Here is a 240,773-nt window from a genome sequence, read left to right on the forward strand (position 1 = left end):
CAGCCTGGGCAATATAGTGAGACCTCGTGTTTACAAAAAACAAACAAAAGTTAGCCGGGCATGGCAGTACATGCCTGTAGTCCTAGCTACTTGAGAGGATGAGGAGGGAGTATCACTTGAGCCCAGGAGGTTGAGGCTGCAGTGAGCCATGATCACACCACTGCACTCCAGCCTGGGCAACAGGGCCAAACCCTGTCTTGAAAAAAAGAAAAAGAGTCGGGCACAGTGGCTTCTGCCTGTAATCCCAGCACTTGGGAGGCCAAGGTGGGTGGATAACCTGAAGTCAGGAGTTCGAGACCAGCCTGGCCAACATGTGGTGAAACCTCGTTTCTACTAAAAATACAAAAATTAGCTGGGTGTGGTGGCAGGCACCTGTAATCTCAGCTACTAGGGAGGCTGAGGCAGGAGAATCACTTGAACCCGGGAGGCGGAGATTGCAGCGAACCGAGATTGCACCATTGCACTCCAGCCTGGGCAACAAGAGTGAAACGCTTCACAAAAAAAAAAAAAAAAAAAAAAAAAAAGAAAGAAAGAAAATAAGAATGTTGGAGTAAGATTGCTAGGTTAGATATAAAACTGATTTATGTCCTATAGGGAAATCAAATAATAATCTTAGAGCAATCTTTTGTACTAGACAAATCCTTTGCATCTCTACCCAATGAAAACCCACAAGTTAACATGTAACTTCACAGCGTAGGTTCTAATCAATAGTAAATACTATATCAAACAAAGGGGCATTCTCCCACAGAGTTAAACTACCTTTAAGTGGACCTGTTAGACAAAGCTCCCATATGATACTGAAAGGACACATGATCCTTTTTGCTTCATTTCCAATGTGTGAGTAATTTTTCATAACAATGTTTAAAGTTGAGATTCTTGATAAACATGAGAGTTCCTATGTCTTCAACTAATCCAAATAATAAAACTTAATTAGATGTTTATCTGTGACAAAATTAATATTATTTTTCAAAAGTTCATATTTAAGCTAAAATTCAGTTGTTGTCAGATACCAACATGAAATTCCTTAAAATCCTGGAGGTCGAGGATAAATTTGATCATAAGATTAGAGAGGGATCAAATTGATATGAGTAGTATTGGGCTTCAGGGGGCAGAGAGCATTCTAAAAATCAATACTAAAAGACATTTTTTTCCCCACATGGTAATGTAGGGCATAATTTGAGTCTAAATGAACTCAGGAATGCCCAGACATGTCTGAAGAACTAATTAGGTAGACCACAGGAGTTGACTCCTGAGCTCTAGGGTAGAAGGAATTTTGAACAGAAGCTGAAGGAGTTTGAGAAATACAAGGATTAACAGCCCGTTGGTGTAGCACACAGCCTGACCTCAGGATACTGAAGACTCCAGGAATGGGCACCTCCCTAGTATCTTCAGGACTTACAGCTGTGAGAGCACCAGTGATAAGCTTCTGTAACCCAGAGAGATGTGTGCTTATGGTGCAACCCTGCAGCAATAGTAGTGAAGAGCTCTTGCCCTAAGTAACTGAGAGTGAATAGAACCCAGTAACATAAGAAGAATATCCATGAGCTCAAATTAAGCAATTTTACCTTTAATCCCAAGATCTCCAGGAAAAATATGAGAAATACAAATCCTTGTTATATTGTGAGAAATACAAATCCTTGTATTTCTCAACACTTGAGTAGCTACAGCCACTGCATTAGCAAAGAAGGACATGAGTCCACAAAATATGGATTTTCAACACTACATAACCGTTTGTACCCAAAGGTAGAGAGTCTAATGAAAGAGGCAGCTATTGAGAGAAAAAAATTGGTTGAACGATTTCTGATATTTTAGAAGAAAAAGCAAACTTACTGGTGTGCATTTAGAAATCTAAGCTTTTTCTTTTAATTTATGACCTATGCAGAACTATTAGCACATTGATAGATTTTTGTGTTTTGTTTTTGGAGAGTATTTATTAAATGTTTTAAACAAATAAACAATAGTAGCTTATAGGGGGCATTTAATTATATCTCCTTTTCCTCACCTTTGGTCAGAACATTTAATAAAAGGGAATAGGAACCAAAAAATGATGTTTGGAGTTGCCCAGGTGATAAAACAGGTTAGAGTGTTATTATTGTTTTTTTTTCTGGGTTCATAATTAGGTGAGTGGATGGAAGGGACATTCCTCAAAACGGGGTGAAAGCATTCTGTGAACATGCTCCAATTCAGAGGATTGTTCAAATGTTTCATGTTCTTAATTTGGAAAGTAATTTTTGGGAGATGATTGTTCTCAGGTATTGGGCCTGCCATGAAGGATGAGGATCCTCTCCTAACCATCCCTCCTTACCGCCTCACCACAATATTCTCTGTGCTCTGGGTTATGAGGTTGATGTGGTTTGGTTCTGTGTCCCCATCCAAATCTCCCATCCAAGTACTAACCAGGTCTGCCCCTGCTTAGGTTCTGAGATCAGATGAGAACAGTCACTTTCAGTGTGGTATGGCCCTAGACACAACCCTCATCTAGAATTGTAATCCCCATGTATCAGGGGAGGGACCTGATGGGAGGTGATTGGATCATGGGGGTGGATTTTCCCCATGCTCTTCTCATGACAGGGAGTGAGTTTTCATGAGATATGATGGTTTAAAAGTGTGGCATGTCCCCATTTGCTCCCTCTGTCTCCTGCGGCCACGTAAGACTTGCCTTGCTTCCCATTCAGCTTCTGCCATGATTGTAATTTTCCTGAGGTATCCCCAAGCCATGCAGAACTGTGAGTCGATTAAACCTCTTTTCTTTATAAATTACCCAGTCTCAGGTAGTTCTTTATAGTACTGTGAAAACAGACTAATACAGTGGTTTTACAGTTATCTTATTACTATCATTTCCTCTGGCCACCAATTCAACCCCTAACACACATGCACATATACAACATATGCATACAAATATCTGTTACAAATAAATTACATCTTCATAATTTTACACTCAACACTCCTTATCCATAAATGACATTTTCAGAGCTGTTGAATTCATTAAAACATTAGTGTGGAAGATTCCCAATGTTTCATATTTTCCTCAAACCTCTCTCAACCACAAAGAAGTTGTTGGGTTTGAACACCAACCAACCCCTTTCCCAGTCCAGCCTCCCTGATTCAACCTTGCTTCTGCTACTCCCACGAAAAATTTTAAGAGAGAAAAAACAATTAAATGTTTAGCTACACTCCATTTTCTTTTTCTTTAGTTATTGCTGTACCAGTCACAACATATCATTGATTTCTTTTGTAAAACCAACCAGGTAATAACAATTTCTGCTCTGGAATAGCTTCTTTGTTAAAAGAAAAAGGTGTTGCCCCTCTGCATTTCCTATTTTGTCATAAATTTGAGCTGCATTTTACTCATCTTTAAAATAAAAATAAAGGTCAGGTCCACTGGCTCACACTTGTAATCCCAGCAGCTTAGGAGGCCAACATGGGAAGATTGCTTGAGCCCAGGATTTGGAAACCAGTCTGGGCAATATAGTGAGATCTCCCTCTCTACAGTAAAATACAAAAATTAGCCAGTCGAGGTTGTTCACACCTGTAGTCCCAGCTTCTCGGGAGGCTGAGGAGGGATAATTCCCTGAGTCCAAGGAGGTTGAGGCTGCAGTGAGCTGTGATTGCACCACTACACTCCAGCATGAGCAATAGAGTGAGACCCTGTCTCAAAAAATAAATAAATAAAATAAAAATAACTATGCTTCCTTGTTGTCTTGTAACATGTAACAAGAATTAACTGCAACCTTTAAATATATAGCACTCCTTAGTACCTTATAAGTAAATATAATAAATACCAAACATTACTATAACATTGGTAAGAGATTTTTCTCTTTATGGCTTGCTAGAAGGCACTATGTATTGTAGTTTGCACTGTTAATAAAACTTCTTTTATAGAATTTTAAGACTTTTATTTCATATTTTTAGGAGTACTTTCATATGAAAATATTATAATTTGAAATTAGCTACAACTACTGCTTTTGCTAAATAACACAACTTTCAAAAACAGACTTAAATTTAAGAGGTGTCTATTGTTCCAACTTCCTACTCAGGGCAGGCCTCATCTCTATAACCAATCTGATAAATTGTCTTCTAAATCCTACTTGATTTTTCCCTGGGGACTACTGGAAGAGCAATGCATTGCATTTTTAAAATTAAAAATAAACATGCAGTGGACATGAAAAGCCAAAAGTTGGTAATGAAAAAGGTCTTATAAAATTGACATACATCTGGCAAGACTATTAAGAATTTAAAAAAGAAGATAGAAATAAAATGGATTTGGAATAAAAAAAATGCAACATAATTACAGCTTTTTAGGCTAAAACAAAGGATGTTTAAAACTTCAACTAATTAATTTAAAACTTCAACTTTAGATCAGAATAAAAGATATAAGATTCTTCTACATGGTTCTAATGTATACTTTTTTCTCAGCTAAGATTTTTCTACTCTTAAAATGACTTTAATTGTTTACTAGGAGCATAGGTATACTGTATACTTTTTTTTTTAGATGGAGTCTTGCTTTGCCATTAAGGTTGGAATGCAGTGGCGCAATCTCGGCTCACTGCAACCTCTGCTTCCTGGGTTCAAGTGATTCTCCTGTCTCAGTCTCCTGAGTAGCTGGGATTACAGGCACATGCCACCATGCCTGGCTAATTTTTGTATTTTTAGTAGAGACGGAGTTTCACTATGTTGGCCAGGCTGGTCTTGAACTCCTGACCTCAGGTGACCTGCCTGTCTCGGCCTCCCAAAGTTCTGGGATTACAGGCGTGAACCGTGACGCCTGGCCCATACCTCATTTATTCTGTTTCCCTTTATCATGCTTCACAAATACTGCATTTTTACAACTTGAAGGTTTCTGGCAACCCTAATCAGGCAAGTCTATTGGCATCATTTTTCCAACAATGTACTCATTTTATGTGTCTATGTCACATTTTGGTAATTATTCCAATATTTCAAACTTTTTCATTATTATTATATTTATTATGGTGATCTATGATCAGTAATCATTGATGTTAATTACTACTGCAATTGTTTGGGGGCACCACAAATTGCACTTATATAAGATGGCAAGCTTAATCAATCAATGTTGTGTGTGTTCTAACTGCTCCAATGACCAACCATTCCTGGTCACTGATTGATTAAGTTTGCCATCTTATTGGTTAAGTTTGCACATCTCTCCCCCTCCTTTTGAGCCTCCCTATTTTTTGAGACACAACAGTATTGAAATTAGGCCAATTAATAACCCTACAATGGCCTTTACGTTTTCCAATAAAACGAAGAGTCACAGGATGCTCACTTTAAATCAAAAGCTAGAAACGATTAAGCTTAGTAGGGAAGGTATGTCAAAAGCTGAAAAAGGCTAAAAGTTAGGCTACATGCATCAGTTAGCCAAGTTGTGAATGCAAAGGAAAGATCTTAAAGGAAGTTAAAAGTGCTACTCTAGTGAATATACAAATTATTTTAAAAATTCAAAACGATCATAATGCTGATAGAAATTTTAGTGGTCTGGATAGAAGATCAAACCAGCCACAACATTTCTGTAAGGCAAAGCCTAAGCCTGAGCAAGGTCCTAACTCTCTTTAATTATATGAAGGCTGAGAGAAGTGAGCAAGCTGCAGAAGAAAAGTTGAAAGCTAACAGAGTTCAGAGGAAAGAAGCCATCTTTCTAACATAAAACTGCAAGGTAAAGCAGCAAGTGCTGATGCAGAAGCTGTGGCAAGGTATCAAATCTAGCTGAAATCATTGATGAAGGTGGCTGCACTAGGGAATAAATATTCAAGGTAGATGAAATAGCTTTATACCGGAAGAAGATGCCATCTAGGACTTTCATAGCCAGAGAGAAGTAAATGCATGGCTTCAAAGCTTCAAAGGACAGGCTGACTCTCTTGATAGGGGCTAATGCAGCTGGTGACTTTAAGTTGAAGCCAACAATCACTCACCATTCCAAAAACCCTAGGGCCCTTAAGAATTATGCCAAATCTACTCTGTCTATGCTTTATGAATGGAACAACAAAGCCTGGATGATAGTGTATCTGTTTACAGTATGGTATACTGAATATTTTAAGTCTACTGTTAAGAGCTACTACTCAGAAAAAATATTCCTTTCAAAGTACTACTGCTCATTGACAGTGCACCACATCACTCAAGAGCTCTGGTGGAGATGTACAGAAAAATTAATGTTGTTTTCATGCCTATTAGCAGATCCATTTTACAGTCCGTGAATCAGGGAGTACTTTTGACTTTCAAGTCTTATTTAAGAAGTAGATTTCATAAGGCTATTCCTGACATATATAGTGATTCCTCTGATGGCTCTGCACAAAGTAAATTTAATGCCTTCTGGAAAAATTCACCATTCTAGAGGCCATTAAGAACATTTGTGGTTCACAGGAGGAGGTCGAAATATTAACATTAATAGGAATTTGGGAAAAGTTGATTACGATTCTTATGGATGACTCTGAGGCATTCGGTAGATAAAATAACTACAGTAGATAAAATTCAATACATAAAATAATGACAGATATGGTAAAAATAATCAGAGATGGAGAGATAGAAGTGAAGCTTGATGATATGACTAAATTGCTGCAATTTCATAATCAAACTTGAACCAGTAAGAAGTTACTTCTTATGGATAAGCAAAGGAAGTGGTGTCTTAAGATGGGATCTTTCCTGGTAAAGTTGCCATGAACATTTTTGAAATGACAACAAATGATTTAGAATATATGTATATATTCTTTTTTTTTTTTTTTTTTTTTGAGACAGAGTTTCACTCTTTTTGCCCAGACCGGAGTGCAATGGCACGATCTCGGCTCACCGCAACCTCTGCTTCTGGGTTCAAGTGATTCTCCTGCCTCAGCCTCCCAAGTAGCTGGGATTACAGGCATGTGCCACCATGCCCAGCTATTTTTGTACTTTTAGTAGAAATGGGGTTTCTCCATGTTGGTCAGGATGGTCTTGAACTCCCGACCTCAGTTGTTCCACCACCTTGGCCTACCAAAGTTACAGGCGTGAGCCCCCGTGACCTGCCATGATTTAGAATGTTATAAAACTTATAAAAACTTGGTTGATTAAGTAGCAGTAGGGTTTGAGAAGATTGACTCCAATTTTGAAAGAAATTCTACTGTGGGTAAAATGTTGCCAAACAGAATCACATACCACAGAGAAATCTTTCACGAAAGGAAAAGTCAATTGACACAGCAAACTTCATTGTTGTCTTATTTTAAGAAATTACCACAGCCACCCAACCTTTAGCAACCATCACCCTGATTAGTCAGCAACTATCAACATCAAGGTTAGCACCCTCCACCAGCAAAAAGATTACAACTCACTGAAGACTCAGATGATAATTAGTGTTTCTTAGCAATGAAATACTTTTAAATTAAGATATGTACCTTGTTTTTAGACATAATACCATTGCACACTTAATAAACTACAATATAATGTAAACATAACTTTCATATGAAATGGGAAACCAAAAAAAAATATGACTCGTTTTATTTCAATATTCGCTCCATTACAGTGGTTTGGAATGGAACCTGCAATATTTCCAAGGTATGCCTGTATTCAGAAAACATGCCTTAAGGAAGAACTGCTATTCAGTTCTGGTTAACAATGGTTGCCAACTGAGGAGCTACAAAAAGGCTTCAAAAGTTTTCATCTTAAATTATTAGATGTTTTTCAGTTTTTGTGAAACTGTGGTTATAAAATATGGTTATTTTCTTTTACTAAAACATGCTACTATATAACTTTATCAACTATAGGAGTGATCTGTAAACTCTGTAACTGTTCAGTTTCTATTCCTGTACTAGCATATAATTATGTGTATGCCCTCTGAAAAGAATGATCATATCCCATGAGACATGAAACTGTAAAACTCCTAGAGGAAAACAGAAGAAAGTCTCCTTGACATTCATCTTGGCAATGATTTTTTTGATTCGCATGCCAAAAGCACAGGCAACAAAAGCAAAAATAAACAAGTGTGGCTACATAAAACTAATAAGCTTCCGCATAGCAAATGAAACAATCAACAAAATGAGAAGGCAGCTTACAATTGAGAGAAAGGAGCTGCAAACCATATAGCTGATAAGGGGTTAATATTCAAAATATATGAGTACTTTACACAGCTCAATAGCAAAAAAGATGAATAACCTGATTGAAAAATGAGAAAAGGACCTGAACAGACATTTCTCCAAAGAAGAAATAAAAAATTGCCAACAAGTATATAAAAAGGTGTTCAATATCATTAATCATCAGGGAAATGCAAATCAAAGCTATAGTAAAATATCATTTCACACCTGTTAGATTATCAAGAAGTTATTACCAAGAACAACAAGCGGCCGGGTGTGGTGGCTCATGTCTATAATCCCAACCTGGGTAATATGGATCTTTACCAAAAACAACAACAACAGTAACAACAAGCAAAAAATTAGCAGGGCACAGTGATTCATGCCTGTAACTCTAGCACTTTGGGAGGCTGAGGCAGAAGGATGGCTTAAGCTCAGAAGTGTGAGACCAGCTTGGCCAACATGGCGAAACCCTGTTTCTACAAAAAATACAAAAATTAGCCGGATGTGGTGGTATGTGCCTGTGGTCCCAGCTTCTTGGGAGGCTGAAGTGGGAGGATTGCTTGAGCCCAGAAGTTCGAGGCTGCAGTGAGCCATGATTGTGCCACTATACTCCAGCCTGGGCAACAGAGTGAGAGACCCTGTCTCAAAAAAAAAAAAAAAAAATTAAGGAAAAATAAGAAATAACAAGCATTGGTCAGGGTGAGGAGAAAGGGAACCCTTGTACACTCTGTTGGGAATGTAGATGGATGTAGACACTGTGGAAAATAGTATGGTGGTTCCTAAACAAATCAGAAATAGAACAACCATATGATCCAGTAATCCCTACTCTGGGTTTATACCCAAAGGATATGAAATCGCCATCTTATAAAGCTATCTGCACATCTATGTTTATTGCAGCATTAGTCACAGTAGCCAAGATATGGAAATAACCAAAGTGTGCATTGATGGATAAATGGATAAAGGAAACACTGTGTGTGTGTGTGTGTGTGTGTGTGTGTGTGTAAATGGACTGTTATTCAGCCTCCAAAAAGAAGATCCTACTTGAGGTGAGAGGTTTGAGACCAGCCTGGCCAACATGACGAAATACCATTTCTACTAAGAATACAAAAATTAGCCAGGCGTGGTGGCGCGTGCCTGTAGTCCCAGCTACTCAGGAGGCTGAGGGAGGAGAATCACTTGAAGCTGCCAGGCGGAGGCTGCAGTGAGCCGAGATCTCACCACTGCACTTCAGCTTGGGTGACAGAGCGAGACTCTGTCTCAAAAAAAAAAAAAAAAAAAAAGAAAGACGAAGAGAAGAAAAAAAAAGATCCTGCCATTTGCAACACTGTGGGTGAACCCAGAGCACATTATGCTAAGTGAAATAAGCATGACACACAAAGAGAATTGTTGCATGCTCTCTTATATGTGAGATCTTTTTTTAAAAAATTGAATACATTTTGAATAAAAAATTGAATACAGAGTAGAATGATAGTTACCAGAGTTGGGGGATGTGGGTTTGGGGTTGGGGGTGGAAAATGGGCAAAAGGCTCCAAAGTTACAGTTATATAGGATGAATAAGTCTAGAGATTTAATGTACAAAATATGGTCAAAGAAACGAACAAAAGGAATTGTGATACCTCTACAGGTAGGGTCGGCAGGTAAAATGCAAGATATTCAGTTAAATTTGAATTTCAGATAGACAGCAAATAACTATTTATAACAGGCAAATATTGCAGGTGACATACTTATGCCAAAAAATTATTCATTGTTTATCTGAAATTCAAATTTAACTGGTTATCCTGTATTTTTATTTACTAAGTCTGGTTATCTTACTTATAAACTTCAGTTTTCTAATATACGTAATGAATAGTTTGAGCACATGTTATCTAAAGTCTTTTTCAGGTTTAATGTTGTATGATTTCTGTTACAATCAGATATTTTTAATAGAGCACAGTCATTTGCCATACTTATTCATAATTCATACCCTGCAACACAGATGATGATACTGTTGTATTACCATTTTATTGATAAAGAAACTAAAAATTACAAAATTATTTTTTAAAATATTTTTCAGATATGGGATTTTGAATTTCCACTAATGAAATTATGATAATTGCAGAATGCCTAGCCTCAGTGAATTGACTTGATTTTGATATTTAAAATATATATTAATCCTGAAATAACTTAGGTAATTCATCGGTTTTGCTAGACTGCTATGACTGATGTCAACTGAAGCACAGAACTCACAAACAAAAAGACTGTATTCTAAAACCACCACTAGCATGCTCCACCAATTTCTTACAATCTTCAACTTCCTTAAACTTTTTTTCTTTAAGTGGCATATCTCAGAAAGAACTGGAAGAAAGTTCTTGGATGTTGAAATAGTGTTAACCATAGCTCAGCTTGTTCTGTGGTATTGACAGATTGCAAAATTTATAACATACATAAGAATTACACCTGGAGTAATGAGGCAATACTTCATTTAAATCAAAATATGTAGAGAAGAAAGGAGTCTTATATTTGCCAGACATAAAACTATATTTTAGTAGCATTCCATGTAAAAGGTCACTGATTATCACAAATAGTCCCCATGTAGCAGGAGATTGAGAAGTTAAAACTGATATGATAATTTTGAAGTCTGGATATTTAAAAAAATAAAAAAGAAAAAGAAAAAATGACATGGTTTCCTTTAACACGGTCAGAAAAAAAAGTCTTAATCCCAGTTTTGTTTTTAATTCCAAAACTAATTATTTATTTACTTAGTACATTCCTAGGTCTCTGAATGAAAATATTTGTTCTTTGTTGATCAAAATTATGCACTCTATTTATTACAACAGAAAATTATTAAGATCTAGAAAATATATATCACTATCCCTGAAATATACACTGTAGCCCTTGTAAATATGCAATCATATAAAAATACGTCAAACAGGAAAATCACCTTATTTAAGTAAGCTTATCCTGCTACTTACTTGTATTGTGGCAGCTGATAAATACTGTAAGCCCAGGAGAAAATACTTCAGTCAGAGATCTGCATCACTCTTTCCATTACCTTGTTAATTGCAGACTCATACCTGTATGCCAGGGATGCCGGAGTGCCCTCTATGCTAGACATTGAGCTAAGTCTGTTAACTGTGTTCTCTCATTTAATTTTCTCAACAATCTTATGGAATTGCTATTATTTTCCCAAGTTACTAGATGAGCTAAACAATAAAACCCAAAGTTCACACACTTACATATATCTAATAAGTTATATCATCATTTTCTGCCTTTCTATCATTTTTCCATTTCTACTGCAGTTACCAAGGAAAAATAATTAAAGTAGCCAATAATGAATGTTTAAAACATTAAAAAATTGTACCTTATATGTGCTAGGAGCAGTAATTTCCAACATACTAGGTGGACTTTTGGCAGTGTGCTCTTCCCATCATACTATTTGTAATCCAAATATTCATTTTGTGTAATTTTCCATGTAGGGTTGCTTTTGATTTTCCTAGATTGTTGTTGTTATTGTTGTTAGTAGAGGAAAATGCACAGTGTCATTAATTCTGCTGCAAATCTCTCATGGGGTGGACCTAGTTAGGAGTACAGAATGATCTGATTCAACTTCATCCTGTTCTGTACAGTTTTCAATGTCTTGGGTGGATCCCACAGCAGAACATGGACTAATAATAACAACAGTTCACATTTTTATAGAGTCTTTGTTCTTGGTCTGGTCAAGGGTGCTCATTCCAGAATGTATCTGAGTTTCTGACCATCTCTTAATTTTTCCTCTCTCTATTTTGCCTCCCTGATCTTCATATTCCTTAAACGAAAATGGATATGTCTACAATCTTAAACTCTCCCCAGACTGAAGTGTGTCCTTTGGGACTAGGCGGGTTCAGGTAGGCAGTACCTTTGAAGCTGGCCTAGGAGATAGAAGATCTTCAGCATGCTGCTTACACAATAATATTTATTTGCTCTGGGATAACTTTTAAGTCTGCTATGATTGCAACAAGGTAACTGTAATGCTACTGCAAAATAAAGTAAAAACCAGAAGAAATAACTTTGGATTCTAGTTTTGCTACTTTACTAGTATCAAGGCTTTGGGCAAGTCTTTGCTTCAGTTTCCAGAACAGTGAAATAAGGATATGAGTGTCAATCTATGCAAGCCCTTAAGTGGCTCAAACTAGATTCAATAAGTGAGAGTGCATTGCAAGGGGCTGTATGTGACATCTTGTTATTAATAGTCCATATATATGAATTCAATAATTTTAACACAATCAGCTTGATTACTCAACATAGATAGTGAGAAAACTCAGAGATCACAGAATATCTATAGATTCATTATAGAGATAAGGAAATTGAAGATCCCGCAGTAAAGTGATTTACTCAAGGTCATTACAGAGCAAGAAGCCAGAGCTCTCAGCTTGGAGGAGGAAATTCTCTGCTTCACAGATGGCAGCTTACAGAGACACAGCTGGCTCCCATTTGTAACATTTGTTTAATAAGGGCTTCCATTACCCTCACTGGACACTTACTCTTTGCCAGAAACAGTAAATTTCCTAATGTCACCCAGATAGTAAGAGTCAAATCCAGGGATGTAAACTCAAATCTGTCTGGCTCCAGAGCCTGAGCTCTTAACCACTGTGGTACTTAGTTAACCGCACACACACTCAGCCTCCCAGGAGAAAAGGCACAGGAGGGGGCAAGGAGCCCTGCCAGGATGAAATATGCTGAGACTTGTTAGGTTTTATGCCTGGAAAGCCAAATCAGTGGCTACCTGGCTCAAAGTCGAACATTTTGAAATACATGGAAACTGACAAGCAGTTAAGGCTTTAGGAAGCTCTTTAAAACAGAAAGGGAGAGATGCAGCTTCCAGTTACAGTTAGAATTGAATAGACAATGTAAATTCTAAATACCAAGATTTAGTTAATTGTATCACACGAAATAGAAAAAAGTTGACTGTTTTGTCCTTATCATTTTTTTTTTTAAAGGAACACCCGCATTTGAATGGTATTTGAATTTTAAATTACCAGGGTACTTTTAACAAAACTGATACTTTAATAGAAGGGCTTATTTACTTCCAATGAGTAAGAAAATTACTGCCAACAGAATTACGGAATCCAGAAATAGAAATTTATTTGACAAAAGGATATCTTAAAGAGGGAAATGAGAAAGTAGATTTTAGTTAACTTTGTGTTGATGGAGGAGAATCTGAGCTTGACATTTGAATGGGCACTGAAAACCCTGCCCTCTTTAAAGCTCATAGCACTAAATTACATGTCTGCATGCCCGTGCACGTTTCTCCAGGCCTCACCTCTATTCTGGAATGTGTGCATATTAATAAAGAGTTTCTTTTTAGCACTGAATATGATAATATAGAAATATAGCACTATTTTAAGAGATAGCATACCAAACTCAGGCATTTCTTCTTCTGATACTTAGAACTGAAAAATTATTTATATTTTGGGAGAGCAGTAAAAGGCCCTACACTGATTATTGACCAACTTCCTTAAGATTTTAAGTTGATTGACAGTCACAAAAATAGTACTGATGAGCCCAGTGGTCTGTGAGCCCCTCAAGGACAAAGGCAGTATCTTTGTGATCTTTGTTTTCCTAGCCCAATTCTTGGTATAGCAGATATCCGATAAAATGCTCCTTTGATTGAAATAAAATTTAATTCATGAATATATAATCCTCTCGGAAGTTCTATTCTAAAAAATGTTCAGTGATTTTTCATGTTTCAAAATATAAAATCTGATGAGTTAAAAACTGATTAAAATTGAGAACAAAGCACATCTATTTTGGTTCTTTCAATCTCTAGAAGGCTTGTTTGTAAATGACCCTCCAGGAGAGAAAAGGTATTAAAAAAAAAAAAAACCTCTGTAATTCCAAATATAGGACCATGAAGAGTGTAATTCATATTTTCCCTTTAAAAATAGTATTGCCGGGTGCGGTGCCTCACGCCTGTAATCCCAGCACTTTGGGAGACTGAGGCGGGTGGATCATGAGGTCAGGAGATCGAGACCATCCTGGCTAATACCAAAAATACAAAAAAAAATAGCCCGGCGTGGCAGTGGGCGCCTGTAGTACCAGCTACTCGGGAGGCTGAGGCAGGAGAAGGGTGTGAACCCGGAAGGCGGAGCTTGCAGGGAGATTGCGCCACTGCACTCCAGCCTGGGCAACAGAGCGAGACTCCATCTCAAAAAAATAAAAATAAAAAAGTATTGTATTTATTTTCTTCAAGCTTTGATATGAAAGTGAATACTGAACTTCATACAAGAAAAACAGGGATTTATTCATACTTTAGGAATAAATTAGTCAAATATGACTTTTATTTCTTCTGTTAATATAAAATAACTGGATAAAAATATCTCCCACACTCAGTTACTCTACAAAACATATTTGTTATCTCTGGTACTTAAAGAAGGGGCATGCATTAAACTTGAAAGTATGAATAAATGTATTACCACTTCATTTGGGTAGGTCATTTAACTCACATATTAAAATAGATATGATGAGAGTTAAAATGGCTACAATTATTATGGTTATTAAAAACTACATAAACAATACAGCATTTAGCCATTATATTTGACTTTGAAATGTTTAACAATTGGCTTTAATTTCAATGGAAAAACTAATTCTGTCAGTTTTTATTATAATTGCATACATTGGACATCAAAGTAAACATTTAATCATTTAAGAGTTGTTAAGTTTTCATATTTTCCTTTGTATATTTCTAACTTCAGTGCAAAGAAGAAAACAGTTCTCAATGAAACAAAATCAAAATTTTTTTTCATGAATAGACATTTCTGTGTTAAGGAAACTATACTATTTCAACAAACATATCTGCTGAGTTTATTTATTCTTACCTATTAATTGTTGGTCAGTTTGGAAAAAGGCATTAAAATAAGATTTTGAATTGGAATAGGAGGAAAGGGAAAGGGAGATATACCAATGATAAAGATAAATACAATTACAAAACCTGGCTAATTACAAAACCTGGCCCAGGATTTCTGACAGCCAAAGAAAATATTTTTGTTATTTTGGGATAAAGTTCTCATGCAGCATTTATATAGGGAACATCAAATTCTAACAACACTTTCTATGTGTTAATACATGTAGGAATACTCTGTAAATTATGAAAGCACTACACAGAGATGAAAAGATAATTAACTATTATGCATATATTACTGGATTGAGACTAAAGCTACAATTCTGACTTTCAGCTCCCTGTTTTCATCAACGAAGTCTTATGCATAAATAACATAACATATTTGTCTGAGATTGGGCAGCTTCTCTGAAATACAAAGTCTGAAATAAGACTTTCATTAAAATTGAAATGCAACAGCCCTGATCTCGTTGTATAAAACCACAAACACATACAGTCTAAGAAGACAGAAAATAAACACTTCCTTTAGGTTGTAATGTGCAAAGGTGAAATGCATAGAAAGATATTAATGACCTTTGAAGTGTAATTTTTCAGTTTTGAATAAAGCTTCAAGTGGTACTTATAGTATGAATATAATGGTACTTTTCAAATGGTACTTATAGTATGAATAAAAACATACGTAAAATAAGCATTTATAAATGTTTTCATTGTTCCAAATAGTTCACAAAAATTTTAGACAAAACCACCATTATGGCCCACTTTAACATGCCTGTCTGCTTTTTATATAAGCACACAGGTATTTATTAAGCATGTAAACCTCCTTTCCATTTATTACTATCCAGCAGGATTCCAAAACCTAGATTATTATTCAGAGAGATATATAGCTAAGTGAGCCTTCCTTTAGCATCATTCTACCCATTGATTTTGGTACTAACCCCATCAGGTAACCATGTGAAGAATAAGTCTTCTTTCCCTAGTAGGACAAACTCACCTTCCATCTGTTCCATTTAAAATGGCCTACCAGCCCCTTTGAGTTGATGTCTTTCCCCGACTCAAGTTCCTTTTAGGATTCTCCTGAGGAGGGAAGGCCTGAAGGTTTCCTTCACTCTTTTATTCAGTGCACACATATTGGTGGAGAGTCTCCTGTGTTCTCGGCTATGCTTTCAGGAGACAAAGGGTAAGACGTCGTCCTTTAAGGGCACGGTGGCTCACACCTATAATCCCAGCACTTTGGGAGGCCAAGGCAGGCGGATCACAAGGTCAGGAGTTCAAGACCAGCCTGGCCAACATGGTGAAACCCCCGTCTCTACTAAAAATATAAAAAATTAGCCAGGCATGGTGGTACACACCTGTAGTCCCAGCTATTCAGGAGGCTGAGGCAGGAGAATCACTTGAACCCGGTGGTGGAGGTGGCAGTGAGCCAAGATCGTGCCACTGCAGTCCAGCTTGGGTGACAGAGCGAGACTCTGTCTCATAAAAAAAAAAAAAAAAAAAAAAAAAAAAAGAATAAACCCCCCTAACTCTGCATTGTGTAAACGAATAACTGAAACAAAATGTCATGGGGCCTTGCCCTACCTAACAGAACCTACTGGGGGCCAAGAAAGGGAAGGGCTACTTCTATCTCTGCAATGAGAGAAGTCTTCCTGAGGGGATAATACCTATGCTTAGGCACTTAAAATGATCGGCAGGGTGGTGAAGAGAGGGGGAGATTCCCAAACGGGGAAATTGAGCACAATCTTGGAAACATGGGCAATTTTGAAACAGCTCTGCATAACCAGAAGATTGGAAAACAGCAGTTTTCTCCTGTTATGTAAAAAGATTTATAGCAGCCAGGCACGAGTGGCTCACGCTTGTAATTCCAGCACTTTGGGAGGCCGAGGTGGGCGGATCACCTGAGGTCAGGAGTTTGAGACCAGCCTGGCCAACATGGGGAAACCTTGTCTCTACTAAAAATACAAAAATTAGCCGGGAGTGGTGGCGGGCACCTGTAATCCCAGCTACTCGGGAGGCTGAGGCAGGAGAATCGCTTGAACCCTAGAGATGGAGGTTGCAGTGAGCTAAGATCGCATCACTACACTCCAGCCTGGGCGACAAGAGCAAGACCCCTTCTCCAAGAAAAAAAGAAAAAAGAAAGAAAGATTTATAGCAACTGTGATTATTATTTTGCTAATCATTGGCTACAGTGAGGATAGCTTAGTACCATATGTGAAGACCACCAAGCTTGGTGGTGCTCTTAAGTGGTTTTGCCCAACATGAGCTTATTTCTTGGTTATGTGGATTCTGTTGTAGGTCCTTGGACTCTCCAGGGCAGCTGTGCTCTGGGTGATAGTTTAGCATTCCAAGAACCTTCAGTCTTGTGTCACCTTCATTTTAATACATGCTTTCATGATTGTAGCAGCAAAGGAAGGGAACATAGAGACTCAAACACTGGCTTAAGTAATTTCACCAGGAAACAAAGCATTTCATGTCTGTTCACATTTCCACTTATCAAAGTCACAGGGTCATACCTAATTTCCATGGGGTGGAGCATATATTTCTCCCTAGGACCAGAAGGAGGAGAGCAAAAAGTGGTGAGCACTGAAAATGCCTTCAGCGGTTATGAAATGTTATGAAAATGTTTTATGACTAAGATAAGGCCTAATCTTACTAGTATTAGGGTCCATAATATTACTAGTATGTCGTACATTAAGGCTGAAACTAATTAAAGATTTAATCTTGTCTTGTGATTGAAAGTTATGGACTTTCAAGTAGTTTCACTGTTACTCAATATTTGCATCATTGTCTGTGCAAGCAACTGTAAAAGCTTGCACAGCTCCGTGTTCAGAAGCATAAATGATTCATGAAATTGTTTAACTAGAGTTATTGTTTAAAGACTAAAACCCAGAGGTATTTACATAAATTGCTTTACTCTTAGTTAAAATCTCTAAAAGCAACTTTTTCTAATATGGTTCCAGTATTGCAATCCAAATGAGTCATGTGTTTTTCTTTTCATATTTAAGATGCACTGAAAGGACTACATTATGCAGTGAAAGAAAGAAATACCAATGCCTGCGTATGATAGACAAATGGCACACTGCTAGGTATTTAGTTCAGCAATCTTTTTTGTTGCTGAAATGGATAAACAACTAAAGGAGCATTAAAATCAATTTAATTTTAATACCTGCCAAATGTTATTCTATCAGTGGCTAACACAGGTTTATTACTTGATGTTAGTACTACAACAGAAGTCCCCTGCAGGATGTTCCTTCATGTAAGATCTCTCCATCAGTTTAATCCAAATATGTTTTAAAACTGTCATTTTAAGTTGATTTCTTAATGTCATATGGTTTTCTGAAAACACATTTTTGGACCCATCAGAATGGCTCGCATCTTAAAACAATTGGCACTTATGAAAAATATAAAATATGTAAATAATTAGGGTGGTGCAAAAGTAATTGCGGTTTTACGATTACTTTTAAAAATGGCAAAAACCGCAGTTACTTTTGCACCAACCTAGTACCTGTCAGGTGTAAAGAATCATGTAAAAGGCATGCACGTGGATACTAAAACGTTCAAACAAGCACACATCTGTGTCTAATTCCTTTACCCTTGTAAAACTTCCAATAAGTGAATACAATCTATCAGTTAATTCTTAGTTTATAGACTGTCATCAGACATTCTGTTGTCCAGTTCTCATGTCAGAGCTCTTATAGGCTTTTACAAAAAATGCCTCTGAAGACAGGGCAAGCTTAAACCTGCCATCAATTAGAAAGATCTGTGTCACAGGTGCACTTTTAAAAGAATGGCAATCTTAGAGGTCAAGTTAAAAACACAAATTAAAAAAAAAAAAAAAACAATCCTGGACGTCGAGGGTCAGACTCCAGGGAGGGCAAGCTGCAGGTCCCACTCTGCGAGTTTCTGTCCTCATTCCGCGGAGGCCCTAATCCTCCCCGCGGATCCTGGCAAGGCAGGTAACCTCCCTTCCCCCACACCTGTCCGGCTCGGGCGCACCAGCCTTCCCCAAGCGCAGCCCTAGCGGTGGGAATGGGAACACCTCGTCTGGGAGCTTCCTTTCGGTTCAGCTTCCCCAGCCGGACCCCAAAGACCCGAAGCCCTGGGGGAAGGAAATTCCAACTCGCTCCCGGCCCACCCCCGCCCCGTTCCTTTCTCCGGCTCGCTGCTTCCCTCGCTCCGATGCCGCCGAGCTCTTCCCCACTTCTGGGCGGCAGTGCTGCACAGGCGGCGGCGAGCTCCCGGACTCCGGGCAGGGAAATGGGGCAGGGTGAGTGAGAGAGCGGGCTCCAGCGAGGCCCCCAGCGCCCAGCGAACGCCCGCACCCCGCCCGCGGGACAGGGGAGGCGCTGAGTCGGCCCTGCCCGCGCTGGGCTGAGCCTCGCAGGGGTTGCCGCTTCTCCATTCAAGTCCTGGCTTGAGAGCCGAGCGGCAAGAGCGCGGGCCGGGGGAGGGAAGAGTAGGAGAGGAAGCCGCGAGGGAGAACAGGCGAGCTACTGTCTCCTTTGGGAAAGAACGTAGGAGCCTTGGGTGGGAAAAGAGAGATCAGCCCTTCCAACTTCTCTTAGGGAAAAGTTTTCCCAGGGCGTTTTGTTTGTGCAAACTCGGCCGGTGGAGCCTGGGAGTGCGCTGCCGGCGTGGCGGCGGTGCCCGTGCGCCCGGCCCCGCTCCTCTCCCTCCCCGAGAGGCGCCAAATGGCTACCCAGTAAACCCCACGGGGCGGGGGCTGCAGCGCCGCCGCCTCCTCTGCGGTGCTCTGGGCGCCCGCTAGACCTTGCAGCGACGGCGGCGGCGCCCGCGGGCTGGGAGCCGGGGCCCGCAGGTGGAAGCGCACCCGGGAGGCGGGCCGGCCCGGGCTGGGGCAGCGCGGGCGGGCTCTTGACGCTCAGCCAGCTTCGCTCCGGCCTCGGGAAGGCGTGCGTCCCGCCCTGACCCGCCGGTCTCTCCCACCCCAGCAGTGACGCGCCGCCTGGGAGCTGGAGCCCGCGCAGCGCCCCGCAGGGCGATGGACGGCCGAACCCCGCGCCCGCAGGACGCCCCAGTCGGGTAAGCCCAAAGCGCCGCGCCGCCCCTCACTGGGGAGGGCGAGGACGGCGAGGATAGCGAGGCCTCGGCCGTTTCACCTGGCTGGCAACTCGCTGCCCTGCCAGCGGCCTGACTCACTGGCTGTCCTCCACGCGGCCGGGGAGGCTGCTTCCTCCCGGCCTTCTCGGAGGCCGCCCGGGAGGAGGGCTCGGGTCGTTTCTGGTTGCCTTCCTACCGGGGCTGCCCTGGGTTGCTGAAGGCCAGCTGAATGCCAGGAATTGGGTGAGGAGTCCGAGAGCAAAAATTGTAACAAAGGGGCCCTTGTTTGGGCTCTGGGGGAGCGGTGGACGATACCTGTAAGTGAGCTCCTGGGGAGGGAGGGCAAAAGTTTCCTTGGCCATGGGCTGAGACCCAGGCAGGTGAGCAATGCCAAGGTGACTGTAAGGAGTGGGCTTTCTGCAGGCGGTTGGAGGGGGACAGGAGGGTGTGCCAGCTGTCAGCCCGCATGACAGTTCCGGGAGCGAGCGGGGTGCGCGCCTCTGACTGGGGGTGTGTGTGCCTGTGGCCAATTGCTGGTGCCAAAACCCAGGGCAAATCAGATTGCAAACAACTCTACTTTTCTTTTTATCCTCACATGTTTGAGAAGAGAGGAAGGGGCTGTCACATGGTGAGTTAATGTTAAATGAGGCATGTCTTCCTGCCAGATATGCTAATAGTCACCTTGCTAAGCGTTTGAGTAAACAGCAATGAGAACAGGTAGTTCTGCAAGAGATGAAGAAAACCCGAAATTAACCTTGGTCTTGGTAAATAGTTTAGGAGTAAGCTGGATGCTAGTTGAGCTTCTGAAGTGGGAAACTCATTTGATGTAGTACAACTTTTTTTCCCCCCAGTGTTAAGTGTTCCTCCAACAGTTTATTTTCTTAGTTAATCTGAACGCAGAAATGCCCAATTGAGAATATGAGCATTCCAGAAATAGAAACGTTAGGGAAAAATCGACGTTGTCACTAATGAATGAGACTTGTACAATTTTCCTGATTTAAGAGTGTAGAAGTCATTTTTCCCTGGAACATGACAGGCGTTTCCTTAGAAGCAAGTCACAGCATGTTTATTCATCAGAGACCATGCGAACATTGGCAGTTGTCTAGAGGAAACATGGAAAAGTCTCAAAGCAACATGACTAATCTAAAAGATATTTAGTATAATTTTTACATAGAGGAAACGTAGTATGTGAATTAATTATTTCATTTTGTTCCAATTAACTTTCTCCTCTCTGCAAATATTCCTCTCGCTGTTGACTTTCATTTCTTTCCCCAGGTTTTTCATTGTTTAAATATTATCATATCTCCTTACATATATTCTCACATTAGGATGAGTAAAGAAATATATTGGTAGAAAGATATTGAGCATACAAGCAAGATTCCTAAGTGGAGCTGCAGAATTATGTGAATTGACGAGACAGCTGTCAGGATACTGAAATGTATTCAGGGATTGCAAAATAAAATAGAATTAAATCGGGTTTGGAAATGGATTAGGTTAAGGTACTTTCAAAAACAAGAAAGAAAAACATACCTGCTTTCACAAAATACACCCATGGGTGTTCAGAAGTCACTGGGGACTTTAAGTAAATAGGTGAGGTCAGGTGGCTCTGTGTTGAAGAAACAGAAAAACACTTTTTGCTGGCAAGCATAACTATAGTAAGAACCTTCAGACTTTACTCTTGGTATTTTATTTTAATGTAGAGACGAGGTCTTGCTATGTTGCCTAGGCTGATCTCAAACCCCTGGCTTCAAGCAATCCTCTAACCTTGGCTTCCCAAAATGTTAGGATTACCAGTGTGAGCCAGTGCGCCCAGCCACTTTTGAGAATTTAAAGGTTAAACTGATAAGTTATTTGCTTAAAAAGGAAGTACAAAAGAGCTTTATCTAATTTGTCAAACATCTTTAAAGGACTTTTGCCCTCCCCTTTTCAAATTTAAGTAGGGAAAATGTGTCAACACCTTATCTAAAATAACACAGTAGTTCTATCATTTTACCTGACATTATTCAGAGAAGTGATCATTACCTGAAAAATATCAACATTAAAAAATTACCTCTCTACTTCATTTGTCTTCTTTCACTTGTCTAACTTGTCCTTTGGCATATGCCTGTCATATAAGATTTGTTGAATATTTAATATTCAGTATTGCCTCTGTTCTTTCTCAAAAACCCAGAATATAAAAGGTTTAAATTGGGGGAGAAATATCTAGACAAGGATATTTTGGAGGTGGCAGGCAGCAATCTTAATATGTTATAATTGTTAGGTTTTGGAGGAAAATTTCTTGCTATAAAACTGACTAATTATATCATAACTCATTACTTTAATAGACAATGAAGCCTAGTTTAGTCTTTATCCTTGGATATTACTGTTGGAAAGAATTCCTCTGTAATTTTCCAAGTTTTACATTGTTGTAACATGTCATTTTAACATAGCACCAAGTTTTGTTCTCCACATTTTATAAATGAGACTCTGAAGCTCAGAAACACTGAGTGAGTGTGTTGAAGTCCCAGCAAATTAGTAGTAAAACCAGAAGAAAAACTCTAAGTGCCTAGTTCATTTTGTTAATTGCTTTTAATCTTTTCTTGACCATGGTATGATATAACAATCTACATTTTAACAGATAACTTATATTTAACCATTAACTCTGTAATATTTTAATACATTTCAGGAAAAATGTAGTTAATATCCTTATCCTCACTTTTATTAATTCTATGATAAATTAGCCCATTTGGGGAATGATTGATTATTTTAGGAAAATAAAATAGTATTATGGCCTCTCCGCTGCTGCTTTTTCTTTGAAACATTCTAAATAATAATTGTAACATCAAAAGGGATAGTTTGAAGGTTTTTTGGTGCCTTCCCGCATTTAACTCGCATTTAGCGTTCTACGACATTGTGAGTTATGTGGGTTGGGTGTCATTTTCTTTTCAGTGGAAGCGACGGTGCAAAGAAATAGTGGCTGCCTTAGGGTGTGTGCTGGTGAAATCCCTGCCTTGAAAGGGTCTGATACTGTGGTCATCTTGAATGGCTTTCATTTTGGCCTCCATTGTACTGCTTTAATCCCTTACCATTCTAGATTAGATCCCTTTCTTTTGAGACAGGGTGGAGTCTTGCTATGTTGCCCAGGCTGACCTTGACCTCTTGGGCCCAAGTAATCCTCCCACCTCAGCCTCCTGAGTAGCTGAGACTACAGTCACAAGCCACTGTGCCTGGCTTTAGATCCCTTTCTTAATATCATGCAGAAGTATCCACTTTATATTTGTTGTTCTGTATCTTATGGGCTTCTTTTTGGCATTTGTTTTGAGGCTAAGAGTTCAGATGTCAAAAGACATTGAGTCACAACAGTTTCGGTTTTCCTTTGAGCAAAAAGTTTGCATGCAACTTTATATATATTCAAATGTAATATGTACATTCTTATATATTTACATATTTTATGTATACTATACATATACATACAAAGATACTCCTATCTAATTCATGTGTGTGTTTTCATATGTATGTGAAAGTTGACTGGCTTAACTTGCATACTGATCTAGATGAAAAATGATAAATCATTTTTATATTTGTTTCTACGAAGTGGAAATCCTAGGTTGGTTTGCGTTTTTTTGTAGAGAGCAACACTGTTGGAGACCCTTGTTGGAAAATTGAAATGCTGCATTGGAAAAGAGAGTGATAGCCAAAAGTGATTTCCTTCTCTAACGTGGATATCCAATTAGTAAAGTTATTTAAGTTTCCTATATTAGTACTTAGTAAAGTGACATTAATCTCTTAGAAAAAGCAACATGATTGCTGACATCAACTTGGGTGCTTATCTTTGGAACTAGTGCTTACGTTCTTTACTTACCCAGATATGCTTTACAAAAAAAAATCCTTCGAAATTTAAATGTCAAAAGCTTAATTGACCTTGCTCCTGAGGATCTTAATATTTTGATTCTGAAGTACATTTTCAGGAATGTACAAGGGGGACAAAAGCTCTCTATCATTTTGCAGCTTTGGAGCTATGGGGTTAATTGAAGGCATATGAAAAATTAAAGAATGATGTAACAGCTGCTTTCTTAAGCTTTCGTAGGGGAGTGTTATTTGTTCTAAAGTTTCCCTGTGTGAACTGAGTTCTTGAATACTTAGAAGTTAAGTGACTTTTCTGAAGTTTCAACATGAGAGTCATCTGGGGTGCTTTCACACTAATTCTTGGGCTCTCACACCCCCGCCCATTCTGATTTTAATTCTCCTGGTCTGGGACCAGGGGATGGCTAGTTTTAAAATGCTGCTCAGGTGATTGTAGTGTGTGACCAGATTTGAGAATCATTGATTAAGTAGATATCAACAGCTAACATGGAGCTGATGCCAAAAAGAGAATAGAGGCTGTTACTAATAATTTGTAAGGAACTCAAGATTGTAACTTTAGCATTATTTTGCCTTTTGAAAGATTCCATGTAGGTGCTTTACAGTATTATTTTTAAAGCTTTTGCTACTTCTTTTTGAATAAGTATATTAACTTCATTTTACAGTGAATGAAACTGAGGATCAGAGAGCTTAATTAACACATTGAAGGTCATACAACTCTAAGGAATGGAAGATTATTAGAAACAAGCTCTGATTCCAAACCTATGCTTTTCATAGGGCTATGTTTTCTACCATGGATTATACTGAATGGCTAAAAATGATTTTTATTTAAAGTGGCCTTATAAAAGCATTATCTTGATTCTTTTTAAAATCATGTTTATATTTTATATTTAAAAACTACAAATTTCAATGCATATAAAATGTCTAGCATTTAAAAGGAGATTAAATATTGGATTATGTCTTCAAAGTAATGTGTAACATATTCCTGTGTTTGGTATGATGTTATTTAACTCATAGTAAACTGGCATTTTTTTTCATCATATGACAAAGTCTGTACTTATTTTTTGATATTAGGCAGCTATTAAATGTGTAATAATATTTCAAAAGTAGGATTTTTGATTACTGAATAAGAAAAATGAAATTCTTTGTTAAAACAGTGCAATACTTGTCCTTCAAAATCAGATTATCTCTACATGAATTAGAGGATATTGAATAACAATATTATGACCTTATATTTTTGGTTTATATTTAACCATTAACTCTGTAATATTTTAATACATTTCAGGAAAAACGTAGTTGATATCCTTATCCTCACTTTTATTAATTCTATGATAAATTAGCCCATTCGGGGAATGATTGATTGTTTTAGGAAAATAAAATAGTTTTATAGCCTCTCAGCTGCTGCTTTTTCTTTGAAACATTCTAAATAATAATTGTAACATCAAAAGGGATAGTTTGAAGTTTTTTTGGTGCCTTCACACATTTAACTCCTATTTAGTGTTCTACAACATTGTGAGTTATATGGGTTGGGTGTCATTGAAATGCCAGATGTGTTAATATAATAATAAATGCCAAACTTCATGTTATTAAGACAACTACTTTTAATTAATCAGTCAAAAACTCCTGAACCCTTACTTTATATAAAACACATTTTTCTAGGCACTGGGAAATAGGCTTCTAATCTTAAGAGCTTCACTACAGAAATTATATGTATCTGTAGGAATAAAAGGAACATGATATTAGTGTATAAATGATACTTTGTTACTGGCTTAAAACATTATGTCTATGCTTATAATTTAAAATGCAACAGCCTAACTTATGGGTCAGCAAACTATGGTCTAGCCAACTATGTCCTGAAAGTCAAAACAGCCCTCTACCTGCTTTTTTCCCCCTTTTTTCTCCTTTTTTTTTTTTTTTTTAAATTGTGGTAAAATATGCATAGCATAAAATTTACCATCTTAACCATTTTTAACTGCATGGTCATTGGTGTTAACGCACATTCATATTGTTGAACCATCACCACCATCCATCATTATAACTCCTTCATCTGGCAAAACTGAAACTCTAAACCCATTAAACAGTAATGTCCCCATTCAACTTTCTCCAGCCCCCCAACAACCACCATTATTCTTTGTCTCTATGATTTTGACTACTCTAGGTACCTCTTACAAGTGAGATCAAAGTCTGTCTTTTTTTGACTGGCTTATTTCACGTAATGTCATACGTGTTGTAGTATGTATCAGTACTTTATTTCTTTTTATAGCTGAATAATATTCCATTGTATGTATAGACCACATTTTGCTTATCTATTCATCCGTAAGTGGATATTTGGGTTGCGTTCACATTTTAGTTATTGTGAATAGTGCTGTTGCTATGAATAAGGGTATACAAATACCTCTTGAAGACCCTGCTTTCAGTTCTTTTGGGTATGTTGTTAGAAAGGCTGGATCATATAGCAGTTTTATTTATTTATTTTGAAGAACTGCCGTACTGTTTGTTTGTTTGTTTGTTTACAGTGGTTGTATCATTTTATATTCTCACCAAAAGTACACGAGGTTCCAATTTCTCTTCACCAATTTTTATGTTATGGAGCTCCCCCCCACTTCCCTGTAGCTGCTATCCTAATGGGTATGTGGTAGTATCTCATTGCATGTTTGATTCCTGTTTCCCTAACGTGTAGTTATTTGGAATACCTTTTCGTTGGCCATTTGTAAATCATCTTTGGAGAAATGTCTGTTCAAGTCCTTTGTTTTTCAATCTGTTTGTTTTAATTCTGTCTATATTCTGGATGTTAATCTGCTATCCTCCACCTGTATTTATAGAGTTTTACTGGCAAACAGCCACCCATGCTCATTTGCATATTATTCTCCAACTGCTTTCACATTATAGTTGAATAGTCCAGATAAAGACCATATGGCCTGCAAAGCTAAAAATATTTGCCCTCTGGCTCTATACAGACAAAGTTTGCTGACCCACTGGCCTAATTTATAAGATCAGTAAATTAACTAGTCATTGTTTAATTAAAAATTTATTGTATACAGGAGACTTCTAAGTATGAACTGAAATGTCGGTTAAAACAAAATTATTTATTATCTGTATGGAGTGAAATATATCTAATACTAGAGGATTTTGCAGAATGGAGATTGGTGATTGATTCCTTTTTCAAGTAAAGACTAGACTTGGCTGTTGGCAAACATTTTAGACTTTTAACATTTATAAGATATTAGAATATATTTTAAAGAGAATTCCAGACTTCTGTGCCAGAGAAACTTTAGAAAAAATGACTGATATAATTAAGAAGATATTTAGAAACAAATGTGCATAGGAGGAAATGGACCGAAGGTGGAAGGAGTTCCTATCTAGTTTTTTGAGTCTAAAAGTCAAAATGTCTTTATAATTTCCAGCAAGTATTTTTATTGTTGTTCAAGATACTTCATGTACTCAAGCTTTTGGTGTTCTAACATTAGTATGATAGTTGTTATGAGATTTTTTTTATGACTTTGCTTTGCTAAAATTTTCCCCCCATCTGCTACAGTAAAAACAAACTAAAAGTATGAGAGAAAGAAGTTTCCCATGACTATTTATAAAAGGCCAAACGTCTTCAGTTTTGCATACAAACTTCATATCTGAGGAATGAATCCTTTGGAAAAGATTCTCAAAGATTGGCTAGTCTTTAGAAAAATGGTAGAGTGAGCATGGGTAATTTATTTCATATAATTTAAGTTCACTGTGCTGTTTATAAATTTAAATATTTTAAAACTGTTGACTTTAGATGTAAGAAATCTGTGGAGTTGAATTTTGGAGCATTTTGGCAAAGTGCTTTAATTGGAATTGTCATCTCAGTATGAAGGCAGCAAAGAATGTAAAGGCAGGAGATATGGCCTATTAAGCTCAACTCATAGAAAGTTGAAAACTTAGTTCTATTTGTAGCTTGTAGCTATTTATTTATTTATTTATTTTTGAGACAGGGTCTTGCTCTGTGGCCCAGGCTGGAGTGCAGTGGCACAATCTCAGCTTATTGCAGCCTCTGCCTTCTGGGCTGCAGTGATCCCCTCACCTCAGCCTCCCGAGTAGCTGGGATTATAGGCATGTGCCACCATGCCCAGCTAATTTTTGTACTTTTTGGAGAGATGTTGTCCAGGCTGGTCTCAACCTCCTGGCCTCAAGAGATCCTCTCACCTCAGCCTCCTAAAGTGCTGAGATTACAGACATGATCCACAGTGCCGGGCTTGTAGTGTGTGTGTGTGTGTCTTTTTTTTTTTTTTGAGATGGAGTTTCACTCTCGTTGCCCAGGCTGGAGTGCAACGGCGAGATCTCGGCTCACCGCAACCTCCATCTCCCAGTTTCAAGCAATTCTCCTATCTCAGCCTCCCGAGTAGCTGGGATTACAAGCACGCACCACCATGCCTGGCTAATTTTGTAGTTTTAGTAGTGACGAGGTTTCTCCTTGTTGGTCAGGCTGGTCTGAAACTCCTGTCCTCAGGTGATCTGCCCGCCTCGGCAAAAGTGCTGGAATTACAGGTGTGAGCCACCGTGCCTGGCCATTTGTTGGGCCATTTGTAGTTTTTAATTCCTCAATTGAAATCAGAGCTATATAAACAATTATTATTTGTAATATAAACAATTATTTTTTAAAAGTATGGTTTAATAGGACAGAGGTTTTCTTTTGTAATGACTTCAGGCTTGTAGAAAATTCCTTTGGACATAAAGGTGTAAAAATACCATATATTTGAGAATAGTCAAAGTGTTTCAGAAGCAAACCTCTGAAATGTGGTTGAATAAAAGCTGAGTTATAGTAGTTTGGGTTCAAAATATGGTTGTACTTATAAAATCTGATGTTTTAAAATATGGTGTGTAGGTTGACTTTAAATAGGATTGAATGCTAAGGCATCGGAATATATCTTTAAAATAATATTAATCATTAGAAAAATTACATTGATTCTCAGTGTGATTAATTTGAGGGATTAACACCAAGTAGTTGGTAGGCATTCTGGTGTATTTTTAAAAATTAAATATACCTTTTTACCTTATAGCCTAAAGTAAAGCTTTACATCATAGCCTCTGTAATTACAACAACATGTGTTTGTAAGGAAGTAGAGTTAAGATGCTCAAATCTAGGTGAGACATTTATCTACAGTCCTTGAGGATTCCAGCTCTCAAATCTGCCTTCATGCACATGCACACATAGTATTTCTGGAGAAATGGAATCGAGGAAGTATTAGATGATCCCAAGGGGAGTAGCGGGGGCTGAAGCCAAAGTTTTAATAGCTACCACAGTTGTGTATTGATTGAGATGTGCTGGAAAAACAGGAAATTGAGCTGCTAAACGGGAAAATGACTACTATCCTACCATTCCCAGACCTGATTGGATGTGCCACAGTTTCTAGGCCAGTTAGCCATAATCAAGATAATTACAGGAGTCATTGAATTCATTTTCTCCTTTGTGCTAAGATGAATGCAAGTTACACACAAAATGGAAGCCTCCGAGGGTAGAGCAACTCTTTCTCTTTTTTTATGCCTGATAGTCACTTGCTGTATCACTGCTTTAATAGAATTAGGAGAGAGACAGGGTCACTATCTTATAGGACAGTATCTGTATTTCCTGGTCTATGGCAGCTCCTATAATTCTCAGGTATCCGTGATTCAGTTATTGGTGGCAAACTCCTGAGCAAACTGTCGTACCACACTGTGGGGGTGAGTTCTTCCTGTCTCTTGCTCCTACATAAGATGTGGTGTTCCCCATTTCCAGATAGCAGCTAGGTGCTTTAACTTAAAGCAAAAAAAAAAATACTGTTTCTGTGCTTCAGGAGAGCAAAGCTGAAAGTGGTAGAAAAAAACATCAGCAGGTGAAAAGAATGTTTAAATTTTATTTATTTCTGCTAGATAACGTAAGTAAAATTTAAATGATCCCTACTAGGTAATTTAAATAAAATTTAATAACATTTTAAATGTTAAAATAAAAATTATTTTTATTTTTTAAATTATTTTTTGAGACAGAGTCTCACTCTGTTGCCCAGGCTGGAGTGCAGCGGCTTGCTCTCAGTTCACTGTAACCTCTGCCTCCCAGGTTCAAGTGATTCTCCTGTCTCAGCCTCCCGAGTAGCTGAGACTACAGGCATGCACCACCATGCCTGGCTAATTTTTGTATTTTTAATAGAGACGGTGTTTCATCTGGTGGCCAGGCTGATCTCGAACTCCTGACCTTGGGTGATCCCCCTGCCTTGGCCTCCCAAAATGCTGGGATTACAGGCATGAGCCACTGTGCCCTGCCAAAAATAAAATAAAATTTTCAATGTTCGTGATCCTATGATATCAGTCTTTTCAGTTTCCTCTTTCTCTGAAAGTAGGTAAACTTTATTGTGATTATTATCTATGAACTTTGTTCCTCCCTTTAGGAAAGTGAGATTTGACTTTGATTGAACGAAAAATATTTAATGCTAGTAATCTGAAAAGAGGAAATATACTCATTTTTCCTCTCACATTTGAATTGGGATGAGTTTTATATCTAGAATCTATTCCACTTTCTAGTTCACTTCACTTTACCATACATCATTTTGAAATACAATCTGATCTGAAACAAACAATATTCAAGAGTAATTCACACCATAGGTTTGTGATTCTATGTAGAAATATGTAGGAAATTCACTCTTAGATGACGCTAGGAAAATATAGTACTGAAGTTTGTGCTGGTATCCTTGTGAAACCTAGAAACATATTTCCAACACTAATTTAGTTACACGGTTATAAGTTATATAATCTTAAATTTATTTAGGAGAATTTTTACAGCTTTCTAATCAAATTCAAGATTCATATATATATGTGGGGTGCAACACTTTGAGATTTGAGATTTTCATTTTTTGTGTATCATTTAGGACACTAAGGTTATGCATGTTTGAATTAGTGGCAGTTCTAAAAATTATCTGAGGATTTTGAATATTTACTATACTTTTTGATAACCCAAATCCATTCTTTTTTGTTGACAGCAGTGGGGTGTTTTAATGTCTTGGATTTGGGACATTCACAGTTTCCGTATATTACTATAAAGCGTAGGTAAGGTAGAGACCAAGTTTCTGGCATCCCATGGATATTTGGAAGGGTTTGAACACAAAGGTACCACAAATACCAGTGGTATTAAAGGAATAGCCTTGCGGCACCAAGAAATACAGTTTAGGATGCAGGGAGTGAGTAGTACAGTGAAATGATTTAATTCCATGGTCAGCATCTTTTACTTCTACTTTTACAGAGGAACTCATCTCAGCTTAGTTGCCACTCGGTGGCTGAACCATTGTGGATGGTTTTGTACTTGTCATCGCCGTGGCCCTAGGACTCTCTTTTTTCAGAATGTGGATCTATGTCACACCAGTATGGACCTATGTCAAACATTCTTATGGAAGTGGAAGGAGTGCAAGAAAAGGAGGAGACACTTTAGGATTTGAGAAGGGAGATGTTTTTATTCCTAAATCTTAGAGAACCAGCCAGCTTCTTAAATTTGACACTTCTAATTAAATAGTTTTCATTGTTATATGCAGCTGAAGCTCTATAATTGGTTATCTCAAGAAAAATATTTTAAAGTATTTATATTCAAAATAAAATGGAAAAATCTGGGAGATTTGGGGTAATACCCCAATCATATACAATTTTATTTTTCATTTATATTTAAATATATTATTTTTCAGTTGTGTATATGATATATATTTCTTTCTTTTCCCTTTGCCCTGTGTGATCTGCTTATGTATTTACACTACTGCTTCATGGAAAAAAATTAAATTTCATGGAGTTCTCTTCAAGGAGAGAATTTTATTTTTTATTTTTTGCTTTGGTTAGCTAAGTAGATGCATGCTTTGCTAAATGGAAATGGAAGAATAATTGTGTTTTTATTTGGGGATGTGGATGAAGATGAAAGAAGAAAACAAGCAAAATATATTCAGTGGGTGGGAAAATAAAAGCAGAGCAGTTTCTGATGGTAGAAGAAGAGGCAGCTGTGCTAATGCTGGGCTGTATTGCCACTAAACAAGCAGTTTGAAGGCTTTGATCACTTGTATTCACTTTGTAACTCGGGTACTGTTTGTGGAACACTTCTGTGATCTTAGGTTATTATGAAGTGTTTTCTGCCAAAGACTATATATAACCCCTTCAAAAGTACCCTATCTGATTGTGGGGGAAAATATTCCGTCCAAAATTAAATGGATGGTTGTGCCAACGACAGTTCTTTACAATGGGATTTATGGGCCATGTTATTTATTCGTTATTTTTCTAATAGGCAACATATTCAAATGTCACAAAAAGCAAAAGAGCAAAATGACAAAACGGTGAGACATCTCCTTCTAGCATCTTGGTTCCTGTCACCCATTTCTTTCCCAGAGGCAATCAGTGTTATGAGTTCTTTTGAATCCTGGTAGCATTCTAAACTAGCACTGTCCAATGGAAATATAAGCCACAAATGCAATTTTAAATATTTTAGGAGCCACATTAAAAAATTAATGTAAATAACATATTACATGACACATGGTTATATGATTCGAAGTCTTTCAAAACAATAAAGTTGTCTTTAGCAAAAAAAATTTTATACCAAGTCAGATTTGAAATGTAAATTAATTCCATTAAAATGTCAGTTTCTTAGTCACACTAGCCACATCTCAGTTGCTCAAGAGCCTCATGTGCGTAGTGGCTACTGTACGGTTAGTGCATCTCCTTATATTCATGAGCCAGTGTGTGTACGTATATAGTTTCTCCCTTTTTTATACACATTGAGTGCTGCTTCATACATTTCTTTTTTACTTAACAATCTACTTTGTAATTACTCCATTTTATTACATAAAGAGCTTTATTTTTTTCCTAGCTATGTATTATATCTTTGTAGGGATGAATTTTAATTTATATAACCAGTCTCCTATTGATAGATATTTAGGTTTATTCCCCTCACTCACCCTTTGCTACTGAGTTGTCATTTTAATAACCTTTATGCAGTTTACAATTTGTTGTGAAACCCTAAAAGGAAAAGGCCATATTCTTTATTGCTTCTTTTGTGTAATTTGCAGGGTTTAATATCATTTCCACAGATACCTAGAAACAATGATCAGTTATTGTATAGGTGGTATTTGAGTTTGTGTGCACTCAAGCAAAAAGTCAGTGTTGAAGATGGAGACAAATTACTTGTCCATTGGAACGATAGGAGCTCAGTTATGCAAAGTATTGAACTGATTATTTAATATTCATTTTTATAGCCATTAAGCAATGAATTATTATTAAGACACCATTAAATGCCACACCGTTAACATTACTGTTTTATACCTCTCAGCACTCTATTATAAAATTCCATTCTTGGTTTGAGCTTCTCATTTAGGATTATTCCCTGCCATAGTATTTTTGAAAGAAATATGCATTTCATTAACAGTACTATATAAGTGAAAATTCTGAATAACATGTTCATTTTATATCTAGAAAAAACAAAAACTTTGTCCATCATGGGTAAGGTTGTTTAACAAGACAGAAAGGGTATATTATTTTTTACAACCTAAATATCCCCATTTGAGTAATTACAGCAGAGTGCTATTTTATTTATAGAACAGGTTGTATGTTTGAGAGTGAAATAGTCGTTAATTGTGTGACTAATTAGTACCTAAGAATTCATACTCATTTGTGTCAACACCTTGAAATCTAAATTGTCAATTTCCTTGCTATTTTGATTCCAGACTTCAATTGGTAGAGGACATTAGTCTTTTGATGTGAACAATAATGGGCTGAAGAGTAAGACCGAATAATGAAGGGTGTTTTCTTCTAGCTCATGAAAGAAAAGATGAGAATTTAGAGGTCTCATAAATGCAAGGAATCCAATTGTCATGTGGGCAGATAGGAAAGAAAAACAAGTATGAGTATTCTTTTATTCTTTCTTCCCAGTGTTTTTTGAATGTTACTCTTCAAAATGGCTACAAAACTGCAAATATTGTGGTAGAAATCAGATTTGTGCTTTTTAAAAAAATAAATGTTTTTTGGCAACAAATCAGCATTTTACATTATTCCCAAATAAGATGAAATTCTAAGCCAGAATTTACCATGAAAGAAAACCTTAAAGAAATGGGCCAGGCATGATGGCTTATGCCTGCAATCCCAGCACTTTGGGAGGCCAAGGTGGGTGGATCACTTGAGGTCAGGAGTTCGAGACCAGCCTGGCCAACATGGGGAATCCCTGTTTCTATTAAAATTACAAAATAGGCAGGCGTGGTAGTGCATGCCTATAATCTCAGCTACTCTGGAGGCTGTGGAGTGAGAATCTCTTGAACCCAGGAAGTGGAGGCTGCAGCGAGTCCAAATCACGCTACTGCACTCTAGCCTGGGTGACAGAGCGAGACTCTGTCTCAAACAAAGAAACAAGCAAAAAACAAAACCCACACAAAAAGAGAAACAAAACAAAACAAAACAAAAACCAAAAAACTTTAAAGAAACGATCATTTAATAGGATCAAGTATTCCATAAAACATTTTAAGTAAGCCTAATACTCTACATTTAACTCTGCTGGCTGCCTCACAGTTGTCTGATGCAATGAAACAGTGCACTTGGCACTCTAGCATTTAACAGCATTAGTTTTGGTTTCAAATAAAACTGGTCCAGCAAGAAGTCAGATAGCACTTGGCAGGCGGCTACTGGGTAGCGAGCTTGGAGACAGAACCTAGACCTCAATCTGTGCTCTGCCACTTGCTGGCTTTAGGCACTTTGTTTCCCCTCTCTCAGCCACAATTTCTTCCATTGTGGAAGAAGACAGTAATACAGAATGAAAGCGTGACAATAATACAGTATATGCCAGCCATTTGGTTTATGTTTGTGAAATCTTAATTACATTGCTAGAAAACAGCTGATTGTGATGTGGGCATCATTATTGTACTATTTTGAAACCAGTGAAGGACAGTACACTCCCTGTTCTCATTTGCCTCTCCCAGGAAGTGGAGGATGAAGTTGGTTAGAAAGTTCATAAGTCCACTGTGAAACTTCTTGTGCCAGGGAACTTGTTCTTGGCACATTGAATGCAAAATGTGTACTAATCTTAATGAAAATCACATTTCCTTTTGGAGGAGAAAAATGCCCCCACTGAGATTAGGAATATGCTACCAAGGTGATTGTAATTCTGATTCTTTCCTTGCTTCACCATTCTGAGAATTGCCTTACCTCTTAATATTTCACTTTTCTCTTATGTAAGATGAAAGTAACTCTAACTGCATTTCTTTGATTTTGTTAAGACTGATATGCAGTGACTGAAAATTTTCTATGGTAAAGTCGTATACAAGCATCATTACTCAGAGAGGAGGTAGAAACTTGACATCCATTCTAATCATAGGTTATCATATATTGAATATACTTTCTTTACACATGGATTAAAATCAGATTTCCTACCTCCTATAAACAAGAAATTGAGGTATTATACTTTACCACAAATGGCTGTAAAACTGTCAAGAAGCTGACTTCAGTTATTAAAAAGAGCAAGAGAAGTCTATAACTTCTGACTCCTCCATCTCTCAGGATGACCGCGACCCATGACTTAGTACAGGGGATAAGAGTGGGTGGCATTTGTTTCAGGTTGTTTAAAGCTGTAACTCTTTCAGGTGTGGTGGCAGCACAATGTCATAGTCTGAAAATTTGCCTCACCCTCGACTAAAAGCTTTTAATAGCACAAATACAGCCAAATAGACTTATTGATTTGTATTTTTTACTGGATTTGCTTCTTGTTGTAATATAGAAATTTAAAAAAAATTTTCTTTCAGGTTAAGTTTTGATGTAAAAAGAAAGTGATTTTATTCTATAATTTCCATGTACTGTACAGCAATATTTTCAATGCAATTGGCTGCTATCAAAATCTCAACATAATTAAGATCTATTTTTTTCCTAAGTAAACTTAATGGAAATTTTCAGGTAGAATACAGTATAATCATGCATAAACTCTGCACTTGGAAAGTTTCTTAAGCATCAGGGTACTCCTGGTAAGTTTACCTTATAATAAATGTGTTTCACAAGTAGTATATAAAATAATATGGTGCCTTAATTGCTTCAGAGATTGAATGAATATTTGTAAATGTATTCAAATTTCCACTAATTAAAAGTGTCAGGGTCACAGTAATTTAAGAACAGTGACCAGTGGCTTGCATGACTCTGGTTATGCAAGTAATGAACATTTATGATTCACTAGGTACTGTGCTAAATGCATGACATGTTGCTATATTTAATGGTCGCATCGAGCCCATATCCAGTAGATGTAGATGTTATCCAGATTGTACAGAAGAGGAAACTGCAGCTTAAGGTATAACTTGTCTGAGATCATGTGGCCAGGCAGTGGCAGATATGAGCCTGGAATCCAGATGTCATTTGGAACCTATTTGCTTGACCACTTTGCTTTTTGACAACTTATAGACAACTTGTAGACTGGCTTTACTGACAAAGCCAGTAGGATAAGTAATAGCAAGAGTGATCTTAAATGGGAATGAACACTATTTTTTTGCATTTTTAATATTTTTTTCAATTACAAAATAAACATGCTTGTCACAGAATGTTTGAGCAATAGCAATAGGTAAAGAAAAATAATTTTGCAAGCCACCTAGAGATAAATAACACAACTGACTTGCATTCCAACCTTTCTCAAGGTGTATTCTGATTTATAATTTAAAATGCTTTCTGTAAAAACAACTCCCATGGTCACATAACTTTGGGAAAGTGTAGGTTTTAAAAAGTTAAAAAGTTAAAATTGTTAAACTGTTTTCTTCTCTCCAGGCTTTCCCAGAGATACCTTGAAATCACTGTTTTTTTCAGCTATATTTTAGATAATGCTATGGATAGACTGCATCCTTCTAGACTTTTTTTTTTTTTTTTTTTAATTGAGACGGACTCTCACTCTGTTGCCCAGGCTGGAGTGATCTCAGCTCACTGCAACCTCCAGCTCCCAGGTTCAAGCAATTCTCCTGTCTCAGCCTCCCAAGTTGCTGGGATTACAGGCATGCACCACCATGCCCAGCTAATTTTGTATTTTTAATAAAGACGGGGTTTCTCCATGTTGATCAGGCTGGTCTCAAACTCCTGACCTCAGGTGATCCACCTGCCTCGGCCTCCCAAAGTGCTAGGATTACAGGCATGGACCACTGTGCCCGGCCCTAGACTTTTTAATAAGCATTTAGGCTTTTAACTGTGTATACTATTTATATATTCCTTTTTCTTCAGGGTTATATTATAGGCTATTTCAATTATTTAAAACTCATTTAAAAATATGTTTTGAAGTATTTGCATAGCAAACCCTGTGTGTATGTGTGTTCTGCATTTTTTTCAACCTTTCATCTGTTGAACATTTCTGCAGTTTCCAATGAAATCATTAGATGTGAAAGTTTTCCATTTGGGTGAAGGTGATTCCAGAACTGAAAGGTTACAGTTCCTGCAGCAGTGAGGAAACCAACCCCAGGGATTGTTACACAGCTAGAAACTGCAAAACCCATCACAAATTTTATCCTGTGATTGGCCATCGTGGGAGAGACATGCCAGAGAAGGGACATTCTCAGGGGAATAAATGAGAAGTCATCTATGAGAATGAGTTGGTAAGTTAGGTGTCTGCATATGTAATTACACATTTGGTTCAGAGATATGGAATTATTCAAGCATAGCCTGTGTGTTCCCCAGGTTGTACTGGAGAAGCTTGGACACATGAGGAGTTCTGGTTATTAATCTTTGCTGTGGTGAAGGAGGGTAGGAGGTTTGGAAGTTTTCAGTCTCCTTGAAGGGTGAAGAAACTGGGCCTGTGGACAGGGATCGATTTAACAGGGAGATTTAGATTTGTTGTAGAGGATTGGGTTTGAAGCCATTTAATCAATAACCCATTCTAAGAAGAACAAGAAGTCTTGAATCAACAGTTTGTTGATTTTCAATAAGTATTTGTTAAGTAAACAAACAATGTCTCAGACACTGTGCTGGGCACTAGCAGCTAATTGTATTGAAACTATTACTATACAGTACATGGAAATTATACTTATGGAGTAATGTAACTGCTTGTAATGAAAACATGATTGAATCTTATTAAAAACACACATCTTTGAGCAACCTCCAGGGCAGTGTAAACAATACTCTGTTTTAAAATAAGGAAAGTCCAAATCTCTGAATTGCCACTTACTATGCAGTTTCAAATACTTTTTTTGGTTGTTGTTCCTTGGATGAATTTATGTTTGGTTCATAAGATCTCTTAAAACTTTTCACCAGCCTGGCCAACATGGCAAAATTCTGCCTCTCCTAAAAATACAAAAATTAGCCAGGTATGTGGTGGTGCATGCCTGTAATCCCAGTACTTGGGAGGCTGAGGCACGAGAATCGCTTGAAATCCGGGAGGTGGAGGTTGCAATAAGCCGAGATTGCGCCACTGCACTCCAGCCTGGGCAATAGGGTGAGACTCTGTCTCTAAAATAATAATAATCATCATCTTTTCAGAGAGCTTACATGACTATGGAGCATGTAAATGTGTATATACCTTCTCTCTACTCATATTGAAATTTTCCCTGAGATTAGTTCATCTCATTAGACTTTGGGAAGTTAATATCGACTTCTCTTGACCAGAGCCAAGTTTGAAACCTGACCTTCCCAGTTTGAGATAATTAATGGCAACACTTGGAGAATATTACCTTCGTCAGGGGCAGTGGATTGCAAGGGCCATTGAGATGTCAAAGGGAAAATTCCCAAAGGGAATAGCCAACAACCCAGAAGGCATATGAGGACCATTGTTGAGGCAGCTAGAGGTGGTTGGCTTTGGTGATCCCTTCCCTGCCTGGGGCTTCCAGGGCCCCCAGCTCAGCAGACACAGGGGCAGAGCTGCCAGTTTGACATCAGACAACAATAGAGGTTATTCTTCATCTGACCAGACTCTACCAGTCACCTTTGTTCCCTTAAACGTGTGACTAATTATGAGAAGTGACAATTAGGACACACTGGAAATAGTCCAAGGGACACTGGTGTGTCATTTTAGGGAGACCTATGGTTGAATCTTGGCTCAGAAATTGAACAGTTATGAGATTTTTGGACAAATAAATGTCTTTGACTCTGTGTTTTTGTTTTCCATCTGAAATTGAGGATTACTTGTCTATTTCACAGGCTCATGGGTATTAATTGGAAGCATTTATATGTAAAGCCATGAAATATTAACAAAGTGATAAACCTCATGGACCATGATTTTCATTTAGTGATTAAATATCTGTAGCTAAGTTATTAATGTTTTTGAACATCAGCCATATGAAAAGTTAACAAGATTGGTTTAAGCTCACCACTCTCAGTTTCTATTCAGTAAGTTGGTAGTTGATACTTGGTTTAGGATCATTGTTTTCCAAATATAAATAAGGTAGTTTTGTAACTCATGAATTCATGGAATGTGATTCTTGATAAGCAGGTTTTCCAGCCCTTAATCATTAGAAAAGGTTCTACTAGGTAAGATGCAGAGATAGTGAGCACACAATATGTATATTATAATAATTCCCTTTTCCTGTAGGAAATAAAATAACCAAGTAGCCAAATATGTTCTTTCCCTAAACTTTATTGTTGGCAGTGGTTCCTAACAAAAAGGCTTTGTCTCTGAGCCCGTAAGACAGTCCTCTTGTGTAAGAAGATAGTTTTAATTTTGTTCTTCCCATGAGGTCTATGGCTTGGGTTTTATCTCTTGTACACAGATTGGGAACATTCACTATGCTGTCTCCCAGTAATTGCATAATTTCCACATCTCCACGTCTGTAAACTAGAAATAGTACCTTTACATTATAAACAATGTGTAAGATTGTTGACAATATGTGTCTTGAATAGGTTATGCATTTCCTTTCTGTGTTTTTGACGAGGTTAGTTCTCTTGACAGCACAAATTCCCTTGGGTGTGGAGAGTCGGATGGCATTTGTGTGAAAGTGTTCTTTCTCAAAAGTTCTTTGAGCTTTGTGGTGCCATCTTCATGTCAGATCACATTCATTTTGACATGGATACTCATCTAATTAAAAATTGTCCATGGCTGGGCACGGTGGCCCACACCTGTAATCCCAGCACTTTGGGAGGCAAGTGGATCACGAGGTCAGTAGACTGAGACCATCCTGGCCAACATGGTGAAACCCATCTCTACTCAAAATAAAAAAATTAGCTGGGCGTGGTGATGTATGCCTGTAATCCCAGCTACTCAGGAGGCTGAGGCAGGAGAATTGCTTCAGCCTGGGAGGCGGAGGTTGCATTGAGCCAAGATCACGCCACTGCACTCCAGTCTGGGCGACAGAGCAAGACTTCATCTCAGAAACTAAATAAATAAATAAATAAAATTGTCCATGTCATTTCTGAAGGAAGGCAGATTATTATTTTAAAATATTTAATCATATTATTATTTTAATCATAAAGCACACAGTTGCACTTTTTCTTATTTAAGGAATCCTAACCAGGTTACCACTGCTCATAAACTGCTGAAAATTGGTGAGAACCTCAAAGTCATGGAGGAAGAAGGTGTGATCATGCAAGAGGGTAGCCCACTAAAGTGTGCTCACGTTTTGAACTTGATGTTTTCTGATAAATGCAGGTATTCTTACTGAAGCTAGCTGGACAGTGTGAATACATTACTATTTTGTTATTTCAGATAACTAGATAATTTTAAAGATTTGTAAAGTATTATTGTTTCCTGGCAGTACTTGTATATTTTATGAAAATAACAGCAGGCCTGGCGTGGTGGCTTATGCCTGTAATCCCAGCACTTTGGGAGGCCAAGGTGGGCAGATCACCTAAGCCTAGGATTTCAAGACCACCCTGGGCGACATGGCAAAACCCCAACTCTATAACAAACAGAAAATTAGCCAGGTGTGGTGACATTTTCTTGTAGTCCCAGCTACTCAGGAGGCTGAGGTGGAAGGATCAATTTAGCCTGAGAGGTAAAGGCTGAAGTGAGACGTGATTCTTCTACTGCATACTAGCCTGGGCAACAGAGTGAGACCTTGTCTCAAAAAAAAAAAGTGGGAGTAAGGAAATGACAGCATTTTGCTCACTCCAATAAACCGTTCTGAATAGATTAACATTTGGGAGTCTATGAAGTTAAAAAATCCAGTGGTGGCTGGGCACGGTGGCCCACACCTGTAATCCCAGCACTTTGGGAGGTCAAGGTGAGCAGATCACCTGAGGTCAGGAGTTCAAGGCCAGCCTGGCCAACATGGCGAACCCAATCTCTACTAAAAATTTTTTTAATAAAGGACAAAAAAAAAAAAAAAAAAAAAAAAAAAAAAAAGCCGGGTATGGTGGCAGGTGCCTGTAATTCCAGCTACTTGGGAGGCTGAGGCAGGAGAATAGCTTGAACCCAGGGGGCGGAGGTTGAAGTGAGCCAAGGTGGCACCATTGCACTCCAGCCTGGGCAACAGAGTGAGACTCTGTCTTAAAAACAAACAAACAAAAAAACAAAAAACAAAACAGTGGCAAAAAAACTAGATGTTCTTTTTTACCCTGTGGAAATAACTAAACGAAAAATATTTTAAAATCTCCCAGCTTTTAAAGCTAAGGGCATATTTTAAATGAAAGTCAGTGAAAACCTGGACCCAAGATTATAAACAGTAGAAACACAAGTTTCTGAACAATTGTTTCTTTCTCTACCTCAAATTCACTTTGTGTTTGACACTTTGCCACATTCCCTGACATCTCTGAGCTTTCATTGCATTTTCTCATTTTTCAGTTTGATTAAAAAACTTTTTTTTTTACATTGTCAAACCTTGGTGGTTTCCAATATGATCAGAGTAAATAGAAGATTATTTTAAGGTTGTATATTTTAGATATTTGACAAACTCTTAAAATATTCATAACATTTCAGAAACTCTTAAAATATTTAATTTTAATTTTTCCATTATAAATTCACTTCCTATGCTTTATCTCTTTTATGTTTGTGTATCCATTTTTCTCTTGTTGACTTTATAAAAGCTCTTAGTATGTAAAAGCTATTGATGCTTTAAGACCTGTGTTCTAAATATTTTGCTAGTTTTATCATTTACTATGCAACTTGGTTTATGGAAACATTTTTAGCATTTTAATTTCATTATTATTTTAGAGACAATTCTGTTTATTTTCGCTTTTCTTGGAAGGAAATGCTTACACTTTGTAAGTCTTTATTACTTTAAGTTATGATAGATTAAATATTTGACAGAAACAGGCCAGGCACAGTGGTCGACACCTGTAATCCCAGCACTTTGAGAGGCTGAGGCAGGAGGATCCCTTGAGGCCATGAGTTCAAGATCAGTCTGGATAACATGATGAAACACTGTCTCTACCAAAAAAAAAACAAAAACAAAAACAAAAACTGCGCTTGGTGGCATGCACCTGTAGTCTCAGCTCCTTAGTAGGCTTAGGTTGGGAGGATCCTTTGAGCCTGGGCGGTCAAGGCTGCAGTGAACTATGATTGTACCACTCACTGCACTGAGTGACAGAGCAAGACCCTATCTCAAAAAAAAGAAAAAAAATGTATATATACATGTATGTATATATGTATATTGTATATACATATACATATGTACATGTGCATATATACATATATATTTGGCAGAAATTAAGAAGTATATATTCTTTTTTGTTATGAGATAGCATCTAAATTAAAAAGTAATTATTTCAACATTACCTGCTGGACAATGAATCTTTTCCTACTGACTCAAATAACACCTTTATAATATTTGATATCTTTTTTTTTTTTTTGAGACAGAGTCTTGCTCTGTCGCCCAGGTTGGAGTGCAGTGGTACAATCTCAGGTCACTGCACCCCTCGCCTCTTGTGTCAAGCAATTCTCGTGCCTCAGCCTCCTTAGTAGCTGTAACTACAGGTGTGCGCCACCATGCCTGGCTAATTTTTGTATTTTTTGTAGAGATAGGGTCTTAACCATGTTGCCTAGGCTGGTCTTGAACTCCTGAGCTCACGCAACCCTCCCACTTCAGCCTCCAAAAGTGCTAGGAGTACAGGTGTGAGCAACTATGCCTGGCCTTGAAATCTATTTTTATTCATGTGTTTGGTATCAGGCTTTCCATTCTGCTCCATTGATTTTTCTGCATTTCTATAAGTGTTTTACTTGAGGTGTGTTTATAGTATGTTTTAATGCTCTGGTAGAGTAAGTCATATGGTTACTATTCTTTTGCAAAATTCTCTTGTCTCTTTTCAGGCATTGTTTTTCCAAGTGGCATTTAGAATTGGGAATGAGAATTGATTAGGTTGCATACAATTTCCATTTATATTTGTATTGCATTTTCCCATTCAGGAACTTCTCCCCAGCACTATTGTCTTCCCCTGATGTCTTATCTCCCTGTTATAGGACATATTTTATCACTGGGAAAGTGTTTCTTCATGAGTTCCTTCTGTTAGGAGCAAGTTGTCTTGAGGGCTACTGTATTAACCAGATGCCTTCAACTAAGTAACTTATGGTATCATAATGTAACATAATGTAATTAAATCATATTATGGCATTGTGACGTGGTTCTTAAAGTGTGGTCCCTGATCCGTAGCATCAGTATCAACTGGAAACGTGATAGAAACAGATTCTCAGGCCGGGCGCAGTAGCTTACCCCTGTAATCTCAGCACTTTAGGTGGGCAAGGTTGGCAGATCCCTTGAGGTCTGGAGTTCGAGACCAGCCTGACCAGCATGGTGAAACCCCATCTCTACTCAAAATACAAAAATTAGTTGGGTATGGTGGTGCACGCCTGTAGTCCCAGCTACTAGGGAGGTTGAGGCAGGAGAATAGCTTGAACCTGGGAGGCGGAGGTTGCAGTGAGCCGTGATGGTGCCACTGCACTCCAGCCTGGGCAGCAGAGTGAGACAGAGTCTAAACAACAACAACAAAAAACAAAAACAAAAACAGACTATCAGACCCACTCTGGATGTATTTAATCAGAAAATCTGAGGGTGGATTCCAGCCATCTCTATAAGCCCCCTAGATGGTTCTGACCATGGGAAAGGTTGAGAACCACTGGTGTAGTAGAGAGAACATAGGCTTTGGAGTAATATAAAATAAAATCCCACTTTACCCCTTTATAGCATTGCAATTTGGATTAAGTTTTTATATGCCTAAGTCTTGGTATGCTCTTTTTTAATATGGGCTGTAACAGGAGTAATCTGTATTATAAGCAAAGGGTATAGATACGTAGTAGCTATTAGTGCTATCAGAGTGCTTCTTAATAAGTGAGAGCTGAAGTAGTGTACAATATGAGTATTAGAAAGAGTGATGGTGCCTAGGCAAATAGAAGGAAAGGTCTAGAAAGTAATGGGTGTTGCAGGTTTTGATGGGCTCTATATAGTTGGTAATGGCCAGAAGTACATAAGGATTCTTGTTATGGGAAGGTGAAGATAAACACTTTTAGTCTTGTTCACAGTTGGCACCTTTTAAGTGGGCAGACACTCGAAGGTGTGCTATCATTGAAAACTAAGAATTTGTGTTAAGGATATATGTAGGATTAAGTTATTCGAGCTCTGCTGTTATATTGCCCAAAATAAAACACTTCTCTCCTACATCTCTAGTTTTAAACAAAAATCTGTCATAATTAGAATATGCCAGTGGAATAAGGATTGACGTCTTCATTTGGTAAAGATTAATATGAAAAAGTAAATACACAAAGCCTTGTTTGTGATTGAGAAACTGGAAAAATTAAATGATGTAATTTATTGATAAATTGCTTTATGCCAGAAACTGGGTTAAGTGGACTTAAAAGGATGATCAGCATTTAGATGTGGCTCATGGGCAGTTTATAATTGGGAGGGAAAAATAGCCTAGTGATGTGATATTACCTATGACAATGCCTACTGATAAAAGTAGCCTACTGATATGATATTACCAGTAATAAAGGAAAAACAAGCATGGTTATGGAAGCCGCAAGGTGGCTTCCCTTCCTAGAAGAGGGAACTGTTGCACTAATCTTGAAGAATAGGTAGATCCTATCCCAGGAGAGGTGTGTAGAATATACTGTAGGAACTCATTCAGTGATTAGTTCTGCCTGAGGCCACTGGGGTCTTACAGTGATGGTGAAGGATATAATGGGAGTTGCCAAGCCAGACAACGAAGAGCTATTCTAAATGATGCATAACTGTTGGAGATTGAGGAGTAACCTAGCGTGAGAACGTACAGGCTTGGCAGGGCAGGTGAGGCTACAGGTGAAACTGCGCAAGTTCTTCAGATGTTGTGGTTGACTGAAGAGACTCTTTGTTTTGTTTAATATTTGTCTTATTTTTAGATAAACAGTATTTTTATCTCCATTGTTGTAAGTCTTTCTTTTTTTTTATTTTTTTTAAATATATACCATTACACTCAGATAAGGGAATTTAGGTTAGAAGTTCAGGAGAACTTTTATGTTACAAGTTCACATTTATACATCCCAATTTTAGTTTGGGTTCTATTCAGTTTTTCTCAGCCTTGAAGGCTTTCAGCTGTGGGCTTAAAAGTTGGTTGGTTAATCCGACAAAGCCTCTTCCACCAGCGGCTGTGGCTATGAGTTATTCTTGCTACCTGCAATGCTGTTGCTCAGTGAGTTCTCATCATTCATGTTCCAGATTCTACAGTGTTCCCCCCTGAGCCTATGGATGTTTGTGTATACCTCGCTGGAGTCCTGACTTAACTTCAGTTCACGTAGCTGGGTTCTGACTCCCTGGCTAGCTTTTGCTAACCTTTTCCTCTTGGGGCCTGGATCCTAAGTTCTGTGGCCTCCATAATCAGCTGTAAACCTGCTATGAATCAGAGAGATCAACTGGGAACCTTGGCTAGATTCCATCCTGACTTCTATACATGGTACAAAGTGCCTTGAGATCTTGGCTGTTGTGTTTCATCCACCAGATGATACCTGTTTAGTAGAGTGTAGATAACCCCCCATAACTAATATTGAACCTCTACTTAGCAACTCTTGGGGTTCTTTTGACTATTGGTCGCACATGTTGATAAGCTCCTCTTGTCTTAGTCCCACATAGCCAAACACTGACTTTTATCCTGAATGAAAGATATGTATTTTTATATTGTAAGGATTATAAATTGCTAAATTCTGTGGATTCTTACAATATAATATCCTTTAAAATAAAATTTCTAATTTAGTCCTGGGCTATTTTGATAACCTCTTCTTGCCCTCAGCTTTTAAAAACTTAATACACTACAGTGTTATTTCCAAACTACGTGTCAATTCCTGTCAAGCTTTCCTTCTCTTCCCAAAAGTCTTTGCTGTCTGTACGGTAAAGGCCAGATTCTGTAGAAGGCATTGAGAATGCAGGGTGTCTGGTTCTAACTTTCCTTTGTGGCCTTATCTCTCACACTGTCTTTTCATCCATATTCTTTTCAGACTTGGAGGGCTGCTGGTAGCTTCTGAAGACTGGGGAGTTTCACACCTCCTTGCCTTTGCCTGCTGTTTCTTCAGTGTGGAATTCTAATGTCTCAATTCACTTCCCAGAGGAATCCACACATTTTTCAAGACCCACTTCCAAATTCCGCCTTGTCTTTGAAGCTTTCACAGATCCTCAAACCAAATGCATTTCTTCCCTTTTTCTTTCATGATACTTTTAACTCTATCAGAGTATATATTACCTTCTATTTTCTATGTTTTTATGTACAAGCTTGCTTTTACACAAAATTATAAACTTCTTAGGCAAGATTTCTCTTTATATCTACATTAGCACTTGCTCACATTGTTTTGTACCTACTGGGTTTTCAAAAATTGTTTTTTCCATGATTAGGATTTTGATGGTCTAAGAAATTTTACTTTTTGCAAAGAAGGGTACAGTGGAGGAATTTAAGTCTTTCAAATGGTTGTCTGTTTTTTCTAACCCCTTCCCTTTCTCTTGTACGTGTCAGGTAGAGGAATCTGGGTGAGTGCTTGAGGCTGTGTTAGAATGAATAATATGGTTTGGGGAGGAACAATTCCCATGGATCTTTAACCAATTAGGATAATGGTAATACTTTGTTTGAAAATTGTTTAAAAATAGATCATAATCCTAATGATTTATTGATATTCCTAATACCAAGTACTGGGATAGCACTTTTACATCCTCCTGCAACAACCCCATACGGTTCATGTTTTATCCCTTTTTATACAGGAGGAAACTAGGCTTATACAGTTTTCTTAACTGAGATTAAGTGAGAGATGGAGTCAGGTTTTCATGTCAGATCTGTCTGATTTCAAAGCCTGCGTTCTTCATCACTGTGCTCTCTTGCCTTAAGCGTTTGGAAAGTATGCATTTCTGTGAATCTTTTTTTTTTTTTTTTTCTTTTTTCAGACAGGGAATCACTTTGTGCCCCAGACTGGAGTGCAGTAGCATGATCTCAGCTCACTGCAACCTCCGCCTCCCGGGTTCAAGGTATTCTCATGCCTTAGCCACCCAAGGAGGTGGGATTCCAGGTGTGCACCACCACACCCAGCTAATTTTTATATTTTTAGTAGACGTGAGTTTCACCACATTGGCCAGGCTGGTCTCAAACTCCTGACCTCAAGTGATCTGCCCACCTCAGCCTCCCAGAATGCTGGGATTACAGGCATGAGCCACTGTGTCTGGCCTGGAAAGTATGCATTTCTGACCTCACTTTCCTGCTATGGAGATCAAATCAAGTTCACCAGCTCACAGTAGAAACTAGTGATTTCAGTGTCTGCCCTTCTCCAAATTAGCTCATTAGCTTGTAGGTGCTCAAGAGGTCAACACGGTAAGTTACCTTATCAAACTGGATAATAGATAAGAGAAAGAGGCTAAAATGCTGAGACACTTATGTCAAATATAGTTACTTTTTGTTGCATATAATTAGATGCCAGGTAATTAAGAGAACTTGTTGGAGGGTGGAGGAAGGTTTAGAGGATAGTGAGAATTTATACATTTTTCTAAAGTTGAGGTATAGTTTACTTTTAATGGAGAAAAGACTAAATTGAGGTATTTTGTATGTACATGTCTACCTGTTTTTCTTTATATGATATATGCAAATTCTGTCTTTTTCCCCTCTTTCTCTTTAACCAAGTATGACTTCCTATGGAGATATGGTGTCCTCAGAAACTTTTGAATCAATGAATTATTGTGGGGAAAAAAGAAAGATTAGTAGAAGGAATACCTTATTGTTTTACTCTCCATCAGTGTACATACATTGAGATAAACATATATGGAAACTTTTAGTTGATTTATTTATTCAATCACTATTTATTAAACATCTATGTGTCAAACTCCATCAGGATGAGAGATAAGACACACCCAATGTCTTCCTCAGAGATTGCTTAATTGATCACCCAGAAGAAAGTAAAGACTCTTTCATTTTATATATAAGAAAAAGAGTAATAATACAAAAATCAGTTGTTTATTAAGACCTTATTAGATGCTAGGTCATTGAATATATTAATGTTATAGCATTTTATCCTTATAATGACTGTGTGTGAGAGATACTACTATCTTTGTCCCAATTTATCAGATGGGGAAGGGTAGGGGGGAACCAAAGAGACAATGGGAAATGAAGCAGCTTCTATAAAGTATTTCATTCTCGCTACCTTACTACTCTGATTCATCTATTTAAATTATATATTATTTTGGTGTATACTGTGTGAAGGATTTTCTTTAGACATTACTTGTCCAAAACTTTATAGAAGTAGCATTCCTTGTGCCTGTTCTGACCTTGTTACACAGACATGGGTCTGAATCAAGGATGTGCCATTTTCTTATTGGGTAACCTTCAGAAAGTTACTTAATTCTCACAGCCTCTGTCCCCTAGCTTATAAAATGTAGATTAAACCCCATTTTGCATAGCTCTGAAAGCACATGTTGGTAAGACCTTAAAAGTTTATTTCTCAGTCATTTTCCTCTTATGCATTTCCATAAAATAGCTCAAAATAATCGTGTGATCATATAAAAAAGATTTTGCTGAAATTTTCAGCTTGACTGAAAACGGTTTTCTTGTAAATTCCTTGAGGTGTTCCAGCAGCCCAATAAGTTCAGTTGTGATGTTGGAGAGTAAACATTGGAGTTGAAATTGGAAGCCCTGTATTTATTTTGCTACTTTGTTGTTCATTTCTTATTTTAAGAGACATGGAGTTGCTTTCATTTAATAATTAGCTTATAAGTTTTTACTACTTGTTGATGCTTGAAAGGGCCACCAACTCAGCAGTCAGATGGAGAAATAACCAACACCCCTGATGTTCCATTTGGATAATGGTAGCTGGTTACATAATGAAAATAATGCTGTTTCTATCTGTTTAGCTAAAAAAGCAACCATGACTCAAGATAAAAAATCTCTCCTGAGAAGCTTCTTGAATGCCCAGTTTGACGTTATACATTTTGTACCATTGGTTACCCCTGTGAGGTCTTTCAAGGGGTACATGGTTGTTCATGTAGTGGTTACAATAAGTGCATTACTAAGAGATCTTTGTTGATTAAACCAAAATTTCATATGACAATGTAGATTCACATTAGCATATTGTTCTGTTGTGATTTAAAAATCTTGACTTAAAGTGGTATCTGAATATAGTGAAGATGTGTTTATTCAATATTTTCGCATATGTCCATCCATTTGATGATATAGGCCTGTGATATTAGAAGTGTGTGTCACTTTCTAAAATCTAATTTTAGAAACGTTGCTTAGAAATCAGTTATTTTTTTTTATTTAAATCAGAAATTTAATTTTTGGTCTTATATGTACTGAAAAAGTTGTTATTTCAAAGAATCAATGGTAAAATATTTGAGGTGAATAATCAAGACCTAATTTATTTGAGTGTGCATAAATGAATTTGGTTATGCCATACTTATGGAGAAAGTGCAAAACTAAAGTATTTCTATTTTAGTGTACAGTAGGGTGCAACTGCATAATGCTTATTTAAACAATGACTTTTTTTACAGAGTCTTTTTAAAACTAAAATCAGGGTTATAATTTTTAATACAAGGATCAACTAACAATTATCAAATGCTTACTCTAATATATGCTAGGCATTGTGCCAAGTTTTAGCTTATATTTTATTTTTATGACAACTCAGAGATGGGTGCTAAGATACTTGTTTTATATCTGGAGAAATCTGGGCAGGGAAGGGTGAACTCTTGCCAGAGTTACAGGAGGTTTGGAAGGTCGTGGGAGGAACAGTGTGAAACCATTCACATTCACTTAACCATTAGTCTGTTGTTGCCTCTATAGTGTCACAAAAATGCTATTTGCTTACCTTTTTATGAGGATTTTTTTCTAGAAATTTAATGTTTCTAGAATATAAACTGATATATAACAGACAGGAACTAAGTAGTTCATAAAAATCTTAGGAGGACAGGGACAATGCATGCCTTATTTACTTCACTATGTACCTAGCACATGGTAGGCCAGTTAATTCATTTTAGTAAAATGAATCAATTAAAATGTCATCGTAGAATAGTGGTATTAAAAAATCCTATGTACATCCTGATTTTAATTTTGTGTGTAAAGCCAACATTCGAGTGTTCTTGACTGGCTGACCTAGTTTCGTACATAATACAGTGTCAGAAATTAAAATGGTTTTGTTCTTTTATTTGTGTTTCTAGATGTTGGTGAAAATAGTATAAGTCTTAAAATATCTTCAACTAATTGTGAGGTCAGAAAAAAATGGTTTTGTTTGTTTGTTTGTTTTTTCGGAGCCTTAGTTTGAAATGGGTTGTCATGGTTACTACAAATTGGAATCTAATCAAGAAGAGTCTCATGAGGAATCAAGACCATGCTGCAGGTATTTTAGTTTTAGAATGAAAGGAAAAAGGTCTTGACATCTCAATCTATGTGAACTGTTGAACCTCAGCAAAAACTCTACCACAGAGGATTATGAATTTAGGTTGATAGTTGCAAGTGTAGATGCTTCTAGCATTCAATTTGGATAATATAAAAGCTTTTTTTTTTTCTTTTTTGGTGAACTTTTGCAGACCGTTGCTCAGGTTCTTCATGTATTTCTAGTCTTGATGACAGAAACCTGGATAAACTTTTTTGGGTGTTCCATTTTTTCAGTTATGTCTTGTTGATTCTATCATTAAATGTCTTTCAGATAGGGGTTTGAAAAATGTAACTTCAACTTTTCTGGAAGTCAGAATACCATTTTAAAATAAGTAATCTTAGAGCAAAGAAATTGAGAAACTGGAACCCAATATAGAATGCTGGTCACAGATGATGGAATTCTAGCTCTTTAACTAGAGTCAATGTTTAGATACATGGTATTCCATTCAATCTAGGATGACATAAAATCTTAGATTCACCATTATGTATATTTCACTGAAAGAAAATCACGGCCAATTAAACTGATACAGTGCTTTACACCAGTTTTGATAAACACATGCAGTCATAATGCCACTATCACAATTGAGATCTACAATTCCAAACACGATGCATTATTGTTTAGTTTAATATTTAATGATACTGAAAGATTTTAAATTTTTCCTGTTTTCATCATATCCTGTGCAATCATGGGAAGAAACATGTAAACAAAATAAATAGTTTTAAGGTGTTTCTTAAACTTCTTCAGATTCAGATCTGACTCTTCTTTTGAACTCCCAGTTGTCAATGACTGTTATTTCGCTTATCTTGTTCTTTATGCAGTGAATTGCATCACTAGTTCAATACTTCCGTAATCAGAAATGCTCTACTGTTGTCCCTGGGGTTTTCTTTCAAGTGGATTAAATCTATTATGCAAGTTTTGGCCATCATTTTCTTATTTGACTAACTCTAGCTTTTGTTTATTTCTCAGTTGAGTAATATGTCACTTGAAGTTAAGCAATTTCTGTTCAAAGTCAATAAGAATGTTCTGACAGATTAATGCTTGAAGCATGCTTCATGTATTTATTTTCGTATATTTCAACATGCTTTTCATATATTTTGTTATTTTTCTTTATACTTCTTTTCAAATAACTTTTGTTTTGGATAGTTTTTTTAAAAGTTTCCACTGTGAACCATATCTCTGATATCTGAATTCCCTTTAGAGAACTTGAATAAAATTCAGTATTAAGAATTTTGAGCTTTAGTGATTTAGAGAATTATAAATTATTAAAATATGTTCATGACATATATAACAATTAACTTCAATGTTACCATACCTAAAGAATCAACTCTTTTGATTTTAGGATATTTCCTTTGTTTTAAAAATTTGGATCCTATGATTTTATGACAATTATGAATACTTCTATATTGCTATAACAATCAACATTTTCATATCTATATTATATTAAATTTCATTGCTATGTCATTCATTTAGTTTTTATATGGCATGTGCTTATATAATTACTTTTGGATTATTTTATAATAACTTGGATTTTTACAATAAAAATTTTAAAAAGAAATTTTCCAATAAATATAAAATCTGTATATGAGACAGATTTATATTTCTAGAACATACCTCTCCAACCCCAAATCCAATTTTCAAATCTCTTCTTTTAGGAAAAAAAAAAAATTCTTAAATATATTCCAAATACCAGAAAGGAAAATCATCTATAGTCAAGAATCAAAAGATGTTTCTTTATACTAGAATTATAGGTAATGAAAATATCATATGATTATAAGATGGTATTTATTTGGGTTGAGAGCTAGAGAAGTGGATGATTTTTTGTGTTAAATCCTTTTTCTCTCATACATGTGCCAATATATCTGATCTTTGTTTTATTTTTTCTAAAGTAAAATTTTCTAAGCATCTCAAAGTAAAATAAGATAGATGATTTTTTAAAGAACTTTTTGGGCATTTATTTAAAAGAGGGCTTTTTTGTTAAAATTGTTACCAAACAGTTTAAATAATTACTAGAATTGTGTGGCTCTTCATATATAAAATTCTAGTTCTATTATATGATGTTAATGTCATGTGAATATCTTGCATAAAATTTTGAGCTTAAATGCATACAGTATTTGTATTTGAGAAATTATATATCATGATCAGGGCAACTCAAATTATTAAAAGATGCTGACTCCAGGTGTTTCAAAAGAAATTATTTTATAGTCTGTTTAATGGAAATGACTATTAATAGTCTAATTCAACAGCTTATTTAGATACTTTAAAAATAATTTTTATAAAGTCAGTTCTTTAGAGGTTAAATATTTTCTTGTCATTGTTGTCTTTGGATTGTCCTTAATACCCTGAGACTTGGCTGTTTGTTCTTGAAAGACCAATTCTGTAATTTTGAGCTGTTTGTCATTTAGCTTAGGCAATGAATCATACAAAATTTTAGACCCCCAAAATATTTTTTGTGTTAATATCCTGATTTTATGGATGATTAATAGCAATTCCCAGGATGTCCTCAAAAACAGGGATTTTGCTGGCGAGGGAAATTTTGTTACATGTAGGAATAAGAGTTCATTATACTTAATAATGAATATTTCCTTTGTAGTTGGACATTTTAAAAATGGCTTTTATGGATGCTATCAAGCATACCTACCAGAATATTAAAATATATAAACTGCACATATCTTTCAACTCTGTGATTTCTATTGAAGGGCAAGAACAGATTGCTGAAGGTTCTTTAAATTCAAATATAAATCTTATTTATTCCTAATTTAAATGATAGAATTTATCCTCTAAGTCAACAAAACACTATTGTAGTCAAGAATGGGAATATTTTGGCTACTTCATATATTGACATTTTTTTGAGGATGACAGTCTGGTGATTAATGAATTCCAAGTGTTGCTCTAGTGCTGCTCTCCAATGTACTCTGAGAGTATTTAGTGAATGCTGTAGAAAGTACCACATTGTTTGGCTATAAAAAGAAACATTGTTCTTACTTGTTAAGAATATGTGAGGGGGGCAACAAACCAGCTATTTCTGGTTGAAACAACTTCACTTAGTGATAGTTTCTTTCAAATACAGTGATATATGAAAGAGTATAAAACACTGTGGACTTTTATTTACTTAAAATTTTCAAGTTTTTAGAAAAGTAATAGTGTTGTGTTTTTTTTAAATGGGCTTAAATGCTTTAAAAATCTGGTTAAACTTATACTCTTCCTTGGAAAGCTAAACTAAAAACAAAGAAGTAAGGAAATAATGTCAGACTAGCTAAAGGAAGTACCATAAAATTCAAACATGTTTCTTAAAAGACACTAACAGATTTTTGTTCATGCCTTATCAATTTTTATTTAACATTTAATCCTAACATGTAGCTAGTTGGTTTGAAAACCAAAGGCAGATGGTAGAAATGGTGATTTAGAATGGTGAAAGATAGACTGCTACAAATGTGTTGGACTAACAGTAAGCACTGATGACGAAAACAAGAGGAGACAGAAAAACTATTAGAACTAGACTCAAAAACTGTAAACCTTATCATGAGGGCCTATACATATCAGTAAATCCCTAAGCTATTGTATAATCCAGCAAAGACATAGTATTAAACATTATTTACCAAGTCAAAAGACCATAAAGCATCAAACTGAGGTAAAATGTGCTTATTAAGGAAGGTTGTAAAACTAATTACAGATTGGGCCCGAAGGAAAATCTAGTCCATTTACACAAATATGAATTGTACAGAGACATTCTTTGACCCAAAGATATTATTTAAAGTAAAGCCGAGGCCAGGCACGGTGGATCATGGCCGTAATCCCAGCACTTTGGGAGGCTGAGGTGTGCAGATCACTTGAGATCAGGAGTTTAAGACCAGCCTGTTGAACATGGTGAAACCCCAGCTCTATTAAAAGTACAAAAATTAGCCGGGCGTGGTGGTGCATTCCTGAAGTCCCAACTACTCAGGAGGATGAGGCACAAGAATTGCTTGAACCTGGGAGGCAGAGGTTGCAGTGAGCCGAGATCCTGCCACTGCACTCCAGCCTAGGACACAGCAAGACTGTCACAAAATAAAATGAAATAAAATAAAATAGAGCTCAAACAAAAACAAACGACTTGGAAGTAATAATCAAATTATCCTAAATGCTTAGAGGAGAAACTAATAGGAGAATAAATTATCCTAAATGCAAAGGAGAAATCAAAACAAAACAAGTATAAACAGTAAAAACAATGCTAGTACTATTAATAGACTATACTCAGATGCAAATAAGTATCTGCACTGTATTTACATTATTAAAGTGAAAAATGAGAACATGAATAAGAAATTCAACTCCTGATACTAAAACAACAAAACAAATATATGGAGAGGATGTAAATAATGCGTACATAAGTAGTAATTAATGATTTGACAAATATAGAATTGAAAACTGTGTAGCTTTTTTTTTTTTTTTTTTTTTTTTTGAGACGAAGTCTGACTCTGTCGCTCGTACAGTGGCACAATCTTGGCTCACTGCAGCCTCTGCCTCTCGGGTTAAAGCGATTCTCCTGCCTCAGCCTCCTGAGTAGTTGGGATTACAGGCGCTCACTGCCGCACCTGGCTAATTTTTCTTTTTTTTTTTTTTTTTAATTTTTAGTAGAGATGGGGCTTCACCATGTTGGTCAGGCTGGTCTTGAACTCCTGACCTCAGGTGATCCACCCACCTCGGCCTCCCAAAGTGCTGGGATTACAGGCATGAGCCACCATGACTGGCCCTATGTAGCCATTTTTTAGGAGAAGGGCAAAATAGACTTCTTGAAAATTTAATGAAAAGGAGAACAATAATGTTGTAATGGCTTTCCAGAGTTAGACATAACTTGTGGTAATGGGTTAGAAATTGCAGATGAAATGGATGAGTTTCTAGAAAAAATATAGGCCGGCCATGGTGGCTCACGCTATAATCCCAGCACTTTGGAAGGCTAAGGCAGGAGGATAGCCTGAGCCCAGGAATTTGGAGACCAGCCTAGGCAACTAGTGAGACACTGTTTCTGTTTCTACAAAAAAATAGAAAAATTAGCCGAGTATGGCAGCACATGCCTGTAGACCCTGCTTCTTAGGAGGCTGGGGTGGGAGGATGGCTTGAGCTTGAGAGGTAGAGGCTACAATTAGCTGTGATGGTGCCACTGTACCACAGCCTGGGCGACAGAGTGGGACCCGGTCTCAAAAGAAAAGAAAAATAAATAAATTGAATCGAGAATTAGAGCTGTTGGATCTAACAATGATAGAATGAAAATTATGAAGAAAGTTATCAAAGGTCTACCCTCCAAAGGCTCTGGGGTCATTCATAGAAACAAACTTATTAAGTCTTCTAAGGAAGGCATTACACACTCTTTATAGCTTTACAGAGCATAAAAGAAGCCAGGAAGCTTGAGTTTATTTCACATAGTGGATACATTTCTACTAACATTTACAATGAAATTGCACAAAATGAAAAAGAAGCCATCCTCTCTTATGAGTATGGTTGTAAAATCCTAAATTAAATTATTGTTACTAAGTGGGATTATTGCAGGAGTTCAAGAATGGCTTAGTTAGTAGAAAATTATTCATATATTAATTAAAGAAAAATCATGCTTATAGTTATATAGATTATACGTGGCAGAACTAGGTATCAAACTCAGTTTTGTGGTACACCGATAGTCACTGTATATTCCTTGGGAAGTCACTGTTGGAGAAGAAATGGCAGCACAAATTTCAAAGGAGTTTCTTTGGAGTTTCCTACCCACCCCCCCTTTTTCTTCCTTTTATTTTTTGTAAACAAGACCGCTAACAGTAAGAGAAGCAAAGGAAATCTTTCATTTAAAACCAATAAAAACATTTAGGAAATTGTCTGGATAAAAAATATGTAACCACCTATTAAAATGGCTAAAATGTAAGACATGGACAGCATCAAATGCTGGAGAGAATGTAGAGCAACAGGAACTCTCATTCATTGCTGATGAGAATGGTACAGCCACTTGGGAAGACAGTTTGGTAGTTTCTTACAAAACTAAATATGTTCTTACTATATGATCCAGCAATCATGCTCCTTAGTAGTTAGCCGAATGAACTGAAAACTTAAGTCCACACAGAAACCTGCAGACAGATGTTTATGGCAGCTTTATTCATAATTGCCAAAACTTGGAAGCAAACAGGATGTCCTTCAGTAGGTAAATGGATACACAAACTGTGGTATACTCGTACAATGAAATATTCATGATAAAAGAATGAGCTATCAAGCCATGAACAGACATGGAGGAACCTTAAATGCACATTACTCAGTGAAAGAAGCCTAACTGAAAAGGCTACATAACTATATTATTCCAACTATATAACGTAAACTATGGAGACAGCAAAAAGATGAATTGCTAGGGATTTGATATGGGGAAGGAGGAACAAATAAATAGATCATGGGATTTTTAGGGCAGTAAAACCATGACGTATGATATAGTAATGAGGGGCACTTTATACATTTTTTCAAAACCAATAAAAAGCATGAACCCTAATGTAAACTGTGAGCTTTAGTCAATAATAATGTATCAGTATTGGGTCATTAGTTGTAACAAAATTACCACACTGATACAAATTGTGTATAATAGAGACAACTGTATGTGTGTGCTGAGGAGGAGATGAAAGGAGTATGTTTGTACTTTTTGATAAATTCTTTGTAAAGTTAAAATTACTCCAAAAATTTATGAATCAAAAATTAATATGGAAAAATCTGCATCTTTTGCCTTAGCCACTTGAGGCCATCGTCATCTGTCTTCTAGATCAGTTGAATTTTCCGAGAAAGGAGACATATAAAATGACTTGCCGGCGTGAGAAAGAAAGCACTAGAACTTGTATTAATATGTAATTTTACAATCAGAAATTAAGCTTCACTAATAAAACATAAGTAGGCACTAGAATGTTACTCAGTTTGTGGGTCAGAGAGTCCACGTGTGGTGTTGGAGTTGGGCTGTGGGAAGAGAGGTTGATTTGAGCTGCACTAGGAGTTGCCTTGTTGCCCTCGTGTCGTTAGCACCTTTCAGTATAATGCAGGTTACATAAACCAGGTAAGTGTTTTACACATTGTATTATTTATTAACTAATCTTCATGATGGATAGGTGAATATGTTTGCAAAGAAACTGTACATTGAATACAGTGAAAATGAAAGCACCAGTGACCCACAAGAAAATAGCAGAGTTGATGGTTATCCTTTGTATCAACGTTTTGTCAGCCACGTTATAAGAAACAATCAGATCTAATAAGAATTGAACCCTCAAAAGCAGTTATCAGACTATCTGAAATAAAGATTTATATTCACCTTTACTAAAAATATACCATTAATAAAACATTTTATATAATATGAAACAGACATTTCATATTATAGACTTTTGATTTCATAAGTAAACTTTTATTATTCTTTTCATTTTCATTTTTTAAAAAAGCACCCATGAATACAGCAGCACATGTTATTTATAAGTTGTGTCAATTCTTTTTCTTTTACTCATAGAGTTGTGTGATCCAATACGTCTGGAGATTGCTGGTCTGAATGACTCCAACAGTTTCCCAGCTGGTTTTCCTGTCTCTGGTCTTACTTTCCTCCAAACCATTTTTCATATTGCCACCAAGAAAAGCACCCCAAAATGCAACTTGGATTCTGTCATTTTCTTGCTTAAAACATGTACTTTCTATTTTTTTAGGCTAAGGCCTAACACTGGTCATGTAAGACACTGATAGGGGCCTGGTCCTCCTCCCTAGCCTTATCTTCTACTATCCCTGTTCCTGAAAGATCTTTCTCTCTGTCTCTCATGAGTATCTAGAGGAATTTCATCTCCCCCTTCATTAGCCTGTGTCTGTCTCATTATTCGAGTATGTTGAGCCCTCACTGCCTTCAAGAAGATGTTTTCTGCCTCGAACTTGGGTGTGATGTGTCCTTAAATAGCTACCTGCCTAGTCCACTGGGCCTGGACTATTGGTATTTGCTTGTCATCACTGTGACAAACTTCAAGTACCTCTAGGGCTTACTGTTTTGGCTGTCTTCGTGTGTATAATATATGTTTGTGATTAGACAAATTGATTAAAGCCGTATTTTAGAAGGACAGTGATATTTTGTACAATGTTAGTTGACACAAGATGTATTATTATAAGCCTACTTATCCAAAAATAGATCAAGGATTATAACCAATGGTAGTTTTATTTGTCAAACTTTGTTTTTTAAATCTTGTATGATTAACACTTTTTAAAGATATCACATATTACTAATACATTTATTGAGAGGCAGAGAAATATGTAAAAACTTAAACTAACATACATAAAATAGTTAAAGCAAAAGTTACTTTCTAACATTCTCCAAAAATTTTGGTTCTTATCCTTTGACCAAGTTTACATTCCAGAAGATCACTAAGGCTTTATAATAGTGGAAAATTTCTTCTTTTATTTGAGGAAATACTTGTCATAAAAACTGAATTAAAAATCTGTATATTGTAATCTATAATCTTTGAAGTGGCAATTTCTGTTCTTCAGAAAGTGAAAGACTACTTAGCACTGACTATATCACCTGATTATTTAGTTTTGGAAAACTTCTATTCATGTCTTCCTTTAATTATTCATTTTTCAGTTTGCTTCCCTCCCCTTCCTTCCTCCCTCTCTTTCCCTCCATTAAGCATGAGTTTTAGTTTAAAATGTTATTTCCTACTTGTAAGTCTAATGGGATGTTATTTAGGGAATTTTATAGACTTTCAAAAATAGTTATGTATCAAAATAGTAATACTTCAAAGACTAAAAACTCTTAGTATTAAAGTAAACTATGTCAGACTTTTAATTTGTTACAGACTTTCTGTATCTAAATACCTGAACATATGTATGTTCTAACTTTATCAGATCACCCAATGGACCTTATTTGGAAAGTCAACACTGTCTAGTGAGTGAGGCAGTGGAAGCTGTGCACACAATCTTCTCTTGATTTCAGTAAAATCCCTCTCTGCCTTCAATCCTGTGCTTTTTCCTGCTGTATTGGGCCAAGTAAACTCAGTTTTTCCACATTTCCATCATCTCTTTCCTTCACATATATTACTGGCAAATACACATGCACATTTGGATGTATGAATTGTTCAATCTTAGCCTACATTATAGAGGTGCAGGTTTGAACTGTTTAAAACTGTTATCAGAGGACCCATTATGAAATTATGATCGATGCTTACCATGTGCCAGGTATTGTGCCAAATATTGTGAGGTTTACGAGAGTAGAAGCATTTTACTTTTTCTTTCAGTTTCTTAACAATTTTACTTTCCCTACAAATACTTTTTTTGTCACTAGAAATTATTTATGAATCTTAATATACTATGTAATTTGATAGTTGACTGTAAATAACAAATATAAAACATGCTAAGTATTTTACAACTTTTTTGCTTAAATTTTGTTTTAATTTTTAAACTCTAGGTTCTAAGCTAAAATGGAATTTCATATTTATTTCAAATGCAGCTACAAAGAATCAGAAAATACATTTTTTTCCAAAAATACATTTTTGAACGTTCAGGAAATAGGACATGCGATTCAAATGACTGGTTCTGTCTGTAGGAGCTTGCACTGTAGCCCAGTCTTCTTTCAGCTTCTGGATGCCATTATTCTGCTAGAAATATACAGCATGTTCACAGATAATAGAAATAAATGTACTATTTACTTGTGTGATTTCTTTTTCCTGTCATGGATACTTTTACTTTAAAATGGAGGTGGGACAGGATCAAATAGAAAACTGTGTGGCAGCCTGGATATCAATTCTGGCTATTAAAACTTTGGACAAATAAACATGCAGTAAAATTGACTTTCATTGGATGTATACTTCTAGGAATTTATTAAATTAAAAAAAATTGAGATAGGGTCTTGCTCTCTCTCTCAGGCTGGTGTGCAGTGGTGTGATCATAGCTCAGTGTAACCTCAGATTCCCGGGCTCAAGCAATCCACTTCAGCCTCCCAAGAAGCTAGGACTACAGATGTGTTGCCACCACACTTAGCTAAGCTTTTTAGTTTTTTTTGTAGTGATGAGATCTCACTATGTTCCCCAGGTTGGTCTTGAACTCCTGGCCTCAAGCAATCCTCCCTCCTTATTCTCTCAGAGTTGGGATTCCAGATGTAAGCCACTGCACCCAGCTTCAGTGCTAGGAATTTTAACCCATGCACATGTTTATAAAATTTCCACCACTGTCAGGACATAGACTGGTTCCATCCCTCCAGAAAAATCCCTTTTGCTGTTACTTTGTAATGAGACCCTCCCTATCAATAACACCTGGCGACCACTGATCTATTCTCTGTCAATGTAGTTTGAATTTTTATGAATGTCTTAAAAATAGAACCATACAGTATGCAACCTTTTGAGACTTTTTTTTTTCCCACTTGGTATAATGCCTTTGAGATTCATCTAACTTTTATGGGTGTCAGTGGTTCCTCTTTATAGCTAACTGTAGTATTTTGTAGTATGGATGTACTGCAGTTTCTTTATCCATTCACCCATTGAATACCATTTAGATTGTTTCCAGTTTGGGGTCATTATGAATAGAACATTCAAGTACAGTATTTTCATTTCAAGTACAAAATTTTCATTTCTTTTGTGTGCTGCCTAGGAGAGAGATAGCTGGGTCATGGTAAGTGTATATTTAATAAGAAACTTCTAGACCATTGTCTAGAGTAGTTGTACCATTTTGCATTCCACCAAGAGTGCAAGAGAATTTTATTTGATCTGCATTCTTACCAACATAGTTTTGCTGGTATTTATGTTAGCCATTCTAATACATGTGTCATGAGATCTCATTTTGTTCTTAATCTACATTTTCATAAAGGCACTTGATGTTGAAAAGCTTTTCATGTGCTTATTTGCCGTTCGTATATCCTTTTTTGAGAGAACTGTTTAAGTCCCTGGCCATTTTAAATTTGGGCTGTTTTCTTACTGCAGAATATTCTAAGTTCTTTATATATTCTGGATACAAGTTATTTGTCTGATATGTGATTTGCAAATATTTTCTCCTAGACTGTTGCTTGTCTTTTTTATTCTCTTAATTGTGTATTTATAGAGCAAAAGTTTTCAATTTTGATAAAATCCAATTTACCATTTCTTAAAAATGTACTATGCTTTGGCGTCTTAAGAACTTGTTGCCTAAATCCAGATCATGAATGTATTTTTGTTTTTTAAAATTTTACAGTTTTTCATTTTGTATTTAGATGTATTCATCATTTTGAGTTAATTTTTGTTAAAGGTATAAGCTTTAGGTCTGGATTCATTTTTTTAGCATACAGTCCAATTATTCCAATATTATTTGTTGAAAAGACTATCCTTTCTCTAATGAATTGCCTTTGAACCTTTGTCAAAAACAAGTTGTTCATGTTTGTGTGGCTCTATTTCTAGATTCTCTATTTTGTTCCATTGATCTATGTGTTTGTCAATATCACATTGTTTTGATTACTGTAGCTTTCTTTATAATAAGTCTTGAAATTGAAGTTTATCAATTCTCCAGCTTGCTATTCTTTTTTGAGCTTTTTTAAAATTCTAGTTCCTTTATCATGCTGTATATTTTAATATCCGCTTGTCTGTACCTACAGAAATCCCACTGGAGTTTTGACTGGAATTGTGTTACAAATACAGATCAATTTGAAAATAATCTTCACTGTACTGAGTCTTCTAATCCATGAACAGGATATGCCTCTGAATTTAGTTAGGTCATCTTTGATTTCCTTCATCTATGTTATGTAGTTTTCAAAATACAGATCCTCTACACATTTTGATGGAGTTACAGTCAAGTATTTTCATTTTGGGATCTTAAAAATTATTTATTGCTATTATATGGAAATATTTGTGGTTTTCAATCAATAAAAAAAGGGCAGCTCCCTCTGTGCATTAGGAAACCCCTTCCCTTTCCTTGGCCTTGAGCTATAGAGCATCTCCTTGTATTCCTTCTAATCCTCTGCTTCTGAGTTTAGGCTGCATTGAGTCCAAGCTGGGGTATACTGGAGGGGAAAAGTAGTTATTCAGCTGCTTTTCAATTTACTTTTCAGATTCTTTGAATTGTTGCTTTATGGATTCTCTCTGGGTTTTATAGCTGCGTTCTGTTAAGGTAGAGTAAGCAACCACTTGCTTACTCCCTCTTAACTGAAATTTGAAGCAATACCAGTTTCTTCTGCTGTGAATAGAACTAAATAATTTGAAAAACATTGTAAATATGTTTTGTTAGCAGATAGTCCTCCTGAGTATTGAGATCTTGCAGCATTCTTCCCTTGTCTGCTCCCTCTCAAGAAAATGACAGTACAACTCCTTTCCCAGCCCTGAATACCCAGCTCTTATTTATGGTCTTATTTAAGTATTGATTAGGGAAAAAAACCTTTTTTGGCTTGAGTAGTTGTAATTGAGTATGTGATGTCAGAGTAATCTGTTTGTGAAAATTCTTCTTAAAGAAGAGAAGTCATAGTGTTCTATCTACATAACTAGGTTTGAGTTATTTAAGACTGCGTCTGCTGGCAGCCTTGGCAATCTCTAGGGAGAAGTGGAGGACTGATATTTAGAAAATTGTATGAGAAATGTATGAGAAAAATGTATGAGAAATTTGATATTTCACAATTAAAACTTTTATGTAGCAAAGTAAATGCTGAGATGTGAAGGCAAATATTTTAAAGAAGGAATGAACTCCCTTAATTTACATAAGAGCCTTAGATTTTTTTTTTAAATTCACTGCTTTAAAAGCTGATTTATCTAGCTAGAATTCTGCAGTGAGAGTATTAAAAGCTTTTGGATTGTAACTGGTGCAAGTACATTTTCTTTTACATTTGTTGGCCACTTTGTTTCAGGTTTGTTTTAGGTATGCCAAGCGCAAACCAGTATAACCATGAATTTCTGAACCCATCTCCTGTAATAATTGATCCTTTCAATGTAAGTTTTAATTATGTTCTGGCTTAGTATAATCATATAGAGATAGTGTTATATAGTTTCAGTTCCAATCTGGTTTTCCCTAAAACGGAAGATATTTAGCAACATTTGTATCTGCTATTACTTGTTCTTGTATAAGAGAAAGGAAGTAAAGAAATGGTTAGTTTTGTGTTTGCAATGGAGGAAGAAAGTGTTCACTTGCTTTTTCAAAAGTGGGAGAAAAGTGCTCTACATTCCCTTTTGCTTTGCTTGGAAGAAATATGTACTGTAGTTAAAAAAAAAACAAAAACAAAACAAAACAAAAAAAAAACACAAAAAAAAACATAATTAGAACTTCTTGAAAAAACTAGCTGGTATTTCAGTTATACCTCATTTTGATGAAGGATGGGTATCTGGAAGCAGGGTTGGGTACATGGTCATGAGGAATTGAAAAAGCATAGACTTTAAGGTCAGAGAGATATGAGTTTGGATCTAAGCTCTGTCATTAAAATGGTGGATATATTGTTTAATAACCCTAAGGTTTTTGTTTTTCTGTCTTATGTACAGTTGATTTACCTACTTAATTCAGAGACTTGCTTAGTGAATTTAACAAGAACATTTGTAAAGGGGCCCAAAACTATGCCTGTCATATAGTGGCATAAGAAATAGTGCTGTCATTATACAATAGAGCAAAAAAGTAAGTAGTTTAATAGCTTAGAACTCTCTGAAAAAAATCACAGGATGAGTAGCAAGGAAACTGATTAGCTTATTTAATATGGGCAGATTCCAGCCATCAGGGAGGCCCAACATTGCCTAGTGTGGTAATGCCGGCACATGAGAGGACTTTGAGTTACATTGGCATTCTACCTGTAACTTACGACATCAACAAAGGTCCCAGAAATAGTACTTCATTTTTCTTCTAGCCTTGTGAATAGCATTGACTTTTAGAAACTTTATAGGCAATACCAAATGTGAAATTGTTTCAATTAATATTTTTTGTTAGATAATTTTATTGACGTTAAATCTCTTTCTCTTCTCTTTAAAACATTTTTTAGAGTCAGAGTCTCATTCTGTTGTCCAGGCTGAAGTGCAGTGGTGCAATTACAGCTCACAGTAACCTTGAACTCCTGGGCTCAGGCAATCCTCGTGCCCCAGCCTCCCGAGTAGCTAGGACTACAGCTTTGCTCTACCACATCTTGCTGATTTTTAAATATTTTGTAGAGATGAGAGTCTTACTGTATTGCCCAGGCTGATCTCAAACTCCTGGCCTCAGCAATCCTTCTCCCTTGACCTTCCCTCTCCTTTTTTTTTTTTTTGGAAGGCCAACTACTTCATCTGTCATCACCCACCATAAAATTTTATAGGAGCTTGGTTGCCTGAACAGGTTTTTAAAGTTTTTATTAATTATAGTAAATTTATATTAAAAATACTTTATTATAAACAATATTCCTTGTAGAAAGTTCGAAGATATTAATATGCATAGGTAAAATAAAGCAAACTTCTCCAGAGTTTATTCCTATTTTCTTCAATGTATAGAATTCTATATTATTTATTTCTGTATGCATTTGTTTATACCAAAATGAAATGCTGTTTTGGTTATCCTCATTTGTCAACTGATTTTTCTCTGCTAATGCTCTTTACTTTTTCATGTTAATTCATTTTCATCTTAGTTATGTCCATTCTCACATCCTCATATGTACCCAGTTCATCCTCACGTTGACTCAAATGCCCCTACTAATTAGGGTCTAATCTGGGACTTTGCTTGGCATTTGGTTATGTCCTGTAACCTTCAAGTAGTGTCCACTATGACTCTTTTTTTGAGGGGATCAAGATAGTTGCTCTACAAAATATTGTGCCATCTGGATCTTTCCGGTTTCTTCTTTGTGGTGGTGTTAACTTGTTCTTAAATCCTTGTATATGGAAAAGCAAGATCTAGGCAACATCGATTTAAGTTAAATAGGTTTCAAGTAGAACATATGTATGTGGGGTCCTGGATGCCACCACGCATCCCACCAGGAGACACAGCGTCCAGTGGGGCCGCTGTTCAGGGAGTACTCTTCAGACCACAGTCTCAGTGCTGCTTTCTGAGTCTGACGTGCTTCTACTTCTTATGTTTGATATCACTGTATATCAAAGAATCATAATTTTTTTAGTCTAATAAAAAGTTTGTACATTTTAAAAAAGTTAATTTCAAGTGTAACTTTGAAAAAACTCAGTTTTTACAGAAAATGTATATTTTAAGATTGTTGATCACACTATTTATTATCAGGGCTTTCTCTAAGACTAGGGATGTATTATTTGAGGTTTCCTAATGTGGCGCCTTTAGTCTCAAGAAAACAGTAAAACACCTTAGATATTGTAGATGTATGTTCTGTATGATTAAAAAAAATACATATAGACTTTTAAAGCCTGTAAGAAGTTGTGATGAAGACATAGCTTATGATCCTGGAGAGAAATAATTTAACTGGGAGCTGGTCATTGGTCAGTCTAGCTACTCTGGGAGTAAGAAAGATTAGAAGATATTTGCAATGGTTAATTTAATAAAATATAATGAATTAATAGAAACGATTAACAATAATGCCATGAAACATGTTTTTAATTGACATTTACTTCATTTTAATTTACTAAACTTTGAGGAAATTCCATATTTTTATCAAAAGTGAAAAAGTTGCCATGTAATATATCTCCTCTCTCACTCTCCTCATATATATGCATAATATTCTTCTGTCAAATAATTTTCAGTTTATACCCCTTTAGCCTTGTGAGTGCTTCAGAATATTCTATTGCTTCTTAAAAAACATTATTTCTAAAAGTTCTCCTGTAGAACATTATTATAAAGGAGTACCTTTAAAGAGACATTTAGGGTTCCCTTTCAAAATAAGCATATTTGATTACTTGATATGTGGAACCAACTTTCCCTAGAGAAGAAGATGAAAAGAGTCCTCGAAGGAAGTGGGCTTAGTGAAGACTGGTCATTGTGATAAGTATCTCTCACAATTCACTTTTGTTTTTATTGGCTCTTGCTCTTGGCATTGATTTAGAAGGTTTAAAAATTCATTTTCTTTGCTTTTCTTAATATGAAGTATTAAATATTAGTACTTGTTGTGTGGGGCAAAGATATGTGAATCCAACAATGTCTTTTGCTCTTACATGTAAATGGTGTTAACTTAATAGAAGAACACAAGGGCATTCTGGGGCAAGAGGGTCTGTGTCTGTGAACCATCAATCTTCATGTGGGGGACGTGAAATTGCCTTGTAATTCCTGGGGAATTCAAGTACTCATGTTCCATATGTACCGAGCCCCAGTAAGTCTTGTTCTTTCTCTTTCCTTTTCCTGTCACTGCCTTGTTCAGGAGTATGCACTTGACTGAACAAGTGGAATAAAATTTGCTAGGCCATCCCTGTGCCTAGTAAAGGGTCACCAAAATGTCAGAATTCTAAATACGGTCTTGTATGACTCTTCAGAGGTGTGTCTGCATTTTCCCTAATCTGATTTTTTTTTTTCAGATTACTCCATCCTGCTGCCCTTCGCCTCTGCAATAACCTGAAATGAACTTTTATCTGTATACTTCTGAAAATTTTTACCAGGACCTTCCCTAGGTGTAACATGCCTCCCAAAGTCAAGGACATTCTTTTTATACTTAACACGGAGCATTTAGACAAATGCAGTTTTCTTTTACCTTGCATGTATGGAATGATTTATGGTATGCATAATTTAAGCCTTACAATAACACTGTAAGAATAGGTACTGCTATCACCAGGATACAGATCAGAAGGCTGTGGTTCAACTTCCACCCCTTCAGTTTTGAGGTCTGGATTTTTCTTTTCAAAGGAATTGGCACCTTAAATGGGTAGACAATTCTTTCTCTTAACAAAGAGAGCTTGACTGTGAACTTCCTTCAAATTTACTCTGCCATTTCTAAGTAAGTATTACCTTCTGTTTGTATTAATAAATAGGAGACCATATGGAGGGGGTACTAATTATGATTAATAATTTATGTAAAAAGCCATTTTTACCATCTGGTAGAACTTTCTATAATGTTACTTTTACAATTTAAAAACACATACACATTCCTAATCTGTAATTGAAAATTACTTTTCTAATAGATGATGCTAATGATTTCCATACTCTGTTACAGTTTACAAAGGAATATACTTATGGTCTTATCAGTCTGCTATAAAGCAGGCTTGGTTTTGAATTGTTAAATGGTTCCTCATGCAAATGTCTTTTATATTCCATGACATACTAGGATGATTTTTCTTTTCTTTACATTTTTTTTCCTTGTCCTATGTGGACCTGTTAATATTGGAAAGGAATTTCACAAGGAACTTAACATGGAAGCTATAACAACAAAAGTCTCTGAAAGTAGAACATATTTTCAGATCACTAGTGATTTTAGTCATTTAGTTTTTTGAAGATAGCAAAAAGGATCTAACATAAGAATATAGATAAATTGGGTCACAGTATTATCATAATCTCTCATTTGTTTTCCTTTAGTATTTTTCAGCATAATAAAATGTATGTCAAAATAACATGAAAATACCTGAAATGAGGTTTTGTTAAAGAATTAAATCTATGAGATTTATGTAAAAGGTTCAGTTTTGGTAGTGCTGTAAATATAAGATGGTACAAACTCCCCTTTAAAAAAACTGTTTTTTAAAGAAAAGCTTGAAACCTTCCTTTAAAAAGGTTTACAAGACACTATCATGTTTTGTTCTAGCTAAACAAATTTCTGTTTGACAACTTAAATAGTACAGAAGTCACTCCAGAAGGAATAAATTGGATGTTTCACAGGTTTGAATTACATTCTACTGCGGGGTCAGGCCCATAGCATGAATTTAAGAGTTTCTGCCTTTTGGTAGGATTCCAAAGGCTGATTATCTTGGACCTGTTTTTCAAAAGTAAGAAGCAGAAGATAAGCTTGTGGCTCTTTTTTCTCAGACTGGGTGGTGATCCTTCATTGGGAGTTGAATGGAGTTTTGGGGTAGGAATTTTTATGGGGAGGAACTGTAGGGTGTGTCTGCCAGTGGAATGTTCATTCCAAGGAAAGATTCCAGGATAGAGTGGGCCTAGGAATGGAATTAATCCTGAGGTGGAGCAGAGTACATCACTTAATCTTCCTGCATACTGGTCGCAGGACAGGCATGTTTGAGGAGTAACATCTCCGGGGAAAGAGTATATGCTCAAAAGTGTTCTCTCTAGATGTAAAGCATACATACAAAATTGATATTATAAATACTTGAAAAGGGAAAATTAGTCTTTTTCATCTGAAGACATTTAATGCTTACTGCATGTTACATGTGTAATTTAATCTGAACGCTATTTGATTGGTACTATTCAATTTGAAAGTTGAGGAAATTAAGGCTTGGATGTTAAGTAATTTACTTAAGGTTATATAATGAATAATGGAGTCTAAATTTGGCCTTACGTCTTTTGAACTTGAGTTGTTTCTTAGTCATGATCCTATTGTGAAAAGCAGGCTGTTTCTAATTATGTGATGGCTGAACCCCAAGGAGAGCCAAGAGCCAAGGAGGTCCAGTGCAGTTGGACCTCCTATAATCCCAGCACTTTGGGAGGCCGAGGCAGGTGGATGGCTTGAGCCCAGAAGTTTGAGACCAGCCTGAGCAACATAGTGAGACCCCATCTATACAAAAAATAAAAATTAAAAAAATTAGCCAGGTGCGGCGGTGCACACCTGTAGTCCCAGCTACCAGGGAGGCTGAGGTGGGAGGACTGCTTGAGCTCAGGAGGCGGAGGTTGCAGTGAGCTGAGTTTGTACCTCTGTACTCCCACCTGGGCCACAGAGTAGTCTCAAAAAATAATAAATAAATAAATAAATAAATAAATAAGAATAGAAAGAAAGGAAAAGAGCCAATGGGAATTGGTTCGGAAAGTGTATCTACTCTCTACCTAAAGCAGCATCTCTTATGTTTTATCAAAAGAGACTGTGGATTTACTTTTTTTTTTTTTTTTTTTTGAGACGGAGTCTCGCTCTGTCGCCCAGGCTGGAGTGCAGTGGCGCGATCTCGGCTCACTGCAAGCTCCACCTCCCGGGTTCACGCCATTCTCCTGCCTCAGCCTCCCGAGTAGCTGGGACTACAGGCGCCCACAACCGCGCCCGGCTAATTTTTTTTTTTGTATTTTTAGTAGAGACGGGGTTTCACCGTGGTCTCGATCTCCTGACCTTGTGATCCGCCCGCCTCGGCCTCCCAAAGTGCTGGGATTACAGGCGTGAGCCACCGCGCCCGGCGAGACTGTGGATTTAAACAATTAAAATAATTGAGCACTTATCTGACCCACTTTTCAGTCAGTTTTTAGTTTCAGAAAACAAGAAAAGCCAGCTGTTTTAAACAGAAAAAAAAAAAAAAAAAAAACAGGGAATTTGATACTTGTAAAAAAGTTGGCAGTTTGGAGCAGCAGAACCTCACCTGTGCTTTCAGGTCTGGTGACACCATTTGTCTGGCCTACCAGAGGTGCTGCTACCTCTGCTACCATCAGGAACGTGGAGAAGTTGCTCCTAAAGTTTAGTTGTGATCCGGGAATCACAAAGACAGCACTATACCTGGTGGCATATCTAATTAACAGATGCCTGGAGGTAAGGGAGCCTGGGAAGAGAAGTATTTAGGATTTTGGCCTCTGCAATTCAGGCAGGCATGCAGGAAGACACTTGGTATGGAGGTTACCCACCATATTTTAAAAAAATTTATCTTTCTATCTATCTGATAGCAATGGGATAAGACCCTGCTTTGCCTCCATGTCCACATTTCCTGACCTCCCTCACTCCCAGCTGTCATTAAAATGTGACTTTTGTCTTTCTGGTCGTGTGTTTTTGTTTTGTTTTGTTTAGTTTAACCACGTCACTAAAGGCTTTCTCAGTGAATAAATAATTTAAAAATAAATATTTGATTAATATAGGTAGGTAACTTTTTAAAAAGTAGTTTGAGAAGTTGTTTTGGCAAGTAAGACAAGGGGTGCTAGAGCTAAACTCTAGCTCTCAATTCCAAATAACCAGCAAAAAATAATTAGCAGATATAACACTAGGAGAGTGTTCTGAGTCTATTGTAACTCTGGCAGCACTAGATAGGCTGCAGAGAATCAAGTATTTGTATAGAATACACTGCTATATGTATGTATTTATATACATAATTTTTCTGAATGGAAAGTAATTTAGATGTGGACTTTACTGGACACTTCTGATAGGAGTTATCTTTTGGAGAGCACATTATGATATCATATTTCAAGTTATGCAGAAGTGTGCAAAGGATTGTTCTTAGCTCAGGTGCCTAAAACTCTCAAAAGTTTAATTAGTTTCTAGGGAGAGGTGGAGAGTCTTCCAAAGCATTTTTCCCCTCAGTGATCAATGATGTATTATGTAAACCATGTTTTCTTTTCTGGAGTTCCTTGTGGAGTCTTACAACTTTCTTTCTTTACTTCTTAAACCTTTTATATGTAGCAGGCAAGTGTGAGATACCAGTGTATAAATTAAGAGAAACAATTCAGTAGGGAGACTCTTTGTTGCTGTTTAATTTCAGACATCTGTCTCTCAGATTTTTTCTTTATACAGTTAAGTCCTCAATTTATGTTGTCACTGGGTTCGTGGAAACTGCAACTTTAAGTAAAATGATGTATAAGGAAACCAGTTTGACTATAGATTAATTGATGTAAACAAGACTTCCTATGACATTTCTGGTCACAAAAGCATCAACAAACTTTTAAGTAAAAACCCAAACTGTGAAATTATTAAACATTAAAATAAATCAGAGCTATACATACATTTAAGAAAGGTTAACAAACCAGGTGGGATAATGATTTACCTATTTATTCCAGTTTAGGGTCATGGGTGGCCAGAGCATATCCCAACAGCTCAGGGTGCAAGGCAGGAACCCATCCTAAATAGGATGCCATCCCATGGCAGTGTGTAGTCACACACACCCACACTCACATACACTGGGACAATGTAGACACACCAGTGAACCTGACGTGTACATCTTTGGGAAGTGAGAGGAAGCCAGCCATTCTGGAGAAAACCCATGCAGACGTGAGGAGTAAGTGAAAACTCCACACAGATGGTGGCCCCACCCAGCGTGAATTGATTTCTATTCTCATTAACATTATAATGAAACAACATTGAATGAAACAACATTATTCAAGAATCTGAAGTTATGTATTTTTCCCCTTCCTCTGTTTTCCCTTGATGTATTTAACTACAGGGAGGAAAAAACAAGTGGTAAGCTTTAAAAACAAACCAAAATCAGCTGGCTGTTTTGGAAGTATTCACGTTTTTGTAACCAGTCCAGTGTGTGTAAAATATCTATTAACTTAAAGGCAAAACAATAAGCAGTAGCCTTAGCTGAGAATTACCCAGTTGCTCAATTACTTCATTTTCAAAATGTCCTTTAAAGGGGGTAACTGCAGAGAGAATGTCTGCAATTACGATCTAAGTTTTGATACGAGAAATAGGCTTGCTGATGATTGGGTTTCAAGTAGAGAGTTAAGTAGTCTTAAATTTCATATTCTCACCTATTGTAAATCTGAATACAAATAATACAAAAGCTAAAAATATAGACTTTTGATGGAATAGCTAAGTATTCTAATATACCCTCTGAGCTCCCCCTTTATGCCAAACAACTTCAATTTCACACTTCCCTCTCCTTCCCCACATATTCTTATTCCTCAAAAGCACTGCTGTTCCTTTGGAAGGTATTCATTCTCCTTAGCACAGAGGTGATATTGGCTTTTCTCATGCCCCATTTTTGCTTCATATTCTATCAACCTTATAAGACAGGATATGTACAACAAAAATTCTGACTACTTTGGATACCATCTGGCTAAACATACGTGACCACTCTCTTGTCCTCCATCTACCAGCCAGGTCATTTCTTCCCCATTTCTATCATCTCACTCCCTTCTAACCTTCTATCATCATGATCTCTGTTAAAATACGGTGTATGACCAATCTAATACCCTATCTTAATGTGTTTTTGTTTTGTTTTGAGACAAGATCTTGCTTGTTTTTTTGAGGCCAGGTCTTGTCTAGGCTGGATTTGAATTCCTGTACTTAAGTGATCCTCCTACTTCAGCCTCCCAAGTAGCTGGGACTACAGGCGTGCACCACTGCATCCGTGTGTGTGTGTGTGTGTTTAAACCTCTACTCCTACAGGTAATTTCCTTTGTTACTAACTGGAATGACCATACCTCTGAAATTCAGAAATTCCACTCACTTTACAAATCCTTTCCAACTAAACCTTTTCTAGTACTCTGTACATCTCTTGAACTTTTTATTCTAGTTATCTGGCTTTTTTTGGTTAAACATAGAGATGGGGTCTCACTATGTTGACCAGGCTGATCTTTGTCTTACTCTTGGCCTCAAGTGATCTTCCCACCTTGGCCTGCCAGAGTGCTGGGATTGCAGGTGTGAGCCACTGTGCCTGGCCAGTTATCTGACTTTTCATGCATTTATTTCTGTATTCTGTGTAAATTCCAGCATCAGTCATTTTAACTACTTTCAAAGTTGACTCAATTTCAGGTTTTTCCTTCTTCCTAGACAAACTTTTACCAAACATGTCACTAACCATAAAATGGAATCATCCTAAACTGTAGTATCTCCTATTTCTGTTTTCTAGCTGATAGATGTTTCTAGAGGGAGAAAGTGGGCCTTGATAACCCAGTGGAAGACTCTTTGCATGCATCTCATGTAATTTTCATAACCTCCATGAAAGCTATTTTTATCAGCAACTTGCAGACTTTTTTTTTTTTTTTTTTTAAGGTGCAGTGTTGTGTTTGAACCTAGGCCTTATGATGTGTGGAGGACAATGGATGTGGCAGCTCCAAATGTCATATCTGCACATGAGTCTTTCTTAGAGAATAAAATCTCTTTCTCTGATTGTCAAACAAGACTTGTGGTCTCACTCTGAACTAGCTTTAACTGAGTGGCCAAAGCAGTCGCCATGGCCGGAGTAATGTCAACATCTAGCTGGCCTGGGCTAGGGTTCTGGTCAATCATAGTAGTAAGTTTGGGAGATCTTTCTACTTGGTTTAGGCCAATCAGTGCCCACTTACGTGGGTAGGTTATGGGAATCAATCCCATCTAGTCACCAGCACTGCTAATCTGTGCAAAAAGTATAAAATGGAGGCCAGGGAAGCATCTGACAAGTGTCTGTTACAGTAATTGATATTTTTATTAAATAAAAAGGCTTCTCACATTTTCGAATTCTAATAGTTTATTTCAGGTTTGGTTGTAGAAATTTAGAAAGCCAAGTCCTAAAAGAAGGCACTATGAAATCAACAATGAATAATTTTTCAGGGTTTATGTTTTTCAGAAGCTCCTATGGGAGTAGGGAAGGTATTATTATAGTAAATACAAGTTGGGATGTTATGAGCCATATAAGCTGGAAGACCAAGGATGCAAAGTAATTGAGGTTGCAGGTGAAAGTGTAGCCCTGGTGATTCTTCAAGTACTCAATGATGGATGGCATGTAAATGAGGTTAGGGTATTTATTTGAGGGCTCAAGGTCACAGGCAAGGGATGCAGGAGTGGAAAGTTATAAGAAGCTATATTCAGAGGATGAATACTTCTTTTTTGCCCCAGCCTTACTGAGGTATAGTTGCCAAATAAAAATTGTATATATTTAAGATACAGAATATGTTTTGATATATGTTTACATTGTAAAATGATTACCACTGTTAAGTTAATTAACATATTCATCGTCTCATATAGTTACCATTTTCTGTGTCTGTGATGAGGACATTTAAGTTCTACTCTATTAGCAAATTTCAGTTTTATCAGTCACCATGCCATACATTAGATCTGCAGAACTTGTATTTGATACATTATAATCGTTATATTTGATACGTTTGATTTTTCAGATGTGGAGATGTTTCAGGTAATGACAAGTTCCTAGTGGTAATGGAGGACAAGTTTGGAAAGACCAGTGAGCTAGGTAGGATGTTGAATGGACTATCAATATGGGCACTGAAATTTAGAGAGTAGTGACAGCACCACGGAAGTATAAGCTTACTATTAGCCAGATGTCAAATTCCTCAGTGTTTGTTGAAGGTGACTCAAAGTTAAGTGATTAACATGGTTAAAGTGGTAATAGACATGGATGATGAGACCCTTGGGGGTGAAGGAAGGATTGTTAATGAACTAGAGTCATACATTAGCGCAGAAGGGATTCAGGAAAATGCTGACTGTTCCCTTTCCCTGGTCTGTGGAGGCAAGCAGAGAATGAACAGAGTCCATTTGACAAGTGTGTGATGGAGATGGCATAATCAAGAAAAAGACAAGATACCTTAAGGCAAGGAAGTAGAGGATGCTGTCATAGAAAATGTTAAGAATGGTGTACCAAGCTTTTTGGGAATTAGCAGTTCAAGAAGTACAATGGAAATCATTAGAACGGTGTGGGTAAGGGTTAGTGAAAAAGGATCTGGGAAGGTGACACTGAAGCCATTCTGGGAAGTAATTCTGGATCTCTGTCTCCTGAGGGAGACAGGGCTGCGAGATGAAGACCCTGCATACAGGTTCTCTATGCTGTGATTCTAGACTTTTAAAATTTTTCATTCTTTTAGTGTTATCACTGACTGTTGCTTGAGCTTCTTCTCTTGGATCACCCAAGAAACTGAGCTTCTTGCTGTTTTCCAAGCCATTCCCTATTCCTCCTGCTTCTGTTCATACATCTAGTTTTGCAGAAATGTCTCAGTTCTACTTCAACATCTCAAGTTAGTATCCCATAAGACCATGTCAACCCTTACCTCCTCCAGCATGTGACTCACTATCCCTCTGCCCAGTTATATTCTCTGTTTTATTTGGCATGACTTTTAGGACACTTTGTATTCATGTTATTTTGTGTGTATTTGTGGCAGGACTCCATATCTTAGTATATTTCCTATGCTCTCTAGTAAGGTGCCTTGCACTTTACATGTATCAAAGTACTGTGTGGAATATGAGCAGTCAGAAAAGACTCCAAAAGGAAAAGCCTTCTGAGTTTGTGAAGTTTTGATCCATGTATGAAAATATGCTTAATTCATTTCTGTATGCAGTAAATTCAACTTTGTTAACTAGAATTAATTTTATATAGTACATAGAAACACTGGAAATTGAATTTAAGACATTATTCATCTGAAAAATTAGATTTACCATCTTTTTTAATGTGACTGCTTCATTTTAATTCCTTAATCATCTTAGCTGCCTGTTTTATACCTGTCTGGTATTTAAAAAAAAAAAAATCCACCTTTTATTGCGGAGGAGGATTTCCTCTAGCTATTTATTTTGAATCAAAGGAGACATCAGCTGTAGCCTATGTCCCTGAATCAGCTTCCTATTTTCTTCTTTGAGAATAAGCCTCAGATGTCTTTTTTTTTTTTTTTTTTCTTTCTTTCTTTCCTTTCTTGGACTCAAATACCACTGAAAACTCCCAGCAAGCAGAAAGAATAGTTATATGATGACTGGAATATTGGTATAAAGTTTATTTTTGTTGCCATAGCAACTACTCAGCTACATTGTCTCTCACTTGTGAAACTTCTAGCTCCTATGAAAATATTTTGTGTAACTTCCTGTATTAACCCCTGCTTGAAGTTATGTGTCTGTTCCTGGCTCATCGTGAAGGGCTTTGCCTATTGTTTTTCTTGCTTTGAAGAAACCAAAACCAAACAGAACTCTTTAAATCTTTGACTACTTCTGTTCATTTATGGGGTTGGCTGGAAGTTTCTTGTGAATGTCCAGAGTACCCTTCTGGTATAGTCCGTTTGTGTGGCTATCTGGGACCATCACAGACCAGTCTCACTCTGTCGCTCAGGCTGGGGTCCAGTAGAGCAATCTCTGCTCACTGCAACCTCCACCTCCTGGATTCAAGTGATTCTTGTGCCTCGACCTCGGCCTCCCCCAGTAGCCAGAACTACAGGTGAATGCTACCACACCCAGCTAATTTTTGTATTTTTAGTAAAGATGGGATTTCCCCATGTTGTTCAGGCTGGTCTCAGACTCCAACCCAAATTACCAGACTAGGTAACTTCTAAAGACTAGAAATGTACTTTCTCACAGTTCTGGAGGCTGGGAAGTTCAAGCTCAAGGCCTGGACATCTGGCAAGGGCCTTCTTGCTTCATCCTCACATGGCAGAAGGCAGAAGAGCAAGAGAGCCCACTTGCAGCCTCAAGCCCTTTTTACAATAGCATTAATCCATTCATTAGGAGGGAGCCCTTGTGACCTAAACATCTCTCATTAGGCCCCCCTCCCAACACAGTCACATTAGAAATTATGTTTCTAACACAGAAAGGAAGGACCATAGCATAGCAGGTATGGACAGTCATACCATAGCACCTTCATTTTATATGTATATTAATTGTTTAAAAAAAAAAAACATGTATTGACTCTAGTAGCAGTGCAATCCAAAAACGAAAATAGCAAATTTCCTTCTCTAAGGGAATCTACAGTGTAAAGGGAAACAGATAAATGCATAAGTATCATATAGCACTTTTGCACCCTGATTACCCATGAATGGCCTCCTCTAAGTGCTTAGGGAACAGAAGACAGGGAAGCAAAGTATGCAAACAGAAGGAAGGGAGGAGAGATTAGGATGCCTTCTTCAGGAAATTCACATTAGAGCTGGCCCTTCCAGAGAGAATACAGTACGGTGGACAATGGGTGGATATGCTCACATCACTCTGGAATTCATCGCAGCAGCCGCGTGAAATAATTACATATGTGGATCCAGCACTTTCTGTATGCTTTCGCAGTGTGTAAGGAACTTGGAGGACTAAAGAAATATCTACAAATTATGCCTTAAAGAAATGAACTTAACATTTAGAGATATAAAATGCAGATACAAAAATAGAACAATAAAACGACGTAGGATTATATACAAAAGCAAGTGTTTATTGAGGGACTTCTGTGTGTTGCGCAGTATGGTGATACTCCTTTTGTGGATCTTAAAGTCTGTAAAATATAAAACATATAAAACATGCATAAATGAAAACTTAATGTGAATGAAGTTAGAGCTAAATGCTGTGAACACTTTGAAATGACAGAATGTACCATGAGATGAGAGAGAAAGGAAGCCTGAGAAGATGACAGTGGTCCACTTGGATCTGCTGCTTCTCCTGCCTGGACTCTGGTCTTGTCACCTCCTTCTCATGGCCTGGCTCCACACATCTAGAAAGAATGTGAAAATACCCACTTTTATCAGAAGCGTTTGATGGTTAATTGATTGATTGAGACAGGGTAGCTCTCTGTTGCCCATGCTGGAGTGCAGTGGCATAATCATGGCTTACTGAAGGCTGTATCTCCCAGGCTCAAGCAGTCTTCCTGCTTCAGCCTCCTAAACAGCTGGGACCATGCACACGCACCACCATGCCTGGCTAATTTTTTATATTTTGTAGAGATTGAATCTTGCTATGTTGCCCAGGCTGGTCTCAAACTCCTGGCTCATGCGATCCTCCCTCCTTGGCCTCCTAAAGTGCTGGGATTATAGACATGAACCACCATGCCTGGCCAGTGTGATGGTTTTAACTTCATTTCGATCTCTTGCTTATAATATTAAAGTGTCTGAAGCCACTACTGCTAAATCTGTAATTGAATGTCTGGGATGCAGGAGGAGTTTTTAATGTTTGGGTCTGACCAGCCCAGCGAGGACATGCACTTCTGACCACACTGATTCCCTGAACTGCTTTCTTCAGAGCCACAGGCCACAGCTTGAGAGGCTCTCTTCTCTCCTCTCTGCTCTCCTCTCTGCTCTCTTTTCTCTTCTTCTCAATGGGGTCTTACTCTATTGCTCACGCTAGAATACATGCAGTGGCACGATCACGGCTCACTGCAGCTTCGACCTCCCAGGCTCAAATGATCCTCCTGCCTCAGCTTCCTGAGTAGCTGGGACCACAATCACGTGTCACCACATCTGGTTAACTTTTTTTTCTAATTTTTATTTTTAGTAGAGATGAGGTCTCATTATGTTGCCCAGGCTGGTCCGGAATTCCTGGGCTCAATGGATTCTCTCACCTCAGCTTCTCAAAGTGATGCGATTACAGGTGTGATCCACCATGCATGTCCTTCATCTTGCCTTTCTGAAAGACCTGTGGAATTTGGGCATTTATTCTTGGAATATTTCTGTAGAAGTCCAAAAAATACATAGTTGTGATAATTGCATACTGAAGGCTTAATCTCCCTTTTATGTAACATATGAAAAAAAATGTGAAAGCAAGGCAAACTACTGAACTATTAAAGTTATAACATTTTAAGTATAACCATTTAAAATGTATCTTGGGGAAGTTCTGATTTTATAGGTGATAAACTTATACTTGCAGTGCGTTTTCTTGTTATTTTGAACATTAAACTTTTATCAAACATTTAATGTGATATATTTATAGAACATTATTTTTGTATTTCAATTGCTTTATGAAGTCTAAATCTTTGACCAGAAATCTACTTGTTATATTAATAACAGTCTTAAAATATCTGGCTGTTTTTATTAAAATTGTGGTAAAATACACAAGATAGAATTTACCATTTTAATCATTTTAATGTGTAAGATATAGTAACAGTTAGTACATGTACAGTGTTGTGCAACCATCGCCACTATCCTAGCTCAGAACATTTCCGTCATCCCAAAAGGAAACCTGTACTCATAAAGCAGTCCCTCCCCATTCCCTTTCTTCCTCAGCCCCTGGCATCTACTAATCTGCCTTTTTTTTTTTTAAATGTGAATAATATAATGTCACAGATTGCAAAATAATGGAAAGAAACTGGTTTGATCTTTCTTGCTCAGTTGATATAAAAAATAATACTTTTCTATTCAGTTTGTTAGACTAATTTTTTAGTTAGGTGATTTAAAAAACATAATTAACAGTTAATTTAGGGATGAGGAGCTCTACTGTAGAAATTTTTATTAAAACATTAGTAATTTTATTAAAGTAGCAAATGAAACTCACAAAATTAAGAAGTAGTAGTAATAAAGGCCAGGCATTTTCTTAAACTTTCATAATACTGAGAATGAACTGTAAGAATGAAGCTAGCCATCAAGATTTTTCACACTTTAGTAATTTCTGGGAATATAAAATTGCAAACATGAAAGTAAAAGATAATTCAAAGTAACAAGGATTAGAAGTGTTGGCTGAATAAAAAGTGTCCTAAGTTTTAAGGATAAAAGTTCTCCTTTTTTTTTTTTTTTAACTGGATAGCCTTCTCTGAGGCTAAAGAAAAAACACCATTAAAAGAAAGGAATCGCTTTATTCCATTTTTAAAAATTCAACAACACATTGATAAGTTTTTAGGGAAGCATGTTTACAATTTCTCTAAAAAGCAGTAATGAGGTTTGAATACTTTGTTATATTTTTGAGATTTGTTGAAAATAGATCTACTTTATTGGTTTTCTCTGTGTATGTGGTTTCTTTATGCTTTGTTTTGTCTTGAGCACCTTCACAGATAAAGCCTTTGAAATAAAGTCAGGGTCAATGTTTCATTTGGGGCACAATTTCGAATTAACTTTGACTTTTAGTCCAGTGGAAAAGAGTGTAGCTCTGGAGTCAGACTGCCTAGGTTCAAGTCCTGCCTCCAAGGTGTACTACTGCCTTGACTAATTTGCTAAATAGTTCTTACCCTTATCAGTGAAGTATCTTGTAAAGTATCCATAAAGAGATGTGTCTGTGGGGTTGTGAGAAAGGGGAAGAGCACCTCAGCAGCACTTCACAAATTGTCTGTTCTGTAGTAAGTGTACAGTGAACATGAAAGCTTCTGATTTGACCGTGATGATACCAAAGCATTCTTTTATCTAAAAATTAAATGTTAGCCCAATGCTTCTCTAACTTGTTAGTAGCAATTTTATTTTTATCAGCCTTTCTCAAAACTGTTCCAACCTCTCTCCACAAGTATTCACATACTGTTATCACAGGCATGGGCCATTATTGTGCTATTTTTGTCATATGGATATGAGGTACCTAAAAAATAAAAGGTTTTGGGTTAAAAAAAGAAAGTCTAGTAAGTTAAATCAATTTAAACAAGAGAAGTGTTTGTTTTCTCTGTGTAGTGTTAATTGTGATGTATGTAAAAGTATTTAATCTTATTTTTTGTGTTTTTGATTTTGAAGCAGTAAACTTCTTTTATAATTAAAGTGCAACATTATGAAACTCAGACTATTACAGAGGGAAATGCGTTACTGCTGTTTTATATTGGAGGGATATTTGTGTATTTAAAATTCTCCTAAGTATAAGGAAACGCCCAGGGGAAAATATGCACATCACAGGCAAGGGATTCTTAAAGGGTGTCTGTTCGAAAGTTGACTTAGTGGAGGAGCAAATTATTGACTGAGAATTACATTTACTCCTTGCCCAGAGACCTCACAAGGCGACAGCAGTCTCCATGAAAACACAGCATTTACACTGTAATGTTGCCTACCTTGCCTTGTGGATTTCCACTTTGCCTGTTAGATACTCTGGCAGTACTGCCCAGGGCAAACATTATTTGGTTTCTAAATAAGGCATAAAGCTGAAAATACACAAAAGTGGAATGGTTGTGGAATAAATAGGAGCGCTGCAGCTCTTGTCCCTTCTCTGTGGTGATAATATCATCTATGTCTTTGAGCTCATATCCCATTATCCTGAGATCCAAGGAAAATAATAATTAGATCTTCAATTAATATTTAATTATTCATTATTGTCAAAGAGGAAACCATGCTAAAAAGATTGCTCTCGGAAAAAGCCATGAAAATCTCAAAACTTTTCCATGTGACTGACTCAGAAGCCTTAAAAAAAAAATGAACATATGTCTTTAAGTTGGCCAATAACTTTTATAAATTTAAACGTTTATAAAAGGGAGGAATTACATGGAATTCCTTTCATTCTCAGAAAATGTTTACTACAAAGGCCTCTTATGTTCTCATTTGTGGCATTAGAACCCTCAGTGTCAGCCATTTCTACACTGTAGGCACTGTGCTGAGAACTTTGGTTACAGCAGTCCCCTAAGTGGCTGTTATTACTACCCCATTTTACAGATGTGGATTTAGGAGAATGAGGATAAGTTAATTTGCTCTAGGTCACACAGACAACTAATGGGAATACCGGGAATAGGGTCCAGGTAGTCAGCTCTGTGTTGCTAGACTACCTCACATTTAAGCAAAAGTAACACTTTGCTTGAATTGTAGGACAGCAGAGTGACATCATTATTTAAGCTATAAAAGAAATAAAAGTAAATCATATCATACTTTAAAAATATTTTAAAATTCATGAGGCAAACCTTTTTCTCATTAGGCCTCATCTCGGCTCTGAGTGCAATATGCAAACATTCCCGCAGATGGAGGCCTGACCCGTGTCTCATACCTGCACGTTCCCTACCCTCCCTTTAATGTTTGGTCTAAACGTGTGGAGTGCTGTCATCTTAAGTCTTCCCTTTCCCTCTAGACTCAGTTACTGAGACAGAGGCTGATGAAAAAAGACCTGAAGGAAGGCCCTAGTCTCTGTGGTCTCTGTTTGGAGGAGCTAAAAGGGGACTTTTTGGTCAAGAGACTCAGAGAGAATGTCCCTGCTGTAAGGTGACTGTCCTGCCTGGGCCTGAGAGTCTGTGGGAGGCTGGGAAGTGTCCTGTGGAAATAGGCTCTGTGTTCTGGGAAATGGCGTGGGTGGGGCAGGGCAGGGCAGGACAGGACAGGTCATTAAGAGCAAGGAGGAAGAACCCTGCATCTCCTGAAGTTTACATGGAATTCTCCGAGGGATTCAAGACCTCATCAGTGTTGGTGAAGGCTCTTTAATATTGTTCTCAAGGCTGAAGGGAGCAAGGAACTTCCCTGGCTTTTCCTGTTGGGAAAATAGAAGGCAGGGATAGCCCAGATTCTTTCAACTTATCAAGAGATGGCAGGACAGTTTTGCTGAAAATTTCCCAGGCAAAGATGGTGACTTTGTCATGATTTGTACTGTTTATCCTTTCTCATTAGAGAACCTGTGATCTAGGGTAATATTTATATGTTTGGATCACTTTTCCACTTAGAATGTAAGAAAAGACCAAATTTCCCTACCCCTACTTAGGAATAGGAAAGTAATTTGGATAGAAAAACAAAAGAAAAAAAAAACAAAAAAAACCCACAAGCAATTGATCTCATTTGGAGACTGCAAAATTTAAAGACCATGTTTCCAATATGACTCTCAAATTCAAAAATCCTGAATGACTCATTTCCTGTGAAGTTTTGTCTTCCTCCTGTAATTTCTATCCTAGTTGTGGTTGGTCTCATCATTTACTGAATTATCGTAGTCATACACTGGGATTTCTCCTGGTCTTCCTCCTCCCCTTTTGTTAACCTGTGACTCGGTCACTAAATTTTGCTGATCCTATCACTTAAATGTCTCCTCAACTCATTTCCTTACCTCTCTTCCCAGTGCTACCAGGTCTTGGCAATTTTTACCTGGATTATAGATCATTTAATTGGTCTGCTTGTCCCTGGTCTTAACCCTTTAATCAATCCCTTCCATTTTCATTATAATGATATCTCCATATGCAAATAAGATCATATGACTCCCTGTTTTACTGATTTTAGATAACCCAAATTCAGTATGGCCTACAAGGCCTTGCTTGGAAAGTTGTCTTTTGTGTCTCACTCACTCTGTTGCCCAGGCTAGAGTGCAGTGGCATGATCTCAGCTCACTGCAACCTCTGCCTCCTGGGTTCAAGCAACTCTTATGCCTCAGCCTCTTGAGTAGCTGGGATTACAGGCACACGCCACCACCCTCACTAAATTTTGTATTTTTAGTAGAGACATGGTTTTGCTATGTTGGCCAGGCTGGTCTCGAACTCCTGACCTCAAGTGATCTGCCCGCCCCCGCCTCCCAAAGTGTTGGGATTACAGGCATGAGCCATTGTGCTGGGCTGACAAGTTATTTTCTTTGGAGCATTAAGACCTCTTTTCTCCCCTTGCATTTGCTATTCCTCCCAAGTATAACCATTTCTGACACACCCACTCTCTGAGCTGGCATTTTATTCCTTCAGTGCCTTGCAATCCTCCATGTCATAAAGGCTTAGTCAATGTTGAGTAAGCTTCTCCTGATCAGTCTCTGCTTTTCTCATGTATCTGAGGCTATTCCTATTAGAACCATCCTGTTAGAAGCACCAGAATTATCTTTTTGTGGCTGTTGTTGGCAGCTCTTGGCCACTATGCATAGGAATAGACAACGGTGAGATCTAGCCATGTACTTTGTTTTCAGTGCCATTCTCCCAAGGCCACATAGAATGCTGTGTTTAGCAGGGCAAATTATTTGACAACATAGAAAATTTTACATAAAAATTCAGAGTTCTTATGTCTTCTGAAAAACTGGAAAACTTCCTAACACAAATTCTCTTTTCCCAGAGTATTAATTAGCTAGATCTGAATAGCCTGTACTATTGCTAGCCTTTTCTCCAGCTCGCTGCAGGTACCCCTATGCCAGTTTCTTTTACACTTGACCCATTTCATTTCTATTGTGCCTCAGTGATGCCTGTCTTAAGGAAGTTGTTTTACACTCTTTAAAAGTTGCTTTCGGAAATCAAGCTAATATTAAGCTTATTATTCATGAATTTCATTTATCTTGGTTTAGAAGATTGTGTTCTTATTTTTCCTAAGAAGGATCATTGTGAGCATTCTTGCTGTTATCTGCATTTAGGTATAGAGCAGCATTCCTGTGTCGCTCTCCCTTAGTGCTGCCTGAAATCACCGCATAGGTGCATATACAAAACATTTCAGGAGAAGCTTAGGGCAGCATCCTTAGGAAGGTATGCAAAGAAAATCTAAAAAAGAATCTTGGATTATACTGTAGTAGTCATTCTGTCTTTAACAGTTGTGTGTGTGTGTGTGTGTGTAACTCATGATTTAGTGAATTTTTGTTTTTCCTGGCATATTATTTCTTTTATATTGGGTCAAATTACTTCTTTTTAAATAAGACCAATAGTAAGGTTTGTATATGCCAGATACAGAACTGAAAAGACATTTTGAAAAAAAAAAAAAATCAAGCTACAATTCAAAATTAAACTTGTACTAAATGACATATGGTATTCTGGATTAGATCATGGAACATGTAAAAGACATTAGTGGATAAACTCTTGAAATCCAAATATAGTCTGGAGTTGAGTTAATAATCACTAATTTTAGTATTAGTTTTGCCAAAGGTACATTGTTATATAAGATGTTAACATTAAAGGAAACTTGGTAAAGTATATATGGGAACTGTCTTTAGTTTACTAATTTTCTGTAAATCTAAAATTATTCCAAAACAATAAGTTTATTTTTAAACATTAAATATCGATCGTAATTATTTTTGTGTTTTTTCCCCAAGGGCTAATAGTGTTACCCTTTTTATATATGTTAATCATAATGTTGTTCCAAGGACACTTAATCACAATTTATATAAATAGTTGTTGAATTAAAAAGAAAAGTGTTCCTCATAACTGATTCACTTATTTGATAGCAGAGACTTAATGATTGCTTGTCAAGTGCCAGCCCCTGTTATAGGCATCAGGAGAAGACTGACAAGGTGTCTCTTCTCAGAGTTTAGATTCTGAGGGAGAACCAGGTTGGTGGGGGGCGGGGGGGGGGGCAGCCAGACAAAATAAATAAAAAAAAAAGTGATAAATGTTTTGAAGATAATTAAAATAGGGTGATGGTATAGCAATTGGTATGCTACCATAGACTTGACTAAGAATCTTTATGAGAAGGAAGCATTTAAACAGGGATATGAGTGAGGAAAAGCATTCTAGGTCCAGGGAACAGTAGTGGCAAAGCCTCTAAGACTGGGGGTGCTTGTATATACCAGACCTAGAAAAAGCCAGTGTTGCTGGAACGCAGTGGGCTGATGAAGGGGCCATGAGAACTAGATAGCGCTGCAGTTTGGGGCTTCCTTTACCAGGATGAGGAGTTTGAAATTTATTCTAAGGGCCATGGGAAGCGTTTGGAAGATTTAAAACAGAATGAATTGATAGTTTACATTTTAAGATGGTGACATGGAAGTTTTGTGGAAGAGATTGGAATGCCTCCTGAGAGCAGAGGCAGGGAGACTGTCAGGGTAGAGTGGGAGAGGATGGGGGGTTGAACTGGACTGGGGGAGGGTTGTTGTAGTGTAGATGAAGTACATGAATTCAGCATCTTTTTCGGATTGAAAATGGAAGTGAGGGAAAGAGAGGAATGAACCAAGATGAATTCTTAGATTTTGGACTATATTGGGGCTGTTATTGAGGTGGGGGAGACTAAGGGAGGAGGGGTGAAAAGTTCACTTTTGACATTATCAAGTTTGAGATGAAAAATAGGCACCCCAGAGATTTTAAAATATGGGTAGTAAGACCCCCAAGTAAGGTGATCCCATATAATTGATTATGCAACTTGGGGTATCTTTGAGGGCATACGAGGAGGAAGTATTTGGACACTAACGACTACCACCAGGGGCCAGGTGCCATGGCTCACGGCTGTAATCTCAGCACTTTGGGAGGCCAAGGCTAGGGGATCACTTGAGGTCAGGAGTTTGAGGCCAACATGGTGAAACCCTGTCTCTACTAAAAATACAGAAATTAGCTGGGCATGGTGGCACATAGCTGTAATCCCAGCTACTCAGGAAGCTGAGGCAGGAGAATTGCTTGAACCTGGGAGGCGGAGGTTACAGTGAGCCGAAGTCACACCACTGCACTCCAACCTGGGTGACAGAATGAGACTCCGTTTTAAAAAACACAAAACAAAACAAGACAAACTACCAGCAGGACAACAGAGACAAAAACAGAATGTATTGCATGTAGGAAAGATTTCAGGATTGGCAACATGAAACGTTTAGAGTGCCATGAAGAAATCAAGCAAGATAAGATTCCAGTAAGAATCCTGTTCTTCAATATCTGGAGCAGCATGAGGGGCATTGGTGTTAATGAAGATATGAGACAGTCTGGGTGGGGTTGGGGATGGTTGCCAGATGGAATTGGACTCATGAGAGGCTATGAGGTAAAGAAGTAGAAACTATGAATGCATTTTTTTTTTTAAGAGGCAGAGTTTCTTCCTGTTACCGAGGCTGGAGTATAGTGGCACAGTCACAGCTCACTGCAACCTCAAACTGCTGGGCTTAAGCAATTTTCCTACCTCAGCCTCCCTAGTAGCTAGAACTACAGCATGTACTGCCGTGCTAACCTGAACATCTTGTTTTTTGAAGTTATTATTGTATATATATTTAAGGTGTACAACATGATGTTATGATAAACATATACATATTGAGATAATTATTGCAGTCAAGCAGATTAAAATATGTATCTCCTCGCACAGTTACCTTTTTTTTTTTTTTTTTTTGAAAAAATGGTACAGGCACTTGAAAACTAGTCTTAGCAAATTTCCAGTTTCCAGTATACAGTACAATATTATTAGCCACAGTCCTCATGCTGTGCATTAAAGCTTACTCTTCTGAACACCTTCTTAAAAATGTTTTGTTGTGGAAAGAGATGTAGGTACAAAGTACGCAGAGCTGTATAAGAGACAGTCAAGGCTAGAAAGCAAATGCCAGTGACAGTTCTTGTGATATTCTGAGCTATAACCTTATCAGTCAGTATTGCACACATGGAGGAAGAAATAATGCTTCTGTCAGTGAAAGTAATGGGACATGTAATTTTGTATCAAAGTTTCTGTCACTCAGAATAGTCTGTGTTTGATTTTGAACATTCTGGAAATATCGGAATTGTTGCAAAGATGCACTTTGATTTAGAAGAAGACTGACTATAAAATCTAGGTGTTTAAAGTCTTCTCTTTTCACATCAGGGCCCTCACAGTAGAACGTTAGTAGAAGTGAAGCCATGAGACTGAAATGCCAGCTTCTACTGGCTGAATTGAGGTTTCCATGGTAGAAAATGATGTTTGCTCTGGACCCATTGGGAGAAATTTTAGGGCATCTGCCAGGAAGTTTACCTGGTTCTTTTTACAAAATTAAATGCCTGCTTTTTTATCCGAATTTTATTTTTATATACTCAGCTTTCTTCAAACTATCATCCTACAAGTAATTTTAAGGTTTTAAAAAATATTATACAGATGTGCTTCTTAGCCATAAGATCAAATGATGAATTAAAATATTTTGTATATATTGAGAATCTGCATTTATAACTTTATAAAGGAAACAAAAAATTGGATTCTCCAGTTTTAAAATTGCTTGATAAGGAGCTGCTTTTTATTTTTGTAATTTTTATTGTGTAAAACACGTTCTCTTCAGAAAAAGACCCTATGAAAATGTTAGCATGATTATTCCCAGAATGATTTGATAAGACCAGTGAATTCCTTCTTTTACATATTTGCCAGAGGTAAGAAGTGCCTGGCGCTTACGCATACATGATAAACAGTTGAGTTAGTAAGAGAGCAGGGCAGTTGGTTCAGCATCCTCTAAAAGTAAAGCGCTAAAGGAACTACTGTTTTATAGAGACTTTCTGGAACAGTTGTAAGTAAATATGTTGTGTAAAACTTTCAAAATAATTTAACCTTTCCTAATCTTTTGCTTTAAAAATATCTAATATTTTCTCTCAAACTACTATTACCCTTACACATTTTAATATGTCTGAGGACTCTTTTTCTCTGTCAGCATTTTTGTAGAAAAAACTGAAGTAGTTATGTTTTTGTGAATTGATGTTTTGGAGAGTAAATTATGTAATTTTTTTTCTTAACGCATTAAATGTATATGCAATGATTAAATGTACATGCATATTAGGGAAAAATGTTTTTAAATGTAATGCTTAATCCATTAAACTCTGTGTGTATACATTATTAACTACTGCTGTTCATTATGTTCTTACTGGAAACACTTCCTTAAGACATGGTGAAGTTCCTTTCAAATTATGGTAAATACTTCAGTAAACAATATGATAAATTACACTAATCTAAGGCTTTAGCTTTTACAAGGAATAATCTCTATCATTTAAAATATGAGAACCCTATGAAGCTAACTTTAGGTATTTTCTTCGGGTACTGGACAGAAATTCAAACTAGAATGAAGCATTTTGATCTCTAGATTGGCACTCTTTCCCCTGTACTCTTTCCCCTGGCATAGGCATCTCTGTGTTAACAACCCTCTTGCTAGTAACAATTGCAGTTAGTCAATTTACCTGCATTAAATTAAAAAAATAAAGAATCCTTTAGTACATGACCCTTAGAGCACACCTTGAGTGTAATATTAACTGTGTCAGCATGAACCTTGAATAAGAAGGTTGCTCGTGGACATTCTAAGTTGGCTGGTACACGATTATATATAACTTTGCTAAACTAACTGAATAATGCAACTTGACTCATCTCCTTGCTTACAGTACTGTACTTTCTGTGTGTGCTAAAACATTATTCTTTTATTAAGGACTGCATTAACTTCATCCCTTAAATAGATGTCTGGTATTATGTAATATTAGATGAATGTGAGAATTAGTCTTTTTATGTAAGATAAAATTGTGGTATAGAATATCTGTGGATAGCCAAATGCATCCTTTAATTGAAACTCCAAATGGTTTGTGTTGAAAGTTTGGTGGCCTAAAAGAAAAAATTGAGTTAACATTGTCTTGTGGTATAAAGTATTGCTTCTAACAGAGCTAATTAGTATTTAAAGAAGTCTTCTTAGAAGAAATGATAAGATTAATTAAAAATCTTTACAGAATGAAGGAGAAATAATACATATACTTAGGAGAGATTCTAAATGTTCAAATTATAAATCTACTTGCTATTATAAAATGTATATAAAATGCGAAAAATAGTCAATAGAATCATTGGTTGTATTTTTTTTTTTAAAACAAGGGCTGTGTTTCTAAATACCTTGTAGAAATCTAACTTATATAATTCAAATGTAAATTTCCCTTAGAAATAAATACATGAGATTTACATTTTCCAAATTTTGCCGATAAAGAAACTTGATCATATTTAAGGTTGACATAAACCAGACCAGCACAAACTGCAATCTCGCCATGTTTTATTTTAAAAATAAAAAAGATAGTATCAAGTTACTATCTGTCACTGGTTTATGGCTGCTAACCACACACTGTGAGGATTAACAGCTAAACAAATCCCCTTATTCATGTAGGGCATGAGGTCAGATGATTGAGACTATACATAGGCAAACTTAATGATGTCATTAATAAGGAAGAGGGGAAGGTACCTTTCGGTGTCTTGTTTACTCCCTATGTTCTTTAGAAAGCAAATTACTGAACAATATGGAAAAGGAAAAAACTAAGGTGAGTAACAGAATTGTTTAACACAAACTCATTATACATTCAATATTAAGAGTATAATTATATTCCATTTTCATGTTTGAAATAATTATGCAATGATCTTTAGAACTGGATGACTCTTCTGTAGAATTTTGAAGTTATATAGCTATAACTTGGAATGTTTAGATGCCTTATCACAATTTATTCTTGTCAAAGGAAAGTAGATAGTAATTTACAAAGACACATGCAGTAGTTGGCACATAAACCATATATGTGGTGATGTACAATTAGTAACTAGTGCTTTCTAAACCTGTCTCCATCTATTCAAAATAGTGTGTCTTGTACTGACGCATTTTTTTTTTTTAACTTCAGCCTGTTGTCAATTATGTCATGAAACTCCCAAGTCATGTGGAGAAGCCCATTTATAATTCTAGTTGAGGTCACTTGTTTGTTAAAGATTTTCACGTTTTGCAAAATATACTTAAGTTTGAGTTTATGTTTTGTCTAATAGGAATACTCCAATCATGCTGTAGTGCCTGAACTGAAACTGTACACAATTTTTTTTTTCTAATAAGAAACTCTAGAAAATAATGATACCCTGTTGTTTAAACAACAAAATATTTGGATGGAATATCAAATTGATTACACGTTACATGTGTGTTTTTTGTTTTGTTTAGAATTATTAAAGATGATTTTCAAAGTGTCATACTGTTGACGTAAAAAACTTAGGTGGTTGGTCAACGTCATCTGTGGTTTCTTAAAGTGCACATACATTATAGGTATCTCATCAAATTCATAAATATAAGCAATGATCTCAGTGATATAAAATTAGTTTTGCTTTTGAGATAAAATTTTTATATTTTCTAACTTTTTATAAGAAAAGTGGTAGAACGCAATTAAGAAAATATTGTAAGAGTAACATAAGTGGTGCTTATGAAATTGAGGACAAAATATAGAACATAATGATCTTTTTGTGAGATCAGTACAATAAAAATATCTTATTTTTATTTTAGGATCAAAAAGTAAATGTATAAATTAGGATTTTAGCTTCTGTATCTTGACATTCATAATAACTGGACCACACCTATAATACCAAAATTCTTGTGCTATAAAAATTGTTTTAATGGCTTTAATATTCAATGGCTATTTTTGAACAAAGTCTTTGCTAAGACATTGCTAAGTACTGACCGCCACCATTACTTGGCGTGTTATATACGCCTTTGTTTCTAGGTCCACCTATTTCCTCAGGGAAAGTTTGTATAAATGAGACTACTGTATATTTCTTTCTCATTTCCTTTTCTTGTTTCTGGGAGGAAGAATTGCAATGGATTTTACAGTGTTTATACATTAAATCAGATACCTTTCTGTGGTACTGAATGTGATGGTAGTTGGGAGGGCCAGGAGTAGTATTTTTGTTTGTTTAAACGAGGCAGATGAAAACATTGTTTACTTTTCAGAATATGGGTATTTTTCCTTTGTTTTAAAAGATTTAATATAGTTTTACAGATCATGAAGGCATAATTATAATGAATTAGTCTTTAGTATGCATATAGCTAATGCTTTTCTTTTAATAAGTTAGTGTTTCTTTTAGTAGATGCCATTTCAGAGGAACTATTTATTAGATAGGTTCGCATAATGTATTGTGTGTGTGGGTTTTGTTTGTTTGTTTGTTTCAATCTGTTACTCTAAATAGAATTTTAAGATCTTAGATTGGTGTTTCAGTGGTGCTGGGCACACAGATAGGGCATACAGTAACAGAATGGCAGAGGAGAAAGAAATGGGTCTTTGAAATGAACTTCTCTGGGTTTTAAACCTAGGTCTGCAGTTTACTGACTGAGGACAAGTTAACTCCCTTCTCAGGAATTTATGCCTCGTCCTGTAAATTATACACAAAACAACAACTCACAGTGTTGTGGTAATAATTAGTTTAATTCATATATAGTCTCCTGCACATTATACCTTAGTAAATTCTATTATTTATGTTTTTATGGGTATTTCAAAAGTGCTCATTTGTTTACCAAAGACACCTAAAGAGAAAGAGAGAACAAGGTAACATTTGAGACTTTTTTATGTGTATGTGTAGTTGATTAATATTGTCAAATAATAAACTGTTGGTTCTTTAAATACAGGAATTGTACTTATTTCTTTACCCATAGCCAGCATAGGTGCTTAATAAATGCTTGCTCTAGGGGGGGTGCATGTGGCAAAACTAAAGTTTCTTCACTTCCTGGTTTAGAGTTATTTCCCGTGCATTGCTTCTTTTAACTCCGTGCAATTACTATTTTTGAAATTGAGGGAGGATCTAACTATGTTGCTCAGGCTGGTCTCGAACTCCTGAGCTTAAGTGATCTGCCTCCCTTGGCCGCCCAAAGTGTTGGGGTTACAGGCATGAGCCACCGTGTCTGTCCCAATTACTCTTAAATGAGCTCATTTTAATTAATCTGTAATTTGACCTTTTTCACAAACAGGAATATAAAATATATTCTTATTTACTGATGGGGGAGAATATATATAAAATGACTTATTTGGTAGAGTTGTCAAACCACCAGTCTGAAAGTAAAAGGCAAATGTCTCTACGATAGATGGGAAGAAGAAAATGATTTTCGTGGAATATAGATGTTTAGCAACCCTACAGCTTGGTTATTTTTATATATTGCTGGAAGACAGCCTGGTTGTTGAATGGCTGAGGATAATTTATTCTTTGTGCAGGTTCTTGTTTTCTATGAATCAGGGTCAAATGCTGAAAGGAACTGTTATTTCACACTAAATACATTAAAAATTCTAACCCAGCATGCTTTTAAGAAATGAGATTTTTTTTTTTTCAAAATTAGGAAAACATTTGAACACATAATACAGTATGTGTGTATCTGAAAGAGAAATCATTCAACCATGTTTTATTGAGCATCTTCTTTGTTCCAGTAAATATTCTAGATGCTTCAAGACACAGCTTTAAACCAGAGAGTTAAGGTACCTGGACTCAGTCAGCTTCCATTCACTAATATGAACTTGCTAATCTGAATTAATAACTGAGAATTGTGAACATTTACAATAAGCCATTTGCATATTGTTGCTTATATGGAAACATTTAGTGTGTAAACAGATTTCTTTGCTTAGTGTGCCATTGTGTGCTTGCAATAAAAATATGCCTAAAAATAGTTAAGGAAATAGGAAGGCCAGTGCTTTCTCAGAGATTTTTAGAAATGTCATTTGTCAATACATATTACTTGTCTTTAAATTTAATTGTGATTTTTCAATTCTGATGACACTAGTAAGATTTGCAGATTTTTAAAATTTCTTTTTATCAAATTATTTACTAAGGGATAGATGATAGGAGGCATTTAACTAGTAGACATAAGATGGTTCTGGATCATTTCTTCCCCAGATAAGAGGGATTATTTCTGTAGATGAGTAAAAATGGTTTCTGGAAAGCTGTGCTTTCTGTATTTATATCTTAACTCAAAGGTGTCCAATCTTTTGGCTTTCGTGGGCCACACTGGAAGAAGAATTGTCTCGGGCCACACATAAAATATACGAACGCTAACAATAGCTGATAAGCTAAAAAAAAAAAAAAAAAAAAAAAAAAAAAAAAAAACTCATGTTTTAAGAAAGTTTACGAATTTGTGTTGGGCCACATTCAAAGTCATCCTGGGCTGCATGTGGCCCTCAGGCCACAGGTTGAACAAGCTTGGCTTAGATTATTATTTTATTGAGAGAATCATTTGTATTGTTTCTGGTGCATGTGATCTATCCACAGTCTTCTCATTTTCTACTGCCTTTCTTCCAAATTGTGTAATAAATTAAGGAGTAACAGGTGGTTGCTTTTGCTTGGCCTGCACGTGTTTGGATAAACTAAAAAAAAAAAAAAAAAAAAAAAAAAAAAAAAAAAAAAATCAAGTTTCAGGTCATGATTTCTTAAAGGTTTGTCAGTGTATGTATCAAAGTTCCCCATCATTCCTGTATCTAGTAATCTGTAGAAGTTCTTAAACTTCAGTCACAAACTTGTTCAAATAAGATCTCCAATCCCTCAGTCATACATGCTGAATGTCTGTTCTTTGCACTGTTTGGGGCTAGGACCAGTAGGGTAATTTCTAGTTCACCTGCTCATGCCAGTTATATTTCTTCAAAATTTTGTTTTACTTAACCTGTTGAGGCCTGTTTTTATAATTGCTTATTTTAATAATGTAATTTTGAAAATATTATATACATACAATGCAAAAACAGGAAGAGCTATTTCCATAAAAGCAAAATTAAATACTTCAGAAAGAATCTTTGGTGAGCTGCCTACCCTAACCAAAAAATTATGCTATTGAATTATAATCGAATGAGACTACTAAAATAATGAAATAAAAATATGAAATGAATTTACATATAAATTATTTTGCAGATGTATTGAAATATTTGGTCTACGTAGAAAAGGAAAACATCAAAGGCAAGCCTTTGTATGCTGTGTATGCAAGAAGGACAGGATGAAAATCCCATCAGTGGGTGCATTTGCAAAAAAAAGCTTTCACTCTACATCAAAGAGCAGTAAATGAATTTGCATCTGTGCATTTTAAGTTAGAATGTTTGAGGTTATGTGAACTTTTGATTTCCCACTTTACCTGACCTTTTTGTAACCTACTGACTAGAAATATTACAGAATTTTGTTATACTTGCCTCCCTTTTCGATCATTTTTCTAAATCATTAATCCCAAACTATTTTCCATAAGATAATGCTAGTATATCTTCTATCTATATGTTTTAAAACTCTAGTGATTTTTCCAAAAAATGAACTTATCTAATTATGTGAGAAAAAAATTAAAAATCATTCATGCAGTTTTATGTTTGAATTTGAAAGTACACTTTTGAACGGCCTATTGTTGCATAAGCAACACTTGGAGCAGAATTCCATCCCTCTCTGGTTTTCGGTAGTGAAACCAGTACGTGAGTTAAACACAGTTATGCTGTCTTCATTGTACCAACTACATCTTTCTTTATTGAATATGTTAGTTAATTCATTATCCTTATGATATACTCAACATTTATACTAACCCATTGATCTGTAGTTGAAGGAAGAATGGCTTAATGAAAAAGCAGAGGCTTATGGTTCTTCAACTGTTTTAATCATAATCAAAATATTTCTTGGATAATTAATTTTGTGTCCGAGGCTGTGTTTTGTGTAATATAGGTGTGGCTTATAGTTCTTGAATATCTGTTGATCTTCCATGAGTAACTTATAATTTTAAATGCCAGTGGCTTTAAACTATTTCTACGTGCATGGAGGAAAGCAGGAGGAATCAGAGAGTACTAGGAACATGTTATGTATCTGTGCTGTGAAGTCTTAACAACAATGACATACTGTATTAGTTCGTTCTCTCACTGCTATAAAGAAATACCTGAGACTGGGTAATTTATAAAGAAAAGAGGTTTAATTGGCTCATGACTCTGTAGGCTATACAGGAAGCATGATGCTGGGATTTGCTCAGATTCTAGGGAAGTCTGAGGAAACTTAGAATCATGGCAGAAGGCAAAGGGGAACCAGCACTTCACATTGCTGGAGCAGGAGGAAGAGCAAAAGGGAGGAGGTGCCACATACTTTTAAATGACCAGATCTCACAAGAACTCACTATTGCAAGAATGGCACTGAGGGGAAATCCACTCCCATGATTCAATCACCTCTCACCTGGCTCCATCTCCAACAACGGGGATTACAATTCAACATGAGATTGGAGCAGGGACAGGGAACCAACCCATATCACATGCAAAAAAAGGTATATGCAAAGAGTTGTATGTGAGTGTTCATAGCAGCGTTATTCATAATAGCCAAATAGTGGAAGCAACTTGATCATATATTAATTGGTGAATGGGTAAATAAAATGTAGTCTATTCATACAATGGCATTCTATTAGGGAATAAAAAGTAACAAAGTATGGATATTTGCTACAACAGCGGAAGAAGCCATTCAGGAGAACACATATTGCATGATTCCTTGTATATGAAATCTCCAAAAAGCAAATATATAGAGACAGAAAACACTCTACTGGGTGCTTGAGGCTGGGGTCCATTAGGGTTAGAACAGATATATTAGAAAAAATTATGATCTTGGCTTATTTAAAGGACAAATAAGAAATAGTAGAATGAAAAGAACTTCAGAGATCTTCCAGACAGCCCTTCATTTTACAGATGAAAAGGCAAAAGTGACCTTCATTTAAGTCACTGTTCCTAAATGTATTTTTGATTAGCTTTAGTAATTGCTTTTGTTTCTATGTTTCAATTATTGTTTTGTTCATGTATATCGTAGAGCATAGGATTTTTTATTGTTTTACATTAGTAATTTTCAAACACAAAAGGAATATTCATTACTCACTTTTCACCCAGCTTTAAAAGTCACAAACGCTTTGCCAATTTTGCTTTAGCTATCTCCATTTTTTCCCCTTTATTCATCTCAAGAAAATCCACACATAGCCATCTTACTCATAAATATTTTATAATATATCTGTAACTGATAAGGAAATTTAAAAAATACTTTTTGTGACATTAGTGTATCTAACATTTGGTGATTATGTCACTTAAATCTCTTATTCTATATGGGTTCTTTCCCACTCCCTTCTCTTTGTTCCTACATTTTGATTTGTTAGTTAAATTGGATTATTGATCTTGTAGACTATCACAAATTCAGGATCTTGCTAATTACATTCTTGTGATTGTGTTTATATTGTTTTTCAATCTACTTAATTTTTTGGTTAGAGTCATATTAAATGTTTTAGGTAAGAGTACTTCATATGTGGTATTGTGTGTGTTCCGTTGCAACATGTCATGAAGCACATAATGTCTGTCCAGTATTTAGTGATGCTAAATTTGAAAAGTGGATTCAGGTGGTGTCCATCTCATCCATTTATTATATTCCCAGTTAAATTCTCACCTCATGGCTTAGAGTTCATTGATGAATGGTTGCTTAATACTGTTTTTGAGCAAACATTGAAACCAATAGTTTTCTAATTATTTTATTCCTTCTGTATTTTACTAGCTAGAATTCTTTAAAGGAAACCCTTGTTCATCAAATGTTTTATTTCTGTATGAACTGTATTTCAGGCAGTATAAATGCTTGATTGATTCTTTCCCTACATTTTCAGGGTGCTAAGAGATGTCCTACCCTAGCGTCCTTCGTAGTGACTATTTAGTTTATTATTAATAACTTATGGATTTTTAAAATAAATGTTATGTTTCTATACAATGTAGTCATTCTTTTAGTGTTCAAATTATCCCATCTTAGGCCAGAAAGAGGCCCTTCCAGTTGCCTGCTGAGTCATTTTGCCATGACCTCCATAGTCTGTGATAACCTCTCTGATCCTAGAACATTCTGTTTGCCAGAAAGGTCTCATATGCTTTTTTGGCCCACACCTGGACTCAGCCATTTTTTCAAGGAACCCTGGTTCCTTTGGTGGAAAATATATTTTCAGACCATAGGTACATGCTCTTTGCTACTGGGTGATGACTGTCAAGTGGACAGCTGGATAATATGCACTTTCGAAAGAAGAAAATCATGTTCATACTAATATATTCAATCAAATTTAAAGTTACAGCATTTTTATTTAACTCCAATTTTATGTTTATCTCTTCTCATTCAGAAAATATTGACTCCTAATAGTATACATTTAGGTATTTATTTTATAATTATATGAACAACATAGTTTCAAAATACTATGTTAAATAACTACTAATAGACAACTGGTTACAGTTTTAAAATTTTTAGTGTTTTTGTCTTTAGAATATATCATATTAGGAGCATATAAAAAAGAAAAGCTAGCTGGGTGTGGTGGCTCACACCTGGTAATCCCAACACTTTGGAAGGCCAAGGCAGGAGGATTGCTTGAGGCCAACAGTTCAAGACCACCCTGATAAACATAGTGAGACCCCATCTCTACTACAAAAAACAAAAAAAATAGCCAGATGTGGTGGCACTTGCCTGTAGTATCAGCTACTCTGGAGGCTGAGGCAGGAGGATCTCTTGAGCCAATAGCTTGAGGCTCCAACAATTACGCTCCTGCACTCCAGCCTGGATGACGGAGCGAGACCCTGTCTCAAACAAAAAGAAAAAGAAAAGCTGTTATTTAAAAACATTTAATGTTTAAAGGCAAAATTTTAAGATACATTTGTAGAAATCTAACTTTCATTCCTATTCCTTTTCTCCCACATAGATAATCATTTTTATTTTTATCTTGACATTGTTTCTATTATATTCCATATAGAACCCCATCTACTTCTTATCAAAAGATATTATACTAAAAGCACTTATTTTCTTCATTTCATTTGCCAATATATGCCAGTCATGAATGTATACGATCTTTTTCATTCCTTTTCATGATTGCATAATACTTTATCAAGTGAATGTACCATAATTTGATGTAGTCTAATATTCATGGATATTTGGTTTGTTTCTTGTCTTTTGTTTTCAAAAATGCTGCAAGAACTAACCTTTTGCATAAGCCATAAGCGAGTGTGTCTTTGGGATAACTTCCTGGTAGTAGGATTATTGGGCCAAAGGGTAACTACGTATTTGATTGTGTTAGTTATTGCTAAATATTTCTCTATAGGGAAAAATTCCTCCATTTTGGTCTCCCACCAGAAAGGTATGAGAGTGCTTGTTTTCCCAGCCATACCTATAGTGCGTAGTCAAATTTTTTACATTTTTTTCTCAAACAAAAAGAAAAAAGACATTTTTTTCATACCTGATACGTACGAAGTATATTTTTGCATAAAACTAAGGATTTTAAAATTGTATAGTTATTGGAAACGCGACCCTTTATGCCAGGAATCAGTGAGCTTTTCCTGTAAGTGGCCAGACAGTAAACATTTTAGACTTTTAGGCTCTAAGGTCTCTGTTACAACTACTCAACTCTGTTATTGTGTGAAAGCACTCATAGATTATATGTAAACAAATGAGCATGTTCGTGTTCCAGCAAAACTTTTTTTTTTAAAAAAAAGGATGATAGGCGGCCAGGCACAGTGGCTCATGCCTGTAATCCCAGCACTTTGGGAAGCCGAGGCGGGCGGATCACGAGGTCAGGAGATCTAGACCAACCTGACTAACACGGCGAAACCCTGTCTCTACTAAAAATACAAAAAATTAGTCGGGCGTGGTGGCGGGTGCCTGTAGTCCCAGCTACTCGGGAGGCTGAGGCAGGAGAATGGCGTGAACCCAGGAAGCGGAGCTTGCAGTGAGCCAAGATCGCACCACTGCACTCCAGCCTGGGTGACAGAGCGAGACTCCGTCTCAAACGGAAAAGGATGATAGGCTTAACTTGGCCTGTAGGTCATAGTTTGTTCACCCTTGCCTTATACTGTTTTTAATAATGCAAACTTTTTAAGATGATCAGATACTTTTACCAGGCTAGCTAGTTTGTTCTCGTATAATACACTATACATTTAATATATTGATTAAATGAGACAGCTGAGACTCAGCTCAGTATATGTTGATTGATACTAGAACTGAAGTATACTGTCTTGTAATGCAGCACTCTTTCCAATTCTCCACTACCTCTCCTGGTTGGTGCAGGACACTGTATATTGGATTGTTTCATCTATGGTACAGTAGATGCTACTACTGGCCAAACTTACAGTGAAAGTACTTTGAGTTGTCGTAGACTTGTCCTCCTTCAAACACACATGCTCAGTTGACTTTTATTTTGCCCAGTGACACTCACTTTTTTTCTGGCTCAGTGGTTGGCACTGTCACCTGTGGCAAAAGAGCATGGTCAGGTTAAACAGCCCTATAAGGAAGGATTAAGCCTATAATTATGGATTCACTTGAGGCCAGTATTAATCAGCTGAACTATTTGAGCATAATCACATAATGACTATAATTTTTCATCCAAAAGAACTTATTTTTCCACAGAGCGAAGAGCAAGTGAGCTAGCATTTCAGAGGTTACAGCAACTGTTTAATTTAGAGATTAGCAACCTTTCAGAAATGATGTTGTAAGACTTGATTTATTCTCTAGTTGCGTTGCTACTTCTCTTATAATGAGATGGCTGGGAGATAGTGGGAAAACTGTGATTCAATCTTTGCTGAGAAAAGGTAAAAGGGGCCTGGTAGGTACTTGGCACAGAGCTGCCTAATATAAATGTGAAAATTGTACACCTGGATGTTCCTGTGGATATCCTGTGAGGAGAGAATTTGAGTGAAGATTTGGAAACTTATTGGGTTTTAACTTACTATGTTGTATATGGAGTAATATTTAGGTTGATCTTTTCATGAGTTATGTCGAACAAAGGAAACTTTTAAATCAAATAACTTGATGCTTATTTTTGTCTATGATTTGTCAACAATAATTATTTCATATAAAAGCATAGATAAAGGCCTCTAATAGACATTTAAATATGTGACACCAGTGTCTTATTGAGGATGTATTTTCCCTGCACACCGTTGTTTTCATAGCATGGGTTTTTTCCTTAGGTCAGTGTTTTCACTTCTGTATTGATATATCAAGTGTGTTATGACTAACAGTATTAGTTGTTTTTTTGGGGGGGGGGATGGAGTTTCGTTCTTGTTACCCAGGCTCTAGTGCAATGACGCGAGCGTGGCTCACCGCAACCTCTGTCTCCTAGGTTCAAGTGATTCTCCTGCCTCAGCCTAGCGAGTAACTAGTATTACAGGTATGTGCGCCACCTCGCCCAGCTAATTTTGTATTTTTAGTAGAGACAGGGTTTCTCCATGTGGGTCAGGCTGGTTTCAAACTCCCGACCTCAGGTGATCTGCCCGCCTTGGCCTCCCAAAGTGCTGGGATTACAGCCATGAGCCACCGTGTCTGGCCAGTATTTGCATTATTAAATACATCCATATCGTCATTGCATTTCTTTTGCTGTATCTGTGGCAGCCTCTTGACTCAGTTATATAGTCTGTGAAGGAGGTCTTGTGTGCGTAGGACTTCTTTAGTAATTAGCTGTTAAATAGAACAAGAGTTATTGATGGGGATCATCATTTTTTCTAATATCTTTGCCTTTATTTTAGTTCAGTGGTTTCAACCTGTAATGTGCTAGATTATCAACATATATTACCTGGACCCCATATGCAGGTTTACTTTAAATAGGCACAAAGTAGGGCCACCCAAGCAAACCTTTTTATAAACAAGTTCCATAGGTGATTCTAATATCTACCAAATTTTGAGAATCACTACCTTAGATATAGTTTTATTGTAACTTTTATTTTTTTTACTAGTTTGCTTTGAAAGAAATTACAGAAATAGTGCAGAAAGTTTCTCTGTGCCCTTCTCCTAGCTTTCCCCCAATTAATAATATCATATATAATGGTAGTATGTTGTCAAAACCAAGAAAGTGACATCCATACTAATGCTATTAACACAGGTACAGACCTTATTCTGATTTCATCAGCTTTTTACATGCATTCTGTAATCATTATGTTTGTTGATTCAGGTTTGTAGTTCTATGAAATTTTGCCACATGTGTAGATTTATGTAACTGCACCATTCATTATCAGAGTACAGAACTCTTCACCACCACAAAGAAACTCTCTTATGTTAACTTTAATAGTCTCATCATGCCTCCAAATTTGGCTGCCATTGATCTATTTTCTGTGACCTGAAGTTTGTCCCTTTGAGACTCTTACATAAGCAGGACCATACAGTATGTAACTCCTTGAGACTTTCTTTTCTCAGTCAGCATAATGCCTTTGAGATCCATCTGAGTTGAATGTATCAAAACTTGGCTGCTTTTTATTGCTGAGTAGTTTTCTGTTGTATGGATGCATCATAGTTTTTTATTTTTTCTCCCATGGGAGCACATTTGGGTTGTTTCCAGTTTGGGTCTATGAAGAAAGCAGCCATAAACATTCATGTAGAGGTTTTTGGGAATATAAATTTTCACTACTCTTGTGCAAATACCTAGGAGTAGATTACTGGGTCATACATTATGTGTATGTTTAGTTCTATATGGCAGTGCCAAATTGTTTCCCAGGGTGGCATTCACCATTTTGCATTCACATTATACAAGCCACATATGAGACAGCCAGTTTCTCCACATTTTTGTCTGTACTTGGTATTTACAAGTATTTTAAAATTTAGGTGTGTAGTGGTAGCTCATCATAGCTTTAATTTGCATTTTCCTAATAGATAATGTTGTTGAACATTTTTTTGTGTGTCTATTTGCCATTCGTGTACCATCTTTGGTAATGAGTTTAAAACTTTTTTCCATCTCATGACTGGATTGTTTCTTACTATTGAGTTTAGAGGGTTCTTTGTATATGCTAGATATGTCTTTTTGCTGAATATGTGACTTGCAAATATTTTCTCCCAGTCTGTGGCTTGCGTTTTCATCCCCTTAATAGGGTCTTTCACAGAGCAAAAGTTTTTAATTTTTGATGAAGTCAAATTTTTTGATATACATATATGTATACTAAATCTATGGATTGTGCCTTTGATGTCATATCTAATCCTATGGCCTAACTTTTGTTCCCAAAGATTTTTTTTTCTTATGTTTTTGTCTATAAATTTTTTAAGTTTATGTTTTAAGTTTAGATCCAATTTAAGATAATTTTTAAATAATATGCTACATTTGATTTTAATATTTCTAAACTCTGTTTGAGATACTATGTCCAAATAGTTTTTTTAGCTAGTATTTGTCAAAACCCATAGCTAAGAAAATTATTTTGGCAAATTTATTTCAGGGAATTTTCTTTATCAGTATATGGTGATTGATAGGTTTACCCCAACATAAATTTAAAATTTTGACAGAGTCGATGATGTTTAATATTTACCCAAGTTCATATTTGAGAGTAGGTTATTCGGATTGTGACTTGAAAGCAACTTTTGGTTTTATTGTTTGGTTGGCTAATCTACCAGTAGGCTTGCTTGGCTGACATATGCATTCCCACTCTTTAATATGTATATGTGCATATATTTTAATAATTATAACTCTTACATTTAATGTTTTAAATGCTAGGTTAGAAATTTTGGAAGTTTTTTTAAAAAATCAACTAAAATTTTTTAACTTCCTTTGGTGGAGAACTTTTTTTTCTACATTTATTGTTTTAGAGAACAAGTATAGTAAAATTTTTAAAAATCCAAGATAATTTTGTTTTTAATGAGTAACTTTTTCTTCAAATTTTTATGAATAATAATTTAACCTTTTTAAAGTAGAAATACATATTTGTAATAAGGCCTTTTATATTTAATTTCTATGTGCCAAAGAAAAAAGAGTTCAGAATTTCAAATAGTTCTCTCTTCTCATGTTTTTGTTAATCATTAAAAAAAATTTAATTGTAGTGTCAATCACATTTTTATGACCTTTTTTGGACTAATTTTTCTAAACCACAGTGATTCTCCCATATATGTTGCCTGCAAGGCAACAAACAAAAGTGCGAAGGAAGCTTTCAGTAGATGATGTTGAGTCCAGTTGCTGCTGACACTTGTACCGGCGGAAAGCTGTGCAGGAACACAAGTGAGCATTGGGACATGGTTTTGTGGTTTGGGTTTGTTATTGAGTGAAGTTATTTGGTCATTTCTATAAATGTTTATGAATTATTTTAGGGTTCTATTCAAAAAAGGATAGTATTTGTTAGGGGATTATATACATAAAACATTTGGCATAATTTCTGCAACTAGATAAGCATTCAGTTAATGTAGAGTTTTTTTTCCTAGAGTGCATTTAGGGCATCTTTGCTGTTGTTTAGTTGGACTTATTTCATTTTTAAGTTATTGGTGTCTGAGGACCTCATATGGTATTTCTTTAATCTGCTCACCATTTCTTTATATAGCACTGAGTACACAGGGGGTGCCCAGTAAGTGTTGTTGACTGTCTTGTGACTCATTGTAGATATTTCTTTTAAGTCTGTTTTCTCAAATTGCTCATTTGTTTATATTAATTTTATATCTCCTCCTTTGATATAACTATTTCTGCTGAAGGTTTTTCTCATCTTTTTTCTCATCTTGTTCCCTTTTCTTGTTAAGAAAGTTTGACTGTCTTAACTGTGCAAAAGTAAACATCCCCTGTAAGATATTTAGGAAAACCCAGAGATAAACTGAAATTACAGGAACATTTATGGGACATATATAAGACATTTAATATTTAATTATTATTATTATTTTTTGAGACAGAGTCTCACTGTCACCCAGGCTGGAATGCAGTAGCATGATCGTGGCTCACTCCAGCCTTGACCTCCCAGGATCAGGTGATCCTATCACCTCAGGCTCCCAAGTAGCTGAAACTATAGACATGAACCACCATGTCTGGTCTAATATTTAATTTTTCCTTTGTAGTTATATTTTCCTATCCTATATCTTAGTCTGTGTTGATGGCTCCTTGAGAGAGAAACCCAGACAGACAGAGGTGTGTGTGTATATATGTAAAATTCTATTCACTTCTATTTGTGCATTTTCTTATGTAAATTGTATCTCAGTAAAAAATATAAAGTAAAAGATAATTTTTATTTCTTTCATGAGGAATTTTCCTCTTTGATAAAAGAAAGCAAAAATATAACAGGGATTTGAATTTGAAACACTTATTGCTAAACTTATAGACTGCTTTTAAGATATGTTATATATTCACTGATCCTGAGACCTTGAGTTTACATAAATGTGATTGACCTAGGTAGCAGCTTTTAGGTGTATATTAGAGTTTATAAAGTTCCAGTGAAGGTATATCATTAAGTCTAACTGAATACTTACGGTGTGCTAGGCATTATATGAGACCGGTCGTTCTCAAAATTGACTGTACTTTAGAATCTCTTGGGGAGATTTTTAAAAATCCTCACAAACCAATTAAATCAGAAACTCTGAAAGTGACAACTAGGCCTCAGTATTTTCTTAAATGTAGGTGGGTCCATTGTGCAGCCAAGTTTGAGAACCACTGTGCTAGAAAATGAAGGTACCTTACCCATTTAACCCTCTCAGCAACCTTGAGAGGCTGGAAGTGTTATTCCAGTTTTGCAATTCAAGTTCCGGTGAGATCAAATGACCTAATAACTAATTTGTGCAGACCCAGACACAAATCAAGATCTCTGGCTCTGAATCTTGATTTTTATCCAATAACTCTTGGTGATTAGTATGTAGATTTTTTTTCCTTTTTAAATGCAAGTGTTATCTTTTTTTATTACCCCGTGCCTTTCTGGAATGCATTAATGTTGTCACTGGGAGATTATACTGTATGTATTTAGTGAGCAAGATATTTTTGTTTTCTCCCTCTCATATCGCCCACATGTCCCCACCAGAAACAGTGAAGGCCAAATTATACAACGATTATCTAAAGCACTTATTTTAAATTTATAGACATTAGAATAAGTTTATTGACTTAGAGATGCTGCTTAGGAGTAAACTAGTTCTCTATCAACTTTTATAAAAATATATTTTTGCCATTTTTTTAACTCAGATATTATAAGCAAAATGAAAAATAGAAACCAGGGTTTTGGAATTGAAAATATTATTAGGATATTACTAAATGTTGAAGAAATTTCCCTAGAAATTACCTGGTGATGACAAGTAGACGGGGAATGGAGAGAGAGAATTATGTTACTTAGCATCTCAGTAACTGGCTATCATAGTGAATATTAAATTTTCCTCACCAGAATTATTTTTAGGAGTTACATGTTTTCTACTGGAATACATATCTGCTTAAAATAGGAGAATAAGAGTTGCTTCAGGAAAAGTTACTTGGCAAGTGAATTTGGAATAGACCTCTAGTGAAAGCCAAAGGAAAATAAGTGCTCATGGTGCTCACTAGCGCATTCTCTCGCGCGCGCGCTCTCTCTCTCTCATGGTGTCAAATACACACGTATGTATACTCACACATTTGTATATGTCTATATATGTACTACATGCATAGAATATATTTAGAGTAAGGTGAACAAAGGCTGGCCGTATGTCTATTAAAGGTCTGAAATGATAACTAAGCATGAGTCAGAACAACTTCTAAGATGTATTTGGGAACCACTTTTGCACAGCATAGTGATGTTTTTATGTATACATGAAAAGTATGGCAGGATGATAAATGCTGTCCATTTGTTTATATGAATTTAAAAGGGCATTTAGAAGCAAATGAACTATCTAATTTCATTTAAGAAAAAACAGCTTTTGAGTTGAGACCTAAATTAAATTTAAAGAATCCTGTCATTACCTACATGACCCTTTTATTACATGAGTTAGAACACAGAGCAGGTTATCTCTTTCTGGGTATATGACAACTAAATTACAATAAAGCTTCATCTACTCATGCTAACCTTATTCTCAAAGGTCTAATGATACAAAGCGGTTCTATTGTGTTCCTGTGGCCCACTTTACATAATTGCTATGTTCCTTAAAAGTAGTAAAAGGGAAAGATTTGAGAGAGATATAACAACAAAAAAATGAATCAACCTAATGAAGCTATATTTAAGTAGATTCATTCTTTAAGAATTAATTGAACATACTCTGCAGAAGGTAATGTACTAATAAAAAATGCCAAAATTATGTTAATGGTTTTTGCCTCAAAAAATGTTTCTGGCGGATAAGGTGATGTACTTTGGAAACTATGCACAAGGTACCCTGGGGTATTTCCTGCATTGTGCTAGTCGCTTGGCTACATCTTTACTCTTTCTGCCATACTCTACATGCTAGAGGGAAACCTGTGTCTTTAAAAGCAAAAATTTTTTAAATTTTCCTATATTTATTTCAGACAGGGTCTTGTTCTGTCACCTAGGCTGGAGTGCAGTGGCACAATCATAGCTCACTGCAGCGTTGACCTCCCAGGCTTAAGTGATCCTCCTACCAAGTAGCTGAGACTAGAGGTGCATACCAGCATGCCAGGCTAATTTTTTAATTTGTTTGGTAGAGATGAAGTATTGTTATGTCATCCAGGCTCTAGGGTTCAAGTGATTCTCCTGCCATGGGCTCCAAAAAATGCTGGGATTACAGGTGTGAGGCACTGCGCCCAGCCGGAAAGCTGGGTCTTGTCTTTGGATTTGCTCCACTTCATCATCACGCAGAGATGGGTGTGATAGATCATCATAGCTAATTATTGAACAAAAGGATTTACATGTTTCCTTTAAATACAGACAAGATCCTAAAAGAATTTAAAATAGACTTCTATGTGTAAAACAAGAAAGTTTCTTGGATTATAAAGAGGATGTGTTCTAAATGTAGGTCACGCCAGGAGCAGTGCTTTAGAGCACAGCGAGTATGTCAAATCACCTGAAACTGAAAGTCAGGTACAGGGTGTATGTAGAACTGTCATTCTAGTTTGTTTTTGAGTGGTGAGATTGCAATCAAGGTGTACACTGGGGCTGAAGTCTCTATTGGGGAGAGATTTGCTTCCAAGCTCACTCTTGTGACTATTGGCCTGATATGTCAGTTGCCACATGGGACTCCCCATAGGGCAGCTGGATTCTCTCAGAGCAGGAGGGTACCTAAAACAACACCATGGTCTTTTTGTAACCTAATCTCAGAAATGACAGCCCATCACTGTTGCTGCATTCTGTTTACTGGAAGTGAGTCACTAAGTCCAGCCCACATTCAAAGGGAGGACATTGCACAAGGAAGCAAAGTCATTGGAGATCATCTTAGAGGTGGTCCACTGTGGTAAGTGTATTTCCTTAAACTGAGTATATAAAAATATTATTTTAACATGTAGTCAACATACAATAATTACCAATAGATGTTTAATACCTTTTACTAAGTCTATGGAATATAGTGTGTATTTTACACTTATAGCACTTCTCAACTCAGATGATATATTTTCATTGGAAATACCTGATCTGTATTTAGATGTCATGAAATTTATACTTGAAAAAATAGATTCTGGGCCAGCACGGTGGCTCACACCTGTAACACCAGCACTTTGGGAAGCTGAGGCGAGTGGATTATTTGAGGATAGGAGTTCACGACCAGCCTGGCCAACATGGTGCGACCCTGTCTCTACAAAATTTAGCTGGGCATGGTGATGCATGCCTATAATTCCAGCTACTCAGGAGACTGAGGCATGAGAATTGCTTGAACTCAGGAGGCGGAGGTTGCAGTGACCTAAGATCGCACCACTGCCCTCCAGCCTGGGTGATGGAGTGAGACTCTTAAAAAAAAAAAAAAAGTTCCTATACGCAAGTTGTCACAAATATACTTAAACATTTTCCAATAACTGAATCAAGTATCAGTTTTAAAATTCAAATAAAACTAAATAAAACTGTAGTCCCTCAGTCACACTAATTATGCTTCAAGTGCTCAGTAGCTACATGGCCGCCATGTTGGACAGCAGAGTCCTGGAAGTTTTGCTGCAAAAAAGGGAGGGTAATGACAAGGTACTTGGAAGAAGCAGACAAGTAGTATTTAAGATAATAGAAACCTCTGCTTTTTTGTGTGTGTGCGCGCACCTTGGAGAGAGAGATTTAAAGTGGCAGAAACATGGGATGAAATTGATGTGGCTATGGTCAGACTTGAGTGGAGGTGCCATGGAGGCAGAAAGCCTGAAGGGATGAATGGCTTGTGGTAGGGACTTGTTATTCCAGGTGTTGAAATGTAAAATAATTGAGTGTGGGGGACTGAAGCAAGAGCTTTTCAAAATTTTCCTTTGTGTTTGCCATTCCCTTCATCATTTTTTCCTAGTGTGAATGCCAAGAGAGAGAAGAGCACTTGGAAATGGATCCCATTTTCCAGGCTTCCATTTCCTATGAGCCTCAGAGGAGACCCTTTCCTGACCAGGAGCAGAAGTGTTCTCAGCATAGGAAGAGCTACCTGGGAATGGGCGTCCTGTCCATGTGACTCTCAACCAAATGCTGCTTGTAAATTAGTGCAACCACTGTGCCCTGCCCTGACTCTAGTCCTAACTATCTTGTTTCCATTTCCAGTCTCTAAACAAAATTGTGCATAAATATTTGTATGTTTGAGGTAAAGGGGCATGGGATCATCTTGTTCAATACCTGTATTTTGTAAATGAGAAAATGGAAGACCAGAGAAATTAAGTAATTTACTTATGGTAACGCAAGTGGCCATTTAGGGTACTCCCAGGCCTTTTGATGTCCAGTATATTGTTTCTCCAACCTCACCTGGGGAAGTGGCTGACTCAGTGGTAGGGCTGGGGTATGGGTACATCTGGCATCTGCCTTCCTGTTTAAATGTTGAGGCTTATGGCCCTTGCTAGGGTTACTGGGGCAGGGGGTGGATTTGGTGGGTTTTCATTTGTAGTTGTCCCATGTTCTCTGTGCTTTTGGGCAAATTTCTTAAACTTCTGTAAACCCCAGCTAAATGGCAGTGGCAACTGCCTCATAAGATTAAATGTAGACAAAAAGCACCTGTACAGGACTTAGAAGAAGATATTCAATAACCACATTTTTTTTTCTCCTTCACTACCTGGCTTTTGCTCATTCACTTGTTGTTGTTGTTTTTGTTTATTTTGATGAATGTTTAAGCTCTCAAAGAAATGATGTATGTGATGGTAAGGAGCGCCGACTTTAGAATCAGACACCTTGGGTTTAAATTTCAGCCCCACCACTTACTGGCTAAGGAACCTTAGGCAAGTTCCTTAATCTCTCTGCGTGTCACCCTCGTCTGGAATGTGGAGGTGGCAGCACTTGCTTCATACAGTGTAGTAAGGACATGAGTTAGTGCAGGTAAAAAACATTTTCTAACACACAGTCAACACTCAAGGATTAGCTGCTGTTGATACCGGATAAAAACTATTTTTTCTTGTGTTCTTTCTGGCTCTTACTGTTGGGACATGACACTAGCATTCCATATGTGCTGCTTTGATGTGAAGAATACTTACTGCCTTTGCTTGATATATTATACCAAGTATAACTGAAAGATGAGTCCCATTCTTAAAAATGAAAAATTAGATTATTATTTTCTGATAATAATCATGATTCTCATTGGTTAAAGGAAGCTACAGATGAAACATTTGAGTCCTGTCCCACAGATTATATGGCTTCAGCAAATTACTGAGCATCTGGGCAAAATGAGGGAGTCTTCATACAATCTAAAATTTTGTCAGTCCCAATTTAATCCCGTCCCCAAATAGGAAAACCATTTAGAAAATTCCTGAGGATTGAGCTCTTTTATCCATGTGGATGTCTTTGGGGCTTATTTAAACATTGGGACTTATTTGGGTGGCCTTTTCTAGGGCCATTGGCGGGGAGATTTGGTGGGTTTTCATTTGTAATTGTCCATATTCTCTGCGCTTTGGGGCAAATTTCTTAAACCTCTCTAAACCCCAACTAAATGGCAGTGGCAGTGGCCTCATAAGATTCAATGTAGACCAAAAGCACCTTTATAGGACTTAGCAGTAGATATTCATGAATGACTTGAATGACTTCTCATACCTCTGGCTACAGAATAGGTTGACTCTCAGCAACCCACCAAGTTTTTGCTTTTCTATGAACTCATGAAACTAATATGACCTTCCCTCCCTTCCTTCCTCAGTTAAATTAAAAAAAAAAATGCTCATAGAGAACCCCATCTTGTGCCAGTGATAGCTCTAGGTGCCAGCAGAGAATGAGAGAGGCCAGGTCCCAGCCCTCCAGGAATTTTTATTCTGGGGTCAAATAATAAACAAGGAAATAAGTAAATAAGCAGGATGATTTCAGATAATGATAAATGTGATGGGGACCAAGCAGGGCTATGTGAAGGGTGGGCCACAGTGGGTGGGGTGCACCTTGGTACCTTTTTTGAGTGGTTAGAGAATACCTCTAAGAGGGGGAAATATTTTAGCTGAATTCTGAATGACCTCAAGGAGCAGGCAATTTGAAGTTTTCTGGTTAAAAGCATTTTGGACCGAGGGCAAAGCTGTGGAAGGCCCTTGGATGTGAAAAGACTGGGTCTATTTCAGGAAAGAATGCCGGTGTGAATTACATGGGGCATTGAAACTGGGAGTAACAAAAAGGGAGCTGAGGTTGGCTCATTGGTTCTCAGATGTTAGCATACATCAGAATCACTCGGAGGGTTGTCAAATGTGGCTTCTAAGTCCCTGCCCTTAGTGTTTTCTGATTATGTATGTCTCAGGGCTATGGTGGTCAAGTACTACGGCTGCTGCTCTGAAACCATATTTAGCTCATCTGGGGCCTGCAAGCCAAGGAAAAGATTTTGGGTTCACCAATGCATTGGAAGGCCAGTGAAGGATCAGAGAGATGTGATCTGATTTATGTATTTTTTCTTGTTTTTCTCCCCCACTGACCTAATGGCATACATATTTAAAAGATCACTCTGACTACTGCAGGGGAGAATAGATTTTAAGGGACAAGAGGAGAAACAGGAGAGACCAATGAAAGGGCTTTTGAAGCAGTTTGGGCAAGAAAAGATGATGCCTTAATTACCAGGGTGGTAGCAGGGAGCTGGTGAAAAGTATAGAAGTTCAGGATATGTTTTAGTGTTTAGATCCCAGGGGAATTGTTAAAGGATTGGAAGTAGGAGATAAAGGACAGAGAGGAATTAAAGTATGCCTGCTGGAGTTCTTTTTGCTTGAGTTAACTGAGTGGTTAGTAGAGCCATTTGTTGAGATGGGGAATAATATACAGTAGGTTTGTGTGAGAATGAGGATTAGAGATGAAGAGGAGAATCAAGTTTTGATTATATACCATTTGAGATACCTATGGGACATCCAAATGGCGATAACCATGAGATGATTGGGAATAAAAGTCAGAGCTCAATAAACAAGTCAGGGTTGGAGATGTGAATTTGGCAGCCACTGACATATAGTGATATTTGAAGCCATGGGGTTTTATGAAGTCCCTTGGAGGTAGAGGTTGTAGAAAGAAGAGAAAAAGGCAGAGAATGGACTCTGGGTTGCCCCAGCATTTAGAAATCGGAGGAGGTGAGGATGGGGAGACTGAGGAGTGGCAGTGAAGAAGGAAGAAAACAGTAGATTATGTGCCCACACAAAGAAGCCAAGGGAAGACAATCCCTCACAGAGGAATTGAGTGACTGTGAAATAGCGCTCAGTGTGACCAAGATGAGACAGATAATTGTCTATGATTTGGACCCTCATAGGTTTTTGGCTACCTTGAAGAAAAAAAAAATGTAATATAAGAGTCATATAATGTCTTGGGTTCTCGTCGATTTTCATTTTTGCATATCATTTCAAGCCGTTTTGACATATTCAGTCTTTGAAATTAGGCTCATCAAGAAAAGAGGGCTTTTATTGTTTTTAATTGTATTCCCTTGAGAACATATTACAATGTTATGCCCACTTCTAAACAAATCTTATTTAATAAATTCTTCTGTTGTTTCATTAAACCCAGACAAACTGAGAAATTGTGTTGAGAAATTGGTCTCCAATTTATAATTGAAATACATAATTTAGTGGCCATCAAAACACTGCCAGTTATTTTGAGGGACTGCCTTATCAACACTTACCACAATAAATCCTGTTTTTGATCACCCTCTGTGTTGAGAGAAGGTTACTGTTAAATTTATTTTTGGTCTTTAGACTGCAATACTTAGAAACCCTATTGTTTTAACACTGAGAATTCACTCTTATATTTTTGTCTTTAATGTTGAAGCCATATTTTTATGTAGCACTTTTCTGAATGAAACTGTAAGAATACTTTATAAATATAATAAATATAACAAACTGATGAGATCCCATTGGAGTTGAGTAGCTTATTAAGGATGTAACTATATCTCGTATAGTATTTTATACCTTTGCTTTTTCAAATCAAGACTAGAATTATGTTTCGCTGAGCTCTTTTATTCCCTCTTTTTAGCTTTTTTAAGGACATTATATTGACAGTAATGGAGTAATGATTACAGTGGGCACATGATTTTGGAGTGCCCTGTAAATCAAAATGATAAAAAGACCAATCAGCAGTAATAGTAGAACACTAATTAAATTCTGTGTTAAAATGAGGTTATGATATTTTCAAAATATATTATTGAGTAATGCAAATTTTGCCTTAATTGGCCTTATTAAAATTGAGTATAATGAGATAATTTTAATAAAGCAATGATTTGCATAAGCAATAATTTACTGTAGCTTGTTATTTTTAAGCTTCAACTAAATTATTTTTGCCCTGATGTGGGAGGAGTTTTCTTATTATACATATCTTTCCAATATAACCTCCTCTCCACCCACCCTTATGTGAAATTTGCTCTTGTTTACTGTTAAGGGGAAAAAACCTCTGAAGAGTAGACTGATAGTCAAACAAGGCCACCGGAGAAGAAAAGCATATGTGAAAATCTATTTGATAAGAAAACTGGCTCAAACATTCCTGTTTAAAAGGGGTGAGGAGGCTTCAGTGGCAGTTACTATGATTTTTAAATATTTAAATATTTTAAAAACTTAGTATTCTTAACTATAGTTGTTATTGAATGTTAATGTTACATTTTTCTCTTTAGTTTGTATTATCAGAATTTCCTATATTTAGGTGATAATACGCGTTTGATTATTTTCACTGTACTTTTAACTTTGGGTGACAATTTTGTTATTACTTCAGAGCCTCTGACCAAAAAATTAATGTTAGGAGAGTTGTGAGTAGGTAAAAGATATTTTCAAAATTTTGCTGGTGACTAAAAGGTCAAATAAGTTAAAGGCTTAAAGCTACTTAGGATTCAGGCCAAATCCAGGCTTCCATCTGGTATTCTTTTCACTAGACTGGACTATGTAGTAAGCAAACTAGATAAACACATTCCTAAATTTAGTGCGTATGGATCACAATTGGGAACTAACATATAATTGATCGTACAGACTCTGCTTATCAAAATTCTACTTTTCTTGCAAAACCTGAGTCTCTTGTCTTTTCTCTTTGAAGCATGAACATGCCTTGGTGCTGCTCCCCAGCCCACACAGCTGGGCTCAGCTGGCTTTCATTGACCTAAATTTTCAAAGTTGCCATCTGTTTGATGACCCTTCTTTTTTGTTTTGTATTATTTAATTACGCGTTGCATCTTCTCAGTTGTACTGCGCATTCATTGTGGAAGGATCTTGGTCTTATTCAATGCTTTCCATTTTTCAGGAACAAAGGTAACAAATACATTATTAAATTGAAATAACAACTGGGAACATTAGGATGTTTTCCTAGAAGTCTTGTGTAAATGTCCCAGTGTGGTGGCTGCTGCCTGTAATCCAGCACTTTGGGAGGCTAAGGTGGGAGGATTGCTTGAGTCCAGGAGTTCAAGACCAGCCTGGACAACATGGCAAAACCCGGTGTCTAGTAAAAATATAAAAATGAGCTGGGCGTGTGCCTGTAGTCCCAGCTACCCAGGAGGCTAAGGCACGAGAGTCGCTTGAACCTAGGAGATAAAGGCCGCAGCAAGCTGAGATTGTTCCACCGCACTCCAACCTAGGTGACAGAGCCAGACCCTGCCTCAAAAAAACGTTCTGTGTGAATGGTTTTTCAACTAGTGCTTTGTCCTACTTTCCCTGTCTTAAAAGAAATTGGCTTATGTATAGTGGTTAGAGATGGATTTTCATCACAGACTCAAACTACCTGAGGAAGTAAAACTGTCACACACCGACATCAAAACTGTGAGTGAGAGGAGTTCACTGCAGTGTGCAGTAGACAGGGAACACTTCCCCGTAATTACGAAGTTCTCAGTTATCCCTTGCTAATAAAGCCAATGTGTATTTTTCATTCATCTTGTAAAAAATAAAACATAATCAGTTAATTTTTAAAAAAAATCCCAGATAAGTATGAAAGCTCATTTTATCTTTTGGTGGTAAGGACTCTTTTCCTTCCCAATTTTAGGCGTAGGTAGTGCATCTTCTGTGGAAAGTAGTCATTGAATTCACTCTTTCAGCAAATATCAGTGCCTGCTATGTGGCAGGCATGGTCCCAGAGATTCTGTGTATTTGCAAATGTGTGGACAAGGTGATGGAAACAAGTCCCTAGTCTCATGGAATTAATTACCCTTTAACGGAAGGAGACATAAGTATGTTGCTCATTAACCCTGTGGCCAAAAGTAAAGTAGAGAGAAAGAGATGGGGGTGTTAAAGTCAGGAACAGACACTGTAGACGGCCTGGTATTGTGGATGTGTTCAAGAAAAAGGCAAGAGTCCTGAGATTGGAATGCAGTGAGCCTAGGGAGAAAGTGTTAGATAGGGGACTGGAGAGGCCGGAGGTAGGGAGGAAGGAAGGACCTATTACAGATGGTCCCCTGCTTGCAATGGTTTGACGTATGATTTTTCAACTTTATTGTGGATTTGTCAGAATGTAACCTCGTCATAAATTGAGGGACATCTGAATTTATGACGCTTTGAATTAGGATTTTCTGATTCTATGATGGGTTTATTGGGGATATTTGGTACATTTTGATTTTATATTTTCAATTTAGGGTGGATTTATCAGGTTGTAATCCCATCATAAGTAGAGGAACATTTGTATAACACTCTGGTTGAGGCAAGAAACCACTCGAGAATGTGAGAAGTGAGGCAGTGATCTGACTTGTATTTTATTTTATTATTTTATTTACTTATTTTTCCACACATTCAGAGAAACTTCTCTAGTAATGAACTACAGAAATGACCCCTGAAAGTTTAGTCATCTAACTTGTATTTTAAAAAGATCACGCTGGTTGGTACGTTGATACTAGATTACAAAGTGACAAGGTTGGGAGTGGGGACACCAGTTGGCAGCTTGAGCAGAGGTGTTTGGTGATCCAGGTGGTTGGTGGATTCTGGGTCTATTTATGAAATAGAGCTGGTGGAATTTGTAGATGGATTAGATATATGTTTATATGAACAAGGATTTTTGGCCTGGACAAATGAAAGAAATGTGATTGACTGAGATGGGAATACTTGGAGAATCTTTTTAAATTTCATTTTTGTTGCTATTACCAAAGTTACTTTTTCTTTCATTGTACTTTATGACTAGTTTTTGCTGATATTTATGTAGACTATTGACACTTCCATATATGACCTTTGTACCAACCCACCTTACTGAATTCTCTTATAAAATGTTTCAGTCGATTCACTGATTTCTCATCTCTTCTGATTTCTCTGTGCAATTTTACCAAACCATTTAATTCTAAAAAGTACCGTTTTCTTTTATGGCTCTATTCACTTTCCTCTGCCTGAAATATCATTTATTTCTTGCCTTTTCCTGTGTTTTCTCTTCATTCTTCAAAACCCAGCTCATGTTTACCGTCTGTAAGACATTTCTGGATTCCTAGGAAAGTTCCGTTTTCTTCCTGTGACCTGCGGCTGCACCATCTGCATACCTGTGTTAGGGCAGTCATCAAACTTAATGGTAATTTTGCCTGCCTGTCAATCCTTTGGGGCTATGAACCCTTCAGGAATAGGAACTGAGTCTTACTCATCTTCACTTTTCCTGTGTTTAGCTGAATCTGCTCTGATAATTGTCTGTTATAAAATAAATATTTGTTATACACGAGTGGTCAATTTCTGCAGATTTAAAAACTGGAATTTGAAATTGGGGGCATTCTTCTTTACAGGGATTTTTATAAGCTTTTATTCATTGTAACAGTTTATAAAAATGTAGTTTTGCTACTTTAAAGTTCATATGGGACCAAAAAGCCCGCATTGCCAAGACAATCCTAAGCCAAAAGAACAAAGCTGGAGGCATCACGCTACCTGACTTCAAACTATACTACAAGGCTACAGTAACCAAAACAGCATGGTACTGGTACCAAAACAGAGATATAGACCAATGGAACAGAACAGAGCCCTCAGAAATAATACCACACATCTACAGCCATCTGATCTTTGACAAACCTGACATAAAACAAGAAATGGGAAAGGATTCCCTATTTAATAAATGATGCTGGGAAAACTGCCTAGCCATAAGTAGAAAGCTGAAACTGGATCCCTTCCTTACACCTTATACAAAAATTAATTCAAGATGAATTAAAGACTTAAATGTTAGACCTAAAACTACAAAAACCCTAGAAGACAACCTAGGCAATACCGTTCAGGACATAGGCATGGGCAAGGACTTCATGTCTAAAACACCAAAAGCAATGGCAACAAAAGCCAAAGTTGACAAATGGGATCTAATTCAACTAAAGAGCTTCTGCACAGCAAAAGAAACTACCATCAGAGTGAACAGGCAACCTACAGAATGGGAGAAAATTTTTGCAGTCTACTCATCTGACAAAAGGCTACTATACAGAGCTACAAAGAACTCAAACAAATTTACAAGAAAAAAACAACCCCATGAAAAAGTGGGCAAAGGATTTGAACAGACACTTCTCAAAAGAAGACATTTATGCAGCCAACAGACACATGAAAAAATTCTCGTCATCACTAGCCATCAGAGAAATGCAAATCAAAATCACAATGAGATACCATCTCACAGCAGTTAGAATGATGATCATTAAAAAGTCAGGAAACAACAGGGGCTGGAGAGGTTGTGGAGAAATAGGAACAGTTTTACACTGTTGGTGGGACTGTAAACTAGTTCAACCATTATGGAAGACAGTGTGGCGATTCCTCAAGTATCTAGAACTAGAAATACCATTTGACCCAGCCATCCCATTACTGGGTATATTCCCAAAGGATTATAAATCATGCTGCTATAAAGACACATGCACACATATGTTTATTGCAGCACTATTCACAATAGCAAAGACTTGGAACCAACCCAAATGTCCATCAATGACAGACTGGATTTAAAAAATGTGGCACATATACACCATGGAATACTATGCAGCCATAACAAAGGATGAGTTGATGTCCTTTGTAGGGACATGGATGCAGCTGGAAACCATCATTCTCAGCAAACTATCACAAGAACAGAAAACCAAACACTGCATGTTCTCATAGGTGGGAATTTAACAATGAGAACACTTGGACACAGGAAGGGGAACATCACACACCAGGGCCTATTGTGGGATGGGGGGATGGGGGAGGGATAGCATTCGGAGATATACCTAATGTAAATGACAAGTTAATGGGTGCAGCACACCAACACGACACATGTATACATATGTAACAAACCTTCACGTTGTGCACATGTACCCTAGAACATAAAGTATAATGAAAAAAATGTAGTTTTGTTGCTCTTGTAAAATAAGTCTTTTCTGAAGTATAATATGTTCTATTATTATACCACTAAGAGTTAAGGGCTTGTAATGTACAATGTAGGAACCTCGCTTCAATCTTTTCATGATGAGTCATATGTTAAAGGAGTTGGAGTCATGAGACCTTAAATTTTGAAAATTCCGAATAGGTAGATGTTATATATTTACTTACGAAGAAGCCTTTTGATCTTGTTTGGTTCTAATGTTTGCCTAGCAAGTAAGGATGGGAAGAATTGAAATCTATATTTTTCTGAGTGGAAAGGAGTAGTATTCATTCTTCTAAAACCAATTAGCCTTTTATAAAGGTAATATTTTCAAAAACTTTAATTCACAGTGTTTCAAATAAAACCATAAATATGTCATTACTTATAGTTTATTTTCACATTTTACTTTTTCAACCCATCAGATCTTTGGATTGGCCTATGTAAGTTCAGAATGTCTACTATTCCTGTTATAAGTTAAGAGGTTGTCTTAGTGACACAAAAATATTTGTTAGAAAATTATTAGTAATGTTTTTCATTGAAGCAGATATACTATTTATCAAACAAGCCATCATAGTTCATTGCTAGGTACAGTGGGAAATATAGCCATCTATGTGCAGTGGGAAATGCAGCCATCTTTCTTGCTTTTGTTCTTTGAGTTAGGGTCTCACCATGTTGCCCAGGCTGGACTCAAACCCCTAGACTCAATGCATCCCTCAACCTCAGTCTGCTGAGTAGCTGGAATCTCTGCTGTGTGCCACCACATCTGGCTAGCATGCTTCATGCTTCTTCTTTTGCAGGGAGTGATAAGTGTAGATAGAGAGTTGAAACTGGTACCCAGAAAAAAATACTTAAAAAGTTACATCTATGGAATTGGTATGTGCTATATTAATTCAAAGAAGGAAGAAATTCTGTGGAAGGGGTAGTTTGGGGCAAGCAGGGTGGATTTAGCTAGTCTTTGAAGGATAAGGTAGGGTTTGTCTGAATGGAGAAGCAGAACATACTACATCGGAAACAAATAGGATGAAAGGCCCAAAGGTAAGAGTTACTGTGAAATGAGAGAGTGAGATACTGATCTTTATCCTGAAACATTAAGGATTTTTGTAATTTATCTCATCAAAGAAAATAAATTTTCCTCTTGACTTGCTAGAGTGAATACACAGTAACTGAATGTAATAGAGGCCAGTGTAAAATCTCTTTATCATGTTTCTTTTTACGTCCAAGTAATATAGGCATAGTACTCAAACCAAAACAAAATGCTAACTGGAAAAGGAAAAAAAAAAATCCTAATTTGACCATCTGACACTAACAGTTAACATTTTAGAACATTTTTTCTAGATGTGAAAAACAGCTATATATATATATAAACTCATATATATATGAGTTTATAAAATTGGATCATATTAAAAAGTTACCTTAAAAATAAAATATTTTGTATTTTTTGTGTTTTATTTATATTTTAGGAGAAAACCAAAAGCCAAGGCACCACTTCCTCCAGCTGAGACCAAATATGCTGATGTCTCTTCAGCTGCTGATTCTGTAGAATCCACTGCTTTCATCATGGAACAGAAAGAAAACATGATAGATAAAGACATTGAACTCTCAGTGGTCCTACCTGGGGATATTATCAAATCTACTACTGTTCATGGCAGGTACGCTGGAGTGAATGAAATATCAAGACCTCCCCTTCTTATTCCACCATTGAAAGCCTCTGTGATATATGTCTTGATGTTTGTTCTTTGAGAAAACGCTTCATTTATCACTCAGTTTAGTTACCTGTTAAAAAAAGAGTGCTAAAATGGTGTTAAAATTTTTCTATCAATGTTTTAATATCAGTGCTGTGAATTCCACAAGCCCAATTAAATGTCTTGAAATCTGGAACCCTTTCATATCTCGTTAGTTATCTAACAAGTTTTAAAAAATAAGCCTTTCCTGGAGGAATGGCCATCAGTTATACTGATTTTGTAAACCGAACTTACAAAACAAGCCCAGTGACCCAAAGGAAAATCCTATCCTTTTCTTCTCAAATTTTTCTTCCCTCTTTAAGCTGCTTCTTTAAGTTTGCAAAACTCTTAATTTTAAGAGTTTTATTACTCTTTATTAAATACTTTTGTATTTATCAAAACAGTTAAATCTGTCTGTAAATTAATTGGCAGTTTTTTTATTTCATTGAATGATTTAATTAATTTATTTTAAATGTGGGTGAGTTAAGTAGAAAAGTAAAATCAAACTTTATCCCAGCAAAAAGGAAAGATGTGATTTAGAAGACTGATATTTTTAAATACCTTTGTGAAAATTGGAAAAATGGAACAAAGCCAAGTGTAATTTTCCATTTCACTTTGAAATGGAAAATTACATGAACTATAGACTTGGCCTTGTTCTTTCACCTTCAACTGCCTATTTGTTATCAGGAATCCTGTTTTAGAAATTTAAGCTGTTTTGACCTGAGCGCTCTCTGTGTGTGTGTGTGTGTGTTTGTGTGTGTGTGTGTGTGTTGTGTATAAGGAAAAGAATATGTTGGGTATTGCATTCTTACAGTCTGGTTTTGTCTAGAAAACCTCATTTAAGGTACCCTTAATTTTAAGATGTATCATTAAAATCATGTGTAACTTTACAGATTATTTAAAGTACATGAAAACAAAATAGTTCAGCTTTAGCAAATCATATAGTGTTATTTAGCTCTGATTACATTTGAGGAAGTTGCATTTTGCCATTTATTTTGTATTGAAAGTCATTTTGGAGATCACACATTGAACCCTGTTTATGAGATTGAGAAAACTGTGTCTCTGGTAGGCTCCCATCTGCAACTGTGGATGGCCTCGTACGTGTGAGAGGGGCATCTTGAAAGTTAGAGACAACGACCATTATCATCAATTCTTGAAATAATATTACTCTGGTTTTAAAAGGATAATGGATCTGGCTGGGGGTAACAAAGGCAATTCCTTTTTTTATTTTTATTTTATTTTATTTTTCCTGAATTCAAAGTAAGTAAAAAAAAAAAAAAGTCACCCTTTTTTTCTAGTTCTTCAGGGTTACAGGTGATGCTGGTTTCATCACAAATACTCTTCAGAATTTCTTCTTGGGGATGTACCAGTCATCTATTTATATTGCCTTATTCTCTGCTTGCTATAAGTGAATCTCTGGGTTCTTCAGATTTTTTTTTAAACCTTAGTGACTTTAATATAAGGAGCATGTTTTTTCTCTCTGTCCTGTCACCCGTCATATTTATTTTAGACTTTTCCATATGCCACCCCAAGTTAACTTTTCTTCTCTTTCCTCAACTCTGGAAACCGAGATCCATGGTCAGCTTCCCTATTTCCACCAGAGAATGGTGGAATCTCATCATTTTAAAACTGTTCCAGTTCTTAGATCTTAGGGTTCCTTATTTGAATACTACCTTTTAAAACATCTAGCTTATCCACTTTCTCTTTAACTGAATTAGTTCTTCATCCTCCTCAAGTCTAATTTATGACTGTTCTGTAGGATGCTGCATTTTTCTTCATGTCTAAATTTTCATCATATCTATTTTTTCTTTATACCTGATAGATTCTGCATCAGACATTTCTCCTACATTTGTACTTACAAGCACCCTAGATTTTTCCTACCCTCCTTCCAGCATGTTTGCCTCCTCAGGTCCCTAAATCTGAGTAATTTTTCATCAATCAGCTTTGTGTTTCTGGGCCACCAACTATTTTGAATTGCTGTAGTTTTTTTTTTTATCTATGAAAATGGATTGTAGCTGAATTGATAGGATTAAATATGATTAAATGAAATACTATCAGGGCTTGGCACCTATTGATTGGCTTCCTTGTTTTTTGTTTGTTTGTTTGTTTGTTTTGTTTTGTTTTGTTTTTAATTGGGAACTGCTTTTCTTAACCCTGGCTCTCTTCATTTACCTTGCACCCTCAGATTAATCTAAAATGCCTCTCTGTTTGTGGTACTACCTTTGATAAAAGACTGCAGGACAGCAATTCAATATCAGATTAAAGAAGTCCAAACTACCTAGCCTGGAGATTGGGATACCTTATTTTCTCCTCCAAAATTAAGTAGGCTTTTCCTTCACCACCACTCTCCTTTCTTTCTTTCTTTCTTTTTTTTTTTTTTTTGAGACAGAGTCTTGCTCTGTCGCCCAGGCTGGAGTGCATTAGTGGGATCTCAGCTCACTGCAACCTCCACCTCCCAGGTTCAAGCAATTCTCCTGCCCCAGTATCCCAAGTAGCTGGGATTACAGGTGAATGCCACCATGCCCAGCTAATTTTTGTATTTTTAGTAGAGACGGGGTTTCACCATGTTGGCCAGGCTGGTCTCGAACTCCTGACCTTAGGTGATCCACCACCCCCAGCCTCCCAAAGTGCTGGAATTACAGGCGTGAACCACTGTGCCCCGCCCTCCTTTGTGTATCTTAAGCTTCACCACATGACTCTTTGCTCTTCCTTTGTTCTTCTACAAATACTCTATTTCTTTCACCTCCATACTTTTATGAACTTTTTTTCCCCCCTGGTGTAACTCACTACCCTCATTTTCTCCAGTTAGTTTATATAGCTCAGGTGAGATATTTTATATAAAGGCTCCCTGATCTCCCCGGAATCAAGGATTAACTCTGGCTTCCAAACTCTTCTGACACTTTATATCATATTTATTACATACTGTTTTTTGCTGCAATGTATGTGTAGGTCTTAGCTTTCGAAGAAACTACAGAGCCATGAGAATATCATTACTTTTCTTTATAGTGCCTAGCACAGTTTCTTGCAATGTAGTAGGCATTTCATAAATTTATCAAAATGAATATTGTCTTCCTAAACACTTATGTGTAGATGGAGGTAGCAACATAAATGGTGTGAAGAAGCACTTGGAATGAGTCCTAGTTGTTTACCCAGAATCTTTTAAGTAAAGATATTTTCTCCAGGCAGGGAGCAAGGTAGGAATGCCCCAGATTTCGATTGCTTTTTAAATTTTGTTTAGGGCTGAAGAGTTTTTCTGAGAGTAGAATTTATATCAGTGTGTTTGTTTGTTTGTTTGTTTGTTTAGACAGGGTTTCAGTCACCCAGGTTGGAGTGCAGTGGTAAGATCTGGGCTCCCTGCAGCTTCTGCCTCCCAGGCTCAAGCAGTCTTCCCACCCCAGCCTCCCAAGTAGCTAGGACCACAGGCGTGTGCTACCACGCCTAGCTAATTCTTGTATTTTTTGTAGAGATGGGATTTCCCCCACATTGCCCAGCCTGTATATCAGTGTTTTTACTATGGGGTTACATTTAGGGACTTTGTTTGCAGTCATTTTATAATTCAGACATGACTCATTGATGCTATGACTAATTTTCTATTTTAAGTGTTTGTGATTTAAAGTAGTTGTGTGATTCTGAATATCTTGGAAGTGTGATTCTGGGATATCTTAATGCAATCCAAGATGTTTAAGAGTCTGACTTGGTATATCTTAAAAGTGTGACTTGGGATATCTTTATAGTGTGATTAGGGATGTCTTGAGTGTCACAGCTGCTGCTGACCTATTGTTTCACAAAACTGTTTAATAATAACAACAAAAAGAAATGTTCAAATAGAAAATTATGTACTACTACTGATAAATGTTAACTGCCTAATGGGAAGACTCAATGATAAAAATAAATTTTCTTCATGGCTTTGTTACTACCATATAAAAGAAATATGAAAAATCTCAACAGAATAATACAAGAATTTGGTGGGGGACTAAGGAAAGTAATTTTAAGTGTGTGAGGGTTTCTTAGATAAACAGAGTTCTATATGTAACTCTGAAAAGATTTTAATGCAGTTTTTTCACGTCATATTTATGTTTGAGAAGTGTCTAGTGATGACAAATGTATGATAAATATAAGCACAGTGTTATCTTCAGAAGAATGCACTTGTTTGTGCATTGATTTTCACAAAAGAGCTTGTTCAGTTTAGGGAACACAGTAGGGTTGGAGGTGCTCATAGACTTTATGCTCAGGGAGAAACTGACTATCCTGAATTAGGTTGGCAGCCATCTGCCAGCTTAACTATTTTTGGTACCAGGACTTAGTGATGCCATCTCTTTAATCTCTTAGTGATGTCATCTCTTTAATAACCAAAAGTCACCATGTCTCCACTATCTTGCCTTTGTGAGCCCCTGCTTACATTAAGGGGGCTTGCCATGCTAACCTGAAAACTCTTGGGCGTTTCTAAGTATCCTGATACCATGGATGGTTGGACTGAAAGAAGGAGGAATTAAAATATTTTATTTATATATAAGATACAGTGTAGTACAGATGTATGTGTACGTATGTCTATGTGTATGTATATATGTTTGCACACATATATAAATGTGTGCATCTATGTATATGTAGACTGTGTATACCAAATCCAAAATCTCAAATGCTTCAAATTCCAGAACTTTTTGGTGCGAATATGATGCTCAAAGGAAATGTTTATTGGAGCATTTCAGATTTTGGATTTCCAGATTAGGAATGCTCAACTCGTGTAATGCAAATATTTCAAAATCTGAAAAAAATATGAAATCTGAAACACTTCCTGCCTCAAGCACGTTGGATAAGGGATACTCAACCTGTTTCTGTGTGTATGTGTATCATGTATATAATCGATAAACATCTTTTTCACCAGACAAAGCAATTCTTTGCCTTTCTAGAAATGAACATTAAAGGATACTACTGTTACAGAACTGGTGGCTCTTCTTCTCAGAAGATGCTATGTACTTCACAACAGCATAAGCAATGGTGTCTGCTAGTACTTGGGAAAAGTTAATTTTTAATGAAAGTGAGCTTATAGACTAAACAGATATAGAAACCACATAGAGGCCGGGCGCGGTGGCTCAAGCCTGTAATCCCAGCACTTTGGGAGGCCAAGACGGGCGGATCACGAGGTCAGGAGATCGAGACCATCCTGGCTAACCCGGTGAAACCCCATCTTTACTAAAAAATACAAAAAACTAGCCGGGCGAGGTGGCGGGCGCCTGTAGTCACAGCTACTCGGGAGGCTGAGGCAGGAGAATGGCGGGAACCCGGGAGGCGGAGCTTGCAGTGAGCTGAGATCCGGCCACTTCACTCCAGCCCGGGCGACAGAGCAAGACTTCGTCTCAAAAAAAAAAAAAAAAAAAGAAACCACATAGATTAAGGAAATATGTGGGTACATTTGTATATTATTCTAGGTCTTCATCTTATAGTCGGGTATCTGCTTCATAGGTAATTATTCCTCATTGAATAGGTATTAGTTCCTTTTTCTTCTCTTCCCTTTTTCCAGGCTAAACTTTTAAAGCAAAATGTTCAATTTGGGAAATCTGATAAGATTAACACGAATCCTTCTTAGCCTGTAGAGAGAGCATTCTATGGCCATGCCATCACACTTTCTTTCCTACAAGAGGGAGAAAGAAATAAGCACCATTTATAACAGAGGAGGATATTTCTTTTACGCACCTACTACAAATAGGAATTTGTTTTGATTCGAGCACACGTGAGATGTCATAATTGAAAACACAAAGAAAGCACAGAACTCCAAGCTAGAAGTCCCAACTAGAAGTTACAGTTTGTTCTAGACTTGCTGTGTGATCTTAAGCAAATCACCTCACCTCTCTGGGCTTTTCCCATAAAATAACCCAGAGACATGTCGCACATGCTTTTCGGCCTGATTTGCCTGTCCCATAACACCGGTTTACAGCAGAGTTGAGCCTGAGCTTTGACTGGCACAGGGTGGGTCCGCTAAGGAGCTTGGGAGCATTTTACATGGATTACAGCGCCACCTATTGGGAAAAAGTAGACTATGAAAAAAAGTGACAAAATCTTTTTTTCATGGTTGGATCAGTGTGGGGTTTTTGCTAAAAAAAGAAAAGAGTAACAGAACAGAATGGATCTAGAAAAATTTCTGAAGCTCACGTCATATTTATGTTTGAGAAGTGTCTAGTGATGACAAATGTATGATAAATATATGTATATAATAGGGTACTTTTTAAAAAACTGCCCAACATCTATAGGGTGGTACAAACCATGTTTAACTCTACAAGATGCTTAAATTTTGGTGTAGATCCTTATTCTGCTGTAACTGCTTAAAACAAAAGTTGGCATTTAACTGTGCAAGTACCTCAACATAACAGTACTACTTGAGTTTTTAATCGGTACTATTTGAGTTTTTAATCATCCTGTCATCTAGGTTCTGTCACTGCCCTCCCATATCCCCCATGGCTCTGAGCCCAGGAGAATGTCAGCCTCTGTCACCTGCCTGCTCCCCTGGTTGGGAAAGGGGTGACAAAGTATTCATAAATGTCCTCAGAACATTGTTCCTGGCAGGGCCACCCTCTTCCCTTTGCTGTCCTGGCATCTACGCTTTATAATAATGACTCTCTTTAATTTCAGATTTTTAACTTAATTTAATTTTTTAATTTTTCTAGCGACAGGGTCACACTCCATTGCCCAGGCAGGAGTGCAGTGGTGTGATTGTAGCTCACTGCAGCCTCAAACTCCGGGCTCAAGTGATGTCCTGCCTTGGCCTCCCAAGGTGCTGGGATTACAGATGTGAGCTACCGTGCTCAGCCCTAATTTTAGTTTTTAAATTTTTGTGATTACAGTTGCAATAGTTAGATGTTTTAGAAAGTTGGAAAATACAGATAAGCCAAAAAATTGTAAATGCAATTTCATTAAGCAGGCCGATTGCAACTTCTAACGTTGTAGTGTCTAGCCTTTTATTCTTAGGCATGCACATCTATGTATACACGTATGTATGTACACACATCTGTATGTGCACTCTTCTTTTTTACAACAATATGGTATTATATTGTACATGTTATTTGTAACCTCCTTTTTTCAGTTAATGATTTCCATCTTTCATGTCAATAAAATTTTATCCTTTGTCTATTTTCAAATTGCCCCAGTTATAGTGAGATGTATTTGTGGTATTTTTGTTTTTATAAGTGGCATGTATGTGTGTTTAGTAGGTGTGTTCTTAAATCACCATTTTTATGACGGTAATTATTTATAATCAGCTGTGAGTATAACACCCAAGATAAACGACCAGATAGAGTCCAAAGTGGTTACTTTCTAAAAATTGTGGGGTTTTTTACATTTAGTAATATCTATTTTTAGTATGTTAAGAACTTATCAGCTTAGTAATCTGACCTATTACTAATTATCTTCAAATCTTAATTTCATGTATTTTCTTCAAAATGTTTCTTATAGCATAATAAGCATTCTCAATTTTGAGATTAGGTCTAGTTGTTTTGTGTACCTGGTACATTTCATTTCTTGCACACACAGACAGAGCACTGCTTCATTCCTGAACTCATTAATGAACTACATGGGTTAGCATAAGATTGATAAACTCAGCAATAGAGAATGTTTTAAGATTTCTGTACGATTACTGGTATGTATAATTGGGTTGTTGGTGTGCACTTACAAGGTACAGATACGAAACTAATACAGGGAATTGTTATCTATTTCTGAAAGAAGTGGGAAATCTCATAGGGATTTCTTCATTTCAAAGAAGAGCTTTTAGAGTCTTAAAAAAAAATTCAGCCCTCCAGAAAATTATTATATTATCTTACAAGAGAAAAAATTCTGTAAATACTGTTAATGCAAAGCAGACTCCGCTGAGTAATAAAATAACCCAAAATTCAATGTGGTGTAATAATATAGAGGAGTGATTATAATGTTCATTCAATCCTTTTCCACTTTTAATAATTTGCCTCCAGTTTTAGATGGACTGCTCACGTGTGCTCCCGCCTTAGGGAGCAGGAAGACAGGCATCTTTTCTGTGGTGATCCCGTGGTCAAACTCATTAGCCAACTGCCTTCAGGTGCATCGGCTGGGGGATGATTATCCAACCAGAGTTGTTATCTTTGGCAGAAGTAGTTTGGCATCCAGGTATATTCAAGAGATGATTTTATTTCCTGTGGGTGCACTTTGTGACTAGTTAACCCCAGTGGCGTCTCTGTTGGATGCAGGAACTGCTTAAAAGTTAATGTCCGACTTTTATAGCATTATGACTCCTTTATGGTAAAGCTAGACAGTCAGTAATTCCCAACCTCAAAATCTTGTGGTCAGGGTCAGCTTTCCTGTGTTACAGTGCTGAATGCTGAGGCTTCAATTAAATATTTAAAGCATTCAAACTAGTCTGAGGCTGTTTTTGGAAAAGATCTTAACCCTATTTAATGTTTATGTTTCACCTTTGTGTAAAGATATGGCTTAGGCAAAACAAGCTTACTAATTATAAAAAGCAACAGAGCTTTCACCATGTTATTTTTTTCTAAAGCATATGAATCTCCTTTCAACAAGTATGCTTTCTCATGTGTCAGTTGTATTAGTCTACTATGCATTTGAGCCCATTGACTTTCAAACAGAATTAATCACTGTTTTCTCTAAATTCCTCATTCGACAACAGCGACCTGGCCAAGTACCTACAGATTACTAAGATGTGGTCCTGCTAGAGGGGAGCTCACATCCGTGTACACACAGAACCCAAATAACTTGTCGAGGTCACTCTGCTGCTTAAGATCTAAGTAAGATTGGCCTGAACCCCTGTTCCACTTCTGGAAGGTTCAATCCCCTTTATAATCTTATCGTAAACTCCCAAGAGTTTTACGTTCTTGGGGCCACCTCTGGCTCTGACTTTATGTCTCACCACCTCTGGATTCATATTTTTCAGTTTCTACTTCTGAAATTCCATCTGAAATTATTTGACACCTCCCAAGGCTACCCAAAATTCATTGTGATGTAATAATATAGAATGATGCTTTGTAGAGTTACAGTAAGCACATCACATAGCAGACCATTGAAATTTGCATTTTAGATCTCCTGTTGGGTACTTTCAGCAACCCCGCCACTTTGTTATGTCCCTCCAATCCTGGCCCCTTTCCACTGGCTAGCTCCTCTTTCTGTCTCTGTCTCCTTTCTGCATTAGCTTCAATCCTATCAGCTCCCTACAAAATGTATCTGGAATCTGAGTAGTCTAGGCCACCACCATCTTCCACCTAAATTTTTGCAATAACCTTGTAGCTGCTGCCCCAGGCTATTTTGAATACAAAAACCAGAATGTAATCCTTTTAAAAAGTAGAGTGGATCACATCACTCCTCAGAACTGTTTGGAGGCTTTCTGTCTCACTCAGTAAAATCTCAAGTCTTCACTTGAAAGGCCTTTAAACACTACAAGATTATCACTGATTTTGTGCCTATTGTTTTCACCTTAGCTGACTAGTTTCTGTTTTTCTTTAAACACTTAGAGCACATTCCTGCCTCAGGGTTTTTGTACTTGTCAAAGCTATCTTTCCCCAGATATCCCAGGCCCTTCAAGTTCTCTATTCTGGTGTCATTTTTCAATCAGGACATTCCTAACTTCTTTCTTTGTTTTTTTAATTTAAATTTTATTTTTTTATCAGAGCATGTATCACCACCTGATATTTTATATATTTTACTTTTTTCTTTTTTTCTCTTCTCTCTAGATCAGAGTTCCATAAACTTCATAAACTACAGTATGATCAGAATAGGCTGGAGTGCCTGTCAAAGCACAAATTGCTGTTCCTTGTTCCCAGAGGAATTAATGATCTGGGCTGGGGCTTGACAATTTGCATTTCTAACAAGTTCTCAGCAGATACTGATGCTGCTGGTCTATGTATCACACCTTGAGAACCAGCATGTTAGAATTACTCTATCCATTATGGCAGCCATTCACCACATGTGCCTACTTACGTTGAATTTAAATTAAGTTGAATAAATTAAAAATTTGGTTTGGGAGTCCACTAGCTCAGTAACCACTGTGTTGGACAGTGCAGATATAGAACATTTCCAGTGGTGCAGAAAATTCCATTGGGCTTATTACTGTAAAACACAAACCACATAAAGATCCACATGGAGCTTACTATGGTGTAAGGAATCAGGTTAGATACACAACTTTTCTTTTTCATCCGATAGTTTTCCCAGTACCACTTATTGAAAATTCAGTTGTTTCCCCAGAGACAATTCATATGCAGTATTAAATTCACATATGTAATTATGTATATTGCAGAACTTTCTGGATTGCTGCATTTATCTGTCTGGGAATAGGAATACTTTCAAGACAAATTTGGCTTCTGAAATTATTGAATAAAGAATTGGACCTGGAATTATAAAATGAGAGAATAAAGTCATAAAGAAGTTCTGTGGTTTTCAGTTGCCTCTAAAAGAGGCATTTTTAGTAGAAAACATGTAGGCAGTGTTGAGTTCAAAGGTCATGATATAGTCGGCAATTTTTTTCTTATGAAATCTGATATAGTGTGTAAAGTTTCTAGATAAATAAAGTGACTGAGGGAATAGGCCATTATATTAATATTCTTGACCAATTGTCCACCCCATTTATTAGATTAGAAAATTAATTTGTCACAGAAATACCAATATTTCTACACAAAGTATCAAATTGTTCTAACTTTTTTAAAAAATCAAAAATGTATTTTTTTAACATTTATATGTTTATACATAAAGGATGATAATTATGGCACAAAAATAGGGATAAAAACGAAACAAAACTTTAATAATTTTTTGTATTTTTGTTTTGTTTTGTTTTTTGAGACGGAGTCTTGCTCTGTCACCCAGGCTGGAGTGCAGTGGTGTGATCTCAGCTCACTACAAGCTCCGCCTCCTGGGTTCACGCCATTCTCCTGCCTCAGCCTCCCAAGTAGCTGGGACTACAGGCGCCCGCCACCACGCCCGGCTAATTTTTGTATTTTTAGTAGAGACGGGGTTTCACCGTGTTAGCCAGGATGGCTTTGATCTCGTGACCTCGTAATCCGCCCGCCTCAGCCTCCTAAAGTGCTGGGATTATAGGCGTGAGCCACCGCACCCAGCCATTTGTCTTGTTAACTTATGTATTTCTGGCAGAGATTCAAGAAAACTGTGTATTTAAGAAGTAAAAGATGTTGGAAGAATAAGTGTCAATGTTTTTACATTTATTACTTGACACATTTATATATAAAGAGAAAGAAATACAGTCTGCATGTATCATCATTTACTCATAGACAACAGCAGACAGTTACCCAGTCAGTTGGCAATGAAAGTTCTCTCCTCCTCCAGCTAAACTGTATTTATAATTGTATTTAACTAGACATTACCTAATCCTTCTTAACTTTATTTACTATCAAAGAAAGTACTATTTCCAAGTCTAGAATTGGTATGTGCCATCCAATTGCTCTTGTAGAGTACCATATTACCAAAAAATCAACTTCCACAAGACCGTTTTGCTAGTCTCTCTCTGGATGAAATTAAAAATGTACTGTTTAAAGCCAAAACATGGGCAATATAGATACATTTATGGGCATAGCCTGTGGCTCAAAAGAAGGATGTAAAACTCTTAAATAATATGCAACCATCTAATAAAGACACAGGGAATGTATTTTGAGAATTGAAATGTATTCCTGAGAATTGTTTTTGAATTGAGGGACTTAGAGCCTTTTATTTATTTATTTTTCTTTATATATATACAAGTAATAGGGTGCTACTTGTATGTGGGGGAGGAGAAGGGAGGTGTGAGAGACCATTGAGAAACATACTCCTTATCTTATAAAGACTGGACTGGCCCAGGAGTAGGCAGCGACCACAGAAAGTAGAAATGGGGGCTGAACACGGGATGATCTGAAATCTATGTAATGTAATGTTTGACTTCAAGACCACACAGTATCCAAGAGTGAATCCTTCCCCATCTCTGCAGGAGACTCCTTGTCTGGAAGAACTGCATCAGAGGGACTGCAGGCCTGGGAGCTTGCTGAGGGTGACATGCCATATGAAAACAGAGGCACTAAAATAAAAGTGGCATACCGAATGGCGAGATTTCTAGCCCCATTTCCCTGTCAAGTTCCCAAAAGCCAGTAACCAGGTTTATATCTCTAGTCAAGAAATTGGAGAATAACTTTTTACTAATACGTGCATTTCCCTTTTGAGGTGGGATGCAGATGTCTGGCTCCCCAATTACCCTAAAGTGAATCCCATGAACCTACACCTCCAGCCATAAAAATAGGATTTTCACACTGCAGTTCAGTGCCTTATTCTTAAGTATGAACTAACAGCTTAGAATCACCTGACATTTGGGGAAAGCACATGATACCAAAGATTTTTTAGTGTGCTTTCCTTAAGGGCTGACAGTATTAAGAAAGACTCAGAGACTATGTTGTTCTGTTGATGATATGAATGAAAATATAAGTCTGTGTCAACAATGAGAGTCTATGGAAAGCGAAGCAAAAAATTGGTAAGTATCCCTGAATTCCAAGTTGGGTATGAAAGTTTCTATAGAAATAAGTCCTGTATTACCAATGCTATTAAACATTCATTCATTATTTGAAATTATCTCATGCATTTACTTTATTTCTATTTTATGTTCTAGTACATGAGCTGATAAACTTTTTCTGTCATGGGCCAGGAAGTAAAAATAGTAGGCTTTGTGGGCTATTCCTATATAGTAGGTGTGGTCACGCTACTCCATTCTGCTGTTGTAACTAACACAAAAGTAGCCTGAGACGTTATATAAACAAATGGGCATGGCTATTTTATAATACAACTTTATTTACAAAAACAGACTGTGGGCCCATTTTGACCTGCACATTGTGGTTTGCTGACACTTGGTTTAGTACATCCAGTAGAGTGTTAGATCTATGAGAACAGATATACTATAATACTTGTACTGTGATTCCAGTGTCTAGAGAATATTCATAACCTTTGAATGATTAAAGAATTTGTACTATGCCCTTTAGGATTTTGTGGACTTCCTATGTAGATATTTACAGTCTGTTTTCTAAAGCCAAAAAGGTGGTGGTGCTTGTTCCAAATACTTCATTCTTATGAGAACTTTGTAATCAATTCATAAGCTAAAGACTGCCAATATTGTATTACAAATAATGTGTTGTGAAGGACTGCTCTTGGGTAAGGAAAGGACTTCTCCTGAAACTTATAATTTGGAAACAATTTGGTAAAACATAAAAGTAGTTGTTGAACTAACACTAGGATCCATGCTGTCTTGACTATCCCAACACTTTTTAACTATTACAATTTTGTCTGTTTAAGTATCTTGTAGTTCAATTTTTTGCAGTTATATTATTTTTGTTATGATGATGATGATGATGATGATAATGACAGGATCTGGCTCTGTTGCCCAGGCTGGAGTGCAGTGGCGTGATCTCATCTCACTGCAACCTCATCTTCCAGGGCTCATGTTGTTCTCTGGCCTCCACCTCCTGCGTAGGTGGGACCATAGGCACGTACCACCACAGCAGGTTATTTTTAAAAATTTTTTGTAGAGACAGGGTCTTGCCATGTTGCCTAGGCTGGTCTCCAACTCCTGGGCTCAAGCGGTCCTCCTGCCTTGGCCTGTAGCTTGGCCTATAGCTCAAATTTTAAGCTGCTTTTCCAAATACGATTTTGTAGCCTTGTTTATCTATTGAAGACAAGCATTCTAAGAAAATCCTCAAAATAATAACAGGTAATGAAATACTCTTGTTTTACAGTAAACCTATGATGGACTTGTTGATATTCCTTTGTGCACAGTATCACTTAAATCCATCAAGTTACACAATCGATCTGTTGTCAGCTGAACAGAACCACATTAAATTTAAACCAAACACACCAATAGGAATGTTGGAGGTAGAGAAGGTAATTTTAAAGCCAAAAATGTTGGATAAGAAAAAACCTACACCTATAATACCAGAGGTAAGAATTCCATTATATCTTTTGGTATCTTATGGCTAAAATATTAAGTTGATTTTTCAGTCATTAGCAGCTCATTGTAAGTGAAATGAAAATGGACTTTCCTGATCAAATTTGATGTGAACATAGGTATTATGTTTTTCCAGGCCACTGTGTTTAGGATTCAGTTGGTTATTGATCCTTGGATTCAATAGAATTTGGGCAAAACTTTAGATTTAAGTGCTCTAAAATGATATCTAATATGATTGCCTAAGAATGTAACAATTATGAATGATTTGTATTTTAAGCTCCTTTTTAAAAAAGTATTTTATATGTAAAGGAAGGTTTTAGAATCTTTTCATGCAAATTCATCTAAGAATTTCTTAAAGTAATATTTTAGCTTCTGCGTACTTGGTAAGCAGCAGTCGTAACTTACATCTATTTGTGTGTGTGTGTTTTTGTTTTTTTTCTCACTCTTCATTGTGTTTGAATTAATAACTTCTAAACTATTAATGTGTGCTGCACATTAACTCCATTTTCTTTAATGTACAAATTCCATGCAAAAATTTTTAACCACATCATTCTAATATCATCAGTCCTTATTAAAATTGTTTTATTGCTGCACGCAATAGGGTAGAATTTTATGGGTTTCAACAAATACTCTTTCATTATGAACATCAACCATTTTCATTTTATAATATATATAAAAGTTTGAATATTAAATTGCTACATGTGACTTAAATATACATATTCTTGCATTTTCTTCATGTTGTTATGAAGCTTTTTTCAAAGAAGTTGAGTTTTTGAAAATATTAAAACATACTTGCTTTCTGCAATATATGATTTAATATTATTAATATGTGTTAGGATATTGGACTGCCTTCTGTCTAGGCATTTGTTTCTGTTTAGGTGTTTATTACCTATCCCTGCTGTTTTTCTAGGTGGAAATGGTTATATTTATGCTATTGCATGGGATTATACAAAGGGTTTTAGTTTTGTGAATGAATGTCTTTAAGGACCTGCAAAATGTACATTTCACTTAGTATAGTCTCATGTAGCTAAGTTCCATACAGGATTTAATTCAATTACATGATGAGATGCTTAAAATCTTCCCAGTAATTTTAAATTATCAGTACTAGATATCTAATGAAGACATTTTAATATTCTTTACTAAAATATTAAAATTAGCCAAAGTAGTAAGAGTAACAACAACAAAAGCTAATCACAATAGTCAATGTTCTCTTATTGATCAATGACTATGTGCCAGAAAGTCTGCTAAGCTTTTCATATGGTTTATCTCATTTATAATGTTTCAAACAGAAACAAAATTTTAGTGACTTAACCAAAATACCCCTTTTTTTTATTGAGGCAATAGAGAAATTATTTGAAAGATAAATATTCCTCAAAGGGTAGGATAAAATATACATAATTTTGTACTATGTACATCTGCTAATTTTAAAGTAAATATTTTAAGGAACAAAGTGAAAACATGAGTGGTACTAGATATGAGGCTAGTTTGTTCTTTTTTAGTTTAAAATCTAATTAAAATCTTACTATAGAATGGTTGGATTATTTAATAAATAAACTAATGTGTTTGCTTCTAAGAACTTGCTTTGGATTTAGGAAGTAACATTAATCAAAAAGAGAATTTCACACCAAAATAGGAAAGTACTGTTTGGTGGCTCACGCCTATAATCCCAGCACTTTGGGAGGCCGAGGCAGGTAGATCACCTGAGGTCGGGAGTTCAAGACCAGTCTGACCAACATGGAGAAACCCTGTCTCTACTAAAAATACAAAAAAAATTAGCCGGGGTGGTGGCGCATGCCTATAATCCCAGCTACTCGGGAGGCTGAGGCAGGAGAATCGCTTGAACCCGGGAGGCGGAGGTTGTGGTGAGCCGATATTGCGCCGTTGCACTCCAGCCTGGGCAAAAAGAGCGAAACTCTGTCTAAAAAAAAAAAAAAAAAAAAAGAATGTGTAACTGTAGGTTATCTCATTATTCTAGACATTATTGTAGAATGTTTGTTTCAGTAAATTATGATACAAGTATGGCTTTAATCTGTGTTTCAGAAAACTGTCAGAGTAGTGATTAATTTTAAGAAAACACAGAAGACCATAGTGAGAGTGAGTCCACATGCATCGCTTCAAGAGCTTGCCCCTATTATATGTAGCAAATGTGAGTTTGATCCATTGCATACAGTATTGTTGAAAGATTATCAATCACAGGAGCCCCTCGACTTGACAAAATCTCTTAATGACCTCGGACTAAGAGAATTATATGCAATGGATGTCAACAGAGGTAAGACAGACTTCTATTTTATTTATTTAGTGGGATGTATATATTTGTATATTTTTGTGCATTGTGTTTGCATGTAGGTATTCTCAAGTTCATAATGGCAGTTAATGGGTCCTATAGATAGAAGTAATTGCATGGCATTAGGAATAAGAAAACAAAATGTTAATAAATACAAATCAAGTTAAATATAACATTTAACTTAATTTCGGTTATTGAAATTGGAATTAAAACTTGTCGTTTTAGCCATCATCTACATTTTATATTTTTTCTTTCTCTGATTTTTTTTGGGGGAGGCGTAGGATTTAACTTAATTCTTCATGGCTTTGAGGCTTAAACAGAAAATAAAAATTTATATGTAAATTCGTTGTTATTCTAATCAAGTGTGAATTACTGTAGACTCATTATGATTTTGTCTGAGTCTTAATTATCATTCAAGTTTGGAAGTTTCTTGCTAAATTTTTTCTAAGGTCAACACCAAAATAAGTTGGCTTATGAAATGAATCAATCTTACTCAAAAAATTTTTGAAATAGCTTCCAGTTTTAATCTATAGAAATGATGTAATGTATTAAAGTTTGGAGATCTTAGATAATGCTGGTTTGTATGATGTCTAGTAGACAAATGCAAACATTTATTCAACATGAATCTGTTTCACTAAGCGAAATAAAAGTTTAGTGAAGCTGACAATTATTTACATACTCTTTGCATAGGGACTTCAAAATTTGTCCTGAGGTTGTGGCTTTATATAATCCATAAACTACTTTTTCAACTCAGTGATGTTTTATACTTGAACAAACATCATCTTCACAGTCAATTTACCCTCTTTTATACCCCTCCTTCTGTAGCCACTTCTGTTACTGTCTTCAGTAAGTCATCTTTACAAGGTAAGATGTACGAATCAGTAGAAACAAATTATAACCTGAAATTGGATATATTGAAAATAAGCTTCTAATTTTACCTTTTCTTAACATCACTAATATGTTCATTCTGTAAGAGATTTTAACCTAGAAAATATTTGGGTTTTATTTCCTGAAAAAATTTATAGGTTCCTTCCCCTTGATTTCCAAATTTAATTGTAATAATTTCATTTCAACAAATGTTTAAAAATTATTCTAACAGTGTGGGAAAACATATTCTTTACTCTCATACAAGGAAAAATGATTTGCTAGGATCTTTATTGGGTACAAGTGCTAATAGCTTCATAGTAACAAGGAAGCATCTCAGATTATTTCACTGAACAGTAATTCAGAATAATGATGTTATATTAACCATATGAAATTTTGCAGTCATTGTTTGTGAATATTTTGTAATAACATGGAAAATGCTTACGTTGAAATTAGCTTTTATACCATATAAGTGTGTTTAACACAATAGGTGAATAAATGCTTTTATATGAAATTGCTAAAAGGAAATACATAAAAAATTTCAATTGTGGTTACCTTTGGGTGGTAGGGTTATGGTAGGTGATTTTTTTTTTATTATTTATTTTCTTTATAATACAGAATTACATAATGGGCATGCATTCCTTTCGTAGAGAAAAACTGTATTAAAAATTGTCCAATAATAAATTGTAGAAATCATCTTTCACCCATTAAGAAAAGTCTCAAATAATTGATTACCCTAATAATTACCAGCTTACTAAAAAAACAAGCCTTAACAAACTGCATATATTATGTGTTATTGAAATCTCACCTTCTACTTCTATAATAATAAGAGATTAGAAATAGTGATCTCTGTGGTTCTTTCTAGCAACAACATTTTATTACTTGTACTTGACCTTTACTCCTAACTCTGCCTAATCCTAAGCAAATTCCATAAACTTTCTGGCCTCATTTTGAGGTTGTCGAATGTATTGATTTCTAATATCCCTTCCAGTAATGGAAGGATGTGGTTTATTCAGAATATGAAATGTTGTGGATAAATCTTAAGAGAGTGAAATATTAAAATTAAGAAAGCTTTACAGCATCAGAATCTACAAGGTCAATCCAAATGCTGTCAGTGCCCTTGCCTCCTTATTTTTTCTGATACTATTTTGAAAACTTAGACGTTTCCATGCAATTATTTTTAGCCTGCCTTTTAGAAATAGAAATAGGAAACTACAGTATTTGAGTTGCTTTTCTAAGTAAGCTCAAGGCTTTGCTTGTCTTACTGTTTAACCTGACTTGCTATGATCCCTGATATAGAACTTTAAGTGAAAACTTAAGGGCTAACTAGTGTGGAGGATGACCTGAAAATTTCTTCACCAAAAATAACCATGTGGGCCAGGCATGGTGGCTCATGCCTATCATTCCAACACTTTGGGAGGCCAAGGTGGAAAGATTGCTTGAGCCTAGGAATTTCAGACCAGCCTGGGCAACCTGGCAAAACCCCATCTCTACAAAAAATGCAAAAATTAGCCGGTTATGGTAGCACATGCCTGTAGTCTCAGCTACTTAGAAGGCTGAGGTGGGAGGATCACCTAAGCCCAGGGAGGTCAGGGCTGTGGTGAGCCACGACCCTGCCAGTGCACTCCAGACTGGGTGACAGAGGGAGACTGTCTCAGAAAAATAAATAAAAATAAAAAATAAATATAAAAAATATTCTGGTTGTATTTATTATATTGCACAACCATATGAATTTTTCATCTACTGTTCTAAATTTAATTGTGCATCCATATGCAATAAGTGGTGTATTCCATCTTAAAATGAAATAGTGGCAAATCTAAAACAAAAATACAAATATAAATAATCTTTAAATGGAGACCAGTTTTAGTTCTACTGTTTAATGTCTATTCGTCTTTGTGCAAGTTATTAAAATTCTCTGTTCACTTATAGTTACTGAGAGCGTAATGGAGTAATACCACTGCTTTCATATATATATATTTTTTATATCCTGCAGGGTAAGTGCTAGCATCTTCCAATGAGAAAAGGGGCTTAGAGTGATAACTTTTGATACTTCCCTCACAAGGTCATTCTAAGAAATATATTAAGCATGCAAAAAACTTTAACTATAAAGTGCTATGCACGTGTTCATTATTATTAGTTGCTAGCATTGTGAAACTCATTGTGCAGAATGTATGCTGCTTATTGAATATTTGAATCATCAGATTTAAAAGTTTTACTTTGTAAAATAGTTTTCCTTTCATATGTTATTGAGGCATTACTGTATTTATTTGGTGCTAACTAGCTTTCCTTTCCTGAAGTAGTCCCTATTTTGCCATAATTTATTTTGGTTTTTTTTTAGACAGGTATTTTAAATAAAAGCATTTAAGACTATATATTTATCTCTTAGTTTAGCTTCAGTTATGTCTCACAAATTTTAATACACAATATTTTATTTCAAATGTTATTGAAATTGTACTGTGATTTACCATAAAATCCATATGTTGCTTAGTAGAAGAAATATTTTTTGAATTTTACAGATCACCACTCATTGCTTTTCCAAGGCTTAGGAAAATTCGCTACTCATTTATTGAAGAAACCAGGTCATTTGTCTTATACCTTCCCACGTTCAGATTTTTACTGTTGCCTCCTGTGGTGTCACTTAGTGTTTAACTTATTGCCAATGTCATTGAAATTTTATTTCAATGTAAATTTCCCCTCTATTTCCTGTAAATTGATGGTTAAATCTAGAGGCTTGATCAGATTTTGGCAAGAGATTTTTTTGGCAAGAATACTTCACAAGTGTTGCTATGTACTTCCATCAGCAAACATGTAACGACAAGTTCTTTTTTTCTAATGTTAGCCATCAATGATCTTTGTCTACATCTTAGTTAATTAGGAGTCGAAAAATAGTGAAAGTCTATTCCAAACAATATTACTAAAAAAGCAAGCTTCCCCGTGTCAGCTATATGACTGCTACAGAGGTTGAATTCAATCAGAAAAAGGTAGAATAGGCCAGATGCGGTGGCTCACGCCTGTAATCCCAGCACTTTGGGAGGCCACGGTGGGTGGATCACCTGAGGTCAGGAGTTCGAGACCAGCCTGGCCAACATGGCGAAACCCCATCTCTACTAAAAATACAAATATTAGCAAGGCATGGGGGCGCACGCCTGTAGTCCCAGCTACTTGGGAGGCCGAGGCAGGAGAATTGCTTGAACCCAGGATGCGGAGGTTGCAGGGAGCCAAGATCACACCACTGTGCTCCAGCCTGGGCGACAGAGTGAGATTCAAGAAAAGACTCCATCTCAATAAATAAATAAAAAAGAAAAGAAAAAGGTATAATAAAAGTTTGATGATTTCCTCTCATCAGTTTTTAAAATAATGGACTGGTTCTCCAGCATAACACAAATGTGAACAAAGAGGCTTTTTTTTTTTTTTTTTTTTTTTTTGACGCGGAGTCTTGCTCTGTGCCCCAGGCTGGAGTGCAGTGGCGCGATCTCGGCTCACTGCAAGCTCCGCTCCCCCGGGTTCACGCCATTCTCCTGCCTCAGCCTCCCGAGTAGCTGGGACTACAGGCGCCCGCCACCTCGCCCGGCTAATTTTCTTGTATTTTTAGTAGAGACGGGGTTTCACCGTGTTAGCCAGGATGGCCTCGATCTCCTGACCTCATGATCCGCCCGTCTCGGCCTCCCAAAGTGCTGGGATTACAGGCTTGAGCCACCGCGCCCGGCCGAGGCTTTTTTTTTAGTATCATTATGAATGTATGAAATTAAACACATGTGACATGTTTCAGTTTATTGAGTTACTTTTATGATGTCCAAATTATCCTTTTACCGGTAGAAACCATCTCAAGTTCGTTCCTGAGTCCTTTTAACACAACCTGGTAGACTTTGACAGCATTCTTTCTAGTATGGCTAGATGTCCCAAGCTTATCTTGTACATTCCTTAATACCAACAGAGAATCAACCATTCTCAAGTAATCATGGTTTCTTTTAATGGGAAATGGAATTTAGAGCCAGTTTGGGCCAGGGAGTCCCAGCACTGTTGGCTGTGTCATTGTTTGTTGGCCCTTCAGTTGATATTAGGAGATGCTTTTTGGAAAATTTTATATAAATATTATGTATGCAACCTTGAGGTTTGACATTTGCCATTCTAACTAAAGTAGGGCTTCCTAATTTTCAGCAGTATTAACATTTGGGACAAGATAATTCTGTCATTGGGGACTGTCTTTTGCAGTGTACTATGTTGGAAATCCTCACTGGCCTCTACCCAGTAAATGCCGACAGCATAGTCTCCTAACCCCATTGCCAGTGGTAGCAATCAAATTGTCCCCAGACTTTGTCAAATGTCCTCTGGGGGAGCAAAATTGGTCCCAGTTGAGACCCACCCTATTAAAGAAATAACTTTTATGAAACATTTAGCAAAGTACTGAGCAATTATAATGACTCACATTTTGTAGAAGAAAATATTTCACGTAGTTTAGCTGTGAGAGCAAAGTATAATAAAAATAAAGGAACAAACTGTGTGGTAGCAATTTCATATCTTGTTTAATTTGAAGTGTCCTTTCTATTTTACTTCTGCTTCTGAAATGTTGTATAGAACACAGACTCTGAATCAAAAAAACTGAGTTTGTGGTATAGCTCTGTCATTTCCTGAGTGTTCGCCTTGATTATGTATCTTAGTTTTTTAAGCTTCAGTTTCCTCTTTTGTGAAATAAGAACAATATTTGCTTGTTGCTTTGAGAACTTAATAAGATTTAAGGTGCTTAGCAGAGTGCCTTGTTTGTAGACTACAATTAGTAGCTTTTAGCATTAGATAAGTTTACAAAGGGGAAGTAAGAGAAAGAAATCTTGGAATTGAACAGTCAGCCTCACGTACAAAAGTAAGATGCTTTTCTTCTATTTTAGAGTCCTGCCAAATATCACAAAACCTAGATATTATGAAGGAGAAAGAAACTAAAGGGTTTTTCAGTTTTTTTCAACGCAGTAAGAAAAAGCGGGACCAAGTAAGTATTTTCTTATATTGCATTTTGTAAGATTCTTCAAATATTTTTAATTACTAATGCTTTTTACTAATATCTTGAAATTACTAGATTTTGGCTTTGTTGTTCTTTACCAGACTGCCAGTGCCCCTGCAACTCCTCTAGTAAATAAGCACCGCCCGACTTTTACGAGGTCGAATACCATTTCCAAACCATATATTTCCAACACCCTGCCATCGGATGCACCCAAGAAGAGGCGGGCTCCACTGCCTCCGATGCCAGTGTCTCAGAGTGTCCCCCAAGACCTCGCACACATCCAAGAGAGGCCTGCTTCTTGTATAATGAAATCCATGAGCGTGGATGAGACAGATAAGGTGCGTAGTTTTGTTTTCTATTTTGTTTTTTTGGATGAGGCAGGGTACCATTTATTTTTCCTCTTACCTAACTTGTCCTTTCTAGGTAGACTAGAAAGAAGTAGTCCTATAACAGTTGGTAATTAGTAGCAGTTACTAATCTGTAATAAGATGAATAGCTCATTCTAAGATTGGTACTAGGAATAGATCTTCTGTATACGTACAGGTCTGTGATGCAGTAAAGGATAAATGTCCATTTTAAGTAACTTTCATATTCAGGCGAAAAAATATCCGAAAACTAAAGTCTTGGTTTACTAAGGCCTAACTAGGGGCTCTTGCTTGGTGCATGTAATAGGAATGGAAATACAGTCTTTATTTTTGAATAATTCTTTTTTAAACAGTAACACAGTCTTTGAGTTGTGTTCATGGGTTTCTAACCACATGTATCTTCTTGACCTGACTGAGATTCTCCAGGGAATAGCCTGGTATCTACCTAGTACATAGATACTCCATAGTGAAAAAAGAAAATGAGCCTTTTTATATAGAATATATCACAGTTACCTCTTATCTTCAAAGCACAGTTCTATGTGTACCTTTTTCTCAAAGTTTCTTATTACTCACCTTTAATCTCGAATTTTCCCTGAGTTTGCCATTTTGTGGAGATCCATTTGCAAACTACTTTTCATTACTAAACAATCCGCGTATTCCTTGCTTTATCCATGTGAAAAATAAATGAATTTTTAGGTATATATAATTGAAGATGAGACTGTATATATTGTTGCTGGTAATCAGACAGAATGATTTAAGTAACTTTGAGAGCAGATTTTATTTGCAGATACTTGAGACGCTGAGAAGTTTTCTTGTATCTAGTTGAAAGATTTCGTTTCCCCCTCAGGAGCTTAGTAAATGCAATGCTAAAGTAAATTAACTCTTCCTAAGCACCTGATACACATTTCTGTGCTGCTTTGACTTAACCATAGTTTTAAATGTAGTTTATAGACAATCATATGTGCAACTCAAAGAGATAGAAATGAATTTTGAAAATGCTTAACCTCAGTACTTGGGAAATGATCCATTAAGTTTCTTATTTCTATTAAGATTTTCTTGTCTAATTTAGTATTTGTGGTATAAAATCTCATAAAATCTCATCTAATCTCACAAATCAGGAGGATAATGTTTTTGTCAAGTGATAGAATCATATACTGACAAAGAATTTGCAGGGTAACTGCTTGAGAGTTAGGTGAATCTTCACAGAAGAGATGATTCTTGAGTTCACTCTTAAAATATGTGCGGGATTGCATTAGGCAAAGGAACCGTGTTCAGAGATGCAGGAATGTGAACACTATGGCTTGCCTAGGCATGAGCAAGAAACAGAGATTGAAATTAAGCATGGTAAGCAGGAGTCAAGTCAGGGTCCCAAAGACTTTGTTTTGTGCTTGTAGCCCTTTTAAATTTATTCGCAATAAGAAGTAGCATTTTTAGGGTTGGATCATAGAAGAGTGTAAATTATACTCTTGAGTAGCTATGTTTTTGCATATATTAATATATATAGAAATATACTTTAGCCCATGCTCACAAATCTTTATTCTAGCTGTCCTCATCCAATCTATTTCAGTAAACTTCCTTTGTACTTGGTTCCCCAAGAGGTCTATGTTGTCTTTCTAGTAGTCTGTTTCTTAAAATTCTGGGCTGCGCTACCAGTGACCTCACTGAAAGCTATTTCTTTTGAAGCTCTCCCTCTGCTCTGTGACCATTTGCTGCCCCTGTGTTAAGTAATCTTTTTTTTTTAGTATGTTGCCTTTGGGAAACTACACATCTTTGTACAATTTTCTAATTATTTTTTCTTTTGATCTGGACATCTGGATAGTTCTTTGATGTATTGTTCAGTAGAACCCATAATTATTTGTTTTTCCCTAGAGAAGCTGAAAACCTATTTTTTATTTATTCATGGCAAAAATAATAGTGATTAAGCTGTAGTGCACACACAAATTCATACCTTCCTAGACATCTCTGCAACAAACTTCTTGATGTATTTGATGTGATTAATTACCCCCTTGGTCTTGATTTGTCTTTTTCTTCCTTGGTCTTCAGCCTCTTCTTATATCTCAGCCCTCTTGTATTTTTTTTTCTTGTCACTATTTTATTCATTTTCTAAATTTGGAGGCACTAAATCCATGGCCTTGGTCTATATTTGTGCACTCTTTCAGAGAAGACATCTCTTCTTTTTTGAGTTTGTGGGCTGATGGTTCTCAACTGTAGTGGTTTGAATAATGTTCCTTGCAAAAGGTGTGTCTGAACTCTAACCCCTCCAAAACCTAGGTTTCTGACCTTATTTAGAGAGATAATTTTTGCAGTTGTACTTAAGGATCTAGGGATGAAGTCATCTTGGATTTGAGGTGGGCCCAAATCCAGTGACAGGTATCTTTATAAGAAGAGGAGACACACAGGGAGAGCGACACAGAGAAGGTAGTATGAAGACAGAGGCAGAAATTGGCATTATGCTGCCACAGCGAACCATTACCAGGAGTCACTGGAAGCTGCAAGAGGCAAGGGAGGGTTCTCCCTAATGCCTTCAGAGGGAGCATGACTCTGCCAACACCTTGATTTGAGATTTCTGGACTTTAGAACTGTGGAAGAATACGTTTGTGTTGTTTTTAGCCACCCAGTCACGGTAATTTGTTAGGGCAGCCCTAGGAAACTATACATCAACTTCGTAATTCTAATCTCAATATTCTTCCAGTTGCAATTTGAATTCACAGTTGCTATTGACTCATCACTACCTGGAAGATGTATTTAACACCAACATCACTGTTTTTCTACCAGACTGAAAATCTCAAGATCAGCTTTGATTTTCTTTTTACATCTAATTAGAGACCAATCCTTCATTCAGTCTCCCTTCATGATGTCTTTTATTCCCTCTGCTGACATCTTTTGTAGAGAAATCCAGGACAGAGTATAAAGAGAAAACCAATACTTACCATGTCATTGAAATACTCAACGTGGCAAGCTGCTGCATTTGTATTTCTTAATTATCACTTCTCAGTTCAGAAATTTTGCATAGCTTGTTGTCATTTTTCTGGGCATTCAAGATCCTCTACAGAATGATCACAATTTTACTTTTAAACTTTTTAATTCCTCATCATTTATAGGATAGGATAGGATACTTGTATCTCTAACCAGAAGATTTGACTTATTGTTGCTGATGCAAAATCCTGTGTTCTGTCTTTTCAGAATGGAGTGGCCCCACTTCCATCTTCTTCATTTCTACTTACCCATCCAAAGGATGTCCATTCTTTTATCAGATTCATGGAGAATTTTCAAAAGATTCCAGCACAGAATAATCCTTGCTTTCTCTAAATTTGTCTCTCTTGTCCCTTTTTATTTTCTCTTAATTTGCATTATGTATAGGTTGTATATGTTATTCTAAAAGTAAAATGAGGAATACAGTAAAAATTCTCCTTCCCTATCCCCAACCAAGTTATCCTGCCCAGAGGCAACCACTATTAACAGTTTCTCGTGTATCTTTCCAGAGATCATGTATGCATATTTAAACCAATATTCATGCTAAATATTTTTTTTTCCTCAGGTGGCCATATGCTACATGCATCTTATACTTTACTTTTTGGTATGGAATGATTTATTCTGGATATTCTTAGCAGTTCATAAAGGGCTTCACCTTTTTGAAGGATTGAATAATATTACATTGATGGGTATAACATGACTTACTTACCTCATCCTCTAAAGATAAACTTTAGGGTTGTATTATGGCTTAATGCTTGCAGCATTGTTAAATTTTGCCTTTTTCTTTTCCCCACCCAGAGGGCAGGAATTGTGTTCTCCAGCAAAATTCTGTAACATGGTAGGTGTTCAAGAGAATTGATAAATAAACATTAATCACTGCTTTCATAGCCAGGTACAGTATATACAATGAGAATGTGTCACACTTATATCGTAAAATTTTAGTATGTCATTCATATATCTGGTAAATTTTCAGAAGTACTTGGATAACTTAAAGATTGCTTATGTTTACTTTTATGGTAATTGGACCATGTAATTCTTAACAATATATTTGTTAAGCTTTTATAGAAAAGCCAGAATTTAGATAAGGTTATATTGAAAACTTAAGGTCCAACTAAACTATACTGTACATTGCATAATGCTTATAAGTATAAATGATCCTTGAATTAAAATTGTTTATAGCCCAGGCTTGGTGGTTCATGCCTATAATCCCAGCACTTTGGGAGGCTGAGGTGGGAGGATCACTTAAAAGCAGGGAGTTTAAGACCAGCCTGGGCCACAAAGTAAGACCCCTGCCTCTACAAAAAAATAATAAAATAAAATAAATCAGCCAGACATGGTGGTGTGTGCCTGCAGCAGTCCCAGCTACTCAGGAGACTGAGGTGGGAGGATCACTTGAGCACAGGCATTCAAAGCTGCAGTGAGCTGTGATCTCACCACTGCACTCCGGCCTGGGTGACAGGGTGAGACCCAGTCTTTAAAAAATAATAATAAACTTTAAAATAGTAAAAGCACGGTTTGTATAGCCAGATGCAGATATTCAGGAAATTCAGCAAAACATATGAATTTATGAGTGAATCATACTTATTTCACTGCTTGCTTGTTTTAAATTTAAAATCAAAGATGGTCATTATCACTATAAACATTTGTATCTATTTTCACAATTTAGTTTTGAATTCGAAAATGTAAAATGTCACTATTTTTAGTGATTGAAAATGATAGCATGTTGAGGAAAACATAAGTTGGAAGAAAAATATGTATGACCAAATTGGTTCTAAGTATGTGAATTTTAGACACACTTTAATTTTTATTGTTCAGGATACAAAATAAACCACAAGGGTGCGCTGTTTGACAGAAGTATAGCATTCTAATTTTTCCACTTTTTTCCTCCAAAGCACCTTTTAATAAAGCAGAAAGAAAATACTGAAAATAGTTACATCGCATGAGAAATAGAAAATGCTTCTTCATGTGGGTAAATAAAGCTAGAGAGATAAATGTCAGTAACACATGACAAAGGGATTTTGTAATTAGCAATTTTATTCATTTTGAGTTTTTAATGCATTTTATTGTTCTTTTAAGAGCCACAGAAACTATGTTTGCCTTAGTCAAGGTTTACTGATGTCAGTAAATCTGTAGCTTAGGAAAAATTTTGTCAACCACGTTTATTTTATACTTTTTGGCTGTCTATATTTAATAATTTGCCTCATTCTTCTAAGATATTTCTCAATATTAGCAAATTAAAGTATATGGATGGTGAGTTTTTTAGAGCTCATACTGAAAATGCTCACATAAAAGACTGTTGATTTGCTGAGCTAATTTTAACAAACTAATTGTGCCGTTTCCAAAGACTATTCAAAGTTAGCAGAGATAGCAAAGATCCAAGTTAGCAAATGATTTAACCCAACCTTTCTTAGAATATTTCTGCATCTAAAATTATTTTTTCCATCTAAAGAATACATTTTGAAGAACACATATTTTACTATTATTGCTGCAGTATCCTTTCATATCCCTAAATTTCTCTGCACCCTCTTTCACATTTTTTCAAGTCTCATGTCATTTTTCCAAAAAGGTGAATATACCATCCTCTATGAAAATGTTCATTTGAAAAGAAAACTTTCCCATTAGAAATTTTCTGGCAGTATTTCTTGGTAGTTTTTGAGCATTTTTAAAATATGATTTTTCCTGATGATTTGAAATGCCATTTGTGTAACAAGACATGTAATAGATAATGCTTTATTTGTATGACCCATATAACATATATTCTTATATAAAATGTACATAGTCATTTACAATAAGATTGTCATTTGTGAAATGGGAAGTCAGAAATTCAATTACATTGACTTAAATTGAAAGTGACTTAGAATTCTCAGATAAATCTAAGTTCAGAAATCTAATTTCTGCACCGTATCTGCTGACCAAGAGTTTATGAAGAGAACATTTAATAAAATCAATGGCCAAAGGATGTTCTGGTCTTATTGACAAATTAGCCTCATAAACTGATTTTACATTTGAATAAGTGGAAGAAGAGTCAGGAAAAAGCATTGAGTAATCTTGACCCATAGAATTCACAGAACCTTTTGGAGAATTTTTCATTTGGCACATTTGGTGTGACTGCCGCTTGGAATGATGAATATACAACAGCAATCAATTTTTCCCCTGGCTATGGGCATGGCACATCATTTTGTTTCGGACATTACATTGTGGCTGGAAACACTGTAAGAAGTGATCTTCATTGGGCATTTTAATTTTGTCTCATTTTGCATCCTGCTTTGTCCAGACAAATACTCAACTATTGAGAAATGGAAACTCTTTGCCATCTAGTATTATGCAAGTGAAATTTAATACCTAGAGTGTTAGTTTTAAAATAACTGACTTAACTTTTTAAATGTTTTACATTATTCATCTTTTACTCAATTTCATATTCTAATGTATATCATGGTTTATAAGCAGATAAGATGACATATTATCATATACTTATCAAATGTACAGGTACATATTTTGCTCTTTTACTTCATTTTAATCTTAGTGATTTTACACAGAGTATGTAAGGTTGTACCCTCTCTTTTAACAGAGTATGTATTTGCAATTTTTAAGAAACACACCCCTTTTTAGATTTTTACACAGGTTGTCACAGTTTATTTTCCCCTCCATTTTCCTCTTATATTTATTATATAGAAAGTGGACCACACGCATAATTCTACAATTGCCTAGGAACAGTGGTTACCATGGCATTTGCAGTTTGCTGTACAGAATACAGCTGTCTGTACTTCCAAAAATATGATTGGTTTCATTCAGTAGAGAAATGTACCAACACAGTATAATATTTAATCTGCTCCCCTTTTTAAGGCTTTCCTAGATATAATACATACTTTGCCACTGTAGTTTTCATCAGATTTTCAAAGGGTCATAATCACAATAATAAAAGCAATGGTGAATGCTTATATAATGCTTACTAATGTTTCAGACAAGGCTCTAAGAACATTACTGATTTAATCCTTATGACAACCCTCTGGGCCATTCCATTTTAGGTTTCTGACAATACTACCTCTGGCCTAAAAGTAAAGAACTATGAATTATGAGGAATCAATGACTTGTTAAATTTTAAGGAAAAATATATTATTCAAAGAGCAGTAGGTCATTTGTGGAATTAATGTGGATTTCTCGTTTTTATCTGTTAGTATATAAAAGGTTGTACCTCTCTGAAATAACAGGCTGAGTTAATAAAATACTATTGAAAATAATTAGTGTTAGGAGGCTTACTTTACCAGTATGAAGTTTACTTAGTCTCTGTACCTCTGTGATGTTTGCGACCTCATGGGGAGATTTGCCTTTCTCTAGTAACCAGCATGTGTTAACAGAGGCCAGGGCAGATAGAAGCAGGCCTCTTTCCTGGAACCACAGTGATAACCTTATGGTGTCACTGGGATAAGCCTGCTCCCAACCTTAATTCCCTTTCTGGATGAACTGACTTGGCCCCAGTTTGTTTGATTGACTGTAGCTTCACTCTGGTATAGGTCCTAAACTCAGTTAACGTCTAGATTATTCACATTTTCCTACCCTGTGGCTAGGAGGGTCTGTGATCACTGTGATCACAGAGAATCATGGTTACCACCATTCCCTGTCTTTTAAACTTGATCCTGAGCTCTGCTTTCTGGTGGTTCATCCTGGGTTTTTTTCATCCAAGATGTACCATTGAGCTAGACCCTCATCACTGGGCTTTTACTAAATGCTATATGCAAAGGATTATCACGAATAAGACTTAGTTTATGTACTTTATCAAAGTATCATAGGGTTGATGAAAGCACAGATTGCCTCAGGAAGACAAATGGAAAAAACCTACAGGGGGATAACATGGGAATTTTTAGTGTGTGTGTGTTTTCTTTCTTTTGTGCCTAGAGAAGGGCTGGAAAGAAGAAGTCCTGACCTGGCTTGAGAGAGAGAATCTTGAATTCTACTAATAGGTCTATTATCTTTTTCTTTGCTGTTGTAGTTTTTTTTCCTTCACCTTCGCTGAACTTCTCTATGACTTAGTTTTCTCCTCTGTAGAATAAGGTTGTGTAATTAAATTTCCCAAAGTCTCTTCCAACTCTAGTATTACAAAATTATGCTATTTTGCTATTTTTAAAAAATTGACCTCTAACAGATGAATGTGCTTGTTTTGGTTTGATCGACATTAACGAGATCATGGTGTCTAATTCTGGCATTACTCCTCCGAGGATTTCGGAAACTTAAAGTACAATAACAAAATAGAACATTGACTGACATCTTTCTTCCCAAACTCCTGACTGTAACACAAAAGTTAACACGATTGCATAGGTATTGCATTACTAAAAAGAAGTAGAAGACTTGATGATTGATGAAGACATGCTTAGATTAATGAGTTTGTTAACCATGGGATACAAATGTTACCATTGACTAATGATGAGTTTTAAAGTAGATGACTTTAAGAGAAATCTAGTGGCAAGCTTGGCCACTCAGAATCCCCTAAATGGGTTTAATTTTAGTAACCAAAAAGGGACAAGTTACTGTTGGTGGTGGTATTTAGATCACATATAAGTGAACCTAGTTGTAACCTCATTGCTTCCTCTTATAGTATTTATTTCAGCAGATTGGTAGGAGCAGCATTAAAATTGTCCACATAGTGATAGCTGGCCTAGTGTAGACGTAAGAGCTCCAGACCCTGGTACTGCTGTCCTATTTCTCCTCTCGTTATTACAGTTGTCTGAGATCTGACATACCACCTCTATTCCTTATACCCCTTCACTTTGATGTTATACAACTTTTCTTAATCTACAAAACCTAGGCAGGCTAAGATTTCCTATGCCATCAGTGAAGAATCTTAAAACAGGTTTATATAGAGAATAAAAAACTAGAATGTATAAGCTCTAGATTTTCAGGAGTTGGGAGGAAGTGCCATCCAAACAGGAAAAGGGTGTAGAACAGGGAGATACAGGATATCAGAAATAAACTTCCCCCACCCCACCAAAAGATAACATTTTATTTTTACAAATCACAATAATATAACGAAGAAACTGGCATGTATGCTTTCATACAATACAAGCCAAAATTTGCATGCATGTGTGTGTGTGTATCTATGTGCATTATGTATATACAGGTGTAAAAACGATACACATATAATAATGGACACCAAAACTTCTATGAGGCGACTTTTATTTGAGATTTACTGATTTTTTTCCTCATCATTATATACATTATTTGTGTCTTATGAGATTGAGCTAATTTTATCACATCAACCATAAAACTGATTTAATTGTGATAAAAACAGCTTATTTTGCGAATTCAAAACAAGACCTCGTACTTCTAAATTACATTTATTATAGTGTAACAATAATATGTATAATAATGACACTTAAAATTGACTTGCTTGTCTAAGTTGTAAAATTGTTTTTGCATTCTTCCATGAAGAGTTAAGCGTTAAAACTTGACCTTCAGATATATGAAAAGTTCAGTTATTGGGATACAATAGCAAATATCATAAATTAATGTCAATTTATAAGATACTTTATACTATTTAATAGTGTTTATTGGGAATGTCCAGGTTAGAGAAGAATAATGTGAGTCTGTCCCTTGAAAAAGAAAACATGAGTTTTCAGACAATTTCAAGAGATTGTTTACATTCTCTCCACTAACCCCACCCTTTTCCACCTGTGAAAATCATATTATAAACAGAACCAACAGATTCTATTAGAAACATTTAACAAAATTATTGAAGTTGGGCTTCTATGTTTCTATCCCCTAATTGAGTGTTTTTATTTTCCGTGTGTATTCTTTCATTTAACTCTTTTTTTTGGGGGGGGGGGGTCTCAGTTCACTCTTTCCTTGTTTGTTAAATATCAACCTTTCCTGCCTAGTGGGCTGAGGTTCATTTTTCCTTTCCTCGAGGTTAGGGTAGACTATCTAGGAACTTATTACATCTTTAGGCCGGCTGGCTTAGTGCTACCCATCTGAATCCCCAGATTACTACCCAAGTCTTCCTTTTGCCCCTTCCTGCCCTAACAGCAAGTACCAGGCCAGTCCCTTCCCCAGCAAATGCCAGGGGCTTCATGTGAAGAGGAACTGGCCACAAGGCTGTGAGGGGAGGAGGAGAAACTGTTTCTGCAGGAAGGACAGCAGTGCCTCCAGGCTCTTGGGCATCTTCACATGTTTCTAGAGAAAGGACAAACTCAACTCTCAAGCCTCTAGTAGGCAGAAGGCAGGAGGCAGGGAGTATGGCCTGGGCTTCAGACACCGCTGTTCTGGATGGATCCACAGATGATGAAGGCAGGGTTCCTGGCACCCAGAGTCACGCAGGGCCACGACCAAGCCTTTTCACTAGAAGGGCAGGTAGTGCCCATTCATCTTATCAGAGGTAACCTCAGCTGTGGACCTGAATGGAGTGAGCAAAGGGAATCCAGGCCTCCACTCTGCTCTAGAGATGGCAGTGTCCAGGCTCCTGATTCCCAGGAAGCAGGGAAGCTAAAGAAAACCTGGAAAGACACTCTGGAGCAGCAGGATGGTCACAACGATAAGCCCGACACACAGCAGGAGCAGGAGCCTCACAGGAACACTCTGCAATGAAGGCAGCAGATGCAGCTGGCAATGACTGTCCACAGCCACAGAGAACCGGGCAGTTTCATGGGACCCAAGGAGCTCTGGACCACGACCCTTCTCAGGTAGAAAGGCCACATCTGTCACCATAATGCCATGGGCCTCCCTCACGTAGTACAGGCACTGGAGAGAGAAAGCTATGTAGATGGCAACAGAGCCAGTGACCATGCCCAGGCCTAGGAAGGTGCCAGACTCACTGACATTGAGGCAGGAGATGACTTCATGGCCACAGGACTTGGTGCGAAGGGGCAAGAAGTTGGAGCCATCCCAGGCTGTGAGGTAGCAGGGAGCGGGCTGGCTCAGGCGCTTGTGGGGAATTTGCACTGTGAAGAGTCACAGCCCAGCAGGCTGGTCTGGAACCTGCCCAAACCTGCAGGCCTGACGATGGTAAGGTGTGCTGGAAACGGTGGGTCCATTCTCTTGCCAGTGCAGCTGTGTCACCAGCTGATCCTTCTGCCACGGTTACCAACTTGACATCAGGCCCTAAAGCCAGGTCTTCAAACTCCCCTTCGTGGGCTTTGAACTCCAGAACCTTCTCCAGCCCTGGTACCTTCCAGACACGAACGTAGCCATCTGTCCCTCCAGTGGCAAGCAGGGTATTATCGTGGTTGAAGCACACAACTTTCTGCAGTGGATCAGAGCTGAAGTCTGTCTGCACTGCCTGCAAATTCTCTACCTTGAGTTCTAGCCCCTCGTGCTGGGTTTCCACATTTCTTCTCTGCTGGGGCTGCTCCCTTCCTTTGTCGAGGCCCCTGCTTCTTGGAACCTGCCTTCTCTGCCTTGTTGACCTTCTGTTGATGGGCCTGGAAGCGCAGGAGCTGACAGTGGGCATCCTGCCCTGCAGCAAGGATGTCACCAGCCAGTGCCAAGTTCATGGTGACCCGTGTCTCTGTGTCATGGGAGTGCAGCAAGGAGGCACTCAAGCGCCCATTAATCCGCTCTAGCTGCAGAAAGTGCACGCCATTCTTTATGCCTGCCTTGGCGGCGCCTCCTCCGCCTGCAGCGATGAGCAGCCCAGTGCTGGGGTCGACCTGAAGCCCTAACAACGGGAATGGAGCCCGGTACAGTTCTGGCGCCCGGCATGGGCCCATCCGGCCTGGCGCGCGTTCACTGCCCGCACCACGGCACCCAGGACGTGCTGGGCCTTTGACTACTGCCCAGGCCGCTGGTGAATTCGGCCCCGTCGCCTCCTGGAGCACTCCCTTTGCATTTAACTCTTTAATCCAGGATACTTCGATTTCAGTGACCCACATTTTATAATTCAACTATGATTATTAAGTGATCTAATAACTAGTACAGAGCAGGTATTCAGTAAATCTCTTGAATGCCATTTGATTCTATTTTCTTCAGCTAAATTTAGTTCAATTTTGAATCAGAATTCTGATCTGGATGTGAATTCTGGGGGATTAACAATCTGGCATGGTTTTCAACCTGACCTTACCACTTTCATTAGTAGATTCTGTTTCTCCTTGTGGTATTTTCCTTTTTACAGACCATAAAATTTGGTGATGTGCATTCCTGTTAGAAGTGCAGTTTTCATTAATGGCAAGCAGACTTATCAGTGACTCTAACTAAAGTAAATAATTGAACATCGCTAATGATTAACCAAAGCAGTTTCCCCTAGTAAGTAGAAACCTCTGTGTTTTCTCATTTTGTAAAGCCTTCAGACTTAATAAATTTTAATGTCTACCACTTTTTAAAATGTAGTCATAATTTGAACAAAGAAAAGGTTTGTTGGTAGTAAAAGCTGAAGAGAGTTATAAATAGTTCTTTAATTTTTCACATTGAATTTGCTTATGAGACATTTCAAATGTATGTACTATAATACACATCCATGAATTCACTGATTCAACAAAGTAGTGTTAAATATTTAACTTTTATTAAAGTCCTTTAAAGTATGTTGAAGAGACCTGAGTTGACTTAAAGGTGGAGATTTTTAGACCCACAGTGATATACAGTAGACTAAGCATCGGTTCCTGAACGCTGGGCACTGTTGAGCTTTAAGGTTAATTATTACTAAGACTGATTCCAATAGGACTGTTACCAACGCAGTCACCAGAGAGTACAATCTTAAAGTAAATACCTCTTTTTACCTATACTTTTTACTCCAACATCTACATAATTATAATTCTTACATTATTTGCAGAACATTTTCATGTACTTTAAAATAGACAAATTAGATGTAATAATATCAGCTGATGGTTATGAAGCATCTATTGTATGCTAGGGACTGTGCTATGTATTTTACATATAACATTTCATTTAAGCATCCCAGCCCCTTTTGACACAGGTGCTGTTACTTTTCCTTTTCGTGAATGAGGAGACTGAAGGTCACAGAGACAATAAATGGCAAGCTTTCTGGTTCAACCGCTTGTATTGACTCCAAAACCCATTTCTTTGGGAATCATTGTAATGGGCTGCCTTCTACCTTGCAAACTCCCTGTAAGCCTCTCTCCAACTGGACAAATTCACATTCAGAAATAGTGGGTAGTTTAGCTGTGATGAATGCAAGAGCAGAGCTATTGGGAGACTATTTGGAGCATACTCCTGAAGTGCACAGAAGAAAATATAGCTTAAGAATGCTGCTGCTGGCCAGGCACAGTGGCTCACGCCTGTAATCTCAACGCTTTGGGAGGACAAGGTGGGTGGATCACAAGGTCAGGAGTTCAAGATCAGCCTGGCCAAGATGGTGAAACCACATCTCTACTAAAAATACAAAAAATTAGCCGGGCATGGTGGTGGGCGCCTGTAATCCCAGCTACTTGGGAGGCTGAGGCAGAGAACTGCTTGAACCTGGGAGGCGGAGGTTGCAGTGAGCTGAGATCGTACCACTGCACTCCAGCCTGGGCGACAGAGCAAAACTCTGTCTCAAAAAAAAAAAAAAAAAAAAAAAAAAATGCTGCTGCTTAGGTATCAGTGGTCTTCCCACCCTTTAAATTTAATTTACTTTTTTAGCATTCTAAACTCATGATGTATATTACTTAAATGCTGTGGCAGTTTAGTAAGGCTGCTTTTAGCATTAGTCATTCCTGGGTTTGGAGCCTCTCCAGTCTTGCATGTTAGATATGTATATTCTCTGTAAATCCCAGTGTATACATGTGTTTTCCTGGCTACAATCTATTTAGAAACATGAGAGTCTTCTAACTTAAATGTCCCTTCTTTTCCTGCAGGCTTTCACCCCGCCTCCCCAAGAGAAGGTTTTTTAGTAGGTGTAGAACATCTCTTTCTCAAGTCCCAGTTGTTCTTCTGTTTTGTGTTAAGAGTGATGTTTTAGTTAACACACAATAATTCCACATTTGATTTTTATTATCTTAACTTTCCTTGGCAATTTCTTAAGTAATTGAAATTATTTTCCAAGAGTCTTCAAAAAACCTCTTGCTTCTGTATCTTATAGGACAACAAAAATATATATATAAAGCTATTTCCTTGAATGCTAATATGAATATTACTTATATTTCAAAAGAAAATTTACATTTCTGTCCATTAATCTGTTGCTTATTATCTAAACTCACTATTCTTATTTCTTCAAAACTCTTGCCTTTGCATGACTTATACCAATTGTTAAATTTACATTTTGTCCTCAACTTTAGTAAGTTTTAAGCATTATTAACAGCATAAGTTCCAGTTATGACAGGCCACATAATTGTACTTCATATCAATTAGTGAAATCATGTTCACTTTCCTCTAATGTCTTTTTATTTTTATTTATTTATTTGTTTATTTATTTTGAGATGGAATTTCACTCTTGTTGCTAGGCTGGAGTGCAGTGGCGCGCTCTTGGCTCACTGCACCTCCACTTCCCAGGTTAAAGCGATTCTTCTGCCTCAGCCTCCCAAGTAGCTGGGATTACAGGCACACACCTCTCTACCTGGCTAATTTCTATGTTTTTAGTAGAAACGGGGTTTCACCATGTTAGTCAGGCTGGTCTTGAATCCCTGTCCTCAGATGTTCTGGGATTACAGGTGTGAGCCACCGCACCAAGCCAATGTCTTTTTTCTTAGCCGCTTTAATTCAAATTGCAGCTTTAGTAATGCCTGTACATTTACCATCATGATACCCATGCACAACATGGTAAGGGTGGTGAATGTCGCAGAATGGGGTTGTAAAATAAATGCTTCCCCTGATGTCCATGACTTTGTCTTTTCAATATGCACTTCCCCCAATTATCTTCATAAATGCTGTTGAAAAAAATTTAGCATTTATAAAACTGAAATATGTCTATTTTGACAAATTTTAAATTCTTTATCCGTAAAAATATAAATACTCTGTTTTACAAAAAGCTACCTTATTTTAAGACCTCTAGGCTGAATAATGAAATATATGAGTCTGTGGTTATTCTGTCTTGAATAGGTTCATAAAAATTTGTGAGTCTGTATATATTCCTCCCTTTTATAATTCTGTACTGTCTGCTTTATTATAACCAAAATATAAGAGCTCTAACTCCCAAATAGATACTCTCATTGAGAAATTCATGTCATGGCTGCTTTTATCATGGAAAATACCAATAAGTGACAATGATAAGGAATGTGACCTAATGATGAACACATTTTTATTATACACCTCATGAAAGCAATCAGTTGAAACACGGGAAACATGGAACTGGGGAGGAAAATCAAATGCTGCTGTTGCTTCATGCATTAAGCTGCCACTTATTGATCACCTCTTGCATTCTTACTGGTAAACTAGATCTGCCATAGGAGTGGAACTTGGCTTTAATAGGGCTTTACAGAAGTAAATCCAAGAAATAAAATCACATCTTCTACTGCTTTTGATTTGCAGGTAATTATTTTTTTAAAGTGAAGGGCCATGTTCTTTTGGGAGAACTTTTGGCCTTTTTTTCTGATGTTTCCTAAATTTGTTACTCTTATAAGATATCAGGGGAAGGTTTTAGAACACAAAGACATTATCAGTAGAAAGATTTCTATTTAACCTTTATATTCTATTCAAAGCAATATTTAAATACTGCCAATTCCTTGGTGCATTTCTTTCTTACCTTTTTGTTGCAGCGGGCCCTTGTTTTGAATTATTTCAAACATCGATTGAGAATCCACCCCCATGCCTACCCTAGTCAGGATGATCATAATATTTAGTCAGAATTGACTTTAGTGACTCTGAAACAAAATCCGACTTTGGGTGGCAGGATTTAACTCTTTTCTTGCTGGATTATAGAGAAATCTGAAGAATTTTGGAGGAGGAATCAGAGTAATGGGATGGGGTTGGAGGCAGCTATTTGCCAACTAGTAGGAAAAAAGGTTAACATTTCAACTATTGGTAAGACCTCCCTGGTGCCACCTTGTCCCATTCCTCTGTTATAAGGCACAGTTAGTGGGTTTGTGAGAGGTTTGTTCGGTGAAGCTCCTGCCACTGTAGACCTAACAGTTTCTCTCACTGTTGAAGTGACCTGCCTTCCTCTTTAGTACCTAACACAATTGGCAAAGAGCACAGCTAACTCAAACCCTTTTCTTTGGGAGCAGGCTTCCCTTTCTCTCTGGCAGATATATTTAAAAATTATAAAATAGTAAATTTGCCCATTTTTTCTTGGTGTGTAGCAAGGCATAAAGACTGAAAAATATCTTATGAATTAGTTCACTTCCCTTAGACGTACCTATCTTGTCTTGTAAGACTAGACTGCCCCAGTCTTTACACATGCTCCTGGTCTGAGTACGTCAAGGTCTTTTTTACAAATGAAGATGGCAGCATATCATTCATTTTTTATTCATTCAAGGAGTATTTACTTAGAAACCTCTGTGAGCCAGGCATGGTTCTGGACAAACAGCAGTGAGCAAAATAGGGGAAAAAAATCCCTGCCTCTGTGGTCAACCCTAGTGGGAGCAGACAATGTATAAGGCAAATAAGTCAACCGTATAGTATGTTAGAGAGCAATTAAATGCTGATCATAGAAATAAATCTAGGAAGCAGGGATAAGAAATATTGGGAGTCAGGGAGGAGTTCGTTGAAGAGATGACATTTGACCGGGTATGGTAGCTCATGCCTGTAATCCATCACTTTGGGAGGCAAAGACAGGCAGATTACTTGAAGTCAGGAGTTTGAGACCAGCCTGGCCAACATGGTGAAACCCTGTCTGTACTAAAAATACAAAAATTAGCTGGGCGTCATATTGCATGCCTGTAATCCCAGCTACTCAGTAGGCTGATGCATGAGAATCACTTGAGCCTGGGAGATGGAGGCTGCAGTGAGCCGAGATCATGCCACTGCAGTCCAGCCTGGGTGGGTGACAGAGTGAGACTCTGTCTCAAAAAAAAAAAAAAGACATTTGAGAAATGGCCTGAAGAAAATGGACACCGAGTTGTCAGAAGAAAAAGCATTCCAGGGACAGGGAGCAGTAAAGGATGACCACCCTGTGATGGAGGAACTCTGCCGGCACATTTGAAGAGCAACAAAGAGGCCAGTGTAGCTGGAGTGGAGTGAGCCACTCCATTACCAAAGGAGGAGGCCAGAGAGAGCTAGATGCCAGGTTGTTAATGGACTTATAAAGGGAACTATTAGTGGGTTTTAACCAAAGTTAACCTAATCTGTCTTACATTTTAATAGGATCCTTTTTTATGATCTTATTTAAAGATAGCAGATTCTTTTTGCGCCTATCTTGAAGGACTATAGCGAAACAATGTGGAGATGGAGTCTAATTAGGTATTTTCTAATGATGATTCAGACTGTGTAGTAGCAGTTAAGCTGAATGCTGGATATCTTCTAAGGGAAGGGATAAAAAGGTTGACTCAGTGTGAGATGTGACAGAAGATGAGGGCAAATGGAAGGATAACTTGTTCTTTACTAAGACAGGGAAGGCTGTGAGACTACGATGTGGCAGAGGGATAAAGAGGAATTATCATGATCTCAGTTTTAGACATGCTAAATTAAAGAGGCTTCAGACATTAAGGGGAGATCAGAACAGATGTCCAAGATAGAGACATGGATTTGGAATTCATTGGCATACACATTATACTTAAAGAGAATAGATGAGATCCTCTGGAGAGGGAGCAGAGATACTAAATGGAATGTGTTCACAGACCACGCCCTGGGTCACACCAGTGTTGATCAGGAGATGGAGAGAAGCAGACACAGAAAACTGAGTAGCCAGAGAGTAGGGATCTATGAAGAGTAAGAAATGTGGTCTCCTGGAAGAAAAATAATGTATTTTAGGAGGGTGATCAGCTTTGTTTAATGTTGCTAATAGGTTGCATAAGTGAGTTCTGAGAAGTGGCCATGGATTTCTTCATAGTCAAAGTCTTTGGTGACTTTGATAGGAATCATTTTAATGGATCAAAAGCTGAGAAAAGTATCATTGAAAGGGTTCAAGTGGGATAAGAGAAATTAGAGACACAAACTGCAAACAACTCTTTTATTTATTTTTTCGAGATGGAGTTTCACTCTTGTCACCCAGGCTGGAGTGCAATGGCACGATCTCAACTCACTGCAACCTCTGCCTCTGGGATTCAAGCGATTCTCCTGCCTCAGCCTCCCGAGTAGCTGGGATTACAGGCGCCCGCCACCACGCCTGGCTAATTTTTTTTTTTATTTTTAGTAGAGACGGGCTTTCACTGCATTGGCCAGCTGGTCTCGAAATCTTTACCTCAGGTGGTCTGCCCGCCTCGGCCTTCCAAAGTGCTGGGATTACAGGTGTGAGCCACCTAAACAACTCTTCTAAATAGTTATTTATTCATTTATGCATGCATGCATGCATTCATTCATTCATTCATTCATTCATTCATTCATTCATTCTTGGTAAAGGGAAAGAGCAAAGATGACATGGCCATTGGTGAGGAGGCACTGACCCCTGCTGAGGGAGGATGTCTTAGGGTCTGCTGACAGTCATGGGCTAGGAGTGTGAGCCATAGCTGTTTCTGGTAGGTGACCTTGAAGGACCTTTCCTCGGGTAGACATATAGATTTTTGCAGTATTCCTCACTGAAACACTGCAGTTATAAAGAGGTAGATTTAATCAAGCTAGATGCTACTGTACAAATAATGTTCCCTTTTTCATCCCTTCCTTTTTATTTCTCCAGGTTTTTCTTTAAAAGTTAGCTTTTAACTCTGTTACTTATGAGTCCTCTACATTACAGTTAGTTGTTTGCGTGGCAGTCTCCCATTCTAGCCCAAGTTTCTTGAGAAAGGCCATATTTTATTTTTCTTTATGTATCTATCCCATAGCCCAGCTTCTGCATGTGGCAGATGCTTCATAAACGTTTTTAAGGAATGACTATTATGTTCCATTTGGGTACATCTGTGTTTGACATAAAGTTCAGTGTCTTCCTAAAGTTTGCTACAGATCTCTAAATGTAGGATTCTATTTGGTCATTTTGTTTTCCAGAGTCCCTGTGAAGCAGGAAGAGTGAGGGCAGACTCACTGCAGCTCAGCAGCACATCTGCAGGGAATTCATCTTTGAGAAGGACAAAGCGAAAAGCACCTTCCCCACCCTCCAAAATACCCCTGCATCAAAGTGATGAAAATAGTCGTGTGACTGGTAATGTGGTTTTTTTATTAACATTACATTTGTATTGTGTTTTGTTTAATACGGACAGTAGGAAAGATATGGGTTTGTAAGTTGTGCTTTTTTAATAATAATACTTAGGCTTTTAAAATACATCTTGATTAGTCTCACTTAACTGCCTTTTAAAAATCTGAAACATCACCAAATAAAGTATCAAAATTATACAGCTCCATTATCCTGAGGTGAACATGTCATAATTCGTGAATTTATTCAGAAAGATACTGCCATTTCAGGATTAGCTGTATGTAGAAAAGGGAGTCTAAGTGGATTTTAGTGTTTTACAACTAGATAGTAAAATGACTTCTAGCAAGGCTCACTGCTTTCTGAACAATATAAAAATAACTAAGTTAAACTGTTAAGGAATTGTTTTATTTGTGAATATGACTTTATAAGTAGTGTGCTTCTTTCCTTTAGCCTTACAGCCAGTAGATGGAGTTCCTCCAGACAGTGCTTCGGAAGCAAACTCTCCTGAGGAGCTATCCAGCCCAGGTATGATGATGCCCTTATTCCACATGGAGTAATTACTGAAAAAGGACTTCTATGATAATTGAGAAATGAATCCATTCGCGATGCTTTATACATGAAAGAGATACAGATTCTTTGGTCTCATTTCCCAAATTCTGTTATTATGAAATGAATTCTTGCCCCCACCCCTCTGCCCCTCAACTCAATTAGAGTATGAAGCTGGCAGAGATCACAATTTCAGTTCTGGAATTGTCCTTGAGTAGTTTCTCTATGTAGTCTCCTGCTTTCCCTTATGCAATATCAGGTTAACATTTATTAACTCCTTCCCAAGTGTAATGACACACCATAATTAGGAATGTACCTTGGCGTGTGCGGAAGAAAATTTACAGGAAAGTGTAAGCACAATTTTTTTATGCAACTGTGCTAGGTATGAACTCAACATACAAGTTACCCTACTCTAATGGTAAAAATTTGTTACCATGAAAATGTTTTCTGTTGCAGTATATGGCTCTCCTTGTGCATTCTTCCCAAACAAAATTCCATTACAAGTTGTATAATTTATTCTAATACTTTTCTAGTATTTTTAATAATATCTACTTAGTAGCTTTTATAAGAAGTATGATAACAATGTTTTAATCTTTACAGTTACTATAAGACATCAATGAATGTGATAGACTAGTAATGTCATACCAAAAATAGAATATGATTATACTAGGACTTTATCATGGGGATAATTTTGTAAGTATAAAAAACGCTTAATATAACTCACCTGATTTTTATAATTTATATTCTAAATACAGGAAACATTTAGGAGCAACACTCTTGAATCTTGAATCTTTAAGTGGTATTTAAGAATTTGGAATTTTAACATATATATGTAAGAATTCTTCACTCCTCTGTGATTTTAAATCTTACTCTCAGATAACTAGTAATGATTTTTCTCAGCTTTTACTCAGAATAATATAAATGGCCCCATTTTTTTTTCCACAAAGGAAATGTATTGAATAATAACAATTAAAACTGTTGAGTGAAATTAGAAGTCACTGAAGCATTATAAAAAGGAGTACATGCTATTCAAACTTTGCTTCATATTTGTTTTTCTTCATTTTTTTTCACTTTTACCTCTTGTTTAATGCATCGATAATTGTGAGCTAACAAATCTGATTTCTTCCAAAATGCTTCTTAGTCTCTGCTTGCCTTAACTCTGTTGTCTAAGTGCCATTTCTACAGATTCTACTTCTTTGGCAGAAACCTCCTTTGGCCCTGGGCTCTCCAGTCAGGAGCAGTGCACTGCGCCCAAGCTGATGGAGGAAACCTCTGTCTTTGAGTGCCCTGGAACACCTGAGGCAGCCATAACATCATTGACATGTAGGTGGTCAGGCCTTTCCTTGCTGGTGCTTTGTGTCAGGCAGATTAAGATATCATCAATTGTAAATTTGATTAGCTGTTGAAACCTTGTGTGAACATATTTTATAAAGAAAGATAAGTTTCCCCCTTTTCACTTGAAGTTTTATCTGGGTTTAGACTTTGTTGTTTTTCCCAACCACACAGATGAATACAACAGAGTCGATTAGTTAAATAAAATCAGTGGTTCTGAAGAATTTTAGCTTCTCTTCTATTTGGCTTACATATACTGAGGGGTCACTTTGAACACACAGTTGAGGCTGGGCCTGGTGGCTCACACTTACAATCCCAGCTACTCATGAGCCTGAGGTGGGAGGATCGCTTGAGCCCTGAATTTTGAGACGGCAGTGAGCTATGATCATGCCACTGCACTCCGGCCTGGGTGACAAAGCAAGACCTTATAATAAAAATTTAAAAACACATTTGTATCTAAACCATCATGGCCTTTCATTTTTCTCAATACAGTTTTTTCAAATTATATAAATACATTCTTAACACATAGATAAAATATCGTAGACACATTATATTATACATTGGCATCATAATGACTATTTCACGTCATAATAAAGCATCATTTGCCAAAATATGTACATTTGAAAATTCACTTAAACCTAAATTTTAAAATATTTTTTATTGAGTAATCTATTTTTATTAATGATAAAAATACCATTAAAATTTCCCATGTTTATTTCTCAAATAGCACAAATAGCACACTTTTCTGCCTACATACTTAGAGATAAAATTTTAAAAGTATATTTTAAGTACTTTATTGAATTATGTTAAAAATTAAATTTTCTGAATGTACTGATTACTATAATCGGATGCTATACCACCTACCCACCCCACCCCCACGACCACGCCCCCAGCCTTGGGATAAAATTAAATTTCATTCAGATACTATGGTGTACATGGAAATGTTTAATTGTATTTAGCAAAAATCCAGAACCTCACTCTTTGGCTTCCATTTACTTCCACGGCTAATCTTGACAATGAACATTAACTGCTCGGGGTGCCTCCTTCTCTTTCACCCTGCTGGCTTGGTGTTGGTGATAAAATACATTTTTTTATACAATGAAATGTTAACCACAGCTATTGAAAATATTTATGTATACACATATATATTAATATGGATAATATTTAAGATATTGTAAGTGGAGAAAAAAGCTAGGTGGCTACAGTATGCTTCCATTTATATTAAATAAACTAACAAAGGGAAACATGTGAGTATAGTTATCAGCCTATATATGTATATTACACTTTCTCAGGACATAGAGGAAAAATGGTTAAAGTAAGTTGCCTCTGAGAATCAAACTGGATAGGAATAAAACTTAATTTTCATTGTCTGATACTTGCTCTGTTTGTATTTTTAAAAATTAAACATCTAGGTCAGTGGCTTTTAACTCAGGTTGCATAGTAGAATCATCTAAATAGTTTTAAAAGTCCCTTGCCCCACCCATCAGAGATTCTGATTTTGTGGAGTAGGGTGTGAGCCTCAGTATTTTTAAAGGGGGCTCAGGTAATTCTCGAGTTTAGTTGGTTTTAATAACTATTGAGTCAAATTTTATGAGTGCCCTTGTAGACAATACAAAAATCTCATGTGCTTTTCGTTTTCACTTTTAAAATTATTAATTTGCCTTTAATTTGCACTATTGAGTTGTTGGATGAGTATAAAAAACATTGAATTGAAAGATATTTCTTAAATGAAATATTTAACTTGAGGTTTATGAGATTAAATAACCTCTTGTCTCTACCATGAATGAAACCTAGAGTGATAGCAAATTGTTTTGAGAATTATGAGTCTGAGATAATCTGGTTTTATGTTAACATGACTACTCACCAGGAGAAAGAACTTCACTATTATTTTTGAAGCAGAACTTAAAAGAGTCCAACTAATTATTTTTTTTCAAAATTCCTTCCTTGCCAGAATTGCATAGGATTAATGATGCAAATTAATATTTAGGATTATATCTGCATTTCTTTGTAGCTGGAATAAGCTCTGATTATAGCCTTGAAGAGATAGATGAAAAGGAAGAACTGAGTGAAGTGCCTAAAGTTGAAGCTGAAAATGTTTCTCCGAAGTCACAAGATATTCCTTTTGTATCTACTGATATAATAAATACACTGAAAAATGATCCCGATTCAGCCCTTGGCAATGATAGTGGAGAGTTCTCACAAAACTCCATGGAAGAAAAACAAGAAACTAGAAGCACAGATGGACAGTAAGTATTCTCTGTGCTGGGGTGTTGGTGGCAGTTTGTTTAATTAATATTAGTGTTCTGAAATATAGATCTGAAATTTTAAACATAAATACAGTCAGCCCTTTGGTTTTGACTTTATCCCTTTTACCATTATTATAAGAATGTTTATTAATGAAGTACTTATTTGCATGTAATTATGTTCAGAGAAAATCACATGTGACAGTTCTAATATCCCTGTGTCAGATAAGCCATGAGAAATAGTTAATTTGTGTGATTCAAAAATGAAAGTTTTTCTTTGTGTGTGTATTTTGCCTGTTACCTATGTGACCTAAATGTAATATTTAATTTTCAATTTTTACCAAGTATTCCTGGAGGATTTTCACTGGTATGTGAAAACAATTCTGCATATTAGAGTATGATGTTAAATCATGAGTATTATCTTTGCAGTCAACTTTATGAAACAGAGAATGTATTTTCCACTTGATTCTAGAAATGGACAGCTATAGTCTAGTCCATTTAGGTTTGAAATGCAACAACATGCATAAAGATGAAATCAGCCAAGCAAAATAAACCATATATGTCAGAGGTTTACTATAATTTGCATGAGATTGTCTCCTTATTAAACTGTTCTATCACCAAAGGGAAAAAAACATCAGTGAGGTCAATCTACATTCTGATTTATATAGTTGACCTTGCCAGATGCAAAACTAAAATGTTTCATTTAATTTCCTTTTTCTTTAAAAGGCAAATAACTGATAATAACCAAATAAAGCCACTGTTTTGGAAAAGTGTCTATTTTACCAAGCTTCTTTCTTTTTAATGGGACCACCATATGAAAGCTAATGTGTCATGGCAGCATTTCTTCTCAGTTATATTTTTTCTCTGCTTTAAATTTCCGCAGTTTGGCAGAAATAAATGATTGTTTTAGTCCATCTGTCTTTGGAAATTATTGCCTGTTTTCTCATTGAGCATGCGTGTGTGTGTGTGTGTGTGTGTGTGTGTGTGTTTTTTCAATAGTATCAACATATAACATACAATGTTATATCTTCCAGAGAACCACACAGTGTAGTATATGATACAAGCAATGAAAAGAAGGTAGTTGACAGTATAAGAAACTTGAAGTCGTTGGGCCCAAACCAAGAGAATGGTGAGTTATATAATTAATAGCCAGCATTTTATTTTATTATATGCCAAGGACAATTCTTAACACTTTATATGTATTAACTCATTTAATCTCCTGTAACTCACTTAATACCTACCTCATTTACGGATATTTTGGGTACTATTATTTTTATTCCCATTTTGTGTGCCACAGAGGTATTAAGTAACTCACCTTAGGTCTCACAACTGCTATGGTAATGGTGAACCTAGGATTTAAACTGGGGCAATATTGCTCTTGAGTGTGCCCTTAACTACCATGTGTACTACTTTTGTTGTTAAAACATAGAAATTATCTAATTTAGACTTTGGATCTTAAAAATGTTTCCTCTGTGTATGTAGCTGTGATCTGTTTCTCTTTTTTTCCATCTAACTTCCTTAGATGAAACTTTTCTGCCTGATTTTTCAAGGCCCAAATCATCTAATAATATAACCTTATTTACCACTGTTTCCCAGTTCCCATCCTCAAATCAACATAACTTATTTTTTCTCATGATGTCATTTGCTCATTTCTATATCATAAGGCATATATTCATGTTGTCTTTGCCTAAAAAACAATTTTTCATCTATTTTACCCATTCAATTTTTATCCAAATCATATTTCATTTCTTTTACTTGATTATTAGGAGCTTTGTGGTTCTATATTTACGATTCCTCAACTGAATTGGGTAGTCTTGGATCGGAGAAATTACATTTGATATTTTTGCACTACTCACGGCACCTAGCAGAATACTGAGATACTCATAAAGTATGTACTTAGTATTGAATTTCAGAAAAACAATCCTACGCAAATAGAAAATTTAAGGAATAAACAATGGTGTTTTAAGGGGTTAAGAAGGAAGTGGCTTATGAATTCTCATAGTTCAATCTATTATGTTAATATAGAAAACTAGGTTAAGATATTTAGAAAACATAGGGATGTAGTATTCATATTTGAATAAGACATAATCACAATGTCATATTTATATATATATAATTATATATATATAATTTTATGTATGTGTTCATTAACTTGAATATATATGCTACTGATTCATTTTCTCCCACATTCAATACCATTGTGAGATACCATACTGAGAAGGTCTGAAAGCAAATAAGTTTTTCATTCTTTTCCACTTGAGTCAGTTTTTCACAGCATGTACTATGATGGCAATAGCATTCCTATTGAGAAATTATGATTTAAAAGCTGCTTCTTTCTCTTTAAAACAATAGTCAAGTTGAATCATTTTTGTTAAGATTTTTGTTGTCAAGTTAGTGCCAGAGTCACAAGTACATTTACGTGGTATTTTGATTTGCACATGTTTTATTTTGCTATGACCTTTGTCAACTCTAGTTCTTTTTTAAAGTAAATAATGTCTATTATTCTTTAAGTACTTTTATTCTGTTTTCCTTTTTACCTACCCTTATCTAAATCACCTTTTTGTAAGTTTGTCCATGTCAGTGTCACTTTTGAGTAGAGGATCACTATAGTATAAAAGATACCTCCTCCCTCTACTGGCCATCCTTGGAAAATGATCTAGCCCTTCATAAACACTTGGTTAACATCATTGTCAGTTGTAGATGAGGATGGATTCTGGGTTTCCAGGACTGCCAATCACTGGAAATAATCATGAAATGTTGAGAAGAAATTCAGAGTTAGACAATGGTAAAGTAGGAGAAACCTACCAAAAATATGAAAAACAGAAACTTATAATTCTAAAACCAATACATTTGGGTTTTTAAAAGGGGATTCAACGTAAAATATATGTTTACATTGGTTTACTTTCTTTGGGAAAATGTTTCTGTTGTGTGAACTGGGAAATATATATATTCAGTGGAAAATTAGAAATAAGAAAAAAGGAAATACATTTAGATTCATTTCCTGCTGCCAGAGGGTCTTAAATTTTTCCATGCTTATAACAATGTTCAAAATAGTGTTTTTCATATGAACATTGAAAAATACTTATGAATCAAGTAAATTGAGAGCAGAGGCAGAAATATGCCTCTTCTATGGTTCCTAAGAGCATGGGTCCTTAATTTTGTAAATCAAAATAGTTAAAAATCATTGGTCACTGAGAAAAGAATTCACCTAAGTATATAATATGTATTCTGATACTCAGTTGCATTTTATCTGGGAAGAATAAAAATGAGTTCCATTTTTAAATTACATGTTTAATATAGGAATCTTGCAACACAATATGTAATATTAACTGCCACAACCAAATAACTGTGCAATCAGGCAGAGTTTAAAAACGTGAAGATTTAGGCCGGGCGCGGTGGCTCAAGCCTGTAATCCCAGCACTTTGGGAGGCCGAGACGGGCGGATCACGAGGTCAGGAGATCGAAACCATCCTGGCTAACACGGTGAAACCCCGTCTCTATTAAGAAATACAAAAAACTAGCCGGGCGAGGTGGCGGGCGCCTGTAGTCCCAGCTACTCGGGAGGCTGAGGCCGGAGAATGGCGTGAACCCGGGAGGCGGAGCTTGCAGTGAGCTGAGATCCGGCCACTGCACTCCAGCCTGGGAGACAGAGCGAGACTCCGTCTCAAAAAAAAAAAAAAAAAAAAAAAAAAGTGAAGATTTTAAAAAAATTGTTTGTATACAAATTTGCCTAACATGATATTTTTCTGCCTGCATATCTTTTTTCTTTTTCTTTTTTTAAGAGAGAAACTATATAATATAACTCATTACATTTTAGGCAATGTACTTCATCTCATCCTTTAAGTAAAAGTGGGTAATGATAAAACTATAGAGAAATACTTGGCATACATTCACAGTTTGACCCCCAAACCTCACATTTAACTTGTGCTGTGCAAACTATTGCCATATGTGAAAAGGCCACTAGGGTTTTGAAGATAAGCACAGTGATCGTGCAGGAAGCATGATTCTTCAGGGCATTTAAATAGAGGAGCAGAGGAATGACTTAATTCAGTACTAGGCACATGGTACAGACCCCAAAGCCTGTTTCCTTCCACATGCTTCCTACCAGTGCTTTGCCGTCATGTTGTTGACTGGAAGCTGTTGCTCTGTTAACCTAGAGACTGGCAAATGGTTTTTGTTTTCAGGAGGTCTGAATTAGAATCAAGAGGAAAAGTAGTGCAGAGGAGAGGAAGGTTATTTTCTCTACTTTGATTTTGACTGTGACTCTAGAATGAGGATGCCTATTTCCAACAGAGAAAAATCAAAACCAATATGACTGATTTCATGCATTGAAATCACTGATGTTATAACTAAAAATAAAGTCCTCTAACAGCCTTCAGCAAAGATACCTAATTAACAAGACCATCAACTGAGATTCTGGTCTTTTTTTCTTTTGAGATGGAGTCTCACTCTCTCGCCAGGCTGGAGTGCAGTGACACGACCTCAGCTCTCTGCAACCTCCACCTCCTGGGTTCAAGCGATTCTCCTGCCTCAGCCTCCTGAGTAGCTGAGACTACAGGCGTGCGCCCCCGCACATGGCTAATTTTTGTATTTTTAGTAGAGACCGGGTTTCACCATGTTGGCCAGGATAGTCTCGATCTACTGACCTCATGACCCGCCCGTCTCGGCCTCCCAAAGTGCTGGGATTACAGGCATGAGCCACCACGCCTGGCCTGAGATTCTGTTTTTACTGTAAATCTTAATGTTTTCTGTTAAGGCCGTCATTAAAACTGACTGCATTTCCTGAGATTCCTTTCCTTTTAATGTAAGGTATGAAAATATAAATATGCTAGGGGCTATAGAAAAGATAGTCAAAATAGAGGAAAAATACAGTTTTTGAATTTGTCAGTTTCATTTTTTGTCATTATGAACAATGGCTGAATGACATCTAAGAAGTAAAAACTTATTTTTACTTACCTTCTATGGAGTGTTTATTGTGGTCAATATACTAATGAGCATGCTATCTAAATGATACACATATAATATACATATTTTCGCCTTTTTTTGTCTGAGCAAACTGAGGCTCAACAGGGTTAATTAACATGTTGTGGCCACACTAGTTAAGCCAGGGGTTAAGCCAGGAATTCCAGACTTCAGTCTGTATGAATCCAAAGCCCATACTGTTTTCTCTGTATGCTACTACCTACCTTTATATAGTCAGTGAGTTGAAAATTATCTGTCGAATTCAAACCAAACTATTTCAGGTGGGAGAAAGTAGGCATTAAAAACTTGAGGTTTTCTACTTTTTCATATATTTAACTTGATGATTTTTTTTCTCTCAATAGTACAAAATGAAATAATTGTCTTTCCAAAGAACACAGAAGACAATATGAAAAATGGAGTGAAGAAAACAGAAATCGATGTAGGAGGCGTTGCCAAAAATAATGACATTGATATGGAAGTTGAGAGACCATCAAACTCTCAGGCACATGAAACTGATACTGCTATAAGTTACAAGGAAAACCATCTAGCAGCTTCATCAGTACCAGATCAAAAACCGAATCAACCTAGTGCAGAAAAGACAAAAATGCAAGATGCCGCAATTCAGACAACCCCTTCTTGTAACAGTTTTGATGGGAAACACCAAGATCATAATTTGTCTGACTCCAAAGTTGAAGAAAGTGTACAAACTTCAAATAACAACATATCAACTCAACACTCATCCTTAAGTTCACAAGATTCTGTAGATACCTCAAGGGAATTCAGGAGTCAAGGCACCCTAATTATACATTCAGAAGATCCGCTTACCCTAAAAGATCCAATTTGTGCACATGGTAATGATGATCTTTTGCCTCCTATAGATAGGATTGATAAAAATTCAACTGCTTCTTACCTAAAGAATTATCCACTTTATAGACAGGACTACAATCCCAAGCCAAAACCTTCAAATGAAATTACACGAGAGTATATACCCAAAATTGGAATGACTACTTATAAAATAGTGCCTCCCAAATCCTTGGAAATACTGAAAGACTGGCAGTCAGAAACCACAGGGTATAAAGATGATCAGGACATACATGCTTTAGGGAAAAAGCACACTCATGAGAATGTGAAAGAAACTGCCATCCAAACAGAAGATTCGGCTATTTCTGAAAGCCCAAAAGGGCCACTGCCAGACCTTAAACCGAAGCCGAACCTGAGAACAGAGCATCAAGTGCACAGTTCTGTGAGCCCACCTGATGGAGCCATGGTTAGTCCTCTGAAACCAGCTCCCAAAATGACAAGAGACACTGGCACAGTTCCTTTTGCACCAAATTTGGAAGACATAAACAATATTTTGGAATCAAAATTTAAATCTCGGGCTTCTAATCCCCAGGCCAAACCCAGTTCTTTTTTTTTACAGATGCAGAAGAGAGTATCGGGTCACTATGTGACATCTGCAGCTGCCAAGAGTGTCCATGCTGCCCCTAATCCTGCTCCAAAAGAACTGACAAATAAAGAGGCAGAAAGGGATATGCTGCCTTCTCCAGAGCAGACTCTTTCTCCCTTAAATAAAATGCCTCACTCTGTTCCACAACCCCTGGTTGAAAAAACTGATGATGATGTCATCGGTCAGAAGCCTGCTGAAGCCTCTCCTCCTCCCATAGCTCCGAAACCTGCGGCAATTCCTGCTCGTCAGGTATCCACACAAAATCTGAAGACTCTGAAAACTTTTGGTGCCCCACGACCATACTCCAGTTCTGGTCCTTCACCGTTTGCTCTCGCTGTAGTGAAAAGGTCACAGTCTTTCAGTAAAGAGCGCACCAAGTCATCTAGTGCTGGTGCATCGGTCCAACCTCCAGCCAACACAGAGGAAGGGAAGACTCATTCTGTAAATACATTTGTGGACATCCCACAACTTGGTGTGTCTGATAAGGTAACTGTAGCCTTTTTAAAAATAAGTATTCAAATTTAGTCACAGGGTTTAATGGGGATTAACAAGCATGTTGATATGTTTGTGTGCTACTTTACTCTGAACTCATATTAATCTGAAATTAAGCTATTGTAGTGAAGAGAGTGGTAATACATAAAATCTGATTATTTGCTTACAATTATAACTTACATAACTTGTTTAGGTATTGCTGTAAGGTCGTCATTATATAATTGTGTCATTAGCAAAGGGTTTAAAGTTTCTTTGCTCATATCATTTGTATGGTATATTTACTAGTTTATGGTTCTATTTTCCTGTGTTATCTTAATTTGTTTTTAACTTGTCTAAATCTTCTGGTTTATTCTCCAATTTTACATTACTGTGCAATAGCAAAGGAAATAGTCTTAATGAAATGGAAAAATAACAGTTATCAGAGACTAGACAAAATAACTGAGCATCTCTCAGCTATGTGATTTCTATCATATACACTCAACTTCAGCTTGCATATATTGTGCATTTTCACATATAAAAAAATTGAAAGCAGAGTTTTAAAATGTAATTTTCTTAATTCTCCATTTTGTTAAGTCAGTGTCAACTTTCAACTATAATATGTATGTTGACCAAACTGTTATCTAACCACCATCTAACCTTAAATATTTACCTAAAAGGAGTGTTGTTGACTTAGTGTTTGGTCAACCAAGTGTTGTATTTTGCTAGCTTCAGATAATAGAGTCAAAGGAGAAGATGAAATTCACAGCATGATTTATGATAATCCTCATGCAATTTTAAAGAAATGCTTTGTGTACTCTTACTCTGATAGTGTTTAAAGAATACATTCATATTTGTGTGACAGTTCCAGAAGTATTTAATATTACTTTTTCAAACATTCCTAGAGCAAAAGAATGTTAACCATATTGCCAAGTAAATGTTTTTCCATAATTGTATAACAATATCTTAAATAATATTTTTTCATGTATTTTACATTTATGTTTATTACTTTGATATAGCATCGGGAATAGAAGTATGATATAGAGATTAATTCTGTACTTGGGCACAAAGCCTGTGATTTTTCTTGGACTAGAATACCATTCCTAAACAATGGAAGCTTGGTGTAGATAATAAAGCTTTTAAGTCATTGCCTGAGCCCTCTTTGGATCATTTTTTGGTAAAGATATGTATTTGGCAGTTTGAAAAAGACATTTAAGATTACTTGATAACATATGCCAGTTACATCAGTTACTAAATATGCCTTCCTGAGAAGCGTAATTCAATTTTTGATTCTTCAGTTTGGAAGTTCCTAACTTTTATGTGTTGCTTCTCATGGCAAAAAATAAAACATGGTCAGCACTTAGTCCATGTGACTTCCAGAAACACAAAATAAGCTACTAAGTGTAGCATAGTAATTCGTATTCCTTTATTAGAAGATATATTAGATTCAACAAATATGACATTGTCTATTTGACTCTTTTGCTCATTTTAAAATAGTAATTTCACAGCTAGTATGTTGAAACCATGAAAATGGGTCATTTTTTAGTTTGTAGTATTTTAAAAAATCTTAATTTGACTTTTCTAACCAATTCTGTGTATTGGTGAAGTCAGCAGTATTTAATTCAAGAACAATAAAATTACCACTGTATTTATGAAGCAAAGAGGTGGTACCACTTTTCTTCTTTGGCTTCCTGAGTTCAAGAGAAAATAATGCCCTCATCTTCCAGCTTAGCTCTGGCAGCAGAGATAATTCAGTGGGTGAGGAAACAGAGCTGTGTCTGAAACACCAGTGTGGCAAATGGCGATTGTTAAAGAACTATGGATGATGAAAACGTTTTGCAAAAAATGGCCCATTCTTTTCTTGGCATTCATATAAATATTTCACATTTATTTTTGTAGGATAATAACTCTGCACATAATGAACAGAATTCCCAAATACCAACTCCAACTGATTGCCCATCATTCACTCTTATGAGACAAAGTTCTTTAACATTCCAAAGCTCTGACCCAGAACAGATGCGACAGAGTTTGCTGACTGCAATCCGTTCAGGAGAGGCTGCTGCCAAATTGAAAAGGGTAAGTCTTCTTTATCAGATGGGTGACAGTGGGTTTATTGTCACCATTGTCAAACTAATACTTAGGGTAAAAATTTTCTAGCATGTAAATCTAAATAGCATTCCCAAAGTTACTCGTTTATGTCTTTGAAGTATAAGCTGAAAGAGTTCCAGAGTCTTACATGTACTTGAAAAATATGTCAGGTCTATTTTCCATAATATGGGCCAGGTGCAGAACTTGAATTTTGTTCATTCTTATGTAACTATATAGAGAATGCCCTGGGCTCTTATTTTAAGAGATTATGCTAGCACCTCAAGAAAGACTCTTTGGAAAATACCTCCCTGTTCCAAAAAAGGTAAATTAGTGATAGGAACCTACAAGTTTGTAGTCATAGCTCTTGCCATGATTAGTCACTGCCATATGTGAGGCTTAGGGAAGAGTTTTATAGGTTAAACCAAAAAAAGTACAGAATATCTAGAGAATGTACATGATAAATAATGCAGAAATTCAATTCTTAGTAATGTCCTGCCAAAGTTTTCTAGCTCCTGCTTACTGTGGGGTAGAATAAAAAGAGGAAATCTGCTTTTTCTCAGGAAAAACACCCAAGTGTCACAGGGAATTCTTTTCAGGTGAATTTCCTCCTTGCGTTCCCTTCATCCACTGAGAAGAAGATGTGGTGAAGCTTTGAACAAGGCATCAGCACTTAACTTAGACTCTCCAGAGGCAGTCCTCTCCCTAAACCTTCTCCCCTTAATTCTCTCCCCTTAATTCTCCTGGTTGGAAGTACCTCCGCATCTAAGACAAGGAAAGTACTTATTATTCCATTAACTCCTGAGGCATTTCATTTTGTGAATTCCTTCTGTGATCGTTTTAAAAGTCATTTAGAGAATAGTAAGAGACTTGTTGAGCACAATATTGAGCTCAACAGAAATTAAATCTGCAAAGGAACAGGAATGCTACAAAGATAGGAAAAGAAATGGGGAAAGGCTTTCTGGGCCTTTCAACCGTATCAACATTGGCCAAACTTGACTGCGTAAGCCAACTTCCTCGGTGTGTATGTGAGGAGGTATGAGTGACAGCCGTTCCTTCCCAGAGGACTTGGCACCCTGTCTGGGCAAACATGGAGACAAGGCAGAATACTGGGTGCTGTCAGGAGTGGAGGAAACAGGAAGGAGTAATACAGTGGATTAGATTTGAATTTTGTAAATTATTTGTAAAGTCTGATTTTAGTGCCTGACAGCATAACAATTTGGTATAGTTTTTAATATTGAAATTGGTTTTTCATCGGTCATAACAAATTTATATTTTTAGAGAAGGATAAATACTCATGTTAATAAATTATACATCCTCACTTGTGAAAAATTTTCTCTTTCTGATCTTGTGAATTAAGGATGAGTTTCAAACCAAGAACTACTGGTTGCTCAGTTCAATAAATTTGGCAAGCATTTTTAAAGCACATAAGTAACAAATATTGTACTAGATACTGAGAACACAAAAATGAATAAAATGAAGCCTCTGTCTTCTGTGCATTCACAGCCTGGTTCTGAGATACAGTGGTATATTGGGGCCATGGGAGAACCAACTTACTACACAGAAACTGATTGCGATGCCTTTATACTAGGTCAGTGAAGATATTCATCAGTTTCAATGAACTAATTGCAGAAAACTGCATTAAGTTGGAAATGCCTTTTTGGCCAACAGAATTATACAGGCCAGCAGCTATATACTTGGTGTGTTATGGGCCCTGACTTGGCAGTCCTTTCACACAGACAACTCTCATTGCTTCTAGAATGAGCTGAATATGAATCAACATAAAAAGCGGGCACTAAATGATTATCCTATAATTGTTTCCTGTTTAAAACTAATTACTTTAGGTTCTATTGAATCTAAAATTTTCTCTCTTTCAATGGAACCTTATTGGTAGCTCTGAGTATAGTGCCAGATTCTAATTTTTTTAAAATAAAAATTCCATCTATAATCCATCTCATTTCACTAAAAATGGACATGGTATCTAGTAAAGTTCACAATATACAAACTTCATGACCAGTACTTTTCACTTCTAGTTACATACCCTAAAAATGTTATTGTGTACCAGGACTCTCACACATAAGAGTGTTCATGGAATATTATTTGTAAAAACTCCAAATAAATATAACCCTAATATCCAATTAGTAGAATTAATAGCAGTATATTCAAATAATGGACAAAATATAGTAAAATGCAATAATGTGCACAAAAATAGATATATATGCGTAAAGTTTGACAGCATACAAAACTAATTTAGATTATTTAGTGATGCATGTATAAGCAGCAGTTATTTTTAAAAGCAAGGAAGTAATTACAAAACTTATGATAGCGCTTACTTCCAGAGGGGAAGAAAAGGGGTCGGTGAGGGCTTATTGAGGTAGGCTATGCACACAATTTAAGGGGTAATCAAAAAGCTAAGTAATCCACGTAAATGTTATTTATTGTAAGGCAATAAAAATATTCAATATAAGGCTAAAATCTATGATGAAGAAAATACCACAATTTTAAAAGACGATTAATAGGAAACTTGGAGGTGTTTTTTCTCTTGACTTGAGTGGTGCATTGTAAGCATGTTTGTTTTTCACTGGGCTACGTATTTACATTTAGTGAATTTTTCTATATATATATTCTATTTCAAAAAATTGCAAAAGGAAGTAAAAACGGGCACAGGCAGGCTCTTAATTTCTTGTGATCTTTGCTTAAGTCCTGTGTTTCTGTTCTGTACTGAAGATTTCTTCTAGTTTCTTTTAAATTCTGACATTTCTTTTATAGAACAACAATTGTATTGCCAAATAAAATCTCTGGTGATTTTGATGGTAGGTTTAGATTGTTCATCAGAAAGTTGGCTCTGTGTTTCTCTGTATCTTGGCACCCAAATATTCAATTTAACTCCAGGTACCCACTTGTCTTATGGCTCTGGTTCATACGCAGGCAATTAACCTTCATTATAATGGTTGGTTCACAATAGAACAATTATCTAGTTGATTACTCTAGTGTAAATGTAGTCATAAATATGCCATTTTTCTTCATGTTTCAGAAGGAATTTTTTTACATACCTTACCCCTACTCAATCCCCATATAGTCACAGAGATTAGTCTTTTCTTCATGTAAAGCATTAATAAATCGAGCTCAGTATGTTATAAATTGTGTGATGTTAAGGTTTATATATGAATCAGCAAATTATTTACAAAGAACAAGACAGATTAATTCATTACCCTTGGCCTGTGTTGACATAAGAACAACTTTGGCTTTCAGTACTTGATGGTCTCTGATTTACTAAAAATCAAGTTATTACCCCATTACAAGTAAGGTCTGAAAATAGTGAATCATATTTTGATATTTATCGCTATGTATTAAGTGTTTTTCAAATGTAAGATTTATCTTTGGTTCAACAGAAGGTGGAGGGAAGGAAAAAACTGGGTAAGTCATACAGAATCTTGCTGGCTTGTTTTGTTTATTTAATTAGTTTTTTAAATTCATATTTCCTTAGTTTAAATTTGAACAACCAGAGTTTCAGGTTGGCAGCGATTTCTACGTTTTTAAAGTAAATGTAAATGATAGAAATTTTCATAGTTACATTCCTTGTGGAAAAAAAGAAAGCTATGTGGAATTCCTAAAAATTCTTTAAACTTCAAGAGTAGACAATCATTTAGTAGATATTCACATCAGTAAATTCTTAAATGTTTTTTTTAAGTATCTGTATTATAAGTGTAATATGTTCCTCATTCAAAAACATTCAAGTGATACCTTCTTTTTTCTTTATGAATGTTTGTAAAAAGTTACCATATTCCATTCAAGAAATATTTATTGAGCACTACACTGTCCCAGGCACTAAAATAAATATTGATATAAAGTTGGTATAAACTGGCATTAAAATCAATAAGATCTCTGCCCTCAGAATTTATAAACTAGTATTTTAATGATGGCTTCTTTTGTTTAAAAGTTTAGTAAACAAGTTTTTAAATAGTAAAGAAGATGTCATTTTTCTTCAAAAATAACCATTCTTGATAGGTTGCTCTGTAAGCTTCTAGGCCACTTTTGTAATATGTAAATGTATTTAATTTACAAAATGGAATACTCTGCAAATCCATTCATAAACAAATGTCTCTTCGAAGCTTTTTCAAACTGTTAAATATATATATCTGTACTATTCTTTTTAAGATTACATAGTATTTGACTTTATGAATGTAACATAGCTTATTTGTTCCTTATTGGTGGTCGTTCAACTGGATTCTATATATGGTGCTACAATGAGCATCTTTTACTTGGAGACATTTAGAGCCATCCATATGTTTTCTAAATGCCTAAAACAAATTTTCCCCTTCACAAAGAATTATGAGAACTGCAATTTTGGCAAGAATTACAAAATAATTCTCCTGTACACAGAAACATTTGGGACCAAGGTTCCACAATGAAAGTCATTACCTCTGCAGCCAATTAAACCTACTGAGTTCCTTTCCTTATGGGGGCCCAGTGTGCAGTGGCTGCAAACAGCAGCCTCCTTGGTAGTGTATGCAACCTGTTTCTTATATAGGTTGCTCTAAGGGACCTTGGTGATAGGCCTTTCAGATGTATGTTCATGTCTCTGACCTTGCACTACCTCAATGTAAGCTCCAAACAGGCATAGGAGGTGTCTTTGGAAAGCCCCAGGGTACTGTGGCCAGGGTTCACATTGGCCAAGTTATCATGTCCATCCGCACCAAACTGCAGAACAAGGAGCATGTGATTGAGGCCCTGCACAAGGCCAAGTTCAAGTTCTCTGGCTGCCAGAAGATCCACTTCTCAAAGAAGTGAGACTTCACCAAGTTCAGTGCTGATGAATTTGAAGACATGGTGGCTGAGAAGTGGCTCATCCCAGATGGATGTGGGGTCAAATACATTCCCAATCATGGACCTCTGGACAAGTGCCGGGCCCTGCACTCATGAGGGCTTCCACTGTGCTGCCCCCTCTTAATACTCACCAATAAATTCTACCTCCTCTCCAAAAAAAAAGAAAAAAAAAAAAAGTCATTACCTGTCATTTGTTGGCTATTCTTGGAAAGAAATCTCACAGGTATACTAAACAGTGCAGATGAGTTTTCCCTTCTGCTGGTGGCAACTCTTCTTCTCACCCATTTTCTTTTAGGTGTGTAGCGTCAATCACTCTGCTCCATCCTGGATTCATCAGACAGTCGAGAAAACTCATTAGTTTAGATGACCAATCTTTATTTAGTAAAAGGCAAAAAACGAAGCGCAAGGAAGCCAAGTCCAAACTAAATTTGCCAATTTCATTTTCCTTTTAACCAATTTACTCGGTTGCTAGGAAAATCTGTGGCCATTTGTACTCTAGTTGTCTTCTTGTGAGAAGATGATAGTGTTTAGTTATGAACCTAAATTAGTAAAATTGTAATCTAAATTGTCTTAAAATATCTTTATTATATTGCAGGTATGATATTTCAAAATACAGATATTTACTATTCATAATCCAGATGACTTTACATTTTTCAAAAGCTGGAATTCACACTATGTAGAAAATTCTTGTTTTCGTGTTTTTATTCACTTATAGTTTGTGAATAGAAGACTTTACCATAGAATTTTGAAACTTAGGAGTTTACTTACTAAGAAAAAGAAAAAAACTCCCTTTCAGTCTGCAATCATTTGGCTTAACAGTCACAGATTTTACTTTTTAAATCCTTCACATGAAAACATTTTTAATACCAAGGACTCGTTTTTTTGTTTTGAATAAATAGGGGGCCATGGGGAGGGGGATTTCATGTTAATTTATACCATCAGTACAAAACTGTAAAATTCATTGCTTTGTGGCATTCACTTTATCTTTCTACATTCTCAGAGGCAGTTTTGGGGAGCCAGAATTACAGAATTAATCTAGCTAAAAGTGCTGTTTAACAGCTTGGCTTGCAGTCTGTTTGTGCTCTTGTCCTTTGTGTTGATTTGGTAATTTTGTACAGATTAAGATGTGTTAACGGATTATTTAACTTATTTGTTGTGAAAATAACAACTCTTTTTAAATTTTATGGTAGAATGAACGTTTATTCTTGATTATAATTTATTAAATAATAAATACTTAGCATTTACAATTAAGCAGAAGTTAAAATGTGGTAACTGTTGAAAATTAGACAGCTGTCCCATTTTAAATTGATGGGTGCAAAGTGTGTTTCTTTCTCTTAGGTTACTATTCCATCAAATACAATATCTGTGAATGGAAGGTCAAGACTCAGCCATTCCATGTCCCCTGATGCCCAGGATGACCGTTAAATGTTACCCCGCCACACCACTGCACTTCACTTCCACTTCAGACCAACGTCATACTAATGGAACATTTTGGCAAATGTATATTCAGATGTACGCTAATATATTATCTGTTAAAATATTAGAATTTGTGCCGTGGCTTTTAATGCCAGAAGAAAAGTTACCAGAATTTATAATTTATAATAATTTTTTAATCTTTTTTTTTTTTTTGCCTTAAGTGTTGAATATGCTGCTTTAGAACTTTAAAACAAGGTGTAAATGATTTTCATTTTTTACAAATGAAAAATAATCACTTTGTATTGATTTCACTTACCAGCACATTCTCTACAATGGTGACTTAGACAAAGGTATAAGATTCATAGACTTATATTTGTATGACATACAACTAGGACAAACATAGATATGACATTTGCTGCCTCAATGTTGCAATTGGAAATATTTATAAGTTATATGAAAGCCTGTTTTGTGCTGAAAGAATAATTTAGAAAACTAGTGATATCAAATAAGTATATTCAGTTCAATAATTGTTTTCAATGATGAATCACTTAGTGTGAAAGACTTGCCTTGTGTATTCTTTGTGTAATTACAAATCACTGTCAATTTTATGGCAAGCTCATAGTATTTTAATATTTTATTAACATGGAACTCTTGTTTTTTTAATCTTTAGAACTTAAATTCTACAAGAATTTAAAATATTTTCTGTATATAATTATGACATTGTCACACAGAAATTACACATTTTATGTGCCAGAAGACTTAAAAATCTTTCTGTGAAAATGCTGATATATTGTGACAGTTATTTCACATTTGATATGTAGAGAGGAATAGGGGTTAGTTTATGTTTATATTGAAAAACTTTAAAGACTATTTGGAAGTTCCAGAAATTCTGGTTTTAATTCAAGTAAAATGATAAAATAGTCATTATATAGTTCAGATGCTAATATCCTAAGTAATAATATATATTTACATTGAAGCTAAAACTGTTAAGCAAAACAATGCCAATTTGTCGACTTACAGCTCTTCTGGAGTCTAGAGCTTGTTGGTGTTCTGTCCCTACTTTAAGAATTTAATTGCTCACTTATTCTAAAAGCTTTGTTCAAACAAGATGATATTAAATTTGTTTTCACTAAAACTACTGGGATATCTGCCTCTTGGGGATTTTTTTTTTCTATTTAATAAAAGTAAGTTGTATATTTGGGGTGCTTTTTAAAAAATATAGTTTCTGTCAACCAGAATATTTATTTCCCTTACCTGATGCATACATTTCTATTAGCCAGTGAACAAACAAGAAATTTGTAAAATTTACCATCTATCAGGGATCCCTAGTGTACATTTAAGCCCTGGCATTCTGACTCCAAAATGCATGGTCTAAGCATGTAAAATGTTTAGAATAGTTCCTGATACATGGCATGGCCATCTCAAATGCTAAATGTTGCTGCTGTTTTCCTTGAATCAGATGGAGAGACCTTCGTATATAGATACTTAAGTTATGTTGTTATAAGCAAGTAGAGAAGAGTGAATTTTTAAAAAAAATTGTGTTGGCATAAATATCTACTAGTAAACATATAAATTTGGATCCCTAATTTAAACCATCATATATTTGAGTTGGATTGAAGACTTAACTAAAAGATAAGCGACATGTAGGATGTTTTCAATATATTAATATATAAGAAAGGCTTAATTTATGAAGATATAAAAGTTCCTACAAGTCATGATAAGTCTACCTAATAGAAATATCAGCACATTATTCTTACAAGAGGGAATTCAAAAGGCCAACAAACATGGAAAAAAAATACCCTTCACTGATAATCAGGGAAATACAAGTTAAAAACATGGAAAGGTGTCACATCAAATTAGCAAAAACGTAAGTTTCAAAATAGCAAGTGTTGTCAGGAACATCAAACAGTGGGAACTCTAACTGTTGGTGGGAAAATACACTGGCTTGACTACCAGTTCTGCAATATCTAGTCAAATTAAAGATTCCCTACCATGTTACCTTAAATAAGTACTTACGCACATGCATAAGGAGACATCTACAAAAATGTTCATGGCAGCCTTGTGTAAAACAGCAGAAAGGGGTCCTAACCCATGCTCAACTTTGATAATGCATATATTCATGTGATAGACTTCCACACAATAGTCAAAATGAACAAGTTAGAGCTATGTGTGTCAGTATGAATACATCTCAAAAATAAGTGACAAGAGTGAGTGGTGGAACAAGGCATTTTACGAAATTAGTTATATAAAGTATAAATATAAAAAATGATACTATAAATTATTGCTGTATATGTAGAAAAAAATATTTGCTGATGGTTACCTGTGGGAACCAAGAAAGATTGAATTGAGGAGATTTATAAGAGGCATCAATTGTGTTTGTAGTATTTTATAAACTGCTGTTTGAAAACAAGTGCTTATTCTAGATTCTAGTATACTTGTAGTTTATAATTAAAATAATGTTTTAAAGGTCACATAGGATTTAGGGGCTATGTATATAAACCATTAATGCATTTATGTTCTGAAAAGTTGCCTTATCTACACCATTTTATGAGAATGTGTGCTACCGTCTCAATGGGGAAAGAAATTTGTGACAAGTAGTTTTCACTCATCCTAAAATAACAGCACAAGTAAGATAAAGGAATGGTCTAGAACCAACTTTTGACTTTCATGCATAATTTTTAGCATCTAGGCATTTTGCTTTTCCTTCTTTTCCCCCAATCAAGTTATTTCTTTATATAATATTATAATTCAGATTATATATATATATATACGATAGAGTATAAAATACATTCTTTTTCATCCCCAGCATCCCACTCCCCTCTCTAAAGATAGCTGTAAATATTTTGATATGAAGCTCTATATAGATGTATTTATTTGAAGTACATTTGTGCAGGTGTGTTGGGGGCTTTTGTGTGTGTGTGTGTGTTTGTTTCTTAACATGAAAGGAGTCACACTCTAATACTGTTTAACAACTTGCCTTTTATACCAGCAGTGTTTTGGAAGAGCTTTTCTTTTTGCACATACAGATCGATCGTATTTCCGTTAGCCATTCTATTTTTTCTTGCTGCGGTCCATAATGTTGGCTGGAGTGAAGAGATTGCAGTTCAGATCACAAGTCTGCCACTCATGAGTCATGGGATCTTGGGCAAATTACTTTCTCTATGCTTCATTTTGTCTTCTGAAAAATTAATTAATATGAATAAAACTGAACACTTTTTAAAAATGGCAGGTAATTCATCTTTTAAAGTTACCTGATGTCAATATTATTAGTGAACAGGTGTTATTTGCCTAATACACTCCGTATTCTTTAAGTAGTGACCCTTCTTCCGATTTCACCTCTTTATATACTGCCAGATCTGGCCTTGGCCACTAGGCACTGGCAACAGCATATACATTCTGTCACCTTATCCAAGTCCTTGAAATGAGACCAGCCTTTGTCCTGAGACTTAGTTACTTATAGGTGCCTAAAACCGAAAGTGTCCCAATTGATACAATTATGTGTCTAATGCCAGTTTACTTTCTACCCCCTACCAATAAAGAAAATAAGTATCAAAGAGCTAAGAATCAAACTCATCATTTTAAAAATCTACTGGTTTTGATAACTGACTTGACAGAAAAGAACTTGCAATTTGAGGTCATAGTGAAGATTTCCAGGATCAAAGTGGTTTCTGAGGTTTTAGATGTAAAAATAGTTCCTATTTATTTGATATTTCAGAGTTTACAATGAGATTTTTATTTGATCCACATATTTAAAAGGTGTGCAAAGATTGCTACTTTACAAAGGTCACACAAGCAGAGGAGTCTCAGAGTCCCACATCCAATTGCTAGTCTGTTCTTCCCTGTAACTAAATGTAGCAAATGATGAAGAAACTGGTGCTAGATTTCAAGGGATACCAGAATAGGAAGTTATTTGTTCTGAATCTTCAGTTCGTTTTCCTTTTCTCTTAAACGTTACCACTTTCCTGCAAATTTCCATCCTTAATATGTTAGACTCTTCATATAGATACATTGTGTTTACAACAAGGAAAAAATGCCACCATGTGCTCAGAACTTTTTTGACAGGTATTTTGAGAAGAGTTGTGGAACATTCTGGTAATTTGTAGAGATCTGTTGGCATCTCTGCTTCGCAAACTGGAAAAAATTTGGAAGTCTTGCTAATTACTTTTCTTGGAGAAGAAAAAAATGCTACAGTTGCAAACAAATGTATAGTTTTCAAAAGAAGCAACTTTTTTGCTCCCCAGTTTATTCTTAGTTTCCAGCCCACGCCTTGGGATAGGCATAGTGATGGCCTCAATTCTTTCCCTCTCTTGCATCCATACCTTTTGCTGTGTGACTTTGCAGCTCCTCTCATTAAAGAGGCAGAGACCCCTTTCCTACCCATAGAAGCAGGTTTTGAGAGTAAGAGAATGAAGTGAAAATGACACTGTGCCAGTTCTAAGACCAGCGCTCGAAGGTTCACATGTTTCTGCTTGCTTTCACTGTATTTGAAATGTTGCTGTGAGAAAGACATCTCTGAGACAGCTGAATGGTCCTAAGAAAAGGATGAGAGACACAGGGAGCAGAGCTCCCAACGATCATCTAAGAGCCAGGCCCCCAGCTTACTCTGATGTGTGAGCAATAAATGCTTACCCCAGCAATACCACCAAGGTTTGTGGTTGGCTTATATAGAGCATTAATGTGGCAATAGGCGCAATACACCCTGTTAAACTGTACACATATGACTCTAACCCCAATCATAAATTCATTCAATCTGTTCAGGTCCACAACCCTGTTTCCTCCAGAATCTCACAGATGACTTACTAAATCCGACACAAACACACATCAGACTTTCTATCTAGCTCCCAACCAGTTAAAAGCAATTCCAAATAATATTTTCTTAGTTGTGGTGCAAAAGTATATTCTCTCCCTTTCTCTATAGTTTTCTCTCATTTTGCCTTCAGGCCTGGAAGCATGAGAGCCCAGCTGTCAAAGTCATCTAGACCCCCTTCAGAAGATTATTGAATTTATGTGTTTCACAGGATTGTGAGATAAAATACAGAATGCCCACTTAAATTTGAATTTCGGATAAACAACAAATTACTTTTTTAGCATAAGTATATCCCATACAATATTTGGGATATACTTGTATTTTTATATTGTTTATCTGACGTTCAAGCTAAACAGGCATTCTGCATTTTTCTTAGCTAAATCTGGCAACTGTGCTATTTTGTTGAAAACCTGAAAGTGTACAAAGAAGGAAGAAGCAGAATCTGCCATATGAGTAATAGAAGTGAGCAGGCCCAGAGCTTCCTAAGTCAAGAAACCAAGAGGCATCATTATGGAAAAGAGTAGCTCACCCTGTGTGCTCCTTGGTAGTTCTCTCTTAGAGATACCCTCATGTTATGAATGGGGAAAAGTTCACTGAAGAGTTCATAGTGAAGAAACTTTGGATGATTTCTGTTGTTGGATTTTGGATACCTTCAAGGGATCAGAAAATAATATACTTAGGAAATTTTGGTAATGTCATCATTACCCTCCACGTTATTATGATGACAGTTACAATTGTTAAATCTAGGTGGTGGGTATGTGGGTTACAATTGTACACGATTTTTAACTTTTCTGCATATTTGAAATTATGATAAAGTCAGTAAATAAATTATTGAGATACTCCTATTACAGTGACCAATTGCACTCTATTCTTATGGGTAAAGACATTTAATCTGTGGCCATTTGTTCTCCCTCCACCCATTAAAAATGTTAGTCAAGGCCGGGCCCGGTGGCTCACGCCTGTACTCCCAGCACTTTGGGAGGCCGAGACGGCGGATCACGATCAGGAGATCGAAACCATCCTGGCTAACACGGTGAAACCCCGTCACTACCAAAAGCACAAAAAATTAGCCGGGGGAGGTGGCGGGCGCCTGAAGTCCCAGCTACTCGGGAGGCTGAGGCAGGAGAATGGCGTGAACCCGGGAGGCGGAGCTTGCAGTGAGCCGAGATCGCGCCACTGCACTCCAGCCTGGGCGACACAGCGAGACTCCGTCTCAAAAAAAAAAAAAAAAAAAAAATGTTAGTCAAGTGAGGATAGATGATGCGAGGCAAGTAGGAATTTGGCAAAAGCTTCTATTAGCAAAGTTAATTAAGGGTGTCATGGTTCAGTTTTAACTGAAAAACACCATGCACTGCAAGATCTGATGGAGCACAGCATTATTCTTATTATTTTATTATACTTTAAGTTCTGGGATACATGTGCAGAACATGCAGGTTTGTTACGTCAGTATACATATGCCATGGTAGTTTGCTGCACCCATCAACCTATCATCTACATTAGGTGTTTCTCTAAATTCTCTCCCTCCCCTAGCCCCCTCACCCCCCGAAAGGACCCGGTGTGTGATGTTCCCCTCCCTGTGTCCATGTGTTTTCATTGTTCAACTCCCACTTATGCGGTGTTTGGTTTTCTGTTCTTGGAACACGGCATTATTTTTAAGAGGGAGGGGAGAAATAGGGAAAATGAAATTAAGTACCGCTTCTCTACCATTTACTCTGCTACACTTCCCTTGAGGTAGATTTTTATCACATTTTACTCATGAAGCTCAGAGCACGCTAGGGTGGTGCTGGGGTTGAAGACATATTTGATACCATGGCCCCATTTTTTTTTCTGCTATACTCTGCTGCCTTATTCCAATTGTAACTGTGTACTTGAACAATCTTCAAAAAGTTTTTTTTTCCCTTTGCAATGAGTACCTCATAAATTACATCTCTAATTTTTGTAACCTTATTTCAGTTGCCTAAACCTGAGAAAAAAATCATAATGAAAGTGACCAGTATTTCTCCCAGACCACTTATTCTGCCATTTTGAAGCCTGATGGATGGCTGGTAATTTGTACTAGGTGTTGCGCCACATCCCCCATAAATATGGGACACCTCATAGAATTTTACTAGGCACTGTGCTTTAGAGAAGTATGGCCTTCTCGAGAAGTCTAGAATCAAAGAGGAGACAGACATAGAAATGTGGAGAAACGTAATCCAACAGTGCGTGAGATATCCCAGAGAAATGTTTGCTAAATGCTAGAGGCTGCGAGGACTATGATGTAAAGTGACTGGTGATCTGGACTTCCAAACTGGGTGGATAGGAGTTGGTAATGTGAGTATAAGAGGAAAGACTCTGAGGGCATGCATATGGTGAGTTTTATAACAGTCTGCATTATTCTGGGGTGGCAAGTTTGTTCCTTTATTTGATGAACATTCGTTGACCATTTTCTTTCCAACAGGCACTGTGCTGGGTCATAAAGAAAGATGGCTAAGACAATTTTAGTCTTCCAAGAATTATAGACTAGTGATGGTTCATAAAACACGGTCATAAAAGAAAAGTATGCTAGAGATGTAAGTTGTCCCTTTTTCCACTAGGTCATTTGCCTTTTTTCAGAAGTGCTTCATATATTCTTGATATTAGCTCATTATTAGTTACATGAATTATAAATATTCTCTTCGTGTTTGTAGCTTACTGTTTATTTAAATTGTCTTCATGAAAATTTCTTATTAACATAATTGAATGCATCAATATTTTCTGTTATGATTAACATTTTTTGTATTATGTTTAAGGAATCCTTTTCTACCCTGAGGTCAGACAGGGGCATTCATTGGTATTTTATTCTGAAAGTTTTAAGGCTTTGCTTCTTGAATTTAAGGTCTGAATTCATCTGAGGTATTTTGTATGGTTTCAGATAGCAATCCATTTTTCTTCTTGCTCCCTATATGAATAATCAAATTTTTTAACTGTATTAGTTAAATAACCATGCCTTTCTTCAGTGATCTGACATATTATCTCCATAATTTTTGATGATCCCTAAATTCATAAGTCTATTTTGGGGTTTTTATTTTCCTGTTCCATTGGTCAAGATGTGTATACAGCATCAATTTTACTGTTTTGATTATTATAACTTTATAATAAGCCTTTATATCTTGAAGAAAAGTTGCTCCTTTTTCTTCTCCTTCAGAAATGTCTTGGCTATTCTTGCTCTTCGTTCTTCTCTATAAATTTTAGCATAAACTTAATTTCCATAATATATGACTGGCAATTTTACAGAAGAGTTAATGTGTCTAACTAGTAAACACAAAGAATAGATCAGTGTTAGCAGTTAACTGAGGGAATGCAAATCAAGACCACAAGGAGATAACAATTTGCGCCTATTGACAAAAATTCAGAAGTCTAATAATACTTAGTGTTGGAGAGCATATGGCCCAGTATGATCTTATCCGCTGTTGGTGAGAGTATCAATTAGTACAAACACTTTGAAAACTAAGAGGGAATTCTATAATATCTAACATTTGCATGTATCAATTTATCTCTCTAGATCTAGATCCTAACCCTCTCCACCCTGCACTGTGTTCTTGGAAGTGGATCGTGAATGGTTTCCTTGCATTCTGGCTTCTGATTTGGTTCAGCCAATGAGAGACCATGGCAAGACATTAGAGAGAAGGGTAGAGAGTCAGGTCAAGGTTCTTAGTGAGATCAACTCTTTCTCTGCCAGTTTGTTAACTGAGTTCTACTGAAAGCTAGAGCTCTGTTGAGTAATCTTTTAAAGCTGCAGCTACCCTTTTGAGATTAAGTAGTAGCTCCCTCTTTGTGCCTTGTTAGGGCTAGGGATGTTTAAGGATCCTTGCCCTTGCTAGTCCTAGCATGTGGTGTTGTCCCATAATAGTTATTTTTTTAAACTTTACTCAAATACACAATTTGATCATGTTCCCACCAGTACCTTTGCTGGTACAACCTAAAACTCAACAGTTTCACTCTTAGGCATATACCCAAGAGGATTCAAAGTAGGTACGTTTTCCAGAAGACATGTAAGAATGTTTGCAGTACACTTTGGATCACTTTGGATGCTTTGGTAATAGCAAAAAAAAAAAAAAAAAAAAAAAAAGACAAGAAAGAAACAGCCCAAGTTCCAATGGACACAGATAAATAATAGTAAGCAAATGTCAAGGAAAAAACATTTTGAAGAAAGCCACAGAAGGCAACATATAAAATTATAACCTTTTAATAAAATTAAATTAGATGTACATATATGTGCTAAGAGTTTTTAAAAGGAGGCTTGATAAACATTACATTTAGGAGATTGGTTACCTGTGAGAGGGAGAAAGGGGGATAGGATTAGGTTAGGCAAGGGACACATAGGTAGGTTATCAGTGATGTTTATTATTCTGTGATATAAATTAGTGGATTTAGGGATGTTTACTATATAAATTGGTTGAATAAAATGAATGCATAATTAATGTATTACTGTTAAAAATAGCAGGTTTAGAGAGTGTAGGATTCCTCTAAGTAACCCTATGAAGTTTTGAGCAGAAAGGTGACATAATCATAAAATTAATCTGCTGGAAGTGGCCAGAAATTCAGAAGGGAATGATCCTTTGCCAAAATCCAAGTCTGATTTTGATGGGGTTCTGGCTCTAGACTCGTGGCAGAGAAAGGAAAAAAAAAAAAAAAAAAAAAAGCAGAGTTAAGAATTGATGGCATTTTTGGTGGAAATACAGAAGTCAAAATGAGAGAGGACTGAAATATGAGGCCAAGAGTTGGTAATCTGATACAGATTTTCTGTCCCAGAATTATTGAAACCAGCATTTTAAATATTTCTTTTAAGGAAATATGAAGAATATTTAACCATTTGATGCCATCTCTATATTGGCTACATTTATGCTAAATGATATAGAATGGCTTCATTTCTTGGACTTTTCCCTTTCCTTACTGTTTTCTGGGAATTGAATACAAGACCAAAACTGAGACTCTGCAAATAAAGGTCAGGTTTTAGCTACATCTACAAGATCAGTTATATTTTTTATAGCTGACAGATATCCAAGTTGTGTGTGTGTGTGTGTGTGTGTGTGTGTGTGTGTGTAGTGAAAGGAATACCATTAAAAGATACAAAGGTACATCCCAGCTAAAAAGATTAAAGAACTTCTATTTGAAATTATGGTGTACATTATCTCTGCTTGAATGTCAACCATTCTTAAATTCAGAAAACACTTCTACACTAAACATTTCACTTAAATATTTAAATGTTAGTTTCTTTCCTGCGTTCAATAAAAATAGCAAAACTTATTAGGGAATTCAATCCTGTGGGTTGAGTTGTTAATCCCTGTACTCTATTTATACAATTATTTTTCAAGTTTATTTCCTATTTTTATCTTGTCCTTCAACTGCAGTATAGTTCAGGGTTGCCTATTTTTAGTGCACTCAAGTACCACACTGTGGAAATGCTGTCACAGTTCACCATATAACCACAGCAGTACTGGACCACACCTTGCCTGGCAGCAGGTGACCAGTGCTTATGTTATCTGTCTTTCAATTTAAAGGGTAAGTCCCAAGTCTTCTATTCTCCTACAATAAAGAATATCCATGTCATTGTGGAAGAAAAGAAAAGCAATAAAACATTTTTATTACCCCTGTGTTTTAGAAGAGACCTCAAAAACCTTGTCTAAAATTTAAGATAAGGCATTTAATACGTGTGCCAAAGATAAAGTCAGTCATTTTTAGCAGCCTTGGGACTTTTGGCTCACTTTTTGTCCCATCCTCATTTGGGGAATCCTATAAAATCATTTTGTTTTATTTTTTAAGAAAAATCTCAGAAATGAGTTTGACTTCTTGAAGATTCTTTGGCAGCTTTATTTTCTTTTTTAAATTCTTGTCTAGATGAGCTGTCTGCAGAACAAGCCTATATTTATTTAAATATAAATTTAAAATCTGTGCCTCAAGCCTCTTTGATATCTGAGATGGGGCCAAAATGACAAGTGTGTTTAGAGATAATCTGGTTAATATTTTTTCAGATTTTCCAAATCAGCTCACTTGTAGAAAGCTGACAAGTGGTATTAGAAGAAAAGAAATCAATATGTAATTATGACATGGTGCTGTGGTATGAGACAATGGTGTATTTGAAATTTGAAATTGGGGATGCAGGTTTCCTCCTTCCCAACCATCAGTCTGTCAATGCCATCTGTTGCACAATGTGAAGAATGACTGAGCTCATCTTCAACAAACACTGGCTGTTGGTCTTTTCATTTTTTTTTTTTTCTGAAGTACTTGTCTTTATCAAGACAAAGGTCCCTGAAACATCACAAAGATTTGTGCCTTAAGGAGTGTAGCACAGTGAAATTAAGATTGCTTTCTTGAAACTTTTAAGTGGTCACAAAGAAATAAGAATTAAAATGGAGAAATGAATTATTCCAAGGATGCCTGCCCAACACAATGTCACAGATACGAAATTTCACTTGCTTCATTTAAAGGGGTATGATTTACTGTAGAAATAACAAAGATTTCAAATCTCAGTTACCAAAATGTGGAATAGCAATGTACTGTGCAGCTTCCTGTGGTTGCAATAGCAGAAGAAAATTACACATGAATGTTTAAAGAGATTTATATTAGTCATGCTATACCTTCTTTTAGCACTTAACATAATTGTAGTGTAAAAGCTATTTACCCAATTTTCCCCATGAGGGTAGACACCATATCTACCTTGTTTGCCCTCTATCCCCAATCCATAACACATCATAACAACAGGAGCTTTTGCCCTTACCATATCTTCATCTAAATGCTTCATTGATGTTAATCATGTAATAAATAATAACAGTAGGTATTATCATTGCCTCCATCTTATAAATGAGGAAACTGAGGAACAAATTATCCAAGATTACATATCTAGTAAACAGAAAGGCAGAACATGAACCCAGGCATTTTGACTCCGGAGTCCTCATTCTTCTATATTGCCTGTCATATTAGGCATGAAATAAATGTTTGTTGAAAGAATGCATGAATAAGACAGTAAATTTTGGCTGGGCACAGTGGCTTACGCCTGTAATCTCAGCACTTTGGGAGGCTGAGGTGGGCAGATCACAAGGTCAAGAAATCGAGACCATCCTGGCCAACAAGATGAAACCCCATCTCAACTAAAAATACAAAAATTAGCTGGGCATGGTGCCTGTAGTCCCAGCTACTCGGGAGGCTGAGGCAGGAGATTCACTTGAATCTGGGAGGCACAGGTTACAATGAGCCAAGATTGCACCACTGCACTACAGCCTGGCGACAGAATGAGACTCTGTCTCAAAAAAAAAAAAAAAAAAAAAGTAAATTTAATGTTTTAGCTTGACTAAATGAGGCATAGACCATTAGAAATACCCGTCCTACCTCCGTACAAATGTTATAATAGAGGTAGTCAATAGTATTTATAGCATAATAATATGACAATAGCCAGCTTCATTCTTGATGTAATGGTAGAATTCTCTCAAGTTCTAAAGGGATATTTTTTTAAAAGTTGGTTAGGTTTAATTTGCTCAAAGTTGTTTTCATTTCCATTTAAACATATCCTGCCATAAACAATACACAAATATATAAGCACAGAACTCTTTCATAGTACTTGTAAAAGTGGCTTACAAACTTGGAAATTCCTATAAAGTGAATTCACCGATAGAGTTTATTAATTTTTATTTATTTATTTATTTTTGAAACAGAGTATCTATTGCCCAGGTTGGAGCACAGTGGCCCGATCTCAGCTCACTACAACCTCCGCTCCTGGGCTCAAGTGATTCTCATGCCTCAACCTCCCTAGTAGCTAGGATTACAAATGTGCGCCACCACGCCCGGCTAATTTTTGTATTTTTAGTGGAGATGAGTTTTCACTATGTTGGCCAGGGTGGTCTCGAACTCCTGATCTCTAGTGATCTGCCCGCCTCGGCCTCCCAAAGTGCTGGGATTACACGCATGAGCCACCGCACCTGGCCTAACCACCACGCCCAGCCTTAATGATCGATCTTAAAAACATTCACCAAGTACCCACAATATAAAGTACTATGCCTCTAACTAATGCCCCCCTCTCCCTTGGGCCTTTCTTATTCTTTCCATAGAGGTGAATAAGTCTGGTCACACTCTCTGATTTTATATTTATTGTGTATTTTTTAGCTTGGTTTGATTATTACTTGTTTCCATTTTAATAGATTTTAACAAGAGAACAGACAAATTTCACTATTTCAGTAATAAGATTCTCATAAGAATTAAGAAATAACAGACATGAATTATGTATACTTATAAATGCAATTGCTTTTTCCAAAATTATATTTCATGAGAAAAGTTCAGTAACATTTAATTGAAGAGAGTTTTTAAATTATAGCTGTTTTTGCTAGAATCAGTTTTATTCCAGAGTGTGTGGGGCTCCAGTTACACAGTACAGGGAGGGTGCAGTCTGGACCAGGATCCCGGAGATCTGGGTTGTGGGCCTGGGGATGTACCAATTTACTAGGAGACCTTATCCAAGTTACTCACTTCTCAGAGCCTCAAGTCTTTTATCTGTAATACTAAGGTGCTTCTGAAATATCGTTGTCTCTTCCAGAAAACATATATTGTAATGAATCATCACACCAATACTGTGAATTTCGTAGTGACATTTTTTACAAAGTCATTTTTAAGGGAAGTGAAAAAAAACCCTCTCTTTCCTTGAAATCTAGATTCCATTTAAGTGAGAGTATTTGTCTATGAAAAATACATAGAGCTATGGTGAAGTGATTTGTGTAAATGATCTCATTCAGGAGGCACTGAAGGGACTGACACATGTCATTGCCAAGTAAGTCACATTTAAATTCCCTCAAGCCTTGAGAAATAATGTGAGGGAAAGTGCAAAAATAGCACAGTCATTCCTTTGGACTAAGTCAACTCCTAGGCCTCCTGAGAGTGCTGCAGCTGTGTGTTCATCTATATGCAAAGAGAAATAAAAAGAATCATCTATATTTGGCACAGGGCACTTTTCTATACACCAGTGTACACATCTATCAATACATTTTATGCTGAGACTTTTGGTAAGGAAAGACCCACCATGCACACAGATATAGACACACACGGAAGATGCTTTCTTTCCCCTGCAATACAGAAAATTGCATGAGCCCACAACCACACTGAACCAACCAGAATGAAACTAGAGGCAGCTGTATCTGATTGAAACTGTGGTGAGAATTGAGATTGACAGTTACAGGGCTAGGAGGTTAATGAGTCCATAGTCCTGCCTCCAGTCAGAACTGTCCTAAGCCATTCCAAGCAAATGACAGCTCAGCCTCTTGGAAAAAAAAAAAAGAAAAAATCTTCATAACGTGCTTCAGTAACCTATTCCATTGTCTAAATGTCCTTATCCTCGTAAAGTTCTGGGAACAATGAGTCCACATTCTCCTCTGTTTAATCTCTGTTGACAGATATCAAAAATAATAAATTGACAGAAATGTCAAAGATGATGAGAGCCTTAGGGATGGGTCATGGAACTGGTTATCACCTTTCCAGAGACCTCAGAGGAGAGAATAATTAGCAAGTCTGTTGTGGATTGTGGTTCTAGTTTAAGTAATATTATGAGTCTATTTGTTTTTACACATAAAATCTGTTTTGAACCACTAAGTGAAATTTTGCCTTGCACTTCATAGCAAGGACCATAGGCTTAGCAAACACTATCCCAAGCGGAAACATGTTATCAAAGAATAGGTTCTTACATTTTAAAAAAAAAGAACAAAAAAGGAACTGCAGAACTGGTGTACAAATATAACCATACTTTATTTACTAATTATTTTGTGTTATAGTATTCTAATTTATAGATACTTTCTTATATATAATGCTTCTAATAATAGATTCCTGCCTGCCCTTTACTTCTGAGAATTGGGAGTGATGAAGGTGTTGGCAGCATTATATAGAGAAAAGAGTAAGAGGTTTGCAGACCAGAGTTCTAATCCCTTGTCTACTGCTTATCATCTGTGTGGGTTTCAGAAGACTGCTTGATGCCTGGACTTCATTGCCCTCACCTGTGAAGTGGGACTAAGGACACCTATTTTACGCTGTTCTTGAAGAATGAAATGGGATAATGCTGGTGAAAGCATCCAGGACTTGGCAGGCACTAGAATAAATGTTGGTTGACCATGAATCTGATCTGCCACCATTGCTTTTCTTTCTTCTCCATTCCTCAAGAGTGCTGAGAAGTAATTGAGTGCGGGACAAACTTGCCTCTTCTGAGCGTGTCACTAGCCTGGGTTTCTGCTTCCATTTGGCCTCTCCTTTGTTGCTGATCACCATGCAGGCTCTTGGGGGGCGTTTCTCCCAGGGACATCAGGGGCAAAGGCAAGGAGGCCTTCTCATCCCAACTTAAAACTGATGTTGGATTTTAACTTGAATTTTTAAAAATCTGCACATGTTACATTTTTGCTAAGTAAAAGTAGATGGAATTCAGGTTCTAAAACACTGTATTCATTTTTAGAAAGCCATAACAGAACTTCTTTGTGCAAAGGATAAAGAGACTGATTCAAAGATAGACTACTTTTTAATTCACAAGAGTGAGCAATAAGATTGCTATTATTCATTGTTAGCTAGAAATGCTATTATCTTCATTATTTGGAATAACTTTTAAAAACTTCTTATTATCAGAGAAATATGTTCGTATACATATAAAAGAAGATGTAGAGATAATTAAGCCATCACTTCTAATTTTATGATCCAGAAACAACCACTGATAATATTTATGTATTTTTTTTTTCCTCTTTTCCTACATATATTCTGATAGGAAGGACTGCTTTCAAGTTCAAATTCTTCCACTTACTGGTTGGTCTTTGCAAGTTATTTAGGTTCTCTAAGCATCTGTCACTGCATCTGAAAACTGGTACCAACTTTGTAGAGCGCTTGTGAAGATTAATAAGAAAATGCATATAAAACACTCAATACTGAATATGGTACAGAATAAGCGTTCGATCATGTCAGCTACTGTTATGATCTTTATTATCTGTGTTATATTTTCAATGGAAAAATTACAGTTCAAGGAGAGGAAATGACAGTCACTAGGAAGCTATTTTGACTTGGGCATTTGGAGTTTGTGCACTACAGAAAGGTTTCTCACATGGCAACAACAACAACAACAACAAGACAATTTACTTAATTCTTTACTAAGTGATCCCAGATACTGTAATGTCGTAACTTATTTAATCCTTACAACAGACCTATGAGAAACATTATTATTATTCCCATTTTACAGATGAGTAAACTGAGTCAAAGGTTAAGCCACATGCAAATTTTCACAGCGAAGTGGAAAACTGGGATGTTAATGGAATCAATTGAGTTCCAGAGCTCATTTTTGTAAAGAGATATAGAAGAGTTTAATATTTAGTAGCTATATTTTTAAGTATTACTGTAAAAGTCAAAAATTATAAAAAGCAAGTGACTTTGAATTAATTAGAGAAGGACCAGATAGATAAGTACCAAGAAAAGAATTAGATAGATGGCCTGTCCTTTTAGAAATAATGTTTTGCAGTGTTCTCAATTGGCCTTTTATACCCATCCAGCAAAGTTACAGGGCTTCGCATTCAGTCCATTTCTTCTGAACGTTGTGGGTAGCTAGAAGTGGTTGGGCAGCAAGCAGTGTTCTTGGAAAAATATATGTGTGTTACTCTTGGAAACAGACCATGTTGCAAGAAAGTCTTTGGCATAAAACAAGGCTGAGTATACACAGTTGTCTCTCATATGGCATTGGTTTGGAAACATAAGTGGACAAGCCAAACCCTATAAGTCTCCCTTTTCCTCTGAATTGAATTCCAGAATGTGTTTTTACACTTGATCTTAGCCAAACGGCTGAGAAGCAATCAAAATGTGATTTTTATATTACTAGGTGGCATTCATGCTTGTCCTTAGTTATTCCTGCATAATATTTCATTCAGCGGATGTAGCAAAGGCTATTGAATGAAAACAAGATTCCTCATTCATCCCAAACTAAGTTAAAAATCCTATGCTCTCTGAGTTCATCAACTTTTCCCTTTTGGATAATGAGAAAAAAAAAAAGAGAACAAAAGAATCTAAAAACACAAGGCGGACAAATGATAAACCATAATCGCTGTCAACTTTTGGGGGGAAACTACTATGTTCAGCTATTGCTGGGGAAAGGATAAATTGGTACATTCCTGTTAGAAAACAATTTAGCAACATTTATGAAGTGTACTGTAAATGTTCATACCGTTCATACCACTTGGCACAGTTCTCCCATTCCAGGGAATTTATCCTAAGGCAATAATTGAAAAGAAAAAATATATAAATGCAGGCAGAATTCAAATGAGGTGTTAATTATAAATGAAACCCAAGGAGCAAACTGATTGTTCAACAATAGACAAGTAGATAAATAAACATACACAGAATGTTTTGCTCCTTCAAATAATTATAATCATGAACTGGAAAATAACAGAGAAAAAGGAAAAGTTAAAGGGCACTAAATAGACAGGCATACCTCATTTCACTGTGCTTTGCTTTATTGCACTTCACAAACATTGGATTTTTTACAAATTGAAGGTTAGTGCCAACCCTGCATCAGGGAATTTGATTGGTGCCATTTTTCCAACAGCATGTTCTCACTTCATGTCCTTGTGTCACACTATTGTAATTGTTGTAATATTTTCAACTTTTTCATTACTAATACATCTGTTATGGTGATCTGTGATCAGTGATCTTTGATGTTACTATAGCATTTGTTTTAGGACAACACAAATGTTGCCCATATAAGACAGCAAACAACTGAGAAACGTGTGTGTTCTGACTGCTGCAACAACCAGCCATTCCCCCATCTCTCTTGTCTCCTCAGGCCTGCCTATTTCCTGAGACACAACATATTGAAACTAGGCCAATTAATAACCCTACAATGGCCTCTAAGTGTTCAAGTGAAAGAAAGAGTTACATGTCTCTCACTTTGAATCAAAAGCTAGGAATGATTAAGTTTAGCGAGGAAGGCATGTCAAAAGCCGAGACAGGCCGGGCATGGTGGCTCACACTGGTAATCCCAGCACTTTGGGAGGCTGAGGTGGGTGGATCACCTGAGGTTGGGAGCTCACGACCAGCCTGGCCAACATGGTGAAATCCCATCTCTACAAAAAATACAAAAATTAGCAGGGAGTGATGATGCATGCCTGGGGTCCCAGCTACTTGGGAGGCTGAGGCAGGACAATCGCTTGAACCCCAGAGGTGCTCACACCACTGCCCTCCAGCCTGGGCGATAGAGTGAGACTCCATCTCAAAAAAAAAAAAAAAAAAAAACCCAAGACAGGCTTATTATACCAAACGGCCAGGTTGTGAATGCAAAGGAAAAGATCTTAAAGGAAATTCAAAGTGCTACTCCAGTGAACACATGAATGATAAGAAGCAAAGCGGCCTTATTGCTGATATGGAGACAGTTTAGTGGTCTGGCTAGAAGATCAAAGCAGTCACAACATACCCTTGACCCAAAACCTAATCCAGAGCAACATCCTAACGCTCTCGTCAATTCTATGAAGACTGAGAGAGACGAAGCTACAGAAGAAAAGTGTGAAGCTAGCAGAGGTTAGTTCATGTGGTTTAACTAAAGAAGCTGTCTCTGTAACAGAAAAGTGTAAAGTGAAGCAGCAAGTGCTGATGGAGAAGCGGCAGCAAGTTCTGCAGAAGATCTAGATTAGATCATTGATGAAGGCAGGGCTACACTAAATAACAGATTTTTAACGTAGACGAAACAGCCTTCTCTTGGAAGAAAATGTCATCTAGGACTTTCATAGCTAGAAAGAAGTCAATGAAAGCTTCAAAGCTTCAATGAACAGGCTGACTCTCTTGTTAGGGGCTAATGCAACTGCTGACTTTAAGTTGAAACCAATGCTCATTTAGCATTCCAGAAATATGAGGGTCCTTCATAATTATGCTATATGTACTGTGCCTGTGCTCAAAACACCAAAGCATGGATGACAGCACCTCTGTTTACAGCACAGATTACTGACTATATTTTAAGCCCACTGTTGACATCTATTGCTTAGAAAAAAAGATCCATTTCAAAATATTACTGTTCATTGATAACGCACCTAGTCACCAGGACCTCTGATGAAGATATATAAAGAGATTAATGTTTAATATATAATATTAAATAAATATTATTTAAGAAATACATTTTGTAGGGCTATACCTTACATAGTTACTCTTCTGATGGATCTGAGGAAAGTGAATTAAAAACCTTCTGGAAAAGATTCACCATTCTAGATGCCATTAAGAACATTTGTGATTCATGGGAGGAAGTAAAAACAGCGACATTAACAAGAGTTTGGAAGAAGTTGATTCCAACCCTCATGGGTGACTTTGAAGGGTTCAAGACTGCAGTAGAGGAAATCACAGCAGATGGGTTAGAAATAACAGGAGAGCTAGAATTAGAAGTGGAGCCTGAAGATGTGACTGGATTGCTGCAATCTCATGAGAAAACTTGAACAGTTGAGGAGTTGCTTCTTATGGAAGTGCAAAGAGAGTGGTTTCTTGATATGGAAATGACAGCAAAGGATATAGATATTACACAAACTCAGTTGATAAAGCATCGGCAGGTTTTGAGAAGACTGACTCAAATTTTGAAAGAAGTCCTACTGTGGGTAAAATGTTATCAAACAGCATTGCATGCTACAGATAAATCTTTGGTGAAAGGAAGAGTTTATTGGCAAGCTTCATTGGTATATTATTTTAAGAAATTACCATAACCACCTCAGCCTCCAGCAAACACCATCTTGATTGATCAGCAGCCATCAACATTGAGGTAACACCTTCCACTAGCAAAAACATTATGACTTGCTGAAGATTCAGATGATCGTTAGCATTTTTAGCAATATAGTATTTTTAAGGTATGTACATTTTTTAGACTTAATGTCATTACACAATTACTAGACTACAGTATAGTGTATACATAACTTTTATATGTACTGGGCAACCAAAAAATTTGTGTGACTTGCTTAATTGCAATATTTATTATATTGCAGTGGTCTGGAATGGAACCTGCAGTGTCTCTGAGGTATAACTATACTTCATGTTTAGAGTTTTATTTTATTTCTTAATTGACATATCATAGATTATACATATCTATGGGGTACATAGTGATGTTTCAATATATAAACTATATAGTGATCAATCAGCTTAATTGTATGTATCACACATCATCTCAAACATTTATTTTTGTTAGGAACATTCAATATTCTTCTAGCTATTTGAAACTATATAATATACTATTGTTAACTATCATCATTCTAAAGTGATATGGAACACTACCACTCTCAATCTATTTTCTTACTAGGATGGATAATGCATCTGTAAACCTGAAACATACCCATTCTCCTTGAAGGCAAATGGTAAGGTCTGTAGTTTTCAATGTGTTTGGTTAAATAGTTATGATTGCTGGAGGGGAGAAGAGGAAAACTAACATACTCTTCTAATGACAAAAAACCCACATAATCTTCCTCCCTTTATTTAGCTCATTTATTAATTCTATTGCATTTCTCAAACAACATTTGAATTAATTTAATTAAAAAATAGCTACCATCCAGCTTGTGGTAGGTAACATTGAATAAATAGGAGCAATGGTGTTAAAACAGGAATATCAACTATGCAATTTTTTTCTTTCCAAATTAGCCATCTTAGAAAAGATTGAGAATAAATTTCTGGGGTAGGACCTTCAATCTACAGTAAGATTTCACTTCAAAAATTATGCCAAGTCTTTTTTTTTTTTTTTAAACTACAGTAGACACTTATGTTGCTCTTTCCTGTTACTGTTTTTCCCGACCATCAACATGAATTTCAGGCTTCCTTTTCAGTAGCTATTCATTTTTTCTTTTTCTTTTTGGATACAGAGTCTTGCTCTGTCACCCCAGGCTGGAGTGCAGTGGCGCAATCTCAGCTCACTGCAACCTCCATCCCCGGGTTCAAGAGATTCTCGTATCTTAGCCTCCTGAGTAGCTGGAATTACAGGCGACCTCCACCACACCTGGCTAATTTTTGTATTTTTAGTAGAGACAGGGTTTTGCCATGTTGACCAGGCTGGTCTCGAACTCCTTACCTCAAGTGATCTGCTCGCCTTGGCCTCCCAAAGTTCTGGGATTACAGGCGTGAGCCACCGTGCCTGGCCCACTTGTGTTTTCCTTTATCTGCCATCTTGATATGACCATTTAACCTTTCATTTCTATTTGTTAATAATTGCTGATTCTACTTTTTCCTTCCCTGTTTTGTGTATTTTTTTTTTTTTTTTTTTTTTTTTTTTTTTTGACAGAGTCTCGCTTTGTCACCCAGGCTGGAGTGCAGTGGTGCGATCTCGGCTCACTGCAAGCTCCACCACCTCCCAGGTTTATGCCATTCTCCTGCCTCAGCCTCTGGAGTAGCTGGGACTACAGGTGCCCGCCACCACGCCTGGCTAATTTTTTTGTATTTTCAGTAGAGACGGAGTTTCACTGTGTTAGCCAGGATGGTCTCAATCTCCTGACCTCGTGATCTGCCTGCCTCAGCCTCCCAAAGTACTGGGATTACAGGCGTGAGCCACCGCGCCCGGCTGTTTTATGTATTTTTTAAAGGCACCCTGGCTAACTAGACACACTTTCATTTTCAGTTTTGGACATAAAGGATAACTCAGTGCCAGCTCTTAAATAGAACTTTATTTGGTTAAATAATTTATCAGGAGAACTAAATGACCATGGTTTTGTGTCACTAAGAACATCTACTCATTATTCTCATCTTGTATTCAAATGCTCTGTTGTAAACAGAGAAAATGCTTTTAATTTATTTTTATTTATTCAATATAAATAGATGCCTTATGAAGAAATTAACTGTTCCTCCTCACCTTTATTAAAAGTTTTGTCACTTAGTTTATACAGTTTAGTCTTATGGTTGAATAGTACTTATACATTTTAATCGTGTTGGAGTAAACTAGCTAAGTATTCATTAACTTTGTCTGCAATGATTGGTTATCCCTCATTTTGTGTTGCTGGTGATTTATTTTTTGAATTATTCATATGGAAATACTTTCTTTCCCAAGTGGATCATTGCCCTAAAGTACTTTTCAATGTAAGAAATATAAGATAATATTGAACTTTTCATTTTGTCATGAAGTCTCAAATATAGGCAAGGACTCTAATTTGACTCTATTCTTTGATTTGTGTCTTTTAACATCTGAAAATACCAGCTATTAGGAAAGAAAATTATGCCTCTCCAAATGGAAATGTAACACCATGGGATGACTCGCCCGTTTTCATAGATGACATGTTAGTGCTTATCTATACTTTAACCATCATAGGTGACTGCTTGAGCAGTGTCATCAGAGAATAATGTGCAAATACATAGGACTTCATTTAACAATATGCAGTGGAATAGAGCAGGAAGCAAAACCTTACCCTGTCTGCATCATAGGCTCTTCTGCAAAATGGGAAATTGTCACTTCATCTGGGAAGCCTCTTCTTGGTATAAAGTATCCAATAAATCTGATTGTTTTTATTTTAAGGATCATAAAAGAGTATACATTTTAGTAAAAGCAAAAAGGATTTTAAAGCTTATTTTTCTTTATTTTTAATTTCAATTTTATTTTAGATCAGGGGGTACATATGCAGATTTGTTACAATGGTATATTGTGTGAAGTCTGGGCTTCCATTGATCTTGTCACACAGATAGTGAACATAGTACCCAACAGGAAATTTTTCAGTCCTTGCTTTCTCACTTCTCTAATTTGGAGTTCCCAGTGTCTATTGTTCCCATCCTTATGTCTATGTGTACCCAAGATTTAGCTCTGCTTATAAGTGAAAACATGCAATATTTGATTTTCTGTTCCTGTGCTAATTTGCTTAGGATAATGGCCTCCAGCTACATCCATGTTGCTGCAAAGGACATGATATCGTTCTTTTTTATGGCTGTGAAGTAGTCCATGGTGTATATGTACCACATATTCTTTATCCAATCCAGCATCAATGAGCACCCAGGTTGATTTCATGTCTTTGCTGTGGTGAATTCTGTTGCATAGTTGTTGGTAGAACAATTTATTTTCTTTTGGGTACATATGTAGTAACGGAGTGCTGGGGTGAATTGTAGTTCTATTTTTAAATACTTGAGAGACCTCCAAACTGCTTTCCACAGTGGCTAAACTAATTTACATTCCTACCAACAGTGAACAAGCATTCAAAAAAGACTTTAAAAAATAAAGATATTTTAAGTGATTCATGGCTCAATATTTAGAATTTATTGTGGTAGACAATAACTGGTGAATATTAGGGATATGTTGGATTATAGCTATAGCTACCTTTATTTACATTTTCAAATGTATGCGCATTGAAGAAAGAAACATAAATGTGCAGGTTGCCGTATGCCCTCAGAATATTAAACGAAGGCAATAAAACATGATAAAACAAAACGAAATGGAAATTAGAAGCTTTTACATATTGACTAAAACCCTGCCCTGAAAAATCCAATGCATACATTTAATATCTCTACTACCATGAAACTGAGATGAAAGGATGTTGCCATGGTATTATACTGACTGTATTAGGCTGTTCTTGCATTGCTATAAAGAAATACCCAAGGCAGGGTAATTTATAAAGAAAAGAGATGTAATTGACTCATCATTCTGCAGGCTGTACAAGCTTGGTGCCAGCATCTGCTTCTGGGGAGGTCTCAGGGAGCTTTGACTATGGTGGAAAGCAAGATGGGAGCAGGCATGTCAAATGGCCAGAACAGGAGCAAGAGAGAGAATGTGGGGGGAGTTGTCACACACTTTTAGTCAACCAGATCTCCCAAGAGCTATGGCAAGGACAGCACCAAAGGGATAGTGCTAACCCAGCACCAAAGGGATGGTGGTAAACCATTAATGAGAAAGCCACTCCCATGATCCAAGTATCTCCCACTAGGCCCACCTCCAACACTAGGCATTACATTTCAACATAAGATTTGGCAGTGACATGTATTCAAACTATATCACTGACTCCTCAGAAAATCCAACATTAAAAATGTTAAATGCATAACAGAAGTAAGTTTATTAGTTCCATGTTACACAGGGAGTACTTGTAGGTTTTCTTTGAAAGGAGCCATTTATGATTCCTTCATTAGTGCATTTATAATATGATTCCATGTGCAAAATTTCCATTTCCACAGTTTCTTGGTAACAAATCTCTTGTGTGAAGCAAGGTCTACTTGTAATCTTATGCTTTACTAAGCAAGGCTGAGTAGCCTCAAGGTCATTCAGACAAGTTTTTGGCTTCTGTGAGAAGACAGACTCAAGCTATTTAAGGAATATCTGGCTGCTGGAGAGCCTGAAGCCAAATTTGCAGCTCATCACTAGCAAGTGTATGTTTTTTAGATGTTAACCCGACTTCTGGCTCCATCTAACTTTTCCATACTTATTTTTCCTTTACTTTGTTTAAAAATACTTCTCAAATCAAAACATTTTGAATTTCTGTATATTAAAAATGATCTCAGTAACCTGCCTTAAATTGTTTTTGATGCATATCTGGATATGAATTTAAAAATAAGAGTGACTAATTTGTGTGATTATTAGGAAGCTGAAAAGAGCAGAATTAAGAAATAGCCTATTGCCTAAATTATTTTTATGCTAGAATAGAAAATCAATAACCATAAAAAGCATGACTTCTTAACAAGAAATAACTTATTTGCTGAAAAACACAAATAATTAAATATGCCTTAAGTTAAATATATGGCTTTACTTGAAGTAATCCTAATACTGTAGTACTTATTTATAAATTAAATTCTAAACAGTATATGGATCTGCAAAAGATTACGACATTTTGAAAACTCTGTTTCAATATTTAAAGTGGCACATTGAAGTGTGATTCTCATGAAAATACCTATGACATCTACATTAATACACATTGGAAAGATAGTAATCAGTGAAACTTCTGTGATTTCCACATGAATCAACAGTGGAACATTGCTTAATGTACCACTCAATTACATCATGTTTAATTTATGTGGAAATGTTTGGAAATGCTTAAAATGTCTGTGGTAAATCATTTTACAGTCTTAATTAAACAGTTTTCTATGATAAATTGCTCTATAAACAAACTAAAATAATATTCTTACATAACTATCAATTTATTGTGAAAGACTCCAACCCCAAATCATTACAGTTTCTTCTTTGTATGAGCCAAAGCTTGTATTCTTCAGGGATTCATTTTCCTGTCATGTGGCAAATAATTTTAATACTCATAGAATGCTTATTTCCATCCCATAGCTGGTTGTTTTTTTTTTAAACTCACAATATATATTTCTTAATATATAAATATCATAGTGAGTTATAGAGTCTCCAAAAACAATTAATTCTTAAACTTTGACACCCTTTCCCCCAATAATAAGGTACTGAATGTAATATACTAAAGAGTAATGTTCTCCTCCCAAATTCCATTACTTTTATTATAAAGAATATTTAAGAAAGGAGTTCAATTTCATGGTAGAAACTAGTTGAAATGTAATTTTTATGTTTGGCACATGAAATATTTTATGTTAAGCTGAGAAATAAATATTTTGAGTCAGAAAAATACTATCTAAAAATCAATAACTTCACAAGTACAATCTCCGTAACTTTAAAATCCAGGAAATTAGAGTACTTTTAGGGTTTAAATCACTACTTGATTAAATGTTTCAATCAAATAAACCCCATTTTGTAATGTTTTATATGCACACTTACTTAAAATATAGTATTTTTCAAGAGCTATGATTGCTTTATGTAATGTAATTTAGTTAAAATAGATGCAAATTTATATGATTCCAGTTACATATGAGCTTAAAATTAGATGTCTGCTGCTTTTTGTATCATTTTCCAGAAAAATGAGTCAACAACTAATTAGGAAACTGTACCAGTCAACTCTTGGTTACAAATTAACAGAAATCCTTAACAACAAAGCAACACAGTCTGAGTATAATACACCAAAAGGAATATAGGTAGTGCACTACTGGGATTGTTTTTCAGCTGAGGCCTCAATGGAACTTTATGAGTCTCCTCCTCCACTTCCTTTGCCTTCAGTTTGAATCTCAGTGGGTCATGGTGAGGGATCTGAACCCCTCATGGCCCTCCTGAATCAGGTGGTAGTATAATTTCGTTGACATTTTCTCCCATTTCCCAAGTATAGCAGTAACTCTACTTTCCCCCAGGGGGAACAAGAAAACACAATAACACATTAACAACAGTAACGATGTTTTTATTTCCCTGTTTACTTAGGGCATTAAAAATCCAAACTCATCTGGTGCAGCCTTAGTTTCCAAATCAATGGAATATTACTGTGTCTCTTGGTAAAGAATTCCCCTTTTCTTGGTGCCATGCTATCAGAGGCCGAAAGCAAAAGGACAGAAAGCAAACAATTAGAACGTGTCAATAAATGTAATCGCAAAGCCTTGCATCCCAGTTTCCAATCCTAGGATTCCAGACCCATGTGTTTTAGCTAAGGGGGTAAAAGAACCCCATGTGATAGTCACTTGTTCAGAACATAAACCATATTCTGCAGGACAGTACCTCAAATTTGCAAGCTGTTGACTCTGGATGAAGCTCATCTGAGTTTTCATGGAGTATGCAATAATACCAACAAATCCCTTGAACATTAGCTCATTGCCTTTTTTCTCTATAAAGTTATTTCCTTTAAACTAAAGCAATTTCGTGTAGGATACCATATCCTTGCATACGGTAGACAATTAATCTATAGATAGAGTAAGGACAGAGAAAAATGATCAATAAAAGAAAAAAATATCCAGAATAAATATTTATTGCAAGAAGGAAAGATTTCTGCTACTCACTCCTTATTTCCTAAAAGATGGCAGCTGCCCACTCTAGACAACCTGACACCAAATAGTTCTTTGGTCCTTCTAGGTGTAATGCTTATAAGGACTTGTGGTGGACTACTGCTATTATTAAAGGGAGCATTCATAAAGACCATAGCCATATTAACATTGGTAAGAGCTCCATGTTGTTGAAACCATGAATAACCTTCATTCCTTCCATGATGAACATGTGGTTCTTGAGTCCACTGGAATTTTCTGAGAAAGAAGGGTGAACTGTGTCTACTGAGTGGGTCACCTTATTCACACTAGAGGCTTTGTGGTGAATATATAACTTCCCAATAAATATATTCTCCTTCTGGTCTCACTATAAAGGGTCATACCCCTTCAGCATACCCTTTCCCGAAACTTCCTCCATAATGCTCTGAGTCCACTATTTTCAAGTGCCTGATTGTCTAACCAGTGCCTTAACAGCTGAATTGGTGTAGGTTCCTGTTCTAGTTATTGTTGTTGCATAAAAACTTAACCCACAGCTTTGTGTCTTAAAACAATCACTTTATGGTAATCATGGATTCTGTAGGTAAGGAATTGGAGTGGGAGACAATGTATCTTTGCTCCATGATGTCTGTGACCTCAGTTAGGAAGTCTCAAAGCCTGGGGATGACTCAATGACTGTGGGCTGGAAGCATCTGAAAGCTTGTTCATTCACATATCTAGTACCTAAACTGGTCTGACTCAAAGACTAGGACTGGTGACTGGGGCACCTACACGCAGCCTCTCTTGGCAACCACACAGGATGACAACTACAGGGTAGTAGGATTTTGTTCCAGGTGACCACAGGAAAAATTTAATTAGCTGTTTCACTTTTCTATGCTAGGATGAGGCAGATCTAAATTCCATCCCTAAAATGATTAGGATTTAAAATTCCTTCAGCCTCAACAAGGCCAGATAAAAACCCTAGATTCTGCCCATTTCACTGAGGGTCTGTGCTGTAACTAGCTACAGGTAACAATTTCTGTTTAAATCCAGGTCTTTTGTTGCACAACAAAAACAGACTCTGGCTTTACTAACCAGAAAAGAACTACACTGGAAGAATATAGGCTGGCTCAGACAGTCCACAGGAAGGTTAAAGAACCATGCTCAGGAAATGGGCCTTGGAGAATGGGAAGATAAAATGTATCTAAACTTGCATCTCAGAAACAGCTTGATAGGACATTGTCACTAGCAGTGCCACCACTAAGTCCTCACCATTGCTGCTGGCATGAACATCTACCACTACTATGACTACCTGACCTAGTCAAATTCTACTGTGTCCTCCAGAACAACCTCTAACTATCCCAGTCTGTCACTTACTACAGATCCAGCATTCCTGCATTGAGTATCCTGTTGGTTTACTAAGAGACATGCCTATATCTTAGTTCATGGGGTGTGAAGAGGGGTTGAATGTTCTTTCCAGTTCACTAGAGGGAAGTGGGGTTTTGCCTCACCACATTTACACAACAAAACTCCTCCGAAGTAAACAAAAATGAAGCAAATACCCATTGAACATATTAATCTGACTATTCAATAATTAAAATGATTGAATGGATGGATTAAGAGTGAGTTAGTTCAAATCATTGCTTTAACTCTTTTATAAAATAAGGGTTCGACCTGTGATCTCTGATTTTTATTATAACTTTAAATTCTTTTTTAAAAATTATTGTCAGCCGGACATGGTGGCTCACGCCCCATATTAATCTGACTATTCAATAATTAAAATGATTGAATGGATGGATTAAGAGTGAGTTAGTTCAAATCATTGCTTTAACTCTTTTATAAAATAAGGGTTTGACTTGTGATCTCTGATTTTTATTATAACTTTAAATTCTTTTTTAAAAATTATTGTCAGCCGGACATGGTGGCTCACGCCTAAAATCCCAGCATTTTGGAAGGCTGAAGTGAGATGATCACTTGAGACCAGGAGTTTGAGACCAACTTGGGCAACAGGGAGACACTGTTTCTACAAAAAATCTATAAATAAATAAATAAATAAATAAATAAATAAATAAATAAATAAAAATTTAAAAAGTAGCCAGGCATGGTGGTGCATGCCTGCGGTCCTAGTTACACAAGAGGCTGACATGGAAGGATCACTTGAGCCTGGGCTGTCAAGGCTGCAGTGAGCCATTATTGTGCCATTGCACTCCATCCTGGGCAACAGAGCAAGACTCTGTCTTTAAAAAAAGAAAAAAAATATATTGTCAGTATTATTTGCAGAGTCTCATCCACATGGTGGAGCCATATGCCCAGGACTTGGCAGTACCCACTGCACGAATATCATGAAACTCCTAATGAACCAAGTGGGCTAATATTTTGATGTTCCAATGGCTTGTTATATGTGTGTATATGAAACAGGTATACTTAAAGATAATTGAACACAGTTGGTTAAATGTAGTGGTTCTGCATCTAATTTTCCATTGTGTGAGCAGAAATGTGAGAATTTTTTTTTGACATCATCTCATTTTGCTTTCTGAACTACAGCACAGCTTGATCATCTAGAGATAGTGTATAAACTAGCAGACAGCAAACTCAGGAAACACCTTTCCCAAGGGTGTAGGTTCTTGGTACAGAAACCCTTCCATGAGAGACTAGGTTCCAAGGTTTTCTATGAGGAAATTTGGGAACTTTCTGTTTAATTCACCTCCTCTGAGTCATTCCTTCAGTAACCTAGAACTCACCTCTGAGAATGATTCAGCCTTTTTAAGCCGATACAGAATCTTTTCTCCCTCCTTTGGGAAAGATTGCAAATATTCTTGGAGCAAAAGGTGATGACACTCCAGAACTGGCTGGCTTTCCTCTTCACAGTAGATCTGTGATGGTTTCCAAGGAAAATACCTACAGGGAATCTCCCTGGCTTCATCTTTTGGCAGCCAATGCCAAACCAAGCTAGAATCTTCAGAGAAGATTTCACTTGCAGTGGCTCTGTGATTCATATATTGAAATCCTAACCCAAGGTATTAGGAGGTGAAGTCTTTGGGAGGTGATTAGGTCATGAGGACAGAGCCCCCATGAATGGGATTAGTGCCCTTTTAATAGAGACTCCAGAGGTACCCTCACCCCTAGCAACAAGACACCATCTATGAACTAGAAAGTGAGCCTTCACAAGACACTGAATCTGCCAGTGCTTTTATCTTGGACTTCCCAGCCTCCAGAGCTGTGAGAAATAAATTTCTGTTGTTTTGTTAGTCACCCAGTTTATGGTATTTTGTTATAGCAGCCTGAAATGACTAAGACAGGACTAAAGGGCATCTAGTAAGAAATAGGACCAGGCCCAAGTTTGGAGAACAGAAAAGCTTTTGTAATGATAACTATGAAGCAAGATCTCAAAGAATGAGTAGAATTTAATATGACAAATTATGTAGAATAGGATGTTCTAGACAGAAGAAGAGAGCTGCATGTGTAAAGCCCTAAGCCAAGAGAAAGAATGGAAGTTTCAAGGTAACTACAAGTAGTTCAGTAAGGGTGGAGCAGAGCTCTGCTGGTGCCAGGGAAAGAATGGTATGGAGAATGATGAGTTGAAGCCAGACAAGAAAGCAGGGGCAAGATCATGAGTGGTGCTGAATATCCCGCACAGGAATTTGGGCATCATTTTAAATAAAAAGAGCAATATGTAATGCATATTACAGAACATAATAAAGCAAACAGAGTATGTTTTATTATTGAAAAATTGGGAGTAGTAACAGTACCTGGAGCATATGGTAGTTGTGAAGACTAAGTGAGATGAGTTTAGAACAGTACAGGGCCTGTAGTAAGCACTAGAAATGCATTACATATTGCTCTTATGATTTAAAATGATGCCCAAATTCCTGTGCGGGATATTCAGCACCACTCATGATCTTGCCCCTGCTTTCTTGTCTGGCTTTAACTCATCATTCTCCATATCATTCTTTCCCGGGCACCAGCAGAGCTCTGCTCCACCCTTACTGAACTACTGTAGTTACCTTGAAACTTCCATTCTTTCTCTTGACTTAGGGCTTTACACATGCAGCTCTCTTCTTCTGTCTAGAACATCCTATTCTACATAATTTGTCATGTTAAATTCTACTCATTCTTTGAGATCTTGCTTCATAGTTATCATTGCAACAGCTTTTCTGTTCTCCAAACTTGGACCTGGTCCTATTTCTTACTAGATGCCCTTTAGTCCTGTCTTAGTCATTTCAGGCTGCTATAACAAAATATCATAAACTGGGTGACTAACAAAACAATAGAAATTTATTTCTCACAGCTCTGGAGGCTGGGAAGTCCGAGATAAAAGCACTGACAGATTCAGTGTCTTGTGAAGGCTCACTTTCTAGTTCATAGATGGTGCCTTGTTGCTAGGGGTGAGGGTACCTCTGGAGTCTCTATTAAAAGGGCACTAATCCCATTCATGGGGGCTCTGTCCTCATGACCTAATCACCTTCCAAAGACTTCACCTCCTAATACCTTGGTTTAGGATTTCAACATGAATTTCAGACCATAGTAAGTACCTGCTGTTTACCCCTGTCTTTGTAAAAGTTCATTGTAAACTACTTGATTCTTTGGCTATCTCCCCAACTTCCTCATAAGATTCTTAAAGGTAGAATTTCCTGATAGTATAGCATATCACAGTGCCTGGAACATAGTGCATATATCCCATAAATAAAGGAATAATGAGTAAATAGGCCACTTATGGAATGATAGTTATTTCAAAACTGAAACAAAGAAAAGTAAGATATGCTGGTGGCAATTATAAAACATCATGTATGTTTTCTGCCCAAAGTATTCAAGCATACTGGGAATACATAAATAAATGAGTCATTTGGGGTATGTCTTATTCAAAATGGAAATTTGTAATCATTATGTATCACATATTTAAATGAATGTACTGTAAAATATAATTAATCCTACAAGAAAATTATTACATCAGATAGAGAAAATCAAATAGGTAAATTGATTAATTATATTCCTAATTATTTCTTACATTTTTTGTTTTCATTTCTGTTTTTCAGTTAGGGCTTCTGCCTTAACTTTGGAATAAAGATGTTCACTGATCCTGGCTTACTGGACTTTAATCCAGTACTACTGAATTGAAGCACACTGTGAACTACAAACATATTTTCATTCATCATGGCAGATGCTCTTTGAAACCTGCATTGTGAGGACAGAAGTTCAATTAATGTGCCCATGTGTTCTTCTGACAGATAGAGGCCAAATGACACAATGGGAAGATCTTCAACTAAGTGTCAAGAAAAAAACTAGTGTTCTAGTGTTCTAGAGTCCTCTTTGCCACTTAAAATAGCCTGTGACTATAAGTGTGTCATCTATCATCTTGGAGGTTCAGAAATGGAAAGCAAAGACATTTTGTAAGTGGCATAGCATAAATGTCCATAGAATCCTGGCTTTGTCACTCCAACTTAGGTGACCACTAAACCATCTGTTTCCATTTTCTCTTTCACTTATTTAAAATACGTTTAGTGGTTAGCATAAACTGATGCTGTATTAGATAATTAAAAATGAAATAAGCGGTTGTTGTCTAGAGAAATACAGCATTTAGTGTGAAAGGCAGACATCCAAACCTCACATGATATGGTCAATAAAAGCCTTTCTCAAATTTGTATGTGTATAGGAACCACCTGAGGATCTCCTTAAAATGCAGATTGTGGTTCACTAGGTCTGGAGTGGGACCTGGGATTCCTCATTTCACACAAGTTTCCAGGCTATGGATACTGCTGATCAGTGAATCACAGTTTGAGAAGTGAGTGTAATAAAATGTAAACAGAGATATGCTACCAGAGCACAGAAGAAAAGAAACTAACTCAACTATGTAGGATCCAAAGAGGAAGTGAGACAGAGTTGAAGGATGAGTAACAAAAGGTGCAAAGGAAGGCATTCAAATGTCTTTGAGTAGAGGCACTATTTTATATTAGAACACAGAGGTATGAATCGCCATGGTGTGGGTGTAGAAAAATAATCCCACACTGGAGAGTCATATACAGGGAGACCAGTTTCCAGGAAGAGCAACAGTTCACTTGGGAGGTAATGAAGGCCTGAATTACTATAATGTATTCATGTGATTATTCATAGCTGAGTTTTCTAAAAGGTGTAGTGGAGACGGCCTAATGAAGGGGGAAACAGGGAGGATAAAAAGAAAAAGGAAATACATTTCTCCCAATATATTTATGAGGTAAAATGTGACAAGGCCATGGCCAGGTTTGGTGGCTCATGTGTGTAATCCCAGTGCTTTGGGAGGCTGAGGTAGGAGGATCACTTGAGGCCAGGAGTTCAAGATCAGCCTAGGCAACATAGCAAGACCCTCTCTCTACATAAAATTAGCTGAATGTGGTGTCACATGTCTATAGACCTAACTACTTGGGGGACTGAGGCAGGAGGATCACTGGAGCCCAGGAGTTCAAGGTTACATTGAGCGATGGTCATGCCACTGCACTCCAGCCTGAGTAACAGAGCAAGACCCTGTCTCAAAAAAAAAAAAAAAAAAAAAAAAAAAGAAAGAAAGAAAAGAAAATGAAAACAAAAAAGAAAAAGCAAATGACAGAACCAAATCACTGATCATATGTGACTGAGGGTAAAAGAGAAGATAGACAGGAAAATTTATTGCTCTGGTGACAGGTAATGTTGTTTTTACTCAAGATAATGGTTATACTAGGGGAAACAGTTTCAGATTTTCTGGTGGAGGTAAAAAGTGAAGACAAAATGAATTTGAGCATTTAAAATTTAACGACTGAGGGACATATTTCCAGGGCCACTCTAGGTTTAAAGATCTACTATTGCTTCCCTATTATTAAGTAAATTTTCTTTGAATGCTGCATAGAGTGGCTACTTTATATTTTATAATAAATTTAAACATTTTTGAAAAAAAATTAACATTTTAGCATCATTTCATGAGTCCTTTGAGTAATTTCATTTTCTCATTTGTAAATTCTCTGTGTATTCCTTAAAGGTAGGTGTTATGACTTTTAATAGTATTAGGAATAATGCCAGCAAGATGGCAGAGGAAGGTGCCTAGACCTTGCTTCCCGACAGAAACACTGACTTAACGACAATACACAGCTCAAAAAGCCTTTATGACAATGGTAGAAATCAGTTAGAAAGTTGAAGTACACGAGGCAAACACAAAGCCAAGAATAGCCCCATTGAAATGGGAAGGAGAAGCAAGCTCCTCCTGTAAGCTGTTACAGTTCATAATCTGAATGAAAAGCCCCAATGTAATGAAAAGCTTCTCCCTTGGGAGAAAGGAGAAGATTGGAATGTATGTCCAAGTTCCAGCTTTTGGGGTGAGAGGAGGGCGCTGCCTGAGAGATTGATTTCTATTTCTCCTAACTTGGAGCATTAACAGGGAACCAGGATGCTTTGGATGCCTGAGAACAAAATACAACTCTAATTTGTGGCAGCACCAGAGAAACTGCAGTACTACAGACGGACATCAGAGAGAGCAAGAGATGACGAGTTCCTGAAAAAGAAACTGGCAAACCTCTTTCACTATAAAATTACATGCACAAGTTCAGGGAAGATACATTTCCATAAAAGGTTTGTGAGGCCACTAGACTCTCTATGCAGGCTGATTTATGAAGGTCTTCTCTGTACAAACCCAGTGCACAAAGATTGGGGGAAGTGGCTGTGCTTCAAATGCAAAAATCACAACAAAAAATAAGGCACACAAAAAAATAAGAAAACATGTCCAATTCAAAGGAATAAAGCCAATTTCCAAAAACCAATCCTAAAGAAACGACAAAGATCTTTGAAAGTAGCTAACAAAGAATTTAAAATAATCATCTTGAAGAAGCTCATTGTGCTTTTAGAGAAGACAGAAAACTAAACAAAATTAGAAAAATGATGCATGAACAAATTGAGAGTATCATTAAATAGATTTTTTTAAAATCCTATTAAAACAGAACAAAACAAATTCTGGAGCTGGCAAATAAAATAACTGAATTGAAAAATTCACTAGAACAGATGAAAGTAGACTTGATTAAGTAGAAGAAGGAATCAATGACTTCAAGGACTTTTAAAATTCAAAGGTTACTTGAAATTATCAAGAGAATAACAACAACAAAAGAACAAAGAAAAGTGTTGAAAGTCTAAGGAACTTATAAGACACCATCAAGCAGAGCAATATATACATGATAAAAGTTGAGGAAGAAGAAGAGGAAGAGGAAGAAGAAGAAGAAGAAAGAATGGGGCAGAGAGCTTATCTGAAGAAATAACGGCTAAACGTTTCCCAAATCTGAGACAGAAAATGGTTGTCCAAATTCAAAAAGCTCAAGGAACTATAATGTTGATGAATGTAAAAAGGCCCACACTAAGACACATTATAAAGTCAAAAGACAAAGACAAAAAGAGAGTCTTAAAAGCATCAAGAGAAAAGTAACTCATCACATACAAGGGAGCTTCCATAAGATTATAAGTGGATCTCTCAGCAGGAACACCTACATCACAAAAGAAGAAAGATCTCAAATCACCAACCTAAATTTACACCTTATGTAACTAGAAAAAGAAGATCAAACTAAACCTACAGTCATCTGAAGGAAAGAAATAATAAAGGGTAGAGCAGAGATTAATAAAATACAGAAGAGAAAAAAGTCAGCAAAACTGAGCTCATTCTTTGAAAAGATCAACAAAATTGACAAACTAATCTTCTCAAACTCTTCAAAAAAAATGGAAGGGGGGGACACTGCCACCTGATGCAAAATCCCTCAACAAAATACTAGCAAACCAAATCCATAATGCGTTAGAAGGATTATACATCATGACTAAGTGAAATATATTCCTGGAATGTGAGGATGGTTCAACATATGAAAATCAATCAGTGTTATACATTACATTAACAGAATGATGGACAAAAATCATGTGATCATCTCAATTGATGCAGAAAAGGCATTTTGCAAAACTCCAAAAACTTTCATCATAAAAACACTCAACACAAAAGGAAAAAAAAGGGAATGACATCCACATAATAAAGGCCATATGTGAAAAGTCTACAGCCAACATCATGCCAATAGTGAAAAACTGAAAACTTTTCCTCTAAGATCAGAAGCAAGGCAAGAATACCCACTCTTGTCACTTCCCTTCAACATAGCACTAGAATACCCAGCCAGAGCAATCAGACAAGAAAAAGAAATAAACAGAATCCAAACACAAAAGGACTAAACAAAATTATCTATGTTTACAGATGACATGATATCATATGTAGAACACCCTAATGATTCTATAAGAAAACCTGTTGGAACTAATAAACATATTCAGCAAATTAAAGAATACAAAATCAACATGCAACAATCAGTTGCATTTCTATGCATTAATAATAAATAAACTGAAAACAATTTAAGAAAAATATGATTTTTAATAGTATCAAAAATAATACTTAGGAATAAGCTTAAGCCAAGAGGCAAAATCTTGTACACTGAAAACTATAAAACGTTGCTGAAAGAAATCAACAAAGACACAAACAAATGGAAATACATCATGTTTGTGGATTGTAAAACTTAATATTGTTAAAATATCCACCCTACCCAGAGCGATCAATGAATTCAATACAATCACTGTCAAGTCCTAATGGCATATTTTTTGTAGAAATAGAACCCTAAAATTCATATGGAATCTCAAAAGACAATGATGAAATGACCTTCTACAAAGGCACCAAGGATACACAAGAGAGAAAAGATAGTCTCTTCAGCAATGATGTTGGGAAAACCATATATCTATATCCAAAATAATGAAATTGAACCCTTACCTTATGCCTTATACAAAACTTAAAATGGATTAAAGACCTAAATGTAAGATCTGAAACTATAAAACTCCTAAAAGAAAACACAGGAAAAAATCTTCATGACATTGGATTTGGCAATGATTTCTTGGATTTGACATTGAAAGCACAACGATAGCAAAAATAGACAAATGAGACTAATGTAACTTGAAAACTTCTGCACAGCAAATAAAACAATCAACAGAGTGAAAAGGTAACTTATGAAATAGGAGAAAATATTTGCCAACTGTATATCTTATAAGGGGTAAATATCCAGAATGCATAAAAAACTACTACAACTCAACAAGAAAAAGAAAAGTGGCCCAATTAAAAAATGGGCAAAAGACTTGAATAGATATTTCTCCAAAGATGTACAAATAGCCAATAAGTATATGAAAAGATGCTAAACATCACTAATCATGAGGGAAATGCAAATCAAATCCACAGTAAGATATCACCTCACACCAGTTAAGATGGCCACTGTCAAAATAACCAGAAAATAACAAGTGTAGGTGAGGCCATGGAGAAATTGGAACACTTGTGCACTGTTGGTGAGAATGTAAAATAGTATAACCATTATGGAAAACAGTATAGAGATTTCTCAAAAAATTAAAAATAGAATTATCACATGACCTAGCAATCCCTCTTCTAGGTACATACACAGAAGTATTGAAAACAGGAACTCAGAAACATATTTGTGTACGGACATTCATTGCAGCATTATTCACAATAGCCAAGAAGTGGAAGCAACATTAATGTCTACCAACAGATGAATGGATTTTAAAAACATATTCAGTGTATTAATCCATTTTCATGCTGCTGATAAAGACATATCAAAAACTGGGCAGAAAATGTGGTATAATGGACTTACAGTTCCACATGGCTGGGGAGGCCTCACAATCACAATGGAAAGCAAGGAGGAGCAAGTCACGTCTTACATGAATGGTGGCAAGCAACGAGACAGCTTGTGCAGGAAAACTCTCCTTTTTAGAACCATCAGATCACGTGAAACTTACTATCACAAGAACAGCACGGAAAAGACCTGCCCCATGATTCAATTATCTCCCACCGGGTCCCTCCCACAACACGTGGGAACTATAGAAGCTACAAGATGAGATTTGTGTGGGGACACAGCTCCAAACCATATCATTAAGCCTGAAGAAAGAAGGAATAACCCTGTTGAGTTATACAACATGGAGGACATTATGTTGACTGAAATAAGCTAGTCACAAAAAGACAAATGCCACATGATCCCACTTATATGAAGTATCTAAAACAGTCAAACTTTTAGAAACAGATAATAGGATGGTGATTGCCAGGGACTACAGGGTGGGAGAAATAGAGAGTTATTGTTTAATGGGCATAAAGTTGCAGTTTTGCAAGATGAAAAGAGTTCTGGAAATGGATGATGGTGATATTTGTACAACATCCTGAATGTACTTAGTGCCACTGAACTGCACACTTAAAAATGGTTAAAATCATAAATTTTCTACTATGTTTTGACCACATTAAAATGATTTTGCATACTGTATCTTCTAACCTTGCCTGTGGTGGTCATATAATACAATTGACTTTCTATCTCTTCCTCTTAATTATTGCCAGCATCATTTCAGCTACTTTTGTAGAAAAGCGATTATTGAGCATATCTTCTCTTTTCACAGTACCCTTTCATTTCTCATTGAGTTCTATTTGATTATATTCCAGACTCTTCAAATAAATTATTCTGAAATGATTTGTCATAAATAAATTATTTTTGGTAGTGAATAATATTGGAAGTTTAAAAGAAGTACTGGGTGGTAAAATGAATTTAGTAAACTTTTGTCTCCATTTGTAGAGCTGATTTCTTTTATATAACGGGAGTCTCAAAATCATGAATCCCCAGGGCCAGAGAGGTAATATAATGGAGTGCAGCAGGCTGGGTATAAGAATTCTGGCACTAGCATTTCATACTACAGTCGAAATTTAGTCTTGATGCTAGGGAGACACTGGGGTTCAGTAGGAAGTGTGGCAAACTGGAAAGCATAGGACCCAGGTAAAGGGGTAGCTATTCATAGTTCCAGGGAATTGATGCTGTGTGGGAATGCACATCCTCTCAAGATCTTCTGGTTTTTACAGAGAAGTAGAGATTTGCATTTTCATTTGAAATCTACTGATCTTACTATATTGGTGCAAATATTTTTAAAAAATACCATTCACAGTTCTTATGGGTTGAATGTGTCCCCTAAAAAGGTATAGTGAAGACTTAACCCCAATACCTGTGAATGCGACCTTATTTTGAAATAAGGTCTTTGCAGATGTAATCAAGATACATTGAGGTCATTAGGGTGGGCCTTAATACAATATGACTGGTGCCATTATAAGAATAAGAAAAGAGAAAAGTCCATAGGGAGAATTTCATGTGAAGACTGAAGCAGAGATTGAACAGAAGCATTTACAAGCCAAGGACCACCAAGGACTCTCGACATCATCAGAAGCCAGAGGTGAGGTATGAAACGGATTCTCCCTCAAATTCCTCAAAGGAACAAACCTTGCCAAGAATTTGATTCAAATGTCTAGCCCCCAGAACTGTGAGAGAAAACATTTCTGTTGTTTTTCTAGTACCCAACTTGTGGTACTTTGTTATGGCAGTCCTGTAAAACTAATGCCATAGTAAGTAAACGTACCTCTGAGTTTTATATGTCGTTTGCCACCGTATCATATTAATAATCTTATTATGGATTTTTTAAAACCCAAGAATTTTAAAAAGTACATGTTTGTGGCTATGCCTGTTTGGAATATAGCAAGGTACTTTGTGTCATTATCAACATCTCCACCATATTCTGATCTCTTACTCCAAGAGATGACCAGAGAGATAAGTATTTCAGTTTATTACCTCAGTAAATATTAAGGACTTTCCAGGTGCCAGTTATTGGACTAGGCACAAGAGGTACAACTGAAAAAGAAAATCCAAATCCCTTTTTCCTCAAGAAAGTTACCATTATAAAATCAGTTCTAATACAGTAACTGCGATGATGATGGAGTAGCATGGATTGCTATGGGAAGACAAAGGAGGAGCTCCTAACACCAAGAGGCTTGGAAAGTGATCACAGGGTGAAATGATAGCTTATTTGTCCTACAACTAGTATATACTGGCACTAAATTCAAACCCAAACCTCATTCTACCTTACCTCTCCTTTGTTTTTTTTCATCTGAAAAATGAGGATAATATTACTTGTTAAAGATTTACGGTGATTAGAAAAAAAGGAAGCACATTGTCTCAACGTCTGATCATGGTAGACCTTACTTGTGCCCACACAAATCTGGGCCTTTCTCCCTGTCCTGGATACACAGAAGACATTTCCCAGATGCAAACAGAAGATCACATTTCCCGGAATCCCGTTTGCAGCTATGGGGAGCCTTGTGACCAGTCCTGGCCAAGGTGTGAAAGCATAGAAGGGCCAGCATGTGATTTTTCACACTCTTGACCCTTGCAGGAACCAAGGAGACCCTGTGTTCTAGATGGTGGACCTGCAGATGATGACATTTGTGTCATCTAGGATCCCCCAGCAACCACATGGAATAGAACCTCTGCCAAAGAGGTCCTTTCCACATGATACAAACAAATCCTTGTTTTGTTAAGCCACCAGGATTTGAGAGTAAAATTTTCACAGCAATTTATCTTAATCTATCCTAATTAATATACTTGTCCATAAAACAGGCTCTGCAAATGTCAGTTTTCTTCTTTCTTTTGATAATAATTTGGAAATAACCATTAAGTTTTTAAAAAGTATTAAAAGTTAGGCTGTGTATTAGCCAGCTGCATAGAATATTCTTATTCTAGGTTCTGAGACAAACCAAGAGCTGCTATAATAGTTGAGAAAGCAACTGTGTCCTAAGATGAGCTGAAATAAAAAATCCATTCATTGTCATAAAAAAGTCACATCTCATTAAAGATCATTTCTCTCATTCCTCCAGACCAAATTATTTAAGTTTTAAAATAGCAGAAAAACATTGAAAAAACATATCAATGCTAAAAATTTCATCTTGAGGTTTCAGTCACTATTCTTAACGTACCTTCAAAGGGTTTTGACTGTCTTTACTACAAATAGAAGACTTCCAGGAAGGGGTCATTCAACAAAAAGAAGTCTTTTATTTTCTCTACAAAATGGGACATACGAAAAGAGATGAGAGTAAATATAATACCAACTTTTCTGCTCAAACAAATCTAAACACTTTTGCCTAACATTCATGTCTTGATGATATGTTCTGATTTGCTAACCAACCTCATTTCCCACTTTTTCCCAACATAGACTTCATTTTAACCAAGTCTTCTCAAAGTCCACAAACAAGCCATATTCATTCTTTCTTTATGTCTTTACCCATTTGCCTGAAATGCCCTTCTCTCTTACTTGGAAAATGAGCTCTGCGTCTGCTTCCTGTAGTTGTACTTTGTTCTCTTTCTTTATGTCTTTATCCATTTGCCTGAAATGCCCTTCTCACTTACTTGGAGAATGAGCTCTGTGTCTGCTTCCTGTAGTTGTACTTTGTCCTCCAGGATTCAATATATGTTTTTTTATGCCTAGTAATTTTGTGTCTTTTCTGGACTATAACTCTCCAAGAACAGGAATGATTTTTTTTTTTTTTTAACACACTTTACCTCCTTATCCTCAAAGCTCTGGCACAGTACTGAACACACCACCAACAGTAAGTAAATTCCTCTTGGTTGGCTGGTCTGTGAGTGTGTGTGGAGAAGGATGGGTAATGAAGTGTGAGCAGGGAGAGTGGAAAATTGAAGTGGTTTTAGCAGAAGGTCTAGCAGCTGAAGAATCAGTCTCTGAAGGCAGGGGGAACTTGAAAATCGTCTTCCACAGTTTTGTTTTTTAGTTTAGTATTACCAACTAATGACCATTTTAACAATAGACTTACCACAACTGTTCCATAGAGAATGAAAGTATGCAGTGAGGCACTTCAGAAACTTTCCTGCTTGGAAATAGCTGTGTGTGGCTGTAGAAAGAGGCCCTGGGAATGTTACTACCGTTCATAGTTTAAATATCAACTACTATATTCTCTACTATTGCCTCCACTTTTGAGAAAAACATGCATGATCACTGGGTACAATGTATGTATTATATCATTTCGCCCAAACTGTCACCCATAACAAATTATTTTATTTTAGAGGTCACTCTATTAAATTGCTGTTGTTTCCCATCTTTTTAAACTTTTTATTCTGTTTGCCTTCTCCCAACATAATATTTACTATGACATGGATTGCTTTTCTTATTTTTGCCAACCAATGTGCTTTAATGACAACAACAAATAAACATGGAGATTACAGACAACTTCCAAATATTCTATACATTTATGCAGATTATTTTCAGGGTTTCTCATACCAATTGAAATTAATCATAAAAGTGAGTTAAAACAAAGAGGTTTTATGTAACGATGATGTTTCAGTTTGTTAATAATGTGATGCATACTCATGTGAAGTGCATTGGTACCAGTAAGTAAAAAGATTTAAGATGTGTAGGTAGATTTTTCTCAGCTTCCTGATTGTACAACAATATATTGTAACCCGTCAAAATTGCTATTTTCAAATATATTATGTTAAAATAGGTGCTAAATTAGATTTGATGTTCTGAAAATGAAAGGTCATATGCTCGAGTCAGGGCCATGAACTGAAGTGCTTGAGTGGAAGTAGAGAAGGAAAGGATTGGGAGGGAGATGTTCACTTGAGCATAGTTACTCACTGGATAAGCATTTCTTGAATGCCAGGTGCTGTTCTAGGCACCGAGGAGGAGCTCCGAGGATCCCAGATAGACCTGCTGTCCACAACCATGGAGCATACATTCAATTTGGGGAGATAGGCAATATGCAGATGAATAAATGCTCATGATGGCTTCAGGTAGCAGTGAATTCTATGAAGAAAATAAAACAGGGTGATGTACCAGAGTGGTGAGGGAAGGGTTGTTGAGGAAAAGCTCTATGGGGAAGTAACATGTATCAAAGGCCTAAGTGACACAAAGGAGATAGCTTTTCCCCAATGTGGGGAAATAATGTCCCTGCAAAGGCCTATAGGCTCGAGTGAGCTTAGTATGTTTGTGTTTGAGGAACAGGAGGAAGGCAAGCATGACGAAGGAAAAATGAGGCGGCAGATGTGACAGGATAGAATGGCATGGGGCCAGGCTGTAGGCCATGGCAAGGAGCTTGGGTTTTCATTCGGTTGAAGATTGGAGCCCTGACTTCCTGTTTTATTGATTCTGGCAGGACCTGCGTACAGTCTGCCTGCGTGTCCACCTGTTCCTAGCTGGTGGCTTCAGGTGCATGTTTTCTCCCTTTTCTTGTCCTGGCTGCTGTTTTGAGGAAACCACCATCTTTCAAACAGGAAGGCTTCATGTCTTTGAGGGATTATTTGGAGAAAACACATATTCTGTGACTCATTAGCCATTTCTCAAAGTACACCTGGTCCTCATGGTGGCTATTTTTGTAATAAACAGAATACTAGTTATGAAACAAACCTAAATGTGAGGATGGGTAAAATGGAGTGCCCTTTAGAAGCTCCATGCCATCTCTTGTGGTGTTGGTCCCAAGGCCAACATATTCATACGGCTCAGCAGACATGGCACTTTGAGCCTATAATACTTTTAGGGGTACATAAAGTGATTTAATTATTTGAATAATAAAAAATCAACTTTTAATTAAATAATATATTCACCTTTATACCAATGCATTCATAAAATATAATTTAAATATTTTTATGGAGGAAGGGACTTAAGAAGGCAAAACATCCCCAGGAAGTCATGATACATCCATGTTACCGCTTATATAATAAGAGACATTAACGTACTGTGTACTCTTCAATAGAATTGTAATTCTGAAAGAAATTCATTTTATTTTGCTTGTTTTAGCTTATTAAATTAATGGACTCTAAACTATTTGAATAATAGACTACTGTACCATTATATTACATGTGGTATGACATATACACAGTGTTACAGCAAACTAAATATGGCCTGAGAAGGACTCCGTATTTCTAGATTTGAGTCCTTTTGGATGAACTGCAACCTAACTTAATAGGTAGACAAGACTGAAAACCTAACTTAGAAGTATGTGCCTGCAACAATAGATGAGCCTTGGCCAATCCCAGCAGCCATACTTCAACCACTCAAACCCTGCTGAGTGTTCAAACTGTGTTCAAATAAGGCAAAATGACAACCTGTAACAATTCAGCTGTTTCTGTACCTCACTTTCAATTCCTGTATGTCACTTTACTTTTTTTGTCTAGAAATCTGTTCTGACCACAAGGCACCCCTGGAGTCCCTCTGAATCTGCTATGCTTCTGGGGGCTGCCCAATTCGCAAATTGTGCATTGCTCAATTAAACTCTTTTAAATTTAATTCGGCTGAAGTTTTTCTTTTAACAATAGTTATAGATATATAAGCAGAATATTTTAAAGACTAGATGAAAAGGGAAAAATAATATGTGTATATAATTTTCAAATTATTAATATGTAAAATCTTTGCTCTTAACAAAATTTTTTTAGTGAAAGTTATATAATTGCATATGCTGAAATTGTGTGAAAGTCTTACTTTAATATTTTGTAACCTAAGAGTTTAGTTCAGCTTCTTAAACTTGGCTGAAAATTATACTTCACAAAAATCTGTATTTCTAATGGAAAGAGTACACGAAAGGTGGCACTAATTTTTTAATCCGATCTAACAATTATGCAAATATTTGTTGAAATTCATAAACTTGGTGTCTTCTCACTTGTTTCTGACACCTAATCAGAAGTTGTTGAATTGTTACATTTTTAGCAATGAGTTCATGACCCACTGAAATTCTTTATTTAGAAAATTTGTAAACAGGTATAAAATGTTACCAAGTTTTTTGTTGCTGGTTTGGGTTTTGTTTTTAGTGAGAAGGTCTTGCTAAGTTTCCCAGGCTGAGCTCAAACTCCTGGGCCTAAGCGGTCCTCCCACCTCAACCTCCTGAGACATTGCGACTACAGGTACCCGTTAGTGTGCTTGGCTTAAGAATTTTTCTTTTGTTTGTGTCTTTTTAATTAATAAGCAATTATTAGAGTACTTATAGGTGACATATTTCAGCTGCTGCTAAAATGAAGCAAAATCACATAACAATAGAAATATTTCTAAAGACTCATTTTCAAAATGCTTTTTCCTTTTGTGAGTTTCTTTCAAAAAGACAGTTATGAATCACTCATTGATAAGACACCAATTTTATCTTGATGGAATCAATTTTAAACTGTCTTTAAAAAGTATCTAGCAGGTAGCATTCTACGGAGACCTACCTGTAATCGCAGCAAAGTTCAGCAAATTTGGATCTCTTAACTAATTTGCAATGTAAACTCAATTTTTTATTTCAACGACTACTTCAAGTACTTTGAGAAGATAACCAGTAGGACACAATTTCATGGTCCTTGTCTTCCTCATTACGAAGTACTCAAACGTTACAATATTTAAAATAATAAATTTTAAAAGTGACTTAATGGGACAGGGAAATCACAATCCATAGCAAAACAGTGAAAGGGAACTCAAGAGTGTTAGAGTAATTCTCAAAGAGCATCGACTCTCATAATATGCCCTGGGCATAACTTATACACTTGGTATGAACTGAACTTTGCTAATATACAGAGGGTGTGAAGGTGCCAGTGTAAATATCGATGTTAATGATAAGTAAAGCTTAATTTCTTTTCTATTTTTTAGACAAGAAATACTTATAAATTGGAGGCTTGATAGTTTCATCTCGCACTATAACATATTATTTTATTTTAGAGGTCATTCTATTAAATTGCTGTTGTTTCCCCTCTTTTTAAACTTTTTATTCTGTTTGCCTTCTCCCAACATAATATTTACTATGACATGGATTGCTTTTCTTATTTTTGCCAACCAATGTGCTTTAATGACAACAAATAAACATGGAGATTACAGGCAATTTCCAAATATTCTACACATTTATGCAGATTATTTTCAGGGTTTCTCATATCAATTGAAATTAATCATAAAAGTTAGTTAACATTTTTTTTTAATGAAAGAACAAAACCATGTCCTTTGCAGCAACATGGATGAAGCTGGAGGCCATTGTTCTAAGTGAATTAACTCAGGGAAGGAAAACAAACATGGTATGTTCTCATTTATAAGTGGTAGCTAAACATTAGGTACTCATGGACATAAATATGGCTACAGTAGATACTGTTAACTACAACAGTGGGGAGGGAGGGAGGAGAGCAAGGGCGGAAAAACTAAGTGTTGTGTGCTATGTTCAGTAGCTGGGTGACAAGATCAGTCATATCCCAAACCTCAGCATTATACAATGTACACACGTAACAAACTTGCACATGTACCCCCTGATTCTTTTTTTTTTTTTTTCTTTATTTGAGACAGAGTCTCACCTTGTCACCCAGGCTGGAGTCCAGTGGCGAGATCTCGGCTCACTGCAAGCTCCGCCTCCCGAGTTCACACCATTCTCCTGCCTCAGCCTCCCAAGTAGCTGGAACTACAGGCGCCCGCCCCCACGCCAGACTAACATGCCAGGCTAATTTTTTTGTATTTTTGTTAGAGACGGGGTTTCACCGTGTTAGCCAGGATGATCTCGATCTGTTGACCTCATGATCCGCCTGCCTCGGCCTCCCAAAGTGCTGAGATTACAGGCGTGAGCCACCGCGCCAGGCCATGTACCCCTGATTCTAAAATAAAGGTTGAGTGTGGCGCGGTGGCTCATGCCTGTAATTCCAGCACATTGAGAGGCTGAGGTGGGCGATCATTTGAGATCAGGAGTTCCCAAACAGCCTGGCCAACGTAGTGAAATCCCTTCTCTATTAAAAATACAAAAATTAGCCGGGCGTGGTGATACGTGCCTGTAATCCCAGCTACTCGGGAGGCTGAGGCACGGGAATCACTTGAACCTGGGAGCCAGAGGTTGCAGTGAGCCGAGATCACGCCACTACACTCCAGTCTGGGAGACAGGGCAAGACTCTGTCTCAAGAAAATAATAATAATAAAATAAAATAAAGGTTGAACTAGTAAAAAAGAAAAAATTATTTCTGTAATTAAAAAGCAATTTTACAAAGCCTCTCTTCACTAAACAAACCTAGATTAGCAGAAGATATTCAGAGACCTATGAAATTACATGATCTCATGAAGACTGGGCAAGTAAATATAGGTCTTCAGCAATGAAGTTATTTTATTCACATACCTTTTGTTTTCTTTTCATAGAAGTCTCTCATACTGAAACAACAAAAATATGCTGAATGCTTATCAACCAAAAATATCCAAAGCTAGAAGAATTTTTTGTGTATTTAGCATTATGAAAGGATGGAGAAGCAAATGTCACTTATATTAAATTGGAATTTTGAAAGTAAAATGATTTTATCTAATTTATTAAAAATTGAAAACCAGAGGGCAATGAAGGATGAGTATTTCAAAGACAGAATGTTAGAAAATGAAAAGAGCACCTTAATAGTCGAGATAAAGTTATACAATTAATTGACTTTATTTTCAATTCAAAGTGTTCCATAACTTCAGTTGCTGATCGTTCAATTCACATTTGAAGCAAGTCTGAAAGTTAACTTAGAATGTTATTCCTAAATGTTTTCTAGTCACAATTTCCTAGAAATCCATTGTCCATCAGTATTGCCTAGACTTTGCCAATCTACTTTTATTCAAAAAGGAGGCAGGGGGGGAAGCCTGGAAAAATAAATGAGGTTTGAAGTAACATTTTACAAAGGTTTAAAACCTTTGTAAAAAAAGGTTTTAAAAGTCAATGGTCACAAAAAAATTATATTCAGCTCATCAAATTTACCTTGGCCTAATCCATATTTACCAACTTAGTTCCTCCTAGCTATTTTCATCATCTTCTATCATTAAACTAAGACAGTAGTCCTCAGTCTTGAAAGTAGCAGAAATAACCCCTTGAGGGAAGTAATAGCCACTTACCTCTCCAACCCCGCCTTCTCTGTCTACTTTGAGGCTTCTTCTTCCTCCTTCTGCCCCCTGAATGTTCCTGCCTGAGGTTTGTTCAAGTCTTTACTTTTCATACCCTTGCCTCTGACAATCTCATTTGCTCTATGATTTCAATTATTGTCTCTCTGCAGAAGAATCCCCAACAGATGACACTAGAGGAGACTTTTCAAACTACAGGCAGGCATTCCAACTTCCTGCTGTCCATCTACATTTGGATATCCTACAGCAATGCCAATGTAATGTATACAAAACCAAAAGCATGATTAGCCTACATCCTCAATTTAACTCCTCCATTTCTGTGAATGCTCCACTCCGTACCTACCTTGTCTTGAAGCCCAGGGCTTCTTTGAATTGTCCCTCTCCTTTCCCACTGTCCTACCCTTACTATCATCACGTGCACTGTTTTCAATAGCTTCTTAAATCGTCTCTTTACTTCCAATTAAGGAACATGTCAACTTGAATCATCACCCTAAAGCATAGCTTTAATTATGTTTCATATGTTCTTTAAAAACCTTTGTTTGCTTCTGATTATCTATAGAAGAATGTTAAAATTGCTCCATCTGGCATTCAAGAATTTAAAGATCTGTCAAACTTTCTTGGGGTCACCTCCCATCCATTTGATTACTTATAGCTTTTACACTCAAGTTGAACTTTATCACTTAATATTTTCCTAATATAGCATGCAATCTCTTGCTCCTTCATATTTTGCTGATATTGTGTATCCTGTCTGTAGGTTGAAGTACTACACAACCTTGAAAACCCAGTTCAAATTATGTCTTTTCCAAGAAGCTTGAACTCCTGGGTTCAAGCTCTAGTTAGCTGTAATCTCTATTCTGATGAGCACCATCATGTAATGGAAAGGGCATGGGCTTTGAAATTCTATGCAGCTGGGTTTCAAAGTCATTATATTAAAGTTTTTATAATAGAAAAGATATTTAACTAATTTAAATCTTGGTTTTTCCATCTATAAAATGGGTATAATACAACTTATCAAAAGGTTCAAAGGAAACCCTGTGTGATGTGATTGATGTCACCAGGAGAGTCAGTAGAGTGACTTCTAAGAAGCCTGAAAAAGGAGAATTTTCTTTCATTCAGATACATCAGATGTCTACTATGGATCAGGCACTTTAAAGAATAATGAGTGAGTTAAACACAGGCCCTGCCTGCCTCAAGCTAAGAGCCTTGGAATATAAATTCACCTGGCCAGGCGCGGTGGCTCATACCTGTAATCCCAGCACTTTGTGGGGCCCAGACGGGTGAATCATGAGGTCAAGAGATCGTGACCACCTGACTAACACGGTGAAACCCCGTCTCTACTAAAAATCCAAAAAAAGTAGACGGGCATGGTGGCGGGAGCCTCTGGTTCCAGCTACTTGGGAGGCTGAGGCAGGAGAATGGCATGAACCCTGGAGGCGGAGCTTGCAGTGAGCCGAGATCGCGCCACTGCACTCCAGCCTGGGCGACAGAGCAACACTCCGTCTAAAAAAAAAAAAGAATATAAATTCACCCGAGCCCAGGGTCTACTCCTCTACTTTGCAGACTCAGGAACTTGACCTAATTTTTTTTTTTTTTTTGAGACTGAGTCTCACTTTGTTGCCCAGGTTGGAGTGCAGTGGCGTGATCTTGGCTCACTGCAACCTCTGCCTCCTGGGTTCAAGCGAGTCTCCTGCCTCAGCCTCCCGAGTAAGTGGGACTACAGGCATGTACTACCACGCTTGGCTAATTTTTGTATTTTTAGTAGAGAAGGGGTTTTGCTATGTTGGCCAGGCTGGTCTCAAACTTCTGACCTCAAGTTACCCACCCACTTTGGCCTCCCAAAATGCTGGGATTATAGGCATGAGCCACCACGCCTGGCCTTCACCTAGAAATGACTGGATTAATGGATGTGACTTTTGCACATGATATCCTTGAGACTAATATTTGAAACCAGAATAACAATTTATTTCCTTCCCTCCCTCCTTCCCTCCCTCCCTCCCTTCCTTCCTTCCTTCTTTCCTTCTTCCTTTTCCTTTCTTTTCTTTTTTTCTTTTTTTTCTTTTCTCTGAGACAGGGTCTTGCTCTCTCACCAAGGCTGGAGTTCAGTGGCACAATCATGGCTCACTGCAGCCTTGACCTCCCAGGCTCAAGCAGTCCTCCCACCTCTTAGTTATCTGAGTAGCTGGGACTACAGGCGCACACCACCATACCCGGCTAATTTTTGTATTTTTTGTAGAGACATAGTTTCACCATGTTGCCCAGGCTGGTCTTAAACTCCTGGGCTCAAGCAGTCTTCCTGCCTCAGCCTCCCAAAGTGCTGGGATTACAAGTGTGAGCTATTGTGCCTGGCCCAACAATGTCTTATTTATCCTGAAAATGCAACAGTCAAACAAACTGGTCCCCCAACCTTGGTCTACCCACATAGCCATATAAAGTCAGAACTAGAAGGGGAACAGATTCAAATATTGGATAGACTTGGGCTATGACAACCAGACAGATAATTTCCAAAGCAGGAGGGTAGACTTTCTTTCTTAATACATGTTTGCAGATATGTGGCATCTAGAATGTTTAGCCCAAGAGAGGCCCTGGAGTGATCCCCCTCTCCTATTTTCCTTTATTTTCTGAAGAATTTCCAGAAGAGTTTTCCACATGTTCCTATAAAATGTAAAGGTAGGGATGGAAATGTTTGCTACAGATCACTGCACCAGGTGTTACCTCATGGTGAGGCTGGGAGTGTTTGCAGAGGGGAAGAGATGGAACTCTGAACTAAATTTTTAGCAGGGCCTAGGAATCATCATGTGGCAAGATAAATCACTGGGTGAGAATGAACTCGACTGAGTATCTGCCATTAGGCAATGCAGCAAATCAGAGTCAAAGACTAGATTTCAGTGTCAAGCCAAAAGAAGTGTCATTATTTCCAAACCGATTTTTAATTTGCAGATTGTTATGTGTTTGTTAATATATGATTTAAATTTCTTAAAGACTGAGACAAGACTTTCTAATAGAACGCCATACCCTATAGACAATAGACTCTGAATTGATGCATAAGAAATACATGAATGATCCATTTAATCCTTTTTTTTTTTTTGAGACAGAGTCTCGCTCTGTCGCCCAGGCTGGAGTGCTGTGGCCGGATCTCAGCTCACTGCAAGCTCCGCCTCCCGGGTTCCCGCCATTCTCCTGCCTCAGCCTCCCGAGTAGCTGGGACTACAGGCGCCCGCCACCTCGCCCGGCTAGTTTTTTGTATTTTTTAGTAGAGACGGGGTTTCACCGTGTTAGCCAGGATGGTCTCGATCTCCTGACCTCCTGATCCGCCCATCTCGGCCTCCCAAAGTGCTGGGATTACAGGCTTGAGCCACCGCGCCCGGCCATGATCCATTTAATCCTTAAACAGCATACAAATTATCTAGGCATACTTTGTACATGGGGTAAAGGTATCTCCCCTTATGAGAGAGATATTTGGGGGTTGGAAGAGGACATGTGAAATGCAGGCCTTAGATGGCATGAGACTTAAATAGTATCAGGTTGGCATCAGAAGGGAGGTTGAAATTTTATCTCTAACTTCCTCCTATCCCTTTGATATTCAAATGTCCGATAAGAGAGAAATCTCCAAGCCACATTGGCTCAGCATGAGTCAAAGGGAAACTATAGAATCAAAATAATCTTACCAAGATAGTGTTTCTCTGGCTTTGTCCACACTCACTCTGCAGGCTATTTATCCCCTCACAAAATTGTAGAGTGTACAGTAAACATTGTAAGTTGTTAACTGTTATTTTTATATGTCCATCTATCCGTCACTAGGTTTGTTCCAAAAAGGATTTGAGGTGGCTTGCACAAATACAGCAAGATAACAATAAAAATAATAGATGCAAATAAAATATATAGAAGGAAGTCAAGGTCAATGCTGAGAATAAGAAAAGGATATAAACTAAAGCCAAGGGTATTATTCGCCCACAGAACGCAGGATTTAGGGATCTGTGTACTTGCTATAAACGGGGTAGAAAACCGCGATACTGAGCTTTCTTTTATAAGCACTTGATCTTTGCTGGTATATTCTAATTCCTTGGGAAATCCAAGTTCCTTACAACATGAAAGCCAAAAGAGAATCTGTAGGGAAGGGATATATTAGCATTTCTTTAGTTATACCGTCTTATTTCCTTAGGTATAACACTATGTTACATTGCTAGTTTAAAAACTGTTACCAGAGATTTTCAATTCCTATAGCATGTTCTTTAAGGGAATTTTCATTTCTATAATATCTTGCCACAATCCCAATCCTTTTACTTCTTTTTATCTTTTTAAAATCGAATCCTGCTGCTCCTTTAAGACATTCGTTCAAGGCTAGTCCTTGGATTTACTAGCACTGCTGTTTTAAATAAGAAATGACTAATTTGTTTATATTTCTAAATAAAAGTCAAGGAGATGGGAACTACATCCAGCTACTGAGAGTAATAAAAGTTGAGATATGAAATAGCTATACTTTACACTTCCATATTAAAGCTGGTGGCAGGATCACTGTGAGCCATCTGGAGCTCAGAGGTCTAAGAGTATGCACAGTTTTGATCTAACAAGGGCAGGCATGCACAGGTGTGCCGAGAGGCACTTACTAAAAGTTGTGCTTCAAGGGCTGGAGAATAAAGCACACTCCCTGGAGGACTGCTGTGGTTTTCTTTACCACTTTAAAATAAATGATATTGTACTGACTACAGCTCATAAAAGTGACAGACTGACAGACTGGGCCCCAAATTTCTTCTTCCCACAAAGCAATCGCAAGCAGGAATATTACAAACGCCAAAAAATTTTTGGTACTACCGAGAATTAGGGGACTTAATTGGGGCATTATGGAAATTCATAAGCATGCTAGAAGTTTTACATGAAGCAGTCTGAGCATCTGAATGTTGTGTTAGAAGATAAATGAACAGGCTGGGTGCGGTGGCTTGTGCTTGTAATCCTAGCACTTTGGGAGGCCTCTACTAAATATACAAAATACAAAATACTCTACTACAAAATACTCTAATACAAAATACAAAATTTAGCTCTACTAAAATACTACAAATTACTCAGCTGGGCATGGTGACGTGTGCCTGTAGTCCCAGCTACTTGGGAGACTGAGGCAGGAGAATCGCTTGAACCAGGGAGTTGGAGGTTGCAGTAAGCTGAGATTGCACCACTGCACTCCAGTCTGGTGACAGAGTGAGACTCCATCTCAAAAAAATAAAAAAAAAAAGATAAATAAATAAATTCATAGTCTGGGTATGGTGGCTCACCCTTGTAATCCCAGCACTTTGGGAGGCCAAGGCAGGCAGTCCACCTGAGGTCAGGAGTTTGAGGCCAGTGTGAGCAACATGGAGAAACCTCGTCTCTATTAAAAATACAAAATTAGCCAGGCATGGTTGGCGCATGCCTGTAGTCCCAGCTGCTCAGGAGGCTAAGGCAGGAGAATCACTTGAACCTGGGAGGCGGAGGTTGCGGTGAGCCGAAATCGCGCCACTGCCCTCCAGCCTGGGCAACAAGAGTGAAACTCTGTCTCAAAGAAAATAAATAAATAAAATAAATTAATCCATAAGAAGAGTATAGGTAGCTTTGTCTGTCAATTCAATTCGTGTTCCTAGAATTTCATTTTTAATTAGGCCCAAATATTATTTAAAATGGTCTTTCATGGGAGAGGACCACTTAACAGAAGATACTAGGATTCCCAGTAGATTGTGGTCCAATAATTAGGGCCTGTACCAGTTGGCTGCAGTACTATCCTTCTATCTTAGAGGAACTTACCTGTTACCATTATTCTCCTATGCTTTATTTTACTCAGGTGTGAACTTTATCTTCTAAAAGCCACTGAAAGAAATGTATAGTCACTATATAAGTCAGAAGAAGCTTAAGCCTGGCCCAATTAAATTAAAAATTGCTTTGGTAGAATGACTAGCAATAAGCTAGGGGGCTAAAGAAGTCCTATTTTAAAGGAATAAAGTATAGACTATTTTATGATTTGATGAAAAGTCTCCCTCTTCCCAGGCCATTTGTTAATTTTAGGCTGACGTGTGATATCTCAATACAAAAAATTAAGCCAGAGCAATGAAAAAATATATTCAAAATGTTGAAAGAAATTAGTGCCAACCAATAATTCTATAGCCAACAAAAACATCCTTTAAATATAAAGAGGAATGAAAAAATAGTTTGATAAAATCCAATGCCTCTTCATAATAAAAGCACTCTAGAAACTAGGAAGAGAAGCAACATTTTCAGCTTTATAATGAGCATTTATAACAAAACAACAGCAAACATAATATGTAATGCTGAAAGATTGGCTATTTTCCCTTATGATCAGAAAAAGACAAGATTTTATGTTCTTTGCATTTCCATTCAACATTGTGTTGGAGGTTCTAGGAAAAGAAAGAAAGGAAGGAGGGAAGGAAGAAAGGAGGAAGGAAAGAAGAAAGAAAGAACTAAAATTGTTTCTGTTTGCAGATGATAGAGTCTTACATAAAGAAATCATAAGAAATCCACTAAAAGACACAACAATAAAAACAAAAACTATTAGAACTAATAAACTAATTCAGCAAGATTGCAAGGGCACATAGTCAATATGCAAATCAATTGTTTTCATATTAAGAACAAACAATCTGGAAATATAAGAAAACTATCCATTTATAATAACATTAAAAAGAACAAAATACTTGGGAATAAATTTAAGAAAGAAGTACAACATTTATAATCTTAAAATTATAAAACATTTTAAAACAAAACTACAGAAGACACAAATAAATAGAAAGACAATCCACGTTCATAGATCAGAAAACTTAATATTGTTAAGAGGGCAATACTCCCGAACTTGAACCTCAGATTCAGTGAAATCCCTACCAAAATCCCAGCTGGCTCCTCTGCATTAGCTGATCTGAAAATTCATGCAGAAATTCAAGAGACTCAGAATAGCTTAAATAATCTTAAAAAAGAAAAAGTTGGGGGATTCACAGTTCCTGATCTAATTTTTGTTTTTCTTTGAAATAAGGTCTGGCTCTGTCATCCAGGCTGGAGTACAGTGGCACGATGATCTTGGCTTACTGCAATCTTTGCCTCCCAGGTTCAAGTGATCCTCCTGCCTCAGCCGCATGAGTAGCTGGGACTATAGGCACACACTACCACACCTGGATAACTTTTGTATTGTTTTTATAGAAACGAGGTTTCACCATGTTGCCCAGGCTGGTCTTGAACTCCTGGGCTCAAGCCATCCACCTGCTTTGGCCTCACAAAGTGCTGGGGTTACAGTTGTGAGCCACCATCCCTGGTCCCCTGATTTCAAAATTTAAAGTTTACCACAAAGTTACAAAAATAAAAATAATAAAAATAGTGTGGTTCGGCATAAGAATAGACACATTGATGGACTAGCTTTGAGAGCTCAGAAATAAATTCTCATATTTATGGTCAATTGATTTTTGACAAGGGTGCCAAGACAATTCAATGGGAAAATAATAGTGTTTTTACTAATTGATCCTGGGACAACCGGATATATACACGCAAAAGAAAGAAGTTGGACTCCTTCCTCATACCATACACAAATATTAACTCAAAATTATCATAATGTACATGTAAGGACTAAAACTATAAAACTCTTAGAAGCAAATATAGGAGTAAATCTTTGTGACCTTGGCATAGGAAAAGCTTTCATAGGATCAGAAAATCAAAAGTGTTCAAAGGAAAATATAAATTGTACTTCATTGTAATTGAAAGCATTTTTGGTTCAAAGATACTATCAAAAAAGTGAAAGGTCAACTCCTCATATGGGAGAAAAATTTGCAGATCATAAATCTGATAAGCAATTTGTACCTAGAATATGTATAGAATAATTAAGGTCAATAATAAAAAGACAAATGACTCAATTAAAAAGCAGGCAGGATCTGAATAGACATTTCTCCAAAGACAATATGCAAATGGCCAATAGGCACATGAAAATATACTCAACATCATTAGCCATCTGGAAAATGCATATCAAAATCATAATGAGATACCACTTGGCACCCACTGGAATGGCTATAATCAAAAAGACAGATCATAACAAGTGTTAGGATGTGGAGAAACTGCATCCTTCATAGATTGCTGATGGGAAAGTAGCATGGTGCAAATACTTTGGAAAACATTCTGGTAGTTATCAAATTATTAAATATAGAGATACCACATCACCCAGCAATTCTAAAAGGAAATCAAAACATATGTCCAAACAGATACTTGTACACAAATCTTCTTTGGGTCAGTATTCACAATAGCCAAAAAGCGGAAACAATCCAAGTGTACATCAACTGAATGAATAAAAAATGTAAATACATATAACTTTATTCTTCACTAAAAATATAACAAAGTACCGAGACATGATATAATATGTATGTACCTCAAAAACATATGCAAAGTGAAAAAAATCCATTCATAAAAAATAAACATATTGTATGATTCCTTTTATATGAAATATCTAGAATAAGCAAATCTATAGAGACAGGAAGTAAATTAATGGTTACCTGGGACTGGGTAGGTTGGAGTAAAATGGAGAGTGATTGCTAATACAGAGTGATTGAGTGATGGAATTTTAATATAACATCTCTCAGGAAATAATAGAACAAACAAAAAATCAGTAAGAATAAGCAATTTAAACAGCATGGTTAACACATTTGTCCTACTTGACCTACACATACATAAGTGAAGCAATTTTAGAAAACCCCTTCTTCTATATCATACATAGAATATTATTAAAAATTGACCATAGTCTGGGTCATAAAGTAAGTTTCAAGAAATTCCAAAGGACTGAAATCACATAAAGTATAGTCCGTGATAACAAAGTAGTTAAATTAAATATTTTAAAAAACCAAAATTGACAGGTAGGAGAATATTGCAATGGAAAGTATAAAATACTTTGAACTGAATAATAATACAAATCAATATACTAAAACTTCAAGGATATAGTTAAAAATCATACCTGGAAGGAAATGAATGTCTTTAAATGTAAATATTAAAAAATAAGGAAAGCTAAACGTCAATAAGCCATAAGCATCCATGTAAAATATTTAGAAAATCAGCAAAAAATAATCACAAATAAAACCAAAAAAAGAAGGAGGGAAATAAGTCAGGAGCAGTGGCTCACGCTTGTAATCCCAGCACTTTGGGAGACTGAGGTGGGTGGATCGCCTGAGGTCAGGAGTTCGAGACCAGCCTGCCCAACATAGTGAAACCTCATCTCTATTAAAAGTACAAAAAATTAACTGGGCGTGGTGGTGGGTGCCTGTAATCCCAGCTACTGGGGAGGCTGAAGTAGGAGAATTGCTTGAACCGGAGAGGCAGGGGTTGCAGTGAGCTGATATCGTGCCACTGCACTCCAGCCTGGGCGACAGAGCAAGACTCCATCTCAAAAGAAACAAAAACAAAAACAAAAAAGGTATAGAAATTAACAAAATAAAACACAAATGAAAAATAAGGTTATTTTTGAAAAGCTTACAAACTTGATAAACTCTGGTGAATATAATCAAGAAAAAAGGAGAGAAAGCACTAATATCTAATGTCAGGAATGGGCATAGGGAAGCACAGTAAAGACTTCAGATATTAAAAAGTTTAAAATTTAGATGAAATAGATACATTCCTAGTAAATGCTACTTGTCAAAATTAACAGTAGAAAAAAATGAGAATTTGGAATACTCCTATAACTATTAAAGATATTGAGTCATTTGTTAAAAACTTTTCCACAAAGAAAACGACAGGGTCAGGCCGGGCGCGGTGGCTCAAGCCTGTAATCCCAGCACTTTGGGAGGCCGAGACGGGCGGATCACGAGGTCAGGAGATCGAGAGACCATCCCGGCTAACACGGTGAAACCCCGTCTCTACTAAAAAATACAAAAAAACTAGCCGGGCGAGGTGGCGGGCGCCTGTAGTCCCAGCTACTCGGGAGGCTGAGGCAGGAGAATGGCGTAAACCCGGAAGGCGGAGCTTGCAGTGAGCTGAGATCCGGCCACTGCACTCCAGCCTGGGTGACAGAGCAAGACTCCGTCTCAAAAAAAAAAAAAAAAAAAAAAACGACAGGGTCTGATGGCTTAACAAGTAATTTTTATTAACTATTAAGGAAGAAATAACACAGTTTATATAAGAAATAATATGTATAAACTCTTCAAAGAAAGAAAAAGAGGGAAAACTCTCCACTTTTAACAAGGCCATCATTACCCTATAAAAACATCTCAGAAGAATATTATGAGAAAGAAAAATTCAGGCCAATCTCACTCGTGAACATAGGTGCAAAAATGTGTAAACAAAATATTAGCAATCTTATTAAATGTATGTAGAGATATGAGTAGGGTTTATCCTATGAATGTACACTCAGTTTATCATTAAAAAAGTCAACATAGTTAGGCCAGGCTCGGTGGCTTACTCCTGTAATCCACCGGATTTGGGAGGCCAAGGCGGGAGGATCATGAGGTCAGGAGATCGAGACCATCCTGGCTAACACGGTGAAACCCCGTCTCTACTAAAAATACAAAAAAATTAGCTGGGCGTGGTGGCAGGCGCCTGTAGTCCCAGCTACTCAGGAGGCTGAGGCAGGAGAATGGCGTGAACCCGGGAGGCGGAACTTGCAGTGAGCAGAGATCACACCACTGCACTCTAGCCCGGGGGACAGAGCGAGACTCCATTCCCACCCCCCCAAAAAAGTCAACATAGTTAACAACTTTAATAGATAGAATGATGGAGAAAAACCATATGATCAACTCTAGAGGCAGAAAAGTTGATTTAATAATGTTCAATATTCATTCATAATAAAAATTCTTAGCAAACAAGGAAAATGAGGGAATCTTTCTCTCTGATAAAGGATATCTGTGATAAATATATGATATCATATTTAACACCCATCCCTTTGAGATCAGAACTAAGACTAAGATCTGTGCCGCTGACTATCTTGAAGAATCCATCTTGAAGAACAGAATGAAAAGCCCTGCCCCATTGAGTATTAAGACTTGTTATAAATCATGATTACGGCAATGTGATATTGACATAAATATTGGTAAATAAACTAGTGGAATAGAGGACAGAGCCCAGAGCAGACCGATGGGTAGATCAGCAACTGAATTATGACAAAGGAGCCACTGCAAAGCTGTGAGGATAGGATAGTCTTTTCTATGAGTGAGGCTGTGATATTACTTATTTATATTAATAAAAAACAACCTATATACCTCAACACCATAAGATAAAAACAGAACTTAAAAATAACTCATAAGTGAGTAAGAAAAAGACAAATGACTCATCATAAGAATGAGCAAGAGATTTGGATTGGTCCATCCAAAGAGATGTCCAGGCCAGGCTCTGTGGCTCACGCCTGTAATTCCAGCACTTTGGGAACCCAAGGAGGGAGGATTGCTTGAGCCCAGGAGGTTGAGGCTTCAGTGAGCTGAGCCATGTTTGTGTCACTGAACTCCAGCCTGGGAAACAGAACGAGACTCCAACTCACAAAAAAGAAAAAAAAAAAAAAGAAAAAAAAAAAAAAGAGGATGTCCAAATGGCAACTAATCATAGAAAAAATTGCTCAAACTCATTAGTCATAAAGAAAAGTCAAATTCCACAATGAGATACTGCTATGCACTCATCAGAATGTCTACTGTGACACTCCTAATTGTCAAGGATGTGAAGAACTGGGAAAGCTTATGCATTCCTGGTAGTGATAAAAATCAATACAAACAATTCGGTAAACTGCAATGTCTACTAAAACCAAACATACATATATATACGATGACCTCACAATGCCACTCCTACATGTATACCTCCCAGAAGTGCATGCCTATGCGTACCAAGGGAAGTGTGCAAAAATGTGCATTGTGGCAGTATTAATAATAGTCAAAGCTGGAAACAGCCTAGATATCTTCCTGCAGTAAAATGGATAAGTAAATTGTGGTATTACATACAATAGAAAAACAAAAAGACTACAGCTACTTGCAACAGCATGGAAGAATACTACAAATGAAATATTAAGGGAACCAAGTCAAACATAAAGGGGCCAAACAGTATGATTGCATTTATATAAAGACCAAATCTAGAAAACCTAATCTATTTTGTTTAGGGATGGATAGTTAGGTGTAAACTATAAACAAAAAGAAGGATTTGATTATTCTGAACATTTGAATTGGGCTGGGAGTGGTGGCTGAAGTCTGTAATCTCAGTACTTCGGAAGGCTGTAGAGGGAGGATTGCTTGAGCCCAGGAGTTTGAGACCAACTTGGGCAACATGGTGAGACCTCGTCTCTACTAAAAGGAAAGGGCTGGATGTGGTGGCATGTGCCTGTGGTCTCAGCTATTTGGGAGGCTGAGGTGGCTGGATTGCTTGAGCTTGGGATGTCAAGACTGCAGTGAGCTATGTTCCTGCCACTGCACTCCAGTCTGGGCAACAGAGACACTGCAAAATAAAAGGAAAGAAAGAAAGGAAGAGAGGAAGAAAAGAGAGAGAGAGAAAAGAAAGAGAAAGAAAGAAAAGAAAGAGAAAGAAAGAAGAGAGAAAGAAAGAAAGAAGAAAAAGAAAGAAAAAGAAAGAAAAGAAAGAAAGAAAGAAAGAAAGAGAGAAAGAAAGAAAGAAAGAAAGAAAGAAAGAAAGAAAGAAAGAAAGAAAGAAAGAAAGAAAGAAAGAAAGAAAGAGAAAGAAAGAAACTTTGAATTGGAGGGAGGGACAAAAGAGGAGTTTCTGGAAGGCTGACATGAGTCCATTTCACGACCTGACATCAGTATTTTCCTTGTGATAAGCCATTATACATTGTTGTTTATGACCTTCTTTTCTGTATGTGTGTTATCTTTCACAATACAAAGGGTTAAGAAATTTAATTGATGAGCAGAGGGAGAGAGGAATGCAATGAGGACACATTTTCCAGGAGGGATAGAAAGACTGGGATTCCTGAGGAAAGACAGGAAAGGGAGGTACAAAGAGTAGAAAAGGCCCACGGAGAAAAGGGGCCAGGGGACAAGCTGCTTCTCTACAATTTTACAGGCCCAAGTCCAAAAGGAGGACAGCCACCCAGGGGACTGATATTGCTCTTTGGTACCCACATATCTGCTGTATTGTTTCAGAAATCTGTCCATTATGAGGATGAAAATTTCTCTTTTAAAAAACTTCTCTTTTATAGAAAAATACCTCTATTTTCTTAGGCTGTAGCAGGTCTGACAGGATTCTGTACCTTTTATACTGCATAGTTCTTTATTTAGAATCATTTCTTGTAAACCACTTGGATAAAAAAAACCTAGTTCCTTTATTGACTTGCTTCAAAGATGTGAATGAGCTAATTCTATAAACTCTTGGTACAGATTCTCAAGGTGTTACTGGGAGTAAATGTAACATTTAGTGCTACAAGACAAAATTATTTAGTTTTTCATTCTCAGAGACCTGTTCTTTTTCTTTTTGCCCCTGGTAATCTCAGGGATTACAATTTCTACCCATGGGGGTCGGATTACGAGCATAAAGCCTGCCAGTTGGCCCTCCCTGGATTTCCACTAAATAGGAGAATGCCTGGAAAGGGGAGACAAAATAGAGATATCTTTCCAACCAAGGAATACTCTTTCCTGAGGTTAAGAAATTATGGCAATTACGCTAGGATGTGGAGCGGGATGCACCACTGGGAAATA

General features: G+C 36.7%; 1 protein-coding gene, 1 non-coding gene and 2 pseudogenes across 10 annotated transcripts; 2 read left to right on the plus strand and 2 right to left on the minus strand.

Moving 5' to 3' along the window:
- Positions 1-18,968: 18,968 nt before the first annotated feature.
- COBLL1 (cordon-bleu WH2 repeat protein like 1) lies at positions 18,969-217,955 on the plus strand. 8 transcript variants are annotated; one of them, XM_050752919.1, is made up of 16 exons: positions 18,969-19,162; positions 19,848-19,938; positions 118,848-119,036; positions 132,833-133,034; positions 135,082-135,310; positions 136,151-136,189; positions 141,073-141,170; positions 141,284-141,520; positions 160,451-160,604; positions 161,046-161,120; positions 162,345-162,464; positions 164,485-164,719; positions 165,751-165,845; positions 170,041-171,611; positions 173,493-173,669; positions 211,473-217,955. In XM_050752919.1, exons 1-16 carry the CDS (start codon positions 19,075-19,077, stop codon positions 211,488-211,490), a joined length of 3,618 nt encoding a protein of 1,205 aa, XP_050608876.1. In that variant the 5' UTR covers positions 18,969-19,074; the 3' UTR covers positions 211,491-217,955. The 8 variants fall into 8 exon arrangements, with proteins under 8 accessions (XP_050608876.1, XP_050608874.1, XP_050608873.1 ...); XM_050752917.1 differs by lacking the exon at positions 211,473-217,955 and adding an exon at positions 174,278-179,835; XM_050752916.1 differs by lacking the exon at positions 211,473-217,955 and adding an exon at positions 179,844-185,573 and having other exon boundaries at positions 18,972-19,162.
- LOC126933331 (uncharacterized) lies at positions 114,830-114,907 on the minus strand (annotated as a pseudogene).
- On the minus strand, positions 151,336-153,216 carry LOC126933203 (prolactin regulatory element-binding protein-like; annotated as a pseudogene). The gene has a single exon (XR_007718454.1). The product of XR_007718454.1 is annotated as a prolactin regulatory element-binding protein-like (transcript).
- Positions 178,103-178,237, plus strand: LOC126933265 (small nucleolar RNA SNORA70). The gene has a single exon (XR_007718504.1). It is a non-coding gene; the product is annotated as a small nucleolar RNA SNORA70 (small nucleolar RNA).
- Positions 217,956-240,773: the final 22,818 nt, after the last annotated feature.

The sequence above is a fragment of the Macaca thibetana genome, chromosome 12, assembly GCF_024542745.1.
Source record: "Macaca thibetana thibetana isolate TM-01 chromosome 12, ASM2454274v1, whole genome shotgun sequence".
Lineage (NCBI taxonomy): Eukaryota > Metazoa > Chordata > Mammalia > Primates > Cercopithecidae > Macaca > Macaca thibetana.

Coding starts and splice junctions, on each gene's coding strand:
- COBLL1 (XM_050752916.1), top strand. CDS start 19,075: ATGCCGCCGAGCTCTTCCCCACTTCTGGGCGGCAGTGCTGCACAGGCG. Junction 160,605..161,045: donor TGAAAATAGTCGTGTGACTG/GTAATGTGGTTT, acceptor TCTTTCCTTTAG/CCTTACAGCCAGTAGATGGA. Junction 165,846..170,040: donor GGGCCCAAACCAAGAGAATG/GTGAGTTATATA, acceptor TTCTCTCAATAG/TACAAAATGAAATAATTGTC.